General features: G+C 44.4%; 2 protein-coding genes and 1 long non-coding RNA gene across 6 annotated transcripts; 1 reads left to right on the top strand and 2 right to left on the bottom strand.

Annotated features, from left to right (window-relative positions):
* Window positions 1–33,662: 33,662 nt before the first annotated feature.
* LOC309352962 (collagen alpha-6(VI) chain-like) lies at window positions 33,663–99,787 on the bottom strand. Its single transcript, XM_081881786.1, has 35 exons — window positions 99,430–99,787; window positions 98,048–98,659; window positions 92,606–93,220; window positions 88,085–88,645; window positions 86,294–86,851; window positions 82,033–82,608; window positions 78,933–79,499; window positions 77,311–77,654; window positions 77,131–77,209; window positions 73,597–73,742; window positions 71,450–71,542; window positions 71,283–71,336; window positions 70,628–70,699; window positions 70,489–70,587; window positions 68,121–68,165; window positions 67,932–67,985; window positions 67,433–67,495; window positions 65,145–65,210; window positions 62,338–62,391; window positions 61,061–61,096; window positions 60,813–60,875; window positions 60,641–60,703; window positions 59,308–59,370; window positions 57,105–57,167; window positions 56,644–56,694; window positions 52,904–52,939; window positions 50,808–50,870; window positions 47,066–47,128; window positions 46,140–46,234; window positions 44,822–44,928; window positions 42,427–42,920; window positions 40,688–40,784; window positions 37,955–38,629; window positions 35,061–35,157; window positions 33,663–34,333 (listed from the first exon to the last, which is right to left on the bottom strand). The coding sequence occupies exons 1-35, from the start codon at window positions 99,494–99,496 to the stop codon at window positions 34,330–34,332; spliced, it is 6,795 nt and encodes a 2,264-aa protein (XP_081737912.1). The 5' UTR covers window positions 99,497–99,787; the 3' UTR covers window positions 33,663–34,329.
* Window positions 99,788–100,077: 290 nt separating this feature from the next.
* LOC309325802 lies at window positions 100,078–148,935 on the top strand. Of its 3 annotated transcripts, XR_014150022.1 has the most exons (4): window positions 100,078–100,257; window positions 118,383–118,544; window positions 138,123–138,189; window positions 148,355–148,935. It is a non-coding gene; the product is annotated as an uncharacterized lncRNA (long non-coding RNA). The 3 variants fall into 3 exon arrangements; XR_014150021.1 differs by lacking the exon at window positions 138,123–138,189; XR_014150023.1 differs by lacking the exons at window positions 138,123–138,189; window positions 148,355–148,935 and adding an exon at window positions 119,423–119,805.
* Window positions 125,320–245,504, bottom strand: LOC309352995 (collagen alpha-4(VI) chain-like). Of its 2 annotated transcripts, XM_081881822.1 has the most exons (41): window positions 245,178–245,504; window positions 244,567–244,647; window positions 239,715–239,800; window positions 238,047–238,655; window positions 228,044–228,631; window positions 219,649–220,254; window positions 216,432–217,055; window positions 212,782–213,333; window positions 209,208–209,765; window positions 206,955–207,539; window positions 203,503–204,078; window positions 198,327–198,670; window positions 195,268–195,346; window positions 193,616–193,761; window positions 193,423–193,515; window positions 187,223–187,276; window positions 183,611–183,682; window positions 182,972–182,998; window positions 181,290–181,334; window positions 178,491–178,544; window positions 176,827–176,889; window positions 175,800–175,865; window positions 175,193–175,246; window positions 172,984–173,019; window positions 163,337–163,399; window positions 162,306–162,368; window positions 161,311–161,373; window positions 159,461–159,523; window positions 157,013–157,063; window positions 152,948–152,983; window positions 151,484–151,546; window positions 148,344–148,406; window positions 147,061–147,096; window positions 145,717–145,753; window positions 143,392–143,403; window positions 141,750–142,243; window positions 137,702–137,792; window positions 135,498–136,169; window positions 133,545–133,641; window positions 132,293–132,450; window positions 125,320–126,009 (listed from the first exon to the last, which is right to left on the bottom strand). In XM_081881822.1, the coding sequence occupies exons 2-41, from the start codon at window positions 244,590–244,592 to the stop codon at window positions 125,837–125,839; spliced, it is 8,178 nt and encodes a 2,725-aa protein (XP_081737948.1). In that variant the 5' UTR covers window positions 244,593–244,647; window positions 245,178–245,504; the 3' UTR covers window positions 125,320–125,836. The 2 variants fall into 2 exon arrangements, with proteins under 2 accessions (XP_081737948.1, XP_081737949.1); XM_081881823.1 differs by lacking the exon at window positions 245,178–245,504 and having other exon boundaries at window positions 244,567–244,662.
* Between the last annotated feature and the right edge of the window lie 13,598 nt (window positions 245,505–259,102).

Here is a 259,102-nt window from a genome sequence, read left to right as displayed (position 1 = left end):
AAGGAGTCTCAAAGCGGCTAACATTCTCCTTTCCCTTCCTCCCTCACAACAAACACTCTGTGAGGTGAGTGGGGCTTAGAGACTTCAGAGAAGTGTGCACCTCTGGTTTATTTGTGGGGCATAGGAATTCATTCATATATATTTTTCCAAAATATAGTCCGGCCCCCCACAAGGTATGAGGGACAGTGGACCGGCCCCCTGCTGAAAAAGTTTGCTGACCCCTGTAATCTAATAGGTAAATGTTTTGATGCTGTTGTGAATTTGACTATGCCCACAAAGATTCTTCATTTCTATCCAAAATATTTGATGTGGGATTTGAGGTGTTTTAAAATCCTGGTTACTCATTCCTCCACAACTCTGTTTTGCAGGCTATGATTCCATTTTACCTCAAACAATTGAGAAGATGTTGGTGCGAGTGACATTTCACACTGTGCCGAATTACTTTCATGAATTTAATGTCAATTAATGTAAAAGGGGGGAAAACAAGTTCTGCATGTTAAAACGCAGTATCAGGACAATATGCAGGCACTGAAACAAGATCACAAGAGATGATCAATTATTGTTGGCATCCGTCTGTCTCAGGAAACAATTATAAGTTGAGTCAAGTTGTTTGGCTCTTGATACAATATTGGACACAGGATAAACAGTATTAAGGAGTTACTTCATAAGCTTGTCTGCATATATATATAAAACATGGAAACGGAAAAGAGGAAAGCTTAAGAAACGTCCGGGAGATAAAGCAAGATAAACTTTGGAAAGAGTGTGTAATGTTTAGAACACACCTATACATGAGACTTAAAAAATCGAGCGAGCTTTGTTATTTTTGGAAAAGCCAGAGATTTATATTTTTTTTAGCTTAAAGGATTTCTTGCAAAGAGAAATCTAGAACTTACTTTCCAGGCAGGAGTGGTACGCATGACGAAACATTGTCGGAGTTTGTGTTGTTTTATATTTTTCCTCCGTAAATCTGACCCAAAGAAAAATATATCATTTCCTGAACAGTTTGGAAATCCCTATCGACGCAAAATAAAATGATGTTGACCGTTCCTGTCCAGGGTACAGAAAGGACACCTGTTATAAATATGGCAACCCTAAGGAGAATTGGAAGGGGCCTTGAGGGTCATCCACCTCAACCCCCTGCCATGCAGGAATCTTTTGCCCAGCGTGGGGCTCGAACCCACGATCTTAGCAGCACTAGGATCCACTCAATGAGTCTGCACTGGCTACTGGTTTTTAACTGGGCCAGGTTGAAGTTTTTACTATTAATATAACACTCTTCATTGGGACCAGTTTACTTGAAGGGCTGCTTTGTCTCTTATGTGCTAATTGGACTGCTTTGATCGGTGGAATTTGGGAGGAGTCAATTTGGTAGTGTGGCAGCACCAGCCGCCGAGAGTGTCTTGATGGCGCAAAGCGAGGGTGAGTCTGGGATCGAAGGGCACAGGGCTGTGCGATGCTGGCAGGGTGGCATGAGCAGCGCCCCCCCCCCACGAAAAAAATTACCTGGGGCCATTGCCCCAGCAGGTTCCCCCCCCCCCCGCTACATCCCTTGGCAGTACCTGTACTTTGTAACTCCCTGCCTTTTAACAGTAAGCCTGATTTGTCAGAGCCAGTGTGGTGTAGTGGTTAAGAGTGGTAGTCTCATAATCTGGGGAATCAGGTTCGTGTCTCCGCTCCTCCACATGCAGCTGCTGGGTGACCTTGGGCCAGTCACACTTCTCTGAAGTCTCTCAGCCCCACTCACCTCACAGTGTTTGTTGTGGGGGAGGAAGGGAAAGGAGAATGTTAGCCGCTTTGAGACTCCTTCGGATGGTGATAAAGCGGGATATCAAATCCAAACTATTCTTCTTCAGAAGGATGGTGCCTAAGTGAATTAAAAACCCTCCTGGATGCAATGTAAAAAAGATAGGTTTGCAGAGGTTTGAGTAGATGTCAGGGACTGTGCTGAGGAGGGCTGCAACTGAGAAGAATGGTGGGAGTCACACAGGATCAGATCCTGATCCTGAATCTTCCCAGGAGCAGGAGGACAGTATAGATTTGGAACAGTGGTTTGCAGAGGGGCACAGTTCAGAAGGCAGAAGCTGGGAAATAGTGGATGGGGAACAGCTAGGAGAAGAAGTGGATGCTTGGGTTGCGAACGTGATCCATGCGGGAAGCACGTTCGCAACCAGCAGTGTCCGAGACTCACAGTGCCATGTCTGCGCATGTGTGGCTTGCGATTTGGTGCTTCTGCACATGCGCAAAGCATGATTTAGCGCCAAAACCCGGAAGTAACCCGTTCCAGTACTTCTGGGTTCGGCACAGTGTGCAACCCGAAACCGCGCAACCTGAAGCGTCTGCAACCCAAGGTATGACTGTACTGGAAGAGAGAGGGTTAACAGATTCCCAGTCTCTGGAGAGCATTCCTCCGTTCAGCCCAAGGTCAAGAAGAACTCAGAAAGTGGTAGACCAGAAAGCACAAAAAGCAGAGAGGGGACAAGCTGTGTCACAAAACATAGGAGTGACGTGGATTCATAGTGACACAAAGGAGTGGAATCCTTAACTGGGAGCAACGCCATTCTAGGAGATGGGTCCTTTGTTCTCTCGCTCTGATCATTAAAGTTTCTAACTGGTAAGAAGACTCGTTTTCCTTTGTTCTGCTTATCTACTGCCACAACAGGAGGAAACCGATTCCCCGAAGCCTGACAATTACATAGGACAATAAGGAATGATACGGTCCGTCAGCTCTATCAGTGAATTTGGTTGATTCAATGATAGCATTCCTCTTTAAGATTCGTCCCACCCTTGACTAGGGTTGCCATATTTCCATATTTTTGGACACAAAAGTTATAAGCTTTTTTTATTTTAACCTATTTTTTGGGAAATCGCCAGAAAAACAATTTCGGGTTCCCCCGAACATTTTAACCAATTTTTAAGAATTCGGCCCGGATGCCATTTTCGACGGAAAAATCTCGCCCGTGTCAGGGAAATTCTGGACATATGGGAGCCCTAACTTTACAGTTCCATTATTTATGCCTGCGGCATGGAGATAATCTATTCTTTAGGTTACCAATGCCTGGACTCCTAAGGTCAAGCTATCCCGATTCAGGAACTGTTGCAACTGCCATATTAGGTAGTCAAAGGCAGTCCTAGATGTAGGCAGTAGATCTGAAAGCTTCATATAGTTATTTGAGAGAGTTTGGGATAAAATATTGCCCCCACAACACGTCATAGGCTATTCACCAGCTGAAAAACACTCTCCCAGAGCTTCCATTGCAAACTGTTTGGGAGCTAGGGGCAACTTCCAGTGGCAATAGTGATGGCGGCTCCCTGTTCACCCCCTAATAAAACCATCACTTACTATGTTGATAATGTCAGCCTTACTTAAGGACTCTTATAAATCCAGATGGTTCCAACTCTTACATAGCAAAATCAGATCTATTGGTATTGGCTTGGAACTCTAGCATAGTTCAAGTGAGCAATTACAGTGGTACCTCAGGTTAAGTACTTAATTCGTTCCGGAGGTCCGTTCTTAACCTAAAACTGTTCTTAACCTGAAGCACCACTTTAGCTAATGGGGCCTCCTGCTGTCGCTGCACCACCGGAGCACAATTTCTGTTCTCATCCTGAAGCAAAGTTCTCATCCTGAAGCACTATTTCAGGGTTAGCGGAGTCTGTAACCTGAAGCATCTGTAACCTGAAGCATATGTAACCTGAGGTACCACTGTATATTTATCGTAATATTCAAATCAGATTAAGGGTCACTGAAAAACAAAACATGGAGTCAGCTGTAGTTAAAATCTACTCTTCCAAGCTTCATGGTTTAAATGCAACAGACAGCAGGGTCGCTTATATTTCAAAACTAATAATCCTGGTCTTTATGTTAGCCCGATGGAACGTTTCTCCCTCAGCTTTTGTCAAGGGCAAATATTTAAACATCCCCAGAAACAATAGACATTGCGGATGTATTTTGAATGTGCTGGACACCGTAGAACATATCCTTTTCTACTGTCCATTGTACAACCAGCTATGCAAACATGCGCTATCCCCTTTTTGGGGGCAGTCTAACACCACAAAAATATATATATGAAAATATCAGATTCCATCTGTCTGACATTAACCCGGAAATAACTGCAAGGGTGGCTGAGCTTTTATCAAAAGTTTCTCTCAGAGTGGCGAATGGCACTATTTAGCAGGAAGAAACTCCAATGAAAATCCTTATTATTATGTATTTCAACATGACCGTTTATTTGTTTATATTTTAAAATTTTATATAGAGATGTTTTGTGATGGTCTATATTTGAAATGCCTTGTAAAGGTTTGGTGAAATAGATGTCAGCAGCACCTCCCTTCTTTTTATTACTGTATATAAACTACAAACTGCACCAGCAGTGGGTGGCCAGAACAGAGCTCCTGCAGTCTCTGACATGTTTCTTTTCCCCAAATGACCCTTAAATAATAATAGCATTCCTCTGCTACTATAATTCAGAGAGAAATATGGTGGTTGCTGTGCTCCAGTCATACTGCTGTTAACAGAGGCAGTGTCTTTTATGAGCGGCAGGAGAGGACGGAAAGAAAAAACCTCACAATTTGAAAGACAATTATTAACAGAATAAGGGCAAGCTGTTGTCCAAACTGTATAACTTTTTATCAGAATGGGAAACAAAAGACGAGCTAGTGAAAGCTTCAATGACACACTGGGCAAGGGATGTAAGACACAATATAAATTTAAAGCTCTGGGAGAAACTTTGGAAGAATGATTTGAAATTAACTGCATGTTACTTATTGAAAGAGAATTACATGGAAATGATTCACAGATGGTATTTGATTCCACGTAGGTTGGCTAAGATGAACAGTGGTCCCTCAGTTCTCAAACGTCTCCATTGACGAACGTTTCGGAACCCGAACGCCGAAAACCCAGAAGTTAATGCTTCCGTTTTTGAACGCACCTCGGAAGTTGAACGACTTCCGCTGCATGTTTTTTTATTTTCTCAATTGAATTTGCAGTCAGCCCTTTGTGCCGCAGTTTTCGAACGTTTCAGAACTCAAACTGTCTTCTGGAACAGATTATATTTGGGCAGTGCTTTTTTTCTAATATATATATATGTTTAGGTGTACTCTCATTTTCCTACTCATATTGAAATGCTGACCCTCAATGAGGCCAAACTTAGAGTCACAAAATATTTAGGGGTATGTGTACCCCGTGTACCCCCAGAAAAAAGCACTGCATTCGAGAACCGAGGTACCACTGTATAAAGCAGAATCAGATATGTGTTGGAAATGTAAAGAAATGAAGGGAACGGTTTTTTGTATGTGGTGGACACGTAAAAAGGTAAAAGAATATTGGGAAATGATCTATAATGAGTTGAAGAAATTGATTAAAATAACTTTCCCAAAAAGAATGGAAACCTTTCTGTTGGGAATAATCCAGACTGAAATCCCCAAGTGTCAACAAAATTTATTTATGTATGCAGCAGCGGCAGCTTGAGTTTTGTTAGTCCAAAAATGGAAAGCAAGAGAGGTCCCAGGCAAAGACGACTGGTAAAATAAGGGGGTAGAATATGCAGAGCTTTCAGGTTTAACATATAGAATAAGAGAGCAAGAAGAACACATTCAAAGAAGAGTGGAAAATATTTATTGGGTATATGGGAAATAACTGTACACAGCTGAAAATGCTGGCAGCACGAAGATAAAATCAACAGTGTAATTAATGTCCCAGTGATGTAAAAGTGGAGAACTAATATGGTTATAGTAAAATATGCAGGAATGAAAGATTAACATAATGAACCAAGGAAAGAGGAGTAAGTCATTGGGTATTTAACAGTATGTAAAATGGTTATTTTAAGATGTAAAATTGAAAAATTAATTTAAAAAACGTAACTGTTTTTTCTTGACTAATGTAGCCGAGTCCCTGCTCTGGTCACACAGCATATCTGAAACAACTCCCTGAAACAGTTGATGAAGGTTTCAGCTCCAGTTGCTCTGAAGTCCTGGATTAAACTGAGAAAATGATAATATTTCTGTTTCTCTAGCCAAGCATCCAGATATAAAAGAAAGTATTTACAGGTAGAGAAAAGGAGGTGCTCATGGCGTATGGTAAACGATCACATAACAGAGATCATGCATTACACAAAATAAATAATATTTGGTATTATAAACAGATAATGTGTGATCTCTCCAAATAAAGTCCTATTTTGATCCCAGCCATATGATTATCTAGTCATGTAAGTCACAAGTGGCTGTGAAGTCTTGTGCAAAAGTCTTGAGAAATAGATTGCAAAATTGGTGAAACAGGGAAATTTCAGTAACCTATAAAATTACTACTACTACTAATAAACATTCTTCTTGACATTGAAATGAAACAAATTATGTATATTAAACAGTGGAAGAAAGTTTTCTAATGAATTCTCCAATATTATCTGACAAAAGATCTGGAACAGGGGTGATTAACTATGGCGCTTCAAATTATGTTGGACTACAGTCTCTATCATCCCTGACCATTGGTCATGCTGGCCTCTGCTGATGGCAGTGAGAGACCAACAACATCTAGAGGTACACAGCTTAACCACCAATGACTGAGAAGGTCTTGTTTTCTTCCTCTATGCACAATTGTGAAACAGGCTTGTTATAAAATCCGATCAATGTTTTCTTATCTTCTTGGAGATTGAAGGAAACATTTTTGAAAACTAAAAGCGGTGGAATCTTGAGAAGGCAGTGAAGCTAAGCCTGCTTACATGCTTGATAGGGGTATATACAAATGAAGAATAGTTGGGTGGAGATTCCACAAATCTAATTTTTTATAGATGGATTTTCATTTCTGCAGTCTTAACAATGCCTTCCCGTTAGGAACGAGTAAGGTCTGCATTTATTACAGGCAGCCAATATGCTGGAAGCAGGTGGCGCTGTGGGTTAAACCACTGAGCCTAGGGCTTCCCGATCAGAAGGTTGGTGGTTCGAATCCCAGCGACGGGGTGAGCTCCTGTTGCTCGGTCCCTGCTCTTGCCAACCTAGCAGTTCGAAAGCACATCAAAGTGCAAATAGATAAATAGGTACTGCTCTGGTGGGAAGGTAAATGGCATTTCCGTGCGCTGCTCTGGTTTGCCAAAATGCGGATTAGTCATGCTGGCCACATGACCTGGAAGCTGTACGCCGGCTCCCTCGGCCAATAAAGCGAGATGAGCGCCGCAACCCCAGAGTCGGCCAAGACAGGACCTAATGGTCAAGGGTCCCTTTTAATATGTTGGAAAGAATCTACAGCGCTCAATTAAGAGGGAAGATGAGTAGCTATTAAACTTTTGGGTTCATGAATTTATGGGAAAGTTTAGCTGAGGCCAGAATGAATTAAAAACAGTTTTGTATAAACTGTGTTTCTTTCAGAATGGTTTGGAAGGATCATAGAGGAAGTTTTGGTTTTAAACATGCTGCGGCAGATGTTAACAAAACCTTGTAGGCTTTGGTTATTATTGTGTTTAGCACAACATATGAAACAATTAAACTGGGAACAGGAGGATACAATTCCACATTGCTTGGTTTATCTTTCAGAGTTATAAAAAAACTGATGACACAAAACAATTTGTATATTTCCAGACTCCCCCCCCCCCCCGCCGCCGCCATTATCACTATGGCATAATTTATCTGTGACAGCTGTTTAATGGTTTCTGCATGGGAAAACAATAGCCAACCGCATGCAAGTCTCCTTGTTTAGTACCCTTTTCAGCTCAAAGAAGGAGATCACTTGGCTGAATACTGCGATGAGTTGTTTGTGGCAGCATTAGGACCTGATTGAACCGATTTATATTGAAACTAAAAAATAGAATTAACTCTGTGGTAGCCAAAGGGGCAAATGGGACACAGATGATCTTTCAAAACTTGACTTCCTTCCCCCTCTTTCTGTGGTTCCTTAAATTTGTTTTTAATATCTTTTGCCTATCCAAATTAACTCAATTTACTCATCTATTCATCTTCTTTAAATATATACTCTTATAGAACTGCAGGTTGTTACAATAATCCTGCCAATGTTTTTATCTGTTTATAATTTTTCTGTAAATATTCAATAAATCATTTCCAAAAACAGGGCTGAAGCGCTCCTGACCGCTGATGTTAAAAATTGTTTTTTGAGTTTTGTAGCCGGCATCTCGTAAAGTCTTTGTTTAATTCTAGTTTACTTTGATTTTTGTTATTCTATAGTCAATTACTTCAGGGATTTTCACGGTAATTTGTTTTGTGTAATTTTGAAACGAGATGGCAGACCAAATCATGACTTTGGTACGACTTTTCCCCATTTGTTGTGACAATTACAAATGCGGTTTCCTGAGGCAGAGGAGGTGGTTTTTGCTTAAGTTTGGATGCTATCAGATGCACTCAGCCCTGCATCTGGCCTAAAACTCACAAATTACAATATCAATCTAAAAATCTCAGAGTTTTTTGGTTACTTCAACTTCTCCAGAAGTGCTAAGTACTCGCCGCTAGTATAAAGTGTTTTGATTTGTAATATACAATTTGCAAGTATGTATTATGTGACTAATGACAGATTATAACAACATTTTGAAAAAAACCAACCCCCTTTTATCAACTCTTTCCAAAATGGAAAGCTGTAACTGCCAGGGTTATTTTAAAGAATTGTTACACCACAAAACCTTCAAGGTTTAATGTCACTGGATATTTAAAATCCACATTGCAGATTTGATTCATTTCTTACTTTGCAGCAGATTTCTAAAGTGTTCTGTGAGGGAAAAGAACAGCCCTGCTCTGTCTACAGCTTTTAGCACCCAATTAATCCTGAAGTTCTTCAAACTGCTGTATTTATGCAGGCCAAATCCAACCATTTTATTGCAAGCACCACAAAAATAAAATCAGTAGACTAGTAACAGACTGCAGAGATTTAAGGTTCAAATGAAGAAAAAGCATGCTTGAAGTCTTCTTTCATCTATGGTCACATCTACCACATCATAGGGACGCAGGTGGCGCTGTGGGTTAAAGCCTCAGCGCCTAGGACATGCCGATCGAAAGGTCGGCGGTTTGAATCCCTGCGGCGGGGTGCACTCCCGTTGCTCGGTCCCAGCGCCTGCCAACCTAGCAGTTCGAAAGCACCTCCGGGTGCAAGTAGATAAATAGGGACCGCTTACCAGCGGGAAGGTAAACGGCGCCAGAGCAGCGATGTCACGCTGGCCACGTGACCCGGAAGTGTCTTCGGACAGCACTGGCCCCTGGCCTCTTAAGTGAGATGGGCGCACAACCCCAGAGTCTGTCAAGACTGGCCCGTACGGGCAGGGGTACCTTTACCTTTACCTTTACCACATCATAACATTAAAAGCACATAGCTCCCTTCAGAAATCATGGAAACCGCAGCTTGTTAAGGGTGCTGTGAATTGTAGCTTTGCGTGGGGTAAACTGTAGTTTCCAGGATTCTGAGGGGCAAGTGGTGTGCTTTAAATATGTGTTAGGAACATAGAAATCTGCCTTCCGGTCGGCGCCATCGTTTAATGGCGGTCCTAGCCTCGAGCTCCGAGGCAGGACTGCTCCGCAAGTTCGGGTCTGACCCGCTACGGCGAGCGGGGGACCCCTAAAATTACAGGCGCGGAAGCCTGTAAACAAGGAGACTCGGCAGGCACCTTCTGCGCCCCCCGGCACTGTAAAGGAGCCTTTTTAAAGGCTCCGGAGCGGCATCGGGGTGAGCGCGGTGCTGAGAGTCGCTACCCAGCTTGTGGAGTGAAGCTGTGTCACCATGAACGGAGAGCGCCGATTCCTTCCTGAAATAAAAATTTGACTGCAACACCCATGAGTAAAATTGAGGGACTTAACGGGACATTAAATTTGGAAATTGGCTGAAAACGGGGAAGGCACTAAACAAGGAAGTCTGCCCCCCCGAACTGCATGATTAGCGAAGCAACGAAAATAGCAAGCTGTATTTGAAGGAAAAACCTTTTGCAAACTGTCAAACCTGACATTGGACTTAACATTCCCCCCAATTGGCAGGAGAAGGGGGGAAGATAAAATTGGATATTGTTCCTGCGTGGAAATAATTGCAAAAAAAAAAAAAAAGACTTTTCACCGCCAAACCCCCCTAGATCGAGCTGCCTGAGCAAGGCACCGGGAAAGGAGAACTGTCAGTCTAAATTGGATACAAAGTAAGGTTTCTTTGGAAACTTAGCTGTTGGACTTTAACAAAGCTGTTACTTATGGTTAAACTGAAACATTTGTGGATTTACAGTATTGACTCTTGAACTTTTGGCTCATTGCTCTATGTTTCCCTTGTTTCTTTGTTACTCATTTCCTTTTGGATACAATTGAATGCTCCCTCTAGAGGGTTTAAAGAGAAACTTTGTACATTGAAAAAAGAAACAGTGGGATTTTCCACTTGCAAGTCTACTCTGTGAGAACGACCTTGAGGCCATGAGCGGCCCTGTGGATGAGATAGTAACTAGACATAAATCAAAACAAGCACAAGCACAAGCACAGAAGAAAAGGAGCTCAATACCAGATATAACACCAGCTGCACAGGAAAAGACAGTAACAGCTTCTATGGAATCTATGACTCAGGCACTGGTCAAAATAAATCAATCTTTGGAAGCTCTGACAAAGCAATCTATAGAACTGACAAAGCAGTCCACAGAAAATTCTAAAAAATTGACAGAATTGACAGCAAGATTGGACTTGAACACGGCAAGCATGTCATCTAATACAGATTCTATAAATAAATTAATTCAAGAAAGCTCTGAAACAAGAAGGATTGCTGAAAGTGCAAAAAAAAACTGCAGAGGAAACAAGGGGAAGATTTGAGCCGATCGAAAAAAAAGTAAATGAACATGATGCGACCCTCTCTTTATGGGAACTACAGAGAAAGGAGAAGAATCTAAAACTTAGATTGGTTCCGGAGAGTGAGGGCGACAACCTTGTGGGATTCCTAAAAAACAACTTCGCAGAATTTTGGCATGAGGAATGGGGAGAAGGAGAAGGAGTTGAGATTGAAATAACAACAGCCTTTCAGCTAGGTAGGAGGCAGACAAAGAAACCAAGGGACTGTTTAATCACAATGGGATCCAAGGAACAGAGAGATAAAATTTTGAATCTACACTACCAAAAAGCCTTGGTGATCCAAAATTCTCAGGTACAGATTTTTAAAGATATCCCTAAATACATTTTGGAGGTGAGAACCCTCTTTAAAGAATTGGCTGATCTGCTCAAGAAAAACGCCATTCCTTTTAGATGGGAATTTCCACAGGGTTTGTACTTTAACTTCAAAGGAAAGAAGATCAAAATAAGAACAATCCAAGACAAAGAACAGTTTTTGGGGAGATACCGAGAAGACTTGCAGAAAGGAACTGTAGACGAGGAAGAACCAACCGATATTGCTAATCTGTCATTTGGACTTTTGCTACCACCAACAGAAGAAGAACAGAAACTTGGAGCAGTTGGAGGAACAGGTACTTAGTAACAAAATGTCTCTGCAACTTCTTAGCTGGAACTGTAATGGTTTGAACCTTCCCCGAAAAAGGCGTCAAGTTTTTCATATTTTGAAGAGAGAACAGTTAGACTTAATATGTTTGCAAGAAACCCATATTGTCAGGACACACAGGAAATTATTGATAAATAAGAGACTGGGACAGGAATTTATCTCATCAGACAAAGTGAAGAAAAGAGGAGTGGTGATTTATGCAAAAGAAAAATTGGCTCCAAAAATGATATTTAAAGATGAACAAGGAAGATACCTGGCAATTGAAATACAAATTCAAGGAGAAAAAATTCTGATAGTCGGAGTTTATGCACCAAATGAAGGGAAGGCCGAATTTTTTAAGAAGTTGCATGAGACCTTAATGGACTTTTTGGATTATAAAATCGTATTGATGGGAGATATGAATGGAGTCGTCTCCACAAACATGGATAAAGCACAGAGACAAGTGATTTCAAAGGAGGGGAGACTACCAAAGACTTTTTTTGAAATGACTGAAACTATGGACTTGATTGATATTTGGAGAACAAGGAACCCTCTTGAAAGAGAGGGAACCTTCTTTTCTGAAGCAAAAATGACATGGACAAGAATTGACCAAATTTGGATTACTAGCAGCCTGGCGCCAAGAACCAAAAAAATAGAAATCTGCCCCAAAACCTGCTCAGACCATAACGCTGTAAAGATGGAGATGAAATTAACAACAACTGGATCCTTTAGATGGAGAATGAATGACACCCTATTTAAAGATGAAGAGATTTATAAAAAGGCCCCAAAAACATTGAAAGATTACTTTGAGATAAATCTGAGAACAGACGTGGAGAAAAGAATAATCTGGGACGCTAGCAAAGCCGTGATGCGAGGTTTCCTAATTCAACAGAACTCTTTAAAGAGGAAAAGACAAAATGAGAGGAAAGAATTTTTTTTAGAAAAAATGAAAGAAGGAGAAAAGAAATTGAGGTCCAAACCAAAGTCCCAAGAGATCTTGAGAGAAATAAAGTATTATCAGATGCAATATATGGAACTGATGAATCAAGAAATAGAATGGAAAATAAAGCAAATGAGACAAAAAACATTTGAATCTGCAGATAAATGTGGGAAATTTTTGTCATGGCAACTAAAAAAGAGGCAGAAACTGAATACAGTGACGAGTTTAGAGATGGAGGGAAAGACTATCTACAAACCCAACGAGATAAGTAATTGTTTTCAAAGTTTTTTTAGGAAATTATATACACAAGGGCCAGTAAACGAACAAGAAATTGAAGAATTCCTTAGAAATTACGGATTACCAAAAATTTCAGAACAAAATAAAAGGATCCTGAATGAGAAAATAACAGAACAAGAGATAGAGGGTGCCATCCAGAATATGCAACTGGGAAAATCACCAGGACCAGATGGCTTGACTGCCAGTTACTACAAAATGCTGAAGGATTGGTTAATACAACCATTAAAGGAAGTTTGCAACAAAATTATGGAGGGGAAAAAGGCACCTGAATCGTGGAAAGAGGCTTTCATCTCGCTTATACCGAAAACGGAGACTGAAAAAAACCAGGTTAAAAACTACCGCCCTATATCTTTACTCAATGTGGATTATAAATTTTTTGCAGACATTTTGGCAAAAAGATTGAACAGAGTGTTACTAGGGGAGATTCATAAGGACCAAACTGGCTTTCTCCCAGGGAGACATATGTCAGCTAATGTGAGGAACATTATCGATATTTTGGAGCTGTTAGAAGTTGACATTAATAGAAAGGCTGTTTTAATTTTCGTGGATGCGGAGAAAGCTTTTGACAACATTTGCTGGAGTTTTATGAAAAAGAATCTCCAAGGGATGGGGGTAGGCCAAGGTTTTGAAAATGGTATAGGTGCAATATATTCAGAACAAAAAGCAAAGTTAATTGTAAACAATGTGGTAACGGATGAAATATCTATAGAAAAAGGTACACGACAGGGTTGCCCAATATCTCCTCTACTCTTTATATCAGTCCTGGAGGTTTTGTTAAATATGATAAGAAGGGATCAGTTGGTTAAAGGAATTCAGGTCGGAGCTAGATATTATAAATTAAGAGCATTTGCAGATGATCTAGTCTTGACTCTGCAACAGCCAGACACTAGTACTAAAAGAGTGTTAGAAGTAATTGAAATATTTGGTCAAGTAGCAGGATTTAAACTGAATAAACAGAAAACAAAGGTTTTGGAGAAAAACTTAACAATGGAAGAAAGAGAGAGGTTTCAGAGTGAAACAGGTTTGGAGATAACGCAGAAAGTGAAATACCTGGGGGTAAACTTAACATCTAAGAATGTGAATTTATTTAAAGATAATTATGAAAAATGTTGGTCAGAAGTAAAGAAAGATTTAGAAACATGGTCAAGGTTGAAACTGTCCTTGTTAGGCCGAATTGCTACTATCAAGATGAATGTATTGCCTAGAATGCTTTTTTTGTTTCAGAACTTACAAATTTTGGACAAGATGGATTGTTTCAAGAGGTGGCAGAAAGATATATCAAAATTTGTCTGGCAGGGCAAAAAGCCGAGAATTAAGTTTAAGATTTTAACTGATGCAAAGGATAGAGGGGGATTTGCCCTGCCGGACTTAAGATTATACTACGAAGCAGCAGCTTTCTGCTGGCTGAAAGACTGGCTACTTCTTGAGAACACAGACATCTTAGATTTGGAAGGATATGATAATTGTTTTGGTTGGCATGCATATTTATGGTATAACAAGGCAATGGTGTACAAAGGTTTCAAAAACCATACTGTTAGAAAAGCATTATATAATGTTTGGAGCAGATACAAAGATTTACTGGAAACCAAAACTCCCAGGTGGTTGTCACCAATGGAAGCCAAGGGGGTGAAAAAACTTAATATGGATTCTAAATGGCCAAAATATTGTGAAATCTTAGAATATGAAGGTGAAAGGGTAAAGCTTCAGAGTTATGAAAAACTAAAGTCCAAAGTTCGAGATTGGCTGCATTACTATCAGATAAATGAGACATTTAAAGAGGACAGGAAAACAGGATTTCAGAAGGAGAGGTCAAAGTTAGAAACGGAACTGTTAGAACCCAATACTAAGAATCTGTCAAGAATGTATAATTTGCTGCTTAAATGGAATACACAGGAGGAAACGGTGAAATCAGCTATGATTAAATGGGCACAGGATATCGGTCATGACATTATGTTTGCTGACTGGGAACAGTTATGGACCACTGGTGTTAAGTTTACGGCATGTAATGCCTTAAAAGAAAATATAATGAAAATGATCTACAGGTGGTACATGACCCCAGTCAAGCTTGCAAAAATTTACCATTTGCCCAATAATAAATGTTGGAAATGTAATGAGAATGAAGGTACCTTTTATCACCTATGGTGGACCTGCCCGAGGGTGAAAGCATTCTGGGAAATGACCTATAATGAAATTAAGAAAGTCCTTAAATGGACATTTACTAAGAAACCAGAGGCTTTTCTCCTGGGCATGGTTGGCCAATTGGTGCCAAAGAAGGATAGGACTTTCTTTATGTATGCTACTACTGCAGCAAGAATTCTTCTGGCAAAGTATTGGAAGATGCAAGAACTACCTACTCTTGAAGAATGGCAGACAAAGGTGATTGACTTCATGGGATTGGCAGAGATGACCGGCAGAATTCGTGACCAGGGGAAAGAGGCAGTGGAAGAAGACTGGAAGAAATTTAAAATATATCTTCAAAACTGTTGTAAAATTGAGGAGTGCTAAGATGTCAAGGGGTAAGAAGCAGAGAACTACAGCTGTAATTAACAAATTTATGGGAATTTAATGAAGGGAACTAAATGGATAAATTGACTAAAGGGTTGCTAAAAAATTTTAAAATAGGGATGCAGCGAAAGGGAGGTAAGGGGAAGTCGATTGAAAGAAGTTACAAGAAAATAAGATTATGAATTTATTTATGCTTGATTTGTTTATGTTTGTTTGTATTCTGTGATGTGTTTGTTTTTTTTATTATGTGTTTCAAAAACTGAATAAAAATTATTATATATATAAAAAAAGAAATCTGCCTTATACCATGTAAGACCATTGGTCTAGCCAGCTCAGAATAGGCTACTACACTGGCGGGCAGTGGTATAGCATGGGTTGCCAGTGCCCAGGGCCACACAAAGGTAGGAGGGTGGGAGGGAAACAGACAGAGTACGCATGCATATTCAATTGCCTCATGACATCCATGTCACCCAGGAGATCAGATCCACAGAGATAACAAAAGAAGAGTTGTTCTGTTTGTCACTGAGATTCTATTCAATATGATCCAGAGCAGAACTCCGACGTATAGTTTAGCAGAGTAAAAACTTAAACACGTTGCAAGATTCCCCCAAAATAGACCAGAGGCAATTGCAGCGGTGTAGCGTGGGTTGTCAGCACCCAGGGCAAGGCAAGTAATTTGCGCCCCTAACCCCTAACCCCTAACCTGCCGCCGCTGCCAGCTTCTTCTTGCTGCTGCCTGGGCTTGGGTATTTACGGTAAGGTAGCCACGGCGGCGGCGGGTCCGTGTCAGGTGATCTGAGGCGAGTTGCCGCTGGCGCTGCCGCCCAAACGACGCCGCTTGCCCGGAGGAGGAGGAGGGCAGAGAGGCGAGGAAAATGCAACATGGCCCAGCAGCTGCAGCATATATACCCTGATACACGGGGACCGCGGCGAGCGCTGAGAGCCGCTGCCTGCCGGACGCCTTCAGCCCGGACGTGCGCACAGCTCGTCGGTTCCGCGAGACATGGGGCTCTGCTACAGCCTGTGCCCGAGGCTCTTCGGCGACTCCGGAGGCGGCGAGCGGGCCCCCCCCCCGATGTTGCGCCCAGTGCGGCCGGCCCCCCCTGCACCCTCCACGCTACGCCACTGGGCAATTGTATTTCATTCAGTGGAGCTTTACTGCTACTGAAGGCAAATGAGCACAACAGTTACAAATCCAATACACTCAGGACTGGCACTGTCCATAAGAAAACCAGTTGCAGCAGACTTAACTTAAACTTACAATAACACCAGAAGGAAAGGAGATAGAAAGAGAAAGTGAAACCCAGGCTCCTTCTGGTCTTACTTTTATAGTCAATATGACCTTGACGGAAGAGATAAGAGAACCAGTTTAAAACCAGCTGTACTGCATTGTATTGGATCAGATTATTGTAAGGGGTGTGTTTTTTGTTGTGTTTTTTGTTGCTGTATACTGCCTTGTGCATAGCAATATAGTATACCTGAAGGAGCATCTCCACCCCCATTGTTCAGCTGAGATCCAGCTCCGAGGGCCTTCTGGCGGTTTCCTCCCTGCGAGTCGCGAGGTGACAGGGAACCAGGCAGAGGGCCTTCTCTGTGGTGGCGCCTGCCCTGTGGAATGCTCTCCCGTCAGATGTCAAGGAAACAAGCAACTAACTGACTTTTAGAAGACATCTGAAGGCAGCCCTGTTTAGGGAAGTTTTTAATGTTTGATGTTTTGTTGTATTTTTAATATTTTGTTGGAAGCCGCCCAGAGTGGCTGGGGAAACCCAGCTAGATGGGCGGGGTATAAATAAATAAATAAACAAGTAAGTAAGTAAGTAAGTAAATATTATTATTATAGAAAGGCGGTATACAAATTAAAAGTGAAATGAAAATGAAATGAAATGCTCTCTCCTCACCTTAGTTTTGAGGCAGCTGAGGGATGTTTGCGGGTGTCCTTTCATTCGACAAAGCCCCTTCCAAGTGGTCTGCACCCTGCTGCCTTTCTGGGTACTTTTACAACTAAAAATGAGGGATGAGGAGAAATCATGAGGTTTTACAAATTGGGCAGACAGGGAGGCTACAGAACATAGAACAAATGTTTCCTGGAAAACAGGGTTCATTCAGCATACTCTACTACCTTAAAATAAACAGGGGCAGTCAAAACCCTGTCCTCACGGAAACTCAAAAGAAAATCTGAAGTTCCCTGACAATGAAGCAGAAAAATAGGGAAGCCCCTTTCACAGGGAAATGAAACCTCAAAGAAATCAGAGTTCAGCACAGCACTTGAAATGTGTGTAGGTTTGTTGAGAGCTGACTCGGTAAAAAATTGTTTCACGTTCTGCCAGTGGATCGGTGTGGACCGTATCTTCTGTTTTAGAAACAAAATGTGGAAAATTTGGAAATAGGTGTTGCAAGGCTTTGCTGTTCCTTTAGATATCTTTCCAGTGTTTCGTCCCCTTTAATCTCTAATGTTGCAGGAAGAATCACAGAAAGCTGAAAGCACAGAAAGATTGCATTCTGGACTGCGCTCAACATCTGATGGAACGAAAGGCACATTTGCTTTGAATGGGCGCCATCGAGAGAGGGCGGTTGTCCCGCCGTCCCGTCAACATGTGATTCTTTTTCATCAAGAACACATATATATCTCTGGCAATTATGAAATAACTACTTCAAATGCTCTTAAAATACTCTCCTCAATTAAACTCATTCTCCCCACTGCAAAAAAAATAATACATCCAAGAGCAGGCTATTGCAAAGACTTTCTCCTGGAAAATACCACCAAACCCCATTATGTTACTCCAGTAGCTTTGTGCGTTTATTCAGTCCAGGGAAACCCTCAGAGGAAAGGTGCAAAGTGTTTCTGACTGAGGAAGACGGACGTGTGTGCACTCTGTACATGCTCAGAGGTGCTACTGCCAGGGTGGTGTAGTGGTTAAGGGCGGTGGACTCGTAATCTGGTGAACCGGGTTCGCTTCCCCGCTCCTCCACTTGCAGCTGCTGGGTGACCTTGGGCCAGTCACACTTCTCTAAAGTCTCTCAGCCTCACTCACCTCACAGAGTGTTTGTTGTGGGAGAGGAAGGGAAAGGAGATTGTTAGCTGCTTTGAGACTCCTTAAGGGGAGTGAAAGGCGGGATATCAAGTCCAAACTCCTCCTCCTCCTCCTTCTCCTCCTCCTCCTCCTCCTCCTCCTCCTTCTCCTCCTCCTCCTCCTCCTCCTCCTCTTCTTCTTCCTCTTCTTCTTCTTCTTCTTCTTCTTCTTCTTCTTCTTCTTCTTCTTCTTCTTCTTCTTCCTTAGCTTGCACATTACCAGATGGGACCCTAGCACTGGGCACCAGCCTTCCTTCCCTTTCCCACTCTCTATCCCCCATCTTGCCAGCCACTCATGATCTGCACCACGGCCCTTTTAAGCCCACGTCCCCTCAGTCTCTCTGCTTCTGGCTCCCAGCGGCACCCTGGTCATGCTGCCAAGATCAGAGCCGGCCACCATGTTGTGAGGGGCAGAGAGGCAGGGGTGGAATCTATACACATATAAAATAAACACTGTGAAAATGTTTTCTTTAAAAAAAAATTTTTTTGAAAAATAAATTGAATTTTGCATAGCTCACTGTCGCCATCTAGGTTCACATTTGTATATTGCACTTTGCAACACAGTTAAAACATTCTATTTGCTGCTGTGTAGCTAAGTCCAGGATCTGTAGCTGGGGAAGTGCTGTGAGTGGGGGACAAAGCCTCAAAATTGGGATACCTTGATTTCAAGTCAGAAATCGTGAAGGCTTTACCATCTCAGCAGAATCGGGGCAGTTGAGGGGTATGATAAAGGTAAAGGTAAAGGGACCCCTGACCATTAGGTCCAGTCGTGCCCGACTCTGGGGTTGTGGTGCTCATCTCACTTTATTGGCCGAGGGAGCCGGTGTACAACTTCCAGGTCATGTGGCCAGCACGACTAAGCCGAATCTGGAGAACCAGAGCAGCACACGGAAACGCCGTTTACCTTCCCGCCAGAGCGGTACCTATTTATCTACTTGCACTTTGACGTGCTTTTGAACTGCTAGGTTGGCAGGAGCAAGGACTGAGCAACGGGACCTCACCCTGTTGCGGGGATTCGAACCGCCAACCTTCTGATCGGCAAGTCCTAGGCTCTGTGGTTTAACCCACAGCGCCACCCGCGTCCCTTGAGGGGTATGATACCCATCTCTGTTTCAGATGCCGCCAGGTTCATCCCTAATAGGGCAACAGTGCCGTGTTCCTGAGCAGGACTGACTCCTTCATAAACCGAGGCTGGTTTTGAACACCCCTGGTTTTGAGAGCCAGTGTGGTGTAGTGGTTAAGAGCGGTAGTCCCGTTATCTGGTGAACCGGGTTCGTGTCTCCTCTCCAGTCACACTTCTCTGAAGTCTCTCAGCCTCACTCACCTCACAGAGTGTTTCTTGTGGGGGAGGAAGGGAAAGGAGATTGTTAGCTGCTTTGAGACTCCTTAAGGGGAGTGAAAGGCGGGATATCAAGTCCAAACTCTTCTTCTTCTTCTCCTTCAGCCTGGCTCGCGATAAGTGCAGGAGCAGTGATCGTAAATCTTGCACCAGGCTCAAATTAAGTCAACCATACTCAAGCCAAGTTCACAAACCTTCTACTGAAAATCATTTCTGATTAAAAAGACTTTCTCGAGCCAAATATTGCTGCCACTTTTCTGACTAACTCCACCGATTTCTCCCCATTGTCACCTCTTCCTACGAAACATGTGGTCACTTTTTTGCCATATAGTCTCTGAAGAGGTCTTTTCGTGGCCTTTTTTGTCAGAAAGAAGTTTGCAAAAAGGCATTTCCCTGGCTGATCCTTAAAAATTCTCCTTGAATTGGCTTTGTGTGAGTCATGGATTTCCTGAGAAACAGCCTCCTTTTAAAAGGACATCAGCTCCTGCCCCCCAAACATTATACTGAACCCCAGAGACATTTTAACTTCACAGAAGAATGTAGTAAAGAGCAAACAATAAGCAGATCATTGTGTACTTTCAATTCAGTTAAAATGTTTGTATACCATGCTTGGTTTGGATGGTCCCAGAGCGGTTCACAATATATGTGTCATTAAAAAAAATCCAGATATTAAAGCCACAGTAAAACTACACTTACTGTGACAAAAATATATATTTTCTTCCAAGCTAGGAGTTAGCAGCCAGCAAATGCCTGGGTGAATAAGTGAGTCTTAAGGAGGCTGCCAAAACCTCAGTAGAGCTGGGACTTGCTACATCAGGGGCGGAAAAACTTGTGAGACTTTGGATATTGTTGGACTCCAACTTCCATCATTCCTGCCAGCTGTCCATACTGATGGCAGCTGTAGTCCAAGAACACCTGGTGGACTGCAGTTTCTCCATCCCTCAAGTTCATACATCGAAGATTATGTTCAGACAGGACTTTAGGGTGGAATTCCAGGGCCCACTCAGCAGAATAAGTGGGAGGGCCCTGCAAATACAGCCAAGCTAGCTTACCACATTTCAAAAGAGGTGAAGTATTACATAGATAAAGGTAAAGGGACCATTAGGGCCAGTCGTGACCGACTCTTGGGTTGCGGTGCTCATCTTGCTTTATTGGCCGAGGGAGCTGGCGTACAGCTTCCAGGTCATGTGGCCAGCATGACTAAACCACTTCTGGCGAACCAGAGCAGTGCACGGAAACGCCGTTTACCTTCCCGCCGGAGCGGTACCTATTTATCTACTTGCACTTTGACCTGGTTTCGAACTGCTAGGTTGGCAGGAGCAGGGACTGAGCAACGGGAGCTCACCCCATCACGGGGATTCAAACTGCAGACCTTCTGATCGGCAAGTCCTAGGCTCTGTGGTTTAACCCACAGCACCACCCGCGTCCCTAAGAATAAGCAGGAGGGCCTGCAAATACAGCCGAGCTAGCTTACCACATTTCATATACTAGTCAAAAAGCACAATCCCTTAGGACCATTTGAAATAATACACATCACCAACTAAAGGGGGTCCTCAGACAATCCTTAAGGTTAAGAAAAAGGTACATGGGTGGTGCTGTGGTCTAAACCACTGAGACTCTTGCGCTTTGCCGATCGGAAGGTCAGCGGTTCGAATCCCCACAACAGGGTGAGCTCCTGTTGCTCTGTCCCAGCACCTACCAACCTAGCAGTTTGAAAGCACGCAAGTGCAAGTAGATAAATAGGTACCAGTGTGGTGGGAAGGTAAATGACGTTTCCGTGTGCTCTGGCTTCCGTCATCGTGTCCCATTGCACCAGAAGCTGTTTAGTCCTGCTGGCCACATGACCCAGAAAGCTGTCTGTGGACAAACAGCGGCTCCCTCAGCCTGAAAAGTGAGATGAGCGCTGCAACCCCATCATTGCCTTCGACTGGACTTAACCATCCGGGGTCCTTTACCTTTAAGGTTGGTTGACTGCACCGATTTCTGATTTTGGTACCTATTTTTAATTGAGATGTAGCTGTTTATTGCATGACCATAGACATGTATTAAATAAATACAGTGGTACCTCGGGTTAAGTACTTAATTTGTTCCAGAGGTCTGTTCTTAACCTGAAACTGTTCTTAACCTGAAGCACCATTTTAGCCAATGGGGCCTCCCACTGCTGCTGCGCCGCTGGAGCACGATTTCTGTTCTAATCCTGAAGCAAAGTTCTTAACCCGAGCTAATATTTCTGGGTTAGCGGAGTCTGTAACCTGAAGCATATGTAACCTGAAGCGTATGTAACCCGAGGTACCACTGTTTACAGATGTTCCCCCCCCCCCCACTTAAGCAGGGGTTACGTTCCAGGCCCCTAAGCACGCAAGCGAAAAATTGCATAAGTGGGGAGCACACTCTAAACACCCTCTCTGCTACTCTCTCTCCAATCTAGGCCAAAAATGCTGGATCCAAAAATACTCACAACCAGAATTGAAGCTCTGGGGCCACCTAGAGGCTGGAGGTTGCACAGAAAAGCAACTGCTGCTGCTGCTGCGCTATCCCACATGTCAGCTGCTAGGTGGGGAGGCTGAGCAGCCTAAGCAAAGTCCCTCTTTGCCTGAAGTCTCTTTGGGGATTCCTCCACCCTCACTGATGTCCTCTTAAAACAAAAACAAAAAATCCTTCCAGTAGCACCTTAAAGACCAACTAAGTTAGTTCTTGGTATGAGCTTTCGTGTGCATGCACACTTCTTCAGATACACTCATGCACACTTCTTCAGATACTGTCCTCTTAGGCCTCCCAGAAGGGTCTTCTCATGGATATTCCCACAAGGAATATCCAGCTCTCTAACTCTTCTTGACACATCTCTGATCAGCCCTACTTCACATCCTCCTCGAATGCTTTTGCCTGCTCAGATGTAACCTTTTTTATACATATGTAACCTTTTTTATACATATGTGGTGGACTTGTAAGAAAGCGAGGGCTTTGGGGAAATGATATATAATGAGATAAAAAAGATGTTCAAAGTGATTATACCAAAAAACCCCACTCAAAAACAGAAGCCTTTCTCTTAGGGAGAGGAGATGATTAAGAGGAAAAAGGTGATTAAGTTATTTATGTATGTAACAGTGGCTAGGATTATCTCGCACAAAAATGGCAGGAAGAAGAAGTTCCCAACAAAAAAAAGGATAAGTAAAGTGCAGAAAAATGGCAAAGTTAACAGCCAAAATAAGAGAATCTAACAATGATTGCTTTGTGGAAGAATGGAAGGCCTTTTCAGACTATTTAAGGAAATAATATAGTTTGATGAACTCATGAGCAGGATTTGAATTATGAGCAACAAAAAGAATTAGAGAATACACGATTGATGAGTTGGTATAAGAAAATGCAATGTGCAGTGGGGGGGGATTAAAGCACCATGGAAAATGAGGTGGGAAGTCGTGAAAAGTCAAATTTATTATGTATTGAAGTATTAATAATAATAATAATAATAATAATAATAATAATAATAATAATTTATTTATTATTTGTACCCCGCCCATCTGGCTGAGTTTCCCCAGCCACTCTGGGCGGCTTCCAATCAAATGTTAAAAACAATACAGCATTAAATATTAAAAACTTCCCTAAACAGGGCTGCCTTCAAATGTTTTTTAAAGAAAAGATAGCTGCTTATTTCCTTCACATCTGAAGGGAGGGCGTTCCACAGGGCAGGGGCCACTACCAAGAAGGCCCTCTGTCTGGTTCCCTGTAACCTCACTTCTTGCAATGAGGGAACCGCCAGAAGGCCCTTGGCGCTGGATCTCAGTGTCCGGGCTGAACGATAGGGGTGGAGACGCTCCTTCAGGTATACAGGACCGAGGCTGTTTAGGGCTTTAAAGGTCAGCACCAACACTTTGAATTGTGCTCGGAAACGTACTGGGAGCCAATGCATATCTCTCAGGACTGGTGCTATGTGGTCCCGGCGGCCACTCCCAGTCACCAGAGTAGCTGCCGCATTCAAAGGTAGCCCCACGTAGAGCGCATTGCAGTAACTAGAGCGCATTGCAGTAACTAGAGCATGAACCACTCTGGCGAGACAGTCCGCGGGCAGGTAGGGTCTCAGCCTGCGTACCAATGGAGCTGGTAAACAGCTGCCGTGGACACAGAATTGACATGCGCCTCCATGGACAGCTGTGAGTCCAAAATGACTCCCAGGCTGCACACCTGGTCCTTCAGGGGCACAGTTACCCCATTCAGGACCAGGGAGTCCCCCACACCCGCCCGCCCCCTGCCCCCCCAAAACAGTACTTCTGTCTTGTCAGGGTTCAACCTCAATCTGTTAGCCGCCATCCATCCTCCACCCGCCTCCATATATGTTTAACTTTTGAAAATTCAATAAACTTATTATTATTGAATGTTTCTGCCTGGCTGGAAAGTGTCCTTGAATCCTGAATGCTTATTCAGCTCCCTACCACAGCTAGAGATCGAACTCCTAAGGATGTAACATAAAACCACCACCCAATATGTCTGAGTTATTTATTTAAGGTTCACATTTGCAACTATGGCATAATCTGTCCTTTTTTGGGAGTGGAAGGGTGCTGAGCAATGATGCCATCTTAGCTTCGCTAAGGCCATAATAATATTTCGAGGTGCTGACAGAATTTCTGGCAGTTCCTTCAGCCCACTAGCCCACATGTAACTTTCTATGTACGATAAAATCAAAACCACATGGATGCTTAAGGAGCGATGGAAGCTGTATGACAAACAGACTCTTGTCATGAGAGGTTAACAGAGGCTCTCCAGATGTTCTGGATGACAACTGCCATCAGCTCTAGCCAGCACAGCGAAGGCTGCCTTAAAGTGGACAGACAAGTGCCATAATGTAGACTTGGCTGCTTATGAGGAATTCCTGAAAGTGTGGCGTAGTTATTGGGTCAAGGAATGACCAGTTCTGGTTCTTCCAGTGCCAGGGAAAGAGCTGGTGGGCAAGCGAGTTAGGAGGTGGTGGCCAAAGAGCTGTTGGGCAGAGAGCCCACTGTCAAGGTATGCACCTTGGGAGACCGTGCCAACTTGCATGCCAAGTTCCCACCTCCCACCAGTAGAAATAACGACACAAGACACCATTATTAAGGTTAATGGGCTAAAATTGGCCACAACTTTATTGGTTACAGGTGATGAGCGGTATTGGCTTAGGCATTGGTCCTAATCGGCTATCCGGCTTCAGTCTGTCGGCCTGAAAGGCTGGGAAGGGTTAGCACCAGCAGGGGGAGCCCTGCTGATGCACATCAACTAGGCACTCCCCCCGGGGTCACCACTCGGGGGCGTGCCTTGGGCCCTGGCCTCCATAGGCTTCGGACGGGGCCACACACCCCAGAATCCTTTACCGGACTACCCTTCAGAAACCGGGGGAGGTGATGGCGCTCCTCCCCCCATTCATCTACATAACAATACCCCGACCAATGCCTAACCGCCAAACCGCAGAAGTTGTGACGATTTGCTATGAGGTAGGCAAAAAAACAACAACAAATGCCTGGTGCCAATTTGCCAAGTGGAAAATTCCTACCAGGCCCCTTAATGGCGACCAACCGAAGTCCATAGCAAGGTCAAAGGAGAAACCTTGAAGGGCGGGTGGGTGGGAAATTCACCCAGCTGATCGGCGGCCAAAGAGGACGCTCCTCTGCCGTGCTTGCCTTAATTGCAGCAAGCCACACCCCCTGAGCCAGCTGATTGGCTGCCCAGGGGAATGACGTGGGAGGATTCCCCTGATTGCGCGGGTCTGGGAACCAGCTTCTGCGCGAGTGTTGGGGTCGTGACTGTTAGATTTGACCAGCTCCAGGCCATCTGGAGCTGGTACAGGCTCGTCTTATCTTGAGCCCAAGCAGAGAGTAGTCCCACAACGAAAGGATAAGCAGGTAATGTGCTACATGCTGAAGTTTATTTACAAGCTATGCTGAGAGCATACAAACATACATCTTGCCTCTGTGAGAGCAGAGAAGCAACTCTCGACACAAAGAAACCGAGAGAACAGTGAAAAACAGGAAACCAGTGTATGTCACATCCAGTCTCCCATTCCCGTGGGAACCCAACAGTAACTCTGACTGTGGAATGCAAACATTGTGACAAGCAGTTGCTGCTCAGTGAGGGAAATAGAAACCAACATCGACGCCCGCAACACCATCTCCTCCCAAGGTCAGAAATGGCTTTCTGACGCTCACCCTCAGGTTCACATTTACCTGGTGCAGATAGGCAAGGTGCCAGGGGTGCCATCTGGTGGGGGCCAGGGGGACAAGCCCCCCCCCAAAAAAAAATTCAAGGAGGTTCTAGGGAACCTCTGCAAAAGCCATCCATGTGGTTACAGCAGATTATTAAATTAATTCGCTTCATTTATAGCCTGCCTTTTGGCTGACTAGCAGTAGCAATCATAGGACCCAATTCCTAGGGGCTGAGGTCTCTTCAGCCCCCCTAAATAAAATATTTGAGGGGTTCCCCCCAGTAAATGGCATTGCCATTCAAAATGGTGTGTCTGGGTCCCATCATGTGACCAATTATGTAGGGCGGAGCTTACCTGAGCCCTCTCCAATATTTTATTCAAGCTGGCACCCCTGAAAGCAGTGTGTTTGTGTGTGTGTGTGTGTGTGTGTGTAATGTGCTAAAACCCGTAAAGAACATTTGAGGTTTCCACAAAATCCTAAAAACCGCAGGAGGGAGAGCCAGACATTATCTTAATGCTCTCTCTTGTGCTGTCTTCCTCTATGTCTCTTTTCCACACCCACACACCCAGTGCATTCCAAATATCTGGCAGAAAATAGGAAAAGTGATGGCTTTCTCAAAATTGAAGCAAATATCATCAACAGGAACTCATGTGACACTGCCACACAATAGTCACCGGGTCCCAAGAGAGCACGTTCTGTGAACATCTTTAAAACATGGCCAGAGTTTTGAAAGATTCTTGTTTAGACTAGAAATGGCGATAGCTGAAGCTTAAGAGTCTACTTGCTTCGTCTCCTAAGTGTTCTGGGCTTCCTTTATCACCTGGAAGGCATTAAAAGGAATACAGTGGTGCCTCGCAAGACGAAATTAATCCGTTCCGTGAGGCTCTTCGTATAGCGGTTTTTTCGTCTTGCGAAGCAAGCCCATTGACAGCTTAGCGGATTAGCGCTATTAGCGGTTTAGCGGCTTTTAGCGGATCAGCTGATAAGTGGTTTAGCGGCTTAGGAAAAGGGGGGGGAGGGAAAAAACCCCGCAGGAACTCGCAAGACATTTTCGTCTTGCGAAGCAAGCCCATAGGGAAATTCGTTTTGCGAAGCGCCTCCAAAACGGAAAACCCTTTCGTCTAGCGGGTTTTCCGTCTTGCGAGGCGTTCGTCTTGTGGGGCACCACTGTACAAAAACAAAACCTGAAATGAAATGTTGCTGTTTAATCCAGTATCAGGGCTTCTCTGTTCCTTGTTTCCAAGAAACAGTACGTACGCCTGTTAATCTGGTGTCTACACTGCAAATGTTCTTTTTACAGTATTTGGTACTATGTAAATCGCCCACATGTTTGGTCTGCTGCTGGTGTGACATGAATCTAGTCATCTACTTTCTAGGATAGCAATATTTTCGCATGTGGCGTGTTACTTGGGGACAACTGGAATGCACTGGTTGCAATACCCACCCCCCGCTTAAAAAAGACACTATTAAAGTGATGACACAGTTATACCTACCTCCTTCAGAACACTCAAATAAAAGATAATACAGATGTGCTTTTACTGCATTTCTCTTCTTTTATAATTGCAATCAACCAACTATATTGTTGAAAGCAGAATGAACTGGATTCAATCTCAATACTGCTACCAATAGTGATTATAAAGGTAAAGGTAAAGGGAACCCTGACCATTAGGTCCAGTCGTGGCCGACTCTGGGGTTGGGGCACTCATCTCACTTTATTGGCCGAGGGAGCCGGCGTATAGCTTCCGGGTCATGTGGCCAGCATGACTAAGCCACTTCTGGCAAACCAGAGCAGCACACGGAAATGCCGTTTACCTTCCTGCCAGAATGGTACCTATTTATCTACTTGCACTTTAACGTGTTTTTGAACTGCTAGGTTGGCAGGAGCAGGGACCGAGCAACGGGAGCTCACCCCGTCGTGGGGATTCAAACTGCTGACCTTCTGATCGGCAAGTCCTAGGCTCTGTGGTTTTTTTTTTTTTAAAAAATAATTTTTATTAATTTTACAACACAAACAAAAAACAAACAAACATAACACGACTTCCCCATACCTCCCCTTCACTGCATCCTTGTTTTAAAATTTTTTAGCAATCCTTCATCCATTTTTATATTTAATTCTCTTTAAAAATTTTCTTAATCTTAAATTTTTACAGTTGTAATTCTTTATATCAAATCCCTTGACATCTTAACATTCCGAAATTTTACAACAGTTTTTAAGATAAATTTTAAATTTTTCCCAGTCCTCTTCCACTGTCTCTCTCCTCTGGTCATGAATTCTGCCGGTCATCTCTGCCAGTCCCATAAATTCAGTCACCTTGGTCTGCCATTCTTCCAGAGTAGGTAGTTCTTTAGTCTTCCAATACTTTGCCAAGAGAATTCTTGCTGCTGTTGTTGCATACATAAAAAATGTTCTATCTTTCTTTGGAATCATTTGGCCTACCATGCCCAAGAGAAAAGCCTCCGGTTTCTTTACAAATGTCCACTTAAGGATTTTCTTAATTTCATTATAGATCATTTCCCAGTAGGCCTTAATCTTCGGGCAGGTCCACCAAAGATGATAAAAAGTTCCTTCGCATTCATTACACTTCCAACAGTTGTTATTGGGCAAATGATATATCTTTGCAAGCTTGACTGGGGTCATGTACCATCTATAGATCATTTTCATTATATTCTCTTTTAAGGCACTACATGCCGTGAATTTAATACCTGTGGTCCATAACTGCTCCCAGTCAGCAAACATAATATCATGACCAATGTCTTGTGCCCACTTAATCATAGCTGATTTGACCGTTTCATCCTGTGTGTTCCATTTTAGCAGCAGATTATACATTCTAGACAGATTCTTAGTATTGGGTTCTAACAATTCTGTTTCTAGCTTTGACCTCTCCTTCTGGAATCCTAGTTTCCTGTCCTGCTTAAATGTCTCATTAATCTGGTAATAATGTAACCAGTCTCGGACTTTAGGTTTTAATTTCATGTCATTTTTGCTTCAGAGAAAAAAGTCCCCTCCCTTTCCAGAGGGTTCCTAGTTCTCCAAATGTCAATCAAGTCCATAGTGTCAGTCAGTTCAAAGAAAGTCTTTGGTAGTCTTCCATCCTTAGATATTACTTGTCTTTGGGCCTTGTCCATGTTTGTGGAAACAACTCCATTCATATCGCCAATCATTATAATTTTAAGGTCCAAAAAGTCCATTAAAGTCTCATGCAACTTCTTAAAGAACTCAGCCTTCCCCTCATTAGGTGCATAAACTCCTACAATCAAAATCTTTTCTCCTTGAATTTGAATTTCCACTGCCAGGTATCTTCCTTGCTCATCCTTAAAGATCATTTTTGGCTCCAATTTTTCCTTGACATAAATCACTACTCCTCTTTTCTTGACTCTATCTGATGAGATAAATTCTAATCCTAGTCTCTTGTTTGTTAGAAGTTTTCTATGTGTCCTGGCAATGTGGGTTTCTTGTAAGCAAATTACATCTAAATGTTCTTTCTTTAATATATGAAACACTTGGCCCCTTTTTCGGGGATGGTTTAGACCATTACAATTCCAGCTCAGGAGTTGCAGAGACATTTTTATTGCTGGGTACCTCTTCCACCGACTGCACCAAGTTCTTGCTCCTCCTCGGTCGGTGCTTGGTTCAATCCAAATGATAGGTTTGAAATGTCCGGTATTTCCCTCTCACTCACAGTTCCTTTCTGAAGATCCTCTGAATTTCTTTCCAGAAAATGTTCTTTATCCTGATTTGTTTTTATTTTAATTTTCTTCCCTTTAAAGTTGAAGGACAACCCTTGTGGGAATTCCCACCTGAATGGAATGTTGTTCTGTTTGAGTAAATCAACTAAGTCTTTAAATTGAGTTCTGACCTCCAAAAAGTGTTTAGGAATATCCTTGAAGATCTGTATCTGGGAGTTTTTAATGACCAAGGCCTTCTGGAAATGTAAATTCAATATTTTATCTCTTTGTTCCTTTGATCTCAAAGTGATTAAGCAATCTCTTGGTTTCTTGCCTTGCTTCCTGCCAATCCGAAAGGCTGCAGTTATTACAAATTCATCTTCCTCTCCATCTAGCTCATCATTCCAAAAGTCTTGAAATTTATCTGTAAGAAATTCCCCAAGCTTGTCCTCTTCCTCTTCTGGTACCAATCTCAGTTTCAGATTCTTACTTTTCCTCTCCAATTCCAAAAGGGCTAAAGCTGCATCATGTTCATGTACTTTCTTTGCAATAGGCGCAAATTTTCCCTTGGTTTCTTCAGCAGTGCTCCTGGCGCTCTCAGCTATTTTCCTTGTTTCCGTGCTCTCTTGAATTAAACGATTGATAGAGTCTGTATTAGATGATATTGTTGTTGTGTTCAAGTCTAATCTTGTTGTCAACTCCGTCAGTTTCTTAGAGTTCTCTGTAGACTGTTTAGTAAGCTCTGCAGACTGCTTAGTAAGTACTTCTAAAGATTGATTTATTCTGAGTAGAGCCTGTGTCATAGAATCCATTGATGCTGCTGTTGTTTTCTCCTGTGCAGCTGCTGCTCCTGATATGGAACCTCTTTTTTGAGCTTGTTTTTGAGCCTGCTTTGTTTTACTTCTTGTTGAAATTTCTTCCAGCGGGTTGCTCATAACTCAAGGTCGTTCACACAGGAAAGTTGCAAGTGGAAAATCCCGCTGAATCCACCGTAATGCAACTGAAGCCCTCTAGAGGGAGAAATTGTATCCAAACAGAGGTAACAGATATACAAAGAAACGAAAAGTTCCAAAAGCAAAAGTCCAACCAAAAGTCCAACCAAAGTCCCTACTTTGTAGCACTTTATGGTATTGAAACTTTTATCCACCAAAGTCCCGTTATTATGTTTCAAGTAGGTCTTATTTTGTAACCGCGATCTTTTGACAGCTCATTTGACAGTTCCTTCTCTAGGCGATCGCTGCTCCGGCAGTCTGGCCTGAGGTGTCGGCAGCGGAAACTTCCCCGTTCATAACTCTTTCTTTCTTTTAGCAGGTTAAATTAGTTCTGTTTCCCCCCTTCCCCTGCTCTACAGGGGGGAGATCCTTTCGATGTCCGGTCTAATAGAGTTTAAAGTAACTTTCCTTTTAAATACAGCTCAATCTTTTCATTGCTCCGTCACTCATGCAGTTCCGGGAGGCTGACTTCCTTAATTTTGCCTTTCCCGTTTTCAGCCAAATCTTCTAAATTTTTAAAGTCCCGTTTCCTTAATTTTCCGTTCTTACTCACGGGTGTTGTTGTTGCCAATCAGTAGTTTCAGAAAGGAATCGGCGCTTTCCGTCAATGGTGACGCGGCTTCACTCCGCAAGCTGGGTAGCGATCCTCAGCACCGCGCTCGCCCCGATGCCGCTCCGGAGCCTTTAAAAAGGCTCTTTCACGATACCGGGGAGCGCAAAGGTGCCCACCGAATCTCCTTGTTCACAGGCTTCAGCGCCTGTGATTTTAGGGGTCCCCCGCTTGCCGTAGCGGGTAAGACCCGAACTCGCGGAGCAGTCCTGCCTCGGAGCTCGAGGCAAAGACCGCCATTAAACGCTGGCGCCGACCGGAAGTCTAGGCTCTGTGGTTTAATCCACAGCACCACCCACATCCCTCCAGTTGAGAGTTGTTGTTGTTTAGTCGTTTAGTCGTGTCCTACTTTCATGACCCCATGGACCAGAGCACACCAGGCACTCCTGTCTTCCACTGCCTCCCGCAGTTTGGTCAAACTCATGCTGATAGCTTCGAGAACACTGTCCAACCATCTCGTCCTCTGTCGTCCCCTTCTCCTAGTGCCCTCCATCTTTCCCAACATCAGGGTCTTTTCCAAGGAGTCTTCTCTTCTCATGAGGTGGCCAAAGTATTGGAGCCTCAGCTTCAGGATCTGTCCTTCCAGTGAGCACTCAGGGCTGATTTCCTTCAGAATGGATCGGTTTGATCTTCTTGCAGTCCATGGGACCATTTGGTTTTTGCTTACTGCGTAGCAAATCGTTACAACTTGTAAGGTTGCGGTTAGGCATTGGTTCTATGAATTGGTTGGTGGAGGGGCATGGATTGGCTGTGCCTGCCCCTCTAATGCTGCTGCTGCAAGGGTATTACATCAAAGGAACCCAGGGGCTCGCCATGCTTTTGTCCGAACCCCTGTCAAGGGGCTAGGGCCACGCAAGAGCCCCTAGGAGCATTTGGGGAGCATTTGGGGGAGAGCTGAGAGAAGGTCCCCTTTTCCATCGTTCTCCCCAAAATGTCTTTCCCTTTCTGACTTTGCAGTCATGTGAATGTCAGGCTGTCCCCATGCAGGGACAGATAGTCATAACCAATGCCTAAGCAACCACTCACATTTTGTATTTTAATAAAGTTGTCGCCAAAATTATGCCAAAAACCTTAAACAAAAACTCTGTGTGAATTGTGTTTTATTGGGGTGGCTTGGGGACCTCGACATGCAAAAAGGTAAAGGACCCCTGGACGGTTAAGTCCAGTCAAAGGTAACTATGGGGTTTCGGCGCTCATCTCACTTTTCAGGCCGAAGGAGCTGGCATTTGTCCACAGACAGCTTTCTGGGTCATGTGGCCAGCAGGACCTAAAAAGCTTCTGGTGCAATGGAACACCGTGACAGAAACCAGAGCGCACAGAAACACTGTTTACCTTCCTGATGCAGTGGTACCTTTTTATCTACTTGCACGGGCATGCTTTCAAACTGCTAGGTTGGCAGGAGCAGGGACAGAGCAACGGCAGGTCACCCCATCGCAGGGATTCGAACCGCCAATGACATACAAAAAGGGCTCTTACCAAACTGACTGAGTGCCCTAACTAGTCCCTTACTCACTTATAGACATCTGCCTCCTACAGTTGTCATTTGCTCATCAGCCATATCCTCAGTACCATGTGTTATGGCTTAACAAGGCAGCTTTATCACAACAAAATTCCAAAGAACAGAGAGCAGAAGAAAAGTGGTTTCAGACACTGGTTCCAGAAACGCTTGTGCAAGAAGAATTTGTTGACAGCTATGGATATTGTTGGGACTACAACTCTCACAATCTTTCCTGCCTTGGACTGATAAGAATTGTAATTCTGCAACATCTGGAGAACAGCAGATGTTAGCCTGAATGATGTCTACATAGGCACAGAACCTATATGTGTGCCTGTACAGAAGGCATGAAGAAGACATCTATAAATTTGGGACATGTTTTTGTTTTAACTTCTTCCCAAATGATCCCAAGTTAGGGGTGAGCCATGGGGTAGCTAAGTTTGCTGATGATACTAAATTATTCAGAGTGGTTGAAACAAAAAGGGGATTGTGAGCAACTCCTTAGTAAAGGTAAAGGGACCCCTGACCATTAGGTCCAGTCGTGGCCGACTCTGGGGTTGCGGTGCTCATCTCGCTTTAGAGCAACTCCTTACAATGCCTTTTAAAACTTTTAACTAATATGTTCATTTTCAGGCACATTTTCCTCTATGAAATTCCGTAAACATAGGTTGCAGAACTACACCACAAATTTTAGATACGGGCAAATTTTGAAAGATGACTGTTTCTCAAAATTGTTTCAGAATTTGATCATTTGGCTTTAAATACAGACTGAAAGGAATTCCACCTCATCTCTGCTTGAATGACAACATACAGTGTGCTGGGTGGAACAAATTGAGATTGCTTAGTGTGATGGATTTTGGTTTCTTGCTCCCAAGCAAGCTATTATCACAAGCCTGCAGCAAACCACAGCACAGGTAAACAATAAGCCAGGATTCCTAACTTATCCGATCTTACTTGAACCACAATGTGAATGATCAGTGTGCTGGCACAATCTACCTGTTTGTTGTTGCTTCACTCATCCCTTTGCATAGGTGGGTAAAAATCAGCATTGCCCAGAGTGATGTCTGGACTCTGGTTTGTTCTTCTCAAGCAAGTCAGGACTGAAAGCCAGCAACAAACCAGAGTGAGCGTGAAACAGCTACGTGAATAAAGAGACGCTACAGAGAAGTCCAAACCAGCAACAAATTTGAGTTTAATGATTTCATTCCATTCATGGCCATCAGGAGGGCAAGTACAGGAAAAGAGATACTTTGCTGCGGGGTGGGGAGGGTGGAATGAAGCAATGGGGGAGCAAGAGAAAACTAGAGACAGGCAAGGTGTGGAATAAGGGAAATAAGAAAATACATGATGAATAAAGGTTCGAAAGGGTCAGGTTGGAGGAGAAATGGCTGGCTGGAGATGAATAATGGGCAAATAAAAGTAAGGAATCGAAGGAGAAGATGGGTTTGGGTATTAGGCTAAAACACAAGAGGCACAAAATGGCATGAATCAGTGCAAATATTGAAGTGTTTGGAAAAACGGAGGTTATTTATACTTTTCATGGAATGATAAAACATTTAAAGTGTGTGCAAAACTGCTTTAAGTTGAGTAGAACTTTCAAGGCATTCTGTCCGTCAGAAGATATGGCCTTGCTAAATCTTTGGAAACGAAAGGCCACATATGAAAAAATATGAAGACGAGAAAGAGGATCCATTCCACGAACTTCATACGCCACATCTGGTTTCCAGAAAACACAGCCATTTAACAACAAAAAACCCAAACTCATCACCATTGATTGCAGCTGACTAATGGTGAGAAGTCAGTTTTCTCTTCAATGCCAGGTTGTCCTCTTTCAGTCATCTGAAAAATATCGAAAGCAGATATTGCGGGAAGATGAACAGGAAAATGTAGGATAGCCTTTGGCTTGGATGATGTTTTTGGATCCCGTCCAAGCCTGCTTTCCAGGTCATGTGGCCAGCATGACTAAACTGCATCTGGTGCAACGGGACACCGTGATGGAAACCAGAGCACACGGAAATGCTGTTTACCTTCCCGACGCAGCGGTACCTATTTATCTACTTGTACTGGTGTGCTTTCAAACTGCTAGGTGGGCAGGAGCTGGGACAGGGCAACGAGAGCTCACCCCGTCTGGGGTTTGAACCACTGACCTTCCGATCAGCCAGCCCAAGAGGCTCAGTGGTTTAGACCACAGCACCACCTGCGTCCCAAGCATAATGTCACAACCATTAGCTATTAACAGTTCAGATCTGAATGATTGGATTCTTCCTCCTCCCGTGAAATGGATCAACAAGTCTGGCCCCCTCCCTAAGAGTGTGCTTAAGTGCACCCTTTCATTTCCTCTCCTCTAAGTGAATAGTCCCCTTAACTCCTGTAGAGAAACCTGTAGCCCTAAACTTGGGGAAAATCTTGACGCGAGGGCAAAAACCTACCCTCCATTCCCGATACTACGTGACCATGGGAAAGGATTCTTCAGGGAATGCAATGTATACATAGACACCTATTTGTTGATGAAGGAGGACACTTTTCTAATTTATAATAATCTTTACAAATAAGTGGCTGGACTTACATGAGACTGAGACTCCTTGAAGTGTATCTCGATTTTTGAGAGGTGACCTTGTTACATTTTGTTCGGAGTTCAGCTGGCGGATAGCTGTTGATTCCACCTGTTGTGACAAAAAGACACAGGGATGAATCTTCGCAAAGTTTGGAAATAGATTTTGCCCTGATTAGGATGTACTTTCACATTTCCCCTCTTATCACCAGTGTGGTGTAGTGGTTAAGAGCGGTAGACTCGTAAATCTGGTGAACCGGGTTCGCCTCTCCGCTCCTCCACATGCAGCTGCTGGGTGACCTTGGGCCAGCCACACTTCTCTGAAGTCTCTCAGCCCCACTCACCTCACAGAGTGTTTGTTGTGGGGGAGGAAGGGAAAGGAAAATGTTAGCTGCTTTGAGACTCCTTTGGGTAGTGATAAAGCGGGATATCAAATTCAAACTCTTCTTCTTCTTATACTGAAAGTCCTAATGATTGCATCTGACCCTGGCCCTACACCAAAATACAGTTTCCAGTCCCTCCCTCTAAGTCTTTTAGCTCACTCATGCAATTAATCTTCAAGATCATGTGTCAGGGACTGTGCTGAGGAGGGCTGAACAGACTAGGAATGGTGGGAGCCTCCCCCTCCCTCTGCTACCGATCAGGATTCTGACTCTTCCCAGGAGCTGTGGGACAGTATAGATTTGGAACAGTGGTTCGCAGAGGGACATAATTCAGAAGACAAAAGTTGGGGAGAACTGGGTGGTGAACAGTTAGGAGAAGAAGAACCAGGAAAGAGAGAGAGTTAACAGACTCCGGTTCGCTGCAAAGTGTCCAGCCGATCAGTCCGAGGTCACAGAGATTAGATAAGGTAGCCGCACAGAAGGCACAGTGGTTGCGAGATCAGGTTGCAAGACGAGGAAGTGACGAGGGTGACTCGGGCGGGGGAGTGGGTGTAAACCTTAACTGGGAGCACCTTTACTCTGAGAATGGGCTCTCTGTTCTTTCGCTGTGATCATTAAAATCTCTTTAAATGGTAAGAGACTATTTTTGCTTTGTTCTGCTTATCCACGGCTAAAGGAGGGGGGAGCCGCTTCCCCGAAGGCTGACATCATGCATATCTCTGGTTATTGTGAAGAAGGAATGCACGGAAAATATGAAATACTTTAGGGGAGGTAGGAAAGGACCGTTTTGTAAATGGTTGCTGGGAAGTGATTTCCTGAGTGGGGTGGAGTGGAACTACTTGTAGTTTACTGACAATGGAGGTGGTTTCATGCTTATCTTTCAAAGAGAGAGGCCCTGGGGATTTTTATCTGTTGCATAAGCTGTTGCATATGCTTAAAGGGACTGGTGGTAGCATCTATCCTTTTTTTTTTTTAAGAATTCTTGGATGGACGCTTTAGGAATATTTTCGCATTTTGTTTTCTTTTTGTTATCTGGTTTTTAACTGATTGTATATATTTTGTATTTTACATTTCAGTAATTTTAAAATATACGAAACGATGAATAAATGCAATAAATAATAAACAATAAAATTTACTGCTCAGTTGTGATTTCTGCTTAAGATTTCTATGCCGTGGATTCACAGACAGGGGCTTATAATTTATTGCTATAAAATGGGCTCAGTGTCCTCAAAATGGGTTAGATCAGCCTTTCTCAACTTGTGGGTCCCCAAATGTTGTTGAACTACAACTCCCATCACCCCTAGCTAGTAAGGCCAGAGGTCAGGGATGATGGGAGTTGTAGTCCAACAACATCTGGGGACCCACAGGTTGAGAACCACTGGGTTGGATGCTATGCTGTCAGTGGCGTAGCGTGGGTTGTCAGAACCCGGGGCAAGGCAAGTAATTTGCATCCCCTAACCTGTGGATTTGCGCCCCCTAACCCATGGATTTGCGCCCCTAACCCTAACCCCCAGATGTTGCGCCCGGTGCGGCCGGCCCCCCCTGCACCCCCCACGCTACGCCACTGTACGCTGTGCTTATTTCACTTGCCACGTAGTGCATGCCCTGCCTCGATGCTTTTATCATCAGAAACCATCCACCTGTAGTTTCAGTTCCCATTTACTGCTTGCAGCATAACTGAGTGTGGATTCTGTCAGTCTACCATTACCCACCCGGCCTTGCTGCTGATATGCCAAACTTCACCCGAGTATCACTCTGTCTTGCACAGGAGGGTCTCTATTTTCATCAGTGGAATGTCTGGCTCTAGTATCCTAGAACTTTTCCTGATCATGGCGTAGCTAGGAATGAGTGGGTTTCTTGTGGGTGGAGAAGGAAGCAGGATCACATTCCACCAGAAGAGAGAAGAGAGACTGAACAGTTGTGAAGGAGCATCTCCACCCCCATCGTTCAGCTTGGACACTGAGGTCCAGCGCCGAGGGCCTTCTGGTGGTTCCCTCACTGCGAGAAGTGAGGTTACAGGGAACAAGGCAGAGGGCCTTCTCGGTAGTGGCACCCACCCTGTGGAACACCTTCCCTTCAGATATCAAGGAAATAATCAACTATCTGACTTTGAGAAGACATCTGAAGGCAGCCCTGTTTAGGGAAGTTTTTAATGTTTGATGTTTTATCGTGTTTTTAATATTCTGTTGGGAGCTGCCCAGAGTGGCTGGGGAAACCCAGCCAGATGGATGGGGTATGAATGAATGAATGGATGGATGGATGGATGGATGGATGGATGGATGGATGCTGTAAGCAGAGAAAACTATTCTCTCGCCTCTTTTCCAAGTCCGCTGGCCAATCAGAACAGTAGAGGGCCAGACCAGCAAAGAGACACTCAGGAGGCCATGATAATGTCTAATCTGGCACAGAGGGGTATGGAGAGCCCAGAAGATTTCCATAAGTGTGCTACAGCAACAGAACAAACTTAAAAACAACAGAGAGATGGAAAGCTGCAAGCTCTTTCAAAATCACATATCAATAACTTACTCCGAAGGAGGTATAGAAAGGGTTTCAGGAACCTAAGCGCATATTCCAATTCAGGCTTGTGAATCCTGCCAAGCTGAATCAAATGCTGCTCCACGGGTCGACTTGCCAGGTCCTCAAGTTCTGTGCCATTGTACTTAGGTCCCAAGGATAGTACCAACAGGGCATAGCCTTGGCACTTGGCTCTCAGAGACGCTTTCTTCAACATTTCCTTATCCCAACTACTCGTTTCCCCAGCGGATACAATGATGAGAGCCTTGTGTTTCCTCGGGTTGGGAGATGCTGAGAAAATGTTGTTGATCGTCCACTGGATGGCATGGCCAAGGGCAGCTTCTCCACCCAGCTGCCGAAGGGATTCCCGGATATGTCTTTTCATTGACTGTGTCTTGCCATAAGTCACCAAGTCAAACTCTTTTTTTGCCAGCGGTTGCTGTGTCTGGGGCTTGAAAGCTGGCACTGCGTGGCTCACCACAGCCACCCTGTCGCCCACAGAAGAAACTGTGGGCTCAGAGGAGACCTCAAAGGCATCAAGTGCGCTGCTTAAGAATCCTTTCAGTTTCTCAAATTCGCTGGGATTCATTGCCTGTGAGGTATCCAAAATGAAAGCCGTGTCCACGTACCCCCAAGGCGGGAGAGATCTTCTGGTACGTTTGCAGGCAGCATTTGGTTTGCATTTATCTGGAAACGAACACATGTTTCAGACATAGGTTTACAAACTGCACAATGTGGAATGAGATACATAAGCAGCAGTCAAGTACAATATTCCTTGTTTTCCTAGAGTGGACATGTGAGGGAATGTTTGGTCCAGCCAGTCGAAAAGTTCCTGTTTCCTCCTGGCTGGAACATACCGGTACTTCCTTTGCATGTGACTAGAGGTGGGCGTGACCTTACCTGTTCAGGTAACAAAAGGACACACACAGTTCTTTCTCCCTCCCTCCCTCCCTCCCTCTCTCTCTCTCTCTCTCTCTCTCTCTCTCCCTCTCTCCTTTCTACGTTGGACCAGCTTTTTAGCTTGAGATATGGGGTAGAACCACATGCATATACTTCGTAACTAAGTCTGCCTTCAGGGATCCAACTGTGAACTGATGATGTGAGTAAACGTCTTTTATGATCTTTAAAAAATTGTCGTGTGTTTATTCTTTTAAGAGGGATATAAGGGAACTTACCAGGAACCTAATAGTGTGAGGCTTACACAAGCCTGCAACCAGCTACCCGCTGTGTGTTTAAAAAGGGAATGTGAAACTCTGCTAAGTAAAGGAACTTGCTAGCGCAAGTTAGTAAGTATATTAATAAACAATATATCCTCTGCTGCCTCCCTGAAAATTCCCACAAACAAGGGGGTAGGTTGCCTCTTGGAAACTAATGGAACGCTCCAGGAAAGAATTCTCCTCAGGATTGAATTGGCTCACAGCCTCCATTGGAGAAGTGCTGAGGAGATTGAATTACATTCCTTTCTAGTGCTTGGCTGGACTCAGAGTTGAGATATCTATAAATATTTAGTTAAATATTCATATAAATTATAAAACGTCAGGGTTGGGTGGTGTACAAAATTCACAGAAAGCGTAACATCCCATAAAAATGGTACAGAATACTCATAAAAATGACCATTGTGACCATTCCTGCATTCTATCAACACTGGGAACTTTGATTATCTAAATTCTCCCATGCACTCCTATACTAATTATTGGTGGTTTGAGAGTCACCTTTCCAAATATCAAGACAATTATTTCCTTATTTTAATATTACCCGCGTCAAATGCAACGGGTGAAAGCTCGATCAACACCCTTAAACGAGTACAAAATTTACATCTCTACTATATCCCAATAGCATATAACAAGCTCAGGAATTTAGCAATAGAAAGTTCTGCATTGCAAGATGTAAATTGGGACAAGTTAGCCAATGATTTCATGAGAAGGAAATGTTGAAGAAAATTGCATGCATATCTGTTACTATTCTATGAAAATACTTGAATTTAATTTGTTTTGTTCCTTTTAAATAAAGTTCATTTTTTGATGAAGAGACATCTTTTCTATCTTTATGTACGTATATCATTAATTTTAAATGATAGCTCAGTCAGTAGAGCACGAGACTCTTAATCTCAGGGTGTCAAAGTTGTGGGTTCGAACCCCATATTGGGCAAAAAGATTCCAGCATTGCAGGGGGCTGGACTAGATTATTCTCATGGTCACTCCAGTACTACAGTTCTATAATTCTACTGTTTAATCATATAATAGCCAAAAAAATCAACCTAAAATCAGTGAATCTAAATAAAAGTTTAGATGCGTTTTTCTTAGTTGCTCCTCTGGCTCACTCATCAACTGTTTTAAAATCAGCACCACCCCCTGGAAATATCCTTACAATAACTGCTTGATTGCTCTTTTTCAAAACCTTTAATCAATACTACATTTCTGGTAAGTTTAACTTCCATCGGATGCCTTGATTTTCATCGCATGTCAATTTGCATTCACTGCACTGTCCAGCATAAACGATGAAGAGGATAAAGGAGTGTTTTAGCAGAGGCAGCTGGGACAAAATAAAGACAGAATCCGAGCCAGCAGTGTGGACCGTAAGAAGGGCGTGGTAGTCAGATGGTTTGCTCATCAACCCTCCTTCTCACAGAGCTTTTCTCCTAAAACACCAGAGATTTCTGCCAAGCTCTGTCAGTCTTATGGCTCATCATGATCAAATAAACATGTTTCTTGAAAATCATAATTGCAAGAAGATTATGCTTCGTACCGTAACAAAGAGTGCACAGCTGGAGTCCCTGTAAAAACAATGTGTAATCTCCTTTGCTTGGAATGTGAAGGACTTGAAACTGTCCGGAATCGTCCATCTAGAAAGAAAAAATGAAAAGGAGGAGAAAAAACTTCAGGTAGTAGTAGTAGTAATAATAATATCTTGTGAACTGCCCTGAGCTTGAGGCTATTTGCAGATTAGTTGCGCTGCAGAAGGCGTGCTGGGGAGACCACACATTACAAGGAACACAAAATAACTTTTGTGAGGTCTTAATTACAATAACAAAAACTCCTTTTGCACTAAATATAGCAATAAGCATGACCCATCCCCCAGGGTACTGAGAGAGAGCTAGGTGCTGCTCTTTATATACTCTACCCAACAGCTTAATTAACATAACTTAACAGCACCTGCTATACTGCTTCACAGCTGTAAAACTAGGTCACGTTATTTGCTCTGGCCCTTAAAGAAATACACATCTTGTGGAACAATAATGAACCTTCAAATTTAAAGAGACCATTCAAGTGTGGGTATAGGGTAATTTTCCTTGAGAATTCTGTCTGTGATGGCTCGTTCTGACATGCAAGTAATCTCTTGGCAATAACCATGCATACATGAGAAGGCCCTTGAATTTGGGTGGCTGGGTCTTCCTTTTGTTGTCAAGACCTATAGAATATAATATGGTGTCACCTAGCAATGCAGCTTAGCAGAAATCGCGGTGGTACAGCATTCACAGCAGACCTTATCAAGTCCCATATCCGCACACATTCGTTTGTTAAGAATAAGGTTCCTTGCATTGTCATTGAGTGGATTATAAATACAACTCCTAACCTCAGATATGCATGCACATCAACAGTGTTATTCTGCAAAGGGTTTCGATAGGAGCACAGCGTTCTTTATTTTGCAGCCTTATTATGAAGAATTCACATGTGGTACAAAACCTGGGGTTGCATCTATGAAATCGTGCTGTCAGCACAAGGACTTCTACCTGCGAAACAGGATTTGCCCTTCCCCATTCTTCCCCCCAAACTGTTCCAGAGGGTTTGATCACACAGGCAAACATTGCGACCCAAAGAAGCCCCATTGCGGAAGTGGGAATCCTTGCACTAGTGGGACGACATCGTAGGATACAAACCTTAAAGATTACACAATCCATTTTATACTCTCTTTTTTTAACACTGAGACTCTTTTTAGGTGGGAAAAGCTCTAGTTACCATCAGCATCGGATTTATGTATAAGCAAAACAAGATATAGGTTAGGGCCCCACTCTCTAGGGGGCCCCAAAAAAATTTAAAGGAAAAAAAACCTGGATGTACATTTCCAAAATATAAGATAAAAAACAAATAAAATAAAACCTACATACAGCAACAGTGTTTTGTGTTGTGTAGGCTTCTGTGATGTAAGTAATGGGCCCCACCTGTTAGCCTGCTCCCTAAAATATCACTGCTTTGCTCATTTCTATATATAGGGTGCCTACATTCTGCATGGACTGTTGCACGGCAACATGTACAAATGGCTTTAGATACCTACTAGGTCCATAAATTACCATATAGCATGTATTCAACACAAATAACAGTGACAATTTGTTTATGACAAATGACAGTTGGACATATAAAGGGCCCCATTACATCGCCAGTAGTTTAGGGCTTCATCAAACCTAAATCCGGCCCTGGCTACCATAAATACAGAGCAAAACATAATCGCTAAATGCAAAAGAAGTAAAAGACCATAGTTCTCCTCACCGCAAAGGAACGATGGAGCTGGGTGATGTTATTAAATGCAATGACCACCGGAAGGATCTCTAAGGCACTGTATTCAAGGACAGCTGTGTTGAAGGAATTTGGATCGGCAGTCTGACCGTGGCTGAAAAAGACAGCAACTTTTCTCATGTTAGCACCTTGGAGAGTTCTCTTGAAGGCATTCCTGGCCACAAACCTCATGGATGCACCCGTGTCCCGTCGGCTCGCTGCTCTCTGATAAGAAAGTGCCTTGAGCTCTTGAAGCAAACGCTCCTTGCTGCGGAAATCCGAGAAGCGGATCAGATAGCGGGTGCTAGAGCTGTAGGACACGAGGCCCACCCTGGCTCCCACAGGACAGTTGCTTTCCCTGATTCTGAGGTCCTTCACAATCGCTATGACGATCTCCCTCATTCGGTCAAACATCTGAGGCGTGGTGTTTTGAGAGACATCCAAAGCAAACATTAATTCCGTGGGATATACCGGGCATTCTGGCGTCCCTAGGACAAAAGAGCGGATGGCATATCAAGTCAGACACCAGATTTCCAAAGGTCAGGAGACAAAATAATAATATAGAATAATAATTTATTTGTACCCCGTCCATCTGGCTGGGTTTCCCCAGCCACTCTGGGCAGCTTCCAACAAAGATTAAAAATACATTAAAATGTTACACATTAAAAACTTCCCTGAACAGGGCTGCCTTCAGATGTCCTCTAAATGTCAGGTAGTTGTTTATCTATTTGACATCTGATGGGAGAGCATTCCACAGGGCGGGCACCACTACTGAGAAGGCCCTCTGCCTGGTTCCCTGTAACTTGGTTTTTTGCAGTGAGGGAACCGCCAGAAGGCCCTCGGCGTTGGACCTCAGCGTCCGGGCTGAACGATGGGAGTGGAGATGCTCCTTCAGGTATACTGGGCCGAGGGCCATTTAGGGCTTTAAAGGTCACCACCAACATGTTGAATTGTGCTCGGAAACATACTGGGAGCCAATGTAGGTGTTTCAAGACTGATGTTATATGGTCTCGGCAGCCGCCCCCAGTCACCAGTCTAGCTCTGTGTTCAGTTCTTCTTTACAAAACAGAAATGCTTTATTTTATTTTTGTAGTTTAGAAAGTAATCTACAGATCTTTTCAAAATAAATAAATAAACAGGGGGTGGAGAATTCTCTTAGCTTTCCGAGGCATGAAGGAAGCACTTCATGCAGGACAGATGCTTGAAACTGCTCCACACGATGGAGCAGCAAGATAGTCTCTGTGTTGCAAGTTCACCAACACCTCTACAAAGGCAGAGGTTTATCAACCGTGAGCAGTAATGTTAGATGGCGCTGTGAAGACAAACCACACAGACTTGTCCCCACGCCATTCCACATGGTAAACTGATATGTGCAAAAAGGATTCCTAAATGGGGTAGTTGCTATAGCAGGGGTAGGAGATGTTTTGCAGCCAAGGGCCACATTTTTTTCTGGGGGCCACATACTATAATGAGGACATATTGTGCAATGTCTTGGGCCAGACAGTGAGATTCATCACTCAAGCACCTTATCAGATGCATGAGCATAGTTGGTTGTTTAAGCATTCATTGAAAGAAGATTGGGAAATGTTTATTGAATATATGGGGGAAACTGTATACACTTGAAAACGTTGGCAACATTAAGATAAATTCAACAGTGTAAATAAGTTTTGATGGAAATAATAATGGAATACTGAATGGTTTAGTTTATATAAAATATGCAGGGATTTATGATATGCAAAATGAACCATGGAAAGAGAAGGGAAGTCATTGATATTTTAAGGTTGTTTAAATGAATATTCTAAATTTAATAATTTAAAATTTGATAAAAATTATAAAAAAGAGCATAGTTGGTTATTTAGAAGTAAATGATGGTGCTAATATTATCATTAGGGTGGTTTTTTAAAAAGTTTTTAAAATCCATTGCATCAGATATCATACAATGCATAATTATACAAAAGAACATGTACAAAACCATAACAAATACAGTGCACAACAATTTACTACAGACAAAAAGAGAAAATTCACAAATGACATCTGCAGTATAATGTTAAGTGCCTACCTTGGTAACAAGCTAAAGGAAAGAGAGAGAAAATAATATAGCATCATTAACAACAACAACAACAACAACAACAACAACAACAACAACAACAACAACAACAGTTTATTATTTATACCCCGCCCATCTGGCTGGGTTTCCCCAGCCACCCCAAAAGATTATTAAAAACACAATAATACACCAAACATTAAAAACTTCCCTAAACAGGGTTGCCTTCAGATGTCTTCTAAAAGTCAGATCGTTGCTTATTTCCTTGATATCTGATGGGAGGGCGTTCCACAGGGCGGGCACCACTACCAAAAAAGCCCTCTGCCTGGTTCCCTGTAACCTTACTTCTTGCAGTGAGGGAACCACCAGAAGGCCCTTGGCACTGGACCTCAGCATCCGGGCTGAATGGTGTGGGTGGAGACGACGCTCCTTCAGATTTACTGGCAAGGTATGTAGCAAATGTTCAAGAGTCTCTTCTAGTTATCATAGAATGCTTCAACTATTATTTTACAGAAATCCTTTTGAATGGAATGGCGTAGCAATGGGGTGTAACACCGAATGTAGAGGACATTCGTGTCATATCCAATTTGTGCATTTGGGAATTAGAGCTCTCTGATGGATAAATATAATTCCTAGTATTCTTGGGGGTGCGGGGAAGCCATGGCTGTTAAAGTGGCATATATGTGCTTTAAATCACGGTGTGGATGCGACTTCAGATATAGCAAGTGACCACTGTGAGTAAGCTTGGCTTGTGGAGTTAAAAAAGAATGATTAAATGGATTATTCAATGAAGCAAAAGGTCCCAGCGGCTGGTCCTGCAGAAAGGACAAATTTGCCAGCTCCCAAATGTGTTTATTGCTTGGTGTAGACATTTCTGGCTTCCATGAAAAGTTAAAAAAAGCAGAATTAGGAGAGTGGTATATCACAGTTGCATAGGACTGCAGGATCTGAGCTATGACACAACAATGGAAATGGTCGTCAAGGAGCTATCATGACAACAGCCAGAGATAACTCCCTATAGCAGCAGTTTACTAAAGATTTGACAAGACAGATAGCCAGATCAGCCAAAGAGTCTCCTAAAGCTATTTGAAAACTCGTCGACATCTTAAGTCTGTGGAGGTCAGTAGTCAACCAAAGCTATATGATTAAGGGTGGTGCTTTCGGGACACGGGTGGGTTAAACCACAGAGCCTAGGACTTGCTGATCAGAAGGTCGGCGGTTCGAATCCCCGCAACGGGGTGAGCTCCCGTTGCTCGGTCCCTGCTCCTGCCAACCTAGCAGTTTGAAAGCACGTCAAAGTGCAAGTAGATAAATAGGTACCGCTCTGGTGGGAAGGTAAATGGCATTTCCGTGCGCTGCTCTGGTTCGCCAGAAGAGGCTTAGTCATGCTGGCCACATGACCCAGAAGCTGTACGCCGGCTCCCTCGGCCAATAAAGCGAGATGAGTGCCGCAACCCCAGAGTCGGCCACGACTGGACCTAATGGTCAGGGGTCCCTTTACCTTTACCTATCTGTCCATGACAATAGGACAATCATTTATCCTTCATGAGTAACTGAATGCAGTAGGAATTAATACTTACAGCTGTGCTCACGAATATAAGCAATGAGTTCGCACGGCTACAGAGTGAGAAAGAGAAGAAAAGTTGAGTAATCCACAGATTACAGGGGGGAATTATAGAACCTTTCTGAATATTTAAGGTCCATTATGTGGTGAATACATACGGAAAAAGAAGCCACACCTCTTGCTCCTTTAATACCCTGAAAGAAGAAAAATAGCATATGATAGTAGAACAAATAGATTTCTGTGCTCAGTCACAACTGATAATGAAGCTGAAAGAAAAGTCATTAAGTAAGGCAACTGCAGCAGAATATCAACATTCATTCAGCAAAGCTGTTTGTTCCATTGATTTGGTTTAGAACTTAGAAATATGGCGACACCATTTTTTTTATTATTGATAAGAAATACGTTGGAAAACACACCTAGGATTCAGTACCACTCGGTGTTCTTGCTTTCATTTGAAAGATATTTATCTATATTCTGCAAATTTAAAAAAAAATGATATAGTGGTAACTCGGGTTAAGTACTTAATTTGTTCTGGAGGTCCGTACTCAACCTGAAACTGTTCTTAACCTGGAGCACCACTTTAGTTAATGGGGCCTCCTGCTGCTGCCGTGCCGCCGGAGCACGATTTCTGTTCTCATCCTGAAGCAAAGTTCTTAACCTGAAGCACTATTTCTGGGTTAGTGGAGTTTGTAACCTGAAGCGTATTTAACCTGAAGCGTATGTAACCCGAGGTACCACTGTACTAGACTATACTACACTTAAATGTTTAAATGTTTCTTTGATTGTCCTTGAATCTTCCGATCACATTTGCCACACCAACGTTTGAGAACCATTGCCTTAAAATGACATGCCCTATTCCAACCTACCTCAGTCCACACAAGGGGAAAAATTGAATTAGCTATGGAGATATAGATGGAGGTGTAAATTATATATCACACTTGGCCTACAGTTACTGTAGCCCACACAGTGACTAAGCTCTACATGAATATCAGGTTGCCCAAAGCAAAGATGGCATATTCACATACCCTACGTCCGGGAGGACCACGATCTCCCAATGTACCCTTTAGGCCAGTAGCACCTTCAGGACCCTAAAAACAATGATGGGGAGAGACACTCCTTAAAAATGCAATTAGCAACGTGGGCATTACAGAAAAGGTAAATGAGCCTAACAGTAAAATACAGGATAGACAATCAGTGAACTGGAGTTATTCCTTATGAAAAGTTGCAGGAACTGCAGGAACATTTGGGGAAGTGTCTTAATTATGACTCCTTAATGTCAACATCATTATGGTAGAACTAAATTCATAGGCACAAAGAATCAGAAGACTCAGCATGTTGTTTCTTTCTTCCAGAGGGAGGATTTCATCTCTGTTATCATTCTCTCTCCCCCCCCCCACCCGGACTGCTGCCGCCTCCGCCTCCTCCTTCTTGAATTAATCACACGGCAGAGGGCCTTGACAGTGGTGGCCCCACAATTGTGGAAGTTGCAAATGGGCCTTAAAGATCCATCTTTTTATGGTTGCATTCAGTAGCTGATTACACACTGAGCTGCCGAAATGGTTCTGTGGTCTGCTTTCCAAGGCTGAGTTGTTCTCTTTGGGCTGGCTGTTTAGTGGTATTTTGAGTAGAGGGAATAGTTTCAATTTCTATATTATTTTGTTTTGAGGCGCTTTCGGTTAGCTACTTTGTTGGAGATTTGTTTCCTCAAAAAGTGGTTTACAAATGGAAACAAACAGGGATAGGGGGAAATGGTCTCTCTTTCCACTGTAGCCTAGCCGCCCCTTTTTGTCAGCCCATTTTTAAACCAAGGAGAGGGAAAGTAGTTTGTGACACAGTATGTGTGTGTGTGACATGACTAAATTGGTCCTTTGGATCTTAGCCTAGGTTTGTATGAAAATTGATATAGCGCCAACCAGCAAGCTTTCTTTAATACTGTTTTTACAGAAACACAGATGGAATGTGTTATCTGTACACTTATCGCCGTTAACAATAATTTATATAGCACTCCTACAGTTGAAAACTCTTTTACAGCCCTTATCTCATTAATTATGGTCACAGCATGACCAAAACATGCAAAAATACTTCAGTTTAGGAGAACTGTGTCTGAAATAGCATTCCTGTTGAGTTAGGACAGGCAAACCATTATCTGCAATTTCTGGAAAATCCATAACTCCTCATTTCTCCAAGTTTTTCCCAGCTGGATAAATGGGTATTTACCACAAGTGGCTATTTTGTGTGGATCTATTATTATTTTAAATCATAACTGTCAACTTTTCCCTTTTCTTGTGAGGAATCCTATTAGGAATAAGGGAATTTCCCTTTAAAATAGGGAAACGTTGACAGCTATGTTTTAAATATGTTTTTAATTGCTTTTTTGATTTTAACCACTTTAGATATATTTCGTGTAAATCACCTGGAGATGGTTGTTTAGAAGGCAACTAATAAATCGACGGTGGTCATGATAATCTAAAGCTCTCCTTTTTAAAAGTAGGGGAAACTGAAACAGATATATCTCCAAATGACAGAGTTATTATTAGCAGTAGTAAGCTAGTATAAAGGTCTCTAATCCCGCCCCCTTGCCGTCTCATTCACAGGCAGCAAAAGCAGGGAGCATTTGGGCAATTTTCAGGTGGGTGAGAGGAGTGAAAATTTCAGGGACAGGACGGGGAAAGCAGTGATAGACTTCCAGGTAGCTGAAAGTTGGCGTTAGACATTTTTGTCAGAACCTGCCATTTTCTGTTAGACTCAGTTTTACTTTTGAGTGTAAAGATAAAGGGACCCCTGACCATTAGGTCCGGTCGTGACCGACTCTGGGGTTGCGGTTCTCATCTCGCTTTATTGGCCAAGGGAGCCAGTGTACAGCTTCCGGGTCATGTGGCCAGCATGACTAAGCTGCTTCTGGCGAACCAGAACAGAACACAGAAATGCCGTTTACCTTCCCGCCGAAGCAGTACCTATTTATCTACTTGCACTTTGACGTGCTTTCGAACTGCTAGGTTGGCAGGAGCAGGGACCGAGCAACAGGAGCTCACCCCGTCACAGGGATTCGAACCGCCGACCTTCTGATTGTCAAGTCCTAGGCTCTGTGGTTTAACCCACAGAGCCACCCGCATCCCTACTTTTGAGTGTGGGTGTGTGCAAATGAGACCAGTTCTTCTGCCTTCACGGTACATCTTTGAGGGACCAGTATCTTACTCACTGTTTGAACCAGAGTAAGCTGTGGGTAAACCTTCTAAGTCACCTGTTCCACAAATTATGGTATGTCAGACCCTCCAAGTGTCCCTATTGTCCAGGGACGTTCTTGATTTAAAGAGGCCATCTCGGTTTCTGATTTGATCCCAGAATGTCCCACTTTTCCTTAGGATGTCCCTATTTTCATTGGAGAAATGTTGGAGGGTATGGAGTTATCTGACCCCCAAGTCGTCTGAAGGTAAGGTTTTTAATGTTTAATCTTTTATTATGTTCTTTATATCTGTTGGAAGCTCCCCAGAGTGGCTGGGGCAAACCAGCAAGATGTGTGCGGTATAAATAGTAAAATTATCATTATGGAATGGGAGGTCCCTATTTTCATCAGAGAACTGTTGGAGGGTATGGTGTGTTTCTTCAGAAGCTGGCACCAAACAGCACAATACTAACCATAGCCACGAAGGAGAAAGTTCTGTTGAATATAATGGAGCTTACTCTCAGGTAAGTGGAATTAGGATTTCAGCCTAAAACAACAGACAGCGCTAGTTGCAATCTGAGTAATAGGAAAGCTTTTATCTGGGGAACATTCCTCCAGGCTGTACTCATATATGAACACAGAGTACTGGGAGTACCCTTAACTGAAAGCAGAGGTGATATATTGAATCAGTGTTTCACTTCAGCTTTGGCAACAAACCTTTCTGGATTCTAAAAATGAAAAATGGGCCAGTTGAAACTTATGTCTGGTTGTCACCAGATGAAGCCTACAGTAGAAAAGACACAGCTGTGTCTTGAGGAAGGCCAAAAGCACAATTACTCCAAATTACTCTTTCAGGTATTATTACAGTGGTACCTTGCAAGACGAAATTAATTCGTTCTGCGAGTTTTTCGTCTTGCAATTTTTTCGTCTTGCGAAGCACGGACTTTGGAAAAGCTTCAAAAATCACAAAAGTCTTCAAAAAACCTCAAAAAAGCGTGCTATGAGTTGCTCCTCGAAGTCAAGTCGCAACTGCACCCCCCTGAATGCACGGTTTTAAGAAAAAGGAAACAAACTTGCAACACAAAGGAAACAAACTTGCAATACGTTTTCGTCTTGCGAAGCAAGCCCATAGGGAAATTCGTCTTGCGAAGCAACTCAAAAAACGAAAAACTCTTTCGTCTTGCGAGTTTTTCGTCTTACAAGGCATTCGTCTTGCGAGGTACCACTGTATTCCTAATCACAATAAATCCTGCCCTCCTTTCAAGACGGTCTCGGTGGGATGCTTAGTCTTTCCCAGTTTTATCTTCATAGCAACCCTTTGGGGTAGGGTCATGTTGTGAGTGAACTTCATGGCTTAATGGGGAGCTAAGCCTTTGCCTACTGACACCAAGATTCAATCCAATACATTGCACACGCCCTCATGATACAACAAGCTTAAATCCAGATACCTCTCCATGTCAGGATTGCAATTGTGTAAGCAATGGGAGTAAGCAGTGTGTGTGTGTGTGTGTGTGTGTGTGTGTGTGTGTCTGTCTGTCTGTCTGTGTGTGTGTGTGTGTTTCAAGCACATTTTGATATTAAGAGAACATAAAGAATTGGCTTACCATTCTCCCAGCGGTTCCTTTTGGCCCAGGTTCTCCTGCAATGCCAGGGCTGCCAGCCTCACCCTAATGGAAATACATAAAACACAATGAATTTGAGGGGAAATGGCTACTGAAAGCCTCTGCTTATTAATTACAATATTTATATGGCCTGCCTTTTGTACCAAAGCACCCCAAACGACCAAGATATCAAGTACAATCAAACCTTGGTTCTCGATCATCTCCGTTGCTGAACGTTTCGGCTCCCAAAAATCGAAAACACAGAAGTAAGTGTTCCGGTTTTCGAACGTATTTTGGAAGCTGAATGCCCGTTGCGGCAGACAAGCGGCTTCTGATTGGCTCTTCCAATTGCAAAAGCCAATCAGAAGCCACAACTCAGAAATCGAACATTTCAGAAGTCGAACGTCCTTCCAGAATGGATTATGTTCGACTTCCGAGGTACCACTGTAGTTATTAAAAACCAGGCAGTTGCTGGTTTGGAGTGAGATTCAATGACATACTGGCAAATTCAGGTTGCACAATTAAAAGTGGTTAATTGGGCAGTCTTGCGCAACAATCCCACTTCCCCAAAGTACCAGATTTTCGCAGCGAGTCAAATAACAGGCAAATGCCCTGGAAAGTGGGGGGATAACACTTGCTTTGATGCAAAACAGAGCAGCGTTGCAGAAATTGAACGGGGCTGTTAAGCTATTCAAATAGCCCGACTCTATCACAACATTTAATAAACCACCGGGTGAAAATAACGATAATCAAAGGATGGAAAAGGAGGATCCAAATCCAGTACAAATGGAAGAGTTCTTTCCAACACAATTAGCAGACATGGAGTGGATCTAAAAAGGGGGGGGGGTGCTATAAATAAGTCAGAAATTAGATCATTATAACAAAAAAAATCCCTATGGAAAACCATGTTTAATTTTTTTCTGCTCTCTGGCACCATCTGGTGTTGCATGTTTATAGCACATTCAAATTGCTGCTTCTTTACTAATGTAGCTGAGTCCATGGAGTCCTGATCAGGACTGCAGTGAGGGGCAAAGGTTTAATGCCCCAGACAGACTTCCAATCCAGATCAGCTATTTAAGTGATTGCACTGATCATGTTTAACCCCCAAACATTTTTGTTCATGCTTGTACACTTGATTCTGAATCAATCCAAAGAAGACTTGACCATCACTGATAGCCTGCTGACAAATTTGAGGAGTGACATTATCAAACACTATTATCTTTCCAATCTTCCTCTGCATTGCAACATGCTGTCATCCACCAAGGCAGTGAGAGATTTTACTTTCTTGGGCTCCATGATCACTGCAGATGGTGACAGCAGTCATGAAATTAAAAGATGCCTGCTTCTTGGGAGAAAAGCAATGACAAACCTAGACAGCATCTTAAAAAGCAGAGACATCACCTTGCCAACAAAGGTCCGTATAGTTAAAGCTATGGTTTTCCCAGTAGTGATGTATGGAAGTGAGAGCTGGACCATCAAGAAGGCTGATCGCCGAAGAATTGATGCTTTTGAATTCTGGTGCTGGAGAAGACTCTTGAGAGTCCCATGGACTGCAAGAAGATCAAACCTATCCATTCTGAAGGAAATCAGCCCTGAGTGCTCACTGGAAGGACAGATCGTGAAGCTGAGGCTCCAATACTTTGGCCACCTCATGAGAAGAGAAGACTCCCTGGAAAAGACCCTGATGTTGGGAAAGATGGAGGGCACAAGGAGAAGGGGACGACAGAGGACGAGATGGTTGGATATGTTCTTGAAGCTACCAGCATGAGTCTGTCCAAACTGCGGGAGGCGGTGGAAGACAGGAGTGCCTGGCGTGCTCTGGTCCATGGGGTCATGAAGAGTTGGACACGACTAAACATCTAAACAACAACAACAAATCATCCACCAAGCAGGACTTTCTTAATGATATTTGAGCCAATTATCCTTTCATAGCTTTCAGCCAATCATGCTTCTTCTGATGTCCCATTTTATTTCCATGCTTTTGCATATTCACTTGCCAAATCATTAAATCACAGAGGAAACAGTGGGACACAGAAGAGATGTGGCCTTTTTTATATTAAAAAAAATACGCATGTCATAGTTTTTCCAAAGAACAGTACCTTCTCACCCATAGCTCCAGGAAAGCCTTTTTGCCCCTGTAACACACAAAGGATGGAAACAGTGTTTAATCATGTTTATGCGTTATTTTAAGCAACCCTCATAAAGATATAGCAGCAACTACTGCAAGAAGAAAAGTGCATTTTATCTTCCTATTTCCTCCGCACAGTCTAGATTTCTAATGGGATTCATCTGGTATGACTTTTTTCAATAGCTGCTTTGATCTAGCTGCAAACTCTTGCAGCCAGCTCACTTATTCCCTGAAGAGAGATTCAGGGTCTATTCCCCATCACTTTTACATAATGACCGCTCCCCGCTTAAAACGGGGGGCGCCCTTTGCGTGGACACGCACAGCCCTAGATCTGGAGTGGCCCCATCAGCATAGGCTTGGCTTTACCTTCCCTCAGGTGGGATACCTGGAGGTCTCCGCCTACCTCAGTCAGTTGTCCAATCCCACCTGGGGGAAGTGTTGCCAAGGAGACCAGGCCAGGTAGGGGAGGGATTATCTGCCCACACAATAGAGGGAGGATCTTACCTGGGAATCCTCACTTGACTCCAGAGCTTCTCCCACCCTACCCACCCTCAGTTAATGTCTTCTTTTGCAGGTTAACTTTTCTTCATAGGTTTTGCAGGTTAACCTGTCTCCACAGGTATGCGGGTGCTGCTACGTTAAGGTCGCTGTTAAAGGGCCGGAAAGGAATTTCCCTGCATTGGCAGGTTTCGCCTTTCCCGTAGCAAAACGTCACAACTTTGGCGGTATCAGGCCTTGGGCGGAATCCTTTAGTCCATCTTCCTCTTTGCGGCGGTGATACCAGGGTTCCCCGTTAAAGGGGTTTCTGAAGGGAGGCTTTGACCGTACGCCGAAAGGTCGTCATTGCTCTCCCCTGCGGCAGCGGCGTAACGGGGGCCGCTATCTCTGCTTCAACGTATGTTCTCCAGAGCCGGCCCATCCCCCCCCCCACACACTGGATAACCCTGAAGCTCTCTAGGTCCCCAGCTGGGGACTGGGGAGGGATAACGCCCAATGCCTGAGCCAAGGTCTACCCACATTTGAAATTTAATAAAGTTGTGGCCAATTTAATCCCATAGCACGTTGTCTTGAGTCATTATTCCACATGACGGGGGGACCGCGCGGGATCTGGGGACTCCGCCTGTCCATGCAAATAATGGCACTTTGTTGTTGTTGTTGTTGTTGTTTTGAGTCAGTAGGCACAGATCAGGCTTCCTCAAACTCGGCCCTCCAGATGTTTTTGGCCTACAACTCCCATGATCCCTAGCTAGCAGGACCAGTGGTCAGGGATGATGGGAATTGTAGTCTCAAAACATCTGGAGGGCAGAGGTTGAGGATGCCTGGCACGGATCGTGGGAACAAAGGCAGTCGATTCAGGCTGACCAGCACCCAAAGTCACAAGACTACTGTGTTGACGCCTACACTCTTGGACGATTCCCTTTGTAGGCAAAAGCAAAAACAAAACATTTTTATAACCCCAAGCTGTCCAATGATAACTCAGCAAATTTAGTGCCCTCCAAAACCCACAAAGTTTGGCTGAAAAACAGAAAACTGGGAGGAGTGGAAATGTCCCACACAGCTTATACTTTATAGTTTCTCAGCGGAAGATATGACTAGTGTTACTGGAATTTTTTTAAGGTTGGAGGAGGGGGGTTGCCCTCCACCATCTCTCTCTCTCTCTCTCTCTCTCTCTCTCTCTCTCTCTCTCTCTCTCTCTCACACACACACACACACACACACACATTATTATTATTATTATTATTATTATTATTATTATTATTTATTTATACCCCGCCCATCTGGCTGGGTTTCCCAAGCCACTCTGGGCAGCTTCCGACTGAATATTAAAAACAATACAGCATCAGACATTAAAAACTTCCCTAAACAGGGCCGCTTTCAGTTGTCTTTTAAAAGTACAGTAGAATTATTTCCTTGACATCTGCTGGGAGAGCATTCCACAGGGCAGGTGCCAGTACCAAGGAGGCCCTCTGCCTGGTTCCCTCTAACCTCACTTCGCGCAGTGAGGAAACCGCCAGAAGGCCCTCGGTGCTGGACCTCCGGGCTGGACGATGGGGGTGGAAATGCCCCTTCAGGTATCCTGGGCCAAGGCTGTTTAGGGCTTTAAAGGTCAGCACCAACACTTTGAATTGTGCTCGGAAACATACTGGGAGCCAATATAGATCTTTCAGAACCAGTGTTATATGGTCTCGGCGGCCGCTCCCGGTCACCAGTCTAGCAGCCGCATTCTGGATTAATTGCAATTTCCCCGTCACCTTCAAATGTAGCCCCACGTAGAGCGCATTGCAATAGTCCAAGCGGGAGATAACTAGAGCATGCACCACTCTGGCAAGACAGACATACACCCTGACTACCAAAATCAACACAGTCATTTCTGCAAATGTCCCCACAAAACACTTCATCACAAAGTTTCCCCCACCCCCACCTCTATTCAAAGGGCCTCCACAGCACATTACCAAATGTATCAGTTCAGTGGTAAATGTACCTATGTACTGGCTCACTGGGAAAACTTTAGAAAGTCATATAAAATCACTCTAATATCGGATTTGCGCCATTCCAACTTTGTTCTGTTCAGGAAAGGAATGGCTACGAAGGGGGAGGGTCTGGCATGTGGGCAGCCATAATCCCTCAAGCCTGAGATCATGTATTCAGCAGCCTCTTGCACAAGAGATAATCCCTGGCAGCCTGGCAGATGCGTGTCAGACAGGTAGCCATCCCACAGACAATAACAGACCCTCCAGGAATAGACTGGGTTCTTGGTCAGGACAAAGGAGGGGATTACCTTGACCAGGAAAAACAGGAACTTGTAAATATTTCTTTTGTATCACTTGACGGGTGTGTGGTGGAGGGCAAGGGAGAGATGGGGGCATATCTGATGAACTGGTTTTTGCCAGAAGAAAAACAAACCTCCCTGTTTGTGACATATGTATGATGTATCTATGATGTACGCGAGGTTCCAACCAAAGAAGAATGGCAACTTAAACTGATGGAATATGGGCAGCTTGCAGATTTAACATATGGAATAAGAGAACAACAAGAATTCACATTTAAAGAAGACTGGAAAATGTTTACTGAGTATATGGGTGAATATTGTCTTCATTTAAAAACGCTGGTAGCATTAATTTAACAGTGTAAATAAGATTTCATGGATGTAACATTGAATTACTGAATGGTTTAGTTAATGTAAAATATGCAGGGATGTATTACCACAGAAAGATAAGAAGGGAAGTCATTGATTTAAGGTTGTTTAAATGAATATTTTGAAATGTAATTTAGAAAATTTAATAAAATTTAATATTTTTTTATCTAGATAGCCAACAGGTTCTTGCCTGGACATCTTAGGGATTTTAACCTCCTTTTTCTTTTAATTTACAGACCGATAGATGTGAAAAAATCACCTACGTATAACAGAAACCACGATGCTGTGAGTGGGGAACATGGCGACCACCAGTTGTTGGTAGATTACAACTCCCTGACTCATTGGCTTAGTGGAGCTGATGAGAATAGGAATCCAGCAAAATCTGTAGGATCATGGGTTTCCTAACCCTGCATTACTTTATTTTTGTGTATGTACGTGTTTGCTGGCAAACTGATAGGTGTCAAACCACCAAGCTTGATACTTTGTAGAGATACCTCTACAATAATCCATGTTTTATTTCTGTTTACTTATAAAAAGAGCTCAGATTTTCATTAAAGATTTCTTTTCACTCTTACCTTTATTCCTTTATGTCCTTGTTTACCATATCCAACTGCACCACCATCACCCTAAAGCAAAGTTACATTACATCAGTGTTTCATTTTTGTTTCCATCTACCCTTTTGGGGGCACAAAGGTCTTCTTTGCTTCCATTTTGTATTAATAATCGCAGAAGCGGAAGAGGATTTTGACAAATATAAACAAACAGAGGACTACAACATCCATTTCTCCTCCTACTTTCCATAAATACTTTTCATTTATTCCTATAGTAAGATGAGCTCAATTAATACTTCTTCTGATAAATTTATCTGCACTGGGGTTTTTTGGGGTTGTTTTTTTTTTAAGGTTCAAGACTAATGATCAATTAATTAATTAAATCTTTAAACTGCTGTTGATCCAAAGATCTCAGGAAGGTACACAAGATAAATAAATACAGGATAAAAATTACAGGAATGTAAACAAAATAATAACATGCAAACCCTTATTCCCCGGCATCCTGGTGGACCTCTCTCCCCTTTTATGCCGGGGTCACCAGGCTCTCCCTGTTAAATGAATACAAAATTGATATTGTTAGAGGATTTCGAATGGGATACATGTCCTCTCAGAATCCCTTCTCTCAGAATCATGAGTTTAAATTTGTAAAACTGGCTTCTGGAGATAACCTCCACTGCAATAATCCCAAATCTGTTCCCAAAATACCTCCTTTGCTCGCTAAATTGCCCTAACCTGTTAAGTATCTGCTTTGTTATGTAAGCAAGGGACAATCTATTGCCACAAAAACTAAATTACTGAGGACACTTTTAGGAGATGAGAGTCATCTCCTGACCAGACTGGAAGTGATGTTATCAAGTCGTCTCTCTGTATGAAAGAGAATCGGCTCACAGGTTTCGGAGCCAACCAAAGTCAAAGAGAAGAGGCTGAGTTTTAGATTTAGGAAGCTAACAGCTTTTGGGGAACTGGTGGTATTCCCCTAGACATCTAATCGGTGAATTTGAGACATTTTTTAGAGTTGCATCTCCGCTTAAGCCTGGCCTCTATATACGGGTAAACAGTGGTTTTTTCTGGGGGTACACATACCCCAAAACATTTTGTGAATCTAAGATTGGTCTCATTGAAGGGCAGTATTTCAATATGAGTAGGAAAATGAGAGTACAGTGGTACCTCGGGTTAAGTACTTAATTCGTTCCGGAGGTCCGTTCTTAACCTGAAACTGTTCTTAACCTGAAGCACCACTTTAGCTAATGGGGCCTCCTGCTGCCGCCGCGCCGCCGGAGCACAATTTCTGTTCTCAACCTGAAGCAAAGTTCTTAACCTGAAGCACTATTTCTGGGTTAGCGGAGTCTGTAACATGAAGCATGTGTAACCTGAAGCGTATGTAACCCGAGGTACCACTGTACCCCTAAACATTTTTAAAGGAAAGAAGCACTGTGTGTAAATAAAATCATATATCACAAAAATGCCACAAGCCTCCAGTGACCTGGGAGTTTTACACTGCTCAGGGAACTGGGACAAATTGAGATTAATTTCAGTGTCAACAAGGATGTCACAACATACTGCATCTGTGATCAAAATTGCCACAACCTGCTGAAAACTCAAAATAAGGCATCACAGATAAATTCCATGTCCATGCAGTTTAAATCAGATCAGTAGGGCAAATCATATATTTCCTGTGTGTGAAAATAAGAACCATTACCATTTTCCCCTCCATATCTGAATGAACAGGAAACCTCTCAGGGGTGAATTTGGCTGTCTGGGTGTCATGCAATTAACACATCTGGAAAATAACTTCTGATCAATTCCAGAGCATTTCTGCTTGGTGGGATTAAAAGACAATGTGTGAACTGAAACAGGCCCAGGAGCCCACATGTGAATATATTTAAGAGGAATTTGCAAACAAATTTTATAACTAAAAGTATGGATGCTCCTGAGGAGCAATTGCAGGGATATGATAAAAGCTCGCGGCATCCATCCCCTGGCTGGCTAAATTCTAACCTGGTAATATAACCTTCACATTTGGACAGCTTTTTTTAACCAAGTACAGTAGTACCTTGGTTCTCAAACTTAATCCGTTCCAAAACCAAAGCGTTCTGAAACCAAGGCACGCTTTCCCATAGAAAGTAATGCAAAACAGATTAATCCGTTCCAGACTTCTAAAAACAACCCCTTAAACAGCAATTTAACATGAATTTTACTAACGAGACCACTGATCCATAAAACGAAAGCAATAAACAATGCACTGTGCTATAAAATAAATAAGACAGTACTGTGTAGATGATGAAAATTAAAATTATTACTTTTTTCTTACTTGCACTGATGATAGTCATTGTTTGGATGGGGGCCTTTTATCCATTTCCATAGTCACACAATCAATCAATCAATCAGTAGCTGAACTGGGTTCCACACAACCACAAAAACAAATGCACTGAAAAAGCCTCAAAAACAAAAACGCACAATAAATAACAAAAACAAAAGCACCAAACTTAATCCGTTCTGGAAGTCTGTTTGACTTCCGAAGTCTTCGAAAACCAAGGCGCAGCTTCTGATTGGTGCAGGTGCCCCGGAAACAATAGCTGACAGCCACATCGGATGTTCAACGTTCGAAAACACTTACTTCCGGCTTTTCGGCATTTGAGAACCAAGGTACCACTGTAAAATTAACCTGCTGGATTCTCTGGAACATACCTTATTGCCTTTGGTTCCCCAGCTCCCAGGAATCCCTAGTGGACCTGCTACTCCCAGGTAACCCTGAAACAAAAGATAAAACAGGGCAAAACTATGCATCTGGCTAATTACTCAGCATAGCATTTTTCTTTTAATGTGCCACCATCCAAAGGGCTGGCCCCCTTATGGATGTTCCTGCTTGGGGTAGGGGTAGAGGGAGACTGGCTGTCACACACTCAGATTGTGGGTGGACAGCCAACTGGAACATCCCACACCAATGGCAGGGGGGGCACTCCGAGAGATCCTGCAAGTCCATTTTGACCCCCAGCCAGTGGGCTGGAGGGAGGAGACATCAGCCAGCAGTGGCGCTGCCCAATAGCTGGCTATTTGCCACAATGCCACATCTACCTCCATGCTGAACGTCCTCAAAGTTGTGACTATGTTTTACCCAGGTTTTTGGCTCAGAGTGTGGTCTTTGCCTCCTGTGCACTTGCACCCCTGTGCCTCAGGGACAAACTAAGGTTGTAGGGGGATGTTTTAGCCACAGTCAATATGGAATCTGTTTTACTGACTGACTCTAGACTTTATTTCACATTGTGATAGATAGATAGATAGATAGATAGATAGATAGATAGATAGATAGATGATAGATAGATGATAGATAGATAGATGATAGATAGATAGATAGATAGATAGATGATAGATAGATAGGTAGATAGATAGATAGATAGATAGATAGATAGATAGATGATAGATAGATAGATAGATAGATGATAGATAGATAGATAGATGATAAGATAGAGAGAGAGAGAGAGAGAGAGCGATAGATAGATAGATAGATAGATAGATAGATAGATAGATAGATAGATAGATAGATGATAGATAGATGATAGATAGAGATAGATAGATAGATAGATAGATAGATAGATGATAGATAGATAGATAGATAGATAGATAGATAGATGATAGATAGATAGATAGATAGATAGATGATAAGAGAAAGAGAGAGAGAGAGAGAGAGAGAGAGAGACCGATAGATAGATAGATAGATAGATAGATAGATAGATAGATAGATGATAGATAGATATAGATAGCAGTGTTTTTTCCTAAAAATAAAATGTTTAGGGGTACTCCCATTTTGACTCAAGAAAATCAGCATTTTATAGTTCAAATCGGGGGAAATAAATATAGTAAACGGTACAAGTACAAAGTACAAAGTAGAAAGATTCACAAAATGTTTAGGGGTATGCGTACCCCTGCATCCCCCCCCCAAAAAAAAATGGATGATAGGATTTTAGTTAATTTAAGATGATTTGAGATTTAAAAAAGAAAAGAAAAGAAAGTGTTTACATACAGGAAACCCTTTGTTTCCTGGATTTCCTTTCATTCCCTTCACGCCCTGGATTCCTCTCACACCCTAGAAACATATTATAAAAAACAGAAAATTGAATATGAACAAATCATGTTTTCAGCACAGACTCTCTCAATTTCCCTCAGAAATAAACATGAATATTTTTAACGTTGACCTGTGGACCTTTAAATCCTTGCTGTCCAGGAAAACCGCTAGGACCACGGGGCCCTTGTCTTCCCTGTAGCAAACAAAAGAAAGAAAAGGCCAGACTTAAAATCTTCATTCATGAAGAAATAAGTTGAATTAGAGACCAAATTACACTGAGGCCAGACAGTTTTCTTTGTAAGACAATCTAATATATTGCCATCATGATAAAACAGCACTCCTATAAATAAATAATATATATATATAATGCACACATACCTGGGGGCCAGGCTGGCCTCTTCGGCCTTGATGTCCCTATGACAAGAAAATTGCAATAAGTTAAACATTTCTATTTAGATCTCACTTTAATTAGCCTATGTCCACTTGGATATAAGTACCATTGAGTTTAAAAGGGCTTACTCTTAAGAAGATGTGCGTAGCTCTAGGATGCTGTGTGACAAACCATTAATAATAATAATAAAAATAATTAATATATTATTTATACCCCACCCATCTGGCTGGGCTTCCCCAGCCACTCTGGGCAGCTCCCAACAAAATATTAAAATACAGTAATGCATCAAACATTAAAAGCTTCCCTACACAGGGCTGCCTTCAGATGCCTCCTAAAAGTCTGGTCGTTGTTTTTCTCTTTGACATCTGATGGGAGGGCGTTCCACAGGGCGGGCGCCACTACTGAGAAGGCCCTCTGCCTGGTTCCCTGTAACTTGGCTTCTCGCAGTGAGGGAACCGCCAGAAGGCCCTCGACCCTGGACCTCAGTGTCTGGGTAGAACGATGGGGATGGAGACGCTCCTTCAGATATACTGGACCAAGGCTGTTTAGGGCTTTAAAGGCCAGCAGCAACACTTTGAATTGTGCTCGGAAACGTACCGGGAGCCAATGTAGGTCTTTCAAGACCGGCGTTATGTGGTCTCAGTGGCCGCTCCCAGTCACCAGTCTAGCTGCCGCATTCTGGATTAGTTGTAGTTTCCGGGTCACCTTCAAAGATAGCCCCACATAGATACCACAGTCTCCACTGTCCTTCATTCAGAAGAAATAAAACCCCTGGGATCTCACACTGCTTGGAGACTGGAGTGGCATGCAACAATATGTTTTCCATGCCTGGTGCCATTTAACAACTGTGCAGCCACATTTTGAAGCATCCGAACCTTCCAAACACTTTTTGAATTTAGCTTCTAATAGAGTGCAATGGTGAAACCTCCCTGCCGCCCCCCAACAGAAGATGCACCCTATTGATTTCAGTGTCCAGACTCTGCTATGAATCTGGACCCACAAGAACTCTTTTCTCGACCTCAAGACATTTCCCAGAATCAAGTGGCAAAGATTTAGAGAAAGGGGGAAAGTCTCACGCAACTGTAATTCCAATATTCTCAAAGGGATTTCTGTTTGTGGAAGAGGGAGCTTAGGGTTTTCTGCCTATTGCTGGCAGTAGACCCAGTGATAGGACTCTCACACAGTTGCTGTCTGCCTTGCATTACCACCATGAAGTTCTTTCACAGGGAAAACAATGTCAGCAACTTCGTTCTTTGGCTCTTACTCTGGTTCCTTTCAAGCCGGGCAATCCCGTGGGACCACTTGGTCCCCTCTCACCCTGAAAGCAAAACATTTGAATTTAAGTTTAAGTTGCAACATCTTTACCAGCATAAGACCCCTGCACTATGAGGCCAAAGGCCCATCTGGTCAGTATTCTGTTCTCACAGTGGCAAACAGATGCCTAAAGAAGATAGCCAACACAGGAAAATTCATCTTCTCAAACTTATAGCACCTTACCAGATGTTGGCAAGTAAGATAAAATATGTTTCATTGTGTTATTCACGCTGCATGTGAAAACCACTCGTCTGTTTACAGAAGTTAGAAACGGGAGCTTTGGGTATGAGACGACATTGCTACGGGCTGCCTGCACATTTTAGAAAAAGAAAAGCATTAATCTGCAAAAGTGGTTTCAGTAACTATCATGCAGCACACCTGGTCCATCAGGAATTTGGTCAGGCAAGAGAAATGAGCTAAAGAAGTTGGCAGGGCCTGGTCTGGAGTTGGGGCTTCAGGACCCTGGACAGCGCTACAGGTGCCAGCCTGCAAATTCTTGGCATTTATTTGCAAATACAGTGGTGCCTTGGTTCTCAAACTTAATCCGTTCTGGAAGTCCATTCCAAAAACCAAAGCATTCCAAAACCAAGGTGCGCTTTCCCATAGAAAGTAATGCAAAATGGATTAATCCAGACTTTTAAATACAACCCCTATAACAGCAATTTAATATGAATTTTACTATCTAACGGGACCATTGATCCACAAAATGAAAGCAGTAAACAATGTACTGCAGTCACACAATCTATCAGTAGCTGAACTGGGTTCCACAGTAAAAAAAACACAACAAAAAAACAGAAAAGAGCTGCAAAAACAAAAACACAAAATAAATAGCAAAAACAGACAGACCTCAGCGTAACACTCAAAACGGAAGCGTGGCACTCAAAACAGAACACGTTCGGCTTCCGAAAAACAGTTCGCAAACCAGAACACTTACTTCCAAGTTTGCAGTGTTTGGGTTCCAAGTTGTTTGAGTACCAAAGCATTTGAGAACCAAAGTATCACTACACACACACACACATACACACACACACACACACACTGCATAGAACACTAATGTCTCACAGCAAATGTAATTGATCTGTAGAAAACACAACCTGGAAAAAGAGACAATGCATGCACTTTTGTAAATTAAGAAAATCCTTAATAAAAATTATTGTTAAAAAAAATCTCCATAGCACCAACACTAAGGAGAAAAAATATATATCACAGAGGCAAACAATATTAAAACAAGAAGAAAATTACGTTCGTAAAACAAGTACAAAACACGTTGCAAAGCAGATGGCCTTCATAATCTGGTGTGAGTTCAAGTCTGTAGCTAGCTCTTGTTGGGGGATAATGCTGAGGCCGGTGCCTCCCCAAAAACACAGCATCACTCCAGTGTCCCGTCACACTGATGTGACCCATATCCAAGGACCTGAGCACACGACTAGCAGAGTCCAAACAGAAGCTGAGCCTTGAGGTGTAACAGCTAAGTCGAATTTATTGCACACAAAATCAAACGTAACCTAACAATGAAAACATGGCTTCTCTCTCTGTCTTTCTTCCTTGGAGAGAGAACTGCAAAAGCAGTAGCTATACAGAACAGAACAGCGTATCTCAATTCCCGCTCACAGGACTCCAACAATCAGTGCTGGAATGTAAACACAGACATGTGACGTGTAACAATCCCACACATCTGCAGCACAGGAGGAATGGAATTCCCAACATCTCTCCTGCAGCTAAGGTCGGAGCCAGGCGACCACAGAACCAGCACGAACCAGCTGCAAGGGATTTTGCAGTGTAAAACTAAAATGACTTGTGTATATTTCTATAGGTATATAACTGGTAGATCACTTTATGACTGATAAAGCAGAAATCAAAAGGGTTCAAGCTTATAGGGACATGGAATCATGAGACTAATAACATACTGTAGCTAAAAGCAGATGATGATGATACCTCTCCCATATGGCCATAGCTGTCAACGTTTCCCTTTTTTAAAGGGAAATTCCCTTATTCTGAATAGGATTCCTTGCAAGAAAAGGGAAAAGTTGACAGCTATGTATAGGGCTAGGTTTCCCCAGGCACTCTGGGCTGGGGAATGTTTTGACATAAGTAGAAGTGTAGCAAGGCACACACAAAATGCTTGGCCAATGTTTCAAATATAGAAATGGATGAACACAGATTTCAGTAGCTAATATGCTTATTAGTAAGCATCTAAACACTAAAATGCTTAGTATATGTTGGGCAGAACAGAAGAACAAGGCCTGATACACAGATATTTCAAGGTGGGATGAAGTACTCCTTTTGTGCTGGACAGTAATAGTGAAGGTTGAAAAGTTATCACCAAGAGACTGGTGGTGAGTTTGGGAACACATCAGAAAAAAACAAAAACCAAGTTGGATTGATATAGGGAAAGGGGAGAAAATGATATGGCTGGATAAATACAAGACTTAGAGAGATGAGTAAAATCTGGAATGGAGAAACTAAGGAAGTTAGTGTGGGAGAGAAGTAAGAAGAACCTGTCTTAGACCTGTGGGAACCTGGGTTGCTTATTGTTATTGTTATTTCATATTCTATCAGTTCTTCTAGAGCTGTAAAGTAATAAAATCCTTAACATCATTTGAAATGGGCTGGTCACAGCTTGGTTCAGAAGTGGGAGAGGTGTGGTTGCCATACTAATCATACACATCACCGCTCTGGCATTTATTATACTATATTTCTGTAGAAACTACTTTTCACAGGCAAATAATAAACGAGGCATATAAGATGGTATTTTACCTCTCTTCCTCTTCCCCCTTCTAAACCTTTCGGTCCTGCTATGCTACTATCTGGTCCAGGAATACCCTAGATGAAAGGGAAAGAAATGTTAATGTTCCCACATTGATTGATATAGATAGATGATGGTGGTGGTGGTGGTGGATAGATAGATAGATAGATAGATAGATAGATAGATAGATAGATGGACGGACGGACGGACGGACGGACAGACAGACAGACAGACAGACAGACAGATAGATATGAGAGAGATGGGGGAGAGCACAGGTTCTTAACCTCTGGTCTATGGACTCATGGGGTCTGTAAATCTCTCTCTCTCTCTCTCTCTCTCTCTCTCTCACACACACACACACACACACACACACACACACACAAATTGTTTCCTTTATTTCCTCCCACCTACCTTGAAGACTGTCTTTGTGGGGGGAAATTTGGGGACGGGGTTCATAGCTTTCATCAGATACTCAAGCAGTCCATGACACACACCCCGACAAAGGTTGAGAACCACGGGTATAAACAAAGCTTTGGTTTCAAATTGTGGAGCGAAAAGGAGCCACCTGGTGTCATTGTGATGTCAGGTGGCTGACAAGGGAGAAATCCTAACAGAGGAATTCCTCTTACAGAGTAACAGTCGCCAGAATTTCCTGGGAAGGGGGTTAAAACCACTCTGGGAATTGTAGCTCTGTGGGGAGGGTGGGGGAATAGTGATCTCCTAACACCAGACCCTCCAAGTGTCCCTATTTTCCAGGGATGTCCCTGATTTAAAGAATATGTCCTGGTGTCTGATATAACAACAAGAACAACAACAACAACTTTATTATTTATACCCCGCCCATCTGGACATCCATCTTGATCCAGAAATGTCCCTCTTTTCCTTAGGATGTCCCTATTTTCATTGGAGAAATGTTGGAGGGTATGGAATTATGTGACTCCCCCAAGCTGTCTGAAAGCAATCCTGTATAGGGAAGGTTTTTTAAAAATGTTTAAAGTTTTTTAATATATATATATATGTTGGAAGTCGCCCAGAGTGGCTGGGGCAACCCAGTCAAGATGCATGGGGTATAAATAGTAACATTATCATCATGGAATGGGACGTCCCTATTTTCATCGGACAAATGTTGGAGGGTATGCCTAATACCTCTCAGTGCCCTCAGCAAACTACAGTTCCCAGGATTCCCCCCAGGAGGGACTGTTTCAGACAATATGACTCTGCTTCAAAAGTATAGTGTAGATGGGGGCTCACTGTTCCTGGTTTGTGTGACCCCCCCCCAAAGTCTCTCGGTGTTAGCAAAATCATGCTCACATTGCCTGTTCAATGCAAGCGCCACTAGCCTCTTGCCCCTTCGATTCAAGCAGTCAGTATGATCAGAGGCTGCGGCTGAATTCCCTTAGGGAAAACAAAATTTTGCCCAAAGAACTCCAGGAAGTGGCTGATAAAGAGATTGCTGCCCTTCCCCGGACAGCTGCCCAGTGAGGATCCGTAATCAGTGTGTTCTGACATCTCGTCCACGAGCTGTAGTGTGGTGATGGAGGTTAGGCCGAATTGTCCTCTGCCACCTGGCTGACCAAGCGCAGCTCTCTGGAGCACAGAGAGCAATGTGGTGAGCCGCCAACAAGGCTTTTCTTCAAAAAAGAAAAAACTGAGTTCTATTTCAACTCCTAGGAGGAATTAAAGACATGTGGCGCTGTGGGTTAAATCACAGAGCCTAGGACTTGCCGATCAGAAGGTTGGCGGTTCAAATCCCCGTGATGGGGTAAGTTCCCGTTGCTCGGTCCCTGCTCCTGCGCACCAGCAGTTTGAAATCACATCAAAGTGCAAGTAGATAAATAGGTACCAATCTGGTGGGAAGGTAAACGGTGTTTCCGTGCGCTGCTCTGGTTCACCAGAAGCAGCTTATTCATGCTGGCCACATGACCCGGAAGCTGTACGCCGGCTCCCTCGGCCAATAAAGCGAGATGAGCACCGCAACCCCAGAGTCGTCCACGACTGGACCTAATGGTCAGGGGTCCCTTTACCTTTTATATAACTTGCAGCATGTAAGGAGTTAGGGAGGGAATAGACCCATTGGTAGAAGACCCTTAGCTAGAGGGGGGCAACTCCTTGTTTAATTTTGTCCAACCTTCCACACTTGCTCCTCTTGCATATTTAAAAATGACATGGAAAAATAAAGCAGTCCCACGCTTGCAAGAGAGAGAGAGAGAGAGAGAGAGAGAAATGCAAATACTGTACAGTATCAGTGCGGTGAGCAGAGTCATTTCCTTCTCTCTTGCCTTTGGAAAACAAAACTTACTGGGTCTCCTTGGAAGCCCTTTTCACTGCGATCACCAGGGAGTCCCCTTGGTCCTGGGCTGCCCTTTGAAGAATAACAGTGCATGAGAGCTTTAGAACAAGAAGATATAAGCGATCCATTATTTTGTGTGTCTGATGTTTTTGGCATTAAACGGGCTGCTGTTTAGGCTCAAGGCAGACATAACAGAAGCAAACTTTCCATGTTAAGAAGATTAGAAGCAGCTCCCACGGACGAGGCTCGAACCCTTATCAGTGCCAGACAAAGGCCATTTCATTCTCCCAAGCACTTAACCCAGAGTTGCTTCTTTTAAGTACTTTTTTTAAAATGCCGGGCCAGTTATTGCCGTGTTTTTATTGCTGTTTCTATTTATGGTATTCATTTTATTACTTTTGTTGAATTATTGTAAAATGCTATGCTTTTATTCTAACTGTAAAGTCGCCCTGGGAAAGTTTCTTTCACAAGTGAGCTACAGGTATCTAAAACGAGCAAATGAAATTACCTGGCTGCCTGGGTTACCCTTTTCTCCTTTAATTCCTGGAGGTCCAGAAGAACCCTGAAGAAGATACATTAAATGGCCTATAGGTATGCAATTAACTCTATTGGGGGCGGGGGCGGGGGCGGGGGCGGGGATAAGTTCGCTAATTCAAACAGAACACTGAAAAGCAAAACAAAGAAATAAAAATCTTACTGGCTCTCCATTAACGCCGTCAAATCCATTATCCCCCTTGTTTCCCTGCAAGAACACATAAAACCAGGAATTATCTCCCAAATTCATCTCAGTATTGAGCACATGTTTACAGGCACGGTCGGATCTTGCAAATTCTATTTCAAAGACCCCTGCAGAGTGCTTTACAATGAGTTCCACAAGACCCAACAGTTAATACATTAATTAATGTGCTGTTTAATACAAAACATAATACAGTATGTACAGCCATTTTTTCCTAAGTATTTTCCTTTATTGTTGTTATCTGATTATTATTTTTCAATTGCTTAAAGGAACTCCACAGTCAAGCCCACCACTCTGAAAACTTCAAAACCTCAGGAACTGAAGTTCACAAAATAATTTTTATTAGTGTTACATCAACTGGGGCCTCATTTCTGCATTGCTGTCAGCACAATCCTATGTGTGTCTGCTCAGAAGTAAGTCTCGTTGAATTGAGCAGGACTCCCTGGTAACCGCATGCAGGATTGCAGCTGTAAAGCAATGTGATGGCTGTTTTCCCACAGTTACTCTTCTAACACCCCCAAGTAAAGATCTGCAACACACACCCATGTAGTTAGTGCAGATTGTATGCCTGCATTTATTGACTTCATTTATAGCTGAGCTGTTGACTGGCTAACGAAAAGCTATTTCCATAAACTGCTTTTTAAAAAAAATAACTTTAAAAACCCGGAAGCAACAAGAATGAGAAGTTACCCCAAACACCCTTCATTAACCAAATGTCTCCTGGAACAAAAAAGGCTTCTGCTTAGCTTTCCAAATATTAAAATTAAGCTAGGCTGTTCTCACAGAAGAGCACATCCCAAGATAGTGACACAATTCCGTAAGAACATAAGGAGAACTTTGGTGGAGCAGATCAGGGTCTACTGCAGCATTCTGCCTCCCCAAATGCCCACCCTTTTGCCTGCAGGAAGTTCACAAAGAAGAACACGAGGGCAATAGTTCTCTCTAGCTCATAGCGGGTGGCGCTGTGGGTTAAACCACAGAGCCTAGGACTTGCCGATCAGAAGGTCGGCAGTTTGAATCCCCGCAACGAGGTGAGCTCTCGTTGCTCGGTCCCTGCTCCTGCCCACCTAGCAGTTCGAAAGCAGGTCAAAGTGCAAGTAGATAAATAGGGACCGCTCCTGCGGGAAAGTAAACGGCATTTCCATGCGCTGCTCTGGTTTGCCAGAAGCGGCTTAGTCATGCTGGCCACATGACCCGGAAGCTGTACGCCGGCTCCCTTGGCCAATAAAGCGAGATGAATGCCACAACCCCAGAGTCATCCGCGATTGGACCTAATGGTCGGGGGTCCCTTTACGTTTACCTAGCTCATACTACTTCCAATCCTGGAGCTGATCCAAATCAGGCTGATTCAGATCGACCCAGGATTCTGCCAAATTAGGTTAAGGCAGCTCCAGATTGCCCTGGCCAGATTGGGTCCACTCAGAGCCATCCAGGGCTATCAAAAGGGAAGGCAGTCTTGAGGTGAGGACAGCAGGGGAGAAGGAGATCTGTAAACAACTCCTTTCTCTCTCCCCCCCCTCCCAACCATGAATTTATTTAGTATTTTAAGCCAGAAGGGTAGGGCAGCATTGCTTAATTGGTTTCCCAATGCCACACATCACTTCTGGTTACCAACAGGGGAAGGGGCGAGGCAGCAGAGGGCTTGGTGTGATGTGGGCACAGCAGCAGAGCCAATCTATATACTTACATGTAAGTTACATGTAAGTTCTATGGTGGCGCTGTGGTCTAAACCACTGAGCCTCTTGGGCTTGCCTATCAGAAGGTCGGTGGTTCAAATCCCCACAACAGGTTGAGCTCCCGTTGCTCTGTGCCAGCTCCTGTCAACTTAGCAGTTCGAAAGCATACCAGTGCAAGTAGATAAAGAGGTACCTCTGCGGCGGGAAGGTAAACGGCATTTCTGTGTGCTGTGGTTTCTGTCACAGTGTCCCATTGCACCAGAAGCAATTTAGTCATGCTGGCCACATGACCCAGAAAGCTGTCTGTGGACAAACGCCAGCTCCCTCAGCCTGAAAGCGAGATAAGTGTTGCAATCCCATAATCGCCGTGACTTATCCGTCATGGGGTCCTTTACCTTTACCTTTTACCTATGGAATTCAGTATTGCTTACTTCCAGGTGAGTGGAGTTAGGGCTGCAGCCTTACTTATGAGTATCGTGGTTCATTTTTGAAGTTTCATGCCATGGTTTTGTTAGATGGAGTCAACAGCGATAGAGGGCCATATTTGATCGTACCAAATCTGTCATACCACCATTTGCAAGCGATGCTCATTTAAGACACCATCACACATTCATACTTATTCAGGAAAGGAGAAGAAAAACACTTTTCTGTACCTTTCGGCCCAATATTCCTCTCTGCCCCTGCAAAGGATCAGAAGAGCTCATGTCAATTTGAGGACCGTAAGACACAAGAAGATCGGAAGGAACATTTCGCTATGTGTTAGAAAAGAATGAAATTATAGCTGATGCTTGCCTTGGGTCCTTGGTTACCACGGCAACCCTTGTCGCCCCTTTCTCCATCTGGCCCTGGCATCCCTCGTGGGCCCTGGCAACAAAAATAAGCACGACCATTAAGAGAGGGAAGTTGTGACAGCAGGGATTGGTATCCCTTTCAGTTAGGGGACAAGAGAAAAGTGAAACTGCTATGATGCCGTGCACACTCAGTTGAATCTTTTTTTGGGGGGGACAGCAGGTATCATCCTCCGTTCATGGCATCCTTGAAATTCAAATAATAATAATAATAATAATAATAATAATAATAATAATAATAATAATAATAATAATTTATTTATACCCCGCCCATCTGTCTGGGTTTCCCCAGCCACTCTGGGCGGCTTCCAACAAAACACTAAAATACAATAACCTATTAAACATTAAAAGCTTCCCTAAACAGGGCTGCCTTCAGATGTCTTCTAAAAGTTTGGTAGTTATTTGTCTTTTTGACATCTAAGTTTCAGAAGAGTCTTGACATGTGGCTTGTAGAGGCCTCGTGTTTCAGCAACGCAAACCCAGAGCACCTTTTACTCAGAGATAGAGTTGCGTGCCATTTGGATTCTGGCCAATATTTGGAAATATTCTACTCCCCCACCCCACCCCAAAAAATGTATGTATGTAACTTAATAGCTTACAGCCTCTCCTTCTTCTCCTAAGTGTCCTGGACTTCCTCTAACACCTTGAAGGCCCTAAAATGGAGATCAAGGAGACTTATTAACACCAAATATCATTTTCAGAGCACATGAAACTATCAGAGGCTTTTGAGGACAGCGCCTCTCCGGTTAAAATCCAAATTCCTTGCCTTCATCCCGTGTCTTCCTGGGTCTCCTGCTTCTCCCTCTTCACCGACACATTTGCAAAACACACAGCAACATGTTCGCTCGGCAATATTGGCCTGAGAATGAACAGAAGGGTAGATGAAATTGATGGACTATGCAGGATTAGATAAATTAGCAGGAAAGGTTTGAAACCTGTGGGACCAGAGATTCTTAGAAGACTGGAGTAAATATGTGAACTCTTTGAAAAGTAATTGTAATGGACAGATTACGCTAGTAGGACTGCAAGCAGTTCTGTAAGGAGGACTATTTGAAATACTGCAAGAAAGACCATGAGGAGAGTTATTAGTTAATGATAATTAAGAGTAATAGAGAAATTAAGAAATGCAGAATAAGTGATAAAGAATGAAAAATCATCAGAGGAGTCGACGGAAGTCTAAAATATTGTATAAGATAAGAAGTTATGTTACATGATTGTTGGAAATGATATGTTAAAAAAACCAATAAGAATGTATATAAAAAAGAGAGAAAGAACAGAATGAACTCTTAGAATTCTGAAGTGCAACCTGTCACACTTTGGGAACAAATTTGTATCGGATTGCTACACCAATATGACACAGTGACAGGACTCGCCTACAGTTTTTAATCATGCACGGTTATCAACTGTCATCACATTGCTGCTGTTTTAGCCCCAACCCAATGAAAGTTAGTCATACTATTTGCTTAAGGTATTGCCTTGTCCCATTTGCACCTATTCAGTTGCTTTGATTTGCAGAAGTTCCATTTTTGCAAGTGCCACATTAATGTCCATTGTGCAATTGCAAGGATTTCTTCCTTTACTTCGCCAGGCAGAATATGGGCTTTGGAAATCCCTACCTATGTTTTAGATGCCTGTTGAAAACATATTTGCATCAGCAAGCCTATTCAGAAATATAATTTTAGTTACCTACATCAGCTTTTAAAACTTTATTTTATATCTGTTTTTAATTATGATAATTTCGTGTATATTGGTTTTTATCTGCATTTGTTTTTAACAATGCTGGTTTTATGTCTTATACATTTTAATTGAACGGTGGGTTTTAGTTGTGTGTTTTCTCTCCAGTCTTATTTGTGCCTGCAAAGCATTTTGATCGAGAACTTCTATACATTTTCTAGATAAATTAAACAAATAAATGTTGGAATGAATTTCACAAGTTTGGCTGCTTTTCAAGAGTCCGTTTCTAGCGACCACACAGCATCATCAAACAATTGCACTGAAGCATATCTTGTGTTGTCCTCTGATTCCCCCCCCCCCCCCGATTTGCAGTGATTTAAGGGGGACGGCACTATATATTTGCTATAGCAACACCAGCCTGGCCATTAGGCACCCGCAAAACACTTTTCAGGCTTTTAAAGGGAACAGCTCCCTTAATCAAAAGTTTCCTGTCTGCAAGTTTAGCCTAATTTATTGCTTCGCTGTTCAGCACAGCTGGTGGATTACTTCTGAACTGCCCTTTGTATAGTACAGTTTTTCAGGGGGAGAGGGGTGTTAACGTACTGCTTTACAGTGGTACCTCAGGTTACATATGCTTCAGCTTACATACGCTTCAGGTTACAGACTCCGCTAACCCAGAAGTAGTGCTTCAGGTTAAGAACTTTGCTTCAGGATAAGAACAGAAATCGTGCTCCGGCGTCGTGGCGGCAGCAGGAGGCCCCATTAGCTAAAGTGGTGCTTCAGGTTAAGAACAGTTTCAGGTTAAGTACAGACCTCCGGAGCGAATTAAGTACTTGACCCGAGGTACCACTGTATTTCAATGTTATCATCTATTTTAATGTAATAGGAAAACTCAAGCTTTCAGGTAACAATGGAAATTATTTTTTTCCGGAATGGAACTTATTTCTAAGCAGACATTATAGAAGGGTAGAGGTGGGGGAGGAGCATTGCTGGATAATATAACACTATATTCTGTCCTTTGTATAACCTTCATTTTGAAGCGATGGAAAAGCAATATTTCAGCAGCATTACAGAGCTCTAGTGCGGAAGCAACCTTAGTAGTAACTGATTTAGGTCTCACACACTTCAAAAAAAACCCGGCCTGCCATCTCCCTGCTTAAGCCTTGAAGGTTTCAGAAAGAGCCATCAAACAAAGTAGAATTTAACATCTGTAAGCTGGTTCTTTGGTGATTTACTTACCACGTACTTGGACAGATGACTGGCAATATTTCTCATGCCAATATTCAGTTGCGTCCTGTATCCAAATCCTTTCCCAAACTCAATATATTGAAGATCGTTAATTTTTTCAGCCCCTTCCAGAACGACAGTTATCAGCGCATCTAATCCTGTTTAAAATGTCAGTTGTGATTTGTAAGAGTATAACATGGAGTTTTAGAAATCAAAACACCGTCTTTCGGCATGCCCAACAACTTTGACCCGACACCCCCCTCAAAAATAAATAAATATGGTAGGTGTTATGTATTGAAGTTCTCACCCTGGCCACCAGGGGTATTGTGTATATCGTTTTCACTCAGGTCCATATAAGTTAATTTAGGCGGGAACCCCTTGGTTGTTGTTGTTACAGTGTTGACAGCCGACTGCCTATAAAAGCAGGCTGGCTGAGCTGTTTGCTGTTCAGTTGAGTTCCAGCTTACTTATAAAGAACTACCGTATTTTTTGCTCTATAAGACTCACTTTTTCCCTCCTAAAAAGTAAGGGGAAATGTGTGTGCGTCTTATGGAGCGAATGCAGGCTGCGCAGCTATCCCAGAAGCCAGAACAGCAAGAGGGATTGCTGCTTTCACTGCACAGCGATCCTTCTTGCTGTTCTGGCTTCTGAGATTCAGAATAATTTTTTTCTTGTTTTCCTCCTCCAAAAACTAGGTTCGTCTTATGGTCTGGTGCGTCTTATACAGCAAAAAATACAGTACTTGGAGAAATCTCTGTGTCATCTGCTTTGTCCACCCACTACTTAATGACAACCCTATGTTAGTTCAGCATCTTCTTCTCACAGTGGCCAGCCAGAAGCATGTGGAAAGCCCAAAAGCAGAAATTGAGTGTGGCAACACTCCACCCACTTGTGATTCCAGGGACTGACAGTCAGCGGAATACCATACCCTCCAATATGGGATGTGTGCCTTGGAAGCCAGCTGATTTGTGCATGAGCTCTGTACTAAAAGATGCACAGCTTTTGGGGCCACCAGAGTCAGCCACAAGCGCCACCAGCTCATCGGTAGAAACAGTGCCAAGAAGAAAGAAGATCATTTTTATCATATGTGGTGGGAATGTAGAGAAATTTTTAAAAAATTGGGAAATGATATACAATGAATTGAAGAAAATGTTTAAAAAGACATTTGTTTTTTTAAAAAACCCAGAAGCATTTATGTCAGGGATTGTAGGATAAGACCTGCCAAGGAAAAGAAAGAATCTATTTATGTATGCAACAACAGCAGCAAGAGTCTTGAAAGCACAAGGATGGAAGAATGAGGAAACCACAACAAAAGAACAGTGGCAAGAGAAATTGATGAACTATACAGAGCTGGCTAAACTAACATTGCGAGATAAGGACAACTGTGACTTCAAAGAAGAATGGGAACTCTTTACAAATTACTTAAAAAGGCAACTAAATGAATCGGACTCCTTGGCAGCTTTTGAATAAACATACACAAATTTATTGATTGTTAACATAGCAGATAGATAATATAAGGAATTGTACAATTTTACAGTATGCAGAGAGTAATATGTGTTGAAAAATCAGAGAGAGGAGCTGAGGGGAGTCTCGGGGAGGTGGGGGGAAAGGGGGAAAATGAATATGAGATGTTTTGATATTTTGATATGTTGAAATTGTTAATTAAAAACTTTTAAAAGAAGAAGAAATAAGATCAAACTCAGCAAAGAGGACTCGTTTGTAACATTAGATACAGGCCTTTCCCTTGTGGAAGGTGAAGCACCATTATTACATCTGCTGAGCAACCAAAGCTAATCCCCCCCCCTCTTATTTTTGTCGTTGTATCAGAAAGGCAGCCGGCCAATCTGGTTGCCAGTAAATATTGCCAGACATTTCTGAGATCGTGGTCTTTGACGACGATTGGCTCATGTCCAGGTTTGTTGATGGTGAGGATCCTATGCCCTTTTCAAATGTGTTTTTTTGGGGGGGTGGGGGGTGTTGTTTTTATTTTGATTATGTATTTTGTGGTTTTATATTTTGATTTTTTTTGGTGAACCACCCTGGGACCTCTGGGTATAGGGCGGTATATAAATTTCATAAACAATAATGAATAATTTCATAAACAATAATGATGTTGATGATTCCAGGATCAAATTCCAGGATGGCTTCTGTAATTCCATGAACGTCCCGGGCAAACAGGGACACTGGGCCTCTGTATACCTGAAGGAGCATCTCCACCCCCATCGTTCTGCCCGGACGCTGAGGTCCAGCGCCGAGGGCCTTCTGGTGATTCCCTCATTGTGAGAAGCAAAGCTACAGGAAAGCAGGCAGAGGGCCTTCTTGGTAGTGGCGCCCACCCTGTGAAACGCCCTCCCATCATCAGATGTCAAAGAGATAAACAACTACCTGACATTTAGAAGATATCTGATGCAGTCCTTTTCAGGGAAGTTTTTAATGTGTGACATTTTAATGTATTTTTAATATTTGTTGGAAGCCTCCCAGAGTGGCTGGTGAAGCCCAGCCAGATGGGCGGGGTACAAATAATAAATAATTATTGCCATTATTATTATTATTATTACTTGGAATACATCGTTTCAATTCTATTGCAATGATGAACAACAAAGGAGAGGAGACAAAAACATGTACCTTTCTTCCAATCTCCCTGTGATCTGCTATTCTAAGCAGTTTCCCCTACTTAATTCTCCTATCAGCAAAAAAAAAAAACAACAAAAAAAACAAAAAAAAAAAAAAACCACTAAGAGAAATTTGCTTCAGGCAGTGGAATGCAAGTGACATCAGATCAGAGAGAGGAAATAAGTTTGGCCAGTCCTTCCCCACGCATTTCTTCTCATGTACACAGACTTTAAATGTGAGTGGGGTAGACACTCAAATGGGTTCTTCACCATATCTAGCTTGAACCTCAGATGGAGCATTATGGCCATGGAACAGAAACATGTGGCATAAGATGCCTGGTTCATATTTCTGAGGGACCAGGGCCTGATCTGAGAAGAAGAGTTTGGATTTGATATCCCGCTTTATCACTACCCTAAGGAGACTCAAAGCGGCTAACATTCTCCTTTCCCTTCCTCCCTGAGAGACTTCAGAGAAGTGTGACTGGCCCAAGGTCACCCAGCAGCTGCATGTGGAGGAATGGAGACCCGGTTCACCAGATTACGAGTCCACCGCTCTTAACCCCTACACCACACTGAGGTCACAGGATGCAACCACCTTACTGAATCTGCACAGGTTTAGGTCTAGACAGTGTCTGGATGGGGGGACCATCTGATGCCTTGAGTTCCATGATTAAAGGAAAGTGGGTAAAAATTTAATAGATCAATAATCACAATAATAAATGAGACTTCAGCCTTTTTGCAGAGTTTCGAGGAACACTTGTCAAATGTCCCATCCTACAGAAATTCCATGCCTCTTTCAAAACTGTCACTCACATTTGCTCTCCTGAATTCTCTGTTTCCTGACTCTCGAATGCCGAGAAATTTCTTACTTCCTTTCACCGCCCAGCAGCCTTTATATGTCGATCGTATTGATTCCATCAAACTCACCACATACCTTTTTTCTTGAGCTCTTCTGATTTCTGTTCCAGGATTTCCACGTCGTCGTCCAGGCCATCTGAAAATACAAGGAGCACCTAGAGGAAAGTAAAAACAACAACAATGGTTTGTAAATGTATTAAAATTATACAATATATTGTCGGCTTTTAGTAGGTCAGGATGAAGCTGGAGAGCTTACCTTTCTTCGATCGGCAGATTTGATCTGGAATGTTTCCCAAAGTGAATCCAAAAAGTCTGCATTAAGGTGGGATGCATTCTTGACAGTGGTGCCCACAAGACTGTTCAAGAGTTTTTCACTATCAATTTGGAACTTTGATGTCACCTGCGGTTCTGTGTTTTTCACCTTCAGTGCCACACTGGTTTGCGACTGTGACCCTGCATTGCAGCTCACGCCTGTTAAGGATGTGAGGGCATTTATAATTTTTGGAAGGTAGGTTTCCAGCTGCGACTGTCCGTGGAATATATGGTCACCATGACTTTGGGAGGAGACATCTATTCCCACAACAACATCCACGAAGCATGCTGTTTTATGAAGAAGAGAAAAGACCACCAAATTACTAAACACAAGGGATAGTTACTTGGAGGGGAGAAAATGAAAGTGAAAGACAGAAGGTGAGAGAGATATGGATTGAGGCTAATAATCACTGGGAACCCCACAATTGTAAAAGGAGATCTAGGGGACAATCAATATCAAAAGAGCTAAAAAAATAAGACCATTTGAGCGAGCGAACGAATGAATCCTTCATTGCTCTGTTCCATGACAAATATTTCGTCTACCGTATTTTTTGCTCTATAAGACTCACTTTTTCCCTCCTAAAAAGTAAGGGGAGAAGTGTGTGAGTCTTATGGAGCGAATGCAGGCTGCGCAGCTATTCCAGAAGCCAGAACAGCAAGAGGGATCGCTGCACAGTGAAAGCAGCAATCCCTTTTGCTGTTCTGGCTATTCCAGAAGCCAGAACAGCAAAAGGGATTGCTGCTTTCACTGTGCAGCGATCCCTCTTGCTGTTCTTGCTTCTGAGATTCAGAATATTTTTTCTCTTGTTTTCCTCCTCCAAAAACTAGGTGCGTCTTATGGTCTGGTGCGTCTTATAGAGCGAAAAATACGGTAGCTCTGCAAGTGGTTCTTGACAGTTATCTAGATGAGTTGATAAGCAATGGGTCAAAGTTGCATTCTGGTATGGGGAAACATATAACACTGAGCAGGGGGAGGGGAGTTTTATTCAATGCCCCCCACAATAAGACATTTATGGATCACACATTGATCAACACAGTGGTACCTCGGTTTTCGAACATAATCCATTCCGGAAGACTGTTGGACTTCTGAAACATTCTAAAACCGAGGCGCAAAGGGTGGCTTGCAAATTTACAGAGATAATTGAGAAAAATACAGTGGTACCTCAGCGGAGGCCATTCAACCTCCGAGGCACGTTCGAAAATGCAAGTGTTTACTTCTGGGTTTTTGGCGTTCAAAAACTGAAACGTTCAACTTCCAAGATGCTCAAAAACTAAGGTACCATTGTATCTAACTTTTAGCATTTAGAATCAGGTACATGGACACCAGTGATTAGATCAGGCATCCCCAAACTTAGCCCTCCAGCTGTTTGGGGACTACAATTCCCGCCATCCCTGACCACTGGTCCTGTTAGCTAAGCATGATGGGAGTTGTAGTCCCAAAACAGTTGGAGGGCTGAGTTTGGGGGTGCCTGGATTAGATTGAGGGATGGACCACCATATATCCCACTTTCCCCGAGGCCCCAAGATTAGGGGATTGACTTGAATTCTTGAAGTGGGGATACTTACTTGTTTTATCTTCTTCCTCACAAATATCATCAACTAGTCTTTTTTTAATTACCTTCAGTTCGCTGAAATTATCAACTGTGTATTTCCTATCTGAGGAGCCGGCTATCTGACTAAGCTGCAAATGGTCGATTTTCCCTACTCCTATGGCATATATGTCAACACCTCTCTTTCTCAGATCTTCGGATGCTTTCACAACTTTGTCATGTGACCGGCCATCTGTGATCACCAGCAAAATCTGTTGGATGTTTTCGTTTACTCTGCTGCCACCTTCTGGTGTAAAGTAGTGCTTCACCCTCCCGAGAGCGGCACCGATGTAGGTCTGGAGTCCTTCCATCTGTCGGATGCGTCCGATTTTTGTTTCAAGTTCTGATTTGACTGGGAAAATATCCAGGCTGAATTCTTCCCTGTACCTGTCACTGTACTGAGCGATACCAACTTGTACGTTGTGGCCGGTGTCAAAGGGATGAACTACGTCTTGCAAAAAACTCTTCATCTTGTTGAAGTCGCTGTCGCTTATGCTGTTAGAGCCGTCAATCAGGAACACAAGATCTGCCGGAATTCCACATTCTGCAAGGGAGGAGTGGGAGCGGAGAACAAAATAGGTTATTGTCAGGGAACTGCTATCAGCTCAGAGTCGAGAGGTGGAAGGGCAGTTGTGTTACAGGGAGCCTCTGAAGATCTTGCGAAGCAGTTCTTCCTCTGGCGAGGAGGGAAGCCCCACCTTCAGTGGAGAGGGGGTGCAAGGACCAGAAGATGCTAGGGAGAGCCTCAACACCGAGCCTGAGCAAAGCGGAGGGGAGGCGAGTCCCCCTTTGCCAGTGCCCATTCTGCACAGTAGTCTTCGGCGCAGAGAGGGGAGGAGAAGGTTGGGGGTCACACAGCTGTTTTGCTGGGGAAGGTATAAGGGCCGCCCACTCCCAGATTCTGCTAGCGACTGAGCAGAAATGGTCTTGCGACGCTCTGCACTGTAAATAGTTTGTACAGATAATAAAGCCTGGAAAAGACAGGTTGGAGTCTTGCCTGTTTGCTCCCGAGCAACCATATCAGCACCTGACAGTTATATTCATAGACCAGGGCATCTCAAAATAAGAAGAGAGAACACGAAGGGGAAACAGGTTTAGGAGAATAATGTAATAATACACAAACACTTTGACATTCCTGGCTGTGTGTTAGCTCATATTCCTATAGGTATTTTGCTACATCACCTTAATTGTGAAGGATGCTTTCAGTCCCTAAGGAAGTACACTTACAAGGAGATATGAATTTCCCCCTCAAGGGTTTCTGGCTCACACTTTCTGCATTGGCTATGATTAGAGGAACAAAATAACACAATTGTCTAGATGGAACCTTGGACTCCACTGTCAGATGACATGCAAGTGTTTCAACTAACTCAACTAACTCCTGTAATCCTGCAAAATGGCTGCGTCCCCGTGAATGTAAGGAAGCATATTGTGTGCAATGTCCAATTAAGTTCTAGACTTGATCCATTGAAACCAACGGACTTATCTTAAATGCACTGATTTCAATGGGCCTATTCGGCATGAGACTAATATTGGAGAGCACCCTTTATCTTTGGGTATACAGTGGTACCTTGGTTGTTGTACTTAATCCGTTCCGGGGGTCTGTTCGACTCCTGGAACTGTTTGAAAACCAAGGTGCAGCTTCCGGTTGGCTGCAGGAGCTTCCTGCACTCAGTCGGAAGCCACAGAAATCACGTCAGACGTTCAGCTTCTGAAAAAGTTCGCAAACCGGAATGCAGACTTCCGGGTTGGCAGCATTCAGGAGCCAATTTGTTTGGGAGCCAAGCTGTTCGACAACCAAGGTACCACAGTACATCTAAATGGAAAATACAAGCAGCACAATACAGAGCAGCATTGAAGAAGGAGGAGGAGGAGGAGGAGGAGGAGGAGGGGGGGGGTAGTTTGGATTTGATATCCCGTTTTATCACTACCCAAATAAGTCTCAAAGCGGCTAACATTCTCCTTTCCCTTTCTCCCCCACAACAAACACTCTGTGAGGTGAGTGAGGCTGAGAGACTTCAAAGAAGTGTGACTAGCCCAAGGTCACCCAGCAGCTGCATGTGGTGGAGCGGAGACGCAAACCTGGTTCCCTAGATTACTAGTCTACTGCTCTTAACCACTACACCACACTGGCTCTCAGTTTCAGCGAGTAATGTTATGCAATTCTAAATAGGTGCAACCCTCATTGTACAAAGGAAGACTCACCTTTGAGTAAACATGACTAGGATTGCACTGAGAATTGGAATATTTCAATTTAGCTGATTCTGTGCGCCATCTTTACTGGTTTGTGGATTAGCCCTTGAAACTAAAAAGTGACGTATTTTTATGTGGGTTTTTGGGGGAGGGAATCTTCTTTATCACTTTGATCTAAAGGAAGACGCTTTGGCCAATGTGTTGGAGCGGTTAGAGTGTTGGGCTGGGGCCCTGAGAGACAAAAGTTAAAGATTCAGTCATGAAGCTCAGTGGATTGCTTTGGGTTGCTCTCTGTCTCTCCTCACAAGTTGTTGTGAGGATAGAATGGAAAGCAAGAGAACCATATACGCCACCTTGAGCTCAGTGAAGGAAAGGTGAGAAATAGCAATGATAATGATGATGTTCTTCATATGAAGAACAGAGAATCTGAGAAACGGATTATTAAAAACGCGTGAGGCAAACAGTGGAAGTCTTTTAAAAAACAACAACTCTTTTTAAGGTAGATAAGGACAAGATGAAATTATACAACTGAATATAAATATAGATGGGAAACGGCTATGTATAGTGAATACTTCTCTACTTTAATAAAAAATGTTCACCTATGATCCTTTTCTTTTACTTCTTAATTTTTTCCTTATTCTTTCTTTTCTTTTTTTCTGATATCTTTCATTTCACTCCTTTATTGTGAATAGCCTTTTATAGAGGTATAAATAACTGTAAATATGAAAAGAGACAAAGTATTCTCTAATTTTTTTCCCTTGGTTATATGTATTTTCTTTTTCTTTTGTATTTTCTTTTGTTGTAAATATGTGTGTTTTCTAATTTGTACTTAATAAAAAAAAATTAAAAACTAAAACAATGATGATGATGATGATATAGCTACCTACCTGGTTTCGAAACACTGCATATATTGTCAGACAATTTGGGATACAGGTGTTTCAGTCCTTCAAACGAATTGACATAGAAGTATTTGTCTTCTGATCCTGCCATGGTCAAGAGCTCCCCAGGCTTGGCTCTTTCTATCCCGATGGCATAGATGACAATGCCATGTGCCCTGAGTTTCCTGGACACTTCATCAAGTTCTGCTGCATCATGGGAGTCCCCGTCGGTAATCACTATAAGAACCTGGGGGACACTGCGGCGCTTGCGGCTGCCGTGCTCCTCTGAGAAAAGGCCTTCTGAATACCTCAGAGCCTTGGCTGTGTAGGTCGTTGTCCCAATAGGCTTATCATTCTGGATAGCCTTAATGATTTCCGATTTCGTGCTGTAGGTGTTGAGAAAGAAAAAGGTTTCTGGCTCGGCAGAATATTTGACAGCTCCAAACTGAACTCGGTCCTGGCTGACATCCGATTTCTTCACCAAAGCGATCATGAAGTCTTTCATAATGTCGTATTCTCTGGGATCGATGCTTCCAGAACCATCAATGACGAAAACAATATCTAGGCGTTCGATTCTCCTGCACTCTGAAAGAATAACAGTGAGAATTGGTCACTAATGTGTGCCCTAGACAAATCTTCATAGCAGTTTCCCTCTGTTGCACGTAGGGGTGGAGAAATTTGTGACTTTCAATTCTCGTGGTTTCTCATGTTTACAAAGTTAGACTCCACATTTCTGCAACAATTTGTGAATTTTAGTTGCAACAATCACCCGGAAAATTCATCAACATTTTTGCTCGAATTTCTCATAAGAAACACATTTTATATGCAGCTTTGAGTAATATACATGTTTTTGCAAGCAACGTATCCCCTGCTATGATGCACTCTGTATGTTATCTTCAATAATATATGGATTTGTATGCATACTTCACATGTGCATTTTTGGACACATTCTTGGCTGCAGGATTGCAAAATTCAGAGAAGTGGCACTTTTGAAGGATTGCTGCATTTCAGCTCTCCTTTTGCTTCAGGAAGTGCAAATTAAGTAAGGTTGCATTCAGGTGTGAAGTGAATTTCTCCTCCATCCTTAACTGCAAACAAGACTTGAAGAAGAAGAAGAAGAAGAAGAGGAGGAGGAGGAGGAGGAGGAGGAGGAGGAGGAGGAGGAGTTGTTTGGATTTGATATCCCGCTTTATCACTCCCCTAAGGAGTCTCAAAGTGGCTAACATTTTCCTTTCCCTTCCTCCCCCACAACAAACACTCTGTGAGGTGAGTGGGGCTGAGAGACTTCAGAGAAGTGTGACTGGCCCAAGGTCACCCAGCAGCTGCATGTGGAGGAGCGGAGACGCGAACCCGGTTCACCAGATTACGAGTCTACCACCCTTAACCACTACACCACACTGGCTCTCTAGTTTAGTTGCAAGCTATTCCAAGATCTTCATCAAACACACTATTTAAGGTCATGCAATTTAAAGCTATAAATATGCACAGTTGTATGTCAAAGCCTTATGCCAGGACTGCTGGGAGGCAGATGGACACACCTGCTTTGGATGATAAATTCTGAGTACCCTTAAAGAATATCAGTGTGTCCACTGATTCTTTTATTACGATATCTAATTTCTTAATCAACTAGAGTCACCAGAATGCTTGCAATGAAGGGCATCCCTAGCCTAGAGCATGATGGGATATGGTAGGTTGGAGAGGATGTTAGAATTCCTGCTCCATGATGGCTGAGCTCCTGACAGAGGAGACACACTAAGATTAGGGGGAATTCAGTCACTAGGGCACAAGGCAATCTTAGATGGTTTGAAGCTGAAGTCGAATGCAGAGGACTTTTTACGCTGCCTCTAATCCTCTCTGAAAGTGGTCCTCAAAGCTTTTAGAAAACTTGAACCAATTTATTATCTTACAGAACCAACAGGCTTCCTCTTATGATCTGAATTCACAGGATTGTTCCCATTAAAAAGGGGGGGGGGAATAAACACTGGAAATAACAGTCCCTGGTAAGTATGGGACTTGTTTGTTTGCTTACCTAACCCTGAACATTGAGCAGATATGAGCACAAATCTTTCCCATATTATGATCTTGGCCACAGGAATAATTTATAGGGACTCTCTTCTGAACCAACATTTTGACATGAGCCAACACCTTTATTAAGGCTTGAAATATAAGGTTTTGTCTCGGCTAAACCTGTTCCCTAACAGGGCTATTAACACCATTTGAATACTTACATTATCATCTGGGCCTTATCAAAGTGGCTCGATGTTCTAACATACTCCTTATTCTTCCTTACATGTGGTTGTGTTTATGTCTCTCAAAGGAGACTTTATAAAATAAGCCCTCTCTTCCGCACCATGTGTTTTAGTTTAACAAGACAGCTTTATCTGCAGCAGTAAAAGGGTTGGATCCAAAGAACCGGGAGAGGAAAATAAATAGCTGCAAGTGCTGTTCCATGAACACTTGCAGTGCTATAACTGACAGCTGGGATAGCTCAGTCGGTAGAGCATGAGACTCTTAATCTCAGGGTAAAGCCCCACATTGGGCAAATGATTCCTGCATTGCAGGGGGTTGGACTAGATGACCATCACGGTCCCTTCAAACTCTACGTTGCTATGATTCTATGGTTTATGAATAGGTAAAGTAAATGTAAAGGGACCCCTGACCATTAGGTCCAGTCGTGACCGACTCTGGGGTTGCGTGCTCATCTCACTCTATAGGCCGAGGGAGCCAGCGTTTGTCCGCAGACAGCTTCCAGGTCATGTGGCCAGCATGACTAAGCCGCTTCTGGCGAACCAGAGCAGCGCACGGAAATGCCGTTTACCTTCCCGCCGGAGCGGTACCTATTTATCTACTTGCACTTTGACGTGCTTTCGAACTGTTAGGTTGGCAGGAGCAGGGACCGAGCAACGGGAGCTCACTCCGTCGCGGGGATTCGAACCGCCGACCTTCTGATCGGCAAGTCCTAGGCTCTGTGGTTTAACCCACAGCGCCACCCACATCCCTATGAATAGGTAGGTTGGGTTTGATAGCAATTCTCATCCTTCCACCTGTGCCAAGGGTCCTGAGAAAGCAAAGATGCACCACAAAACCGCATGGTGTTCTCCTTTTCACCTGTACTCTCAGTAACATCAGTTCAAAGCCATAGGGCGAAAAATAGAGAAGGAATAAGAGGACAAGGGGAATTATTCTGAAGGGACTTTCCTTCAGTGTGACAGATGACAAAATGAGCAGAGTTACTACAGTGCTACAGTGACTTCCCTCCTTCCAACTCAAGAGGCCAGAAAAACCTTCAAAACTTTTTCTGCGCTGTGTGATTCTGGGACAACAAACTTGGAAAGGTGCCATCTGAAACCATGCCAATATACATACAGATTGGTGTATTCATTGAAAGCTGCTGTACACTCTGTTGTCTAAAATGTATAAAATATTATTGGAATGGGAGACAAAGTAAAATCCTCAATGATACACTGGGCAATAGATATCGGTCATAATATAGACATGGAAGCACAGGAACGATTGTGGAATATGGATATAAAATTTACAGCATGTTATGGTCTAAGATAAAATTATATGAAAACGCTATATCATTGGTATCTAACACTGAGTATACTGGCAAAAATGTATAAATCTAAATCAAACAAGTGTTGGAAATGTAAAGAGAAAGAAGGTTCTTTTTATCATATGTGGTGGTCTTGTAGTAAGGTTAAAGCTTGCTGGGAAATGATATGCAATGAATTGAAAAGGATGTATTTAAAATCACTTTTTTAAAAAATCTCCAGCTTTTCTTTGGGGAATTATAGGGACAGAACTACCTAAATTGTATGGAAATTTATTTATGTATGCTACTACAGTGGAATAGAAGTGGAAAGAAGCAGAAGTTGCAGTAAAGGAAGAATGGATACAAAAACTTGTGCAGAAATGGCGAAACTTACCAGAAGAATAGGAAATCAAGATTGCAAACCTTTTTATAAAAGAATGGAAATGGTTTACTGAATATTTACAAGCCAACTGGAAACAGATAAAAACAGTGGCAGGATTATTGTAATAACCTGCAGTTTCATAAGAGTATATATTTAAAGTAGATTATAAAACGAGCAAATTCAATGAATTCGGATATGCAGAAGATTTTAAAAAATAATAATTAAGGAACCACAGAAAGAGGGGGAAGGAAGTCAAACTCTGAAATGTTAAATTGATTGTAAAACTAATGAAATGCATAAACTTGAAATCAAGTGGAAAAACTTTTTAAAAAAGAAAGCTACTGTACACTCACCGTCGTACGGACTGCATATTCCAAAGAGGATCTCACGTTCTAAGTGCTTCAGAACGTCGAAGTCCTCCACATAAAACACCATTTCAGGCTTTCCACTTATCTCCACCAGCTGAGTTTTATTTGCGCTGAACACCCCCAAGGAGTAGATGACAACACTTTGCTCTCTTAAAGCTTCTGCAGGTCCTCTCACCTCATCCTGCGCTTCCCCATCGGTGATCAGAATCAGGATTTTCTTGACATGGGGCCGTGCCCCTTTGGTGGGCTTAAAATAATCGGACACGAATCGCAATGCTTCCCCTGTGAGCGTGTTCTGTCCCATAGGAGACATTCTCCCAATGGCATCAACAATGTCTCTCTGCGATGAGTAGTGGTTGAGACGGAATTCTTCTTGGCTTCTGCCACTGAACTGCACAGCACCAATGTGCACTCTGTCGGGACCAATGTCAGATTTGCTCACTAGGTCCATCATGAAGTCCTTCATTTTCACGAAGTTCTCAGGGCCTATACTGCTGGAGCTGTCCACCAGAAACAGAACATCAGCTTTCTTCTCTTTGCAGGCTGTTAGCAGAAAAACATGAACACATATGGATGAGAGATGGCCACAACAAAGATAGCTGTGATGGCCAGGGATTTGGACTCGGACGCTGAACCTGAGGGATCCCAGCCTGCACAGGATTCCCCACCTCCAGGACCAGCTGAGCCGGGGCTGGGGCCTGAGACTGAAGGGTCCTCACCTATGCTGGATCCTCAGGTGCAGGCATCAGCTGAGTCTGCTCTGGCTCCTGAGGTGATGGAGGACCCATTTTCTGCAAGTGCTCCACTCTCAGCCCCGTCAGAGGAAGCTGAGGTTGCCTCTGGGTCTGGTAACCCTCCAGCCTCTCCTGAGCTGCAGAGGCTCAGGGCAGAGAGGCGGAGGGAACTAAGTTCCCGCAGGAGGAGTGCTCGCCTCCAGGCCAGGAGAGGCGAGTCACCAGAGGATTGGAGCCGCCCTATGCCTCGGGGCAGATAAAAGCCGGCCAGCCCCAGTCCCAAGTTGCGGGAGCAACATTATGGGTTGCTAGTTCCTGCCTGAACCCTGACCTGCTTTCCTGCCTGAGCTCCTGGCCTGCCCTGGCTCCCTGCTTGCAAGCCTGTTCCTGACTTCACCTGACTCCCTGCCCTGCACCCAGCTTCAGCTACTACGGACTGCCTCCACGTTGCACCTCTGACCACGGACCGGACTTGGACCTCGCCTCTCGGGTAACCCATGAGACCAGCACAATAGCATTGCAAAACTGAAGCCAAAAGGAAACACAACACTGTGCAGAGCTGAGTGCACTGCTGAAAAGCACTAATACATGACCATCACCCCTGCTCAACCACGAAGCCCACTGTGCAATATTGAGCCAGTCTCTCTCTCTCAGCCTAACCTACCCCGCAGGGTTGAAATTCTACTCAATAATGATCCAGAGCAGAACTCCAACGTATAGATGGAAGTGTGAAAACTTAAACATGTTGCAGGAATCCCGAAAAATAGACCAGAGGCAATTATAAAGCAGAAACAGGATATTAATCTCTCTTTGGTTCACCTGAAAATCTATCCATATAGCATCCTGTCAATGTCTTATGGGACAGTTTTGGATCTTTTCCCTGAAGCATTTCCCCCTAGCAATTTATTGTATGTCTGCAAATCTCTTTTTCTTTTTTTCTTTTTTTCAAGTATGCCAGTATCTCCTAAGCACATTTGGGCTATTTAAGAGCAGGCATTCTCCCCTGAAATTTAAAAGTAAAATATAAGATGATTCTTCTTACCTTCTACAGCACAGATCTCTCGGACAACTTCATTCTTTATATGCTTCAGAGAGGCAAAATCGTTGACAGAATAAGCTCTGTCCTTTGACTCTGCGATCTCATAAATCTGTGACTCGTTAGCGTGTCTGACACCGATGGCATAAATGTTGACCATTTCATTCCTCAACCTCTTGGCAGGTCCCTCAACGTGGTCCTCTGATTTCCGGTCAGTTAGCACTATCAGATGGCAGGGAACACTTCGGGAGTGTTGACCTTGTGACCTTCTTAGCAGGGGCTGGATGAACGTCAAAGCTGCTCCTGTGTGAGGACTGCCACCTATTTGACGGATGTTATCAATGGCTTTCAATATATCACTTGTTTTACCATATTCCTCAAGTCCGAATTCCAGCTCGTTCATTTCTGCATATTGCACAACTCCAAAGCGAACTTTATTCGGTCCTATCGGGAAAAATCTAACCACTTCTTTCAAAAACAACTTCAGATCCACAAAATCAAAATAATCAAGGTTTGAGGAACCATCGACGAGAAAATAAATATCTGCTTCTTCCGTATCCACGCAGCCTATGGGGAAGAGAATTTTGGTGGTGCGTTTAATAATTCAAACAATGATGCTGATGGACTATATGCAACTGGCCGAGATGACTGGCAGAATCCGTGATCTGGGAGAAGAGAAGATGGAGGAAGACTGGGAGAAATTCAAGATGTATCTACAAAAACATTGTAATTTGGTTGAATGTTAAGAAGGATGCTAGATTATAAAAAATTGGCCACCACTAAATTAGATTTAAATTTGATGATAAGTGAGACTAAAAGAAAATATAAATTTTTTTTAGAAGAAGTGCTAGATTATATTTGAATGAGTGGACGTGAGATTGTAAACAAGTTGATAATTTGTTTGGAAAAAACTTTTAACGATGTAAATGGGAGCGGGAGACGCGAGGGAGTCCAAAGAGGTGATGAAATTATGTTTGTGACAGAAGTAAGATTGTTTATTGTTTGTGCATTTATATTTAAAAACTTTAATAAATATTTATTTAAAAAAAAAAAAAACAATGAATTTATCCTGTGGTTTGTTTTGTTTGTTTGTTTGTTTTAAAAAAGCATAAAGCACTTGAGATGGCTGAATCTCAAAGTTTCTTTCTGTATCTCATTTTCCCCAAACTTAAATTTATTTTCAGCATTTCCACATCAGCCTGCAAATCCACCCCCCCCCCAAAAAAAGTCTTCATGAACATACAGCAGCATTTTCAAGGGAAAATTTTCATGCACATGTCTGCAGAGCAATTTCCCTTAACGTCACAAATTTTTGTATGTTATCTTCACTAATCTGGGCATTTTATGTGCACTTTACCCTAGTACAGTGGTACCTCGGGTTACAAACACCTCGGGTTATAGACACTTCAGGTTACAGACTCCGCTAACCCGGAAGTAGTACCTTGGGTTGAGAACATTACCTCAGGATGAGAACCAAAATCGTGCGCCGGCAGCATGGCGGCAGCAGGAGGCCCCATTAGCTAAAGCGCACCTCAGGTTAAGAACGGACCTCCAGAAAGAATTAGGTTCTTAACCAGAGGTACCACTGTATATGCATTTCTGTACGCATTGCTTGGCTGGAAAACTGCATTGCAAAAATTTGCAGAATTCCATAGAATGGCTGCGGTTTGGTTCGCATATTGTGTGAGAAAGTGTTACCGTAATTCCCCACACCTCCCTATCCAACAGTGAGGCAACCACTAACATAAGCACCAGAGCTTGGCAGCAAGTTGTTACAGATGTATTAACCATTAAAAGACCATCATTCATTGCTCGTATTTGAACATGCGCGTTTCCTCAGAGGGCGGGGGGGGGGAGTGCAGGCCCTTAGGGGGACTTTGCAGAAGTGCATTTAACTAAAGACTGCTTCTTATTTAATGTAAGACTACTGCAATGCGCTCTACAAGTGGGTTCCTTTGAAGGTGACCCAGAAACTACAACTAATCCAGATTGCAGCAGCTAGACTGGTGACTGGGAGTGGCCGCCGGGACCATATAACACCGGTCCTGAAAGACCTACATTGGCTCCCAGTACGTTTCCGAGCACAATTCAATGTGTTGGTGCTGACCTTTCAAGCCCTGAATGGCCCTTGGCCCAGTATACCTGAAGGAGCGTCTCCACCCCCATCGTTCAGCCCAGACACTGAGATCCAGCACCAAGGGCCTTCTGGCGGTTCCCTCACTGCGAGAAGTGAGGTTACAGGGAACCAGGCAGAGGGCCTTCTCGGTAGTGGTGCCCACCCTGTGGAACGCCCTCCCATCAGATGTCAAGGAAATAAACAACTATCTGGCTTTTAGAAGACACCTGAAGGCAACCCTGTTTAGGGAAGTTTTTAATGTTTGATGTTTTATTGTGTTTTTAATATTCTGTTGTGAGCCGCCCAGACTGGCTGGGGAAAGCCAGTCAGGTGGGCAGGGTATGATGATGATGATGATGATGATGATGATCACCTAAGCACTTTTTGGAGATGTGGGTGGTGCTGTGGGTTAAATGACAGAGTCTAGGACTTGCCGATCAGAAAGTCGGCGGTTCGAGTTCCCGCGATGGGGTGAGCGCCCGTTGCTTGGTCCCTGCTCCTACCAACCTAGCAGTTCGAAAGCACGTCAAAGTGCAAGTAGATAAATAGGTACCACTCCGGCGGGAAGGTAAACAGTGTTTCCGTGCGCTGCTCTGGTTCGCTAGAAGTGGCTTAGTCATGCTGGCCACATGACTGGGCCACATGACTGGGGCTAAGAAGGTCACAAGGTCAACACTCCCGAAGTGTTCCCTGCCATCCGACTCTGGGGTTGCAGCGCTCATCTTGCTTTATTGGCCGAGGGAGCCAGCGTACAGCTTCCGGGTCATGTGGCCAGCATGACTAAGCCGCTTCTGAAGAACCAGAGCAGCACACGGAAATGCCGTTTACCTTCCCACTGGAGCAGTACCTATTTATCTACTTGCACTTTGATGTGCTTTCAAATTGCTAGGTTCCCAGGAGCTGGGACCAAGCAACGGGAGCTCACCCCGTCGCGGGGATTCGAACCGCCAACCTTCTGATCAGCAAGTCCTAGGCTCTGTGGTTTAACCCACAGCATCCCTTGTGTGATCTATTAGTTTCTCTATAAATGGGGGTGGGACATTTTCTTGGGTTCAGGCCAGGTTCCTCCTTATCTCCCTGCTCCCATCCTGCCTTGATAACTATTTGAAGCAGCAAAAAACTTCTGTGAGTTTTGTGGGAGAACACAACCTCAGCAGGCCCCGTGGATCCCTCCGCAGCTCTCTGAATTGAGCCAACAAAATGTTAGCAAGTGATTGTAAGAAACCATATTTTCCCCGATCCCCACATTTGTAAATGGAAGGAGAGAGTCATTCTTATCAGAACATGCGTTCCTGTTCAGATGGCTCTCTTCCTAGTCATACGGAGATCATCCAAAAGTTATCATATTCCAGGATTAATCTCACAGTGATGTCTGCGGATCTTCATGATATAGTGGCATGCCTTTGGGGAAGTGCCATAGCTCAGTGATATGTGTGTAGAAGGTCTCAGGATCAAGCCCTAGTATCTCTAAGTTCAGGTTGAGAGAGATTTTTGGCTCAAACCCTGGAGAGCCATTGCCAGTCGGCTGAATTTCCCAGAAACTAAAGACTGGTTCCAGAGTCCGTGACAGACAGAAACAAGAGGAAGATCTGCAAAGGTGCTGCAAAACTAGTCAAATATTGTATCTTGAGCTCTTTTGTCAAGAGAGATGGGAAGAAAGGCTCACACCATCAGCTCTGGTGTGACAAGCCAACTCCTTCAGGCCTCCTTTCCCTCAGGAAGCAGCTATTCCATCAGGCCGCCTCAATGGGAGACATAGGAAGAAGGCCTCATTCCACCAGCTTTGCAGAAAGCCCGGCTCTGCCATGCACTTCCTATCCCTGAATTGTGCAAAAAAACGGTCACTATAAGAACAACTGTTCAAGAATTGGTGCCTGAGTTTTCGTTTCCCCCTACTTCCTTCCCTGTCCCTTGTGTGACCTTTTATTTTAGATTGTAAAGGACTCGTTTTAATTGACTGGATGTAAACCATCCTGGGAGACTTTTTGACTGAAGAGCAGGATACAAATGTTCTACATAAATAATAGTATAATAGATTATGCTATTTTCCCTTTTTAGCTTTTTCAAGGGAGTTGTTGTTGTTTGGCTTCCTGCTTTCCAGTCTGCTGTTGTCACATTTTTTTAGAGCCAAATGATAATGATAATAATAATAATAATAATAATAATAATAATAATAATAATAATCTATTTATACCCCGCCCATCTGGCTGGATTTCCCCAGCCACTCTGGGCGGCTTCCCACAGAACATTAAAATACAATAACCTATTAAACATTTATAATAATAATTTATTAAACGAAAATTCAGGCACCAAAGGAATCTTCTGCAACACCTCTGGAGATGTTCTTCTTGCTTTTGCCGAGGAACTAGAGTGTTGCAACTCTCCTGAAACAGCGTAAGACAACAAGTTACCTCTTTTAAGCAGTTCTGCTCTTTTGTTGTCCATGTAGAGCTTTCGTTGCACCTGATTCACCACCTTCTTATGAAAAACAAGAGCCTGGCGTGGCAAGTGGGGAAATGTTTTCAGGTGGGTTACGTATTGTTGTGGCGGGTACGCAGCTATCTGGGTTAACTGAGCGACATCAGCCCTTTCGACGCCAATTGCAAACACCGTCACACCTGCTCTCCTGAGAACGGTTGCAGCATGGCCCACCCCGTCTTCTGAAGCCCTGTGAGTGATAAGAATGGCTATTTGTTCCACCCCCTGGCTCTTCCTGCTTCCGGAACTTTCCGTGAAAACTTTCTCCCTTGTGAAATGAATGGCCAAGCCAACATTGGCCTTTCCTGCCTTGGGAGAAAGACTTTGTATGTGCTGCAGAACATTTGTCTTATCCATTTCCATCCGCAGTAAAAATATCACCTCAGGTTTAGCGCCGAACGTGACCAAGCCAACCTTGATGCATTTCTCCTTTACATCCAGAGAAGACACCAGCTTTTCCAAAAATATTTGAATCTTCTCAAATTTGTTTTGCGGAGGACCCGCATCCACTATGAACACCACGTCGGCGACTGCATCGTCATCGCAAGCTGCAGTGGGAAGAAAATGCAAGATTAAACATTGGCTATTGCTTGGCTGCAGATGGTGGCAGCAGTCACGAAATTAAAAGACGCCTGCTTCTCAGGAGAAAAGCAATGACAAACCTAGACAGCATCTTAAAAAGCAGAGACATCACCTTGCCAACAAAGGTCCGTATAGTTAAAGCTATGGTTTTCCCAGTAGCGATGTATGGAAGTGAGAGCTGGACCATAAAGGCGGCTGATCGCCGAAGAATTGATGCATTTGAATTATGGTGCTGGAGCAGACTCTTGAGAGTCCCATGGACTGCAAGAAGATCAAACCTATCCATTCTTAAGGAAATCAGTACTGAGTGCTCACTGGAAGGACAGATCCTGAAGCTGAGGCTCCAATACTTTGGCCACCTCATGAGAAGAGAAGACTCCCTGGAAAAGACCCTGATGTTGGGAAAGATGAAGGGCACAAGGAGAAGGGGACGACAGAGGACGAGATGGTTGGACCGTGTTCTCGAAGCTACCAGCATGAGTTTGACCAAACTGCGGGAGGCAGTGGAAGACAGAAGTGCCTGGCGTGCTCTGGTCCATGGGGTCACGAAGAGTCGGACACGACTAAACGACTAAATAACAACAACATTGCTTGGCTATTCTGAGCCAGTGAAACTGCCTTCACAATAGCGCAGCCATGCTCAACCATCCCAAGGGATCTGTTCTCCGCTGCAGGCCAGGGATGAGGAATTTTGGGCCCTCCAGATGTCCCACCCATCAGTGTAGCTAGCTGCTCGGGTGCCTGGTGCAGGGAGGGGTGTCCTGCAGCTGGGGGCGGGGCATGTTAGGATATAGTTCCCATGGCTAAAAAAGCCACCTCTATGGTTCTGTCTCCACCCCAACTGTATTACCTGGGTTATGAAGGTGCCCAAAAGATGTTAAAGCAAAGATTATGGGATAATGCACACAGTGACTTGCGATCTTGATCACACACAGTCTGTAGTCCGCTGGCAGTAGGAGTACAATATGGGTATGTCATTAAGTTAACATCTTACATTATAAACCTGACAGTACCAAACTATCGAAGGCTTTTCACCAAAGCCAGACTAAACGTCTTTCCTTCTGCAGTGTTGGATGGCAGGTTGAGAGGAGTTCCCTACCAGGACAGACTTTGCTCGTGTGCTCAAGACATCGATTCCATAAAACATATTTTGTTGCATTGTGCATTGAGCAAGCCAGGGCTGAACGGATACTACCCTTACTGGTACCTTTTCCGGGAAAATCAGAGGCTCACTATGTCAGATTCCTATTGGAAGACCGGACAAATGCTAGAACATTAGCAATGGCAAAGTTTTTATCGGTGGTTGCAAGAACAAATGATCCCTATATTCTGAACAAAATGCTTGTTTAACCTGGAGGTAGGCTGTATGAATTGTGTATTACTTTGTAATGATTTGTTGGGTCTCTGGACCATAATAAAGATTGATTATGATATACCATATTTTTTGCTCTATAGGACTCACTTTTTCTCTCCTAAAAAGTAAGGGGAAATGTGTGCGCGACTTATGGAGTGAATGCAGGCTGCGCAGCTATCACAGAAGCCAGAACAGCAAGAGGGATCGCTGCTTTCGCTGTGCAGCGATCCCTCTTGTTCTGGCTTCTGAGATTCAGAATATTTTTTTTCTTGTTTTCCTCCTCCAAAAACTAGATGCGTCTTATGGTCTGGTGCGTCTTATAGAGCGAAAAATACGGTAGTTCCATTCCACCTTAAAAAGGTACAGGCATGACGTTTGTGTATCACATGCCTGTTTACTCCCAGCACAGTCTGCTGGGAACTTCTGTTGTATGTAGCTTTTGTGTTACTGCTGTTTTTCCGGAGACGAAGGGATGCAGACATGTTTTCTTTTGTCCCTGAACTATGCTGAATAAATGCTGTATATACATCTGCCTTTGTCCGCCTCATCTGCTGTGTGGAGATTTACACACTCTGCTGACAGAGTGTGCATGAGTCTCTAAGTGTATCTGAGGCTCGTGTCGCTAACTGACTGATGCTGTTCCACAGGAGACTGGTGATCGTTGGGAGCCAGCTGGGGGTCTGCCTGATGCCCCCGTCTCCCCGGCAGTATCCCAATAGGGTGATCCGCCCATGGGGGCAAAGCGAGCCTCTCTGCCACCTCCCCCTCAGCTGTAGGGTGGCTGAGGGAGGGGCAGTAGGCAGACACAAGTCCCATGGTGCCGTTTCAGGCAGCGAGGAACCTGCAGGCACCTAAGCCACCACTCCTAAAAAGTTTCATGAGCCCAATATTTTTTTTAAAAAAAACCTCATTTTGTCACCCTCCCAGTGATGACACCCGGGGCAGACCACACACCCCGCACGCCCCTTCCTCCATTGTTGGGTTGGAATAAACGATAGACGAGTAGCAGGTGTCATATGGGAGGCATCCTCCTGAGCATGTCTCGGGGAGTCCCTTTTATTGAATATTGCAACATTGCCACATATGTGCTTGTTGCTGATTGGTTAACACAAGTACAAAGCAAAGGTTACATGTAGGTATTAATCACTGCTAGATTAAAGGCTGAGAAAGGGAGCACAGAACTAGACAGGCATGTAAACCTCCTAATTAAATTATAACTGGTGATTAATAGAACAAGACCTAAAACTATTACTTAATGATTAATAATGTAAGACTTAAAAGGACATATCAATCGCGTTCCATAGACGTGATCAACTATGCATTAAGAACAGGTCAGAATGCCATGTTTGTATGAACTAAGTGTGAACTTGAACATTCTAGGGTGATGAGAAAATGTCTCAACCTAGAATGGTTTGTGCAGAAGCAAAAACATTCCTACAGAAGCAAAACTTTCCTACACTCCATCACTAGTCCCACCATCCCTGACCTTCACCCAAGCTTCCTGTGGCTGATGAGAACTTGAGTCCAGCAACATCTAAGAAGCCAAAGCTTCCCTATCCTGGATCTAGACCCAAGAAGATTTCTACAACAGGGTGGGACTGTTTTCATGAACAAGCATAAGATGCTGAATTGCAGAGGTGCTGAGCTGATCTGAATGAGTTGTTGTTTGATTTTCTACGCTGTGGTTTTCCTGTTGTGAGGCATGGTTGCCATATGCAATAGATGGGTTTTTCTTGATTTCCTTTAATATATTTATAACTGAGCAGCCCTGAACTGGGAGAGTTCGATAATTCAGAGCTTTGTCAAACTGGGGGCATCTTGCTTGTGCCTCGCTACCCCTATTGACTGGCAACCATTGTTAAAATTTATTGCAATGATGAAATTGCAGGAACGGAAAAGTCAGACTCGTATTTAATGGATGGACAAATTTGCGAATCCAGGGTGTCAGAAATGGCTATTACCTCACTATTCAAAACAATAACGCATTGACTATAGCTCAGTTGGCTAGAGTGTGGTGCTGATAACGCCAAGGTTGAAGGTTCGATCTCTGTATAGGGCAGCTGCATATTATTGCATTACAGGGGGTAGACTAGATGATCCTCAGGGTCCCCTCCAACTCCCTGATTCTCTCATTCTATGACTAAAAGTGACTAAATATATTTGGTTCTTTTGTGCACCAGACTCTTACTTATGGCTCATCCTATACCCACTTGCCCGTTGAACCCCATAGGCGTTACTCCTGAGTGAACATGTGTAGGGTAACATTGTAAAAAGCTCTTTTAAAGCAAGTTGGATAAGCCACCTGTCAATCAAAACGTGTCATTATAATGTCACATGGTTGACAGGTAAGTTGCCTGCCCCACCCTCATGTCAAAATCATTTGCACTGGATTTCCGAGCATCTGAGAACCAGCTTACTATTGGGCGCTTGAGAACAAGGGGTGCTATCAGTATCCTTATGCTCAGTTCTTTAGCCAATGTGGAGACGCAAAAGAAATCTGCTTGTTGTGAGCTGCTTGCTTTGACAGGGAATAGCTAAACTGAGCAATATCTCCTCTCCCCCCCCCCCCCAGCAGCTGACAGGTACAGTGGTACCTCAGGTTACAGACACTTCAGGTTACAGACGCTTCAGGTTACAGACGCTTCAGGTTACAGACTCTGCTAACCCAGAAATAGTACCTCAGGTTAAGAACTTTGCTTCAGGATGAGAACAGAAATCGTGTTCCAGAGGTGCGGCGGCAGCAGGAGGCCCCATCAGCTAAAGTGGTGCTTCAGGTTAAGAACAGTTTCAGGTTAAGAACGGACCTCCGGAACGAATTACTTACTTAACCCAAGGTACCACTGTACACACAACCAACACATAGGGTTGCCATAGGAAGACCCCTAAATTATTGAGCTTTTTTAAAATAAGAAAAGAAACTCACCAAAATTACTTAACCCAAGGTACCACTGTACACACAACCAACACATACGGTTGCCATAGGAAGACCCCTAAATTATTGAGCTTTTTTTTAAATAAGAAAAGAAACTCACCAAAATTGTTAAGCTTATTTTGGGAACAACCCCAAAGTGTTAAGCATTTTTAAAAGCTTTTGGAGCTGTTTCTGCTACGTTTTCCATCGCGTTGCCATACACCCAGGTTTTCCCTCACATTTTGCCGGTTCGTTTAAATCCCCTCCGACACCATTTTTACACCCGAAAATGAGAACACGTCAAGAATTTACCAACACAGAGTTGAGCCCTATACTCCCACCCATCAGCTGACATAATGAGTGACATCAGCTAGTGGGCAGGTGGGAGTGGTTAGGGGGGGGAAGTGTCAAGTGTGTTTTGAGTAAGACACCAGACCATATTTGGGACAGACCAGTTGTATACTTCTGTTTCTAGCACTGCCACCCTCTTCCTTATAAATCTATTTTCAACAGCATCTCACTTCTTACCTTCTATAACTGTCCCGTTATTTACTTTGTCCTCAGCTCTCTTGCTTGTTAGATCTGGGTGGTTGTTGTCACCTACGTGAATGGCATCTACGATTCCGGAAATGTTCTGAGAAAATAAAATGAGTTCTTCTGTTCTAGGGAAAAAGAAGCTAAATGGTTTTGTGGCCATCCAAATTAGTTCATCGTAGGAAGCATCCTCCATGCCCAGTGCAAGGACCTTCACTCCTGCTTTGTGCAACAATTGGGCACTTTCTTCTACATCATCACCAGATGGTTGAGACGTCATCACAACCAAAATCTTGGACCGATCCCTTTCAGGAATTGGCTTCCCGTAATAGGTCTCATGAATCTTCCGGAGAGCAGTACCAGTTTTCAAGGGCCCGCCTCTGAACACAACTTTGTTTTTGATATGGTTCAACATTGGAATCTTCCCTTTATAGGTATCCAGTTGGAATTCATTATATACTTGATCGTTATACTGGGCAAGTGCAACACGATACTCATTAGGACCTAGCGGTAAACCATCAATGACTTTGCTAATAAACGTTTTGACATGGTGTGAAGATGTATTGCTGCTAGCAACCAAAAAAACAATATCAGCAGGCTGGGGGGCTAAAAAGGAAGAAAGGAAAGGAACAAGATTAAGGAATCAATACTTAATCTTCAAGTGTTCATTTCTCACAGAGAGTAAGAAAATAGTACAATAACTAAGGTGGAGTCAAGCAGTCTAAAGGGCTCACATGAAGACTTTACCATGACTGTTTGAAGTGGTATCACAGTGTTTTAAATGTATGGGGTGAATGGCCTCAGTCCAGGTATGTTTTATTGATTGGGTGTCCCAAAGTTCTCCTGTACCTCCCATAACTCTATCCAGGACTTTTTGTTCCATCAGTCAATTAACATGTGCTAGGGCACATCTGAATGTATGAAAACTGTGCCTGGTGTTTTGCTCAATTGTAAAGGTAAAGGTAAAGGGACCCCTGACCATTAGGTCCAGTCATGGCCAACTCTGGGGTTGTGGCGCTCATCTCGCTTCCAGGTCATGTGGCCAGCATGACTAAGCCGCTTCTGGCAAACCAGAGCAGCGCACGGAAACGCTGTTTACCTTCCCACCGGAGTGGTACCTATTTATCTACTTGCACTTTGACATGCTTTCGAACTGCTAGGTTGGCAGGAGCTGGGACAGAGCAATGGGAGCTCACCCCATTGCAGGGATTCGAACCGCCGACCTTCTGATCAGCAAGTCCTAGGCTCTGCAGTTTAACCCACAGCGCCACCCGTGTCCCATCAATTGCTCAATTGTACAAATATACTATTTGTTGTATTCTGGTTTTTCAGAGGAGCAAACATGACCATTTTAAAACAATAAAACAGTGCTGTACCTGGTTTATGAGCCATCGACGTCTGAGCCTCAGTGACGATGAAAATAAACACCAAAAACATCTTCATATTTTGTGCAAGTTGTCAAGTGTTTGCTACGAAGGGAAAAACAGACAATCTCATGCACTGGTTCATCGTGGGTTTAATTCAAAATAGTAACATGAAGACCTTGGCTGGAGATATGAAAACAATCCCCTTTGAATCTGCTGTCCAGAGTGACTTTTTCATCTTCCTTTATGACATTTACATATGTCCCTATCTAAGTCAATGCAGGACAGAACCACACATTATGAATGGCTCTGGCTGATATTAAAAGCATAGCCGCACATCTCATCCTCTCTGTCAATAACATCTAGAAACCAAGACCGGTGATTAATTTAGATAAAAAGCTACTGTTTGGTTCTACTCTTCAGTCAATAAGGCACTTGGCATCTGTCTGTCTCTAGAGACAATGGAGTGTGCCCCTGGGGGTGAATTCAAACAGCTGCATTAGGAGCATCAAAGTGGCCTCCCCGGGGCGCAAGCCTGGGTTGGGTGTATGGAGGTCCTGGGCTGCCCAGATGACAAGTACAAAACACATCACAAAGCAGATGACCTCATAATATAAGGCTTGGAAACCAAGCCTTATGAGCAATGGTTGAAGGAGCTGGCTATGTTGAGGCTGGAAAAGAGGAGACTGAGAGGAGATCATCTTCAAATATCTCAAGGGCTGTCACATGGAAGGTGGAGCAAGCTTGTTTTCTCCTGCTCCATAGGGCGGGACCCCAAGCGATGGCTTCAAGTTACAAGAAAGGATATTCTGGCTAGACATCAGGAAGAACTTTCTGGCGGTAAGAGCAGTTTGACCATGGAACTGTCTCCCTCAGGAGGTGGTGGATTCTCCTTCCTTGGAGGTTTTTAAGCGGAGATTGGATGGCCATCCGTCAAGGATGCTTTAGTTGAGATTCCAGTATTGCTGGGGGTTGAGCTAAATGACCCTTGAGGAAGCTGTGGCTGGATGGCTACGTGGGAGCCAGTTGAACTTAAATCCTTTGAACACAGAGGTCCGTTGGCTGGGTCGGGACGATATGGATTGGGAGGTGCAACTCCTATATCTTGCGGAGGCACAATTAGTGCCAGCACTCTCCATTAAGAGTTTGGGTGTAATCTTTGACACCTCCTTTTCTATGGAGGTGCAGATTGTAGCTATAACAAAGGAGGCATTTTTTCATCTCCGCCAAGCTAAGCAGTTAGCTCCTTACCACTCTTGCCCTGACCTAGCCACTGTGATGCACACAACGATCACCTCCAGACTTGATTACTGTAACTCACTCTACATGGGGCTGCCCTTGAGACTGACCCAGAAACTCCGGCGGGTGCAGAATGCCGCAGTGAGACTCCTTACGGGGTCATCACCATGGGATCACATTCACCCGGTGCTATACCAGCTGTAGTGGCTCCCAGTGGAGTACAGGGTCAGGTTTAAGGCGCTGGTTTTAACCTTTAAAGCCCTATATGGCCTAGGACCCTCATACCTACGAGACCACCTCTCCTGGTATGTCCCGTGGAGGACCTTACAGTCTTCAAATAAAAACATCTTGGAGATCCCAGGCCACAGGGAGGTTAGGCTGGCCTCAACCAGAGCCAGGGCTTTTTCGGCTGCGGCTCCAACCTGGTGGAACGCTCTGTCCCAAGAGACTAGGGCCCTGTGGGACTTGACATCTTTCCGCAGGGCCTGCAAGACAGAGCTGTTCCACCAGGCCTTTGGCCAAGGCACAGTCTGACCCCCTCTCTCCTTCTGTAATCTTCATAGAACTCTAGCCCAATGGTTGCCATTAATTTGATTCTGAACTGATTTTAGAATATATTTCAATTAATTGACTGTGATTTTATGTAAACTGTGCTATTTTTACTGCTGTTAGCCGCTCTGAGCCCAGCTTTGGCTGGGGAGGGTGGGATATAAATAAATTATTATTATTATTATTATTATTATTATTATTATTATTATTATCTTCCAACTCTACAGTTCCATGATTCTATGGTACACAACCATTTCATGGACAGCTGCTAATGAGAAATAGAATCACTATTCCACTGTGGATTCTTCAATGTATAACAAACATGGTTTATGCAGAATGTCAGCTGCGTCCCATTGCTGACAGAGGGGGAGACCTTGGAGAGACAGGAGGAGGTAATTAGGCAGGAATGTGGAATGAGGGATGAGCAGCCAAGTTGCAGTAGAAGCCTGAGTTCCGAGAACAAGGAGAAGGAGGGGGGAGTTCCAGGGCGAAGACACAGACTGACAGTTGAAGCTCAGACTCAGAAGGAGGGCCACTGGGAATAGCCCATCCCATGACGCGCAGGCGAGCAAGACTTAATGAGAGGCGTGAACAGGAAAGGAAGTGTAAGTGGGGCTTTAGAAGTGGGAAGAGGAAGGGGCGGAACTCAGACTCGGCAACAGCTAATTTGGAAGCAGACGCTGAGTGACTGAGCTCCAGTGTGATTAATAATAATAATAATTTATTATTTATACCTCGCCCATCTGGCTGGGTTTCCCCAGCCACTCTGGGCGGCTCCCAACAGAAGATTAAAATACAATAATCTATTAAACATTAAAAGCTTCCCTAAACAGGGCTGCCTTCAGATGTCATCTAAAAGTCTAGTAGTTGTTTTTGACATCTGGTGGGAGGGCGTTCCACAGGGCAGGTGCCACTACCGAGAAGGCCCTCTGCCTGGTTCCCTGTAATTTGGCTTCTCGCTGGGAGGGAACTGCCAGAAGGCCCTCGGCGCTGGACCTCAGTGTCCAGGCTGAATGATGGGGGTGGAGACACTCCTTCAGGTATACTTGACTGAGGCCATTTTGTGTGTTTTGAGCAATAAACCTGAGTTAATTGCTGCTGGAGTTGTCTCGCTTCTGTGGGAGAGAACCACCATTACACAGAACGATGAAGTGAGCAGAAGGCCTTAGAAACCTAGGTAGGAATACAGTAGTATGAAGAGTATGATACTGTCTGTATTACTCTTAGTTTTTCTGGAGCAATGGAATGCTCAGAACATTTGTCATGCGAGCAACGAAAGATGTGGTAATGTCTGAAAAACCTATATTTGTTTTTCAGTGCTGTTAATGAGATTTGCCATCTTACAGGGCCTCGTTTTTCAGTTCAATTTTTTATTTTATTTTTTTGTGTGAATTTCTTACTTCTGCTTTAAAGCAGATGGCTTGGCATGACTTTAATTCGCTTTGCTTATGGTATTAAGCACTATGAGCCAAGCTATGTTCTTGGACATAGTGGAATGCATTTTGGAGAATGAGGTTATATTAGTGACTTGAGGTAAAATATAAGCAAGAGAGACAGTGATAAATGTTCCTTGGCTTTGTCTCCCTTTGAACATTTCCAAAATGTATTCTCAATCCTTATTTTTCATTATACAGTGGTACCTTGGGTTAAATACTTAATTCGTTCCGGAGGTCCGTATTTAACCTGAAACTGTTCTTAACCTGAAGCACCACTTTAGCTAATGGGGCCTCCTGCTGCCGCCGCGCCGCTGGAGCATGATTTCTGTTCTCATCCTGAAGCAAAGTTCTTAACCTGAAGCGATATTTCTGGGTTAGCAGAGTCTGTAACCTGAAGCGTATGTAACCTGAAGGGTATGTAACCCGAGGTACCACAGTACAGTAGAAATCCAGAATTAGCAGGGCAGGGAAGTAGTGTGTTATATATTGAAAGAAAATTGTGTGGCGATTCCCACCCCCTCCCACAGTTGGAATAAAAAAAGACACCGGACACAAGAATTTAGGTTAATGGGCGAAAAATGGCCACAACTTTATTGATTACAGTTAAGAGCGGTATTGGCTTTAGGCATTGGCCCTATCAGACTAACCGGTATAAAAACTGGGATGGGTTAAGCACCAACAGGGGGAGCCCTCGAGATGCACATACCTAGGCGTTCCCTGAGGGGTTACCGCTCGGGAGCGCGCTTTAGGCCCTAGCCTCCATAGGTTTCGGACAAGGCGACGCCCCCCGGAGTCCTATATCGGACTACCCTTCAAATTTGGGGGAGGTGATGGTGTTCCTCCCCCCCGACTCATTTGCACAATAATACCCCTGCCAATGCCTAACCGCCAAAACCAAGGTGTTGTGATGTTTTGCTACGAGGTAGGTGAAAAAACCAAGTGGCTTCCAACATACAGCCAATTAGCCAAATGGAAAAACTCCTACCAGGACCCTTGCGGCGACCAGCTAAAGTCCGTAGCAAAGTCCAAATGCAAACCTAGAGGGTGGGTGGGAAACTGCTGCTGGCTGAAGGAAAGAAAGGGGTGAGCACGGGCGGCCCCGACTTTAAATGACCTGTCCTAACCCCGCCCTTGTCGCCAGCCAATTGGCTGGCATGGTAAGAGGTAATCCCCGGGATTCCCAAGTCCCGCAGGGTTGAGCTAGCCCCGCGAGGTTGTAGATGGGGCGTGAGCCCGCAACACCCCCCCCTTATGTCAGGAGTGGCTTTACCTTTACGGATACTCCCTGCTGATGTGGATAGATTCCTCCAAGTTGGTAGGCCCACCACCTGCCTCCTTGATCCGTGCCCGTCTTGGCTGATTAGGGAGTGTCCAGATGTTGTGCGGACCCCCCTGGTTGAAATTATCAATTTGTTCAATGTTTCAATATTTTAATGTAGTTTAATTTTGTTTTTAAGTTGTAATCATTCAACTTGTATTTATTATTGCTTGTAAGCCGCTCTGAGCCCAGCCTTGGCTGGGGAGGGCGGGGTAAAAATAAAAAATTATTATTATTATTATTATTATTATTACCTCAAAATGCAACATAGATGGTATTTAACACCTGAAAGAATAGCAAAAATGAATAAAAATTGTAGCGATGTCTGCTGGCGATGCAACACTGGAAAAGGTACTATGATACATATATGGTGGAATTGTTTAAACATCAATCAATTTTGGGAAACAATATATAACGAAATGAAAAAAAATGTTCAGATATTCATTTAGGAAAACACCAGAAGGTTTTCTATTGGGAATAGTACCAGGAAGTCTAAAAGAAGAAGACAAGACATTATATTTTTACGCAACAGTAGCCACAAGGCTATTGATTGCGAAAAATTGGAAAAGTGGTATTATACCGACAAAAATAGAGTGGTTTGCCAAATTATTGGAGTACTACAATATATCCAAAACAATGGGAGAAATTGGAAGGATCTCAAAAGAGAAGATAGACAGGGACTGGAAGGTGTTTAAAGGATACTTGCAAAACCATATTGAAAAATCAGAACTCCTATTAGAATAAAAAAAGTTCCGTTTAAATACTGGAATAGTAAATAAGATGGATAACAATGTGTAACAGAAAAAGAAGCATGAAATTAGGTTAAAGGTGTGTGAAAGAAAGTAATAGAAGTGGAAAGAAACCGCAATTGAGTAGATTGGAAGTCTAACACAAAGATGGGGTGAGGGGTACTGGATGGTGATGGGAAAAGGATTTATCTGTGGGATTGAGTGTAGGTGTGTTTGAACATTTTTAAGGATTGTATGAAATGTATGTTTGTATGTTCACACATGGTAAACATGGACTTCAGTCAGAAGAGATATGTAGAAAACTCATGCTGTGCAAGTCCATTATATTTTATTAAGCTTCAACATTTTTGAAATATACAATCAAAACCCAATTTCTTCTTTCCTCTAATTTTTGTTGACTTCCCACCCTGTTTTCCATGGAGTTTTTGTTTCTCCCTTTCTGCTGCCCCCTATCTTCTATCTTCAAAATCATAACCATGATAATATAATCCAATTACTTCCTTTGCTCATCGCTCAAATCCTGCTCATGAGTTCATCCTACTATAATATTTCTTTATTTTTATGATGTTCAATTTTATGCATTTCAAAAAAAATTAAATCATTTTAACATTTCAAAACTCGACTTCCTTCCTCCTCTTTCTGTGGTTCTTTACATTTATTTTTATATTTTCCGCATATTCCAAATTAGCTTAATTTACTGATTTATTCATCTACTTTAAATATATACTCTTATAAACTGCAGGCTATTACAACAATCCTGCCAATGTTCTTATCTGTTTACAGGTTTTTGTGTGTGTAAATAGTCAATAAACCATTTCCATTCTTTTATAAAAAGTTTGTTATCTTGATTTCTTATTTTTTTCTGGTAAGTTTCGCCATTTCTGCATATTCCATAGATTTTTGTATCCATTCTTCTTACGCTGGGACTACTACTTCTTTCCCTTTTTGGGCAAGTAACATTCTTGCCACTGTAGTTGCATACATGAATAAATTTCTATATAGTTTGGGTAGTTCTATCCCCATAATTCCCAATTCTGGCTTCTCTTCAGTTCGTAGAAATCTTTCACCCATTTACTATAATATTTCTTTAAGTAGTCTTCAAAAGGCAACCATTCTTCCATAAAGCACTCAGCATTAGGTTCTCTTAATTTTGCTGTTAATGTTGCCCATTCTGCATTGTTCATTATCTTACTCATCCATTCTTTTGTGGGGACGACTTCTTCCTTCCATTTCAGCGCATAAAGAATCCTAGCCACTTGTGCTGGGCCCAGGGGTTAACCCAAGCCATGCGGTCCAGGTCCGGCCTGAATCCAAGGATTCCACGAGGAGTCAGTCCAACAGGACCAAGGCAGGAAACCAGGCAAGGTTAGGCACAAGGTCTCAGGCAGGTTCCAGCAAGCAGCAATGTTGCTCCCGCAACCTGGGGTGGGGTCCGGCAGCCTTTTATCTCTGACGGGGTATCAGCCGGTCCTGATCCCCCGGTGACTCACCTCCCTGTTTCGCCCAAAGGCAAGCACTCCTCCTGAGAGTACTCAGGTCTCTCCTTCTATCAGACCTGAGTCTCTGCAGCTCAGGAGACGTCAGTGAGTTACTAGACCCAGGGGCCGCCTCAGCCTCTCCTGACCCAACTGGTAGTGGAGCAGCTCTACATGATTGCCCAGCAGAGGGCAACAAGGTAATCCCCACATCTGGAGCCAGGGCAGGCTCAGGCCCCTGACTTGGCCCAGCTGGTGCTTGTTTTAGGGGAACCTGTGCAGACTGGGACTCTTCAGAATCAGGCCCCAGACTCGGTTCAGATACCGCCTGAGGAAGAGGCTCAGAGTCCAAGCCCGAGTCCCAGGCCAACACACCACTGTTGTTACATACATAAACAACTTTAACATTTTCTTTGGGATTTCTACCCCTATAACCCCTAACAACACTCTCCTCACTTCAGAGGCATACTGTATCTTGGCAGTATATGTAAAACAGAGCCATCATAACCCTCCAAATGCCCCTTTTTTCCAGGGACAGTCCCGGATTTGCAGAAGCTGTCCTAGTTTCTGATTTGATCCTGGAATGTCCCACTTTTCCTTAGGATGCCCCTATTTTCATCGGAGAAATGTTGGAGGGTATGGAATAGGAGGTCCATATTTTTCAGCTGGGAAGTCATTGTCATTATAAGAGAACAAGGGAGGCATTCGTGGTGAGTTCTGGTACCTCTTTTTTTTTTTGCAAAAATAGGACCAGATGTCCCTATTTTCATCGGAGAAATCAGATCTTCCATAACAAGAATGGTCGGGGAGTGAGACAGCAAGGACACACGGTCTCCTCCTCACAAAATAAAAATGTCTGAAATGGGTTCTTGGAAAGGCATGCTGTTCTCTTAAATCCTTGAATAAGGTGACATTGGTTGAGCAATGCACTAATTGTTCTTTCAGAAGAATCCTCTCTGGCCTGAGAAAATAGTTTTTGAATGCAGCAAATATGCTAAAAGAAAACATCATCATTTGCTGGTCAACAACGCCATAAAGCAATCCTCTGTTTGAACTGGATAACCACACAAATTATTTGTTTATCAAGATTTTCTGTTTTAATTTATTCTTCTCATTGCACAGTTGTCCTTTCAACATGTTCCTGAAAACTTTCTGTATTGTCTCACACAATCTTCGAGTCCTGAGGCGGTGAAATACTGGCCCAGACCACTTGTCACTATACTGAATCATCCAATTTTGAATAGTTACTTCTTTAGCCGCTTCTGGCTGAGCACATAGAAGTTCATTCATTTTGCAATGCAAGGCCTGATCAAAAGGCTGTTTTGCTGCTGCCTGAGGCTTCCTGCCATTGTTGGTATGCATTCTGTTGGTATGTTCCCAAAATCCATCCATCAGTGATCATCAAGTCAAAACAAAGTCCTTCCAGTAGCACCTTAAAGACCAACTAAGTCAGTTCTTGGTATGAGCTTTCGTGTGCATGCACACTTCTTCAGATACACTGAAACAGAAGTTTCCAGACCCTTCTATATAGTGAGAAGGTGGGGAGGGGTATTACTCAGAAGGGTGGTGGGAATGGGTGATTGGCAGATAGCTGTGATGAGCCTGTTGACGACTCTTAACGACTGCAATAGGTCTTACAGGAAAAAGCAAGGGGTGAAAAGGTGAAAAATGGCTTTGTCATGTATAATGAGATAAGAATCCAAGGTCTTTGTTCAGACCAGGTTTCTCCATGGTTTTAAGTTTGGTGATAAGTTGTAATTCAGCAGCTTCTCTTTCCAGTCTATTTCTGAAATTCCTTTGTAGTAAAACAGCTACTTTGAGATCTTGTTTTGTTTTGACTATGGCAGACCAACACGGCTACCTATCTGTAACTGATCATCAAGTGTTATCAGAAATCAAATGGTGAAATGCTTTCTGCTCGTTGTGGCAAAGTTTTCCCCAGGTTACCCCGGACATCTGCTGAACAACTGTACTATCAAAGGTTTTCATTCATCCCAACAGGTGGCTTTCAATTACTTGCATATGGATCTGTATTGCAGGAATGGTTTTGTTAGATGCTGCAGGAACATCTTCCAAGTTTCTTTTCCTTCCTGTTTATAGGCACAATGAGTTCAGTCTCAACTTCATTCGATGTAGGACTTCTCTTCAAATTGTTACGCTTTGCACTGCAAGAAATATTTGCTTTCCATCCTGTGTCTATTGAAAGAGCACAAACGTGCCTGATGAAAACTGAAGAAAAAGACTAGGAACAAGAACCTTTGGGATAATAACTGCATTTTCCCCTCCCCTCTCCAACTACTTTAAGCTTCCGTTAGCAAATTATTATTATTATTATTATTAATAATAATAATAATAATAATATTATTTATACCCCGCCCTCCCCAGCCAAGACCGGGCTCAGGGCGGCTAACACCAGGTATAAAAACAATTGATTAAAATACAACTTAAAAACAAGATTAAAATACAACATTCCCAATGTAATCCCAATGGGACCAGCTGTCATTGGGTATTTTGCATCCAGCAGCATGGAGGCCTTAAGTTCTTAAATCTAGCTGAGTGATGTATTGGCAAGTCTAACCTGACACATTTCAGCATTCGTCTTCCCCTGCCCCTTTGCAGGTAAACCTAATTCAGACATATATTCAGTGTAGATCCAGCTTTCAACATCTAACTCCTTGTTATATTTCAAAACCACATGGATAAAGACCATCAGGCCCAGATTCCCCTGGTTAACTTTCCAAACTTTGATCCTAAGTGTAACATAAGCACAAGTTTCATACATCTGCAAACACTTCCCTGAACTGAAAGCAACTTCATAACGTTTATACAAGAATACAAATTTCTTAATAGATATCTTGGATTCCAGTACTTGTCAAACTGGCAGCTGGCCTTTTCCAACACAGATAGACAACCCCCATAGCAGAAATGTGTGTTTGCTACTTGTAGCAATGGATGACTTCAGACATCATGCAAGTCTAGAGTCACCTCCAGATGTTGTTGGACTCCAACCCCCATTAGCCCGAGCAAGCATGGCCAGAGGTCAGGGGTGATGGGATTTGTAGTCCAGCAGAAGACCACAAGTTGACTACAGCAGCAAGCCTAGCCTTATCTGGGACTTGCATGCTTCCCACCCAGCATGCAGCCAAGGAAAACATTTGGGGAAATTTTGCTTCCGCTTACTGGAGAATTTTTATACTAATATATTTCCTCTGATACAAGGGTAAGATTTACAGAATTATCCGATGAGTCAATTGGGTGCATACTTCTCCGACATCTGGGGAATAGTTCAACATATCTTTCGAACTGGTCACAAGATGTTCACATAGCAGGGACAATCCATTTTCTGAATATTTGGTTTCTGGAGATGGGTTGGCCCATGAGATTTGTGGCTATCTCCACAAAGGAGCCGAATAAAATAGGCTTCTTTTGACGGAAACCCAGGAAAAGGAAAAGTGCCATTTGTCTGGGCTTTGTGAAGCGTGAAGCCCAATTCTTTAAGCAATTGCCCTGATGTGAAACAGACCAGGTCTAGGCATGCAAAAACGCTTAGCTCACACTGACAGGTACAACACATATTGCCAACTTCACTTTCTGTATGTTTTGGCTTGGATCCTTAGGTATTTTAAATTTCCCGTCCCACCTTATGCTGCAGTCGCTTGCACCTCTTCCAAAAAACCTTCTCTGGGTGGGTGGGGGGAACCTCTCTTCAACAATGTGGGATGGAATATAATCCAGAACTGGTCTTGGAACCTGAGATAAGTTCACTTAAGGACATTACTCGAGAGCCTGTCCACCCCCTACCATTTTGAAAGGCTTTTCTCCTGAGGAATGCAGGTGGGAGGAAGGAATGGGAAACTTTCCTCGCATGAACTTCCTTAAGGATCCAAGCTATAATGCATTTGACTTAAAAACACACAAACACACACATCGCCACATTGCAGTCACAACTGGAAATAGATTTGCTTCAGTTCCCAGAGTTTTCTTTAGTTCTTAAGCCACTAAGTGTTGGTGATGTTTTAAATGGGACTTGTTAGGAGACACCTCTTGACAACGGGCGATGCAGGGGGAAAATGTTCAATCATTTTCTGGCCACGTTGTTCTAATATTTTTGGGGGGGGGATGTTGAGAAGATGATGAGAGTAGAAAGACAGGCAAGGGTGTTGGGCTTCTCTGTTGACTTGTGATATAATATCAACATTTTAATTGAAGGATAAAGGTAAAGGGACCCCTGACCATTAGGTCCACTCATGGCCGACTCTGGGGTTGCAGTGCTCATCTCGCTTTATTGGCCGAGGGAACCGGCATACAGCTTCTGGGTCATGTGGCCAGCATGACTAAGCCGCTTCTGGCAAACCAGACCAGCGCACGGAAACGCCGTTTACCTTCCCGCCGGAGCGGTACTGTCAGGGGCTCAGGAGCAGAGGCACAGGAGAGGGAGGAAATGGAGAGCGAGGGGGAGGAATCCAAGGGAAGCACAGGAGATGAAAGTGGTCCGAGGGATTCCATGAGCCTCTCCAGCGAATCGGAAGATTCACAGAAGGGAGCGCCGATGGCCAGGGCAAGGGGGGTGCCAAGGGGGAAACCCCAGAAGGAAGGGGCCAGCGGGGACTCCCAGAGCAGCAGTTGGAAATCAGGACCAGCTTCCCCACCAGAGCGCAGTGGGGGGGAGGAGTCCCAGGCATCGGGACCAGTGTTCTCACCACCAGCGAGAGGAGATGAGTCAGGATTGACCACGCCTCCATCGGAGAGCGGGGAAACGGTCAAGAGGAAAGTTACCGGCTGGGCGCGCGCGCCAAGTTCAAATGTACAGGCGAGCGGCACAGCAGGCAGCCCGGATAGGGAGCCAGGTCCTAAAGCCCGCCGGAAGGAGGGGCAAGACTCAGGGGGGTCAGCGTCAGAAGAGTCCAGAAAGGAGGAAACCCCAGGGGGCAGAAGGACCCAGAGGAGGAAAGAACAACGGAAGAGGTGGAGTAAAGCTAGAGTCTTAAACTGGTGTCTAGGAGGCGGAGACTCAGATGGAGCTTCGCCGGTCTAGCTTCTAAGACGTAGAGTTGCACGCTGCGGTTTGGAAATGGAAACTAACCTTCAATAAAGACTTTTATACATTATTACTGGCTAGCGTTGGTCCTCTGTGAGCTGGGACCTAGAGGCAGCTCTGACAGTAAGCTCCATCTCCCAAAATAAAACCTCGCAACGTGAGTGGACGCAGCGAGGGGCGAAGATTGGTGCTTCGCGAGCTCACGAAAGCAAGACAAGATGACTACCAAAGAACACATAACAGCCCTGCAAAACGCAGTGGCACAACTTAACTCGGAAATACTGGCATCCAGGAAGAGGGAAGACCAAGCCGCTGCTGTCTGCAAGGATCTGCAAATCAGGTTGGAAATGTTGACTAAACAGGGGGCGCCGGGAACCAGATCAGAGGGGATTGGGCTGGGAAAGAGAGGAGGCAGCCTTGTGTCGCATTTCGATGGGAATCTGCAGCAGTACCCTAACTTCAGAGCAGACGTGGTTTTCGCCCTAGAATTGCTGGAGAAGGACTTTACGGATGAGCAGGAGAAAGTAGGCTTCATATTAACGCATCTCCACGGAGACGCTAAAGCGTGGCTGCGGAATCTGTACCGAGACAAAGACCCAGCCCTCAGAGATGCGAAAGCCTTCATTAAGGCGATGGATGCGTGCTTTTTATCAGAGATTGATGTAGATATCGCCAGAAAAGAGATACATGGGTTGAAACAGGGGAGAGCCACTGTAAGACAATATCACTCCCGTTTCTTTGCACTGGTCAACGCGCTGGGATGGGAAAAAGATTCAGCTGCCGTCAGAGACCTGTTCTGGGAGGGGCTGAACGGAGCTGTGAAAGATGAAATTGCGAGGGGGGAGAGGCCCCAGACCACTAAAGACGTGATCCAGAGAGCGCTGACGATTGGGGTGAGGCTGGAAGAACGTTCCTGGGGCAAAGACGAAGGGCGTTGGGGACGCACACCGGCAAGAGCACCGCCTTTCTTTCCCAGGGAAACAGCGCGCGCTCAATCCACGCCCCCACTGGGAGGGGGAGAGGAGCCGATGGAGTTAGGTGGTGCCAAGGCTCAGTCAGCAGCCAGAGCCCTAACGCCGGGAGCAGTCAAACCGAAGCCTCCTAGAGGGAACAGGAAGTGTTACATCTGCGACAGTGCTCAGCACATGGCGAAAGAGTGTCCCCAGAGGATTTGCAAGCACACTGCAGCCTCAGCGACAGTTACGGAAATAGTTCAGCAGTGTGAACCACAGCAGGGAAACGACGATGTCTGGCTGGAATCAGAAGCACTGGGGCCCAGCCAGACGAGTCAGTGAAGCAGTCCCCAGGGATCTTACAGCCCACAGACCCCCTCCCACCCAAACCAGTGGTGCAACTCACCGCATCGCTTCAGCTGCCCACTGGACTCACCATGGAAATCCCTATCACCATTGACTCTGGCAGCAATGCAGACTTTATAGGAGTGGATTTCGTCACTCGACATAACATAGCGCTCCTGCCTGCCACGATGCCGTTGAAAGTGGTGACAGTGGACGGCAGGGAGTTGCTAGGGGGACAAGTGGTGGAGCAAACACCGCCAATGGTGATGCAAATTGGGAATCATCGTGAAATCATCAGCTTCAACGTCACCCAACTGTCGGACACTCCCATAGTGTTGGGCATGAGCTGGCTGGACCGGCACAGTCCGGCATTAGCATGGTACCAGCGCCAATTGACCTTCAGCTCTTCCTACTGCGCAGCGAATTGCATACTGCCTACCCAGGAGGATGAGGGGCAAGAGGATGCTCCACAACTACAGCTAGGCATGGTGCAAGCGGTACCCAACAAGTACAAGGCGTTTTTGGAGGTCTTCTGCGAGAAGGAGGCGGACAAGCTACCTCCCCACAGGCCCTACGACTGCAAGATTGACCTCCTGCCGGGGGCAACGCTGCCAACTGGAAAACTGTATTCCATGTCTGAGGATGAAATGCAAGAACTCAAGGAGTTCATAGATCACAGCTTGCAGTGGGGATTCCTCCGGGAATCCAAGGCAGCGGGGGGCAGTCCCGTGTTTTTTGTGAAGAAGCGGGACACGCCCCAAAAGAGGCTGGTAGTTGATTACAGAATCTTGAACTCGAAAACCAAGCCCACAGCCTTCCCCATGCCCAAGATCGATGACCTGCTGGCGACGGTGAGGAAAGGTCGCATCTTTACCAAGTTGGATCTATGCGGAGCGTGCAATCTTATACGCGTGCGAGAGGGCGACGAGTGGAAGATGGCCATGTTTACGCCGCTAGGCACCTATGAATATAGAGTTATGCCGTTTGGATTACAAAATGGTTCCCACTGTTTTCAAGCCTTCATGCACCACGTCTTGGCGGGTCTCCTCTACAAGAAATGCGTCTGCTTCCTGGACGACATCCTGATCTTCTCGGAGTCGCAGGAGGCCCACGAGAGGGATGTCAAGGAAGTCCTGCAGAGACTACGAGAGCACAGGCTTTACGCCAAACTGGAGAAGTGCCAGTTCGACGTGACGGAGGTGGATTTCCTGGGCTACAAGCTGTCAGACAAGGGACTCGCCATGGACAGCGCCAAGGTCCGCTCAGTGCTGGACTGGAAAAGCCCACGCAATCGGAAGGAGGTCCAGAAGTTTGTCGGCTTTGCCAACTTTTATCGCAAGTTTATCAAGGGTTTCGCTATGCAGACGGCGGCCATCACCGACACCCTCAGCTCCAAGAAGAAGAAATTCATCTGGACGGAGCAGGCGGAGCAGTCCTTTCAGAAACTCAAGCGTCTCTTCGCGTCTGAAGAACAACTACTACATGTAAACCCCAGCAAACCCATGAGGGTTGAGACGGATGCCTCAGACAGAGCCGTGGGGGCAGTCCTGTTGCAGCGAGATCCACAAGGGGACTGGAGGCCGTGCGCTTTCTACTCCAGAAAACTCAGCAAGTCGGAGCAGAAACTACACCATCTGGGACAGAGAGTTGCTGGCCATTCATGCCGCGTTCAAGGCGTGGCGGCACTTCCTCATCAGAGCCAAGCACACAGTGCAGGTCCGCACGGACCATAAGAACTTGGAGTACTGGCGCACGGCGAGGTTCCTGAACCGCTGGGCGGAGTTCTTTGCAGATTTCGACTTCAGGATAGAATACATCCCGGGAGACAACAACATCATGGCGGATGCGCTATCCAGGAAACCGCAGTATCTCGAGGAAGAGGCACCAGCGGCGGCCAAACACATTTTCGCACCGAAAGCGTGGGCATGCGCCTCAGCCACGGTGGATCTGGACGCAGTACGGCGCGCGCTGCAGACGGACTCCTTCGCACGAGCCAAGATGGAGGAGGTGCGCCGCGGCACAGCGAAGGATGACGAGTTCCAGATACGCGACGGACTGCTCATCCGCAAAGGGGCCCTCTATGTGCCGGGAGATGACCTCCGCGCGAGGGTACTGCAACAGTTACACGACGCGCCCAGCGCCGGGCACTTCGGCAAAGAGAAGACTGTGGACTTAGTAGCCAGAGACTTTTGGTGGCCCAAGATGAGGGGAGAAGTCGCGGATTACGTCAATAGGTGCGACACCTGTCAAAGGGCCAAGCCAGTACACAGGCCGCCGGCGGGACTGTTGGAACCGCTACAGACCCCACTCGAACCGTGGGAGAGGGTGGCCCTGGACTTTGTCACTGATCTGCCCAGCTCGAGGGGCAAAACAGCAGTACTCGTGGTAGTAGACTTGTTCACCAAGATGGCCCACTTCATTCCTTGCGCGAAGGTGGCCACAGCGGAGCAGACCTCCAAGCTGTTCATAGACCACGTGTTCAAGGTGCACGGTCTACCACGGTCTATCCTGTCCGACCGGGGGCGCCAGTTCATCTCCAGCTTCTGGCAGAAGCTGATGGGCATCCTGAACGTCAAGGTCAGCCTAGCGTCAGCAAGACACCCGCAGACCAACGGGCAAGCGGAGAGGGTCAACGCCATCATGCAGCAGTACCTGAGATGCTACGCGAACCAACAGCCCTCGACCTGGGTGGACTACCTACCGCTGGCCGAGTTTGCCTACAACAACACGAAACACGTGTCCACGGGGGTGACACCGTTTTTCGCCAACAATGGGCGGCATCCCAGAACCTTCCTGGGTTTAGAGAAAGTGGGGGAGGGGGAGCCGCAGGGAGCAGAGGCCTTGGCAGCAGAGTTACAGGAGGTCCACGAGCAGCTCCGAAGGCAGTTAGAGCTAGCAAAACACGCGTACAAAATGCAGGCAGACAGACACAGGAGAGTTGGGGAGGACATCCAGGTGGGGGACTGGGTCTGGTTGGCAGCCCAGGCAGTGCCGGCCAGATCGTTAGCTAAGAAGAAGCTCGGACACAAGCAGATAGGCCCTTACCAAGTCGAGGCACAGATCAACCCAGTGGCCTTCCGGTTGACACTCCCGGAGGGATCCAGAATGCACCCGGTCTTTCATAGATCGGTGCTCACGCCCTACAAGGCACCTCACAGGTTTCAGGCGCCAGGGACAGCACCAGACCCGCTCAGGGAAGCGCCCACGAAGGGGGGGTCACCGAGAGGGGAGCCACTCAACGAGGCCACAGCAATTTTAGACTCGAGATGGGGGGAGGAAGGGATTGAATATCTCCTTGCCAGGGAAGACACCCCGGTCAGCGCCAACAGGTGGGTACCGGACTATGCCATGGAGGAGCAATGGCTCAAAGACGAGTTCCACGCACTTTTCCCACACAGGCCCATGCCGGCAGATTATTTCGACGAATATCTTTTCACACCCACACTCTCAGCCAGCACGTTTCAGGGGTTCTCTTCAGCTGAGGACACGACGCTAGAGACTAGCTCTCCAGAGGGATTGCTCTCGGGGTTTGGCACAGGGGGCTCCTATTGGTGGGAGGATGAACCTGACGTGGGGTGGCGCAGGGAACTGCCGAGAGGGCCATTGCACGCAGCATCACCCCAGGCGAAAGGGGAAGAGGGGGTCATGGGCGAGTTGGGGGAAGATCCCGGGTTCGAACACACCGCCCAGGAGATGGAAGCAGAGGAGATCGCCGTCGACGAGACCATTGAGGACTTCCCGGACTTATCCGGCTGGCTGCACGCCACGGGGGATGAACTGTATCCTGCACTCACCCCCACAACACTGGAGCACCCAGAACCCGCACCTGAAGAGGGGGAGGAGGAAGGGGGGCTTTGAGGGGGGATGGATGTCAGGGGCTCAGGAGCAGAGGCACAGGAGAGGGAGGAAATGGAGAGCGAGGGGGAGGAATCCGAGGGAAGCACAGGAGATGAAAGTGGTCCGAGGGATTCCATGAGCCTCTCCAGCGAATCGGAAGATTCACAGAAGGGAGCGCCGATGGCCAGGGCAAGGGGGGTGCCAAGGGGGAAACCCCAGAAGGAAGGGGCCAGCGGGGACTCCCAGAGCAGCAGTTGGAAATCAGGACCAGCTTCCCCACCAGAGCGCAGTGGGGGGGGGAGTCCCAGGCATCGGGACCAGTGTTCTCACCACCAGCGAGAGGAGATGAGTCAGGATTGACCACACCTCCATCGGAGAGCGGGGAAACGGTCAAGAGGAAAGTTACCGGCTGGGCGCGCGCGCCAAGTTCAAATGTACAGGCGAGCGGCACAGCAGGCAGCCCGGATAGGGAGCCAGGTCCTAAAGCCCGCCGGAAGGAGGGGCAAGACTCAGGGGGGTCAGCGTCAGAAGAGTCCAGAAAGGAGGAAACCCCAGGGGGCAGAAGGACCCAGAGGAGGAAAGAACAACGGAAGAGGTGGAGTAAAGCTAGAGTCTTAAACTGGTGTCTAGGAGGCGGAGACTCAGATGGAGCTTCGCCGGTCTAGCTTCTAAGACGTAGAGTTGCACGCTGCGGTTTGGAAATGGAAACTAACCTTCAATAAAGACCTTTATACGTTATTACTGGCTAGCGTTGGTCCTCTGTGAGCTGGGACCTAGAGGCAGCTCTGACAGGTACCTATTTATCTACTTGCACTTTGATGTGCTTTAGAGCTGCTAGGTTGGCAGGAGCAGGGACCGAGCAATGGGAGCTCACCTCGTCGCAGGGATTTGAACCGCCGACCTTCTGATCAGCAAGTCCTAGGCTCTGTGGTTTAGGATATATTACTTGATAGGACACAATTTGATGCACATGTCACCTAGCAAGTATGTATTTACCCATTGTCGTTTGGGAAAGCTTTGCAAGTTGTTCTATAAATGTATCTATATTTTTTTTGGAGGGGGGAGAAAGAGAAAGGGAGAATATAAGAGCAGAGGCACCCACAAGGCAAAATTCAAGCAACCCTGCTCTACTCTGCTGCCCAGATTGGATTTCCTAAATGATCAAGCAAAGGAGGGGACCCTGTCCTATTCAGCACCAAAGACAGTTGCTGCTACTTACCAAGAGGAAAAAGAAGATGCTTCCCATTCAGAGGATCTCAGGAGCCGTGGAAGCCTCTTTAGAAACGATTTGCCGCAAAAGGCTCTTCCACATTGAAACGGGATGCATTTTTACACTTCTCCAGAGTACTTCGCTCTTCTCCCAAGATGACCTTTCCTGGTCTTTTCTTCCCTGCTACCTAACCTTTCCTTCTCCAGCCTGTTTTCTTTGCTGATTCCACCTCAAGAGAGGAGAAGAGTGAGCCTACCCTTGCCCTGGGAGAATCTCTTACTAACCTGATTTGCTCTTTGGGAATCAATCCAGTCCTATAAATTCCTTAGCCAGCAGCGGTAGAAGATGGTCCTGGTGTTTTGTAGATTGTGTAGAGTTGGGGCGTGAGGGGTGAATCAGCGTTCTGACCTAACTCCTTCAGGTGTGGGGCTTCCCCCCTCCCCAGTACTGTTTTGGCTGGCAAAGCCATGCCCATTGGCAATGGCTCTGCAAGGACAATTTGGAGATGGATCTGAACTGCTGGTGAACCTTTTTGTTGGTTGCCGCTGAGATGCCGGAGTTCCAGTGGGATGATCTATCAAGTGATTTTCCTGGCCTCGCTTGTCCACCATTCTTGGCCAAAGAACGCGGAGAAAATTAGCTGAATAGTTTCTTCCTGATTCTCTCCAGGAGCGGTTTTGGGGCTTGGGGGCGGGGGGCGGACAGGATGTATAAATATGATACATCCCTCTGGGGCTTACTGGAAAATGAACACTATGCCCAAGTATTGACTTTCATCATCGTCATAATTCTAACAGTATTTATTGCCATTTCCAGCTATAATAGTGAGAATGTGCCGATTTAAAAGGAGGTTTTGCATCGCACTGTTACTACCTGCATCCTGCCGTCGGATCAGCAGCCAAAGCAGGAATGGGGAACCTGTGACCTTCCATCAACTCCAATTCCCATCAACCTCAGCCAGCAGAAGCCCATGATCAGGTATGATGAGAGTCGTAGTTCAACATCTGAAGGGCTGTTCCCAGCCCTGTTACAAAACTTGGGTGCTACCCCCCACTCTCTGCCAAGCCGCAGCAAGATTCCAGGGGGTTCCAGGGTCTGCCTTCCTTTGGAGACATGGCAGAGACTGTTGTGTGGTGAGTTCCCGTCCCCCCCAGTGGAAATAAAGACACGTGACACAATTATTAAGGTTAATGGCCTAAATAAGGCAACAACTTTATTGGTTACAGGTGATGAGTGGTATTGGCTTAGGCATTAGTCCTAACCGACTATATCTGGCTTCAGCCCGTCCGCTTGAGGTCCAGAAAGGGTTAACCACCAGTAGGGGGAGTCCTGCTGATGCACATCAACTAGGAACTCCCCCGGGGTCACTGCTTGGGGGCGTGCCTTAGGCCCTCACCTCCATAGGCTTCGGACAGGACCACGCCCCCGGAATCCTTTCTCGGAGTACCCTTCAATATGCGGGGCAGGTGATGGCGCTTCCTCCCTTCTTCCATCTACAAAACAATACCAATACCAGTTCCTAACCTCCAATACCAAGGTAGCTGTGACAAGGTAGGCGAAAACCAAGTGGCTGGTGCCAATTTGCCAAGTGGAAAAATTCCTACCAGGCCCCTCAATGGCGACCAACCAAGGTCCATCGCAAGGTCAAGGAACAAAAACCTTAAAGGGCGAGAGGGTGGGAAACAGAAGCAGCTGGAGGGGGCAAAAGAGGGAGATCCCCAGCCGTACCTGTGTTAAATAGGGCAGGCCACGCCCCCAGAGGCAGCCGATTGGCTTGCCAGGGGGTGACGCGGCCGGGGATTCCCCCAATTGTGCGGGGAGGGGCCGTGACGCCCGCAATCCCACCTCCTCTGCAGGGCGGAAGTGGCTTTGTAGCTTTAAGAAGAATGGTTTATTCACCTGTTTACACCTTCAGTCTGCATGGAGGAAGTCCAGACCTTACAACATGGTCATTTCAAGCAGGGCTTGTTCTCCAAAGCAGTGTAGCTGGAGTCCGAGGCAACTTTCCCAGCCAGCCTTTAGCCAGCCTGCCCAAGATGGATGGCAGCCTTTCTTCTTCCTTCCTCTTCCCAGAACACCTTGCTTAAAAAAAACCCTCTCTTTTCCTGTCTCCTCACTCCCAGTTACCCTGGCAACCTTCCAAACCCCCAGTTTCTGTGTTTTGTTTTGTTTCACCCCGGACCGCGGTGACGAGAGCGCCAAATCCTAACCACTAGACCACCAGGGAGCCCCCAGTCTCTGTTCACAACTCAAGGCAAGGGGGTAGGAAGGACAGTTGTCTCTTTTTAAAATAAATAAATAAATAATATTTATTAAAGTTTTAAAAGTTACAGAAAGAAAAGAAAAAGAATTAAACATAACAAAACCATACAATACAATACAAAGACAAAAATACTACATATACATAACGAAAAAAAAACAAAAACAATTAAAAGAAAAAAAAACATCCAATACTTTCAATGTTATTAACTTTCATTTACTTGTTTCAGCGACCTCCTCACACCTCCCTTTTTTTTTGTATTCCACTTCGATTAATAATCTCAGCAAATCCTTTCCATCTTCCTCAATTTTCTGTCTAATCATTTAACTTAACAAATTCTAACATTATTTTTTCCTTTAATCCATTTACAATCTATTGTACTTAATTCTTTATAGCATTTCTGCTAAAGCCATGTAACTTCATTCCAACATCTTTCTAACAAGGGAGGACAGTTCTCTTGTACAGTCATACCTCATGTTACATTTGCTTCATGTTACGTTCTTTCAGGTTACGTCCCACGGTGACCCGGAAGTACCAGAAAGGGTTACTTCCGGGTTTCGCCGCTAGCACATGCGCAGAAGTGCAAAATGACATCGCGCGCATGCACAGAAGCGGTGAATCGCAACCCGTGTGTGCCCAGATGCGCCGCTGCAGGTTGTGCACTTTTCATGTTGCGAATGGGCCTCCAGAACGGATTCTGTTCGCAACCAGAGGTACCACTGTGTTGCCAATGGCCCTAGCTTGGCCTGGCTGTTCTGCCCAAGAATTCCTCTACAGCTTGTATTTCTCCCTTCACATCTCAAGCCATCCAAATCCTACCATTTATTAATTTCTAGGGTTCAGAGCAGGTCCCCCCCCCAATCTATAACACCAACAACCAGTACCAACCCTGAGTGGGGGCATATTTAGGGCATCAGCCTGTAGAACTGGGCTCAAGAGACACATGCCATGAGCTAACTAAACAACAACAACAACAATTTATTACTTATACCCCGTCTATCTGGCCAGAATATTAAAAACACAATTAAACATCAAACATTAAAAACTTCCCTAAAAAGGGCTGCCTTCAGATGTCTTCTAAAAGTCAGATAGTAGTTTATTTCCTTGACATCTGATGGGAGGGCATTCCACAGGGTGGGCTCCACCACTGAGAATGCCCTCTGCCTGGTTCCCTGTAGCTTCACTTCTCACAGTGAGGGAACCATCAGAAGGCCCTTGGAGCTGGACCTCAGTCTCCGGGCTGAACGATGTGGGTGGAGACGCTCCTTCAGGTATCCTGGACTGAGGCCATTTAGGGCTTTAATGGTCAGCACCAACACTTTGAATTGTGCTCGGAAACATACTGGGAGCCAATGTAGGTTTTTCAGGACCGGTGTTATATGGTCTTGGCGGCCACTCGCAGTCACCAATCTAGCTGCTGCATTTTGAATTAATTGTAGTTTCCGGATCACCTTCAAAGGTAGCCCCACGTACAGCTCATTGCTATAGTCCAAGCAGGAGATAACCAGAGCATGCACCACTCTGGTGAGACATTCTGCAGGCAGGTAGGGTCTCAGCCAGCATACCAGATGGAGCGACTCACCTACTCAATAGATGAAACAAATATTACAAATATTGGCCACACTGACCTGTGCTGTCAAAACAAAACAAATTCCTTCCAGTAGCACCTTAAAGACCAACTAAGTCAGTTCTTGGTATGAGCTTTCGTGTGCATGCACACTTCTTCAGATACACACTGAATCTGTATCTGAAGAAGTGTGCATGCACACGAAAGCTCATACCAAGAACTGACTTAGTTGGTCTTTAAGGTGCTACTGGAAAGAATTTGTTTTGTTTTGACTATGGCAGACCAACACGGCTACCTATCTGTAACTGACCTGTGCTGTATTAGTGCTAGAAGATTACCGTATTTTTTGCTCTGTAAGACTCACTTTTTCCCTCCTAAAAAGTAAGGGGAAATGTGAGTGCGTCTTATGGAGCGAATGCAGGCTGCGCAGCTATCCCAGAAGCCAGAACAGCAAGAGGGATTGCTGCTTTCACTGTGCAGTGATCCCTCTTGCTGTTCTGGCTTCTGAGATTCAGAATATTTTTGTTCTTGTTTTCCTCCTCCAAAAACTAGGTGCGTCTTGTGGTCTGGTGCATCTTATAGAGCGAAAAATACGGTAAGATGGTGGGTGTGGTGACTGTAATCTGATCCTGCCATCTCTAATTCATGCATGCCAATCAGGCAACAAAAAGTCATTCAAAATACGATGATCAAATGTTGAAGTAGTGCTAAGGCCATGGGTAGGCTAACTAAGGCCCAGGGGCCGGATCTGGCCCAATCGCCTTCTAAATTCGGCCCGCGGACAGTCTGGGAATCAGTGTGTTTTTACATGAGTAGAACGTGTCCTTTTATTTAAAATGCACCTCTGGGTTATTTGTGGGGCATAGGAATTCGTTCATTTTTTTTTCTGGCCCCCCACAAGGTCTGAGGGACAGTGGACTGGCCCCCTGCTGAAAAAGTTTGCTGACCCCCGGCTAAGACCTTCCATGCCTGAGCAGCCATGGTTTTCCCCACAGAATCCTAGGATCTGTATTTGTTAAGGGTGTTGAGAGGTTCTTGTTATGTACTGAAGTTCTCACCCTGGGCCAGCAGGGGGATACTGTAGATAGTTATGCAAATAAGGGATCGAAAGTGATGTTTCGTGATTGGATACTTTTAGAAAGTTGTTACAGTAACGTTGTACTGGAGCTCTATATAAGCAGGCTGGCTGAACCCTTCAGTTCAGTTCTGTCCTGGCCTGTGAATAAACAAGAGCTGTTTGAAGAATCGCTGTGTCGTCTGATATGTTCACCCACAACTTAACAGTTCTCCCAGATCAACACCTCTCAGGAATCCAGGGAAAGAGGGATTGATTCTCATACCACTCTGTGAATTGTAGCTCTGTGGCTACAACACCTCCTAACACCTCTTGGCACCCTGAACAAACTACAGCTCCCAGGATTCTTTGGGAGAAGACTGTACTGTTTAAAGTGGTATGGTGCCATTTTTAATGTATAATGCAGACAGGTTTGGTTTCAATGAGATTTATGCAGCCCAGCTGAGTGTAGGGCTGCAGCCATGGTTCACGACATGCCTTTTGCTTTACTGGGATGTGTTTGTTTTATTTTGTTCTGGGCGTCTGTAAGATATAGCATGTGGGAAAGCCATTTCGGATCCTTTTGAGAAACCCAATAGCTGGGCTTCTATACACTCCAGACAGTTAGATTTATGAGCTTAAGGAGCATAAAGAAGAATATGAAAAAATGCAGGAATGTAGCATGCTGTAAAATTCTTTATAGGCATCCGCTAGAGATGGTTTGCAGAGTTCGCTCATGGCTTCTCCATCAAGACTTTCTGTGTTTATTTGTACTACTAATATCAAATTCACTCAGACAGGTTTCAATTTAAAGCAGGCTGTGTTCCGGCGTTGTGACTCATGTCTACAGCCTCTTGCCCCTGAGTGGACTAAAAGAAAGGACTGGGTCAGAAAGTGTTCCCATCAATTATTTTGGTTAATTTTAAACAAACCAGTGCCCCCATTTTCATTTCATTCAACCATGCATTACAAGAGGGACTAGAGGGACGCGGGTGGTGCTGTGGTCTAAGCCACTGAGCCTCTTGGGCTTGCCAATCAGAAGGTCAGCGGTTTGAATCCCCGCGACAAAGTGTGCTCCCATTGCTCGGTCCCAGCTCCTGCCGACCTAGCAATTCGAAAGCATGCCAGTGCAAATAGATAAATAGGTACCGCTGTGGCGAGAAGGTAAACACCATTTCTGTGTGCTCTGGCACTCGTTACGGTGCCCTGTTGCACCAGAAACAGTTTAGTCATGCTGGCCACATGACCTGGAAAGCTGTCTGTGGACAAACGTTGGCTCCCTCAGCCTGAAAGCAAGATGAGCGCCGCAACCCCATAGTTGCCTTTGACTGGACTTAACAGTCCAGGGGTCCTTTACCTTTTAACTTTGCCTTTTGCAAGAGGGACAGTGAGGTGATATTTAGGAATACACAACAACACAAAGTTTTTAGATATGCTGTAAGCTGCCCAGAGTGGCTGGGAAAACCCAGCCAGATGGGTGGGGTATGTATGTATGTACAGTGTGTGTGTGTGTGTGTGTGTGTGTGTGTGTATAAAGGTTTACAATGTCCCCATGGTATGGCATAGGGCAGGGATTCCTTCAGCAGCGGCCAGGGAGACTGATATGGGAGTCGTAGTCCAGCCAAAGTTTCAAGAATAAAAGCTGAGAAGGATTAGAAGAAACTTAATCAGCATCTTAAAAAAAGTTTGGGTTTTTTAAACAATGTTAAGCTGATTTACCATTCTGGAGAAACTTGACATTTTTTCTTTGGAGATACATTTTTTCTTTACGTTAAAAGTTTACCTAGTCCCTTTTTTATCAGCTGCTGGTATCCAAGGCAGTGAAAACAAATATTAAAACAGCAGACATCCAAAACAGGTAAAAAATTAGAGAAGCAAACCCTCCTGTTTCATTGAATGTACCCATTGGATTTTTAATAATACTCAGCTAATACTAAGGTGTGTGGGTTCACAATAGGTGTGCTGCATTATATAGCTTTTTCATATATTTTGTGTGATTCTGAAACTGAAACTTCAGTGGTTTTTTGGAAATAAATAACACACCATTAAAAAGGGAGAAAAGCAATGACAAACCTAGACAGCATCTTAAAAAGCAGAGACATCACCTTGCCAACAAAGGTCCGTATAGTTAAAGCTATGGTTTTCCCAGTAGTGATGTATGGAAGTGAGAGCTGGACCATAAAGAAGGCTGATTGCCGAAGAATTGATGCTTTTGAATTATGGTGCTGGAGGAGACGCTTGAGAGTCCCAGGGACTGCAAGAAGATCAAACGCATCCATTCTGAAGGAAATCAGCCCTGAGTGCTCACTGGAAGGCAGTGGAAGACAGAAGTGCCTGACGTGCTCTGGTCCATGGGGTCACGAAGAGTCGGATACGACTAAACGACTAAACAACAAAGGACAATACAGTAGTACCTTGGTTTAAGAACAGCTTAGTTTATGAATAACTTGTATTAAGAACACTGTGAACCCAGAAGTAGGTGTTTTGGTTTGTGAACTTTGCCTTGGAAGCAGAACATGTTTCACTTCCTGTTGAGTGTGTTCCATTTGTAAACTGAGTCTCCCGCTGCTATGGGAAACCACGCCTTGGTTTAAGAACGCTTTGGTTTAAGAATGGGCTTCCAGAATGGATTAAGCTCATAAACCAAGGTACCACTGTAACTTGCCAATGCAACCCTATAGCTGTTTATTCAGAAGAAAGCTCCATTGAGTTCAATGGAACATACTCCAAAATACGTAAATTGCATATTTTATATGAAACAGCAATGTGGGCTTCATATTCATAGTATGTTGTTTTGGAGGAACTGCTTTTATTCAAATACAGTGTGTTTATTTCAGACAAAAAAAAAAAAAAAAAGCTGGACTAAGAAGAATCAGTTGCATGAAACATTTATTACCACAATTTTGTAATTTTACACCTTGTGAAAAAACAGAACAGTTCTATTAGCCGTGACATTGTGTCAGTGGCAACCCAGAGCTCACTTTCAAATGTCTGAGGTATCGTTTGTCTCCTGGACAAGGTGCACATCTTGGTAATGAAATGATATCAAGTTTTAGTCTTTTTTAAAAAAATGTCCTCAGTTACAAAAAGCACTTCCATAGTCAACGAAGACCTTACTTTAACCCCTACAGAGCTGTGCTATTAATTGATTATAGCAGGAAAAAACAACAAAACATCCTAAGAAAACCAGAAGTTCTGGTGGACTAAATATGTCAAAATAAATCTGTTGTGTATTTAAGGTGCCACAAGACACCCTGCTCTTATCAGACGCAAGCACAAAACTTTCTCTCTGCGCCACAAAATTTAAGACCTGTTTCATTTGATCTTGGGTTTATTCCACCTCTTTAGTGGATAACTAGACCCATTGTTCATGGCTGGCACTCTCCACATTAGGATGATTTGATGCATAAAGCTTCGCATTCTTCTCGAGTTTCAAATCTGTTGGCGTTTCCTCCACAGCCACCATACCAGAACTGGGTGCAGATGTGCAGCTTTTTCTCAAAATACCACTTCAGAACGTAATCGTCACACTCGCCGTTGTCCATATCCACTATGCAAGCGTCTGAGGGGGGAACAGAAGGGTTCATCGTTACCAATGTGAAAATGATACATGTTCCTTTTACAAATAGATCGTAGAATCATAGAAATGTAAAGTTGGAAGAGACCCCAAACCCCCTGCAATGCAGGAATCTCTGTCAGTTTGCATTTCTTGGTATAGAAAGTATTGACAATAAAAATAATAAATAATAATACAGTGGTACCTCGGGTTACATACGCTTCAGGTTACATATGCTTCAGGTTACAGACTCTGCTAACCCAGAAAAAGTGCTTCAGGTTAAGAACTTTGCTTCAGGATGAGAACAGAAATCGTGCTCTGGCGGTGTGGCGGCAGCAGGAGGCCCCATTAGCTAAAGTGGTGCTTCAGGTTAAGAACAGTTTCAGGTTAATAACGGACCTCCGGAACGAATTAAGTACTTAACCCAAGGTACCACTGTAAACTTTTATTTGTATCCTGCCCTCCCCAGGCTCAGAGCGGCTAACATCAAATATAAACATTGATATAAAATCAAACAATAATTAAATCACCTCTTAAAAACAAGTCAGGATAAAATTAAAATCTGAATTAGATGGCTTTCCGCAGGATTTGGGATGGGAACAGTAAATGCTCATCAGGCCCAACTGTGTATGCTGATCTTATATGGGCCTGTAAGAATGCTGGGAGACCTCTTTCTTACTAGTTTTTATACAAAAAGGGAAGGGGAGTCAGGCTGAGCCCTGACCAAAGGCCTGGTGTGTAGAGATCTTTTCTGTTCTGCTTAGCTCAAGAGGGTTCTGGAAGTTTCTGGAAACTTCTCTGTGTGAAAGAAGCTTTGTGAATCGTGCTTTGAAATGGAACTGTTATGTACTGAAGTTTTCACCCTGGGCCAGCAGGGGGATACTGTAGATAGTTTTCACTCAGGTCCACATATGCAAATAAGGGATTGAAAGTGACGTTCAGTGATTGGATAGTTACAGAAAATGGTTACTGTTGCATTGTAGTGGAGCTCTATACAGTGGTACCTCGGGTTAAGGACTTAATTCGTTCTGGAGGTCTGTTCTTAACCTGAAACTGTTCTTAACCTGAAGTACCACTTTAGCGAATGGGGCCTCCTGCTGCCGCTGCACCGCTGCTGCATGATTTCTGTTCTCATCCTGAAGCAAAGTTCTTAACTCAAGGTAATATTTCTGGGTTAGCAGAGTCTGTAACCTGAAGTGTATGTAACCTGAAGCGTATGTAACCCGAGGTACCACTGTATAAGCAGGCTGGCTGAACCCTTCAATTCAGTTCTGTTCTGGCCTGTGAAAAACAAGAGCTGTTTGAAGAATCGCTATGTCGTCTGATATGTTCACCCACAACTTAACAGGAACCTTAGCCAGTGATGTTGTTTTAAGAGAAAGAAGATGTCTTCTGCTCAGTTGGTCCTAGTCAACAATCCTGCCACTATATTTTGAACCAACTGAAGTTTCTGAGTAGTCTTCAAAGGCAGAACCATGTACATCCCATTACAGTGGTCTAAATGAGACAGTACTGGACCATGAATCACTATAGTACTTACTTTGCCAAACCTTTATTAGGCATTACAGAATAAATATAATCTCTGTCAAGGAAGGGCTCTGCCCCTTAGGGGCCTATGAGCACTATGGAGGATATGTGTTCTAAAACATAAACACACCATAACAAAAGGCTTTAAAGTATGAGATTTATCATATAAAAGAGCTTTTGCGTGTTCCAAAAAGTTTTCACAAAGGAATCAGCCTTAACAAGTCAAACTTCTTGCCATACTTTTTCTGCAATGTTCGAAGAGGGAGTTCACTCCGGCTTTGACATTGGCAATAACCTCAAGACTCCTCTCCAATTCTATCAATATCTCCTGGCCCTTAAAGCCAGAAGGAAGCTGTTAAATAGGAGTAGTAGAGGCCAGAACGTGATTTAGTGATTTCATCCTGTCCCCAGCCTATGACCTGCTTCATATCTTTTCTAATCAGTTCACATCTTCAATTACCAACATCAAAATCAGAGTCCTGAGATCAGAAGAGGAGCCCCTACTGGTGGTCCTGCAGAAGGAACAAGAACTTATATTTTAAAGAAATAAAAACAACTCAGATGTACAATACCTTTTTGATGCAAATTGGAAACCACTTAAGTAAAAGAACTTGCTGTCGAGCTGTTTCCCCCATAGACTTCAATGCATAGCTGTCAACTTACAGATTTGAAAATAAGGGACCAGCAGCCTCGAAAATAAGGGATCGGCAGCCAAAATAAGGGATTTTAGTCCACCAGCAGCCAAACGAAGCCTCAAACGGTGGTTCCCACAGCGCAGCAACCCGGCAAAGGGGATGCAGCAAGGAAAACCACCGTCACCTCTCCGCTGGGAAGCGCTGAGCAAAGGCGAGTCCCCAGGCAACGCGGCCGATTTGATCGGCACAATGCATGCAAGCTCCACCTCCCCAGTCGTTCTTAGACTCCTTATTGGGTGAGCAACGCAGCCAAGCAACACAGTTGGAGCCTCCCTCCTCCCTGGCCGGCAGGAAGGGAGGGAGAGGAGCTGCTTCCTTTGAAATCCGGGAAATTTAAGGGACATCATCAATAAGGGACAGCAGTGGGACACGGCGCTGGGATAAGGGACTTTCCCACCAAATAAGGGACAGTTGACAGCTATGCTTCAATGGCCCCAAATCAGTATAGAAAGTATAAGGAAGGCAAATGAGCAGTCAGCTGCAGGCTTCATTTTTGTAGGGAATGATAAACTCTTCTTAACCGGCAGAATCCGTGACCAGAGGAAAGAGACAGTGGAGGAGGACTGGAAAAAATTTAAAATCTATCTTAAAAATTGTTGTAAAATTTCGGAATGTTAAGATGTCAGGGGATTGGACACAAAGAATTACAGCTATAAATCGAAATTTATAAAGCAGAAAATCTTTTTAAAGAGAATTAAATATAAAAATGGGATGAAGAATTGCTAAAAATTTTGAAATTTGGATGCAGTGAAGGGGAGGTTTGGGGAAGTCGCATTATGTTTGTTTGTTTTTTGTTTATGTTGTAAAATCAATAAAAATTATTATAAAAAAAAAAAAGATAAACTCTTCTTAAATGTGTTGCTTAATGGATGGCCATGGATGCTTTAGCTGAGATTCCTAAGGGTCCTCTAGTCCAGGAGTTTGGACTAGAGGACCCTTAGGGTCCTTTCCAACTCTACAATTCTATTATTCTAACTGTCTCCAAGTCAGAAATATCCAAAGACAATTACATAACACAGGGCTAAAACCTCTGCTCAGAGCAGGACATGGTTGTTCAAAGGCTTGGCTCCTGCCAGAAGGAGGCCAATTGATAGTTAATCCTGGTCTTCCCAAGGGCCACTTTGATCTGAAGAAGACCCAGAAGCAGTGCTCCAATGTACTAAGAATTATAAACATCTCTTCGAGCTGGCAAAGACAAGCTCTTTTTGATTGTAGGCTGTTTTCACAGAAATCGCTTACCTCATCATCAATTAAACACATGGGGTTTTAGCTAAAAGTTGCCTTCTTCTGAAAGGAGGAACCTTCTTCCAGAGAGGCAAGAGTCTGGCAGAAGAAGGGAATCTTTGAATGAAACCCACTTTGTCTCATCAGCCTACATTATGCATGACCAAACATCAGTATTACAGTGGTACCTCAGGTTAAGTACTTAATTCATTCCGGAGGTCCGTACTTAACCTGAAACTGTTCTTAACCTGAAGCACCACTTAGCTAATGGGGCCTCCTGCTGCTGCTGTGCCGCCGGAGCACGATTTCTGTTCTCATCCTGAAGCAAAGTTCTTAACCCGAGGTACTATTTCTCGGTTAGCAGAGTCTGTAACCTGAAGCGTCTGTAACCTGAAGCGTATGTAACCCGAGGTACCACTGTACTACACTTTTGGGGTCAGTTGTCACATGTTAGCCAAACTGGCAATCCTTCCCATAAAACGAGGCAGAATGTTCACGTGAATATCCCCATGATGTTGTACAGTAGTACATTGTTTCTCAAACGCCTTGGTTCTCAAACGCCTTGGTTCCCAAACAGCCAAAACCTGGAAGTAAGTGTTCCGGTTTTCTAAAGTTTTTCGGAAGCCAAATGTCCGATGCAGTTGTTGGCTATTGTTTCTGGGGCGCCTGCACCAATCAGAAGCTGCACCTTGGTTTTCGAACATTTTGGAAGTCAAACGGACTTCCAGAATGGATTAAGTTTGACACTTTTGTATTTGCTATTTATTGTGCGTTTTTGTTTTTGAGGCTTTTTCAGTGCATTGTTTTTGTGATGGGTGGAACCCAGTTCAGCTACTGATTGATTGATTGATTGATTGATTGATTGTATGACTATGGAAATGGATAGAAGCCCCCTATCCAAACAATGTCTATCATCAGTGCAGGTAAGAAAAAATAATAATTTTAATTTTTATCATCTACAATACTGTCTAATTTATTTTATAGTACAGTACATTGATTACTGCTTATATTTTATGGATCAATGGTCTCGTTAGATAGTAAAATTCATGTTAAATTGCTGTTTTAGGAGTAGTTTTTAAAAGTCTGGAACGGATTGATCCATTTAGCATCACTTTCCATGGGAAAGTGTGCCTTGGTTTTGGAACGCTTTGGTTTTGGAACAGACTTCCGGAACAGATTAAGTTTGAGAACCAAGGTACCACTGTAATGTGTGGCTTGGCAGAACGCAGATCCATTTCTTGGATTTATTTCTTGAAAGGGTTGTAACTGAAATGTGCCCATATGCCAGGAATCACATGTGGCAGCATACATGATGGCAGGTAGGGAGTGCACAGACTTGATGACTCAACCCTGAGAATAAGATTGTGACTTTATCTATAAACCATCTATAAATAAAGTTACAATCTTATTCTCGGGGTGTGTCATCAAGCCTGTGTTTTATAGATGGTACCAAAATAGCTAAAATGTATCAGACAAAAACAAATCTGTGCTGGAGGTGTGGTAAAACAGAGGGGACACTTATACATGTTTGGTGGACCTGTGAAAAAATCAAAAGCTTCTGGAACACGGTATACGACGAACATCAAATGTTTAAGTATAGCATTATGAAAAATACAGAAGCTTCTCTACTAGGGATAATGGACACAGGTATAGCAAGAGAAGATCAGAAAATATTCCTCTATGCCACAGGAGCGGCATAAATTGCTAAAAACTGGAAAAAAGAAAGTGTGCCAACAAAAAAGGAATGGCAAGACAAGCCAGTATATTGAACTGGCTAAATTAACAGAGGCAATTAGAGATCACACTAGACAAGAGTTTCAAAAAGCTTGGGGGAAATGAAGAGAATAGTTCACGAAACAGTGCCCTAAAATACATACCTGGACTTGTTTTGATCAATGTCTGCAGGAGACTTTGTGGATATTTAAGTTATAATTAGAAAAACCTTAATAATAAAGGAAACAGTTTATAAGAAGTAAATGAGGCCAGATACAGGATAAAGGAAGTCTTTTATTTCGTTATTTGTATTGTTGTATGTTATTGTTGTATGTTAGGGGCGCGGGTGGCGCTGTGGGTAAAACCTCAGTGCCTAGGACTTGCTGATCGCAGCATGGTCGGCGGTTCGAATCCCCGCGGCGGGGTGCGCTCCCGTCGTTCGGTCCCAGCGCCTGCCAACCTAGCAGTTCGAAAGCACCCCTGGGTGCAAGTAGATAAATAGGGACCGCTTACCAGCGGGAAGGTAAACGGCATTCCGTGTGCTGCGCTGGCTTGCCAGATGCAGCTTGTCATGCTGGCCACATGACCCGGAAGTGTCTGCGGACAGCGCTGGCTCCTGGCCTATAGAGTGAGATGAGCGCACAACCCTAGAGTCTGGCAAGACTGGCACGAATGGGCAGGGGTACCTTTACCTTTACCTGTGTTATGCTCACTGTATGTTATGTTCATATTTAATGAGGGTGGGTTGTGTATTGGGGGGTGGGGGTTTATGTTACGTTGTAAATAAAATTCCAATAAAAATTATTTTTTAAAAAAAGAATGTAACTTTATCGAACATGTAGAAAGACGCAAGAAGAAAGCGCAGGTACTGTTTCTCTGCGGCAACAATGTGATAGACATCAGAATGACTGGATCCATCTATAGATTCCATTCTGGGGGCAAATGGCAGATGATCGTTCTGTTTGCTGCAAACCACCTCAAACTTTAGCACAGCAGATTGGAGCTACCACTGAGAAATATAACTATAGGGGGTGATGGATATCACAGTCGTTCTTTCTGTCTGTCTGTCTATCTATTAATACAAGCAAACATACCTACTGTTCTCTGAATTAGCTCAAAACGTCATTCACCTTGAACACCGATGTCTGTGAAATCATCATACTGTTTCTCTTCTTCTGTGTACTTAATGGGTTCTTGGGTGGCTGCCGTAATTTCTTCTTGCATGTTTCCTCTGGCTGATGCTGACAGTCGCAAAGAATCATTGTAAACTATTTCAGGGAAAACGATACTGAAAAGGGGAATGGAGGGCAGGGCGGAAGAGATAAGACTTGTTTGGCAGAAGAGTCATACAAAAAATTCTATTATTCTAAGATATATGGATACCCTAGATAAGGGATGTCCAACAGGTCGATCGGGATCGACTGGTCGATCCCCAAGAGGTTGCAGTAGGTTGCTGTCAATGGCAGGCTCATTTTCCTTTGCTTTTACCTAAAAGCACCAGTCCCGGTCCCTCTCCCCTGCACTGTTTTGGTGAGCGACTAATCCCCTTCTCCCTTAAAAGTGCCGCCCCACGGAACCCCAACAAAATGGGCATAAAACAGGGTATAAAATAAGCTCAACAAAAAGGGGCATTTCCTCTCCTAACAACAACATTAATAATAATAATAATAATAATAATAATAATAATAATAATAATTTATTTATATCCCGCCCATCTGGCTGGGCTTCCGCAGCCACTCTGGGAGGCTTCCAACCAAATATTAAAATACAGTAATACATCAAACATTAAAAGCTTCCCTAAAGAGGGCTGCCTTCAGATGTCTTCTAAAAGCTTGGTAGTTGTTGTTCTCTTTGACATCTGGTGGGAGGGCCACAACTGAGAAGGCCTTCTGCCTTCTGCCTTTGACCTGAACCACCCCCCCCCAAAAAAATGGGGGTAGATCACTGTCAGATTTAATTCTGAAAGTAGATCACAGTCCCTTGGGAGTTGGCCACCCCTGCGCTAGATCATTTCCAAATACAGTGGTGCCCCGCAAGACGAATGCCTCGCAAGACGAAAAACCCGCTAGACGAAAGAGTTTTCCGTTTTTTGAGGTGCTTCGCAAGACGAATTTCCCTATGGGCTTGCTTCGCAAGATGAAAATGTCTTGCAAGTTCCTGCGGGTTTGTTTCCTTTTTCTTAAAGCCGCTAAGCCGTTAATAGCCGCTAATAGCCGCTAATAGCCGCTAATAGCCGTGCTTCGCAAGACGACAAAACCCCAAGACGAAGAGACTCGCGGAACGGATTAATTTCGTCTTGCGAGGCACCACTGTATTGCTTCCTGCCCCTGCTAAAGCCAATGTAAGTTTTTGTCCCTAATTCTAGAGGAGAGGGACATCTACCTGTCAGTCCTCCTCATTAGCTGCTGGTAAGTGTCTCCTCGATCCAGGGTTTCACATTCTTCCTGCAGGCCTGGAGGAGGATAAGGATTCATTTCTCCTGAGGGAAAAGAAAAGGGAAAGGAAAGCAATGAAGTAAGCACAGAGTTCTCCGGGTAAATCGAAACTGAAAACATGGACTGCCATAGTACATGGTGTTAGGAATTTTCAGATTTATAATCTCTGGACATATTGGACACCCTCCATAAATCTGTTGAGTTTTTAATGATGATGATGATGATAGGAGAGCCAGTGTGGTGTAGTGGTTAAGAGTGGTGGACTCGTAATCTGGTGAACCAGGTTCGCGTCTCCGCTCCTCCACATGCAGCTGCTGGGTGACCTTGGGCTGGTCACACTTCTCTGAAGTCTCTCAGCCTCACTCACCTCACAGAGTGTTTGTTGTGGGGGAGGAAGGGAAAGGAGAATGTTAACCACTTTGAGACTCCTTCGGGTAGTGATAAACTCTTCTTCTTCTTCTTCTAATAACACAACAATTTATTATTTATACTAAATCCTGCCTAACTGTGGTTGAGAGCCACGGCTCCTTTCTTGCTCCAAAGCAACAGCAGTGAAGCTTTAGGAGTGATGCATCCAGGAAACATAGAGGGATGCCATTGCCTAGGTCTCCTTTAATCTGCTGTGAATGTTTTGATTGTTTTTTCTAATAGGGACAACACCCTGAAAAACACTCAAGTGCAAACTTTGCAGCCTCCTGAAGAAGCTCGATGGACATCCATTTCATGCCAAGCTTTTTCTGCACCAAAACAATTCAAATCCTGCCCCAAGAAAAATTACACGCTGGGATCAAATTTGTGTATTGCTTAAGAGTGCAACCCTAGACATGCTTACTCACTTCTGAGTGAATCTCACCACGTTCAATGGGGCTTATTCCCCTGTAAGTGGGTTAACAGCTGCAATTTTCTAACTGCTCACCTGGACACAATCCCCACTGAGGTCTACAAGTGAGTAGGCATTTAGAGTATATGATGGCACTGTAAGAGTATAATCTATCCTATAAATCAGGGGTGACCAACTCTCAAGAGACCCTGATCTACTTTCAGAATTAAAAACTGGCAGTGATCTGCCCCCGTTTTGGGGGGGTTCAGCTCAATGTTGTTAAGAAATTATACAATTGAATATAAATATAGATAGGAAGCGGCTATGTATAGTGAATACTTATCTACTTTTTAAAAATTTCACCTACGATCCTTTTCTTTTACTTCTTTATTTTTTCTTTGTTCTTTTTTTTCTTTTTTCTGATATCTTTTCTTTCATTTCACTCCTTTATTGTGAATAGCATTTTATACACGTATAAATAACTGTAAACATGAAAAGAGGCAAAGTATTCTCTATTTTTTTTCCTTGGTTATATGTATTTTCTTTTTCCTTTGTATTTTCTTTTGTTGTAAGTATGTATGTTTTCTAATTTGTACTTAATAAAAATTATTAAAAAATTTAAAAGTTGTTAAGCTTTTTTACAGAGGAGAATAGGCCCATTTTGAGGGGTTTAAAAAAATGCTTTTAGAGGGGAAATTCTACTTTTTTGGGGGGGGATTAAAGGCAAGGGACAAAGGGGCCACTCACAAAAAGATGGATATGGATGAAAACAGCAGCACAGAGAAAGCTCCATCTTCCCTTCCAGAGATCATACAACAATGGAGGATGGGGTGAGGGGGGGGTGGCAGGAGTCAGTTTTAGCGACACTAAGGAAAGGGAGCCAGAGATCGACCGTGATCTACCAAAACCTCGCAGGGATCTACCAGTAGACCGCGATCGACCTGTTGGAAACCCCTGCTCTAAATGGACCGAGGCAAATTTACGTACGAAGCAACAGGTCACCTAGAATGGCAGATAAACAGCCCCTAGCACAGCATCACTCACTAGCAAAGGAAGCCCATCAAACTGCGTAGCACTTACGTTTTAAAAGATTTAAGAAGGCTCGACTGAATTCCAGAGCATATGGCAATTCAAGTTTACCAGTCCTGCCCAGGGCCAACAGGTGCTGCTCTACTGGAGCGCTAGAGAGTTCTGTCATCTCCATATCGTCAACTCTACTTCCAAGAGCTAAGGTGAGCATAGTGAATCCTTGGCACTTGGCTTCTAGTGACATTTTCCTCAGTTTCTCCCTGTCCCAGGAACTTGTCTGACTCCCGAGTATTGTAAAGATGACCCTGTGTTTTCTTGGGTTGGGGGCTTCCAAAAATACGTTGCTGATGGTCCAGTCTAGAGCATGTCCTACTGCTGATGGACCTTCCAGCTGGCGAACGGATTCTTCAATGTGCATTTTCATCAGGTTCTTGTTGTCATAGGAGACCAAGTCAAACTCTCCCTTCACTGGCCTTGAGAATCCGTCGACAGTGAAATTTTGCGGAGCCTGCTGCACCAATGCCACCCTCGCCCCTCCATCCGACTCCATGGGTAGAGAAGCAACAACGAAAGAATCCAACATGTTGCTCACAAAGGTCTTCATGGTTTCAAAGTCCTCACTCCCCACGTTCTGAGAGCTGTCGAGGATGTATGTGATGTCCATGTTGATTAGGATGGGAGGGGAATCCATCACCCGGCATTCTGGAGCAGGGTTACACTTATCTGTGAAAGAAACATTAGGCAGCAAGGAATTGCATGGAGCGTCTGATAAGATGTGTTTAGACACGGCTCAAATTTTGCTTTGCTTCTCTCTTAAAGCTATTTCTAAACAATTATTTCTGAAATGCTCCCTATTTGAGAGAGAGAACAGAAAAAACAGCCCTAAACATATTTATACTCTCTCTCTCTCTATATATATATATATACTGTATTTTTCTGTGTATAAGACTATATTTTCCCTAAATTTTTGAAGTTTAAAATAAGAGGTTGTCTTATACATGTCTTATACATAGTGCATTTTCTTAATTTTGGGTTTTAAAAGGGGGGGTTCATCTTATACATGGGGCATCTTATACACGGAAAAATATGGTGTATATATAAGAGAGACTATATTTTATGGTCTATATATTCCAAGTTATATATAATCCTAGCTAATGGAGAGCATGCTCCTTACTTGAAATATATTTTCTTTATACCACAGTTTATTTAGGCCTCACTCAGAGATGAGACAATGCACTTTTTGTTGCTTAATTATTTAGTTCTAATTATTCCATTGTTTACGGCTGTTTGCATGGTGAGAATACAAATAGACATCGAGATTTAAAACACTAAAAATAATAATTCAAGAATGGTAAAACCACAGGCCAGAATAACAATGGAAAAAAACAAATGTCTTCAAATACCCCCAAAAATGCACTTTCTCCATATGTTCAAAAACTACAGCTGCAAAGTTTAGTCAATGAAGCTGTTAGATTAAACAATGGGCAAAGCATGCATTCTAACCCCAAAGGGATCCTGACCTGAAATAATCAGCAATGTTTTACAATTATTATTAATAGGCATATTTCTAAAAACAACAGGTAAACGGTATGCTATATGAGAGATGATGGAAAAGGTGTCTTTTAAGATTATACCTGCGGTCACATATGCATTAATCACCCAGAAGCAAAATATGCTTCCTCTTGCAACAGTAATGGCAAAGTTACACCCTTCCCTCCTTTATGTACAAATTAAATGATAAGTGTAGATCATTTATGGTAACAGCCATAGGGTATTGCCCAGGTGGCTGTAATTTTGGCCTGTGAGTACACTGAAATATGGGGCATTTGATTCGTATAGACTGGACATATAGGGCCATGCCACTGGTATCCTGGCAACTAATAGGGAAAGGTATCTGCTTTGGGGTGCTCCCAGTTGGGCTCTACTGTGATTACGTCATTACCTACACAATCCTATAAATGCTTACTTAGACATCCCACTGATTTCAATGGGTCTCTCTGTCCCTTGCAAGTGGGCAGAAGCTTTTAGCCTCAAGGTCTTTGCTGCCATCTTGACCTGAGAATTGCCACAGTAGCTTTTCCGCTGAGAATAATTAAACAACATTTAGAATACTTGGTGCTTGTTATCCGCAAACTCATCCAACTTCCAAACGAATAAGTTTGAGTTCTGAAATTAAGAAGACCTGTCAGAACTGGTGGGAGGAGGGATTATTCTACATACACTAATTTAAGAACAAACAAAATGAATGGTCTTACCAAAACAGAGAGCACAACGTGAGACCCTGTTCAAGTTCTCATCCTCCTTTGTTTCCCAGACAAATAACTGAAATCGCTGAGTATCATCTGCCTAAATAAATGCAATTTAAAAAAAAATTAAATACATTTAAACAAAAGGAAATGCATGAAAAATGTAGGGTGGAATCCATTGGCTCCCTTCCATTCACAGACAGGTTTTTCTTCCAGCAGATGCTTCCACAAATGGAAGGAGGAAGCTGGTTTTCACCCATGCTTCCTCTTCCCATCTCCACCCATTGATAATCCGCTCTAGAAGGTTGAGGGACCCTTCAGAACAGTATGGAAGGTAGGATGAGAGGCTAGGAAGGTTTGAGGTCAACCAAAGTTGACAACCTTCCTCGCATCAATTAGCAGATGATCAGATGTCTCTGTTCATCACCAGGTATGACCCGTGGTTTTCATAAACAGCGCTTTCTCGGTGTTGGCACCCCGATTGTGGAACTCCCTAGGTAAGTTCATTTGTCCTCCACACTGATAATTTTCAGGTTCCAAGACGTATTTACAGTATTCACCCAGTCTTGGGGACATAAAATATGTCCTGGGAGCCAGAGGCTGATATGGTGAGCTGGCTGTGTTAAATTAGGTTCTTATTGTAGATATGGAGTTTTTAGACACTTTAATTTGAAATTTTGTGATTTTTGTATTGTAATCCTACTGGGATCCTAGGAGAGAAAGGACAACATAGAAATAACTACTACTACTTCTACTACTACATTGCTGTTGGAGGATAGGAAAACCATATTTATGCAGAGAATAACTGGAAGGTAAATTAAGGACTCATCGTGTGTTGCTCACACTGATAAAATGGAAGAGAGAGATCTCAACGTATTTAACTTGTCTTTCCATATTGTACTCCAACAATCGTACTCCCTTCAGAATTGGCTGGACATCTTTTAAGGAGGTTTTGCTATTTCAAATCTGAATTATTATTTCCTCGAGTTTACAGCTTGCAAAACTGAGAAGAAGGTTAAAAAGTTGGCAACCAATCAGAGGAAAATCTGAGACTCTGTAGAAGTTGTTAAATTGTTGGAATGGAAGTCAAGCATATGCTTTCAGTCTCACGAATGCATGCTACGGCAATTAAAAGAAATAGACAATCCTGGAATAAATTATTGCTATTTTCTGCCAGCCCTAACTTCCACAGGGGTTATGACTGAGGCTCTGTTTACAAACAGTGCTATGTAGACTGAGGTGGAAGAAAGCCCAATCAGATACTGGAAGAACAGATTTCTAGGAGTGAAGGTGCAGAGTGAGTTAATGGAAGTATGAATGCAACGTTTCCATAGAGATTAATTATGCTTTCATCATTATATGACTATGTTGAATCCATTCATACTGCCCAGATTTTGCTTCAGTGTACTGTTGTTGTTTTTTCTGGTGCAAACACAAATACTCAGTTGGCAATGAATTAAGCTCTAAATTAAGAGAAACAAAAATTTGTTGGAGAATTGTTACACTATATTGAATTGAGTGGTTATAAATTTGCAAATAAGATGATAATTTGCTTGAAAAAAAATTATTAACGATGTAAGTGGGAGCGGGAGACGTGAGGAAGTCCAAAGAAGTTATGAAATTTTGTTATAACAAAGCAATGCTGTTTATTATCTTTGTATTTCTTTTATAAAAAACCCTAATAAATATTTTATTAAAAAAAAAAAAAAAGAATTAAGCTCTAAGTCCTGCAAACTACCATTCACTCCAAAATCTGTAGATGAACTTCCACGTCACAAACCAAGATTACAAGGAATTAGAAACACAGAAGAGACCACTGCAGATGACATCAAACTGGGAGGGGTGGCTAACACCCCAGAGGACAGGATCACACTTCAAAACGACCTTGACAGATTAGAGAACTGGGCCCAAACAAACAAGATGAATTTTAACAGGGAGAAATGTAAAGTATCGCACTTGGGCAAAAAAAATGAGAGGCACAAATACAAGATGGGTGACACCTGGCTTGAGAGCAGTACGTGTGAGAGGGATCTAGGAGTCTTGGTTGACCACAAACTTGACATGAGCCAACAGTGTGACGCGGCAGCTAAAAAAGCCAATGCAATTCTGGGCTGCATCAATAGGAGTATAGCATCTAGATCAAGGGAAGTAATAGTGCCACTGTATTCTGCTCTGGTCAGACCTCACCTGGAATACTGTGTCCAGTTCTGGGCACCACAGTTCAAGAAGGCCACTGACAAACTGGAACGTGTCCAGAGGAGGGCAACCAAAATGGTCAAAGGCCTGGAAACGATGCCTTATGAGGAACGGCTATGGGAGCTGGGCATGTTTAGCCTGGAGAAGAGGATGTTAAGGGGTGATATGATAGCCATGTTCAAATATATAAAAGGATGTCACATAGAGGAGGGAGAAAGATTGTTTTCTGCTTCTCCAGAGAAGCGGGCATGGAGCAATGGCTCCAAACTACAAGAAAGAAGATTCCACCTAAACATTAGGAAGAACTTCCTGACAGTAAGAGCTGTTCGACAGTGGAATTTGCTGCCAAGGAGTGTGGTGGAGTCTCCTTCTTTGGAGGTCTTTAAGCAGAGGCTTGACGACCATATGTCAGGAGTACTCTGATGGTGTTTCCTGCTTGGCAGGGGGTTGGACTCAATGGCCCTTGTGGTCTCTTCCAACTCTAGGATTCTATGATTCTATGATTCTATGATCTAGTCCAACCCCCTGCCCACAGCCATCCCTGGGTGGGTTTGAATCACCAACTTTCTAGTCAACAGCCAGACGCACCAACCCATTGCGCCACCTCTGAGGTCCACTTGTCTGAACACGTTGCTGCTGTCTGGCTATTCTGGTGATGTCTAAAGCAACATTTTTCATAAGAGATACAAAAGAGCTTCTTGATCCAACCTCAAAAGCTATTCTACATTTCCTCAGAACAATTCTGTAGGACACTTCAAAATCTTGCTATATGTTTCTTAGGGAGCAAGCGACACAGAAACTAGAGCTGAAACTGAAATTCAAAATTCAACCGATGTCCGATTTCACAATTTGGATTTGTCACTGAAATCAGACCCCCAAACGTTGACATTCTGGCTCAGAATTAAAATTTGAATTCCACCAGTCTGATTACCATCTGCTAGACAATAAGATGTTTGGTTTAAAAAAAAAAGGGCAAAATTTACTAAATGCTGTTGCAAATCAGCTGTCAGGTTCTCCTGCAACTGATGTGTCTGAATCCTGGTCCTTACAAACAGCAGATGTGATCGGGTATCTGCTTCTGGGATGCTTGTAGAGTGTGCATTTAGATGCTCCCATTTAAATGCTTCTTGGGTGCTTTAAAACAAAAACAAAAACCCATCCCTGCTAGTAGAACGCTAGATATTAAGCAGATGCATTCTAGCCTGGCCTTTTCCCTGACATGCTTGCTCTCAGTACAGGGATGTTTTATAGTTCACAAGAACCAAGCAAGAGAAGTACTGAACAGGAGCTTATTTAAGTAGCAAGACCCATTCACTCAGTATGCATTTGCTGACTGATCATTAATGCCAACAAAGGTCCATATAGTAAAAGCTATACTGGTTTTCCGAGTAGTGATGTATGAAAGTGAGAGCTGGACCATAAAGAAGGCTGATCGCCGAAGAATTGATGCTTTTGAATTATGGTCTGGAGGAGACTCTTGAGAGTCCCATGGACTGCAAGAAGATCAAACCTCTCCATTCTTAAGGAGATCAGCCCTGAGTGCTCACTGGAAGGACAGATCCTGAAGCTGAGGCTCCAAGACTTTGGCCACCTCATGAGAAGAGAAGACTCCCTGGAAAAGACCCTGATGTTGGGAAAGATGGAGGGCACAAGGAGAAGGGGGCGACAGAGGACGAGATGGCTGGATAGTGTTCTCAAAGCTACCAGCATGAGTTTGACCAAACTGCGGGAGGCAGTGGAAGACAGGAGTGCCTGGCGTGCTCTGGTCCATGGGGTCACGAAGAGTCAGACACGACTAAACAACTAAACAACAACAACAACAACATAATGCCAAAAGAGTTTCCGATTGCAGCCTGCTTACCGAAAAGGCTTGTCTCACATTAGGCACTTCCCTGAGGGCAATGACCACAGGTGTGATATCTAGGGCGCTGAATTCCAATACGGCTGTGTTGATGGAGGTGGCATCCTGCGAAGGTCCAGCGGTGAGAAATACTGCAACGTTCCTCATGAGGGCGCCTTGACGATGGCGCTTAAAGGCATTCCTGGCCACGAACCTCATGGCCCTTCCGATATTCCGCCTGCCAGAGGACTTCTCCAGTGGAATTCTCTGAACTGCCTCCATCAGAAGCTCCGGCCTTTGGAAGTCAGAGAACCGGATGAGGTACTTCGTATTGGTGTTATAGGACAGAACCGACACCCGTGCCCCAGTCGGGCAGTTGCTCCTGCTAATCTCGATACCCTTCAGCAAAGACGTCATGATGTCTTTCATCCTGTCAAAGGATTCCAGGGTAACATCTCCAGACATATCAAGGGCAAACGCTACTTCAGTTGGGTATACTGGACACTTGTTCATACCTTGCCATTGTGGAGGAGAAGAAAAAAGTCAGAAGATTTTCAGGAAAAAAGATACCTTTTCCTATACAGTGGTGCCCCACAAGACGAATGCCTCGCAAGACGGAAAACTCCCTAGACGAAAGAGTTTTCCGTTTTGGAGGTGCTTCGCAAAACGAATTTCCTATGGGCTTGCTTCGCAAGACGAAAATGTCTTGCGAGTTCCTGCGGTTTTTTCCCCCCTCCCCCCCTTTTTCTAAGCCGCTAAGCCACTTATCCGCTAAGCTGATAAGCCGCTAAAAGCCGCTAAACCGCTAATAGCGCTAATCCGCTAAGCTGTCAATGGGCTTGCTTCGCAAGACGAAAGAAACGCTAGACGAAGAGACTCGCGGAACGGATTCTTTTCATCTTGCGAGGCACCACTATGTTGAAACAGAATCTGTTCACATAATAATAATACAGTGGTACCTCGGGTTAAGTACTTAATTCGTTCCAGAGGTCCATTCTTAACCTGAAACTGTTCTTAACCTGAAGCACCACTTTAGCTAATGGGGCCTCCTGCTGCCGCCGCACCGCCGGAGCACAATTTCTGTTCTCATCTTGAAGCAAAGTTCTTAACCTGAAGCACTATTTCTGGGTTAGCGGAGTCTGTAACCTGAAGCGTATGTAACCTGAAGCATATGTAACTTGAGGTACCACTGTAATAGTAATAATAATAATAATAATAATAATAATAATAATAATAATAATTTATTTATTTGTACCCTGCCCATCTGGCTGAGTTTCCCCAGCCACTCTGGACGGCTTCCAATCGAGTGTTAAAAACAATACAGCATTAAATATTGAAAACTTCCCTAAACAGGGCTGCCTTCAAATGTCTTTTTAAGATAAGGTAGCTACTTATTTCCTTCACATCTGAAGGGAGGGCATTCCACAGGGCGGGTGCCACTACTGAGAAGGCCCTCTGTCTGGTTCCCTGTAACCTCACTTCTCGCAATGAGGGAACCACCAGAAGGCCCTTGGCGCTGGACCTCAGTGTCCAGGCTGAACGATGTGGGTGGAGACACTCCTTCAGGTATACAGGACCGAGGCTATTTAGGGCTTTAAAGGTCAGCACCAACACTTTGAATTGTGCTCAGAAACGTACTGAGAGCCAATGCAGATCTACTTACCTATACAGCAAGCTGGATGGGATAAAAGAAAGGTGGTTTAATGTCACTTAGTGTCTCTTGGTTTTGTTCATTTACATACATTACATATCCAATAACAACCCTCAAAAACACAGAGACACAACTTGTGTCAAGCTTTTCACTTGTTGCGACCTTCAATGAAAAATTCGCTTTCGGCTTTGGATAAAGCAAAGTAGCAGAAAGAATGTAGCCACAGCATGCCTTATTTAAGCTGGGAATTGTGAGTTCAGATTTTAGCCCAGCCATGAAATTGTTGGATTGGTTTGCATATAACACTAAGCCATGTTTTCTTTACGAGTTCACCACAAGTTGTCCCTTAGATCAGTGTTCCCCAACCTTGGGCCTCCAGCTGTTTTTGGACTACAACTCCCATCATCCCTCGCTAGCAAGACCAGTGGTCAAGGATGATGGGAATTCTAGTCCAAAAACAGCTGGAGGCCCAAGGTTGGGGAACACTGCCTTAGATGATCAGTTAAATCCTGGCTTGTTTCTCTAAACCAGGGGTCTGCAACCTTTAAGACAAAAAGAGCCACTTGGACCCGTTTCCGAAGGGGGAAAAAAAAACTGGGAGCCACAAAACCATTGCAACATTTAAAACAAATATATCTCCGGAGCCGTGATCTGACAGCGGGCGGGGAGGTGACGTCGGGACGGTGCGTGACTAACGCACGCACCGCCGCCCCCATGCAACGTCACAGCCAGTACAGCGCCCGCCACAGTGGGGAGTGTCGGGGTGCACAATGTGCCTCCTCCCCTCGCTAGTATCCGCCCCGGAGCCGCGGCAAAGGTGTAAAAGAGCCACATGTGGCTCCGGAGCCACGGGTTGCTGACCCCTGCTCTAAACTATGTTTGGTTTCCCAGCAGCTCTTGCCTCATGCCTTTGTAGGTTGGTAAGCAAGCAAGCCATGGTTAAGGAAAGGTGCTGGGTTCACACATATTGCCAAACCATAGTTAACACAAGCAACTATGGCTTCTGATTATGGTTTGTTGGCAGTAAACAAACACCAGTTAAGCCACTGGAGAGGGTTTGGGCAATCAGCCAAAACATGCTTTAACATATCATGGCAGATTGCTGTGTGAACAAGGCTGTTGAGTAGTTACAGGACTTGGTATTTTTAGGCCTATTTATAAGATAATACCTCACTATAGCCATTGTGAGGATTGAAGACCATCTGCAAACTGAAGATTTCAGGAGAACATGACCGGTTTGAGACAGGTCCTAACTGGAATGGTACTAGTAAATAAAGTCAATTTAGATGCAAAAATTATAATGTGTGTATTTGTAAAGGTTTCATAATTTATCGTTTTCCGTTTTTGTACATTAGGACAGTTTCTACCCAAAAATGGCAGGTGTATGTTCAAAGGATTGATAAAATTAGAATGAGAGAGAGAGAGAGAGAGAGAGAGAGAAAATACTTTTATCCTTTGGGGTGTTATTGTAAAAGACAGATCAACACAGTCCAGTGCTGTGTTACTGCTGTCCTCCATTTACACTCCTAACCAAGGGCAGATGCAAAAGAGAGACAGGGTTCTTCCACCTTTAACAGTAGTGTCCATGAAAAAGTTAAACCTGCTGAGATACCTTTTCCAGACAACTATTAAAGGGACGCGGGTGGCACTGTGGGTTAAACCACAGAGCCTAGGACTTGCCGATCAGAAGGTTGGCGGTTCGAATCCCCACGACGGGGTGAGCTCCCATTGCTCGGTCCCTGCTCCTGCCAACCTAGCAGTTCAAAAGCCGCAAGTAGATAAATAGGTACCACTCCGGCGGGAAGGTAAACGGCGTTTCCATGCGCTGCTCTGGTTCGCCAGAAGCGGCTTAGTCATGCTGGCCACATGACCCGGAAGCTGTACGCCGGCTCCCTCGGCCAATAAAGCGAGATGAGCGCCGCAACCCCGGAGTCGGTCACGACTGGACCTATTGGTCAGGGGTCCCTTTACCCTTATTAAAGGTGCAATAATCCTGTCTTCTTTTGGACACCACAGCTTTTGAAAGTAAGCTCATTTGACAGGAAAGGGGTTCACTTTTAAAGAAATCCCCCAAAGGATGGAGAATTAAATCTATTTAATAATAATAATAATAATAATAATAATAATAATAATAATTTCTTATTTGTACCCTGCCCATCTGGCTGGGTTTCCCCAGCCACTCTGGGCGGCTTCCAACAAAGATTAAAAATACATTAAAATGTCACACATTAAAAACTTCCCTAAACATTTAGTGCACACAACCTGTGTCAAATGACAACTATCAGATTGGCAGGGCCCTCTGCTAGTCTTTAGTACTAAGAGGGGGTCATTACTTACGGCAGTTTCTTCTGGTGAAGTTTACAAGTTCACAAGACTGTAGATAAGGGGAAAAACCAATGTGGTCAATGGTGCAACTCTAGGCATGCCTAAATCACAGTGAGTTCAATGGAACTTCGTCCCAGGTGAGTATGCATAAGGCTGCAGCCCATTCTAAAATACAGCTCTCATTTTTAACAGCTACGACAAATTTTATTTGCTGTCAATGAAATGTCAGTTGCCAGGTGGGCATCGGAAGGCTGCGTACAACAATCCTCAAACAGCATGTAGTAAATAAATAAAAGGCAATTAAATTAACCTGATACAATAAATAACCACTAAGCTGTCAAAAAATGAAACTCTACAGTGGCAGACATTAGTTAGAACTGTACCAGGTTCCATGTTTCAGCCCAGATTTCCCACTTCTCCCATCCAAAGCCACTTCCGACCTTGGGAAGAGGTGGTGTTGCGGGCGTCCTGCCCCCAACACTCGCGCGGAGGCTGGCTCCCAGCCCTGCACGATCAGGGGAATCCTCTGCCATGTCATTCCCCTGGCCAGCCAATCGGCTGGCTCAGGGGGTGTGGCTTGCCGCATTTAAGGCAAGCGCGGCAGAGGAGCGTCCTCTTTGGCCGCCGCTCAGCTGGGGAATTTCCCACCCACCCGCCCTTCAAGGTTTCTCCTTTGACCTTGCTATGGATTTCGGTTGGTCGCCATTAAGGGGCCTGGTAGGAATTTTCCACTTGGCAAATTGGCACCAGGCATTTGTTGTTTTTTTTGCCTACCTCATAGCAAATCGTCACAACTTCTGCGGTTTGGCGGTTAGGCATTGGTCGGGGTATTGTTATGTAGATGAATGGGGGGAGGAGCGCCATCACCTCCCTCGGTTTCTGAAGGGTAGTCCGGTAAAGGATTCTGGGGGGTGTGGCCCCGTCCGAAGCCTATGGAGGCCAGGGCCCAAGGCACGCCCCTGAGCGGTGACCCCGGGGGAGTGCCTAGTTGATGTGCATCAGCAGGGCTCCCCCTGCTGGTGTTAACCCTTCCCAGCCTTCAGGCAGACAGACTGAAGCCGGATAGTCAATTAGGACCAGTGCCTAAGCCAATACCGCTCATCGCCTGTAACCAATAAAGTTGTGGCCAATTTTAGCCCATTAACCTAAATATCGGTGTCTTGTGTGTTTATTTCTACTGGTGGGAGGCGGGAACTCGCCACCCAGTGCCTGCTTCACTGATCATTTGTTGCCCTTTCCTTTAGCAAGGAAGAATTTTGAAGCTCAGCAGTTAAGAACACAATTCTATGTATATTTTCATTTACTAGTTGATAAGTTTCTGGTGTATCAGGAGTGAGAAAGTAGCTTATCACATACCGTCATTGCTCGTTCGCCTTTTTGTCCTTTATGACCCTGAAAAAAGCAGGTATACGTTTAGGAAATCAAATTACCCTCTTCCCCTATTTCTGTATACACTTGTACATAAATACATACACACATGCTGATGAACACACCCCGATATGATGTGTGTGAGGGGGGGGGAGTTTCATATATTTTCCCAGTTTGCATCAGTCGGTAGAGCATGAGACTCTTAAAATTGTAGTCGTGGGTTCAAATCCCACGTTGGGTAAAAAGCTTCCTGCACTGCGCAGACTAGATGATCCTCATTGTCCCTACAATTCTACAATTTTATATCATGCCAAGCCAAACCACAAACAAACAAACATGTGGATTTTCAAGCAGAAGATGGCAGCTGTTTTTCTCTGCTTAGTCTTACGCCCAAAGTAGGGATGGGTGAATATGTCGATTTCCGTTTCTCCTTTTCCCAATCTTAAATTATGTTCTCCACATTTTCAAATCAGTTTACAATTACTTTTATTTTTAAGTCTTCATGAAGATTCATCAGTATTTTTGTGTGATTTCTCCTAATAATTTTGCTTAATATACACATATTTGTATGCAATTTCCCTTTAGTAGAATGCATTTCTGTATGTTATTTTCATTGTTGTTTAGTCGTTTAGTCGTGTCCGACTCTTCGTGACCCCATGGACCAGAGCACGCCAGGCTCCCATGGACTGCAAGAAGATCAAACCTCTCCATTCTTAAGGAAATCAGCCCTGAGTGCTCACTGGAAGGACAGATCCTGAAGCTGAGACTCCAATACTTTGGCCACCTCATGAGAAAAGAAGACTCCCTGGAAAAGACCCTGATGTTGGGAAAGATGGAGGGCACAAGGAGAAGGGGACGACAGAGGACGAGATGGTTGGATAGTGTTCTCGAAGCTACCAGCATGAGTTTGACCAAACTGCGGGAGGCAGTGGAAGACAGGAGTGCCTGGCGTGCTCTGGTCCATGGGGTCACGAAGAGTCGGACACGACTAAACGACTAAACGACAGCAACAAAATCAAGATTCTAGATTGAACTCAAAATCATTCCTTCCCCCACCCCAGATTCTTTCACACATACATGGAGCAATTTTGAAAAGGAAAGCATAATTTGAATTCAACACTGGGCTACTTCTATACTGTGCTGTTGATTTTGCAGATGAAACTCACAGCCATGTTTTTGTTTATATAAGCCTGATCCAGAAAATATAATTTGATAATGTATTTTCAGCTATATTTGGTTTCACAGTTCAGTATTAATCTGTGTTTTGTTACCATTCTTCCAGGTTCTCCCCAGCTTCCTCGATCACCAACTGCTCCTGGTGTTCCACCACGGCCCTTTAAAAAAATGCAGAGGCCCCATTAAAATAACACAACTTGTTTCAGGCTTCATAAGCGAAAACAAAAGGTTTGGAGGTTTTTTGGGTTGGCTGAAAATTCAATTTTTTTGAAAGTTTCATTTTTTAGGTTCCTTCCAAACTCTTGGATAATTTCAGCTCCCTTGAAGTGAAATTTCAGGTACCAATGAAATGCCGTCCTCCCACCAGTTCTCTGCCTGTGAATAAAGTTAGGCAGCTGTGGATTCAATTTTATTTCACATTTTAATATTGCTAAAGATAGCAAATGAGCTTGGAGCCTGCTCCTACCAATTCTTTTTTCGCAAGCGGAGTTCGAAACTCCCATTGTTCTAGGCACATTTTGCGACAAGGAATTTCATAAACACGGCAGTTTCTGAGCTCCGGGTGCAGTACAGCGTTTAAGATTTCAGATTAAAATTGCCACTGTTACTCAGAAGTAAATCCCAACCAAGTTCAGTGGGGCTTCCTCCCAAGTAAAACATGCATGGATTGGGGACCTGAAAACTTTCTGTTCTTTTCTTTTCTTTTCAACCCAACATGTTTTGCTTAGGTTTCAGTTGCCTTGTTTAATGTACTTTTAATGTATGATGTGCTTTTAATTTGAAATAATAACAATAACAATAACAATAACAATTTATTTATACCCTGCCCATCTCTGGGTGGCTTCCAACGAAATATTAAAAACAATACAGCATCAGACATTAAAAACTTCCCTAAACAGGGCCACCTTCAGTTGTCTTTTAAAAGGGGGGAGGGTGTTTCACAGGGCGGGTGCCACTACTGAGAAGGCCCTCTGCCTGGTTCCCTTTAACCTCACTTCTCACAGTGAGGGAACCGCCAGAAGGCACTCGGTGCTGGACCTCAGTGTCCGGGCAGAACGATGAGGGTGGAGACGCTCCTTCAGGTATACTGGACCGAGGCCGTTTAGGGCTTTAAAGGTCAGCACCAACACTTTGAATTGTGCCCGGAAACGTACTGGGAGCCAATGAAGAAATATACTAGCTAGTTAGTTAAAGGTAAAGGGACCCCTGACCATTAGGTCCAGTCATGCCCGACTCTGGGGTTGCGGCACTCATCTCGCTTTATTGGTCGAGGGAGCCGGCATACAGCTTCCGGGTCATGTGGCCAGAATGACTAAGCCGCTTCTGGCGAACCAGAGCAGCGCATGGAAACGCCGTTTAACTTCCTGCCGGAGAGGCTCCTATTTATCTACTTGCACTTTGACGTGCTTTCGAACTGCTAGGTTGGCAGGAGCATGGACCGAGCAACGGGAGCTCACCCCGTTGCAGGGATTCAAACCACCAACCTTCTGATCAGCAAGTCCTAGGCTCTGTGGTTTAACCCACAGCGCCACCCGCGTCCCTTAGCCAGTTAGTTATGATGGCTTAAAGAGTGCATGTTAAAGGGTTAACTACCTCAGACTCTCACAGTGATGCTTAAAATCAAGACAAATTTTGGAATGGGATCACTGAAGGGCCCTTAATTCTTAGGTTTGCAAACTCGACACTCAGGGTGGGTTTCTCTGCTATCAGTTGTATAGGCCTTTAATATGTGTTAATTGTGCTGGCAAAAAGATATAGAAATGATAGAGACAGAGACAGAGACAGAGAGAAAGAGAAAGAGAAAGAGAAAGAGAAAGAGAAAGAGAAAAATATGAAGGAAAGGGGGAATATGGATAATCTAGGGCTTGTCTGCAGAGTGGAAGGAAAGGTGGACCTTTTTCTGCCTCCCCACTTCCAGCCACTCGCTAAAGACCCTCTTAAGAATATTAGGGAGGCAGGCGGGGAAGCATGGCTTTGTTTTTTGCAGTTTTCAGTTGAGGACTAGACCATGTGAAAAATGAACGTAATATTTTAGCTGCAGTTCGTTCCTTTTCAGTATTCTTGTTATGAAAAAGGTGTGCCTAGCTGTTCTGCTGTTGCGCCCGTAACCTTGATTTAAGGTGCATTTTAGCTCCTAGCTTTCATATCTCCATTTCTAACACTGCCCTCAAGTGTTACTTCCTTCCTCTATCGGTATGAAATAATAATAAATTTTCCTTCAGTAATAACTCAGCCAAAATGGACCAGAAGTGCATTTGTTTTGCAAAAAGCACCACACACTACATGACACTCAGTGAGTACTCCCTGCTCTTCCTCTGTGTTGCAGTTGATGCTGAAGATCTATGAGTGAAACCCCTAGATCTGGGTGAGCCATGCTGTGGCAATATTCAAAATGAATGTGTGTGTGTGTGTGTGTGTGTGTGTGTGTACACATCCAGATCGGCAGGATATAAATAAATTATTATTATTATTATTATTATTATTATTATTATTATTATTATTATGTGTGTTTGTGTGTGTACACACACACATATAAATATATATGACAAACATAAATAAACAAACAAACAGTAAACATCCATTATAAATCACCTCTTGGTCCCAGAAATAACTGGGGATCTACAGAATAATAATAATAATAATGATGATGATGATGATGATGTTTATTTATACCCCACCCTCCCCAGCCAAAGCCGGGCTCAGGGTGGCTAACAAGCAATAATAAAAATAAGTTGAATGAATACAACTTAAAAACAAAATTAAAATACAACTTAAAAAACAAGGTTAAATACAACATTAAAATGCAGCCTCATCACAGGAGGAGAAAAGAAAAGAAAAAAGAAAGAGGGGGAGGGAATCAAGCCAAAGGCCAGGCGGAACAACTCTGTCTTACAGGCCCATATTGTCAATTAAAACAAATATTCTACTGGTTTTTCCCTAATTAGATTTTAAAATGATCTGCAGTGCACAGAAACATTTTCTTTTTCTTTTTCAGTGCCCTCAAAATGTTGAATAAGCCCAGAGAATATCCAGCAAATTCCCACAGAATGGGGGGGGGGATTTTGAGTGGCCATTTTCACACAGCTCTGAGGCATTATTAGACTGTCACAAATTGCGGCAACTGGATTCTAGCGTGAGGTATCTGAAAGAAACCACCAGGAGCTTTAAGAACCGTTATAAAGCGAACTCTCCTTTCTCACGTATCAAACCGCTTAGGATCATTTATCATCCTCACCCGTTGTCCCCTAATTCCTTTGGCGCCTTTATCTCCAGGAATGCCCGGATCTCCATCTTCACCCTAGAAAGGAATCAGAAGTAGAGTTTTGCAGCTAAGAGCTCCTGTTTGCATTGCTTATCTTTCCTTGCACAAAAAGAAAGTTAATTTGGATCGAAGCTATTGTGTGTGCCTTTGTGCGTTTTATGGTAGCCTTAGTCCAAAGGGTTCCTTTCATTTATTGCCCATAATCTCATTTTCCTTCCTGAAAGAAACCCAAAGCAGCTAACAGAGAATGGAAAAACTTTATTGATACTGAATATGTTAATTATGCTGGTATTTTGTCCTGATTATGAGAATAATCAATATAACAAAACATAGCAACTATCGCAATATTCCAAAGCAACATTCGTGTCTAAACAATACAGTGGTGCCTCGCAAGACGAAATTAATCCGTTAAGCCCATTGACAGCTTAGCGGATTAGCACTATTAGCGGTTTAGCGGCTTTTAGCGGATCAGCTGATAAGCGGCTTAGGGCTTAGGAAAAGGGGGGGAGGGAAAAAACCCCGCAGGAACTCGCAAGATATTTTCGTCTTGCGAAGCAAGCCCATAGGGAAATTTGTTTTGCGAAGCGCCTCCAAAACGGAAAACCCTTTCGTCTAGCGGGTTTTCCATCTTGCGAGGCGTTCGTCTTGCGGGGCACCACTGTAATCCATTCAATCGTATTAAATACGTAAGGATTAATTCAACAGCAAGGGTCCTCTTTCTGGCCAGGGTGTCACCACACCAAATATAGCTTAATGTGTCCAAAGATCAGAGCTGCTTCCTCACTAGAAGGTTTTATACCAGTGGGGAGTGCATTATCCTGTCGCCGTCCCACAGTTGCTATGTGCTGAAGAGGAGAAAAGGGGTATGCGTTTAGCCACTTTGTGGCTTCCAAACTGGACCAAGGCTGTGGTGCAAGGTCAAAGTGTTAGGACTCCCCCTGCCCCAAACCATGGCTCCAATCCACACATCTAGTTAAAGACTATGAAAATAAGAAACATAGCACTCAAAAGGTAAAGGACCCCTGGACGGTTAAGTCCAGTCAAAGGCGACTATGGGGTTGCGGCACTCATCTCACTTTCAGGCCAAGGGAGCCAGCGTTTGTCCACAGACATCTTTCCGGGTCATGTGGCCAGCATGAATAAACTACTACTGGCACAATGGAACACCGTGACGGAAACCAGAGCGCACGGAAACGCCGTTTAACTTCCCGCTGCAGTGGTATCTATTTATCTACTTGCACTGGTGTGCTTTCGAACTGCTAGGTTGGCAGGAGCTGGGACAGGGCAACGGGAGCTCACTCTGTTGTGGGGATTCGAACCACCGACCTTCTGACTGGCAAGCCCAAGAGGATTGGTGGTTTAGACCACAGCGCCACACACATCAAAACAACCTATACAGGAAACATAAATGAGTCACTGTAGGAGTATAAGCAATACCTGCAGTCCAGGGTTTCCAGGAAATCCAGGCTGCCCCTGGAATTAAAGAAACAAACAAAACTTTGATCTCATGTGACTTCCTTCCTGGCCGTTTCACAACCTTTTATTTGCTGTTGCTTTAAAAAGAATTGTTCTGTTTTCTTTTCTTTTAGATTAAACATATTTGCAATTTTGCATCTGTATTGGAGTGTGTGTTGTATTGCTTTACATATGCAACTATTTTAACTGTTTATAAATGCAAATGCAGTTATATATATTACTCAGCGCAAGCCCACTGAAATAAATAGGCCATACATAGTCATGTTCATTCATTTCAATGGGTATACTCTGAGTAAAGCCAAGTTGAATGTGTCATCAAGTGTGTCTGGTGTCATATCCCAGGCAGCTTTTCTTACATCTCATGGCCACTCCAACAGTACTGCAGTTATCAGCTTCATTAGAAAACTCAATCATCAGCTTAAGAAACCTGATATGCTTGTACTGTATAGTGGACAAGGCGCCTCTCTTCCTCCATATGATCCTAATCACATGGAGGATAATGTCTGAATAGGGTGGAGCATACGAAAATGTCACTTGCTATGACAATACACCAGTCGCCCAGGTGTGTTACTCTGGCATCAAAGGAGAGGTAGAATAATGCAATAATGGAGGTCAGATTAGTGCACTGTCAAAATCATTAATGTACCACAGTGGCGAAGTGTGGAGGCGGTTGCAGGGAGGTTGCCCTGGGCACAAAATTTGTTGGGGTTGCGCAATTTCAGCACCCAGTGCTGCCTCAGTACAGCTAAGTGCTTCCGACACTGGGCTCTGTTGAAAACAGCTTCTCCATGCAAAACAGGAAATGACCTCACCTGACAATGGAACGACTCTTATCTCTACGGCTGCAATCTCCTGGGTAACGCAGATGCTTTAGGCAGTTGAACGCACATGCGTACACTGTCTGTTTCCTTCCTTCCCTCCCCGGGCACTGGCAACCCACGCTACGCCACTGATGCAGCATCAGGAAGCAAGCATCAGGACGAGCAGGAGAGTGAATCCTGAGCTGGTCACAATAAAGCCCGTAGGATCCATTCACCCTACGATATGCTAATCTTTATTGTTATTGTCCCATACAGAACAACGAAATTGGAAAATCTACACCAGACATTCAAAAACCTACAAGCCTGTTATCCCAGCTATCCCAGCCTGGTTAGCCCCTAAAAACTCTGATACCCCAGAATTGAATACCTTAAAGGTAAAGGGACGCCTGACCATTAGGTCCAGTCGTGGCCGACTCTGGGGTTGCAGCGCTCATCTCGCTTTACTGGCCGAGGGAGCCGGCATACAGCTTCCGGGTCATGTGGCCAGCAGGACTAAGCCGCTTCTGGCGAAGCAGAGCAGCACACGGAAACACTTTTTACCTTCCCGCCGGAGCGGTACCTATTTATCTACTTGCAGTTTGACGTGCTTTCGAACTGCTAAGTTGGCAGGAGCAGGGACTGAGCAACGGGAGCTCACTCCATCACGGTGATTTGAACCGCCAACCTTCTGATCGGCCAGTCCTAGGCTTTGTGGTTTAACCCACAGCGCCACCCGCATCCCATATTGAATACTTACACTGCATTTAAAACCAAAATCGCATTTGGGTAGATACTGTTTCTCAGGTGGCTAGTCCTAGTCTTTATAACCCTGTACCTTCTTCCAGAAGGCAGAAGCTGCCAAAGCATCCTTCCACATTCAACCAGAAGAACTAACTTTCCATGAAATTAGTCCTTATACGTCTCCCTCTGAGTTTTTGGATGACCGTCAGACTCCGGAATACCATACTTGATACAGGAAAGATTGTCGTGCTTCTTTCCCAATCACAACTATTTATCATGCATCAGAAGTGTTGAGCGTTGCATTCCATTCCACTGTTTGTTTTGGACACTAGAAAAAATTGGCAGGCAAATATCCAGATCTCCAGGTAATGCAACAAAATTTATACTGGCTTTTAATGTTGGTTTTGAATGGAATCTATTTTGTTATATGATCTCAGCAACATGGGTCCCTTGTCAGTTATGGAATGGGTTGCGCTTGTGGCGTTGTGCTATCCACAATCAACAATGGAACGTTACCAATGTGCTCTGCCTCACTCTCATCCAAAGGAGGCCTCTTGGCACTTTGGCTCATAAAGCTTCCCTCTGCATGTGACTATGCAAAGCCAGGGCATGAGCCAACATGACAAAAGAAGCAAACTGTGCTACTGTCAGGGGTTCAGAAGGAGAGACACAGGAGGGGGAGCAAATGGAGAGTGAGGAGGAGGAGTCCGAGGGGGGCGCAGGCAGTGACAGTGGAAAGAGTTATTCCACAAGCCTCTCCAGCGAATCGGAGGACTCACAGAAGGGAGCGCCGATGGCCAGAGCGAGGGGGGTTCCAGGGGGGAAGCCCCAGGAGGAAGGGGCCAGCGGGGAGTCCCTGAGCAGCAGTTGGAAATCAGGACCAGCTTCCCCACCAGAGCGCAGTGGGGAGGGGGAGTCCCAGGAATCGGGACCAGTGCTCTCACCACCAGCGGGAGGAGAGGAGTCAGGTTTGGTCACGCCCACATCAGGAAGCGGGGAAACGGTCAGGAGGAAGGTTACCGGCTGGGCGCGCGCGCCAAGTTCAAATGTACAGGCGAGCGGCACAGCAGGGAGCCCGGGTAGGGAGCCAGGTCCTAAAGCCCGCCGGAAGGAAGGGGAAGACCAAGGGGGGTCAGCGTCAGAGGAGTCCAGGAAGGAGGAAACCCCAGAGGGCAGAAGGACCCAGAGGAGGAAGGAACAGCGCAGGAGGTGGAGCCGGGCGAGGATCTTAAACTGGTGTGGGAGGAGCAGTGAGTCAGAGGGGACTTAGCCGGTCTAGCGTCGAGACGTGGGTCTGCGCGCCCAGAGCTTTGAAATGGAAACTAAACTTCAATAAAGACTTTGTATATTATATCCACTGGGCGTTGGTCCTCTGTGAGCTGGGATCTAGAGGCAGACCTGACAGCTACGAATTGGCTGCCCTTTCTTCTGAGAAGGGGGCGATTTAGGGCTCTGCAAGTGGTGTGCACGCATTGGGCCCTGAGCGCTGTCTCAAAGCCCAGGAAGCAAGGCGTTGGGCTTTGGGAAGGAGGCATGAGGCTCTGGTAGGATCCTAGAGCCCTCCCACCTCCTTCCCAAAGCCTACTTAGCACTATCCCAGCTTTGGGAAGCAGGCAGGAGAGGCTCCAGGATTTTGGCCTCGCACAGGGCACCAAATCCACCACTGAGCTGGACTTACCAAAGCATAACGACTTGGATGTAAGCGTTGCTTTGTTCTGCTCCTGACCCTTTTTGCACACAGTCACTACAAGCACGCTTCTCTGATCCCTACCAGTAAATTAATAAGCATTCCTGCATTAACAAAGATTAGGATTCCCACACCCAAGCAGGCAAACAGACCCAAGATTTTGGAAACTTCTCGCAGTGGTGACAAACAGCCATGTATGGGTGCAAGTGTGATCAGGGGCACTTTTAACAGACTGGCTGGCAAGTATGGGCTGTGTTTGCTAAACAAAATGAGAATGGTTACATCCCCAATGTGTGCGTTAGCTTGGCCAGTAGAGCACGAGACTCTTAATCTCAGGATTGTGGGTTTGAGCCCCACATTGGGCAATATATTCCTGTGTTGCAGGACCAGGTGACCTTTGTGGCCCCTTCCAAGTCTACAATTCAATGATTCTATGAGTCTATTCAACAGTGCTCAATAAATCCAGATAACTATTGGAGGCACAAGCCACCAGGAACATCTGCACAAACCCAACAGCAACTAAAGAAATCTGTGCAAGGGAACCCTCGTTTTCTTTTAATGAGGTTTCCATAAGATTGCACTGCCTGCTGTTAGTGGTTGTCGCTGTATAGCAGGGATGGGGAAGCTGTTACCCTACAGATGTTGCTGGACTCTAACTTGCATGAACCCCAGCCAGTACAGCTAACGCTCAAGGATTATGGGAGTTTAGTCCAAAAATATCTGTAAGGCCACAGGTTCCCCACCCCCGCTGCAGAGCGATAGTTCACTGCGACCGAAACTTCACAGCATGGCTCTCACCTTTGCTCCTTTTCGTCCTTGTATACCATAGCCATTGTCACCATCTAGCCCCTGCAAAGAATAGAAAAATCAAAAGAATTTTTTAAAAAGGACTTTTAGGGCCAGCCCTACTATTAGACAGGGTGAGTGTAGTTAGAGTCATGAAAGGAAAGGAAATTGCTAGGATTGCATTCAGCTAAGTTCTATTCAAAGTAGTCCGGATGAAACAAATCGGGCAGGCCATCAGCCTGGGCAGCCCGGGTCTTCCTGTTATATACCTGCTGGGATTGACAAGGCATATGACCCTCACTTGAATCTCATTAAACTCTTTGGGGGGAAATTAGCATCAGACATCATGTGCATGGAAGTTGCCAAATCAATTAACCAACTACGGTTATAGTTAATAGCTCCAGTTTTCCTATAACTTGATATAGCTGGATAGTTCTGATGAACTGCAAAAGCATTTTTAGTTTGCTTGCTGTTGCTACCCTTTTCTTTCTTAGTGCTGCTTTGTTTTGTACGATTCTTTGCAAATGAAGAAAAACAACTTTTCTGCTTGTATATGTTGATAATATAATTTTGGTTACTGGGGACAAACAAGATTGTACAAAAACAAGTCCTGACCGTGACAAAGATGACCTGTGTGTTTGTTTGCTTGCTTGCTTGCTTGCTTGCTTGCTTGCTTAACAGCTGCTGGGAATTTCAAGGTCCCTGCTCTCCCTTCTTATGGTCTTTGTACTGGACCAGGAGACTCCAGTACAAGAGAGCATTCCATGTCAAGAAGGAGGGCAAGTGGGCACCCTATCAAATGACAGGACAGGAGCTACACGGAGCAGGAGCTTTCCACTGGTGGTGCCCATTGTATGCCTCACTCTTCCCAGACCTGCTCTCTTTTGGCCTGTATTTTGGATCTTTAGAGGAAGGCTTTGGAAGAACAGGTTGACAAGTCTTATCAGCCCCTGACGTATAAGTGGATTTTATTTGCTGCTGTTCTGGGCTTCTGGTGCACTAGGGTTTACACCAGTGAAATAGAGTTGGCCAGGATGCCGGAAGGGATACAATTTACAAGCTTTCTCCATTATCTGCACAGCAGGGGGTGTTCAGTTAACAGTGCTAAAGCTGAGCTGAAGCATTCCCTGCTGGTTACCCGCTTTCAGCAACAGGGGTCGCTGCTTGGTAGAACCCAGTTGGTTATCTGTCGGATTCTAGAGCTCCCTATTGGTGGCTCTTAGGTAATTCACAAAATACAGAGTCCGTTCATAAAACACATAAAGCATAAAGAAGTAACATAAATCTCCATTGCTACATATTGGGTGTATATTTCAGCTGTTGAACATACAGGTTTATGGCCATGCTGTAGTGTAGTGCTTACGCAACTGTGAATAAAAGGTGGCTGGGCTCATCATTCCAGGGGTTGGGGGGGGAGGTGACAAAACTGATTTCTAATAAGTGCCTCCCCTTTATTTCCATAACAAGTCCTTGAGTCTGTACTCTGAATAGTGACACCAGGGACCTAGAAGGTGCAGGGCTTGTCAGTCCAACCCCTGCACAGTCTCATCAGAGCTGACCTTAAGGCAATTGGAGCAATTGGGCCAAATTGGGCCCTGCATGCCGCTCCTAAGGGGGACCCCGCACCAGGGCAATCTAGATGGATTTTATTTATATCTATAAGATTTTGCAGACTTTGGCTGTGAACTGGGGCCCTACAAAAACAAATTCAAGTTGCGCCCCACTGCTTCAAATTGGGCCCCACTGGCTAGCCCTAAGTCTCATAGTTGCTGGGCCTGAGTTGCCCTGCCCTTGCATGAAGTCTTGGGTTTACAATTTTGGGAGAGGGGAGACTGTGGCACTGGGGAGAGATCAAGCTGGTGAGGCCCCCTAGATTCAGAGGACTGAGTTGCCTGGCCTCGCATAAAGTCTTGGGTTTGCAATTTTGGGAGACGGGAGACTGCCCATTGGGGAGCAGGCAGGCTGGAGAGGCCCCCTAGATTTAGAGGCCCTAGGCTTCAGCCTATACATAAATACAGCACTGTTGAGAAGAAATGACTGGCATCTTGGCAAGAAACCCACAAACTGTTTCCTTGGCACATCTTCTACAGGACAAGTTACTTGTTGCGGTTTTACTCTTGTGAACCATTGTGCCAAATCTGGCAGTGATATCTTAAGAAGTGTCCACATTGGTGCAGTTTAGAATGTTTTGGTCTGCCATCTGGATTCAAGATGGCGGCTGATGGATTTTTTTTATAAAGCTCCTCCATCTTGGGAACCGTCGTGCCAAGTTTGCCAATGATATCTCAAGAGGTTTCCAAATGTGTAGGGAACAGACAGAAAGATGGACAGACACAGGACTTTCCAGTAGAGGAAGAAAAAGGATGAAGGAAAATCAAACGGAGCAACCGTTCTTTTTCAGAGGCGAAGAGAAATTCAGTCACAAACGTCAAGACTCAGAATCAGAAAGGCAAAACTCACAGTCAAGCCTCTTGGTCCTGGTAGCCCTTGTAGGCCTTTTTCTCCAAGATCACCATGTTCTCCCTTTCACACAGTACAAAACAGAGATTAACCATTAAATATGGACCAATAGTTCAGACCAATTTTATTGTTTTGGTGTCTATAGTCTAGCTCTCGATGAGGCAGCAAACTCAGGACTGTCTGTACCGCGACAGACTGAAAGTGGGGGCTTCCATAATGGGTAGCTCCTCCAAACAAAATAATCCCCTTTACATAGAAAACTAGATTTCAGACAGAAGGCTTCTAGCTTAGCCTTCTCCCTGACAGACTGCTGATTATATGAAACACTGGTTACCATTAGAGTTGATGAAGCTTTGGGTGAAATGTTCAGACATGTGTGAAGGGGCATGTTAGCACCTCAACCTAGTACCCACCTATAGAAAAACTAGGCCTCAAGTTTCCCCATGAGGAAAAGGCCAGAGAAGTCTATGGAACTTATTTAGGGTTGCCACATTTCAAGTAGTAAAAATCTGGACACATTTGGGGGGGGGGGAATCGCCCCAAAGGTTGTTGAGCTTCCTGGTTCTGACATTTTGCTGATTTTTCAAAAAAATTCCCTGTGTACTAATTTCGCTGTTTGGGGTCTCAGGAAAAATCGGGCATATGGCAACCCTAACTTATTTTAAATGGCAGGTGGTACCAAATAATAGACTATCTGTAAGAGTTATTTTATTTTAAAATATCATCCCCTATGTTAGATATGGGTGATCACCATCATGAACTCCACAACAACTCGGTGAGCCATTTGAAGTAAAGATAGCAACCAACAGCTTTTTCATTCCAGAGAATTTTAGTGAGTTTGAGCAGGGGACTGAACAGGGCAGAAGGCAGGGAGGTAAACAGTAGGTGCCACCAATGCCAGGCAAAGCCAACAGAGTGGCAGCACACACACACACACACACCCTCTTCTGCTGATCTTAGGAGAAGAGGGCAGCCCTTTTAAGTATTCTGACCTCCTCCCAAGTCATTTAAGGCAGGGGTTGCCAGCTTGGCACCCATGGGCACAAGGGTGCCCACCAATGCCAGCGTGGTGTGGTGGTAGCTTTTTTCATTCATTCATTCAGCCTTTATTGGCATAACAGGGAGCCTTCCCATACTGTTCTGTGTTGCTGTTTCTTTTTCTGCTCTGACATTTTGCGTCATACAACGCCCCAACGCCAGCGTGGTTAAGAGTGGTGGACTAGTAATCTGGTGAACCGGGTTCGCATCTCCGCTCCTCCACATGCAGCTGCTGGGTGACCTTGGGCCAGTCACACTTCTTTGAAGTCTCTCAGCCTCACTCACCTTACAGAGTGTTTGTTGTGGGGGAGGAAGGGAAAGAAGATTGTTAGCTGCTTTGAGACTCCTTAAAGGGAGTGAAAGGTGGGATATCAAGTCCAAACTCATCCTTCTCTTCTTCTTCTTCTTCCTCCTAACAGCCACCGTTTTGTGATATGCCACACATCCCACGGTGGCCATTTTGTGACTGGGGCCCATGGAATTTTCTCAAAATTCCATATGTGCCCACCAGCCCCCAAAAGTTAACGGCCCCTGATTTAGGCCATTCATCAAGGGGTTAACTAGTGCTTTGAATTGCAAGACAAATAGGCAGCAGCCAGTCAATACAAAAGTGGACTCACACGTTCCAAAGGACCAGCTCCAGATACATTTTGTACCGAGTATAAAAGTACAAAAATATTTACAGCCCTGCTCAATTGCTACATAGAGCTGTTCTTTATACTGGACAAAACGAAGGCTGCGTTTTACTTCGGAAGAAACGTGTTTAGACACTTTGTCGAATCACAAAAGGTACTGTTGGAATCAGTTCTTACCTTCTGACCTCTAGGTCCTTCTTTCCCTATGGAGCCAGGCGCGCCACCGATTCCTTGACTACCCTCCAATCAGAAACACATATCGAAAGTCACATTAAGAAAACCACAGCAATCATTGGCAGCCAGTTAAATAGCTTTTGTGTTTTCTCTATAATCCCATCCAGGTTTCAGCAGTCCTAAATGACATCTGTTCAACTACTACGGAAGAAAGGGCAGACATAGAATCATAGAACTGTAGACATATATACACTAAAGGCATTTATTTCTTTTAAAAGCGTCAGTCCGCATCTTATGATAGAATGCAGCTGAACAGATGAATAGGCAACGTGAGGTCCCAAAGTCGTATTTGGAGGGATTTTACTTGTTCAGAGAAAGTAGAAGTGAGAAAGTCATTTCAGAGGAAAGCTTTGGAGATGCCGGGAGCTGACATGACTCAGAAGTCTGGATGAATGGAGGAAAAGGGAAAACTAGGAACAGGGATTTCTGCAAATAACCCTAGAAGCAGCTTGCAAATTTAAACACGCATTGGCTGAAATGCACATATAAATCATTGGAGTGCCCAGAGTGGCAGGGGCAACCCAGTCAGTTGGGCATCATCATCAATGAACACGAGCAAAATTCAGGCTCAAAGGCGCTCTCCATACTTTTGCATAGCTCAAAATTAAAAACCCATGCTACAGTGCATAAGCCAAGTCAGGATGCTCTACTACAGTTGTAAAGTATAGACTACAAAACCCGCGACTAGGAACAAAACACTTGTGCAGAGAAATATCTGGGAAATGTATAAGAGGCGAGTGGCCTTCGCTTGGGGCCCACACGGTTTCTCCCTGCTGAAATTAGGCTTGCGGGAAGCTTTCTCTTGAAGCCAGCAGCAGAATAGGTAGTGGCGTGCGATTGGTTATGTCTGTGGTGCCCACAACAGTTTCTCCATTTTGCAAATGTTCCCATGGACTCAAAAAGACTGGCGAAGTAAGACATATCATTTTAAGACATACTTGGGGTCCTGGAAAGCCTTGAAGTCCTCGAGGTCCAGGTATTCCTCGTAAACCTGGTGTACCCTGAGTGACACAGGAGACAAAGGAATATGTTAGGCTTCCAAGGGGTTACTCAAGAGTAAGCAGGCAAATGCCTCCCTGCTCGGCTGTGAAGCCTTGATTTTGATGCCAAAATAAACTTTATCTGTCCAGAGCACCACTCTCCCATGGCTGGCTCATTCACTGGCAGTATCCGTGAGTGGGCGGTCCTTAAACCTTCCCCAGCAAAGTACCGTATTTTTTGCTCTATAAGACTCACTTTTCCCCTCCTAAAAAGTAAGGGGAAATGTGTGTGCGTCTTATGGAGCGAATGCACGCTGCGCAGCTATCCCAGAAGCCAGAACAGCAAGAGGGATTGCTGCTTTCACTGCGCAGCGATCCCTCTTGCTGTTCTGGCTTCTGAGATTCAGAATATTTTTTTCCCTTGTTTTCCTCCTCCAAAAACTAGGTGCGTCTTGTGGTCTGGTGCATCTTATAGAGCGAAAATACGGTGGTTTCTTGACGCCCAGTCTGCGCCTCCCCTCTCGGCGCGAAAACTTACTGCGCAAGGAAGGCGTGGGTAACGGAGGGCCTCTCCCCTCCCTGCTTTGCCCAGGCAAAGTGTCCTGGCACCGCCTCGCCTCCTCCGAGCCCTGAAGCTCCTCTCCACTGGAGGCGTGGTTACTCTCCTCCGCTGAGGAGGAGCTGCTTCCCACGATCTTTGGGGAGGGTCTCTGTAATCCATCTGGCGTTTCCCCTCTCCCCCCTTAGCCGATGGCAGTTCCCTAACAGAATACAATAGTTTTTTGATGCATGTTGACCAAGCCCCAGATGCAGCCTTATTTTAGTGGCTCTGGCCTGTTGATGCAACCGCTTCAATACACAATGGCTACTGGAAACAAATCCTACCTGTTTCGATTCACAACCTGCAGAGTCAGTCATTGCAATATGCAGAATTTAGCTCTGACAAGACACCCCTGTAAGCACGGCAACAGAACACAGATTTATATTACCTGGTTTCCTTGTAGCCCCATTTCACCAGGAAGACCTGGGTCGCCTTCATTTCCTTTTAGGCCCTGTCAAAGAGAAGAGAAAAGTACTAAAGGAGACACACATTTCTGACCTGCAGCATTCTGTGAGAGTGAAATGCAGTTTCTGCCCAGATATTAACTAGCAGAAACTTGATCTCACGCACAGTCAACCACAACCTCGACAACAAAACAGCAACAACATGCCACTGTCGAAAACTATATTGTTTAGACAGTATTGTTTTCAATATGACTTTTTTGTTAATTTTTTGAAGTTTTTATGGATACTTTGGTTGATTTTATTCTTATATGTTGTATCCTGCATTGTTATATTTTGACTAAAGTTGAGAATTATAAATATGTCCATAAATATAAGTACTTGTCTCCTCTGTAGAGTTGGTGGCCCCAGCTGATTCATGTGTAGAAGCATTGCTACCATCCATTGCTGCCATTTTAACTTCCCACAGTGTCCTGACCAAAGCATCATTCCTAGGCATTGTGGGAAAACTAAATGGTGGATCCAAACTGCGTGGCCTGGAGAGATGAGGACACATGTTAACAAACCTGGGGGACTAGGGCTGCCCAGCCATGCAGGGTGCCAGGCTTAACAGATGATGGGCCCTCTGTTGCTAAGAGTGTTCATACATTCATCATGGGTTGGGCCTTAGGGATGTGAATGAAGGTACTTAAGTATCATGGAGGAGGACGATGCTGACCCCCTTGGTCTAATTTTTCCTTTCTGACAAAGAGATGGAAAAAGCAAAGCAAACAGACCCATAATTACCACACTTTCGAAACATCAGGTAGTTCAACTGGCGCTTTTTGCCTGAATCCCTGGAGCAAAAATGATGGGAGCTGTTTCCAAAGCTTTAGTTTGGTGACAAAAGAAAAATTACCAGGAGGAGCTGTAATCCGAGAAAACATTTATTGACACCTAAGGCAATCATTAACCGGCATGGGGTTTGTAAGGAAATAAAGAAAGCATTGCTGAGTAATGCTCAACTTTGGACAGAAAAGCGGTCTGCTGTGACAATTTAAACGTGTGTTTGTGGCAGGATGGGGAGAAGTAAATTCAGATACAAGCCAAAGCCTGCAGGGCCCTCTACGGCTCCAAAGTAAAATTGACACTGCAAAGAAAACATCTTACAAAGAAGCTGGTGTTGTAAAGTTGGCAGAAGCAGGTGTGTAAGAGATGTGTAAACTTTGGGCAAGCGACATTTCATTTTGAGGCCAAACTCCCTTCATCCCACTGCGAAAATGAAGAACATAAGATGAGTCTGGCTGGAGCAGACCCAATGATTATTCAGTCTAGCATTCCATTTGCAACAGGGACCAGCCAAAAGGCCCGGGAAACCTGTAAGCGTGGCTTAAATGCAACAGAGCTTAGGAAGAGAGGGATTTGTTTTATTTATGTCAATGTCACCTGCATTCATTCATCTTTTACACCCCGTTTCCACATCGTTCTGCAAAAGCATTTTAGGGCATTTTACCCTAAAATTTTACTGGTTTTCCCAGTAGTGATGTATGGAAGTGAGAGCTGGACCATAAAGAAGGGTGATCGCCGAAGAATTGATGCTTTTGAATTATGGTGCTGGAGGAGACTCTTGAGAGTCCCATGGACTGCAAGAATATCAAACCTCTCCATTCTGAAGGAAATCAGCCCTGAGTGCTCACTGGAAGGACAGATCCTGAAGCTGAGACTCCAATACCTTGGCCACCTCATGAGAAGAGAAGACTCCCTGGAAAAGACCCTGATGTTGGGAAAGATGGAGGGCACAAGGAGAAGGGGACGACAGAGGACGAGATGGTTGGACAGTGTTCTCGAAGCTACCAGCATGAGTTTGACCAAACTGCGGGAGGCAGTGGAAGACAGGAGTGCCTGGCGTGCTCTGGTCCATGGGGTCATGAAGAGTCGGACACGACTAAACGACTAAACAACAACAATCCTAAAATACCCTTTCTGGCATATAGACATTTCTGTAAATGCACATTCTTATATGCGTGTTGGTGCATTTGAATCAAGAAATGTATCACAAAAGCAAAAGAAATGCAAAGGCTGAATGATAACTGCATGCTGGTCCACATAGGCAGACTGGGCAAAATTCCTGAGGAACTGCTAGTCAGTGACAGGCTGCCTTTGGAAGAAAAGAAAAGTTTCAAATTGTGATTTATTAATTCAGCCCAAGGAGATCAGGGGGTCTCATTATAGCCCTGCCAAGTAAGTTAGGCTGAAATGTAGTGAGTGGCTCAAGGCCACCCATCCAGCTTCATGGCTTGTTTGCAAGCAGTGGCATAGCATCAGTTGCTGGCACCCGGGATGAGCAATTTTGCTGGGTGGGGGAACGCCAGCCCAGGCCTCACCGGCAACACTGCTGGAGTGACCCCACTCCTACCAGAGCAAAACAGGGCAGCGTTGAGCTGCCTTCCTGCCCATGCAGGGGAGAGCTTGGCCGGTCAATGCAGCCTGATTCATGCCCACTCAAAAATTTTGCACCCTGGGACACAGCCCCCCTGGTACCCTCCCACTCTATGCCCCAGATTGCAAGAGCTTCTCACATTTATAGCCAATGCACAGAGGGGGCAGCAGGAGCACCCCGATACCCACACACTTCCCAGACCCATACTTGACATCCGCCCAGTGAACCGAATGTTGGTGAATGTTGGCTAGCCTGGTTCAGCTGCATTTGCATAGCATGCCTCCTCCCTGTGATGTTTGACTCAGCACACAGACGCTGGGAAGCAGCATCAGAAGACACGCAGCCATCAGAGGTTTGCTAGCGGACACTCCTCTTGCTACTCCCTCCATGCATTTGCTATATATAGGGAGGGAGATATTTTGTTTTGTTTTTTTAAAAAATAATTTTTATTAATTTTACAACATAAACAAAAAACAGGCAAACATAACACGACTTCCCCAAACCTCCCCTTCACTGCATCCTTATTTTAAAATTTTTTAGCAATCCTTCATCCCTTTTTATATTTAATTCTCTTTAAAGCTTTTTTTAAAAATTTCAATTTTTACAGCTGTAATTCTTTATATCCAATCCCTTGACATCTTAACATTCCGAGATTTTACAACAATTTTTAAGATAGATTTTGAATTTTTTCCAGTCTTCTTCCACTGTCTCTCTCCTCTGGTCATGGATTCTGCCGGTCATCTCTGCCAGTCCCATAAATTCAGTCACCTTGGTCTGCCATTCTTCCAGAGTAGGTAATTCTTTAGTCTTCCAATACTTCGCCAAAAGAATTCTTGCTGCTGTTGTTGCGTACATAAAGAATGTTCTATCTTTCTTTGGAACCATTTGGCCTACCATGCCCAAGAGAAAAGCCTCTGGTTTCTTTACAAATGTCCACTTAAGGATTTTCTTAATTTCATTATAGATCATTTCCCAGTAGGCCTTAATCTTCGGGCAGGTCCACCAAAGATGATAAAAAGTTCCTTCACATTCATTACACTTCCAGCAATTGTTATTGGGCAGATGATATATCTTTGCAAGCTTGACTGGGGTCATGTACCACCTATAGATCATTTTCATTATATTCTCTTTCAAGGCACTACATGCCGCAAATTTAATACCTGTGGTCCATAACTGCTCCCAGTCAGCAAACATAATATCATGACCAATATCTTGTGCCCACTTAATCATAGCTGATTTAACCGTTTCATCCTGTGTGTTCCATTTTAGCAGCAAATTATACATTCTAGACAAATTCTTAGTATTGGGTTCTAGCAATTCTGTTTCTAACTTTGACCTCTCCTTCTGAAATCCTAGTTTCCTGTCCTGCTTAAAGGTTTCATTAATCTGGTAATAATGTAACCAGTCTCGGACTTTAGGTTTCAATTTCTCAAAACTCTGTAGTTTCAGGTTTTCACCATCATATTCTATAATTTCACAATATTTTGGCCAATCTGAGTCCATGTTCAATCTTTTTACCGCCTTGGCTTCCATTGAAGAAGTGTGCATGCACACGAAAGCTCATACCAAGAACTGACTTAGTTGGTCTTTAAGGTGCTACTGGAAGGAATTTTTTTTTGTTTTAACCACCTGGGGGTTTTACTCTCTAACAAATCTTTATATCGATTCCATACATTGTACAGTGCTTTCCTGACAATATGGTTTTTAAAGTTTCTATGTACCTTTACCTTGTCATACCATAAATATGCATGCCAACCAAAGTTATTATCATAACCTTCCAGATCCAGAATATCTGTATTCTCAAGAAGTAGCCATGGTTTCAGCCAGCAAAAAGCTGCTGCTTCATAGTAAAGTTTTAAGTCCGGCAGGGCAAAGCCCCCTCTATCCTTTGCATCGGTCAGAATCTTAAAATTTATTCTGGGTTTTTTGCCCTGCCAGACAAGTTTAGATATATCTTTCTGCCACTTCTTGAAACAATCCATCTTGTCTAAAATTTGCAATGTCTGGAACAGAAATAACAATCTCGGCAATACATTCATCTTGATGACAGCAATTCGGCCTAACAAGGAAAGTCTCAGCCTAGACCATATGTCGAAATCTTTCTTCACTTCCAACCAACATTTCTCATAATTATCTTTAAATAAGTTCACATTCTTAGATGTTAAGTTCACCCCCAGATATTTTACTCTTTTTGCAATTTCCAAACCGGTTTCTCTTTGGAAACTATCTTTTCCCCCCATCGTTAGATTTTTTTCCAACACCTTTGTCTTATGTTTGTTTAATTTAAAACCTGCTACTTGACCAAATATTTCAATTAGTTCCAAAACTCTTTTTGTACTGGCTTCTGGCTGTTGTAATGTCAAAACTAGATCATCTGCAAATGCTCTTAACTTATATTGTTTAGTTCCGACCTGTATTCCTTTAACCAGCTGGTCCCTTCTAATCATGTTCAGGAAAACCTCCAGTACCGATATAAACAATAGAGGGGATATTGGGCATCCCTGTCGTGTCCCTTTCTCTATTGGAATCTCGTCCATAACCATACCATTTACAATTAGTTTAGCCTTTTGCTCAGAATATATTGCACCTATACCATTTTCAAAATTTTTGCCTACCCCCATCCCTTGGAGATTCCTCTTCATAAAACTCCAGCAAATGTTGTCAAAGGCTTTCTCTGCGTCCACAAAAATCAACACAGCTTTTCTATTTATGTCAGTTTCCAGGAGTTCTAAAATGTCTATAATGTTCCTCACATTGTCTGACAATTGTCTACCTGGTAGAAAGCCTGTTTGGTCCCTGTGAATCTCCTCTAACAAAACTTTTTAAAATCTTTTTGCTAAAATGTCTGCAAAAATTTTATAATCCACATTCAGAAGTGATATAGGGCGGTAGTTCTTAACTTGATGTTTCTCAGTTTCTGTCTTCGGTATAAGTGAGATGAATGCTTCCTTCCACGATTCGGGAGCCTTTTTCCCCTCCAAGATTTGGTTACAAACTTCTTTCAATGGTTGTACTAGCCATTCCTTCAGTGCTTTATAGTATTTCGCAGTTAGTCCATCTGGTCCTGGTGATTTCCCTAGTTGCATATCCTGGATGGCACTCTCTATTTCTTGGTCTGTAATTTTCTCATTCAAACTCCTTCTGTTTTTTTCCGAAATTTTTGGTAGGCCGTATTTTTCAATAAATTCTTCTATCTCTTGTTCATTTTTTGGCCCTTGTTTGTACAATTTCTTGAAAAAACTTTGAAAACAGTTACTTATCTCATTTGGTTTATTAATAAACTTCCCATCTACTTCGAGTGATGTCACCGTATTCAGCTTTTGTCTCTTTTTCAATTGCCATGACAGTAGCTTCCCACATTTATCTGCCGACTCAAAGGTCTTTTGCTTCATTTGTTTTATTTTCCATTCTATTTCCTGATTCATCAGTTCCATATATTGTGTTTGATAAAACTTTATTTCTCTTAAAATCTCATGTGAGTTAGGCTTAGATCTCAGTTTCTTCTCCCCTTCTTTTATTAGGTTCCAAATTTTCTCTTTCCTCTCATTCTGTTTTTTCCTCTTTATTGAATTCTGTTGTATTAGGAAGCCACGCATCACGGCTTTGCTTGCGTCCCAAATTACTCTTTTTTCGACATCTGATCTCAGGTTAATCTCGAAGTAGTCTTTAAGTGTCTTTTGGGCCTTTTTACAAATTTCTTCATCTCCAAAAAGAGTGTCATTCATTCTCCATCTAAAGGTTCCAGCTGTTGTCAGTTTCATTTCCATCTTCACGGCATTATGGTCGGAACAGGTTTTTGGGCAAATTTCTGTTTTTTTAACCCTTGATGCCAAATTACTAGAAATCCAAATTTGGTCGATTCTAGTCCATGTCATTTTTGCTTCAGAGAAAAAAGTCCCCTCCCTTTCCAGAGGGTTCCTAGTTCTCCAAATGTCAATCAGGTCCATAGTGTCAGTCAGTTCAAAAAAAATCTTTGGTAGTCTTCCATCATTAGATATTACTTGTCTTTGGGCCTTGTCCATGTTTGTGGAGACAACTCCATTCATATCGCCCATCATTATAATTTTGAAGTCCAAAAAGTCCATTAAAGTCTCATGCAACTTCTTGAAGAATTCAGCCTTCCCCTCATTTGGTGCATAAACTCCAACAATCAAAATCTTTTCTCCATGAGTTTGAATTTCCACTGCCAGGTATCTTCCTTGCTCGTCCTTAAAGATCATTTTTGGCTCGAGTTTTTCCTTAACATAAATCACTACTCCTCTTTTCTTGACTTTGTCTGATGAAATAAATTCTATTCCTAATCTCTTATTTGTTAAGAGTTTTCTGTGTGTCCTGGCAATGTGGGTTTCTTGTAAACAGATTACATCTAAATGTTCTTTCTTTAAAATATGAAACACTTGACCCCTTTTTCGGGGATGGTTTAGACCATTACAATTCCAACTCAAGAGTTGCAGAGACATTTTTATCACTGGGTACCTCTTCCACCGACTGCACCAAGCTGTTGTTCCTCCTCGGTCGGTGCTTGGTTCAATCCAAATGATAGGTTTGAAATGTCCGGTATTTCCCTCTCGCTAACAGTTCCTTTCTGAAGGTCCTCTAGGTTTCTTTCCAGAAAGAGTTCTTTATCCTGATTTGTTTTTATTTTGATTTTCTTCCCTTTATAGTTGAAGGACAGCCCTTGTGGGAATTCCCATCTGAATGGGATATTGTTCTGTTTAAGTAGATCCACTAATTCTTTAAATTGAATTCTAACCTCCAAAAAGTGTTTAGGAATATCCTTGAAGATCTGTATCTGAGAATTTTTAATGACCAAGGCCTTCTGGAAATGTAAGTTCAATATTTTATCTCTTTGTTCCTTTGATCTCAGGGTGATTAAACAATCTCTTGGTTTCTTACCTTGCTTCCTGCCAATCCGGAAGGCTGTAGTTATTACAAATTCATCTTCCTCTCCATCTAGCTCGTCATTCCAGAAGTCTTGAAATTTATCTGTAAGGAATTCCCCAAGCTTGTCCTCTTCCTCTTCTGGTACCAATCTCAGTTTCAGGTTCTTACTTTTCCTTTCCAATTCCAATAGGGCTAAAGCTGCATCATGTTCATGTACTTTTTTTGCAATAGGCGCAAATTTTCCCTTGGTTTCTTCAGCAGTGGTCCTGGCACTCTCAGCTATTTTCCTTGTTTCCGTAGTCTCTTGAATTAAACGGTTAATAGAGTCTGTATTAGATGATATTGTCATTGTGTTCAAGTCTAGTCTTGTTGTCAGCTCCGTCAGTTTCTTAGAGTTCTCTGTAGACTGTTTAGTAAGCTCTGCAGACTGCTTAGTAAGTACTTCTAAAGATTGATTTATTCTGAGCAGAGCCTGTGTCATTGAATCCATTGATGCTGCTGTTGTTTTCTCTTGTGCAGCTGCTGCTCCTGATATAGAACCTCTTTTTTGAGCTTGTTTTTGAGCCTGCTTTGTTTTACTTCTTGTTGAAATTTCTTCCTGCGGGTTGCTCATAACTCAAGGTCATTCACACAGGAAAGTTGCAAGTGGAAAATCCCGCTGAATACACCGTAATGCAACTGAAGCCCTCTAGAGGGAGAAATTGTGTCCAAATAGAGGTAACAGCTACAAAGAAACGGAAAGTTCCAAAGGCACAAGTCCAACCAAAAGTCCCTACTTTGTAGCACTTTATAGTATTAAAACTGTAATCCACCAAAGTCCCGTTAAAATGTTTCAAATAAATCTTATTTTGTAACCGCTATCTTTTGACAGCTCATTTGACAGTTCCTTTTCTAGGCAATCGCTGCTCCGGCAGCCTGGCCAGAAGTGTCGGCAGCAGAAGCTTCCCCGTTCATTACTCTTTCTTTCTTTTACAGGTTATATTAATTCTGTTTCCCCCCCCCTTCCCCTGCTCTACAGGGGGGAGATCCTTTCGATGTCTGGTCTGGTAAAGTTCAAAATAACTTTCCTTTTAAGTACAGCTCAGTCTTTTCATTGCTCCGTTACTCATGCAGATCCGGGAGGCTGACTTCCTTAATTTTGTCTCCCGTTTTCAGCCAAATCTTCTAAATTTTTAAAGTCCCGTTTCCTTAATTTTCCGTTCTTACTCACGGGTATTGTTGTTGCCAATCGTTAATTTCAGAAAGGAATCGGCGCTCTCCGTCAATGGCGACGCGGCTTCACTCCGCAAGCTGGGTAGCGATCCTCAGCACCGCGCTCGCCCCGATGCCGCTCCGGAGCCTTTAAAAAGGCTCTTTCACGATACCGGGGGGCGCAAAGGTGCCCACCGAATCTCCTTGCTCACAGGCTTCAGCGCCTGTGATTTTAGGGGTCCCCCGCTTGCCATAGCGGGTAAGACCCGAACTCACGGAGCAGTCCTGCCTCAGAGCTCGAGGCTAGGACCGCCATTGAACGCTGGCGCCGACCGGAAGTCTAGGGAGGGAGATATTTTGAACACTTCTACATTTAAAAAGGGACGCGGGTGACGCTGTGGGTTAAACCACAGAGCCTAGAACTTGCCGATCAGAAGGTAGGAGGTTCGAATCCCCATGACGGGGTGAACTCCTGTTGCTCAGTCCCTGCTCCTGCCAACATAGCAGTTCAAAAGCACGTCAAAGTGCAAGTAGATAAATAGATACCGCTCTGGTGGGAAGGTAAACGGCGTTTCCGTGTGCTGTTCTGGTTCGCCAGAAGCGGCTTAGTCATGCTGACCACATGACTCTGAAGCTGTACGCTGGCTCCCTCGGCCAGTAAAGCGAGATGAGTGCCGCAACCCCAGAGTCAGCCACAACTGGATCTAATGGTCAAGGGTCCCTTTACCTTTTACATTTTTAAAAAATAATAATGCACAAGCTTAGATGAGGATTTGAGAAATTCCATGAAGCCTAAACCGGGATTAAGAATTAACCACAAACTCAGATCTTGAAACAGCAGTTTTCAAACTGCTGCATGTTTCAAACTGTGGTCCTTCCAGTCTTCCTGATCAATTTCCACTGATCAGTTGTGCCACTGGATTATCAAGAACAAACAATGCCCTTGTTTTCATGAAAGGCACAGCTCTCCTTTCGATTTCTAGCCCCGCAAGTCAAGGAAGTTCCAGCTTCAGAACAGGAAGGGAACACAAGTCATCACTATTCAGAATGGCAACGCCAGTTCCTGCATCCGTTCCAGGAATAAGGGGCAAAAGCTAATAATAATACATTCAACATTATGTGAGTGCAGTGGCTACTGACCTCTAAGCCAGGACGACCTCTGCGGCCATTGGGACCCTAAACGAAAGGGGAGGAAACAGTTTTTAAAACAAGTTTTAAAGAATGGCACGTTATATGTCCACTTATACATCATCCAAAAAGAAGAAATGCATTTTCCCACCACCACCACCACCAAAAAAGAGGGCAATAAATGACATACATTTGCATTACAATTTGCAAATGCCAAGTTATATGTATCTAACTTTGCAAGTACAGAGTATCAATCATGCAGAAGAAGTGCCCTTTCCTCTCCTCACCCTGCATACCTGCAAAACTGCTCCAGAGGGTCTTCCAGCTCCCTGGAGAAGATTTTGAGGGTGCCCAAGGAGGAGGCCGCAGAGGAGAGGAGGGGAAATTCTGTTGCACAAGCAGAAGTCTGATGCACTAACAGAACAGCAGCGCTGGATATGCCCCAGTTACTACTATTTAAACTGAGATGCACTGTACTTCTTTAACGGGGACGACTGCCAGTAGGTGACAAGCGTGGGTGGCTGATCTGCTGTCCGGGTGCTCTTGATGGGTAACTCCTGCTCTCCCTCATTATGGTTCTTTAAACCAGATTTGGACCAGGCAGCCCTTCAAATAGGCGACTCCTTCAAGTGGAGGACTGTTCTCTGTAAAGCATAGCCACCCTAACTGTAGAATATCACCTATGGGAAATATTCATCTTACATCGGACCCTTCCAAGTCAATGAAGAGGCTAGTCAGCTGCTCCAGCTTCCGCAATGGGACGATCGCTACCTCTGCTTACTTAGAGGTGTTTTGTCTATCAGCCCTGCATTTTAAACCACCAGGAGTTAAAAACGGCTAGCTAGTTTGCAGTGAAGCTAAGTTAGTTTATAGGGGAACAAAAAGTCACCAGCAGATGAAAGAGAAACATTTCCTAAAGTGTCTAAGATGAGCAGTGAAAGGCCTCAGGTTGCAGTAGGCCACGAGTTGGCAACTTTTTGATAAACTCAGCCTACCAATGCTGGGTAGCATTTGGGCCCAATTGGCACTGTGGGTTAAACCACAGAGCCTAGGACTTGTCAATCAGAAGGTTGGCAGTTCGAATCCCCATGATGGGGTGAGCTCCCGTTGCTTGGTCCCTGCTCCTGCCAACCTAGCAGTTCAAAAGCACGTCACAGTGCAAGTAGATAAATAGGTACCACTCCGGTGGGAAGGTAAACGGCGTTTCCGTGCGCTGCTCTGGTTCGCCAGAAGCGGCTTAGTCATGCTAGCCACATGACCTGGAAGCTGTACGCTGGCTCCCTCAGCCAATAAAGCAAGATGAGCGCTGCAACCCCAGAGTTGGCCACGACTGGACCTAATGGTCAGGGGTCCCTTTACCTTTACCTTTTACCTATGGCTTACAGCACAAGCCCATGCGTAATTGATTCAAAAGTAATTCAACGGGGTTTATGTCAGGGAATGGTCTGAAACAGAGGATTGGGAAATGCAATCTCAGGCATATCAGCTCCTCTTTGAAGAGGAGGAGCGGGGGAGATCCACCCTCACTGTTCCCAGTGGTTTCAGAAGCAGAGGGAGACACAAACACTGAGCAGCTTAGGCAGGAGTTACCTAGCTACGAGATAATGGACAGAGAAACAGAAGGGAGGGAACAGCCAGCAGAGATGTCATTACAGAGTGTGGGGTACCCCCCTCCCCAAGAACTAGGAGGTCTGTCCGTATTAGAGAACAAAGAATGCAGAGAGGAGGAACTTCCCATTGGTGCCCAGGATGTTGCGGGAGATGGAAGGGGGAGGAGTTAGAGTAGCTTGTGGGTCCTATCTCTCCTTGTGGAGAGATGTGGATTTTTGCTTGCAGTCAGATGGTTGAATACAAAGGTCTATAAAATATAAAGTGCTTGTTAATTCTTGTCTGTGAAGTCAGACTCTCCACACCTGACAGCTTAGTTGCAGAAAAGTGTGTACAGGATTGCAGCATAATCTTAGGGCAGTGTTTCCCAACCTTGTGCCTCCAGCTGTTTTTAGACTACAATTCCCATCATCCCTTGCCACTGGTCTTGCTAGTCAGGGATGATGGGAGTTGTAGTTCAAAAACAGCTGGAGGCACAAGGTTGGGAAACACTGTCTTAGGGGATTCTGTTCTGGTTTTTTGAGGGGGTGGTTTGAAGTAGTTTGTCCCCTGTAAACTGAGCCATAGCATTTCCTTTATGCATTTACATCTTCTCTATTACAGCTGCTCTTACATTTGCACCCTTCTCTCCTGGTTCTCCTTGCACGCCATCAGTTCCCAGGTCCCCCTGCAAAACACAGTGAGATTACTAAATTACATTTGTGCCTTTGACATACTCCAGACATGTGCGATGAACACTGACATGTAATTCAAGGCAAACATACACATCCAAATCGTTGTGGTACGGCATTGCTTTGTAAGCAGTTTCACCGTAGCCAATTGAATCAAAGTATCTAAATCGTATTTACTTTGATGGAACAGAACAATAGAGACTTGTCTAGTTCCAAACTAAGCACATGGTCAGAGGCGTCTTCTCCCATTTGTCTTCATTGCACCCCAATGATCTGCCAAAATCCACAGCGTTCATGTGTCTCTTCCCTCTCCAGTAGTCAGGATTAAGGTTGCAAAATAGGTCAACTGGATCCAAGCTGGCAAGACTTTGGTGGGGTTTTCGCCCCCAAGATAAATATTAATAAATATTAGTGAATTAATAAATAAATCCCTGTTTCAATGAAAGAAGCTATCAACATTCAATCTTTCAAAAATGATGACTTCTCTTTTCAGATATTTCTAAATATGCACATTAGTTTGTTCTTAACGATTTCTAGATGTCTGGATACCTGCCGCCCCATGATTCCTTTTGCACCAGCTGGACCAAAGACATTGTTGTCCATTCCAGGAACCCCCTGAAACAAAGAAATACACACTTAAGTGTTTCCAGGGAAGGGTGGTGCTGTGGGTTAAACCACAGAGCCTAGGACTTGCCAATCAGAAGGTCGGCGGTTTGAATCCCCGCGATGGGGTGAGTTCCCGTTGCTCCGTCCCTGCTCCTGCCAACCTAGCAGTTCGAAAGCACGTCAAAGTGCAAGTAGATAAATAGGTACCGCTCCGGCGGGAAGGTAAACGGCATTTCCGTGCGCTGCTCTGGTTCGCCAGAAGCGGCTTGGTCATGCTGGCCACATGACCCGGAAGCTGTACGCTGGCTCCCTCGGCCAATAAAGCGAGATGAGCGCCACAACCCCAGAGTCGGTCAGGGGTCCCTTTACCTTTACCCTTATCTTTATGCTATGCTAGCATAGCTGGGGGGGGGGATGGGTGACCAACATCAACATTCATTTTAAGTTGAAATATAGGCCTGCAATCAAAAATTGTTCCATGAAGAAATGAAAGGAATCATCTGGCAATGAACTCAGGCAGGCAATCTGAGTGGATGACTTGATGATTGGATATAAGTTTCATAAGGCAAAGACGTCAGAGAGGTTGAAAAACATTTTAAATCTAAAATAATGTCCATGTCATATCCCTTTTAGAAATGTATTTGTGTTCTGTGCCAATAGTAGAACAGCAGATTGTGTCCACTTTCTTGTAACTTCTAACAAGGCAAAATGGATCTTCTCAAAGCACAGCCTCTGGTTGGCCACTATGAGAATCAGATGCTGGACTTGATAGGCCTTTCAGCCTGATCCAGCAGACCCCTTCTCTAGCAGAGCCTAGTCCAGCCACAACAAATTTTGGGGTGAGGGAAAGGCTGTCAAGAGCTGCAAAGGCCAGAACTGGAAGCAGCTAGTTCTTTGAGAAAGGTGGGATATAAATCAGATAAATGCGTAGATTTTCGATTAAAAAATAACAGCAGCCATCATTACTCACATTGTCTCCTCTTACACCAGGCTCTCCATGCTCACCAGGCTCTCCTCTGGGGCCTTTTCTACCCTTCAGCCAGAAAAAAAAAAGACAAACAGCAGTTAAAATGTTATGTACCACCTCACCTTATCAAATGCAATCTTTACCTCCTCAGGCCTTATTTCAGAATGATGAGGGCCGCTGACTGAGTTAAGCAGTCTTATGCTGACTAACTGCAGTGGGATTAAGTACATTTATCTTTCTACTGGATGGGGCAGAAGAAATGCTGACTAACTTCAGTTCCATTTCCTGTGAATTAGATATATATTCCAAACTTAGGTCCTATCTGCAGTAGATGTTTAAAGCAGTACAATAACACAGTAATGGTAATGGCTTCCACCAAAGAATCCTGAAACTCGTTTGTTTAGGGTGCTAACAGTTGTTAGGTGACCCCTACTGCCCTTGCAGAGTTACAGTTCTTAGAATGGCTTAATAGTCAAACCCTCTTCCTAGGTAACTCTCGAACCTGCAGCTTGGTAAAGGAAATAGTTGTGTCCTAAGAAGTCTACAGTTCCCAGGATTCTTAGAGGGGAATCATGTCTGTTTAAAGCATATGATAGTGCTTCGAACGTATAGCAGACCCTCCAAGTGTCCCTATTTTCCAGAAAAAGATTCAGATTTAAAGAAGCTGTCCCAGTTTCTGATTTAATCCCAGAATGTTCAACTTTTCCTTAGGAAGTCCCTATTTTCGTCAGAGAAATGATGAAGGGTATGGAGTTATCCGATCCCAGAGCCATCTGAAGGTAGCCCTGTATAGAAAAGTTTTTTTAAAAATGTTTAATGTTGTATTATGTTTTTATACAACTTGGAAGCCACCCAGAGTGGTTGGGGCAACCCAGTCAAGTGGGTGGGGTATGAATAGTAAAACGATGATGTTGGTGGTGGAATAGGAAGTCCCTATTTTCATCAGAGAACTGTTAGAGTTTATGGTATAGTACGAATGGGGCCTTGGTCATTAGACAGTTCAGAGCCATTTCCAACGGTTCAGAGGCTCTGACTTATAGGCAAGGCAACCGTACACAGAGGTGCACATCTACACATCTCTCTACACATCTACAAGTGTTTGTGTGAAACAACAAACACTTACAGTGGCGCCTCGCAAGACGGAAAACCCGCTAGACGAAAGGGTTTTCCGTTTTGGAGGCGCTTCGCAAAACGAATTTCCCTATGGGCTTGCTTCGCAAGACGAAAATGTCTTGCGAGTTCCTGCGGGTTTTCCCCCCTTTCCCCCCCTTTTCCTAAGCCGCTAAGCCGCTTATCAGCTGATCCGCTGATAAGCCGCTTAACAGCTGATCGCTGAAAGCCGCTAAACCACTAATAGCACTAATCCACTAAGCTGTCAATGGGCTTGCTTTGCAAGACAAAAAAACTGCTATATGAAGAGCCTCATGGAACGGATTAATTTCGTCTTGCGAGGCACCACTGTATTTATTTGTGCAGCTCAACAGTTGTGTGCACAGGTACATGGAATGTACAATTGTTGGGTGTCGCATGTGAATAAATATACAAGTAAGCATACAGCTCAACTATCTGAGTACACTGGTACACAGGTCGTACCTTTGTTGAACGTAAAGAAGTTTGAACATCCCTAGTGCCTTTTGCCAACAGTTAAAATATAGAATTATCTTTACCCTTCGTCCTGAGCTGCCCTTTGGTCCATGTGATCCAGGAATTCCTCGTTCTCCCTAGAACCCCAAAAGAAAAAGAAGTACAACTCAGTAATCTTGTGCAATATGCTTGTCATAGAAATCTCAGGCAGAGTCTCCAGACTTTTAGAAGACATATAAAGGCATTTAAACATATAAAGCAAAAGGGAAGCTCCTGGAATAGCTCAGTAGACACAGCACGAGAGTCTTAATCTCATGGGTTTGAGCCCTGTGGTTGAAGAAAGATTCCTGCATTGCAGGGGGTTGGACTAGATGATCCTTGTGGTCCCTTCAACTCTATTATTCCCCCCCCCAAGCCATGAATACCACCAAAAAACCCCACCAAGCACACTTTTAATTCCGCTTGATCCCGGTTTGCATTTAGGGAAATCAAAATGTAGATTTAGCAACTGTTCAGATTCAGACTGTCATTTGGGAGTTGCTGTCCCGTTATAAGCAAACCCTGGAACCTATGGCTTAATCAAACCTGATACTTCAAGGGAATCTGGAAATCAGGGCACACTTGCTGATTAAACTACACAGAAATTGGTGTTCAGGTGAGGTGCATAATGCCAAATGTTGACAGACATACAGAACGGATTTCAGCAAGCTGCAGCAAAATACCTTAATACCAGAGAATCCTCCAGAAAAACAATCTCTCAAAGGACCTGTTGATGGCATTTTACCATTGTACTGTGGAGAGTATATTAACTTATGGTCTGTGTGTGTGGTTTGGGAGCTGCACGGTCAGGGGAAAAGCAATGCTGTCCAGGGTTGTAAAGACTGCGGAGAGAATAATTGGGTGCACTCTTCCCACCTTAGATCAAATCTATGCTTCCAGGTGCCATAAGAAAGCGGCAGAGATAGCACAGGATAGTACGCAACCTAGAAATGATCTCCTTCAGCTTCTGCCTTCTGGAAGAAGGTACAGGGTTATAAAGACTAGGACTAGCTGCCTGAGAAACAGTTTCTACCCAAATGCGATTTTGGTTTTAAACGCACTGTAAGGAGTCTGTATGGGAGTATATTGTATTTAAAAATGGGGTGTCAGAGTTTTTAGGGGGCTAACCAGGTTGGGATAGCAGGGATAGCAGGCTTGTTGGGTTTTGAATGTCTGAATGTAGATTTTTCAATTTCGTTGTTCTGTATGGAACAGTGACAATAAAGGTATCGTATCGTATCGCATTGTACCTGTAATGGGATAAGGGGGCTGCTCGTGCGTAAGCGTTTAAGCCCTCAAAGCTTTGCAATCAGTTTCTAAACTCTCCCAGTCCGCGGAGCCATGGGTGCATGGCTACCTCAATCGCTGGCAGAATCCGTCAGTGGGCGCTTCCGGAATTTACACCAACATAAGAGTTCCTTGACGGAAACTCTCCTTCTGGATTCTCTGCATGACAGTTTCCTGCGCGGAGTAGGCGTCCCCAACGGAGGTCCTGAGCCCTCCCCGCTGTTCTCACTGGAAGTATCTTGGAGCCATTCCTCCGACTGAGTTTCTGCAGGAACTCTCCCTCTCCCCCTGCTGGTTCCTTCCTCAGCATCCGAGGGTCTCTTAGCCTCTTTGAGCCCTTCCACCACCTGACTCTCCGATGGCAGTTCCCTGACATCACCTTAAGATGACAAGGATTGTGTCTTTCCAGGGGGAATGGCGCATTTGCGGTTGAATTGTGTGAACTGCAGCAAGTAATTTGCTGAATTGCCCCATCTCCCACACTGGAGTGAATTAGGTTTTTCTGTGTCTGTGCCTCTTTGCCAGCTGTTGCCTATCACTTCTGGCATGATGCAAAAATCTTCTACTGGACAAAGCACGAACAAGTATGGTAACACAGAGTTGATGGGTGGCTAAACATACAAGAGACGCAGGTGGCGCTGTGGGTTAAACCACAGAGCCTAGGGCTTGCCGATCAGAAGGTCGGCGATTCAAACCCCACAACGGGGTGAGCTGCCATTGCTGGGTCCCTGCTCCTGCCAACCTAGCAGTTCAAAAGCACCTCAAAGTGCAAGTAGATAAATAGGTACCACTCCGGCGGGAAGGTAAACGGCATTTCCGTGCGCTGCTCTGGTTTGCCAGAAGTGGCTTAGTCATGCTGGCCACATGACCCGGGAGCTGTACGCCGGCTCCCTCGGCCAATAAAGCGAGATGAGTGCCGCAACCCCAGAGTTGGCCACGACTGGACCTAATGGTCAGGGTTCCCTTTACCTTTACCTAAACATACAGTAGGTCTGGATGGGTTTGGTACAACCTATTATAATTCCCAACCCGCTGTTGTCAACTTCCTTTCAAACAGAGGAAGAAGACATCATTAGCCTGTTCCAGAGTGAGATTCTGAAGTATGTATGGGGAGGAATCTTCTGCAGTTCTGGACATTTGTGGTTAAATTTCAAATGCCAAATTTCTTGAAACGGCAATTGTTTACTATTAAAATAATGTTTCGTGACATTTATTTAAACAAATGTGTGCATAATTATTTAAATACCCTTTCACATGATGTCAAAGTGCCCTTTGGAGTTTGTTCCCCTGTCCCACAGTAAAAGTTCCTTTTTTTAAAAGCCCTGCAAAGACAAGCCTGTTTACGAAAACATCTGGGGAATGTTTATAGGTCTGCTGTCCTCTTTAAACCATTTTGAAACATCCACAAGATTTCAGTATTATTGATTTGTAACTTGACAATTGTTTGACTTTTGCAGTCCTTTTAAAAGCAGTACACTTCTTTGAACCATCCAGGAAAGCAGACTGTACCCCGCCCCCCCAAAAAATCCACCATCAAATGGTCTGTCAAATGTTACCTCTTGTCCATCGATCCCGTCAAGTCCACTGTCACCATTTTCACCCTGTTGAAACCATTTGAAAACATGCTCACCATTATTTACCCCTGTAAATAAAATTTCTGAGACATTTCTGCTGCAATAAACAGTAGGGTGTTATTGTTTCATTTGTTATTGTTATGTTATGTTATGTTATGTTATGTTATGTTATGTTATGTTATGTTATGTTATGTTATGTTATGTTATGTTATGTTATGTTATGCACATTTCTGTTTTTACACTGTAAACTGCCTTGCAATCCTCGGATGAAGATTTAATAACTCAAAAATAAAATATATAAAACAAAGAGAGTGGTTATACATGTACCCATTGCTCATTTGGTATAGTGTTTCCAAAACCATCTCAGGCCACCTGTAAACCTGATGGCAAACAGTATTTAATAGTATCTAACAACCTTCCTGAACCTGGTACCCTCCAGATATTTTGCACTACGACGTACATCATCCTTGGCTCTTGGGGTGGTCATACTATCTGGGGCTCATGGAAGTAGGAGTCCAAAACATCTAGAGCTCACATCTATCTTTTTTATTATTCAAGCCATATCCCCAAACAAGGTGTGCTACCAGGGATTAGGATGCTCAGATCTCTGCCCTTGTGCTGGTCCCAGAGGCTAACTGAGAGGCGAGGTCTGAGTCCAGTCCGAGGTTGATGGTGCAAAGTGAAGGTAGAAGTCGAAGCTGGGTGCAGGGCAGGGCATCGGGTGAGGTCAGGAGCTCCAGCAGGGAAGCAGCTCAGGGATCAGGCTGGAACTGACAACCAACGATGTTGCTCCCGCAACCTGGGACTGGGGCTGGCTGGCTTTTATCTCCCCCGAGACATAGGGCGGCCCTGATCCTCAGGTGACTCGCCTCTCCTGACCTGGAGGCGAGCACTCCTCCTGCGGGAACTTAGTTCCCTCCGCCTCTCTGCCCTGAGCCTCTGCAGCTCAGGAGAGGCTGAAGGGTTACCAGACCCAGAGGCAACCTCAGCTTCCTCTGATGGGGCTGAGGGTGGAGCACCTGCAGGCAATGGGTCCTCCATCCCCTCAGGAGCCAGAGCAGACTCAGCTGGTGCCTGCACCTGAGGAACCAGCACAGGTGAGGACCCTTCAGGCTCATGCCCCAGCCCCGGCTCAGCTGGTTCTGGAGGCGGGGAATCCTGTGCAGGCTGGGATTCATCAGATTCAGCATCCGAATCCGATTCCCAGGCCATCACAGCCCTGCTCTCTCTCTTGGCTGCTCCACCCACCTCTTACTACAAACACTTTACAGTCCCTCTAGGCCCAGCACGTTCCCTCTATCAATGACTACACTTCCTAGAAGGTCTTCCGAGCAATAGGACAGAAGATGTTGCAGAGCTCTGGAGTCACTCCAGGAAGTCAAACTGTGCTGTTTCGCTCTGAAGACATAGGAAACTGGCCTCAGGCACCTTGTACGTTTATGGTCAGAGGCAGCCCTGCCGCTCCCTTCTCCAAAAACAGCTGAGGCTTCCTCAGTTTGCTTGAAGAGATCCCAGATATCCTTTTAAACCACTTGTTGTTATACAAAACCCCACTTCTCATGTGAGGCTTTTGTAAGTACTTATGGGAAAGAGGCGAAAGCGAAACACCGGTGAGCATTATCTGAAGAGAAGTCTTCCTTTCCCTATTTTAAAAGCGCACATACCTTATTTCCTCGGTATCCTCTTGGTCCCTGAAATGCAAAAGAGACAGACTGCAAGTGAGTTACTAGAAAGTACGCATGAATTCTTGGCAGAATCCAAGTATAAAGGTGTCGCGCGCCCCGAACTAACAATACTAGAAACCAGAATATTCAAAAACAAGATTCATGAGATGAATCAGCAAATTGTATGCCACTGTACTGATGCTTGTGGTGCAAGAACCAGGTGCGTCCCTAACATTAATTCGCTCCAAATGTGCATCCCGGTAATGTTTTGTCCAGCAATCATTTTCTAGCAGAACCAAAAAGGAAGGCAATGCATCACTTCCCAACACAGATTCGGGAACCCTGTTTATTTTCATGCCAGACTTCTGAGGTGTGCACACACCCGAGTCTAAGGGATTTATCCACAGAAATGGATTCATCCAGATAAATGAATGGCTTTAGAGGTGGAAAGGCACATATTCTGCATTCCTCAAGGGGAGGAATGTGAACCCCAAATTCTCAAAGATATATGATGGAGCCGCATGAAAATCCACAGCAAGACACAGATGGACGAGAAAAGAGAAAAAGAAATAAATTGTGGCAAGAATAGTGATTGGGATGCACCCTGAGGAAAAATATACTTCAAGACCATTCACTTGCCTTTAGGCCTCTTGCACCAGCGCAGCCTCTTTCTCCTCGTTTGCCAGCAATACCCATTAGACCACGATCTCCCTAATGAAGAAAGATTGGTAAAAGCCACATTTTCCACATGAACAGTGCATAAGGCTGACTGTCTCTGGAGGACCTGTGACCAGAGTGTCTGATATCTGCTGGCCCCCCCGCTTGCCACATAGCTTTTACTGAGTTAGGGGGTGTCAGCCTTAACAACAATAAATTAAAAGCCATCGGGTCACAGCGTGAGGTCTTCACATAACACAAACCGTTTGCTCTCTCTGTGAATACTGAACTGATTCTCTGAGTGGGCGTTCTTGATGCAGCCCAAGCAGCAGCAGCAGCGATGCACAAGAGGGAGGTGTCAGCAAGCACAGGGGAACCCCAAAGTTTGCAGAAGTTAAAAAATATACAAGGTGTGACTGGAAAATTCGGTGAATTGTCACAGAAATCGGACAGCGAGAAATATTCGAACATACTTACCTTACAGGCCTTCTGATACAATGTGTTAGAATTCCTGCTGAACTCCTGACACAATGCACCATTGACAACGTTCATAGAACTGTTGGAAACTTCTGGAGAAGTCAGCGTGGTGTAGTGGTTAAGAGCGGTGGACTCATAATCTGGTGAACCGGGTTCGCTTCCCCACTCCTCCACATGGAGCTGCTGGGTGACCTTGGGCTAGTCACACTTCTCTGAAGTCTCTCAGCCCCACTCACCTCACAGAGTGTTTGTTGTGGGGGAGGAAGGGAAAGGAGAATGTTATCTGCTTTGAGACTCCTTCAGGTAGTGATAAAGTGGGATACCAAATCCAAACTCTTCTCTTCTTCTTCTGCGTCTTCTTCTTTCAGTTCCCTTGTCACAGCAGCTTGGACGTGTGAAATGTTGGCAAATCTGTGCCCTTTCAGTGCAGATTTCAGTTTTGGAAAAAGAAAGAAATCCATTGAGGCCAGATGGGGAGAATATGGAGGGTGGGATACCTCAGTAACCCCAGTAATGATTTCACACGGAATATGCGATTCTTCTGCGATCATTCGGACAGACAAACGCGGATCCCGCATCAATAACTCAATAACTCTGTTGGCATTTGCCACCGTTCTACTCATCGATGATCTGCCAGACTGAGGGTCATCTTCAATGGTTTGCCGCCCTCCACAGAAACACTTAAACCATTCATACACTGTCTTATGAGTTACAGCTTCATCTCCGTACACAATTGTGAGCATTTCGTGGGTTTCCGGTGCCGACTGTATGTTTGAATATTTCTCACTGTCCGATTTCTGGGACCATTCATTGAACTTTCCGGTCACACCTTGTATAAGAAAGCAGTCCAGAAAGGACTGTGTATGCTTAGTGGGTCATGGGATACTGCCCAGCAGCTGAGAAGTGTGGGACAAATGTAAAAACCAGGGGGTAGTAGTCATGGAATTGAGTTTCAAGGGAAGGGAAGGGCTGGACTAGTGGTTTGGCCCCTTGTACATTCGAACTTTGGACACGGGTGGCGCTGTGGGTTAAACCACAGAGCCTGGGACTTGCTGATCAGAAGGTCGGCAGTTCGAATCCCTGCAGCGGGGTGAGCTCCTGTTGCTCGGTCCCTGCTCCTGCCAACCTAGCAGTTCGAAAGCATGTCAAAGTGCAAGTAGATAAATAGGTACCGCTCCGGCGGGAAGGTAAACAGCGTTTCCGTGCGCTGCTCTGGTTTGCCAGAAGCGGCTTAGTCATGCTGGCCACATGACCCAGAAGCTGTATGCCGGCTCCCTCGGCCAATAAAGCGAGATGAGGGCCATAATCCCAGAGTCGGCCACGACTGGACCTAATGGTCAGGGGTCCCTTTACCTTTACCTTTACATTCGAACTTCACTCTGCAACATTTTTTTTGTAGATCCTTGTTTCACTGCTACTGCTACTACTACTACTACTAATAATAATAATAATAGAGATGGAAGGGCCTGCCAAATTCTGTATCCTCAGTTTGTTTTTCCAATGGTAAGTACAATTCTTCACATATTTCATAATCTGTTTTTTGGGGGGGGAGGGAAATCTCCACGGAATCTATCTTGCCAAACACATTTTTATACGCAGTTGTGACCAATGTGCACGTTTCAGCAACCAAGTTTCCTAATGTAACACATTTATGCACCTTATTTTCAGCACATTAACTTTCATGCATGGTTTTCCTGACCATATGCATTTCTGTAAAGACTGGAGAACTGCGTTGCAAAATTCGGAAACGTGTGAATTTAACATGTTCAGCTTTAAATGTATACTGAATCAAATTTAATAAAAATAATAATAAGGTATTTTTCGCTCTATAGGACAAGCTTTTTCCCCTCCAAAAATTAAGGGGAAATGTGTGTGCGTCCTATGGGGCGAATGCAGGCTCCTTGGCTTCAGCGATAGCAACACGAAGCCTCCGAAACGCAGAAGGAGCGCTCCCTCTGCGCTCCGGAGGCTTCGCGTTGCTTTTGCTGAAGCCTGTGGAGCGCAGCGTGAGTTCCCGCTGCGCTCCGCAGGCTTCAGGTTCCTTTTGCTGAAGCCGGGAGAGCAAGACTCTCCCGGCTTCAGCAGAGAGGGAAAGCTGCGCAGCACCCCTTCAGCCAAGTGCAAGGAGAAATGGAAGGGGCTCTGTTTCTCCTGCCGCTTCGCTGAAGGGGCGCTGAGTAGAGAGGGGGATAATTTTTTTTTCTTGTTCTCCCCCTCTAAAACAAGGTGCGTCCTATAGAGCGAAAAATACGGTAATTTATTATTTATGTTTATATTTATATTTATATTTCTCCTCCATCCCTAAATAGCAGCAGCAGTAGTAGTAGTAGTAATATAGGAAGAGAAGGAGGAGAAGGAGGAGAAGAAGCAGCTTCTTCCTCCCACAATAGCCAATCAGCATTCTAATACCACTGAGTACACAGCTCTCTTTGGACTGTTAAGGTCCATGGTCAACAACTTTGGTCGGCCCTTCACTTCATCAAATCGCGCCCTCAAAAGTTTGGACACCACTGGTTTGGGGCTTCTACCAACCTAGCAGTTCCAAAGCACACCAGCACAAGTAGATAAATAGGTGCCGCTGTGGCGGGAATGTAAATGGCAATTCTGTGCACTCTGGCTTCCATCACGGTGTCTCATTGTGCCAGAAGCAGTTTAGTCCTGCTAGCCACATGACCCAGAAAGCTGTCTGCGGACCAACGCCGGCTCCCTCAGCCTGAAAAGTGAGATGAGCGCTGCAACCCCAAAATCACCTTTGACTGGACTTAACCGTCCAGGGGTCCTTTACTTTTGCCTTTTTACCTCTACTGGCACCCTCCTCTTTTCTCGTCTTAGGCATGACTGGTCTCATTTTGTCCTCAAGTCGAGCAGGACTATGAGAACTGAGATTGTTATTTGTGTGTATGAGAAAGCTAGCCTGGAGGTCCCACTCTCTCGAGACAGCAGAGTGGGCTATAAATTTTTATATGGGCTGATGGATGAATAAATAAATAAATCTTCTGCGTTTGGAATGCTTTTAAAAGTTGTACTTTATGCAGATTCCCAGGAACAGAACCAGGCCACTCTCATCTAAGCGAGCAGGGCATTGCTTCTGTCCCACAGAACTATGTGTTTACTTACCGGCCCTCCTTCCTCACCCGGGTGACCAGGGTGCCCTCGATAGCCCTCACGTCCCTGAAAAACAGCAGTTCAGAGAGAGGGAGTCACATTTAATTCAAAAATGCTGCTTCTTACAAATAACAGAGCTTCTTTGCACTTATTTCAAAGACCTGAGGTGACCTTTTTTTTATTCTTTATTATTTTCCGTGCACTGCTCTGATTCGCCAGAAGCGGCTTAGTCATGCTGGCCACATGCCCCGGAAGCTGTCTGCGGACAAACGGCGGTTCCCTTGGCCTGAAAGCGAGATGAGCGCCGCAACCCGATAGTCACCTTTGACTGGACTTAACCGTCCTGGGGTCCTTTGCTTTTTTATTTTTACTTGCAGAGAATATACTATTTTCCTATGTTGCAGACTTCTTTGGTTTCTTCATTTGGAAAAATCTACAAACCACTTCATCAAAATGCTCTCCAAGCGGGCAACAAATAAAACTGTAGATTAAAAATGGCTGAACCCCAGAAAACCCTTTTAAAAACAAAGCTCTGTAAAACCAGCATCATTAAAAACTAAGATGAAACCAGTGACACAAATACAGGTAGCTGTGTCTGCCAAACGGAAAGCTTTTTAGCAGCCCTCGCCCCGCCATTGGTGCCAGCTGAAAGCATTTGACCAGACTCCCAAACACAGGTTCTTCATCCTAGGAAAGCTGTCCTCACTGACACTTGGGTATTAGGAAGGGGGAATTTTTAGGGAATTAAGCAAGAAGTCAACTGCTTGCAACCACCTTCTCCTCCAGGGGCTTCTTTAAGGGGAATATCAGGAGTTTAGTTCATCATCCATAGGGACTGGCGTCCAACCCCACTCCTAGGTCTGTGTTTTACAGACAAGAGTATACAGCTCACATCATTTGCTGCCTGGGCCCATCTGCACTGTACACTTAAAGCAGTAACATACCACTTTAAACAGTCAGGACTTCCTCCAAAGAATTCTGGGAACGGCTGTTTTTCAGGGACAGTCCCGGATTTACAGATGCCGTCCCAGTTTCTGATTTGATCCCAGAATGTCCCGCTTTTCCTTAGGAAATCCCTAATTTCACTGGAGAAATGTTGGCGGGTATGGAGTTATCCGTCCCCCGAGTCAAGGAGCTAAGTAACTATAGAACCTTTAGAAGATATCTGAAGGAAGCCCTGTTTAGGGAAATTAAATGTTTGATGTTTTCTTGTGTTTTTAATATTCTGTTGGGAGCCGCCCAGAGTGGCTGGGGGAACCCAGCCAGATGGGCAGGGGTAAATTATTATTATCATTATCATTATCATTATCATTATCATTATCATTATCATTATCATTGGATGCTACAAGCAGAGGAAACTGTTCTCTCTTCTCTTTTCCAAGTCTGTTGGCCAATCAAAACAATAGTGGGCCAGACCAGTAACTATAGAAGACATCTGAAGGCAGCCCTGTATAGGGAATTTTAAAAAATGTTTAATGTTTTATTGTGTTTTATAAATGTTGGAAGCCAGCCAGACTAGCTGGGGCAACCCAGTCAGATGGGTAGAGTGTTGTTGTTGTTGTTGTTATATAGGACGTCCCTATTTTCATTGGAGAAGTGTTGCAGGCACAGAACTACAGTGGTGCCCCGCAAGATGAACGCCTCGCAAGACGGAAAACCCGCTAGACGAAAGGGTTTTCCGTTTTGGAGGCGCTTCGCAAAACGAATTTCCCTATGGGCTTGCTTCGCAAGACGAAAATGTCTTGTGAGTTCCTGCGGGGTTTTTTTCCCTTTCCCCCCCCTTTTCCTAAGCCCTAAGCCGCTTATCAGCTGATCCGCTAAAAGCCGCTAAACCGCTAATAGCGCTAAGCCGCTAAGCCGTCAATGGGCTTGCTTCCCAAGACGAAAAAACCGCTAGACAAAGAGAATCGCCGAACGGATTAATTTCGTCTTGCGAGGCACCACTGTACCATTCCCAGAATTCCCTGGGAAGTGGGATGACGATTGCACCTTCCTAGGAACTGCAGCTCTGTGAGGGTAAATGGTGTCTATTTAAAGTGTTGCAATACCGCTTGAAATGTATAATTCAACTAGGCCATACACTACTCTTGCTCCCTACTTATATAATAAATACTAATACTAATACTAATAAATTTTATTTGTATCCTTGCCCGGCCAGAGCGGGGCTCAAGGCAGCTAACACCAGTAAAATTACAATAAAAACATAATAGGAAAGGGGGGTGAACCAATTTAAAATACAGGTTAAAATACAATTTAAAATGCAGCCTCGTTTTAAAAGTAGCCCATAGATCAAAACCATAAGGGGAGGGAAACATAAGGGTCATACTGCGTCCAAACCAAAGGCCAGGCAGAACAGCTCTGTCTTGCAGGCCCCAGTGGCGTAGCATGGGGGTGCAGGGGGGGCCGGCCGCACCGGGCGCAACATCTGGGGGGGCGCTCGCCGCCTCTGGAGTCGCCGAAGAGCCTCGGGCGCAGGCTGTAGCAGAGCCCCATGTCTCGCGGAACCGACGAGCTGTGCGTGCGTCCGGGCTGAAGGCGTCCGGCAGGCAGTGGCTTTCAGTGCTGGCCGCGGAGGACGCGCCAGGCAGCCGCTCCTCACAGCCCTGCCGCCGCCGCCGCCGCTGCTGCTGCAGCTGCTGGGCCATGTTGCATTTTCCTCACCTCTCTGCCCTCCTCCTCCTCCGGGCAAGCGGCGTCGTTTGGGCGGCAGCGCCAGCGGCAACTCGCTTCAGATCACCTGACACGGACCCGCCGCCGCGGTTAGGGGCGCAAATTACTTGCCTTGCCCCGGGTTAGGGGGCGCAAATTACTTGCCTTGCCCCGGGTGCTGAGAAGCCCTATGGAAATATATCATTCATATATATATATATATATATATATATATGTATATATATATATATATATATGCAGGTTTTGGTGTCCTCGGGTGTCTTCCCGTGTAAAAGTTGGGGTGTCTAGGCGACGTTTCGACGAGGTCTCACTCGTCATCTTCAGGCTGGTGCTTTCGGCTTCTTGTTACTGGAACAGAGCAGGATCTCAGTGTTTGAGTTCCTATAAATACTGTAGAGGGGGTGTGGTGTATAGCCTCCAATGTTCTGGGCAGAGAGGAAGTTCCCAGGCTAGTGTGCCTTTTCTTCTTTTGTTCCTTAATTACTTGAGAGATATCTTGAGTGATTTCTTGAGTGATATCCTGAGTACCACTTAGGTGGGTCATTAGGTGTGGATTAGTTGTTAAAGTCTTTGTGTCTTGACCTCTTGAACTTTGTAAAGAGTTTTCCTGAGAAGATGGCTGTACTGTACTTAGTTGTGCTCTGGCTTGGCTTCGTGTATAGGGGCGAGCTGTGGTTTTGTGGCTTGTGTCAGCCAGATCTGTGTAGGGATTGCAGGGGGGTGCAGCATCCGGAGGTGCCACCATGGATTGGCTACTGGATGGTGTCTGTAATTCATCTGTGGAGAGGGTCTGGGTTTGGGTCTGGTGTGGTTGATTGGTGTTGGCGTTCTGTGTGCCTCTGGATCTGGTGTCAGTTTTTGTGGGGAGGGCTAATTTCCAGATGTCTGGCAAGCGGGATGTGTCGTCACGCTTGTTCATGTTGTGAGGGTGTTTCTCTATCTCGATGGCTTCCATGATTATTCTCTTGTGGTGATGTTCCGTGTTAAAGAGCAATTTGGAATCTGCAAAATTAATTTCGTGTCCTGTTTCTTTCATGTGTTGGAAAAGAGAGGAAGTTTTTTCTTCTTTTTTGACGGCATTCTTGTGTTCTGCGATACGTGCATTTATTCGTCTGTTTGTTTGTCCAATGTACGTGGCTGGGCAGACTTTGCAGGGTATTTCATAGATCCCTTGGTTTTCCAACTGGATTTTATCCTTGGGGTTTCTGAGGAATATATATATATATATATATATATATATATATATATATATATATATATATATATAAAATATTTGGGTTTCCTTTTTTAGCACTTGTGTCAGCAGTAGGTCAACTCCAAGTGTACCCATTTTCCAGGGACAGTCCTGGATTTACAGAAGCCATCCCAGTTTCTGATTTGATCCCAGAATGTCCTCCTTTTCCTTAGGACGTCACAGAGCTGCAGAATGTCCTCCTTTTCCTTAGGACGTCCCTCCTTTTCCTTAGGACATTTCATCGGAGAAATGTTGGAGAGTATGGACTTATGTGACCCCTGAGCCATTTGAAGGCTGCCCTGTATAGGGAAGCTTTTGATGTTTAATGTGTTACTATGTTTTTATATATATTAGAAGCCTCCCAGAGTGGTTTGGGCAACCCAGTCAGTATATGTGGTATAAATAGTAAAAAAAATATATTATGGAATAGGACATCCCTATTATAAACACAGAAATGTTGGAGGGTATGAGTCAAGGGTATTTTGCCTCCTGTACACCACTTTTTTTGAAGTTTATTAAACGTTACTAAACAATCAAATTGGTATATGTTTTCAACTCAACTCAGCGTGTGTGGCGATCTTTCCTTCCTTACTCTCTTTGAATCATGTCTTTGAAATGCAGGGGAGTTCGCCACAGACCCCTGCAAAAATAATTAGTGAATCATCTTTCAGCCATTCAAGTGGTAAAAGTTAACAAGGAAAACTGACAGCCGAACAATCGTGGGATCCATGGACTGACAGAAGATTCATGACGAAGGAAGCTGGAGGTTGGATTCTTATTGCACACTTGAGGTTTGAAAGATTTAATAAATTTTTGTCCGAAGCATTCAGACTTTATGGAAGTAAGTGAAGAAACCACAGAAAACTGACTTGGATCAATTTCGTGTTTGTCCCTTACTTTTTCCAATCAGGCAGATAGCCGTGTTGGTCTGACGCAGTAGAAATATATATAAAAATTGTCCAGTAGCACCTTATCTGAAGAAGTGTGCATGCACATGAAAGCTCATACCAAGAACAAACTTACTTGGTCTGCAAGTAGATAAATAAGTAACGCTCCGGTGGGAAGGTAAACGGCGTTTCCGTGCGCTGCTCTGGTTTTGCCAGAAGTGGCTTAGTCATGCTGGCCACGTGACCCGGAAGCTGTATGCCGGCTCCCTCGGCCAATAAAGCGAGATGAATGCCGCAACCCCAGAGTCGGTCACGACTGGACCTAATGGTCAGGGGTACCTTTACCTTTACCTTAAGGTGCTACTGGAGATTTCCCATCCACCCCCAATCAGTTCATTCCTGTAAACGCCACATTCTCACCATACATTTAAAACAATTATTATTATTATTATTATTATTATTATTATTATTATTATTTTATTTTATTGTTATATTATTATTTATATCCTGCCCATCTGGCTTAGTTTCCCCAGCCACTCAGGGTGACTTCCAGGACATCTGAAGGCAGCCCTGTTTACGGAAGTTTTTAATATTTGAAGTTCTATCACTATTATTATTATTATTATTATTATTATTCTGCTGGGAGCCACCCAGAGTGGCTGGGCAAACCCAGCCAGATGGGTGGGGTATAAATAAATTATTATTATTATTATTATTATTATTATTATTATTATTATTACATAATAATAATAATAATAATAATAATAATAATAATAATAATATAAAAAACTAAAAAGCCATGCCTCCCCCCCCCCAAAGCATTCTGGTAGCTGTAGTTTGTTAAGGGTACTGAGAGTTATTAGGAGGTTGCTATTCCCTCACAGAACTCCCTATGAAGAGGGATAACGATTAAACTATACTGAGAATTGTGAACTCACAGTAATACCTTAATATCCTTTTCTTTTCTTTTCTTTTCTTTTCTTTTAAGTTGTTGACTCTTTATGGGTCTGCAGGTCACCTTATGGGTCTTAACTTCAATAGGAAATCTTGAAAGAGGAAGTCTGATGAGATCCATAACATACCCTCCAACATTTCTCTGATGCAAATTGGGACATCCTATTCCATCATCATCATATATTTATATTTATTTATACCAAGATGTTGGACCGAATCCTGGTGCCTCCTGACTCTATATTAGGATGTTATCACTGTTCACAGGCTGGCAGAGGAAAGAAATCAGTGTTTCACCTGGCTGCTCTCCTTCAAGCGATATTGAATGTGGCAGCGCCATTTTTCAATTTTTATCTTGTGAATCACCTAAGATCTGTCGATGAATGGCTAATCTAATAAAAAAATAAGCAAACCACACTTCAGCCCCACTTGCGGTACACTCATACGGCTCCACACTTCTCTCATTTTACCTTTATTCCAGAAGTTCCCGGCGCACCCCGAATTCCATCTTCCCCAAAACATTTGCAGCAAACATTGCAGCATTCTCGTTCAGTGACAGTATCCTGCAAAATAATGGGTGCCAGTCATTGCTACCATCGACACCATTGAGAACCAAGGAGAGTGTCCTATCCCTTTACCTCCTCCTTCCCGGAAGAAACTTACAAGAGCTCGCCATAACCTGCTGGGGAGTTCTGGGTTTCCAATGAGCAAAGGTTCCATATATTCAAATCCTCTACCAAACTCTATTTCCTGCAGTTCATGGAATTCCTGAAAGTTTCCCAGGCCTATCGTTAAAAGTGCATTCAGCCCTGAAAAGGAAACGGTGTGAAAACCAATTATTGGATTTTTTAAAGTAGAAGTGTAAAAATTCATATTTTGGATTTCTTTAAAAAAAAAAATGGGAAGAAGTTTTAAAAAGAAAAGACAGAGTTAATGATCCCTAAACAGCTTTTCTTGAATGTTTAAACATTCACATTCTGGGAAGTGATTGATTTGATTGATTGATTGATTGATTGATTGATTGATTGATTGATTGATTTTATACACAGCCCTATTCTTGTGGGTCTCAGGGTGGTTCCCAGAATAAAATCAAGATATAAAACCACAAAATACATAATAGAACTGGGAAGTTTGCTGATATCTGCATTACATCACAGAACTCACAGTCTCTGCTCAGTTGGTATAATATGGAAAAGTGTACTTTTCGCTTAATGGGTAAATTTGTAGAAAGCTGGCTTTTATTCATTCCTCATTGGAACACAAACTTTAATGATAATATTCAGCCATATGTTTTACTCATATTTTTGCAGTTTTTATTGCGTTGCATAATAAGATTTAATTTTGAAAGTCCCCCTTGATTTCATTCCCCTTTAAGCAAAACGACTGTAGAGAATTCATTTAACACATCAATCTATGGATGGCTTTCATCAAATTGGGCCAAACAAGTCTGAAATCAGTAAAATCAGGATGGACCCTACAGTATGTGTTCCTGTGTGGATATTTTTCTCAGGAATTGGGCTGGCCACATCCATTTCGTCATGCTTGAGCTGAATTCAAAGCAGAAGTGAAATTTCATTTCTGAGCTTTCTTCTGGGAGGAAAGGCGACTGCCAGAATCAGCTCTGTGCTTAACAGATGGTAGGTGTATTTTTATTACTATTATTTAAAATGAAACACAGCTGTATAAGAAAAGATGACATTCTTTATTTCCAGCGTATTTCGAGTGAAAAACTTTCTCCAGGGATACGATCTCTGTTAGAACCTGACACCTATCTCTGACACCTATTCTACAGCAGCTGCCTTCATTCTTCTTATTTTGGAAACTTTTAAGACAGATGATTGATTTCTTCCTTTTTCTTTTTGAGGACCCAAATGTGTACACCCCCACTGCATCTGATCCCTTAAGCTAAAACCACGTCAACATGCTTTGAGGATTCCAGATAATTCGTAACTGAATTTTCCGAACACCAAAGTCTTGGGGAACATATTAGCTCTCTCTTAATTTTGGACAACCCAGCTGGACAATGATCAGGCATCAACTGTGTGGTTTTTTTGAAATGTTAGTGTCAGTATAAAACTATCACAGGAAGTTCTGTTTGTGTCCTGGCCGTCTGTGCAAGACGGTCGGCCTTTACGGAATACCTCCTGTATGGATGAAAATGTTGCGCATTTTGGTTATCAGAAGATAAAGGGCAGGAGGAATAAGCAAGGCAGGCTCAAAAGCATCAGTGCATCCTTTCTTCTGCTCCTGGCTCTGCTTATAAGCACAATGTCTCGGGTACCACCACGCAGAAATGTTTTCTAGCATCTATGTACCTTTCCTGCGAAGACCGTCAGCCGTTGTTTTGAGCACTTCTATGCTGTCATCTGGCCCGTCAGAAAAAACTAAGAGAACCTGTGATGAAACGATAGCAATGAGAATGGCAAAAGGGATGTGGCCATCACCATATGCCAGAGGTTTTCAACCTTTCAGAGTCCGCGGCTCCCTTGACCAACTACATTATTTCTGTGGCACCCCTGTGGGGCTCAGGAGCCCGGTTACATCACCCCTTGCCTGCAGAACTGGCAGTCTCTCACCCTTTTTCGAACACCCACCCTTGTGGAGTGTTCCCACAGCCTCCTCTCCTTTTCCTTCTCCTTGGGAGTCCTCCAGGCACCTGCTGCTGTAGCCTGTGGTCTCTGAGCTGCCCCCCTGCCCCAAAGAGAGGTGCTGTCAGGGAACTGCCACCAGCTCAGAGGTGAAAGGCCACAACACCGAGCCTGAGCAAAGCGGGGCAGAGACAAGTCCCCCTTTGCCAACGCCCTCTCTGCGCAGTTGGAAGGATGGGGGTCAACAGACTGTTATGCTGGTGAAAGTTTATGGACTGCCCACTCCCAGATTCTGCTAGCGACTGAGCAGACATGGGCTTGAGATGCTCTGCACTGTAAATGTTTTTGTACAGATAATAAAGCCTGGAAAAGACCGGTGGGAGTCTCACCTGTTCGCTCTTGAGCAACCACGCCGGCACATAACAGGTGCCTCCTCACACTGCCCCACAGGGGCCTGGGACATGTCTGTCTATTCCCAACAGCAAGGGCTGGCAGACTGACATGCTGGGCTCTCTTGCCTGCTTGCTTACTTCAAGTCTGTCTCAGCTCCTGGCAACCAGCACCCCCTGGCCAGCCCCAGAGGCACCATTCGCCTGCAAAGTTTGTAGCCAGGGCTGCTGCAACAAACAGCTGTGCTAGCCTTTGGGAGGCAGAGACGCGAGCGGGCATCAGAGGAAGGGAGGGAAGGAAAGAGGGACAGAGGCCAGTTTTGCCCACGGCACCCCTGGCCATCATTCAAGGCACCCCAGGGTGCCACGGCACACCAGTTGAAAACCACTGCCATATGCAATGAGGGCTCCTATGTATCAAAAAAACAAAAAACCAGCTGTTAAGAACCACCAATACAAACATATACTTGCAATGAACAAGCAAATAAAAATAGGACAATGAACAATGTAAACAGTATTCTTTGGGTGACGTCCAAATGATTCCTTAGTGGCTGATAAGAAGACTTTTAGCTGACAAGTTTCATTTTAACTGGGGTAACCCAGTCAGATGGGCAACATATAAAGAATAAATTATTATCTTCTTCTTCTTGCTGTTGTTGTTGTTGTTGTTAAGAGACCATTCTCCAGACTGCCAATTGGATGATATATTGTTTTGAAAAAGGGACATTCTTCCCAGGACAAGAGAGCATTTATAAAGAAAACCTTTCCCAAAGACCAGTTGGGATATATCTAAAAAAGACTTCATGGTTGATACAGATCTATAACCGGTCTGTAGCATTAATGTTCGTTGTCCTACTTTTATCTGTTCTCATAAGTATGTTACAATATTTTCATATTGCCCGCCTTATTGTGTTTGATATAATATGTATAGCTGAAAAGACAAGTTTAAGAAACATTATGTGAGGCTGTGGTACACCAGAAAAGGGACACGGGTGGCGCTGTGGTCTAAACCACTGAACCTCTTGGGCTTGCCGATCGGAAGGTCGGCAGTTCGAATCCTCACAAGGGGTGAGCTCCCATTGCTCTGTCCCATCTCCTGCCAACCTAGCAGTTCAAAAGCACGCCAGTGCAAATAGATAAATAGATGTCACTGCGGCAGGAAGGTAGACAGCATTTCCGTGTGCTCTGGTTTTCATCATGGTGTCCCGTTGCGCCAGAAGCAGTTTAGTCATGCTGGCCACAGCACCCGGAAAGCTGTCTGCAGACAAAGGCCGGCTCCCTTGGCCTGAAAGCGAGATGATCGTCGCAACCCCATAGCTACCTTTGACCGGACTTAACTGTCCAGGGGACCTTTAACTTTTTTTAAAAAAAAAATTTACACCAGCACATAATACAAATTAGTAAAGGGAGCCCTGACCGTTGGGTCCAATTGTGACCAACTCTGGGGTTGCGGTGCTCATCTCACTTTATGAGCCAGCGTACAGCTTCCAGGTCATGTGGCTAGCATGACTAAGCCGCTTCTGACGAACCAGAGCAGCACATGGAAACACCGTTTACCTTCCCGCCGGAGCGGTACCTATTTATCTACTTGCACTTTGACGTGCTTTCGAACTGCTAGGTTGGCAGGAGCAGGGACCGAGCAATGGGAGCTCACCCCGTCACGGGGATTCGAACCGCCAACCTTCTGATCGGCAAGTCCTAGGCTCTGTGGTTTAACCCACAGCGCCACACCACTAATTGGGGGGAGGATGTTATAAAGGCTGGCGATAAGCCACTATCTCTGACCCAGGTGGAGGCAAGGAGGTCTCATTTATAGGAATAAAAGAAGTTGCCTCATACAGAATCAGATCTCTGGTCTGTCGAGCTGCGTATTGACCACAGAGGGTCTCAAGGTATTCAGGTAAGGAGTCTTTCTACCTGGAGATGCCTGGGATTGAATCTGGGGTATTCTCCATGAAAAGCAGATGCTCTCTACCACTGAGCCACAGGATTCCTGCAGGTAGCAGTGAGTGATGGGTAAAGTGGCTCATCAAAACCAGAATTGCCACAGTGGTTAATACCAGGCCTATCTGACTACTGGATTTTTGACCACCTCCACCATCACAATGCAGCCATTGTGATGCCTGTGGTCTGTGGACTCCCTGGCTTGGTTGCTGTTCAGAGATGAGGATGCAGCACTAGCACCACCCAGCAGCTGCCCAAAGGACTGGATCGTGCCTTTATATAATATTTTTATAGTCACTTTTGTTCCTGCAGCATACAAATCGTCGGGGGGTGATTTGGCATGGCTAGAACACAGCAAGGAACAGCTCAAGGACCACTGAAACTTGATGGTGTTTCGATGCATTTTCCGTCACACATAAAAGCAGACCCCCCCCCAAAAAAAACCCCTATTACCTTTACTCTAGTGGAGGCCAGGCTGAGGGATCTGTCCCAAAGGGACTGCAGGAAGCCTGCATTCAAGTAAGTGTCCACTGTTGTTTGTACAGCCAAGAATTTCTGAACGATCTCGTCATTGTAGGCTTCAAAGTTGGAGTCAAACAAGGCCTGGCCACTTTCAGAAAACACTTGGTACCTAAACCTGATGTTGACAGGAGACTCGGTGACGCAACTGATATTGATCATGGAACCCATTTGCTGAAAGAGGCGGGGCAAATAGACTTGCAACCTTTGCTTCAAAGGCGAGTCAGGCCTCACGCGCTCCGAAAAATCGACTCCTACAGAAATGTCCATGTTGCAGTCTGTAAAGAGGAGTGGGAGAATAAACAGAAAGGCAGATAATTAGGAAACACAAGTTCATTGCGATCTTCTCAATCAGCACTGGGTGTAGGAGGAGTAAGATGCTGAGAATTCAAAGGCCAAAATTCTCCTGAGAGCATCTGGGAATTCAGCTAATGTAAACTGTCTGCATTGAATCAGACAGGGACTCGTTGGCTTCTACTGGCTGAGGTTTTATGAGAAGCCATACCTAGCTGCCAGCGAGGACTGAGATGCTTGACGGGACAGTTTGTTCTGCTTCCAACCGCAGCAGCAGTAGAAAGCTCTGCCACGAATTCTTGCCGCAGGAGGGCACATCAAATGGTCCTAAGATATTTCAGTATATCAAAACCTAGGGACAGCAAAGGGCAGAATAAGAGGGACAGAGCAGTGGAGGGGTTGTGCTAGGACCTGGGAGACCAGGGTTCGAATCCTCACTCAGCCATGAAGTTCCCTGCTCCTGCCAACCTAGCAGTTCAAAAGCACATCAAAGTGCAAGTAGATAAATAGGTACCACTCTGGTGGGAAGGTAAACGGCGTTTCCGTGTGCTGCTGTGGTTCACCAGAAGCGGCTTAGTCATGCTGGCCACATGACCCAGAAGCTGTACGCCGGCTCCCCGGCCAGTAAAGCGAGATGAGCGCCGCAACCCCAGAGTCGGTCATGACTGGACCTAATGGTCAGCGGTCCCTTTACCTTTACCATAGCAAGCCAATGCACTGCAACCCCACCTCTCTCGCTCTCTGTGACCCACCCTCTGCCAACGCAAAAACACTCTCAAACTTCTCCTCCCAGCCCCACCCTACCCCACCCTCTGCTCTCATATTGCGATAATTCTTGCTCTCAGCTCCCCTCCTCTGCCTGCACAAACTCACACTCAGGCTCTTGCTTGCCTCGTTGCACTGGACCCAGCCTCTGCCCAGGCAGTTTCAAAGAGGAGGAGGAGCTTGGATATGTCTTGTTTGAGGTCTAAACGGGCAGGGGACACTTTTCTCCCCCATAGAAGGACCACCATATTTTTATAAGGATGGGCAACAACCCTATGTGTGACTACCCGCCATCTTTGGGGCAGGGGTAGATTAGGGTTAATTCTGCTAGGCACAATAATTCCACTTTTCCAGGGTAACTCCGTCGGAGAGTGAATGTCCTTGCTGCAACATTTGGTTAGGAACATAGAATTGTGTTTTAACTTGGAAGGGCAGGGGAGAACAATAAAATTGTGGTTGTGTAGGAATCTTCTGTCGCAGGAGACCAGAAGAGAGAGTGTGAGAGAGAAGCATTTATGGTCATTGTCGTTCCAAAAGTAATCAGATGCAATTGGACTAGCTCTGCTCCAAAAAAAACAAGTTCAAGATTAGATCTCTGGCTGCCGCTGCTCATATCGCTGTGCTTCAGCACTTCTTCTAACTACAAACTTGGGCCTGGAAGGAAGTTATTAGCCGCTAGATGAAATGAGACTCTCTGGGCCACTGGAGCAGAATGTGAAAGACCAGATTGAATTGCTATAGTTTTTGGCTCTGAGTTGCCTTCTCAGTGGAACTGGAGTTAACCTATCCTTGACCATTTCACACCTTTTTCTTCAAAGAAAATGTGTGCCACCCACTTGTAGTATCAATTCTACCGCCGCCCCCTCAAAAAAAATGAAATCATATTGCTTATTTCAGGGCTTTTTCTAGCAGGAACTCGCAGGAACTGAGCACCTCTCAGGTGGGCACCTTGCCATTACAATGGTACCTTGGTTCTCGAATGTAATCCATTGTGGAAGCCCGTTCGACTTCCGAAACGTTCGAAAACCAAGGCATGGCTTCCAACTGGCGCAAGCGCCCTGGAAACAATAGCCGACAGCCGCATCAGATGTTTGGCTCCTGGAAAACGTTCGAAAACCGGAACACTTACTTCCAGGTTTTCGACGTTTGGGAGCCAAAATGTTCAAGTACTAAGGCGTTCGAGAACCAAGGTTCCACTGTATTAGAAAACAATGGAGTTGTTTGTGGTGAACTCTACAACCTCTTTTTCTAGAAAAATAGCACTGGGTGTTATAATGTTTATAAGTCCATTCTGGACTCAGCTATGCAGCTGCAAATATAACGTTTTAAGTGTGTTTTACATGCAATATACAATGTGACACTAGATGGAGATGATGAGCCTTATGGAAATTCAACGTATTTTTTAAAAACGCTTTTTAAAAAAGCATTTTCAGAACAGTTTTTATATTTGTCTAGATTCCATCTGTTTTTTCCTCCCAGTTCTAAAATACTAGAATCTAGAAAAGTTTCAGCCCAGGTTTTATTTAAGATTCAGAGTCTCTCTCTCTCTCTCTCTCCACAAACTAGACCAGATAAGGCAGTCAACCGACAATATATTGAGTCAATATACTATTTTGATACTAATATAGTTATAATAAAGCTAGAGGGAGCGGGTGGCGCTGTGGTCTAAACCACTGAGCCTCTTGGGCTTGCTGATCGGAAGGTTGGTGGTTCGAATTCGCACAATGGGGTGAGCTCCCATTGCTCTGTCCCAGCTCCTGCCAACCTAGCAGTTTGAAAGCACACCAGCGCAAGTAGATATATAGGTACTGCTGTGGCGGGACGGTAAACAGCATTTCTGTGCGCTCTGGTTTCTATCACGGTGTTCCGTTGCGCCAGAAGCGGTTTAGTCATGCTGGCCACATGACCTGGAAAGCTGTCTGCGGACAAACACCAGCTCCCTTGGCCTGAAAGTGAGATGAGCACCGCAATCCTTTGACTGGACTTAACAGTCCAGGGGTCCTTTATCTTTACCTATAATAAAGCCATACTCTACTCAGACCATTCACCTGCTACTTCCTTAGTCCCATAAGAATCCTATGAGTATTTATTTAGACAGGAAAGTCTGGGCACTTGCTAATTCCAAGCTACATAAGGATAGATAAGAACCAAGGAACAGCCCAACTTTGTTAGGTCAAAGGCCCATCTAGGCCAACAGCCTGCACCACTGTTAGCAAGAAAGGCTGCCTTACCCTCAACTGTCTCAGAGAGCCAGTCCTAAAGGGACTTGATTTGGGTTTGGGGGATAGAGTGGAACACCGCCAGGCCTCCTTCTGCCTTGTGACATCACTCATGCATACCAAACCCCCCCAGCCCCCCCCCCAAAGTTGGGCAGAAACCATCCCCTGTGACCCTGATATTACTTTTCTATTTTTATTTTGTTGTAACCCACTGTGGGATCTTACGGTAAAGGACTGGAAAGAAATCCAAGTATTAAAAATGACAGGGATAATATGCAGACCGCTAGGAGGGGCTGTGGAACCATTCTGCAATTCCTTTTTAGCAGGTCCTTAGTCCCCAGGCCAGTTAAGGCTTCGCGGCTTCTTTCTGCACATCTGTTTCTCAAACATCTGGACTGCTTAGAAACGTTTTGCTTGCGACAGGCTGTATTCATCATGGCTCCAAGGTTCCAGCCAAACAGCTTTCGGGTTAAAGAGAGGGAAAGATTCCTAACCAAAAAACTGTCCAGCTTCTTTCTGAAACTCCTGCAGATTCCAAACCTGTTTTACCCATGGCTTGGGTCATTTCTTCCATCGCTTTCTTTGCACACCAGACATAAATCGGCCTGATTTGAGCTGTCATTATTCTCTGAACGGAAATGGGAAGCTCAGATTGTCATCCCACACAGCAAACATGGGGTTGAAGCCTGATTCTGCTATCCCAATTTTAATCTACCGAAACTGTTTCAGAAGTCACTCCTGTGAGGAACATGGACACGTCCGGGCAGAATTTGCACATGTGTCTACTTGCAACTTATTTACTGTATTTTTTGCTCTATAAGACTCACTTTTTCCCTCCTAAAAAGTAAGGGGAAATGTGTGTGTCTTATGGAGCGAATGCAGGCTGCACAGCTATCCCAGAAGCCAGAACAGCAAGAGGGATTGCTGCTTTCACTGCGCAGTGATCCCTCTTGCTGTTCTGGCTTCTGAGATTCAGAATTTTTTTTTTCTTGTTTTCCTCCTCCAAAAACTAGGTGCGTCTTGTGGTCTGGTGCATCTTATAGAGTGAAAAATACGGTATTTATATGTTTATATCCCACCTTGTTTTTCAAGGAGCTCAAGGCAGCATACATAGTCCGCTCCTCCTCCTCATTCAAATCCCACAACAACCGTGAGGAAGGTTAGGCCCTGTTGTCACAGGAACCCAAAAGGCTGGTGCCTGCTCTGCCTATTTGATAATCCGGCACTGCTGTTAACGGTGAATAATGACCAACGTTCCTATGCTAGAAAGAAAATACCCGTATTTTTCACTCTATAAGATGCACCAGACCATAAGAGGCACCTAGTTTTTGGAGGAGGAAAACAAGAAAAAAAATATTCTGAATCTCAGAAGCCAGAACAACAAGAGGGATCGCTGCACAGCGAAAGCAGCAATCCCTCTCGCTGTTCTGGCTTCTGGGATAGCTGCGCAGCCTGCATTCGCTCCATAAGACGCACACACATTTCCCCTTACTTTCTAGGTAGGAAAAAGTGAGTCTTATAGAGCAAAAAATATGGTAATTGGTAAAATAAAATACCGCTGATACCATTAGCTTAATGCAGGAGTCAGCAAACTTTTTCAGCAGGGGGCCGGTCCACTATCCCCTCAGACCTGGTGGGGGGCCAGACTATAGTTTGAAAGCAGCAATCCCTCTTGCTGTTCTGGCTTCTGGGATAGCTGTGCAGCCTGCATTAGCTCCATAAGACGCACACACACATTTCCCCTTACTTTTTAGGAGGGAAAAAGTGAGTCTTATAGAGCAAAAAACACGGTTTACATTAAAAACACACATACAAAATTGCTGAAAACTTACCCCGCCTAGGCAGGTCTCCGGGTTTGCAGACCTCTTTGACAATTTTCCTTTCAATGGTTTGCAACACTTCGAAGTTCTGCACCACAAACACTCTTCGAGCATCGCCAGCGATTCGAACCAACTCAAAAGAATTGGTTGTCCCTATTCCTATAGCAAAAATATGGATCCCGTCGTTTCTCAGGTCAGCAGCCGCCTCGTCCACAGAGTCATTGGACTTCCCATCCGTGATGACAATGAGCGACTGCAGGACATCTTTGTTTTTACGGCCTCCGTTGATGGGTTCAAAAAAGCTCTTGACAAACCTCAAGCCCTTGCCAGTGTAAGTGCTGGCTTTTAACTGGGTGATGTTGTCAATTTCCCCCTTGATAGCAACGTCGGTGTCAAACTCATTGAGATAAAATTCTTTCCGGGGATTTTTGCTGTACTGGGCCACCCCAATCCGGACTTTGTCCTGAGCAATGATGAAGCTGTCTACGATTTCCTTCATAAAGGTCTTCATTGTAGAGAAATTTCTTGGCGATATGCTTGCGGAACTGTCAATCAAAAACACAAGGTCGGCCTCTTCGGTGCCACAAGCTGCAGAGGGGAGAAAAACCCAATTTGCTTGTGAGAAATGAGTCTACACTGTGCTAAAGTCATGGTTAGACTCAGACTGAAATTTTTGACTTGTTGACCTTTCATTTAATCTCCTTGTCCTGCTTTTAGTTTTTATACTCAGTAAACAGGCGTCAGAAATCAGAAAATCACAAGAAATTGGTTAGCCTCAGGTCTCTAGAAGCTATAGGCTTATTAAATTAGTTATTACTTTTATCCCAAGAGAAATTCGTTGAACTATCAAAGCTTGACTAGGGAGCAACGTGAAACTCTTTGGGGGTTTAGGACTTGCTTATCATCATGACGCACCTTCTAAGGGCTGGTTCACACATTCAAATCCTCTCACTATGCATTAGAAGTATCATGTGATTTGGGGTGGACCAACATGTGTACGCCTGTAATTTCCAACCAACATGTGTACGCCTGTAATTTCCAACTTAAGTGATCTTTCACACTCAAAAAAGGAGGGTGGGATTGTGGAAATCATGTGTCTGGGGCATGCTTACCTTGTAGAGTCATACCTTGGATCCTAAACGCCTTGCGAATTGAACGTTTTGGCTCCCAAATGCCGCAAACCCAGAAGTGTGTTCTGGTTTGTGAACGTTCTTTGGAACCCAAATGTCCGATGTGGCTTCTGCGGCTTTGGATTGGCTGCTGGAGCTTCCTTCAGCCAATCGGAAGACGCGCCTTGGTTCCCGAACGTTTTGGAAGTTGAATGGACTTCCGGAAAGGATTCCATTTGACTTCAGAGGTACCACTGTACTTGCCACTCTCTCAAAAGGCATTTAGGATTCCTAATTGAGAAGTAAGTGAACAAACCTTAAACTTGTGTTCTGTGCAGATGAACTCAGCCTGCATAACCTAGCTATCATGAGACAGTTGTCCTTGTAAGCTGAGTTTGTACCCAAGCCACATTTCATTCCACTTCTCACTCTCTTACTGATATATATAAAATATATAATAATCACTCATTTTCCAGTCGCACATGAGCTCTTCTTAATTTGGCTAAGGAGCTAGTTTTCAGAGTCAGCTCTTCAAGACTGAGAATAGACTGCCATCTGTTGGAAACAGAAGCAAGTGACTGCAGAAGTATAGTGGTACCTCTGGTTAAGTACTTAATTCGTTCCGGAGGTCCATTCTTAACCTGAAACTGTTCTTAAGCTGAAGCACCACTTTAGCTAATGGGGCCTCCCGCTTCTGCCGCGCTGCCGGAGCACGATTTCTGTTCTCATCCTGAAGCAAAGTTCTTAACCTGAGGTACTATTTCTGGGTTAGTGGAGTCCGTAACCCGAAGCGTCTGTAACCTGAGGTACCACTGTACAGTCGTACCTTGGTTGTCGAACGCCCTGGAACATTTCGGCTCCCAAACGCCACAAACCCAAAATTGATTGTTCTAGTTTGCAAATGTTCTTTTGGAACCTGAATGACCAATGGGGCTTCTGTGGCTTCTGATTGGCTGAAGGAGCTTTCTACAGCCAATTAGAAGCCACAATTTTGTTTTCAAATTTTTTGGAAGTTCCATTCGTCTTCCAAGGTACAACTGTATTGTGTTTTTATTAATTTTTGTGGGGAGCTGCCCAGAGTGGCTGGGCAACCCAGTCAGATGGGTGGCATATACACAAATATTATTATTATTATTATTATTATTATTATTATTATTATTATTATTCCTGCAGCATCACCTAAATTCCCCCATTCACTTGCTGTTCCTGAGGTTTTTGAGGTTTCCTCAGGTATTGATTGCTTATGTTTCTAGTATTTCTATTAGTAAAGTGACTAATAAATATTGAAAATAATAACAACAGAACAGAAGTACGTTCAAACACACTTTACAGCAAGGTAACCGACATGCTATTAATAATAAAATAGTTGTGTGCACACTGCATGTTGCACTCCAGAAGAAAATTATATGAAAATGATGTAAAGGTGGTATTTAACTCCTAACAAATTAGTCAAAATGTATAAGAAGGTTGTGAATAATTGCTGGAAATGCAAACAGGTAGATAGCACCCTTTTTCATATGTGGTGGACTTGCAAGAAAGCGAGGGCTTTGGGGGAAATGATATACAGTGGTGCCTCGCAAGACGAAAAGAATCCATTCCGCGAGTCTCTTCGTCTAGCGGTTTTTTCGTCTTGCGAAGCAAGCCCATTGACGGCTTAGCGGATTAGCGCTATTAGCGGTTTAGCGGCTTTTAGCGGCTTTTAGCGGCTTATCGGATAAGCGGCTTAGCAGCTTAGAAAAAGGGGGGAGGGGAAAAAACCCGCAGGAACTCGCAATACATTTTCGTCTTGCGAAGCAAGCTCATAGGAAATTCGTTTTGCGAAGAACCTCCAAAACGGAAAACTATTTCGTCTAGCGAGTTTTCCGTCTTGCGAGGCATTCGTCTTGTGGGGCACCACTGTATAATGAGATAAAGAAGATGTTCAAAGTAATTATACAAAAAAGAAAAGAAAAAAAAGAAAGCCTTCCTTTTAGGGATTATAGGAAAGTTCAAAAACAGACGATGAAGTTGTTTATGTATGTAACAACAGGGCTCTGCAGAATTGGCAGAGTTAACAGCCAAAATAAGAGAATCTAATGCTGATTGATGGAAGCCCTTTTCGAGCAGGATTTGAAATATGAGCAACAAAAGGAATTAGAGAATACAGTATTGATGAGTTGATAAAAGAAACAGAACGCAATGTGCAGCAGAGGGGGAGAAATTAAAACGCCTCGGAAAATAGGTTGGGAAGTCGGGAAAAGATAGGTTTGTTATGTATTGAAGTATATATATATATATATTTATTGAAAATCCAATAAGAAAATTATTATAAATAAAATAGTTTTGTATAAAGTTCATTTCGAGGATTCCAGTTACCTGGCTTTGATCCGTCACATATTTCACTAGTGATGTTCTCATGTAATCTCCCCAGTGCGCTATAACTTGAAGTGTAAAACCACCTTCCCTTGTCGCCAACAATCTCTTCGAGTTCTGTTCTGCTGGCGCCATCTATGCCAATAGCAATGACCCGGATGCCTTCTTGCCTCAAAGCCTGCACGGCTGATAGAAGATGGCGCCCATCAGTCGGTGCGGTTGGCTCATCAGTGATAAGCACAATGATCCGTGTGACGCCAAGGGATGAGGCCCGGCCACCGTAGGCTGCGTCAAACCTCTGCCTTGCAAAATTCAGAGCCCTTGCTGTAAAGGCGGACTGTCCCAGAGGCCTTAGCTTAGAAATGGCTTCTCTGACCTGATTTTTTGTGGAATACTGAGCCAGCGGGAACTGCTCTTCGGGGACAGTGCCGTAGACAATGGCCCCAAACTGAACGTTGTCTTTTCCCATCACCGTGTCGTTCACAATGGCTTCCATGAGCTGCAGAACTGCCTGGAACTGCAATTCTGTAACGCCTCTCGAACCGTGCACTACGAAGATTATATCAGCAACTTCCGTTCGTTTGCACTCTGCCGTTGAAAGAAGAAAGTGATACTGTTATAAATGGATTTCGACTCTCCCTCTTCCATCACCTACCCAGACCCTGAGATCATCTTCTGAGGCCCTCCTTCGCGTGCCTCCTCCTTGAAAGGTCCGGAGGGTGGCAACACGAGAACTAGAGGCTCAGTGGTTTAGACCACAGCGCCACCCACATCTGACTCAGTATAAGGCAGCTTTCTGTGTTCCTAACAGAAGCAGAAGAAGCCAAACTCCTCCTTCTACACTGTCATGGACTGGCTGGATACAAAGGAGCAGTGGGTTGACACCACCTGGGGACCCCCAGGGGAACAAGACTCAGAGCCAGGGGATTGGTGGTGGGACAATGATGAGGGGTCAGAGGGAGAAGGAACAGACTGGGAAGAGCAGGTATCAGAAGCTGAAGAGGTATCAGGGTTTGGTGAGCAGGAAGAGGCTGTGGAAGAGCAGAGTTCAGAGGCAGAAGCGGGGTCTGGAGAGGAATGGAGACAGAAGACAAAGAGGCAGACTGCTGAAGAATCCAGGGAGTCTCCCCCTCCTGCTGCGACCAGCTCCTCTTCCCCCTGGTCTCCTAGAATGTGCAGAGAAATGAAACGGGCAGAGACGAGGGTGGTTGCGTGCAGACACAGCCGAAGATTGCATGGGAAAGACCCTGTAGAGGGGGAATCCTAGTGAGTACTGGGGAGACCTTCAGTCCTTGCAACTGCTTCATCGGGAAGACCTCCTGGAAAGCGTTGCTGAGACCAAACTGTGGTTTGTTTCCTTGAATAAAGAATGAACTTCCCTGGCCTCGGGTAATTGATTGTTTTGTTTCTGACCTACGCCTGACTCCAGCCCTGACATATGGAATGATTCAAGATACAAGAAACTTGTCCTTAGCATCTAATCTACCCTACTGAAGAACCAACGGCTGGTGACACTTAATCCCATTCTGCCAGTGTACACAAATTTTTTTACAACCGTTGTACACACATTTTACAACCGTTTTCAAACGATGGATAAATATACGGCAGGTATAAAACAAGGCAAAACAAGGCAGTCCCTAGGATCCTCAACCTGGCAGGTTATATACACAGGAGTGGCTCGAATTATTTTGCTGCGTAACACGAAGGTGGTGCTCCAATTCCACAAGCCAACTGGACTGCAAGTGGATCAAACCTAGCAGATCTTAAAGGTAAAGGGGCCCCTGACCATTAGGTCCAGTCGTGACCGACTCTGGGGTTGCGGAGCTCATCTAGCTTTATTGGCCGAGGGAGCCGGCGTACAGCTTCCGGGTCATGTGGCCAGCATGACTAAGCCGCTTCTGGCGAACCAGAGCAGCACACAGAAACACCGTTTACCTTCCCGCCGGAGCGGTACCTATTTATCTACTTGCACTTTGACGTGCTTTCGAACTGCTAGGTTGGCAGGAGCAGGGACCAAGCAGATCTTACTGCCATCAAATATAGCTTTGCTCAGGTCAGCCTTGTCATTGTGTCTGTTGAGTGGGAACACCTGGGGGTAACAGGCTCGAAAGGGAAAGCAGAACTGTCCTCCAACAACATACCAAATGGCAGAGCCGGCCCTGTTAATATTTGCTCAATTTTTAAAAAGTATTTGCTAGACAATGAAATGCTGGGAGAGAAGGCAGGGAGTTCCGTCATTTAGGTATGGTCACTAACCTTGCTTGGCATTGCATATTTCAAGCAGGATAGTCTTGTCCAAAAATTGGAGGGATTCAAAACTATCCTCGGAAAACACTCTCTCCTGTGCGCCAGCAATCTCCAATAGCTGGGTGTCATTGGCTTTGACTACCCCAATGGCATATATGGTGACGCCTTTGTCCCTAAGGGCTCTGGCAGGGATTCCCACTTCATCATTAGATTTTCCATCTGTGACCACGATCAGATGTTGCTTAATGCCTGGACGCCCTCCTTTTGGTGTGTCAAAGTACTCAAGAGTAAATTTTAGAGCATTCCCAGTGTTTGTTCCTTCCTTAATCTGCTTCATTTTGGTTATAGCGCTCCTCAGGTCAGCCTTGTTGTCATACTGGTTGAGTAGGAACTCTTCTTTTAGATTAGAGCTGAACTGGAGCACTCCAATCTGGACCTTGTCAGCTCCAACATCGGACCCGTTGACAATCAAGTGAATGAATTGCTTTGTCTTGGCAAACTGATCGTCATCCATGCTTTCAGAAGAATCAATCAACAAAATAATGTCCGCTAGCAATTGTCTACATACTGAAAAGGGGGAGGGAGAAAATAAGGGTTTTTATTATTATTATTATTATTATTATTATTATTATTATTATTATTATTTATACCCCGCCCACTCTGGATGGCTTCCAACACACACAATAATACTAATAAAACATCAAACATTAATAGTAACAATCTGATCCAATATAGAAAGTCACAATAACTTTAAATTAAACAACTAATATCAAATAGTATAATATTCAACAATCCATTAGAATCCAATAGTAGTAGCGATGAGTGTAAAAAAGGTCAATATAAGTGGGAAATGGATAACATATGGGAAATTAATATATATGGAAGGAAGTAAATGGAAACTGAAACCATATGAGGAAATTAAAGAATATGTTAATGATTGGTTACATTATCGCCAGGTCAACGAAATGTTTAAACAAAAGACTCTAAAGAATCCAATAGTAAACAGTAAAATTAAACATCAGCAAATAATAATTAAACAGTTTACACTTAACAATTACTATAAAGAATTATTAATCTATAGTCAATAAAACAACAGCAAATCACAATGCATAAAATACCACAAAACATACGTAACCATGTAAAAAGGTCAAATTGAGAAACAAGGACACACAACTTGTAAAATTATTTTTTAAAACTATCCCTAAACTCCTCCCTTCCCAGCTCCTTCTGCTCTTCTCAAAGCCATGGTCTGGGAAAGACTCCTGGGGGCAAAGCAGGTGGAAAATTGCCTGCAGAAAGTCTCTCCCACCCCAGTTCTTCAGTGTCTGAGAAGGCTTCCAAAAATGCACCATTAAGTTAGGTGTGACATATTTGTGGGCAAGGATCCATCTGTTGAAAAATGGTGTTCTAGGTAATGCACTACCACAAGCTACAGAAAGCATCTTTAGCACCTGTCTTTTCACAGAAGCATGAAAAAGTGAGTATGATCTGATCTCATGTTCGCTTAAACCATAAGCAGAGGTAAATATAATAAATGAGCATTGCTTCTGTTAGGTGACAAATACAGCAAATGTATGTTTCTACTCATTATATTCAGCACTTGTCTAATGTGGACTGTGGCTTATTCTGAAATCATTCTTACCACATGACTTAAAAAGAAATTAATAGACTTTTTCCAGAATTTAGACTGTGGCTCAGCTTTGCATTCCTGACTTTCAGCTGTTTAATGTTATGGGATTTCACCCCAAGTTTCCTTCAAAGCATGGAGGATTGATGATGTAGAATTTTAAAGTCATTCTCTCTCCAATATGAAACAAACAGATCTGCTTCGCACTTTACACAGCAGCAGGGTTCTTTCGGGTTTTTGCCTGGTAAATGCAAGTACGAAAACTACACCAGATGCAGACCAAGGAGGAACAGCCAATTGTGTTTCTTTTCTGCGCTTGTGAAGTCAAAAATTTATGGAAGCACAATTCCCTCTCACACTGTATATACGGGCCTTCTCTATGTCTCCTCCCAGACCTGAGTTGAATAGGATCCAAAATGCAGCAATCTGATTGGTCCTAGAACAATAGGATTCAGAATGCAGCAGTCTGATTGGTCCTAGAACAATAGGATTCAGAATTCAGCGGTCTGACTGGCCCTAGAACAATAAGATCCAGAATGCAGCAGTCTGATTGGTCCACAGGAGCCACCCAATCCAGCTCCAAGGGGAAGTGAATCTGCAACCTGATTGGCCTACAGGAGAATCCCGGAATTAGCCAATCATGTGGGGCCCATTGTGTAAATAATGTATATAAAGCAGACATTCTGGGGGAACCTCCGCTCCTCCTCACCACTATGAGCTGAATAAAGAGCATGAAATCCACTCTCAACTCCGAGTATATTTCGCAGACTTTGAAACTTGTTCTCTAGTGAAGCTAGACTGGATTCCTCCTTGCTGTCTTTCTGCTGGCAGATGAAGACCTTTATGAACTGATTGTTTTTAAGGAAGGGTTTTCCTCATTATTCATATTTTTAAAAGATTTGCAACCCTCACTGTCCCCAAACCTCTCTGCATGCACAAAGAAGGTATGTCACAGCAGAAACACAAAAAGGATATGCATAATACTAGTGTCATCATTCTCTTGGATTTTCCACGGGGAAAATTTAATTGGTAAAGAAAAAAATACCACCATTAGCTTAATGCAGGGGTCAGTAAACTTTTTCAGCAGGAGGTCAGTCCACTGTCCCCTCAGAACTTGTGGTGGGGGCCAGAATATATTTTGGGGGGGAAAAGAACAAATTCCTATGCCCCTCAAATAGCCCAGAGATGCATTTTAAATAAAAGCACACATTCTACTCATGTAAAAACACCAGGCAGGCCCCACAAATAACCCAGAGATGCATTTTAAATAAAAGGACACACTGTACTCATGTAAAAACACGCTGATTCCTGGACCGTCCGCGGGCCGGATTGACAAGGCGATTGGGCCAGATCTGGCCCGCAGGCCTTAGTTTGCCTACCCATGGCTTAATGCATTCAGCAAAAAGGGAAAGGGACCCCTGACCATTAGCTCCAGTCGCGAATGACTCTGGGATTGTGGCACTCATCTCGCTTTATTGGCCGAGGGAGCCGGCGTACAGCTTCTGGGTCATGTGGCCAGCAGGACTAAGCTGCTTCTGGCGAACCAGAGCAGCGCACGGAAACACCGTTTACCTTCCCGCCGGAGCGGTACCTATTTATCTACTTGCACTTTGACGTGCTTTCAAACTTAGGTGGGCAGGAGCTGGGACCGAACAACACAGGGATTCGAACTGCTGACCTTCTGATCGGCAAATCCTAGGCTCTGTGGTTTAACCCACAGTACCACCCGCTAATCCATGTAGTATTTGCTTGCAAATATGTGGGTCTTTTACAATGCTTTCTTAGCAAAAGCTTGAAACTCTCAGATTTAGGAAAAGACCTTTTCTGTTATTGTACACCAGCCTGACCTAAGTCAAGACTTGCTCTGATTTGTCTATATCTGCTTTTTTAGACTCGGGTTTCCTTTCTCGAAAACTAATAAAACAAAACTTTTATTTCCAAAGGAAAACACCTTACCCTCAGGAGAGCAGATATCTTGCGCAATATCGTGCTTGATGAGCTTCAGGGAATCAAAATCGTTCACGAAAAACATCCGGTCTTTTGTCCCAGCGATATCTTCCAGTTCTTCTTGGAGAGCATCCCTGACACCAATGGCATAGATCACGATCCCTTGCTGTCTCAGTTCCTCTGCTGCTTTCGTCACCTGATCCTGCGATTTTCCATCTGTAATGACGATGAGGAACTGGGGGATATTGTTCCTGGCTGAGATTTTAAACAGGTGTTGCATGTCCCTTAAAGCATCTCCTGTGTTGGTCCCGCCACCTATCTGCTGGATCACCTTGATGGCTTCCTTTAATTGTGCTTCACTATCGTACTGGGTGATCTCAAACTCTATTTGTGGAGTGCTTCCATACTGAACAACCCCAAAACGGACTTTGTCAGCTCCAACCTGAAACATGCCGATCATTTCGTTCATGAAGGTTTTCATGTCTTGGAAGTTCTCCCAACTGATGCTGCCTGAACCATCGATCAAGAAATAAATGTCTCCCTCCTCGGTCTGCTCACAGCCTAGTAGAGAAGAAACAGGAGAAGAACAACAATTCATTTACAGTGGTGTTCAAAACAAAATGCTCAATTCCCTTCCAAGAACTGAAATGGGGTTGCGGGTGATGTTAGTCATATTCTGTGTAGAGCTACTGAAATTAATCGCCAAGGTGGCATCCACACACATATAAAAAACGCTGTGAAAATGCTTTTTTTAAAAAAACGTTTTGAAAAATACATCAAATTCTGCATAGCTCACTCTCGCCTTCTAGTGTCACATTTGCATATTGCACTTTACAACACATTTATAACGTTTCATTTGCAGCTGTGTAGATGGGTCCCAGGACTAACTTAGGCCCATTTTTTTCAGTGTTTCTGCTCTGAAAAGAACTTAGTTTGATACAATCCCAAAATGCTGCATAACATAAATTCATTTCCCTGGACAAAAATCAGCGGTGAGTGAATAAACAGCAAGCTATTGTCTACCAAGTGGCAACAGCGTGCGTGGAAGTGCTTGCTGAAGGCCAGACTAATCTGAGTGCTAAAATGCAGATCACAACAATGCAGGAAAGAATGTCTTCAATCCAGTGGAATAGAGGCATATATATTTACAAAATGGGATGACATCAGACGTATTGAACCTATCATGCACCCAGCCTTTGCCCTCCAAAAACCACTTTCTCCCAACCGCTTCCTTTTCTGGTAGGTGCTGCATCCAGCCTCAAAGCTGTGGGTGTGTTTTAATGGGTAGTGTCAGGGGACTGCCATCAGCTTAGAGGCAAGAGGTGGAAGGGCAGTTGTGTTACAGGGAGCCTCCGAAGATCTTGTGAAGCAGTTCTTCCTCTGGTGAGGAGGGAAGCCCCGCCTCCAGTGGGGAGGGGGCACAGGGATGAGAAGATGCTAGAGAGAGCCACAACACCGAGCCTGAGCAAAGCGGAAGGGAGGCAAGTCCAGCTTTGCCAACACCCACTTTGCGCAGTAGGTTAGCACACAGAGAGGGGAAGAGAAGGGTGGGGGGTCACACGACTTACGCTGGGGAAGGTATAAGGACTGCCCACTCCCAGATTCTGCTAGCGACTGAGCAGACATGGACTTGAGACGCTCTGCACTGTAAAATAGTTTGTGCAGATAATAAAGCCTGGAAAAGACAGGTTGGAGTCTTGCCTGTTTGCTCTCGAGCAACTACACCAGCACCTGACAGGTAGGAAAGGATATATTGATTGCCACTTATCCCTCTGAGCACCTGCGTGTGTGGGTTGAACAGAGTTTCAAAATCCCATCCTTGGCAGCAAAATAAAAGCATAGGAATTAGTCTAAGAAACCTTGTTTTGAGCAAGTCCAGCTATGAAGGAAGCTGGCTTTTCCTTTCTTACCCCTCAACAAGTTGGGAAGTAGGTTTTAAAATATGATTTACTCTTATAGTAAATCAGAGTAAATCATAAGTATAAGACTGAATGAGATAAGTGCTGGAGATGCAAAGAGGTGAAGGGAGTGTTCTTTCATATGTGGTGGACTTGCAAAAGGGTAAAAGAGTATTGGGAAATGATCCATAATGAATTGAAAAAATGTTTAAAAGTACTTTCCTCCCCATAACTAGAGTCCTTTCTGTTGGGGATAATTCAGACTGAAATTCCCAGGTGTCAAAAAAGGTTATGTGTGCTGCTACTGCGGCTTGTGTTTTGTTAGCCCCAAAATGGGAAACAAACAAGGTCCCGACCAAAGAAGAATGGCAACTTAAGTTGGCAGAATATGCACAACCTGCAGACTTAACATACAGAATAAGAGAACAAGAAAAACACACCTTTAAAGAGGATTGAAAAACGTTTGTTGAATATATGGGAAATAATTGTGTACAGCTGAAAATGCTGGCAGCATTAAGATAAATTCATCAGTGTAAATAAGTTTTGATGGAAGTAATAATGGAATACTGAATGGTATCGTTTCTGTAAAATATGCAGGGATTTATGGTATGTAAAATGAACCATGGAAGGAGAAGAAGGGAAGTCATTGATATCTTAAGGATGTAAAATGAGTATTTTAAAATGCAAAACAGAAAATGTAATAAAAATTATATAAAAAAATAAAAATATGATTTACTTACTTGTAATCTTGCATTGGTTCACAGCAATGGCAGCAGTAAAAACTATGTAGGCAAAATATTTATATTTAAAGTATAGCCAACTTCAGGCAAGTGCCTAAAGCTGGAGCAAGCAGAGGCATGTCAATGGAAGAGAGAGAGGAACAGGAGTTCTTATATGTTCCTTCCTCTTCAGAAGGGATGGGAAAATGACATCACACAGAAGAAGAAGAAGAAGAAGAAGAAGAAGAAGAAGAAGAAGAAGAAGAAGAAGAAGAGTAATAGTTTGGATTTGATATCCTGCTTTATCACTACCCGAAGGAGTCTCAAAGCGGCTAACATTCTCCTTTCCCTTCCCCACAACAAACACTCTGTGAGGTGAGTGGGGCTGAGAGACTTCAGAGAAATGTGACTAGCCCAAGGTCACCCAGCAGCTGCATGTGGAGGAGCGGAGACGCAAACCCAGTTCCCCAGATTACGAGTCTACCGCTCTTAACCGCTACACCACACTGGCTGTAAGGCTGGGTGATACCTGGTTTTCAACACTGTGATATATCACCAGCTAAACATCACGATATACTTATATATCACGATGTCTGAAATAAGGATGAAATAATGTAGAGCAGGCATAGGCAAACTCGGTCCTCCAGATGTTTTGGGACTACAACTCCCATCATCCCTAACTAACAGGATCAGTGGTCAGGTATGATGGGAATTGTAGTCTCAAAACATCTGGAGGGCCGAGTTTGCCTATGCCTGATGTAAAGGCATCTGCTGGCTTCATGGTCCCCCCCCCCTTGCGATTTTTGCATAGAGCACACACATACACATCGTGATTCGCAATATATTGCCAGGTCAAAAATGTGTGACTAGCTCAAAGTCACCCAGCAGCTGCATGTGGAGGAGCGGAGACACGAACCCGGTTCCCCAGATTACGAGTCTATCGCTCTTGACCACTACACCACACTGGCTCTCTCTACCCAGCTCTCTGTACCCATCTCCAAGGGATAGGATTTGGGGACCGATGGTGACAGGAGTCTCTTACCTTCCTTCAGGGTACGGGATCGCACTGGGATGCTAAATGCACGCGAAACAATATCGGTACAAATTCGTTTCTTTATCCTCCACTCGATGTTTGAGAGCTGCAACAACGATTCCACATTGGAGACGTGTTTCCTGGGGGGATGAGATGCAATCTTGTGGAGGTGGCCACTCTCAGTGCCGTTTTGGATGCCCACGGCGTACACGGTGATGCCGTTCCGTCGAAGCTTGGAGGCGGGTCCCGTGAAATTATCTACAGACTGGCCGTCCGTGATCACCACCGCCAGCTGCTGAACTCCTTCATCCTTCCTGCTCCCGGCTCTTTTGGTGAAAACGTTCTTCCTCAGGAAGTTGATGGCAGCGCCAGTGTATGATTCGCCGCCACGGTACGGCAACGTTTTCACATAATTCACCATCTCCGACTTGTCTCGAAATGCATTCAGGCCAAACTCGAGCCTGGGCTCATCGCTATAAAGTACCAAGGCGACCCGTACGTTATCCGGGGCTATATCCAGAGCCCTGATAATCTTGAGGAGAAAAGCCCTGATCAGCTGGAAATTCCTCTGCCCGATTCTGCTGGATTCGTCCACAAGGAACGCAATGTCTGCCACGGATGCGCTGTAGCAAACTGCGAGCAAAACAAGCACATCAAAGTTAGAGAAATGGTGGGATGGGGAATCTTTTCCAGTCAGAGGCCCGCATCCCCTCCTAGGCTAGCTTCCATGGTGGGGAGGGGCGGAGCCAGAAGTGAAATATGGCAAAAGTGGGCGGAGCCATAAGTGCAACTCTTACCTTTTACGCAAGGCTGTATCCCAGCCATGTGGGTGCCAGAGGTTTCCATAGTTACGTACCTCTCCATCCATCCAGACGAGTGAGATGCGTTATCACAGTTCAAGGACACTATCCTGCCAGGCAAAAGCACTTGGAGAGGGCGTGGCCTGAGAAGAGGGTGTGTGGCCTGAGCAGATGGCTGGATGGGCCTATTTAGGGCCCAGCCTGAGAGTCCCCTCCCATAACCTTCCATACTAAGAGATGTTGATAGCTCAGTTCTGAAGTAACCCCCACTGGTACATTTAGATAGGACTTTGGCCTGAATTCATACAATTTAAGCACGGACAGGAGCAGGAATGTAAACTTGCTGCCATGACTGAGGGGGCTGGCGATGTGGGATATTGAGAGGGTCCGGGGCCCTCCTTGAAAATTTTCTTGCCTTCCCCCGACGCCTGATGGCGCCCCTGGGCAGGAGATAATGGGCAAAGCTGCCCCAGGGTGAACGATATGTAATGCTGGTTATGTGGGAGTCTGCAGAGGAGAATTTATGCAAACGCTCCACAACGAAATGCCGTGTGAGGATTTGATTAGTCTGAAAGCCAGGACACCTCCAGAGGATATCAGTTCTGCATGCCACCCCTTGCCTCATCCAGGCCATTTTCACAGGACTAATAATAATAATAATAATAATAATAATAATAATAATGATTTATATCCCACCCTCCCCAGCTGAAGCCGGGCTCAGAGAGGCTAACAACAGTAAAAATAACACAATTAATTGAAATACATTCTAAAATCAATTCATTCTAAAATCAATTCAGGGTCAAATTGATGGCAACCATTGGGCTAGAGTTCTATGAGGATTACCGAAGGAGGGGATCAGACTGTGCCTTAGCCAAAGGCCTGGTGGAATACCTCTGTCTTACAGGCCCTGCGTAAAGATGTCCCGCAAGGCCCTAGTCTCTTGTGACAGAGCGTTCCACCAGCTCGGGGCCATGGCCGAAAAGGCCCTGGCTCTGGTTGAGGCCAGCCTAACCTCCCTGTGGCCCGGGATCTCCAAGATGTTTTTATTTGAAGACCATAAGGTCCTCCGTGGGACATACCAGGAGAGGCGGTCCCGTAGGTACGAGAGTCCTAGGCTCATTTGAGCTCATCGGGAAAGAACTGAAGGGGGAACACATGCTTGTAAATGCATATCATGAAGGGGGAACACATGCTTGTAAATGCATATCATGTGGTGGGCTTATACTGGGAAGCAAACTGGGAAAATTCTAGAATTGTCCTTCAGTCATGCGTGTCCTATAACAAATGTCAATAAAGCCAGTGGCATTTGCTTTGGGCTCTAGACAAGTTTCTTTTTATTGTATTCCTGGCAGCAGTGGCGTAGCGTAGGGGGTGCAGGGGGCCCCGCCACACCAGGCGCAACATTGGGGGGGGCGCTCGCACTCGCAGCTCTCTGCCCCTACCTGGCTCGCTCACTCTCTCTCATTGCAGTGCTGGCTGTGCGAATCCGATCCGAGCTGCCGGGTCGCCGCCCACTGTGGAGGGGGAGGGTGCCAGGCGTGCGTTGCGGTGCGGAGCGGAGAGAGAGCGAGGGAGGGACTATCTGTCAGTATATGGAAACATCACCGCTGCAGACAGCCAGATTGTTGACACCACATGATACCCTTATCTGTGGGAAAGAATTTCCCAGGATGTTCACAGGCTGGATAAGTCTTTGTGAAGAGTGTAACTTAAAACCTTCCGAGTGCGCATGTTCAGGAAGTTTGTCAGACTTGCTGGAAGAACTGAACTGAAAGGACGTGTTTTTCTCTAGGCTGTAATGTCAGAAATAAACATCATGTAAATATATTTCTGACTTATTTTCTTTCCCCTGCGGAAGCAGGAGGGAGGGGTTGTGCATTTTGCCCATGCTTGGGAAAATGTCGCCTATCAAAATCTCCCTGGTCTGTCTGGATATCAGCCAGAGGAGGTTACTGGTAAGCAAGCTCCGAGGACAGTGAGAGGGGCCAGCCTCTATGGAGGGGGCTTGCAAACTTACACTATCTGGGGGAGGGACAGTGCAGCGGCGGCCCAGCGCAGTGCTGAGCGTGGGAGAGAACCACATCCGACCAGCCCAGGCAGCAGCAAGAAGAAGCTGGCAGCAGCGGCAGGTTAGGGGTTAGGGGTGCAAATTACTTGCCTTGCCCCGGGTGCTGACAACCCACGCTACGCCGCTGCCTGGCAGTATTACTAACAACCCTTTTTAAAAATCCATGCTATTCCCATTCGAGGAAGATTCATCTAAGGAAAACTCTCCTTGTTACAGAAAGAAATGTTCAGGGAAGTTAAAGAGAACTCGCTTTCTGAATAACAATAATCCCATATTTGCAGGGGACCAGATGACTGACAGAATTCTCCACCTTATAATCTGCTTTAGCATGAAATTTTCTCTCCAGGGAAATAATTACCTGCTGGCACATCTATGTCCAGAGCATCATCGTAGTGCTGATGAACTGATACGTCCAAAATATCCACCACAGCCTGCTGAACCTGGTCAAGGCTCTGTACATCATCGACCTGAAAAACTAAAGTGTCAGTAGCAATCTCTTCCATTTCCACCCTGTCAGAATCCAAGATGCCAACCGTTACAACTTTCACTCCCATTTCTTTCAGCCGCTTTGCGGACTCCTTGACGTCATCCTCAGATTTAGCGGAGGTGACGACCACCGTAAACTGTGGCGTCCCTTGGTTAAACCGGCTCCCTGCTTCCTCGGTAAAATAGACATCTTGCAGAAATTCCAGGGCAGCCCCAGTCTGCGAAGGGCCTCCTATGAATTCGACGCTGTTCTGGATGTGGTGGAGAACATCTTCCTTACTCTCGTAAGTGTTCAGCAAAAATTCTATCTTCCCTTCTCCACTGTATTGCGCAAAGCCAATCTGGTACTTGCCAGTCCCGACATCTAGTTGTTCGACAATCTGAGCGGTGAATTTTTTGACTGCTTCAAAGTTGGGGGCGCCCATTGTGTCAGAGGAGTCGATAAGGAAAACCACATCAGCATAATGCTTTGTAAATGCTGGAGGAAAAAACAACGTATTTTAATACAGTGGTACCTCAGGTTACAGACGCTTCAAGTTACAGACTCCACTAACCCAGAAATAGTACCTCAAGTTAAGAACTTTATCTCAGGATGAGAACAGAAATTGTGCGGCAGCGGGAGGCCCTACTAGCTAAAGTGGTACCTCAGGTTAAGAACAGTTTCAGGTTAAGAACGAACCTCCGGAACAGGACTTCCGGAGGTGGCGCAAAACGGCAATGGCGGTCCTCTTTACTCTGTGAAGAGGGGCTCCGCGAAAAAGGGTCGTCCGCTGCGGCAAAGCGGAGACCCATCAAGAAAAACCACAGGCAGAGCGAGCCTGTGGCCGTGGGACTCGGCGGGCGCCAAAAGCCCCCCCAGAAACGAAGAAGGAACCTCGTAAGGGGCTCCGGAACGTGAAAGGGGGAGCGGCGCTGTGAGTTCATCGCTCTTTTCGTGGATGCAAAGCCGCGCTGCTGCTGCCGATGAGCGCTGACCTTTCTTCTTGAAAACATCGAATTTGACAGCTACATACCCGTAAGTAAGGGGTACTAAATTTTGGACTAAATTTATGGATTTTGACTGAAAACGGGAGGCGAGTAACAGGAAGTCCGTCTTCCGATCCTGCTAAATAGATCAAAGCAAGGGCTGAAGTGCGCTGTAGCGCCCAAAAAGGATCGTAAAAGCAGAACAAAGGTGCATTGATAGACTTTGCTTTTAGAAGTTAAAAGGGAAATTTTTGTGAAACCTGTGGATTCTATTCTTGGAACTTTCTTCCTATTTTTGAGCTATACGGAGTTAAAAGGGACAACCTAGTCGTCGGGCTGCCAGGGTGTAATAGAGAACTGTCAAACTGCCGATACTGTTGTTGAAGTTCAAACTGTTACATTGACTGAGATACTAACGTTTAAACATTGTTGCTGGGACCATTCTTGACACCTTGTGGCTTTTAATCAAGAAATAGAAAGCCTTGGGAACCTTCCTTTTGTACTCAGGAATTACAAAGACTTAATACGGGGAACATAGGAACTTCAATGGCGGAAAAGAGTTCTTTCCTTTCTTGAAACTTTGAAATACTCCCCCTAGAGGATTGTGGAGACATAGAGGCCTGGGAACTGTACTTTATTGAGACTTCTTGTGGTTTAATTGTTTATATTTTGAACTTGTCTCTCTCATGGAATAAAAGACAATTTGACCTTGAACTGAGGCAGGTGTGGAATGAGCGGCCCAGGGAAAACAAGAGCAGCCAAAGCTAAAGAAAAAGAAAAAGAAAAGAAATCTGTGCAACTTGTTCAAACAACTTTAACTCATCAACGCAGATCATCTGCCCCAACTGTGCTAACAGCACAGGAGGTGGAAATTGAGCAGCCTGCCACAGAAGATATGGCAACTGGAGGATCTGAATCAGTTCTGAAACAAATTTTGGAGCAACTGGCAATTTTAAACCAAAAGGTGGACAATCAATCAACAAAAATTGACCAAGCTACATCCTCTATTGGTAAATTAACTGAGCAGGTTTCCCAGCATACTCAGGCAATTGAGAATTTGCAAGGAGCTACGGCTGAAAATTATAAATTAGCTGTGGAAGCCAATCAAAAAGCAGAGCAGGCAAATCGAAAAGTTGATGAGATTAAGGGGGAAGTAAGGCCTCTGAAAAGACAGGTAGGGGAACACCAAGCCTACCTGTCATTGGTTGAATTGAAAAGTAAGGAAAATAATCTCAGGTTAAGGGCCATCCCAGAATTGGAGGCAGGTAACTTAGAGGGATTTCTGACACTTCTATTTTCCAAATTCTGGGGAATTGAGGAAGATAAAGATTTCAAAATCGTGACGGCCTTTAGAGTGGGAAGATCGGTAAAGAAAGATAAGGCTAGAGACTGTTTGGTTATTTTGAGATCAAGAGAGGAAAGAAATAAGATATTAGGCCTACATTTTAAAAAATCCTTGGAGATAGAAGGTAAAAAGGCTGAAATCTACAGAGATATACCCAAACATCTATTGGATCTTAGGACCACTTACACAGACCTGACCAAATTGTTAAGACATAACGCAATTCCTTATAGGTGGGAGTTTCCACAAGGACTATCATTTACTTATAAAGAAAGGAAAGTAAGAATCAAAACACCTGAGGATCAGCAGAAGTTCCTACACGACCACGAGGAGGACCTCCAAAAAGGAGCTGCAGCTTCTTGGCCACCACCACCACCGGGACCACCACCAAAACCTACACCGTCTGGATCTGGACCAGCACCACCACCTCCGGGATCGGAGGAAAACCTAGACACCCCATTGTAAGACCCACCAATTAAACCAGGATGTCTCTGCAGCTTCTTAGCTGGAATATAAATGGCGGAAACTCTCCGGAAAAAAGAAGAAAAGTATTTCATATTTTGAAAAAAGAACAATTGGACATTATTTGCTTGCAAGAAACACATGTGACAAGGCTCCATAGAAAAGTGTTAATCAATAAAAGATTAGGCCAAGAATTTATTTCTTCGGATAAAGTCAAGAAAAGAGGAGTGGTGATTTATGCAAAGGAGAGCCTGTCACCGAAATTTCTATTTAAAGATGAACATGGCAGAATTTTGGCGATTGAAATTCAGACGCAAGGAGAAAAAATTTTGATATTAGGAATATATGCCCCAAATGAAGGAAAATCGGAATTCTTTAGGAAGCTGCATGAGATTATGCTGGACTATTTAGACTATAACAACATCATTATGTTGGGTGATATGAATGGGGTCGTATCTGTAAACATGGATAAGTCGCAAAGTGCTAACATAACGAAAGATGGCAGACTACCTAAAACTTTTTTTGAAATGACTGACAACATGGACTTAATTGACATATGGAGGGTTAAGAACCCCCTAGGAAAAGAAGGAACTTTCTTTTCTGAAGCTCATCTGACATGGACACGAATCGACCAAATATGGATAACTAGAGGACTGGCACCTAAGACTAGAAAAGTGGAAATCTGCCCAAAAATCTGCTCCGACCATAATGCACTGAAAGTGGAACTGAGATTAAACATAACCGGATCCTTTAGATGGAAAATGAATGACACCCTATTAAGGGATCAGGAGATTGTTAAGAAGGCCCAAAAAACTTTAAAGGACTATTTTGAGATAAATTTAAACACCACTGTGGAAAAAAGAACAATCTGGGACGCAAGTAAAGCAGTTATGAGAGGGTTTCTAATACAACAAAATACGATTAAGAAAAAGTTCTGGAATGAAAAGAAGGAGAAGATATTGGAGAAAATAAGAGAAGGAGAGAAAAAATTAAGATCTAGGCCCAAGTCGAAGGAAGTGCTGAGAGAAGTGAAATTTTTCCAGGCACAATATTCGAAATTGATAAATCAAGAGGTGGAATGGAAAATTAAACAAATGAAACAAAGATCCTTTGAATCAGCAAACAAGTGTGGGAAACTGCTAGCATGGCAGTTGAAAAAGAGACAAAAACTTAACACAGTTACAAATCTAGAGATTGAAGGGAGAATGGTTCAGAAACCCGAGGAAATTAGAAAGTGTTTCCAGAGATATTTCAAAGAACTTTATTCACAAGGGCCACAGAAAGACTTCGAGGTGGATCAATTCCTTAAAACTAATGGATTACAAAAAATAACTCAGGAAATGAGAACAACCCTGAATAGTAATATCACACAGCAAGAAATCGAAAGTGCCATTCAGAACCTTCAATTAGGCAAATCTCCAGGCCCCGATGGACTTACCTCCAAATATTATAAGGTTTTGAAGGACTATTTGATACAACCTCTGTTGGAGGTCTGCAATCAGATTATGGAGGGGAGGAAGGCACCGGAAACGTGGAAAGAAGCTTTCATCACATTGATACCTAAACAAGAAACTGAAAAGACCCAGCTTAAGAACTACCGCCCCATCCCACTCCTAAACGTGGATTACAAAATTTTTGCGGATATTTTGGCAAGTAGGTTTAAAAAAGTGCTTAATGAAGTGATCCATAAGGACCAGGCCGGCTTTCTCCCCGGTAGGCATTTGTTTGATAATACAAGAAATATTATTGACATTTTGGAACTCCTACAAACAAATCTTAATACTAGAGCGGTTTTAATCTTCATTGATGCGGAGAAAGCCTTCGACAACATTTCTTGGATGTTCATGAAGAAAAATTTGGAAGGGATGGGAGTGGGGCGGGGGTTTGAAAATGGAATAGAAGCAATTTATTCAGAGCAAAAAGCTAAATTGATTGTTAACAATGTGGTGACAGAGGATTTCAAAATAGAAAAAGGGACACGACAGGGGTGCCCCCTATCCCCCCTATTGTTTATTTCATTCCTGGAGGTGCTACTGAACATGATTAGAAAGGACCGGTCTGTACAAGGAATTGAGGTCGGAGTGAAACAATATAAACTGAAAGCTTTTGCAGACGACTTGGTATTAACATTACAGGAGCCAGTCTCTAGTACTAAAAGAGTGTTAGAATTAATTTCTGACTTTGGTCGGGTGGCGGGATTTAAGTTGAACAAGCAAAAAACTAAGGTTCTAGCAAAAAATTTGACAACTACAGAAACAGATGAGTTCCTGAAAGAAACGGAATTAAATGTGGTTAAAAAAGTAAAATACCTAGGGGTGTATCTGACCTCCAAAAATTTGAATTTGTTTAAAGATAATTATGAGAAATGCTGGTCAGAAATTAAAAGAGATTTGGAAATATGGTCAAGATTGAAACTTTCCTTGTTGGGCCGAATAGCAGCTATAAAGATGAATGTATTGCCGAAAATGTTATTTCTGTTCCAGGCCCTACAGATCGTGGACAAAGTGGAATGTTTTGGAAAGTGGCAGAAGGATATTTCCAAGTTTGTTTGGCAGGGCAAAAAGCCCCGAATAAAGTTTAAAATACTAACTGATGCGAAAGAAAGAGGGGGATTTGCCCTGCCAGACTTGAGGTTATATTATGAATCTGCAGCCTTCTGCTGGTTGAAAGATTGGATTTTATTGGAAAACACTGATGTCCTAGATCTGGAGGGGTTTGATAATGCTTTTGGGTGGCATGCATATTTGTGGTATGACAAGGTTAAAGTTCACAAATTGTTTAAAAACCATATTGTCAGAAGAGCAATTTTGATGGTCTGGACAAAATATAAGGACTTACTGGAGAGTAAGACTCCGAGGTGGCTCTCACCGGTGGAGGCCAAGGCACGTAAGAGACTTAACATGGAAGCCTATTGGCCTAAATATTGGGAAATAATTGAAAAAATTGGAGACAATTGGAGGTTGCTGAGCTTGGAAAAATTGAAAAACAAGGTGCGAGATTGGTTGCACTATGCTCAAATCCAGGAGGTTTTTAAAGTGGATAAAAAGGTTGGATTCCAGGTGGAAAAATCGAAATTAGAGACAGAACTGTTAGAGCCAAAAAATAAACTACTTTCGAGAATGTACAATTTGCTGCTTAAATGGAATACACAGGACGAGACAGTCAAATCCGCCATGATAAAATGGGCACAGGACTTGGGGCACAACATTATGTTCGAAGACTGGGAAAGGTTATGGAACACCGGAATGAAATTTACGGCATGTAGTGCCTTGAAGGAAAATATTATGAAAATGATATACCGGTGGTACATGACCCCAGTCAAACTTGCTAAGATATATCACCTGTCTGACAATAAATGTTGGAAATGTAAAGAGGCGGAAGGGACATTTTTCCATCTCTGGTGGACTTGCCCGAAAGTGAAGGCCTTTTGGGAGATGATTCATAATGAACTAAAAAAGGTACTTAGATTTACCTTACCTAAGAAACCGGAGGCCTTTCTTCTGGGCATTGTGGACCAGAGAGTACTTAAGAAAGATAGAATTTTTTTTATGTATGCTACTACAGCAGCAAGGGTCCTGATTGCTAAGCATTGGAAGACACAAGATTTACCCACGCTGGAGGAATGGCAGACGCAGTTGATGGACTATATGGAACTGGCCGAAATGACTGGCAGAATCCGAGACTTGGGAGAAGAAACAATCAAGGAGGACTGGGAAAAATTTAAAGACTATTTGAAAAAACATTACAAGTTGTATGAATGTTAAAGAATGCACTTTTTAGAAATTCTAGCTTCAGCAATTGTAAATTAATGAAATGGAAACTAAGGTACAAGAAGTCAGAGGTGGAATAATGAAATAACTTTATTGTGTTTAAGCTAAAACGTACAAGATTTGGGTTACAACAGTTTTGAAACTAGGCAACATGATAAAATGAAAGATACAATAAGCTTTGAAATAAGTTAACAAATTGCTGATGTTTTGTATTACAGAGAACGCAGGGTTTGGAGGATGTGGGGAAGTCCAATAGATGTGCTGGAAAAAAGGATTATGGAAATTTGTAATTTCTCTACTTTATTTTCTATATCTGTCTTTATCTCTTTTTTCTGTATTTCATAAACTTAATAAAAATATTATAAAAAAAAAAGAACGAACCTCCAGAACGAATTGAGCTCTTAACCTGAGGTACCACTATATACCATTGCACTGCAATCTGCATGAGAATTATAAAACCAATTGAAATCATTTCCCAGAGTTCACAGAATTTATGATCTGCTCTTGCAGTTTTTAACTGTATAATGTGTGTCATTATATGATTAAAGTTACATTACTTCCATGCTTATTGAATTTCAGAAAGCAGGTCCCCTGCTAGGAGCAGGTATGTGAAGCCAAAACGCAGTGCAGCACTCTGGGTATGTTTTTATTAAAAATAAAAATAAAAATTGAAGATTTTCTTCAATTACAAAAGTGCGTGCATTGTCACTTTTCCAGGTCGCAGAGTCTTTTCTATAGATCATTTACATTCAGTTTGAGACATTAGTGTTGTATACAATATAGTGGTACCTCAGGTTACGTACGCTTCAGGTTACAGACTCCGCTAACCCAGAAATAGTGCTTCCGGTTAAGAACTTTGCTTCAGGATGAGAACAGAAATTGTGCTCCGGCAGCATGGCAGCAGCAGGAGGCCCCATTAGCTAAAGTGGTGCTTCAGGTTAAGAACAGTTTCAGGTTAAGTACGGACCTCCGGAAAGAATTAAGTACTTAACCTGAGGTACCACTGTATATGTCTGTGGGAGAGAGGGGGGACAGAGGGGGGGAAAGGATGGTAAAACTGTCATTATTTTATTTAGTGTACTTATGGGGTTTTGTGTTGGCGTCACTTGGGTAGATTCTCTTTCTATTCATTTTTTATTTTTTTCTTGGCAGCGAGAAAGGCTGGGGAGAGGGGGGTCAGGGCATGGTTGGTTGTCTTTAGTTGACTGAAGTGAGCGTTTTTTCCGTGTGTGAGGGAATGTGCCGCGCTGTCGGAAGTTATTCTACAAAGCCACACACTGCTCTTTAAGCACCCATTTTGTAGATATTCAAAGAGCAGCTCAGGGTTGTTGGCAGAAAAGCTCCCGAGCAATGAACTTCAAAGACTATTTAGTTAAATAAGCTAAGATAACTTAATTGGAAAAACTTGCAAATACCAGATAGGCTTAGGATTTAATTATGTTAGAGAATAATATGTTTAAAGTCAAAATGAAAACAAAGTAAGATGTTAAGTGCTTAAATTAATTTTATGAGAAAATTAGTTTTGGGAAACTGTTACAATGATATACACTGAAATTCAGCCAGGGGGGTTTGAGGAAGTCACTTAACAATGTTACTAAGACTGGATCAAGTACAGTTAAGATGTATGTTTGTTTGTTTAAAATTTTTGGAAAACCAATAAAAAAATGGGGAAAAAAGAAAAGCTTCCGAGCAGCCCACAAGTCGCCGCAGAAGACAACTTTGCTTACCTGTAATCTGGCTCTCCACTGCAAAGCACATCGTTCGGAGGAGACTGGCGGAGAGTTCTTCGAGGATATCAAATCTGTCGGTGCTGAACAGAAACTTATTCAAAGGCCGGCTGGCAATTTCCTGCAGTTCGGTGGTGTTCTGGACCCCAATCCCCACCACATAAACAGAGATGCCTCTTGCCCTCAGTTTGCTAGCGGGAACCTTGACTTCATCACTGGACTCGCCATCGGTGAGTAAAATGGCAACCTGAGGGAAGTTTTCCCAGGCTCTGCTCCCGGCAGATTCTGTGAAGTACTCTTCGCCGATAAAATCCAAGGCAGCGCCTGTGTTAGTGCCTCCCTTCCGGAAGGGCAAATTCTGTATTTGTTCCAGAATGTCGCTCTTTGAAGAATACTGGTTTAAGAGGAATTCCCTGTAGGGGCTGTCACTATACTGGGCCAGCCCAATTCTAACCTGATTCGGACCAATGTCAAGGCTGGATATCATTGTATACAGAAAGCTCTTCACCTTCTGGAAATTCTCCTCGCCAATGCTGGTTGAACTGTCCACCAAAAACACGATGTCGGCCATGGTGGCTTTTCGGCACACTAAACGAGAAAGAAGTTTTTAAAAGCGAGACGGGAATTGGTTATTGCTTTTCTGTTTGAGGTGGTTTCAGACTAAAACATAGCCGGCATTTATGTGGCCAGCCATTATTATTATTATTATTATTAATACCCCCATCCCATGTGGCTGGTTTTCCCAAACCACTCTGGGCAGCTTACAGAATATATAAAACATAATGTCAGGGGTTCAGGGAGAGAGGCGCAGAGGAGGGAGGAGACCGAGAGTGAGGGAGAAGGATTCCAGGCTGACGAGGAAGAGGACGACAATGACCCGAGATGGTCCATGAGTCCGTCCAGTGAATCGGAGGATTCCCAAAAGGGAGCCCCCCTGGTCAAGCCAAGGGGAGGCCAAGGGGGAAGCAGTCAGGAGCAGGGGAACGTAGGGGGAACCGCCAGTGGGAGTTGGAGATCGGGACCGGCTTCTCCACCGGAACGGAGTGAAGAGGGTGGAGTTACCAGTGTGTCGGGAGGAACAGAACAAGGAGCAGAGGGGGAAAGGAGATCGGGGCAAGACGTCCTGCCGGAAGGGGCGGAAAGCAGTACCAGGAGCAGTGTGGCTGTTGAAAGGAAGGTCAGGAGCAACGTACGCGCGCCAAGTTCAAATGTGGAGGCGCGCGGAAGTGGGGAGAGCTCTGGGGAGGAGCCTGGTGCCAAAGCACGAAGGAGGGGGGAGCAGGCAGGAGAAGACTCAGCCTCTGGGGAGTCCCGGAAGGAGGGAACACAGGGGGGCAGGAAGACCCTGCGGAAAAGGAAAGAGAGGAAAAGGTGGAGCAGCACAAGCCTCTTAAATTGGTGCAGGGGAGGGACGGACTCAGAGGGGACTTCTAACATCTAAGGGTAACAGATGCGGAGCCACGGAGTTTGGATGTAATGACGACAATGATCTTCAATAAAACCTTTTGTATATAGCTTGGACTGGACTTTGGTCTCTTGTGAGCTGGGACCCAGGGTGGCTCTGACAGAAAGTCCCCTCCAAAGAACGCAAATTTTTTTTTTTTTTTTGCAAAGCTCACGAACGGTGACAGCCATGAGTGCGGAGGAGCAGTTGACAGCGCTGCGAACTACAGTTTCCGAACTCACTGCTGCAGTCCTTGCGTCTCAGAAGAAGCATGACGAAACGGAGAAGCGCTGCCAGGACCTGCAAACAAGGTGGGAACGTGCAAGCAGGGAAGGGTTCCCAGGGTCCAGATCAGAGGGGATTGGACTTGGACGGAGGGGGGGCAGCCTAGTCACCCACTTCGATGGGAACCTGAAGCACTACCCCAGTTTCAGAGCAGACGTTTTGTATGCATTGCACTTGCTTCGTCATGACTTTAAAGATGAGGAGGAGAAAGTGGGGTTTATTGTTTCTCACTTGCATGGGCCGGCCAGAGACTGGTTGCGCAATTTGTGGCGTGAAGATGGCCCTGCCCGCCGCGATGCAGATGAATTCATTAAAGCGATGGATGCCTGCTTCCAGTCAACTGTAGATGTGGATCTTGCACGCAGGGAAATTTTTGGATTGCGGCAAGGCAAAGCCACTGTGCGTCAGTACCATTCTAGATTTTTTGCTTTACTGACTGCGCTAAGCTGGGAGAAGGATTGTGCACCTGTGAGGGATTTGTTCTGGGAGGGGCTCAGCGGTCCCATTAAGGATGAACTTGCCAGGGGAGACAGACCCCAGACCCTGGAGGAGCTTGTGCAGAGGGCTTTGGCGATTGGGATACGGCACGAGGGACGTCCTTGGCACACTGAGGAAGAACGTCAGGTGCGTCCACCAGCGAGGACGTCTTCTTTCATCCCCAGGGAGTTCAGTCAGTCACATCCTTCGCCACTGGGAAGGCAGGGGGAGGAGCCCATGGAACTTGGTGGTGCTAAGGCTCAAGCAACAGCCAGAGCCCCAGCTTCCGGTGCAGTGAAGGCAAAGCCTCCTAGAGGGACCAGGAAGTGTTACATTTGCGACAGTGCACAGCACATGGCGAAAGAGTGTCCCCAGAGGCTGCAGAAACACACTGCAGCTTTAGCAATTGTTGCAGCAGAAATGATGCAAGCAGAGCAACCTCAGGGAAACGACAGTGCCTGGCTGGAAGCAGAGCTGCTGGGGCTCAGCCAGGCGAATCTGTAGAGCAGTCCCCAGCGCTTTTGCAACGCACAGACCCTTTACCACCCAAGCCAGCGGTGCAGCTCACTGCAACACTTCAGTTGCCGAATGGAACCACCCTGGAAGTCCCCATCACGATTGATTCTGGGAGCAACGCAGATTTTGTGGGGACGCACTTTGTCAAGCAGCATCGCATAGCACTTCTGCCAGCGACAACACCTCTGAACGTAGTCACGGTGGATGGCAGGAAATTGCTAGGAGGACAAGTTGTGCAACAGACGCCTCCCATGGTGATGAGGATTGGAAATCATCGAGAAGTCATCAGCTTCAATGTCACCCGCCTTTCAGACACGCCTATAGTATTAGGCATGAGTTGGCTGGAGAGACACAGTCCTGCTGTAGCGTGGTACCAACGGCAGATCACCTTTTGCTCATCGTACTGTGCTCAACATTGCATCCAGTCCAGCCAGGAGGAGGGAGCTGAGCAGCAGTTGCAACTTGGCATGGTGCAGGCAGTACCCCGCAAGTACGAGGGGTTCCTGGAGGTTTTCTGCGAGAAGGAAGCTGACCAGTTGCCGCCCCACAGGCCTTATGATTGTGCCATCGACCTGGTGCCAGGGGCGCAGTTGCCGACTGCAAAACTGTATTCCATGTCTGAGGACGAGATGCAAGAACTCAGGGAGTTCATAGAGCACAATTTGAAGCGCGGATTCATCCGAGAATCGAAAGCGGTGGGGGGCAGTCCTGTTTTCTTTGTAAAGAAAAAGGACACGCCCCAAAAAAGACTCATTGTGGACTATCGATTCATAAACAGTAAGACCAAACCCAAGGCCTTCCCCATGCCCAAGATAGATGATCTCCTGGCAACCGTGAGGAAGGGGAAGATCTTCACCAAATTGGATCTGCGTGGAGCGTATAACCTCATACGCATCCGGGAGGGCGATGAGTGGAAGACGGCCATGTTCACGCCTCTGGGCACGTACGAATACAGAGTTATGCCATTTGGTCTCCAAAATGGATCTCACGTCTTCCAAGCTTTTATGCATCACGTGCTAGCGGGACTTCTCTACAAGAAATGCGTGTGTTTCCTCGACGACATCCTGATCTTTTCGGAAACGGAGGAGGCCCATGAGAAGGACGTAAAGGAAGTCCTGCAGAGACTACGGGAGAACAAGCTCTACGCCAAGTTAGAGAAGTGCCAGTTTGATGTGACGGACGTGGATTTCCTAGGCTACAAGCTGTCCGACAAGGGGCTGGCCATGGACAGCGCCAAGGTCCGCGCGGTGTTGGACTGGAAGAGCCCTCGCAATCGGAAGGAAGTCCAAAGATTCATTGGCTTCGCCAATTTCTACCGCAAATTCATCAGAGGTTTTGCAAAGGAGACGGCAGCGATCACGGACACTCTCAGTTCCAAGAAAAAGAGGTTCGTGTGGACGGAACAGGCGGAGCGCTCTTTTCAGAAGCTTAAAAGCCTTTTCGCCTCCGAGGAGCAGCTGCTGCACGTGAATCCAGGCAAGCCCATACGAGTAGAGACCGACGCGTCAGACAGAGCGGTTGGAGCCGTACTCCTGCAAGAAGATCCACATGGAAACTGGAGACCCGGTGCCTTTTACTCCAGAAAGCTCAGCAAAGCGGAGCAAAACTACACCATATGGGACAGGGAGCTGTTAGCCATTCACGCAGCGTTCAAAGCGTGGCGACATTTCCTCATTGGAGCCAAGCACACAGTGCAGGTCCGCACGGATCACAAGAACTTAGAGTATTGGCGCACGGCGAAACTCCAGAGCCAAAGGCACATGCGCTGGGCAGAGTTCTTCGCGGATTTCGACTTCAGGATAGAGTACGTCCCAGGGGACTCCAACGTCATAGCCGATGCGCTCTCCAGGAAACCGCAATATCTTGAGGAAGCGGCGCCAATAGCAGCCAGGCACATTTTTGCACCGCAGGCGTGGGCGTGCGCTGCCATCGCTGTCGACCTGGACGCGGTACGACGCGCGTTGCAGGTAGATCAGTTTGCACAATCCAAAATAGAGGAGCTGCGTAGGGGTTCGCTGAGAGACGATGAGTTCCAGTTACGCGACGGACTGTTAACTCACAAGGGTGCCCTCTACGTGCCGAGCGACGAGCTCCGAGCAAAGGTTCTGCAGCAGTTGCATGACGCTCCCAGTGCGGGCCATTTCGGCAGGGAGAAGACAATGGAGCTGGTGGCCAGGGACTTTTGGTGGCCCCAGATGCGAGGAGAAGTAGCGGAGTACGTCGCCAGATGTGACACTTGTCAGAGGTCCAAGCCAGTACACCAGAAGCCGGCGGGCTTACTGGAACCACTGGAAACACCACAGCAACCGTGGGAGAGGGTGGCGCTGGACTTCGTCACTGACCTGCCCAGTTCCAGAGGCAAGACGGCGGTACTGGTGGTGGTGGACTTGTTCACCAAGATGGCGCACTTCATTCCCTGCGCGAAGGTGGCGACGGCGGAACAGACCGCCAAGCTCTTCATCGACCACGTGTTCCGGGCGCATGGGCTGCCGCGGGCCATCCTGTCCGACAGGGGGCGCCAGTTTATTTCCAATTTTTGGCAGAAGCTCCTAGGTATCCTGCACGTCAAGATCAACCTAGCGTCGGCAAGACATCCGCAAACCAACGGCCAAGCCGAGAGGGTCAACGCGATCATGCAGCAGTACCTGAGATGTTACGCAAATCAGCGACCCGCAGCTTGGGTGGACTACCTACCGATGGCGGAGTTTGCCTACAACAACACGAAGCACGCGTCGACGGGGGTGACGCCGTTCTTTGCGAACAATGGACGTCATCCCAGGACCTTCCCGGGGTTCGTAGCACCAAGAGAGGGAGAGCCGCAAGAGGCCGACCAGTTTGCTGCAGAACTACAAGAGGTGCACGAGGAGCTGCGGAGACATTTGGAGCTAGCCAAACAAGCATATAAGGTGCAGGCAGACAAAGGCAGAAGAGTGGGAGAGGACATCCAGGTGGGGGACTGGGTGTGGTTAGCGGCCCAGGCGATGCCAGCCAAGTCGTTGGCCAAGAAGAAGCTAGGGCACAGGCAGCTAGGACCATACCAGGTGGAGGCTAAGATCAACCCCGTGGCTTTTCGACTGGCCCTCCCCGAAGGTTCCAGAGTCCACCCGGTTTTTCATAGGTCGGTGCTCACTCCCTACAAGGCCCCGCACAGGTTTCAGGAGTCTGAAACAGTACCGCAGCCACGCACAGAGTCACCTAGGAGGGAGGGATCGCCTAGGGTCGAACCACTCAACGAGGTCACAGAGATCCTGGACTCGAGATGGGGGGAAGAGGGAATAGAATACTTTCTAGTCAGAGAGGGTGAACCAGTCAGTGCCAGTGGGTGGGTGCCGGACTACGCTTTAGACGAACCTCTTTTAAAGGACGAGTTCCATGCCCTTTTCCCACATAGACCCATGCCAGCCGAGTACTTCGATGACTGGCTCTTTACCCCCACATGTTCAGGCAGCACTTTCCACGGCTTTTCTTCAGCCGAGGAAAGAACGCCGGACTCAAACTCGCCCAGGGGATCGTGTTCGGGGGTGGACACAGAGCCCTCTTATTGGTGGGATGAGCAACCAGAGGAAGCCTGGCGCAAGAAATGGCTGAAGGGGCCTTGGCCGGCAGCACCAGACGAAGTAGCAATGGAAGAGGGAACTGCGAACATTTTGGGTGAAGAACCCGAATTCGAACACACGTACACCGAGCTGCCAGCAGAAGACATGGACGTAGCCGAACTGTATCCTGCATCTACCTCCGAGGAGCTGCAGTTCCCACAACCCGCACCCGATGGGGGGGAGGGGGGAAGGGGGGGCTTCGAGGGGGGGATGGATGTCAGGGGTTCAGGGAGAGAGGCGCAGAGGAGGGAGGAGACCGAGAGTGAGGGAGAAGGATTCCAGGCTGACGAGGAAGAGGACGACAATGACCCGAGATGGTCCATGAGTCCGTCCAGTGAATCGGAGGATTCCCAAAAGGGAGCCCCCCTGGTCAAGCCAAGGGGAGGCCAAGGGGGAAGCAGTCAGGAGCAGGGGAACGTAGGGGGAACCGCCAGTGGGAGTTGGAGATCGGGACCGGCTTCTCCACCGGAACGGAGTGAAGAGGGTGGAGTTACCAGTGTGTCGGGAGGAACAGAACAAGGAGCAGAGGGGGAAAGGAGATCGGGGCAAGACGTCCTGCCGGAAGGGGCGGAAAGCAGTACCGGGAGCAGTGTGGCTGTTGAAAGGAAGGTCAGGAGCAACGTACGCGCGCCAAGTTCAAATGTGGAGGCGCGCGGAAGTGGGGAGAGCTCTGGGGAGGAGCCTGGTGCCAAAGCACGAAGGAGGGGGGAGCAGGCAGGAGAAGACTCAGCCTCTGGGGAGTCCCGGAAGGAGGGAACACAGGGGGGCAGGAAGACCCTGCGGAAAAGGAAAGAGAGGAAAAGGTGGAGCAGCACAAGCCTCTTAAATTGGTGCAGGGGAGGGACGGACTCAGAGGGGACTTCTAACATCTAAGGGTAACAGATGCGGAGCCACGGAGTTTGGATGTAATGACGACAATGATCTTCAATAAAACCTTTTGTATATAGCTTGGACTGGACTTTGGTCTCTTGTGAGCTGGGACCCAGGGTGGCTCTGACACATAATAAAGCATCAAACATTAAAAGCATCCTGATACAGAACTGTTTTCTCAAACAGCTTCTCTTGAGGATTTTCTCTAAGCTAGAAAATTGTAAAATGATTTCTTAGAATCAGGGCCACCAAAATATGAAAACAGTACATAGGTTAGAGCTGTACCACATCCAGACTCTGAATTCTTTCTTTCTTTCTTTCTCTTTCTTTCTTTCTTTCTTTCAACAAAGGAGGCGAAAGGGGTTATATGGAAATACAATACGGAAAAAGCTTCACTGTTGACATCCTGTCTGTCAGATATATTATTTCATATGTGTGTGTTTCCCCTGATTTTTGGGCCTCCCCAAATGAGGATACAAATTTGCAAATGACACAAAAATATACAAATTTTATGTGCATCTGTACTCCCTTTTGTGAGTGAGGTGAAGGGAACCAATGCACCGTGTACTGGGCCAAGAAAATCCTATTGGCATCCATCATCAGAACAAGTCAGAAAAGGGCAGATAAAGAAAAAAGATATTGGCTGATTTCACACACAACCTTTACATCTTTCTGCATATTTTCTCTTTGCATTTTGATGGTAAACATCTAAAAGTGGCTAAACTGGACCACATATTGAAAATTAGCTCTCTTCCATGTTCTGTGCTGTGAATCATAGAGTCATAGGACTGCAGAGTTAGAAGGGACCCCGAGGGTCATCTAGTCCAACCCCTTGCAAGGCACGAATCCTGCCCATGGACATCCCTGGGTGGGCTCAAACCACCAACCTTCTGGTTAACAGCCAGACGCACTGACCCAATGTGCCACCAGCGTTCAGAAGTGACAGATTTCATTTAGTTTTCCCGATTGCCTAATTCTTCTTTTTAAGCGACATCTCTGGCAATAAGTGCAGTACATGTCCACTCAGAAGTTGGCCCATAATGAGTTCAGCATGATGTGTGAAAATAGCCTTACTGTGCTGGTCCCATAGGTTACCCAAGAGGCGAGGTCCAAGTCTGGTCCATGATCAAAGGTGCAACGTGGAGGCAGTCCGTAGTAGCTGAAGCTGAGTGCAGGGCAGGGAGTCGGGTGAAGTCAGGAACAGGCTTGCAAGCAGGGAGCCAGGACAGGCCAGGAGCTCAGGCAGGAAAGCAGGACAGGGTTCAGGCAGGAACTAGCAACCCATAATGTTGCTCCCGCAACTTGGGGCTAGGGCTGACTAGCTTTTATCTGCCCCGAGGCATAGGGCGGCTCCAATCCTCTGGTGACTCGCCTCTCCTGGCCTGGAGGCGAGCACTCCTCCTGCGGGAACTTAGTTCCCTCCGCCTCTCTGCCCTGAGCCTCTGCAGCTCAGGAGAGACTGGAGGGTTACCGGACCCAGCGGCAACCTCAGCTTCCCCTGACGGGGCTGAGAGTGGAGCACCTGCAAGCAGTGGGTCCTCCATCACCTCAGGAGCCAGAGCAGACTCAGCTGATGCCTGCACTTGAGGATCCAGCTCAGGTGAGGACCCTTCAGGCTGATGCCCCAGCCTCGGCTCAACTGGTTCTGGAGGCAGGGAATCCTGTGCAGGCTGGGATCCCTCAGGTGTAGTATCTGAGTCCGAATCCCAGGCCATCACACTTACCGGTTGAATTTATCTTGCATCAGGCTCTTTGTATAAAACACATGCCCTCCTCTTTCTGTACACCCATCACCTGCTGCCAGGGGCTGGACTGAGGAGGAATGGTGGGAACCCCCTCATCTTCCTGCAACTTCCCAAAAAGAGGAGGACAGTATAGATTTAGAACAGTGGTTTGCAGAAGGGCATAATTCAGAGGCTGCAGAGGGGAGGAGCTGGAAAATATTGGGAGAGCAGCAGGAAGAAGGACCAGGGGAGAGACAGTTAACAGACTCAGTGTCTCTAGAAAGCATTCCTGACCCCTTCCCCTCTAACAGAACCAGGCAGGCCTTGAAAGTAGTAAAATAGAAAGCTCAGAGGCAGAAAGCTCAGATCAGCCAGTGCAGGGGTGACGTAGAATAGAAGAGACCGAGAGGGTGGGACTTGACTTGGAGCAACGCCTTTATCTAAGGAAGCATTCCTTTGTCTCTCTCTGTGAATATTGAATAAGCTACTTGGTAAGAACTCATCCCACAGTGAGAGGGATAGGATTCCCTGAAGCCTTGACACCTGGTAGCATGCTGCTGAATGAAAAAGATTTTGTGATCTTGTTGTTGTTTAGTCGTTTAGTCGTGTCCGACTCTTTGTGACCCCATGGACCAGAGCACGCCAGACACTCCTGTCTTCCACTGCCTCTCGCAGTTTGGTCAAACTCATGCTGGTAGCTTCAAGAACACTGTCCAACCTTCTTGTCCTCTGTCGTCCCCTTCTCCTTGTGCCCTCCATCTTTCCCAACATCAGGGTCTTTTCCAGGGAGTCTTCTTTTCTCATGAGGTGGCCAAAGTATTGGAGCCTCAGCTTCAGGATCTGTCCTTCCAGTGAGCACTCAGGGCTGATTTCCTTCAGAATGGAGAGGTTTGATCTTCTTGCAGTCCATGGGACTCTCAAGAGTCTCCTCCAGCACCAGAATTCAAAAGCATCAATTCTTCGGCGATCAGCCTTCTTTATGGTCCAGCTCTCACTTCCATACATCACTACTGGGAAAACCATAGCTAGGGAAAAAAAGAGAGACCACTGTATATATATATATATATACACACACACACTTTTGGATTTACCTGGAGAAATCTGAGTGATGTGTTGAGAGGCTTCTTCGCCAGTAGTACAAATCACCTGGAGCAGATTTTGGGAGATGCCCTGCAAGCCGGCAAAATCTTCCACGTTGTAGACGTGCGTCTCGTCTGGGTCGCTAGCGATTAACTGAAGCTCCGACAAAACAGCATCCTTAATGCCCAAAGCATAGAGGGTGATGCCTGCACTCTTGACCAGCTTTGACGGCTCACGGATATCATCCTGAGCTTCCCCGTCTGTTATCACAACTGCCACTTGGGGGACGCCTTCGCGGCGCCGACTGCCGGCCACTTCGCTGAACTGATGGTCCAGCATAAACTTCAAACTCTTCCCAGTTTTGGTTCCCCCTCCTTTGTAGTGCAAGTTCTGAATCCGGTTTAAGATGTCCTCTTTGTGGTGGAAAGTGTTCAGGAAGAACTCGTTGTGAGGCAGGTCGCTGTACTGAATCAGCCCAACCTGGATTTTATCCGGTCCAATGTCCAAGCCGTCAACCATGGTGTACAGAAAGTCTTGCATGCTTTTGAAGTTCTTTGTTCCTATGCTCCAGGATCCATCCACCAGGAACACGAGGTCTGCAATGGCAGTTTCTCTGCAGACTGAAGAAAGACAGGGTAACCTTCTTTTGTTCTTACACCAATAGGCATTTGTTAGATTTGGGACAGGCAAAAGAAAACATTTCTTCATGTAACCCAGGGGTTGGGGGACATGAAGTTTGCATGATGTCACAGGTCCCCAACTCGCATCATCCCTGACTACCAACCATGCTGGATGGGGTGATGGCAAAACAACAACAACAAACCTATGGTTACGTGAAACATAATAAACATACAAGACGTAACCGGCTTTACTTTTGAATAAATAAGGTATACTATTCATTGTATCAAACTGTAGATTTCAACGGAAGTCTCATAAAGTTCAATGAAAAAAGCAGAAGACCCAGTGGATCAGTTCATTCTCTAGTCAGTTCATGCATAAGGTCCATACATGTATAAGTATCTATTCCACTTGCCTGTTCATAGAGTCCAATAATCCACATGACGGGTTGTTACAGTTCCACAGAATCCTTTCACAGAGTCTAAGACAACCACTACTATGCTATAAGATCCTTTAATATTACATATGAGCCTGTTCTACTGATGAAGCCTAGGATAGCGAAACAAGGCTAATATTCCGGAAATCCTTGTCTTAGACTCTGTGGAATAGATACTTATACATGTATGGACCTTATGCATGAACTGACTAGAGAATGAACTGATCCACTGGGTCTTCTGCTTTTTTCATTGAACTTTATGAGACTTCCGTTGAAATCTACAGTTTGATACGATGAATAGTATACCTTATTTATTCAAAAGTAAAGCAGCCTGGGCTCCTGACATTAGATATGTCATTCTAAAACATCACAGGGCATACTTGTTGATTAAAATGGTTTTTTTAACGCACACATACCGTTTTTGTTTTTGTTTTGTTTTGTTTTGTTTGTCAAATGTAATACCCTGCCACACCATTTTCTAAACCGCTGTTTCTTTCTGTGCTGCTGGTCGCTGGTCGCTCTGCTCTGCCCTCTGGTGTCATATTTAAATTCTTCCCCCCCCCCCCTCCATGTCTTTTGTTATCTGCACATGGATATTGCTAAAGAAGCACAGATATTACATTACCAGTAGTTTGGGCATCGGTTGAGCACAACATGGTCAAAAACACAAGAATGAATCTTTGGTTCCAGTTGTCCATCGTGGGGGCACCCCTGAAGAAAATAACAATAATAATTCATTGTAACAACAACCTTTCATTCATATTGGAAAACCCAGTTGTATACACAAAGCTATGCCATAAGTCCCGGACATAGCCGGATTTTCACTTTTTGAAATATGGCAACCCTAATACACACTAAGCCTTTAAAGCATATTCAGAGCACATAGCTTCCACCAAAGAGTCCTGGGAACTGTAATTTGTTAAGGGTTGCTGGTGACTCTAACTATGTCCCCTGCTATGCTAATCCATAATTTCTCCCATATCAAAGTTTCAGGATCAGTGTACACATGCATCACTTAAGGATGTAACAAGAGTTCTGTTGGTAGAGCCCCGGTCTCAGGTTCAATCCCTTGAAGGGCTGGGGATGAGCTCTGCCTGAAACCCTGGAGAGCCCCCTCTGCCAGTCAGTGTAGAAACCAGGGGTGAGGGACCTTGAGGACCAGGGAATGAATGCTCCAGGTTTCTCCATCTGGCCCTGGAGGGTCTTCCCAGGCTATGTGTATTACTGGTCCTGCTCCCTTCTCAAGTGCTTTGCTCTGGTTGGAAGGTGTCCTTGAACAAGCCTCTTGGTTGCCTGAATGGAGGATGGAGATGTGTCTGTAAATCTCTGGCTTTTACAAGAGTGAATTGACAATAGTATTGCGTTGTGTGATGTTTTACCTGTGACTTCTGTGTATTAGTCATCATTGCATCTATTGGGTAATGGACAGGCACCTGTTAATCAGCCTTGTGTGACTCTACATACACTGTATAAAAAATTTGGATTGAGGAATAATCCTCTTCACAGGCTGAATACAGATATCATGCCAAACTGTGGTTTGGCATCGTATCTGCACCTGTGTTGCAAAACCCTGGAGTGTCACCAGGATATCAACCGTAGTTTCAAGCTGGCTTCCAAGCTACAGTTTATGCTAACCATGGTTTGCTGTTATATCTGAATTAATAAGCCAAATTAGGAACCACGGCTCCACCCGAAGAGGCTGATGCACCATGAAAGTGCGCTGAACACATGGGAAATGAAAAACCAGTAAGTTGCCCTAAACCACGGTTTGCCTGTTGTATATCTGGACGTTGAAACCTCAGTATGGTTAGGCACAAGCCATTATTCAGCGCAGTTTCAGCCACTACAAAGATCTGTACTGTGAGGTTGTGTCTTGGGTCTTTTTTTGATAATGACAGGCCAGCTGTGAAACACCAAAATTTCTGGCAAATATCTATGACAACAATTAAGCGGGGGAAATGAAACAGCCACCTCTGAATTAATGATGACAAACAAAGCCCTGCAGACAAGACTAACATTGCTTATGGGATACCAGATGATTAGGATCTACCTCCAAAAGACAAACTGTTTATTATTATGTTATGCACTTCAGCAGCTGCATAGGCCCCTGGAAAGTTTGTGCAAGCAAGCTGGGTTTATGCATTTCAGAAGCTCCTCCAGGTTGACCTTCTGAAACTATTTGAAAGGGCACTGCATTTTTTCCACCAGACTGAGAATCCGGTTCCAAAAAATTAGGGTCTTGCTGTGCCACTAGTCAAAGCACAGCCCTGAGAACATTTTAGACTTTGACCGATACTCCTGCACAAAAACTCTTCTTTGAAACTAGACAAGTCTAAATGCCCCGTCTAAAGACTTGAGACATATTTTTGTTTCATTAAATGCAGAGGAGGGGTTGGAAAAAACCAGTCGCAAACAGCATGAAAGATGTGCACAGATAACCCATGCCAGCTAAATCTAGTTAATTATGGTTGCACAGGAACATCAACCTCAAGGGCAACAGATACAAGTGGGATGTAGGAAATCTATCCAAACTAATCATCATCATGAATGTTACAAAGTCATCCCAAATGTTTTGGATTCTTCCCCACTTCGCAATCTGGGTCCTTTGCTGCTTTCTCACATGAGTCCCGGCCTAAAAAAGCTTGCTGAAGGATAAAAAAGGTAAAGGTAAAGAGACCCCTGACCATTAGGTCCAGTTGTGGCCGACTCTGGGGTTGCGGCGCTCATCTCGCTTTATTGGCTGAGGGAGCCGGCGTACAGCTTCCGGATCATGTGGCCAGCATGACTAAGCCGCTTCTGGCGAACCAGAGCAGTGCACGGAAACGCTGTTTAACTTCCCGCCGGAGTGGTACCTATTTATCTACTTGCACTTTGACGTGCTTTCAAACTGCTAGGTTGGCAGGGGCAGGGACGGAGCAACGGGAGCTCACCCCGTCGTGGGGATTCGAACCGCCGACCTTCTGATCAGCAAGCCCTAGGCTCTGTGGTTAAACCCACAGCACCACCCACATCCCACTGAATGGTATAGTTTTTGTAAAATATGCAGGGATTTATGATATGTAAAATGAACCATGGAAAGAGAAAAAGGGAGGTCACTGGTATCTTAAGGATGTAACAATGAGTATTTTAAATTGTAAAACAGAAAATTTAATAAAAATTATATATACACACAAAAAAGATATATCACTATATCACAATATTTGGCTGGTGATACATCACAATGTTGAAAAGCTGGCATTGCCCAGCCCTGATCCCTACTAGCTATAGCAATTTCCCAGAGTCCTAATGCTGCAACAAGATGTTTATGAAGCAGAGTAAAGCAAACATCATGCTAGCACCACAGTAGATATAAAAAGTGTGCCATAATTCTGCCATGGTAAAAGGTACCAGTTCAATGGCTTTAATAACCTAGTATCACCACCACGTTTTTACGCAACACGGAAAAAGGCATTGTGCAAGCACTGAAACTGTTTGTATCTTGGTTTGGAGGCAGTGTGGTCTCAACATAGCAAAAAGTGTCGTCCTTTTTTAAGCGAACCACATCTTTCCTGTGGCTTATTTCCAATAAGACAATCTACAGCAATCGATTACATCTGATAAGCATCCTGTTTTTGGATAGCTTTCCAAGCAATGAATAAACATCCGCAGAGATAATGCTGCAGCGTGTGGGTAAATAACCTGGGTTAGTAATTCTATTCATGTGGTGAAAAAGTTCAGGACCACACAAGTGGGTCTTGTGTTAAATATAGGTCAACGCACATCTTGGTCTGAAAAAACAGGTTACGTTAAACAGAAAAGTAGGGAAAGTGTTCATTAGTCATGAACACAAAGGGAAGAAAATATAATTCGTTTCTCCAGTGCAGGATACAGTTGTTATCCAACCACTTTTCAATGCTTATACTTATCCTTTGAGCTTTGCTGTTTTTGAATATGAGAGAAAATTTAGATTTTTCCTCCAAAACATTGCTGTGTACTGCCTCCCACCCACATATTCTTGAAACTTGCTAAATATTAATAATATTTCAATGAATACTGTTTGGATACTCTTCTACCTCCATCACATTTTTTAATATATATTTTTCTTAAGGATGACAGCAAGCTTAGTATTTATAGGATTTACAGAAGCCGTCCCAGTTTCTGATTTGATCCCGGAATGTCCCACTTTTCCTTAGGATGTCCTTGTTTTCATTGGAGAAATGTTGGAGGTATGGAGTTAGGTGACCCCCCAGCCAAGGAGATAAGTAACTATACAACCTTTAGAAGCCATCTGAAGGCAGCCCTATATAGGGAAGTTTTTAAATGTTTACTATTTTATTATGTTGTTATATCTGAAAGAATGTCTCCACCCCATCGTTCTGCCCGGACGCTGAGGTCCAGCGCCGAGGGCCTTCTGTCGGTTCCCTCACTGCGAGAAGCCAAGTTACAGGGAACCAGGCAGAGGGCCTTCTTGGTAGTGGCACCTGCCCTGTGGAACGCCCTCCCACCAGATGTCAAAGAGAACAACAACTACTAGACTTTAAGAAGACTTCTAAAAGCAGCCCTTTTTAGGGAAGCTTTTAATGTTTGAAATATTACAGTATTTTAATATTTTGTTGGAAGCCACCCAGAGTGGCTGGGGAAGCCCAGCCAGATGGGCAGGGTATAAGTAAAAAATTACTTATTATTATTATTATTATTATTATTATTATTATTATTATTAGGAGTGGCTGGGGCAACTCAGTCAGATAAACAGCAAAATAATAATCCTCCTCCTCCTCCTCACCATTATCATTTTTGAATAGGACATCCCTATTTTCATCAGATAAATGTTGGAGGGTATGCAACTTTTGGGCCTCCTTTAAGATGCTCATATAAATGTTCCAGCCCTAAGTGACTTAGGCCCAAATATCTGAAAAACTGCTTCCTTCCCTGGACCCTCTCAGGTTTTAAGATTGACAAAGAGGGTAAAAACACAAAAACTTGCCCTGGGACCATGCAGTAAAGGGCAGGCAAAAGATCCTATAACCAAAAATAATCAATAAATAAACCTCAGGCCACCTTCCTTCTACAACATCTTTCGGAATGTAAAAAGACAGATGTACATGTGGATGTTCTTGCCTGTTTGAAACTATGAAAACTAATAAAATTCTAAATTTTAAAAAGGTGGGTTGAAGTTTTTTTCCTGACCTTCCCACTATTGCTAAAGACTAAACATACAGCCATATTTTTTTCTGATGTATTCTTGGATTTACCAATATGAATTCCCTCATCTTTTTGCTAACTGGATGAGAATTTACACTTGAAGAACGATCACTAAGGTTTTGTATTAGGATGGAACTTAGATCCCAACCCCAGACAGACCATCAGGATCTCGTGTTGCCTTTTACAGCTTCCTGCAAACATTCTATTACTTATTCATTTACTGAAAATATGCATCATCTCGTTTGTGGCAAGCTGAAGTACGATTACATCCCGTTTGAATAAATTATTCCTCTTACTTGCAGAAACCTTCCTTCTTGTACATGCTTGCTTTTCCCGAACTTCCTTCCTCACAGAGTTGTCTGCAAAGGCTAAAAGCCCTGAAATGCAAAAAAGAATTCCATGTGCAGAGCTTTGGTGCAAATGTCCAGCATTTTGCCTCTCTCTAAAATATATTAGAAAGTGGATTCCTAAACCTTATATTTCTTCTCAAAGCAGCAGCAGCAGCATTTGGCAACAAAGTCTGCCCTGTCCATTCCACCTACCGCTCACCTCTTCAGATTGCTATATTATAATTCCAGAATAAATCAATTGGAACTAGACATTTAACTTGCAATGCATCTCAAGTCTAAACATTCTGTGAGATAAGACGAAATATCTTGCACTAGCCAATGTCTTATCAGTGATGCATGGGAAAGTTCTTTCAGAAATTTTATTAGTACATTTTTGGGGGAAACAACATTAAAATGTCTCTGTGAAGCCATAAAAATCATTTTCTTCTTTCTGTGAAGAAAGACACCCATTTCTTTTGGGATCTGATATGAGCGTAAAGTTTATATTTTCCCTCACAGAAGCACACGCATAACGATTGCAAATTAATGGAGAAGGAGATCCTAAATATTGCACTCACCTGGCTTCTTAAAGGTCCATCTGTGCAGTGTCTAGTGGTCCATATGATCGATCATCTATCCTCTCTCAGGACTGTCCAAAAGCATCAAAGATTCCAGCTGTGAGCAGCCAGTTGTGCTGTTGGAAACAGACCGGGAGCCCGCCTCCCAAGACAATCCCTCTGAGACAGAACTCTCAGTCTCTTGCGTAAACTCTGGATTGCCCCAGAAGGAAAAGTTTTTTCTGGCATGTATGCAGGATTAATAAGAATTTTAAAAATATTGCCAGTAATGGAGGCCCTAAAGTATATATTCGAGTCTATGAATTCAAGATATTCACTTGCCGGTCTTCAAATCCGACACGAGACCCCAATTGACCCCTTCAATGACCACAGGCACTTCTCTGCCTCAATTCCCCATCTGTAAAGCTATACAGTTGTACCTTGGATCTCAAACGCCTTGCAACTTGAACGTTTTGGCTCCCAAATGCCGCAAACCGGGAAGTGAGTGTTGCGGTTTGCGAACGTTCTTTGGAACCCGAACATCCGACGCTGCTTCCGCAGCTTTTGATTGGCTGCAGGAAGCTTCTGCAGCCAATTGGAAGCCGTGCCTTGGTTGTCGAATGTTTTCGGAAGTCGAACAGACTTCCGGAACGGATTCCGTTCAACAACCAAGGTATGACTGGATCATTATGATGATGCTGATGACACTCAGCTGGACCAGTGTCTTGCCTTGGTAATGGACTGGATGAGAGCCAACAAACTGAAGCTCGATCCAGATAAGACTTAGGCTCTGTTAGTGGGTGGTTCCCTAGACCAGATGGGTAGGAGATCGCCTACTTTTGATAGGGCTACATTTCCTCTGAAGGATCAGGTTTGTAGCTTGAGGGTGCTTCTGGATCCTTTGCTATCACTCAAGGCTCAGGTGGCCTCAGTGGCCCGGAGTGCCTTCCATCAGCTTCAGCTGGTGGCCCAGCTACGCTCCTTCTTTTTTTTTTTTTTAATAATAATTTTTATTAATTTTCCAATTTTAAGACAAAACAACAACATACAAATATCAACAAATACAAACAAACACACAAATATAATTTCTCAACCTCATTTTCATAAACCTCCTTTCTCGGACTTCCCCATACCTCACCCTTTTTGCATCCTTGTTTTACAGTTTTTCAGCAACCCTTTCTACCAATTAAATTTAAACTTATTATCTTTCTCAATTTCACCTTAAGACATCAAACAATTTCAGCTGTAATTCTGCATCTTCCTTCCCCTTGACATTTTAGCACTCCTCAATTTTGTAACAGTTCCTAAGATATGCTTTAAACTTCTTCCAGTCTTCCTCCACCGTCTCTTTCTCTTGGTCACGGATTCTGCCAGTCATTTCTGCCAGTCCCATAAAGTCGATCACTTTCGTCTGCCATTCTTCCAGTGAAGGTACCAGCTACGCTCCTATCTGGACAAAGATAGTCTAATCACTGTTGTCTATGCTCTGGAAAACTCAAGGTTAGATTATTGCAATGTGTTATATGGAGGGCTGCCCCCGAAGACGGTTCGGAAACTTCAGCTAGTGCAGAATTCATCAGCCTGGTTGCTCGCCGGAGCAAGAAGGTTTGAGCATGTTACACCGATCCTGGTCCGACTGCACTGGCTACCAATTAGCTTCCGGGCCCAAGTCAAAGTGCTGGTTTTGACTTATAAAGCCTTAAATGGCCCAGGACCGCAATAGCCCAAGGACCGCCTCTTTCCATATGAACCTACCCTGACACCATCTTCTGAGGCCCTCCTTCGTGTGCCTCCTCCTCGAGAGGTCTGGAGGATGGCAACACAACAACGGGGCCTTCTCTGCAGTGGCCCCCCGTCTGTGGAATGCTCTCCCCAGGGAAGATCGTCTGGTGCCTTCATTATACACCTATGCCCTTTTAAAATGTGTCGGGGGGGGGGGCTTATTGGTCTGTTGTTTTTATTTTGGTTATGGATTTTGTGGTTTTATATTTTGAGTTTATTCTGTAAACTGGCCTGAGACCTGCAGGTAGGGTGGTATATAAATTCAATAAATAAATAAAATCACCAAGTTTTTCTCTGACTCGCTAACTGTTAAGCATCCTCTAAATTAAATTAAACAAAAGTTGTTGTTGTTGTTGTTGTTGTTGTTACTGGCCAGCAAGATGAGGGTGTGGTAAGGTATGCTGAATTAGATCAAGGCTTTTCATTACAGTGTGGCTCATTAACAGCACAAGCCCATAGATATTTCCTTGGAAATGTTCCGCTGTGTTTAAGGGGGGGTTACTCCCAAGTAAGTGTGTGTAGGAGTGCAGCTTTAAAAGTCTATGTACCGTATTTTTCGCTCTATAAGACACACTTTTTCCCTCCTAAAAAGTAAGGGGAAATGTGTGTGCGTCTTATGGAGCGAATGCAGGCTGTGCAGCTATCCCAGAAGCCAGAACAGCGAGAGGAATCACTGCGCAGCGCTCCCTCTTGCTGTTCTAGCTTCTTCTTCTTTTTTAAATAATATTTATTACTTTTAAACCTTACAAAAAAGAAGAAAAAGAAAAGGGAAAAAAAAGAAAAAGCAAAGGAAAGAAAAAACAATACATTACAATATACACAACGCAACATTAACACATTAAACTAAACAAAACAGAACAAAAACAGTTTAAAAACATACATCATACAATTTCAATGTCTTATCCTTCATTCCCTTGTTTCCTCGACCTCCTCTCACCTCCCTTTTTGTATTCCAGTTCTATTAATTTTTTCAGCAATTCCTTTCCATCTTTCTCTATTTTCTGCCTTATAATTATCTTAACTTATTTTAACCTTATTTTCCATTAATACTATAATACTTATTTATGCTTAACTCCTTATAACATTTCTACTAAAGCCATATAATTTCATTCCAACATTTTTCTAACACTCATTAATTTTACAATATTTCTATAAATAGACTTTAAACTTTTTCCAATCTTCTTCCACCGTCTCTTCTCCCTGGTCTCGGATTCTGCCAGCTTGCTGTTCTAGCTTCTGGCTTAGCCCCTCTGTCCCTTCCCCCACCTCCCGGAAAAGCCCCCAAGCGCCGCGCTCCCTTTAAAGAGCCGCACGGAGTGTGTGTGCGGCTCTTGGGGGCTTTTCCCCGAGGAGAAAAGCCTGCAAGCACCGCACACATGCTCCACGCGGCTCATGAAAGGGAGTGCTGAGCAGAGCCTGGGATGTATACAGGCTCTGCTCAGCACTCCCTTTAAAGAATATTTTTTTTTCTTGCATTCCCCCTCTAAAAACTAGGTGCGCCTTACGGTCAGGTGCGTCTTATGGGACGAAAAATACGGTGAATATGGTCCTACCAAGGATTTCAGAATCAATAAAAGGGGGCTTTCATGTACAACATCCTACCGCCAGTGTGCTATAATATTTATAAGAAGCTGCTAACTTGCACGCAGTATTTAAAATTGCCCCGGAGGCAAGAAGGACAAAATAGAGCTAATAACAAAACATAAATAGAGTTAATAATGAATACTGTACCTAGAAGGTATTCATGAACTTCTGAAATACAAGTAGGGGGGTTTCCTAGGCTGTTATACCATAGGAAGCTGAGAAACTGGGGGGAACAAAAGAAAATTGACAGATCTGTCCATTCCTACCTCCAACACGACATATATAATCACCCGCTTGTGATGCCATTTTGCGTTCTGTACATAGGGGGTCTGTGTGGAGAGGGTAACAATGTTCAGATTTTTGGGCATTGAATTACAAGAGGATCTGTCCTGGAGTGTCAACACAAGGGGGCTTGTGAAGAAGGCGCAGCAGAGACTGTATTTTTTGAGAATTCTAAGGAAAAACCATCTTCCGCAGAAACTGCTGCTTGCCTTCTATCACTGTGCCATTGAGAGCGTGCTCACTTATGGCTTATGTGTGTGGTACGGAAGCTGTACTATCCAGGACAGGATGGGGTTGTGCTGAGTTGTTAAGGCAGCAGAGAGCATTGTTGGCTGCCCACTCTCCACCGTAGAGCAAATTTATGCCACAAGGTGCCATAGGAAGGCACTGGACATAGTAAAAGATCCATTGCATCCTGGTCACTGTCTCTTCGAGCTCCTGCCGTCGGGACGGAGATACAGGACGATGAAGACAAGAACGAGCCGTCTCAAGAACAGCTTCTTCTCCAGAGCGATCTCGGCCCTGAATGGGAAGCCTGGACTTTGAAAGTCATCTAATCTTCCTTGCTGTATTATATTGTATTGTTTTAATTAGTGTTTTTATAGTTGTTTTGATTTTGTGTGGAGTGCCCTACCTGGGTGGATGGAGCAGCCAAGTAATTTCGTTGTCCCCAAGAGGGGGCAATGACAATAAAGATATTATTATTATTATTATTATTATTATTATTATTATTATTATTATTATTACATAGGCCAAAGAGGTTGGTCTCTACAATGAATGGACACAAATCTAGCCTCACAGTTTGCAACAACCACCCCTCCCCCAGCTATGTTTGTATATACCGGAAAATGCATTTGACGAAGTGTCATCCTCCACGAAAGCTTATGCTGCAATCACGTCTGTAAGGAGGAAGGGCGGGCTGGTGCCTGCCTCCAGGGCACCATGTGACTGGCCCAACAGGAAGTAAACATGGCCAGGCTGGAAGAGTTGCATTATGACAGCGCTGGCACTCCAGTCCCCTCCAAGTGCAGTTGATGGATGAGGCCAAAACCCAGAGAGGATCAGTAACAGGAACTTCCCTGAGATGGAAAGCAGCGTTATAAGAATTCTAAGGTCCCAAATATAAAATAAGTGTTCATAAATGTACAAACACATACATAAGCAGATAAACCACGTGTCTGAAATAGTACAGGAGAACAATCCTGAAGATGTTTTGACTCTCCCAAACCCTTATGACTCTCCCAGCGACCTCAAATATTTCTCTGCAAGAAGGAAGGAAATAGGAAAGCTTCTCCATTGTCTTTTGCTTACCTGTCTTAAGGGCATATGTGTGTATGAATAGGGTGAGCCTGTGACCCGGATTCAGGAATTAAAGCATTGACCATCACAAAAGAACAGCCAGGCTGTCCGGGTGGAGCAATCAGTGACCACTGTCAGGTATCCCGGCAAACAGGATTTCTGTGGTAGACAGCCCCCTGTGATGTATTTCTGTTGGAGACCACCTCCTTTTGTGATGTATTTCTGTTGGAGACCACCTCCTTTTGTGATGTATGTATGATATTTTGAGGGGTAGTCTTGAGCTACAGGGTGGGCAGTTTCAAAAGTCTATATAAGGGCTTGCTCACCATTGTTTGGCGTCCTTCCTGCCTCCTGCGTGTGGCACAGAGCACCCTGTTGCAACAGTTAATAAAGATCAGGCTTACTAGCTGCCTTGCTTCTCAATAGTCTCTGGTTGGCCTCTTATTTTTCTCCTACCGATAAGGAACCTACTTAAGGATTCTATAAAGGCTCTTGGAAACTCCGTAAGGGAAATGGAGCAGTAGTTTTTTCTTATAACAGCAGGAACGTGAGATGTGTTTGTCTGATGCCGAGGGGAGAGCCAGGAGCTGAAGGCCACTTTGGGGAGAGTCGGCATTTAGAAAATCGCACGGAGCATTCAAACCTCCTACCAGGAATAATTGATGTTGAATAATTGATGTTGAACATCTCTGCCCTGAGCCTCTGCAGCTCAGGAGAGGCTGGAGGGTTACCGGACCCAGAGGCAACCTCACCTTCCCCTGACGGGGCTGAGAGTGGAGCACCTGCAGGCAGTGCGTCCTCCATCACCTCAGGGGCCAGAGCAGACTCAGCTGGCGCCTGCACCTGAGGATCCAGCACAGGTGAGGACCCTTCAGGCTCAAGCCCCAGCCCCGGCTCAGCTGGTTCTGGAGGCGGAGACTTCTGTGCAGGCTGGGATTCCTCAGGTTCAGCCTCAGAGTCCGAATCCCAGGCCATCACACATAGTAGTGCATAGAAGCATTTACAATTTCAGTGAATTAAATTACTATACTTAACAAGGGACTCGCCATAGCTCCTCTGAAGTAAAAGACAGGTGTGGATTTCTAGCTCTTTTGGACCACCAGGACCCGGGTGTATCTGGCCAATGAAAGAAAGTGCCACAAGACTCCCTTTAGAAGTTGCTTTCAGCTGCCTTTCTGTGTTTCAGTACTTTCCAAGTAAATATGTTATCTAGTTAAGATCAACAACAACACAGGCTGGGAAGGGTGCATGATTTGTGGATTTAGCGAACTTATACGGAGCATACTTCGAAATCTGGAAGCAACATGGTAAACAAAGAAGATCAAAGCGGTTTTTCATAACGAATTGCCATTATACCGTTTGATGTGTTAATTGACTTGTCTTTTCTTTAAAGCTTTCCTTGTGTGCCTCAAGAAGGGGAAACTTGGCGGAAGGCACCTGCCATTTATTAAAGCTCACTGAAGAATTTAAGATCAAAGGAAGAACATGGGATGAGGAGGCAACTTGTGAGCGTCATAACCAAGCAGGAAAAGTGAAAAAGTACATGGACAGTCTGGCTACACTACTATTCTACTGCTCTGGTCCTTCAAGAGAGAAAAGGAGAATGTAGTCTGGATGAAATAAAAAGAGATCCCTTGGATTTATACTAGGTAGCCAGAGAAATTTCCTAAACTAAGTCCCTGGGTGACCATTTGCTATCTAAGGGTCTAGATCAGAGAACCCATTTTAGCCCTAGGGCCAGATTCCTTCTGAGGACCACAATTTCTCCTGATTGTTCTTTAGTTTTGGTATTTAAAAAATATATATTTAGTTTTTCAGTTTAAAGTTTTACAATCAATTATCCAACATAAAAACAAGATTCCAATGAATCTCCTGAACTTCCCTCCTCCCCTTTGCGGGTCCTTTTGTTAACCATTTCCTCCTGCCTCTTTTATAATAATCCAGATCTTTTACATCTCCATTATATCCCAAATTCAACATTAAACTACAAGTGTTATTCCATTCCCACTAATGAATTTAGCTATTTACAATGGTTTTTAAGATAAATTATAAACATTTCCCCATTCCTTATTAACATTTTGGTCTTCCTGATTTCTGATTCTTCCAATCATTTTTGCCATTTTGACTTAATCCATCAATTTAACCTGCCATTCTTCTCTGGTGGGGACTTTGTCTTTTTTCCATCAGGCATAGGATAGGGAAAGCTATGTTGCCCTGATTGTTCCTTTGCAGCTTCGCTTTCCCTATCCCATGCCTGATGCCACATGATGTCAGGTGATTGACAGGTGGGTGTGGCTTCCCCAAAACTGTCTTGCGGTTCTCCACTGTCAGTCTAGATGAAACATTAAATTGTGTTTGTGTGTATTTTAAGTGTTTAAAAAACAACAGGGGTGTTGATCCAGGTCCCAAACATAGAATACAGTGGTACAGTGGTGCCTCGCAAGACGAAATTAATTCGTTCCGCGAGTTGCTTCGTCTTGCGATTTTTTCGTCTTACGGAGCGCGGATTCCCAGGGTATTAACGGCTTTAAGAAAAAGGAAGCAAACCCGCAAGACGTTTTCGTCTTGCGAAGCACCTCGAAAAACGGAAAACCCTTTCATCTAGCGAGTTTTTCGTCTTGCGAGGCATTCGTCTTGCGGGGCACCACTGTACCTTGGGTTAAGTACTTAATTCGTTCTGGAGGTCCGTACTTAACCTGAAACTGGTCTTAACCTGAAGCACCACTTTAGCTAATGGGGCCTCCCACGGCCGCCGCGCCGCAGGAGCACAATTTCTGTTCTCATCCTGAAGCAAAGTTTTTAACCTGAAGCACTATTTCTGAGTTAGCGGAGTCTGTAACCTGAAGCGTATGTAACCCGAGGTACCACTGTAGTTAGATGTGGCGGAATGCTTTCTCCCTGTACCAGTAGTGGTTGGTGGTTCAGAGCAGTGCTGCCTGTTTAATCTCATTCCACTGCCGTGACTGTCGCATACTGGGAGAGGCAAGGCCAGCATGGTGCAGACATACCAGCAGAACCAGTCTGGGACTTGTGTTTGCACAACACCAACCTTGCAACCAACTCATTTCTCCCAGAACGTCACATCAACAGCAATGATGGGGGTGTTCATACTGGAAAGTCCATCTGAAACATGAGTGCATCACTTTAGCAGAAAAATAAGAGTATTGCCTAACACTGTGTTAAAGGTTTCCTCTTAAGAAGAGGCCGTATGTTCTTTAGATGAAGTATTTAGCAATACTTGGAAGATCAGGAAAATGTGTTCAGTCCTCTTTTAAAAAGGTAGTATTTGTTGTGACGTGGGGTTTGTGATTTCAGCTCTCTTGACATAATATGCTGGAGACAGTTCTCTAGTAACACTTCTTTATTAACGCAACAAGACTGAAACTTGAGGAGGGGAGAGCTACATTTATAGGGACAGGGAACAAGCTAGAAAGGATACATTTTGGAGGGAACAATATCAGGCAATCACAGTCCTGCCTTTTGGAGGCAACCAATAAGACAGAGGATCCAAATACAACAGCTTAAATGAACCAATAGTAGCTGCACCCTCTGGAACCAAAAGGCAGTTACTTTACCCTAATGCAAATACAGACAATAATAATACAGATATAAAATCCTTTGACTCAATACACAACAGTATTTATTAGTTTTCAAAGGGAAAACCCAGCCAGATGGGCAGGGTATAATCGTTGTTGTTGTTTAAGAAGCACCATCCTGCCAACTCCTATTGCTGATTAATCCTAATTATCTCCTTCCAGAAAGACTGTGGAACATGCATATAAAATTTACAGCATGTTATGGTTTAAGAGAGAATTATATGAAAATGTTATACAGATGGTATCTGACACCAAGAAGATTGGCAAAAATGTACGAATCAAAATCGAATATGTGTTGGAAATGCAGAGGGAAAGAAGGTACTTTTCTCTTGTAATAAGGTTAAAGCTTACTGGGAAATGATATATAATGAATTGAAAAAGATGTTTAAGATAGCATTTGTAAAAACAAAACAAAACCCAAAAGCTTTTCTTTGGGGAATTATGAGATCAGAGTTTTGATGTATGCAACCACTGCCACGAGAATGACATTTGCCCCAAAATGGAAAGGAGGAGTTTCGATGAAAGAAGAATGGCTACAGAAATTAATGGACGTTGCAGAAATGGTGAAACTTACCGGAAGAAGAAGAAATCAAACAACAAACTTTTTATTAAGGAACGGAAATCGTTTATTGAGTATTTAAAAACAAATTGTAAACAAATGAAGACATTAGCAAGGCTATTGTAAAAACTTGCCGTTTCTAAAACATATATGAAACAGATGAGGAAAAGAATAAATAGAGTTAACTGGGATGTGCAGAAGAAGAAAAAGAGAGAGTAAATTCACGGAACTGCTGAAAGAGGGGGAGGGAAGCCGAGGTTTGATAGGTAAGAATTGTTTTAATTTTTGTTGTTGTTGTTGAAATGTTTATTTGTTAAAAATGAAAATTATAAATAAACTCTGTGTGTATGTGTGTATGTGTGTGTGTGTGTGTGTGTGTGTGTGTGTGTGTACTCTCCCTCCAGTTTGTTTCTTGAGGAAAGTTGCTTAGAACAAAGAATATACCGGTACTTTTGCCACAGGTTAGACGGGGTAAGTTTAGGACAATATAGCTGGCTAACACTGACATATTGGTCTTATTTGACTTTGTAACCACAGCAGAATTGCCCTTCCTGTATTTACTTGTGTCTCATCCTGTGTTAGTTTAGCTAATGTAATTTATAAACTGTCGGTGCTCCTTGTGGTTTAAACAGTACATTAGCCTTTTTGCTCCACTTCAGAAAGGATGCAGATACTTTAAACAGCAGTGCGAAAAATGTATAGCAAGAGAACTTCTGCACTGCACAGCCTGGGCTCCAGTCCAGCTACAGCGAGTTGTCACTGTCTCATTGAAAGTACTAGATCTTGAATTACTGCTAATTAGCTTTTTTCTATTTGCTTCAGTGGGACTTACTTACAACTAGCTTGGGAGCAATGCTCTCCAGACCATAGATGGCAGGACTATCACAGATTGAAGAAGTGAAGAAGGCAGCAGATCTGGGGCGTCATGAAGCACAACAAACATTTTTTTTTTTTATCTACAGAACTGCTTTCATAACACAATCTCATTTTTTTAAAAAAAAACAAGAGTAGTTTGCAAATACCGTATTTTTGCTCTATAAGACTCACTTTTTCCCTTGTTAAAAAGTAAGGGGAAATGTGTGTGCGTCTTACGGAGCGAATGCAGGCTGCGCAGCTATCCCAGAAGCCAGAACAGCAAGAGGGATTGCTGCTTTCACTGCGCAGCGATCCCTCTTGCTGTTCTGGCTTCTGAGATTCAGAATATTTTTTTCTTGTTTTCCTCCTCCAAAAACTAGGTGCGTCTTGTGGTCTGGTGCGTCTTATAGAGCGAAAAATACGGTATATATGTACAACTAAAAGCCACGGATACCTATTGCTGTTGGATTTTGCCTCTTAATTTGTTGAATACTGGGGCTCTATATTGTAATGTTACCATGTTACCTTAGGATAGGCAATGATAGTTGGCTATGAGTTGTGGAAAAGCTGCTCCATGCCTTGTAGGCCTTTTCCCACCTGTCCTGGGAGAACGGACTCCAACTACAAAAGCTGAGGCTGCTCAACAAACTGTTGGGTTGGTGTATTGTTTAGGGGTTTTTGTTGTTACTGGTATTATTATTTTTTGTATCTTTATTTTTTGTATCCATGATTTATGTGGAAACTGCTCACTTTGGTTGTCTACTTTTTTGATATTTAATTCATTGTTTATGACTACTTTTGTTATGTTTCAATGTATCTATGTGGGGCTTATTGTCTATTTGTTTGGTTGTAAGTTGCTTTTGGGTTGCCCTGGGCAAAATAAAGCGACTGACAAATTCAATAAATATTAAATATTAAACAAATAAATAAACAGTTCTCTTTATGCAAGCAACTTACCCAAGAACTGATGCTGAAGATACCCTTGTGCAAGGAAAAGAAATTTGCACCCCATTATATTCTGCACGCAGAACAGTTCATTGTGCCTTCACTATTTGAATCCGCTTGCAGAACTGCATGAGCAGCATTTGATTTGATTTGATTTGATATCTAATACAGTGGTGCCCGCAAGACGAATGCCTCGCAAGACGGAAAACTCGCTAGACGAAAGAGTTTTCCGTTTTGGAGGTGCTTCGCAAAACGAATTTCCTATGGGCTTGCTTCGCAAGACGAAAATGTCTTGTGAGTTCCTGCAGGTTTTTTTTCCTCCCCCCACCCCTTTTCTAAATGTATGATGTTTCTGGGGTCCGCTAAGCCGTCAATGGGCTTACTTCGCAAGACGAAAAAACCACTAGACGAAGAGACTCGCGGAACGGATTCTTTTCGTCTTGCGAGGCACCACTGTATTCGACTATCTAGTGGGACACGGGTGGCGCTGTGGGTTAAACCACAGAGCCTAGGACTTGCCGATCAGAAGGTCGGCGGTTCGAATCCGCACGACGGGGTGTGCTCCCGTTGCTCGGTCCCTGCTCCTGCCAACCTAGCAGTTCGAAAGCATGTCAAAGTGCAAATAGATAAATACGTACCGCTCCGGCAGGAAGGTAAACGGCATTTCCGTGTGCTGCTCTGGTTCGCCAGAAGCGGCTTAGTCATGCTGGCCACATGACCCGGAAGCTGTACACCGGCTCCCTCGGCCAGTAAAGCGAGATGAGCACCGCAATCCCAGAGTCGGTCATGACTGGACCTAATGGTAAGGGGTCCCTTTACCTTTACCTAATCCCAGTCCTTTGGATGCTGACCCTGATATTTCAGAGTCAGCTTGAGATCACCATACCCATGTACCTGCTTGGCCTGCTGCCCAGGTGTCAACGGTTGTTGATGGGTAGCTTCCAGGCCCCTTCTGCTCTCTCTCTTTCAGATTTTTTAAAAATCTTTAAACCAGACTTCGACCAAAAAAAACCCTCAAATAGAGGCCTCAGTAATGCAGGGCGTACTGCCGCACTTTAAGATTAACCATTTGGATTCCCATAGCTCACCTTCAATCTTTCATTATAATATACAATTCCCGTCCTGTAGTAAGTGTAGAATGAGCTTGATTCACACATAAAATGGCACACACACCCCAGGGAAGAAGGGGTGAATGAAGATCTATATCAGGAACAAGAATGAGGGGAGAACAGTGATATAAGTAATAAATCTGCTCCTTTCCCCTTTTGGGGTACCCAAGAGCCCATATAGAGTCCTTTTGTAGGTTCCCTATCAGTAGGAGAAAACAACAGAGACCAACCCGAGAATATTGAGAAGCAATGCAGCTAGTAAGCCTGATCTTTATTAACTGTTGCTCCCCCACACACAGGAGAGAGGAGGAGGACCCAGAGCCTCATATAGTCATTTTAAATTGCCCGCCCTAGAGTCCAAGACCACCCCCAGAAACATCATACATTCATCACAGAAGGGGTGTAGCCCAAGACCACTACCCCAGATACATCATACCTACATCACAGAAAAGGCGGTCTACAACAGAAATCTGAGTGCATTGTTTTTCTCCTGTCTGCCAGGATAATGGATCACTGATTGCATTACCTGGGCCATTTCGCCACTCTTTTGTGATGATAACTACTTTATTCCTGAATCCAGGTCATAGGCTCACCCTATTCATACACAGACACACCAGGATTTGTGAACGAAAAGACAATGGGGAGGCTTTTCCATTTTCCTTCGACCTTCCAGAGAAATATTTGAGGTCAATTTGGGAGGGATAAAATGGTTTCAGGACATGCTTCAGGCATGTGGTTTCTATATGTGTGTGTGTTTGCTTGGTACATTTATGAACATTTATTTTATATATGTAAGACCTTAAAATCATAGCTGTCAACTTACAGATTTGAAAATAAGGGACTAGCAGCCTTGAAAATAAGGGACCAGCAGCCAAAATAAGGGACCTGCAGCCTCACCTGTTCCTGGCACTCCAGTCTTCCTGTCCTCCTGCAGTCTGGTCAAACTCATGCTGATAACTTTGAGAACACTGTCAAACCAACTTTGTAACCAGAGGTTCAACTGAATAGAATCTGAATCACATGCACCACAAGGCCTATGCAGCCTCAACTTAAGATGGCTCCCCGGCCTGGCTTTGCATTGCAAAGTTTGCGGCAGCACGTGCAACAAAATGGCGTCCAGCATTCAAAACCCCCCTCAGCTTGCATTAACTAGCCACACACAAGGCATGCAAGCTCCACCCCCCCAGTCGTTCTTAGACTTCTTATTGGGTGAGCAACACAGCCAAGCAACACAGTTGGAGCCTCCCTCCTCCCTGGCCGGCAAGGAGGGAGGGAGAGGAGCTGCTTCCTTTGAAATGTAAGGGACATCATTTAAGGGATATTTAAGGGACATCCATCAATAAGGGACAGCAGCGGGACATGGTGCTGGAATAAGGAACTGTCCCTTCAAATAAGGGACACTTGACAGCTATGCTTAAAATTCTTATAACAACAGCATCTCCTATTTGCCAAGAGACCGCTAGAGAGGCAGCAAATTCAGCCTCCAAGGAGCACGTCCAAGGGAGAGCTGTTTCTGCCACCGCTGCAGCAGTAGCAGTGGGCAATGTATTCATAGGAGGTTGAATCTGCTGCCCTTGTGGATCATGCTGCCCAAGGCAGTTGCCTCATCTTGTCTCATGAGTGAGCCGGCCCCAAGCAGATGGAGGAACTGAACAGCGATGCAACGATCCTAGCGGCCAAACTGGTGGGAGGATTTGCTGGGAGGGCTAAACTAGATTGTGATGGTGGAATGAACAGCTGCAACCTTCTGTCCCCACAGAAATTCCACCCAGAAGAGAAATTCCAGCCGGGATCACAACAATTGTTGGTCCTTCTACCTACAGAGAATGCAATGGATACAATGAGGGGACCAAAACTAAAACCTGAGCTTTAGGGAAAACTCCAAGTGCGAACAATTTTCTTCCAAAGACCATCCCAAGTCTGGTTAAAACTGAC

This window comes from Podarcis erhardii (assembly GCF_964252035.2).
Source record: "Podarcis erhardii genome assembly, chromosome: 12".
In the NCBI taxonomy this organism is placed as follows: domain Eukaryota; kingdom Metazoa; phylum Chordata; class Lepidosauria; order Squamata; family Lacertidae; genus Podarcis; species Podarcis erhardii.
This window is presented reverse-complemented; position numbering and strand designations above follow the sequence as displayed.

What these genes read in the sequence shown, in the direction of transcription:
- LOC309352962 (XM_081881786.1), bottom strand. Translation starts at nt 99,496, where the DNA reads ATGAAGATGTTTTTGGTGTTTATTTTCATCGTCACTGAGGCTCAGACG. An exon ending in GTCATCTGTCCAAGTACGTG is followed by an intron (nt 71,543 to 73,596) that starts GTAAGTAAATCA and finishes GTTCATTCTCAG; the next exon opens with GCCAATATTGCCGAGCGAAC. An exon ending in GAGGAATATTGGGCCGAAAG is followed by an intron (nt 68,166 to 70,488) that starts GTACAGAAAAGT and finishes GTGTTCTTGCAG; the next exon opens with GGAAACAAGGGGGATAATGG.
- LOC309352995 (XM_081881822.1), bottom strand. Translation starts at nt 244,592, where the DNA reads ATGTACAAGAAGGAAGGTTTCTGCAA. An exon ending in GAGGATACCGAGGAAATAAG is followed by an intron (nt 181,335 to 182,971) that starts GTATGTGCGCTT and finishes TGGTTTCAACAG; the next exon opens with GGTGAAAATGGTGACAGTGG. An exon ending in CACAGACATCGGTGTTCAAG is followed by an intron (nt 126,010 to 132,292) that starts GTGAATGACGTT and finishes TTCCCCCCTCAG; the next exon opens with ACGCTTGCATAGTGGATATG.